Genomic DNA, 224,245 nt, shown 5'->3' on the forward strand with positions numbered 1-224,245 from the left:
TGAATGTAACATTCATTTAGTGAGGTCAGAGGACCAAGTGTGTATGCACACTGTATGGGAAGGTAATACGTGAAAGTACCGTGTAATAAAGTGGCAATAGGGCTGACTTTCTTATACAGTCCATTTTCATGGTACTTAAGGGGTAGTTTCTGTGGTAAATTCATGGTAAATTCCATAAAACAGTGGTCCCCAACCACCGGGCCGCGGACCGGTACCGGGTCGCGGGACACTTGGCACCGGGCCGCGGACCGGTACTGGGCCGCGGGAAATTTTGGCACCGGGACGCACAGAAAGAAAAAATAATTTCCATTTTTATTTTTTATTTTTTTTTTCGAAAAAAACGTTTTATTTTGAAAAGTGACCGGATTATCTCTGTTACATCCGTCACACTTAATGCACGTCAAAGTCGCGACACCAAACATCACGTGATACACCTCAACCCCCACCCCCACCGGTCCGCGGTAAACGTGTCTTGCGGTGTACCGGTCCGCGGTGACAAAATGGTTGGGGACCACTGCCATAAAACATACAACGAGTGCAGACTTAAATTCAAGGTACATTTGTACTTTCTTTGTTCTTACATGTGGAAAGTACCACAAAAGACACCTGTGTACCACATGTAAATACCCTGTGAGTATATTATAAATACCCAGTATGTACCACATAAGTATGAACCAAATAGTACCACATAAATACACAGCAAGTACCATAAGTACCAAGTAGACACAAAAAAGTACCATGCAAGTACCCAGTAAGTCCCATAAAAAGTACCATGTAAACACCTTGTAAGTACCCAGGAAATTCCATAAAAGTACCATGTCAATACCCTGTAAGTACCCAGTAGTTACACAATAGGTAACATGTAAATACCACTTAAGTACACTGTAAGTACTGTACTGTAAAAGAAAGCGTTACTGATTTTTGTTCTACCCATGCCTATTTAGAGCACTTTATTGCTTTCTGTTTATCATGTTAATTTAACCATTTTATTTTGGGTTTGAAGAAATAAAAGATATCAATCAATCAATTTGCCCAACTTTCATCAATGAGATCTAAAGAACACTAATGTTTAAAAAGAATTTCCTTAAGAGTTTAGGGAAACCAACAAGATGTGAATTTCTCCAGACACCTTTCAGTCCTCTAGACACAGCTTTCTTTAAGTGCCTCCACTCCTGTATTTTATCCTAGTCTGTGTCGTTCTGGTCAGTATTTTCTTGGTTATTCTTATTTTTTGTGGCTCCAGCATCTTCAGCTCATATTGCTCTATTGCACACTTATCTTTACTGCTGTTACTGTTACCATTGGCAAACAGAATGTGAGCATGACAAAAGGTTTTGGATTCAGAGCCAGTATATCACTGAAGTAAACTGAGATTATTGTCTTTGTATGACAAACTTGGTACGGTACTTGATTAACAGCTAAGTCACTTTTATTTTTAGGCAGAGCTCATACTAGAAAGTATTATTACTAGTATTAGTACAAAGTATTATTGCTGTAACGTTCAACAAAATCTATGAAATAAAAATATAAGCTAATTTAATTTAGGAAAACAAATCCCTGTCTTTGACTCCAACAACTTGTTCAAGAAAAAAAAAGGAAACAAAGTTTTCTATTGCTTGTTGCCTTGTGTGGTTAATACAAATGATCAATGTTTTCAAAAATATGTTTATAAAATGGTCTCTATCATTTGGTATAGCAGACAGTTAAAGTACTAACACAAGACTATGCGACTTGCTTTTAGTAATAATAATAAATTGGATTTTTCTTTATTTTTCCAGATGCTTAAAGCTCTTACGATGTATCCATTGTTCATTCACTTATCATTCATACTTGGTGATTAGTGAACTACTCACTGAACTACTGATGTAGCCACAGCTGCCCTGGGGCAGACCGACAGAGGCATAGCTGCCAGTACCCGCCTATGGCTCCTCTGACCATCACTGAGACATTCATATTCACACACAAGAGGAGCCACACTGGAGGTGAAGTGTATTGCCCAAGGACACAATGTCAGTTGGCTCAGGGGAGTGGAGATCACACTGCTGACCCTTTGATCATTGGCAACCTGCTCAACCACCTGAGCCACGGTTCCCAAAATCAAATCTTATTCACAATGTGCTTTAGTTTTTTCCACAGATGTATTTCTGTACAAAATATGTCATGGAGCACATTTTAAAGGCCCGTACACACCGGGACGAATATTCGCCAGGCGTTGTATTCGCCAGCGTTTTTCGCCACGTTTTTTGTGTTCACACCCAGGCGATTTTCGCTGACGATGAGCCGAGTGAACATGCAATTTCATTCCCTGACATTAGATGGCGCTTAATGTAAAACAGAAATACTCCTGTACACAAGGTGGCGCTGCGCAACTTTACGCTTCTTAAAGTCGCTTTTCACTCAGAAGAAGAGAGCAAGTATTTACACGCTTGTCAGAATCATACAAAGAAAACATGAATATTTCAAGCACCAGTTGCTCCAACTGGTGCTTGGTTCGGGGATATTTTAGAATGTCCGTCATTATTTCTTCGCGGCTGTTTAGATGCAACTCGGCGTCTATCTTCTTCGCTGGTATGTGTGCTCAGCAAGGCAGTTTTGTGTTTGAGCGCCCCCAAGTTGTGTTTTACTGTAACTTCAGAGGCTACAGACACGTGTGCAAAAGCGCCGTTCTCATTGCTCGAATAGATTTCGACGCGACGCGTCAAACCAAAAAAACGAACCAGAGGCGTTTTTTAAGAAAAGTGACGCTTTGACGCGTGGCGTTTTTTCGCGTCGGTGTGCACACTCACATTGGTGCCCTTTGTTTAGTCACGAGGCGTTAAACGTCGGCGAAAATCGCGGGCGAAATTCGTCGCGGTGTGAACATGCCTTAAGACTGCATCAAACCATGATTCAGATGTAACTGTTATAAGAAAAACAATCTTTTGGATGCTATTGAATGTATCTTGAGTTTTATTTTTTTTTACTAACACTTATGTAGTAACATAGTTTTTTAAACTTAAACTTAATTTTAAAAAAAAGTCCAGTAAAATAACAGTATTTACTGCACATATGTCAAACTCAAGGCCCGGGGGCCAAATGTGGCCCTCCGTGTCATTTCATGTGGCCCCGAGAGCATAAAAGTTTTTGATTCCTTAAAATAAAAAATAAAAATTGGTGTGTATTTATTCATATCCAGGGGGAATCTGACTTGAAATATCAGATTGAGCAACTATACATTAGGACTTAAACACTGTCAATATAATCTAACCTGACAGAATCTAATTGAAAAGGATTTATGCTAGAGGAACAAGCAAACATGTTTTCTATGCAACTGTAATTGTCCCCTTAGAAAGTTATTACAAATAAATAAATTAGTTGTTTAATATTTAGGAGTAGTTAAGTTTATTTTCATTACATTTAGTTGAATGTATAAGTTATATCTGGCCCTTTGAGGACAACCACTATGCAGATGTGGCCCTCGGTGAAAATGAGTTTGACACCCCTGATTTACTCTATATCTGCATGCAACGACTGAAATGGTCACTTTTGTGATTTTTTCTTCTTCAGATTTGTACAGGTTTTATAATCTTACCTAAATCTAACCAATACTTTGTTAGAGGGTTTTACAAAATATTTAAAGAGGCGCCTGAAACAATCCAGCACATAACTGCAGGATGTAAGATGCTGGCAGGTAAAGCATACATGGAGCGCCACAACCAAGTGGCTGGAATAATATGCAGAAACATGTGTGCAGAATATGGAACTGAAAAGCCCAAAGTCAAAATGGGATACACCTCTGAAAGTGGAAGAGAATGAGGGAACACAGATTCTGTGAGACTTCCAGATACAGACTGACAGGATGGTAATGGCAAACCAACCAGACATTGTGGTGGTGGATAAAGAACAGAGGAAAGCCGTTGTGGTGGATGTGGCAGTGCCAAGCGATGGGAACATCAGGAAGAAGGAACATGAGAAACTGGAGCAATACCAGGGACTCAGAGAAGAACTGGAGAAAGCATGGAAAGTGAAGGTGACAGTGGTGGCTGTGGTAATTGGAGTTCTCGGGGCAGTAACCCCCAAGCTGGAGGAGTGGCTGTATATATGTGTAAATATATATAAATATATATATATATATATATATATATATATATATATATATATATATATATATATATATATATGTGTGTGTGTGTGTGTGTGTGTGTGTGTGTGTGTGTGTGTGTGTGTGTGTGTGTGTGTGTGTAAATATATATATATGTGTGTAGACATATGTGTGTGTATATATATATATGTATATATCAAATGTGGTATATACCAAGGTGATGCTCTGTCCCCACTGCTGTTCTGCATAGGTCTTAACCCCCTCAGCCAAATAATCACCAAGACTGGCTATGGATACCGACTCAGAAATGGGGCCAACATCAGTCACCTCCTATACATGGATGACATCAAGCTATATGCTAAGAGCGAGCGTGACATTGACTCCCTGATCCACACCAACAGGATCTACAGTACTGACATTGGGATGTCATTCGGGCTCAAGAAATGTAGCCGGATGGTGACTAAGAGAGGCAAGGTAGTCCACACAGGAGGGGTCTCACTCCCAGAAGGAACAATAGCAGACATCGAGGACAGTTACAAGTACCTTGGAATTCCACAGGCAAATGGCAACCTGGAGCAGGCAACAAGGAAAGCTGCAACAGCTAAATACCTCCAACGAGTAAGGCAAGTCCTGAGAAGCCAGCTCAGTGGCAAAAATAAGACCCGGGCAATAAACAGCTACGCACTGCCAGTTATCAGATACCCTGCATGAATAATAAGATGGCCAAAGGAAGAGATACAGACCACGGATGTTAAAACACGAAAGCTCCTCACCATGCATGGAGGGTTCCATCCCAAATCCAGCACCCTGAGACTGTATGCTAGCCGCAAGGAAGGAGGCCGAGGACTAGTGAGCGTAGAAGCCACTATCCAGGATGAAACATCCAAGATCCATGAGTACATCAAGCTCAAGGCCCCAACTGACAGTGTGCTCAGAGAATGTCTCAGGCAATGGAGAGCAGAGGATACAGTGCTGGAGGACAGATCCTCATGGGAGGACAAACCCTTGCATGGGATGTACCACCGGACCATAACTGAAGTGGCTGATATCAAGAAGTCCTACCAATGGCTAGAAAGGGCTGGCCTACAGGACAGCACTGAAGCGCTCATCCTGGCAGCCCAGGAACAAGCCCTGAGCACCAGAGCAACAGAGGCTCAGATCTACCACACCAGACAAGACCCAAGGTGTAGGCTGTGCAAAGAGGCGCCTGAAACAATCCAGCACATAACTGCAGGGTGTAAGATGCTGGCAGGGAAAGCTTACATGGAGCGCCACAATCAAGTGGCTGGAATAATATACATGAACATGTGTGCAGAATATGAACTGGAAACCCCAAGGTCAAAATGGGAAACACTTCAGAAGGTGGTAGAGAATGAGAGGTCAAAGATCCTGTGGGACTTCCAGATCCAGACTGATAGGATGGTAATGGCGAACCAACCAGACATTGTAGTGGTGGATAAAGAACAGAGGAAAGCCGTTGTGGTGGATGTGGCAGTACCAAGCGATGGGAACATAGGGAAGAAGGAACATGAGAAACTGGAGAAATACCAGGGACTCAGAGAAGAACTGGAGAAAGCATGGAAAGTGAAGGTGACAGTGGTGGCTGTTGTAATTGGAACACTCGGGGCAGAAACCCCCAAGCTGGAGGAGTGGCTACAACAGATACCTGGAAAGACCTCAGACCTCTCAGTCCAGAAAAGCGCAGTGCTGGGAACAGCTAAGATACTGCGCAGGACCCTCAAGCTCCCAGGCCTCTGGTAGAGGACCCGAGCTTGGAGGAGAAACCACCCGCGGAGGGTGAGAGGGGCGTTTTTATATATATATATATATATATAAAAACGCCCCTCTCACCCTCACCATATATATATATATATATATATATATATGTACTGTATATATATATATATATATATATATATATACAGAGACTGTATATATATGTACTATATGACAATCTCTGTACTATCAAAGTGAAATTAGATTAGGATTAATGAGCAATTACTGTAGATTTTATATGAAAAACATACATAATTTGAGTACAAGAGGGCATTTTGTTTTTGTTTGAATCCAGTATTCCATTTCTCAACTTCCTTGCTTCTTGACTTCATCAGCTTACATTAACTAAACAAGGCAAATTTTTAGTAAACACAGTTCTTTTACTAATCTTACATTTATAATTAGCTTGATCAAACACATCTAAATCTTTACCACCAGTGATACTTATCTTTACTAATTTGTGATTTGTGCTTGCCTAGAAAAATTAAGTTTTGTTGGGGGTTATTTTTGTGAAAAGAGAACTGACATTAACCTGAGAGTCGAAGAGAAAAAAAAAGTTTTGTACTTTTTCCCCTGACTATTATGAACTCCTAAAAACATGAAATTAAGGAACTCAACGCAATTTTTAAAACTGCATTTATATTTCTAATATGCATTTTGTGCCACAATTGAATGTGTATGGAGTGCTTAAATTTTCTTGATTAGTTTCTGCCATGTGGCACATTACGTACAACACACAGGACAATATGAAGCATGTAGCACATGAAAAGAACAAAGGACGTGTGAGTGACACTCTGAATGTCACTCAGAAGAACGAAGAGGACGAGGTGTGATTTGCTCCAGCATTCTTTGGATTCACCACGGTAACGGTCCTGTCAGTCTGAGAGTCAAGAAGGAGGCATATGTCACTGCAAAGTCAGTGTGGCAATGACAAGCAGACAGATGACTCAATGTGACGGGTGCAAAAACAACAAACAGACAGACAGCCCACACACCTGATCTGGAGAGGCACAATTGTACCAAACGACACAAACAAAAACCCACATCACAGAGTGAACACAAAATCTCAGTCTTTGTAACATGTAAGAACAAGACATTCTGTTTATTGCAGACACTGGTGATAATCCTAAAACATTTTCTAACATCTGTGTTTTCTAGAAACATCAGGTTCAAATGATTAATTTCTCAAATAAACACTGAGATCACACAACTAAAAATCTATGCAGCTATATATTTCCACACCTGTTGTTCACACATTTGGACTGAATACTGACAAATTCTAGAAGGTAGTATAATTAATGCTAAGGTTTGTACTTTCCAAATCTATTATTCCAAGAGATAGATTTTAAGATTAGAAAGTAGTTTTCTAGTACTCCCAGCTCAAAGTGGGTATCATCTCAAATAAATTACAGCCTCAAAACTGCACATATAACATTACATGCTTGCATTATAAAAAATAAAATGTTTACATGAATGCGTCACATAAAATGAACAACAAAGCCGTCAAAGACTGTCAACATCAAGGACTAAAAATAAAACAAGAGACTGTTTAACTTGTCAAGTCAACTCAGCAGTCATCACAGGCAGGAAGCGACTGATCAGTCCTAGCAAGCATTGAAAACTGCACGCTCCTGCTTTGGAGAAGCAAACAATAATATTTTTGTGGGGGACTGTGGTGCAATTACACATGTGGGCCAAATGCTCTCTTGATATTTAAGCCTGATAACATGAAGTAAACAGAATCTTTATTTGGGTTTTCCTCAGATTTTATTTTGCATTAATGTTTTTTGTTGTTTTCAGACCCAGTGGCATCCAATATTGCTCCCCATTTTTGTTGCACCGCTAATGTCGGCCTAGGGTTGTGAGGGGCTGTAAGTTAGCGGGAGTGCATGTAAACAGATGGATGATGGGATATGGGGTCTAGCTTACTCCACACCAATAGTCCTGCACACAACTCAGAGGGAAAACTCTAATGAACTCCGGCCGCTCTGCCGAAACTATGTCCTACAAAACAAGACAAGTTTTTTTCCTTTTGACTAAAAACAACAAAATCATAATTTAAAAAAAAAAAAAAACCACTGGGAACACTTTTATAAAAGATCAAAAGATGATCGGAGTGGTAGATTTTAGGCAGGGCAATACATCTTAGTGTATCTTCCTGGTGTTTTCAGTACAGTTCATGTAAACAGTGTGTAGTATTAATTTTCCTCTACAGTGTGCTATTTCTGAGCAATCATCATGGTCTACACGGCAAAAATTTGATATATTACAATGATCTAACCACCCCTGATTCCCCTTAACAGGACAAAGCAGGTGAGAGGATAAATATAAATTTCATCAGATAGATATGAACGATGGGATCTGAATAGGAAACATGATCCAAACTCCTTCACACAAATAAAAGCAGCTAGAGCAAAGAGAGCTGATAGCACACCAGTAAGACACACTCCCCTTTCCTACTTTTTGTCCAAGTGTGTAACAGTTATCAGTCTGTAAGCACGGTTACAGCTTTTCCACAGTTTTGGTTGCAGCACCAGCAAATTTTACAATAATCTCTGGGGTAATCATATACCCTATTGTAATAAATATCTTTCTCCTGTATAAGTGTGGAATTGTAGAAGGAAAAGACATTTCATTGTCTTCTACACTGACCAAAAATATAAACGCAACACTTTTGTTATTGCTCCCATTTTTTATGGTATGAACTCAAAGATGTGAAACATTTTCCACATACACAAAATAACCAGTTCTCTGAAATATTGTTCACAAATCTGTCTAACCAGATACTGATTGGTTGTCTGAGACCCCTGACCCCCTCAATAAAACAAAACTGAAGATTTCAGAGGGGCCTTTTATTGTGGCCAGTCTTAAGGCACACCTGTGCAATAATCATGCTGTCTAATCAGCATCTTGATATGGCACACCTGCGAGGTGGGATGGATTGTCTTGGCAAAGGAGAAGTGCTCACTATCACAGATTTAGACAGATTTGTGAACAATATTTCAGAGAACTGGCTATTTTGTGTATGTGGAAAATGTTTCACATCTTTGAGTTCATACCATAAAAAATGGGAGCAATAACAAAAGTGTTGCGTTTATATTTTTGGTCAGTGTAGATTGGAAAGCTTACCAGTCATCTCTCCAATTATCAAACTAAGCCACAAAAAAAGTAAAAGCTGGAAGGTGTGGGAAGTTGTTTTACGGATTTTACTCTTTTTTCTTTTTAAATTGTTCTTTCTGTTTGCATGCAGCAATTTCCAGTATTGTCCGCATGTCTGTGTGTGGTCTGTCCAACAGGGACAACCAGCTGTAGTGAGGATAGACTCTTTTAAAGCATCGCCATCAGCCCCGAGGCTACAGATCTGAAATGCTGAAATGAGCAGCCAGAGTGAAGCAGGGAGAAACACGGAAAAGAAATCAAACACACAACATTTAAAAGGGAATGTCTCTTTTTAGGTAACATTACCAGCGGATATAGCCATTCAGTTTGTAGGAACAAGAAGAAACTGCATTTTATTTTCTTAATGTTCACGGTCAAAGCAGGCATATTTTCTGTGATACAAAATCTCATTGAAATTTTATGATATCTAAGTACAGTGTGAGCTACTGTACCGCTGACCGAGGAAGGATGGAGGCGGAGTGAGAGAAGTTTTCGCTGTGAAAGCACACACATGAGCTCTGCTCGCAGGCCTGTCTAGACACTCTGGAGCACTTTACGTGAGTGTCCAATCCTCTGAAAATATTCCACAAGAAATCCTCTAACATACAATCTCAGTCCATTTAAAAACACAGCAGAAAGAGGAACATTGGAAGCACACTCTAGCCCTTTGTAAAAGAAAAAGAGCAGACAAAATGTTGCTAAAAAAAAGTGAAGAACAAAACTGGAACTTTTTCTAGATGATCATTAGTTAGCGATAAAGTCAAATATTCATTTGACTTCTCTTACCAGTTGGTCAACTCAAAAATCAGTTTTGTGTAGTAAACCAATGGATAATGGATATTTTAGCAATTAACTATTATTTGAGCATCAGAGATCTAACTACTGTATTTCCTCTCTGTTATCAAGACATTACATGTTTTTTAGCTTCTGATTTTGTGCACCTTAGTGCAAAACGTTTTTGCAAAATTCCACCAAAAATTAGAAGTAACAAGTAATGCTGTGGTAGTTCTTGTGTTCTCTCTTTTTAATCTTTTTATCTTTAAAAAAAAAGACAAAATAGTTTAATAACTGACCCCAATTTTACTTTGTTACTAAGTTTCCTTCTTTCTAAAAATTAAACGACTTTTAATCACTATAAACTCTGATTGAAATCCTGAAAATAATAATACTTCATGGCAGATTGCCTCTCCTCTTTCTTTCAGCTGGTCTCTCATGTGTCACCACAGTAAGTTGTCTCCATCCAACCCTATCATCTACAAACCTCCTCAGTCACATCAACCATCCTCATGTCCTCCTGAACTACATTGAGGAAGCTTCTCTTTGTCTTGCTTTAGGCCTCATGCCTGGTAGCTCCAACCTCCGCATTATTTTACCAAAATAATCTCTGTTCCTCCTCTCAATGAGACCAAACCATCCAATCTGCCTTCCCTCATTTATCTCCAAAAAATCTAATATAATCAGTTTCTATGATCATTCATCCCTAAATAAATTCATCCTCATCACTCCTACAGAGAACCTTAACATCTTCATCTCTACTACCTCCAGCTCTGCCTCTGCTCTTTCTCAGAGCCACTGTCTCTAAACCAAAACATGACTGCTCTCACCACAGTCACACATTTACCTGAAACTTTCCCTCCACCTGTTCCAAATTGCTTGCAAAGTCTTTTTCACCTCCTCCCCACTTTTTCTGTTGTTCTTGACTGTTGATCCTAAGTACTTCAAGTCCTCCACCTTCTCTGCTTCTCATTTAAACACAGAGCCTCTGTCTTCATGCAGCTGACCCCAATTCGTCTCTTTTCCAGGAAAAACCTCCACCACTCACTTCATCTTACTTCAGATCACAATGTCATCTGCAAACATCAATGTCCATTGTAGATTCCTGTCTGACCTCATGACCTTTGTGTTTAATAAGTGTTAAAGCTTTCCTAAACTTATGTACACTATTGTTAAAAAATAGACAGCAAAACCAATTCATATATACTTAACTTTTCATGTGCTTTAGCTGAAACAGCTCAATTAGCACATAAAAAAACGTTTATTTGAATAAATGTTGTCTTACTTAGCAAGCTAAGAGTGTGAATCATGGTGCGATAATGTGCTAAGATTGATTTAACAGTAGGTTGAAATTACAGATTGTGTCATAATTGTGCATGTTGGGGGTGTGCTCGTACGAGTCTGCGAGTGTGCGCTCCCTCCCAGAACTGTGATTGGAGTAATCCATTATTGATGATGTCCTGATGAGATCAATCAAGCCGGAGTTTTCTCGTCTTTTGGCTGCCGAAGCTGATAATTCCGTTATAACATACTAATAGCCATGTCATGAATATTTAAATCACAAAGAACACACATTCCATATTCATGACTTTTTTGGTTTTGTCTTGCCTTTTTCTTTTTCCTCCTGTCTAGAGTCCCCCGCCTTAATGAATTACTCACAAACTGTTTTTATAAAGCAACCACCTCCATCAACTTATATAATATGAATCAAATCCCTATTTTGATGGAGATCATACCTACATTATATATCAGATCTGTGCTTTTCTTCTGCGGTGACCAGAAGTCCACAGAGAGTCAAAGCGTGTCTCCGCTGCCTCTGAGTCTCCTCTGTTCTGCTGCCGCATTGTTGTTTTATGTACCTTAGAGACAAACACCATATTTATTCATGACTCTTCACCAAATAGTGGTAAAATAAACATTTGTTTCCTCCTAATGAAAAACATGTTTCTGTAATGAGTTGTTTTGTTTCACACTCAACCCAAAACAAGTTTGCTCCCCATAAAACAAATAAGTATGGAATATTAAAAGGCAATAATGCCATTGGTTACACTGCAAATGCATTTGTTCCACTATCTATCCTGTGGAGGCAGGCGGATCAGTAATAATTCATAAACAAAAGAGCTAACTGTGTTCATAATTCATAAGAGGAGAAACATATACACCAAGCCATTGCTGGTGCTTGTTGGGGCAATGTGACACAAAACAAAAGCTGCATAAAAGCTGTCTTGCATTGAAGTTTTAAAAAGTGGCATCACAGGATATTTGTCAAATTCAAAACTGATTTTTTTATGTGGAATAAAATGGAAATGTCATCTAATTCTTGAATTTGGAAAAAAACAACAACACTGGAGGTATTTTCTGCCCAAATCCTTAAAGAGCTTTGGACACAAAATAAAAACATCTTTCCGTGAGATGTTTGCATGTGCTCATGTCTGCATCCGTCTGTGCTGGATGACATGAATGTTTCAGTCCCCAAATCGAGGCAGACATATTGAATCTTAACTTATCCTCAGGCTTTGTTGTACACACGTCAACACACACACATGGACATGCACAAAGAGTAAACCCCGTCCAAGGATAGGAAGTGCTATGGGGGAATATTCACACAACATTAAAAAATAATGGATTGAGAAGCACCATGTGGAAATGTGTGTGTGTATGTGTGTGCATGTGTGTGTGTGTGTTTGTGCTTTTTCCATATTTTAGAATAGAAAAACAAATACAGGAGTGAAAGAGTGTGACGGGACCAAAAAAGGTGACATTGCCATCATATCATATGATTCTGACCAATCTTTAAGTCTGATACTTCTGCACTAAACATTTCAAACGATTGGCAACCCTGTGAATTAAAAGGGACGCTACCCACAAGTCACTGTCAAGTCCCAGTCCCTGATTGGTCAAAGTTTTCCTGGTTTACAAGACACAAGACACATTCAACGGCCGTGCGTTTTTTATGTAGAGCTCAAAAACAGACTTAAAAACCTGTGTAGAGTTTTCTTTGAAAGTGGATGCTTGAAAACGCGTTCAATAAAAAAAAGCTTTTATTTACCGCCACATAACAGAAGGTTGTTCACTAACTTTTGAGTGTCTGTCTAAGTTGTGTAAATACAAGTGCTTCGGGCATCAACTGTTTATCCTGAAGACCACAGACAGAGAGCTCTGATGGAAGGATGGATGGATGACATGCATTCAATTACATGCTGACTGACCACAGAGGTGGGGACTGAAGCCTCAGGGCAAAGGCTGTCTGTCTCACAGTCCATCTTTCTGTGCCTCTATAGTCTCCCATTTGTCAACTTTATGCTATGTAATTCTTTTTTTATTCTAATAAACATCTTTCACTCTTTCACAGAGGCACAATTCAAAATATGCCAAAATGAGGAAAAATCCAACAGCAGGCTGACAGTTTTAATTTTTTTCTGTTTTTTTACACTTCAGTGATGAATAGATGGCATAAGTGAAAAGGAGGAAGGAGGTCATGAGGATGTTCGCTAGTAAAAATGTTTTGAATTACAGAGACTTGCAGGTGCTGTTTGTTACTCAGTTGATAAAAAGCTGCACTGAACTGAGGATGCAGTGTGTCTCATGGTTTTTGTCATAAAGAGTCTAGAATTGTAGAAATGAGGCGAATGAAAAATAAACTTTAAACCAGATGGAAATAGATATATTAGTAGAATCGGAAAGTAAACATTTTGCTGATCTCCATCAAGTAAATCATCAGGAGGACGCGCAGAAGGGTATTCTGGAAAAGTAAAAGGGGAAAGAAAAGGTGAAGACCAGATGACGTTAGGAGAGCTATATAGAAAAGAACCAGACAAAACTGACAAATAAGATAGAAGTAGGGTGTCCAGCCTGTCTCCAGGCAAAAATTTCCCTGAGAAAAGGATCAAAAATGGGTTACTAGAGGGTCTCAATGCCCCAGAACAGAGTAGAGAGCATTTGAGTGATGCACGGGGGAGAAGGGTGCCCTTATCAGCGCAAAGATAAAATTAAAGTTAATAAGTGACAAATAGGAGAAAATATTACTATAATGAAAATATTCAAATCAACCCTTAACCCTTAACTCATAAGCTCACATTAAAAAAAATTGCTCTTCCAGAAAAGGATTTATCTGCGCTTTTCCAGATGCTCAAAGCGCTTACAATGTGTCCATTATTCATTCACTCTTCATTCATACTTGGTGATGGTAGAGGCGTGGCTGCCAGTTTGCGCTCTGACCATCACCGGGATCATTCATGCTGGTATTGCCCAAGTGCCCTCACTGGGTGGTGTTAACTGCTCACCAATTCAGTTGCTTGCTTGTTCATTCCCATGGTTTCCTGCATGTCAGTCCTTCACCTTACCAACCGAGCTACCCAGCCGCCATCGTCTCTTGTATCCACGCCTCCTCCTCACAACAACTGCAGAAGTTAAAGTCATGCCTGCAGTGCTAAATGTTGATGCCAAAACCATTCTTGTTAAAATTTGATGAATAGCATTGCATGTGCCACATTGATTTGTTTGCATTAACATCTCAATTTTAATTTTAATTTTTTATTTTAATTTTATTTTGCACATTCTGTCAGGAATATCCAAACTAAAGACATTTTTAAGGGACTGCATGTTATTTTTCCCAAGAAAAGCTGCAATATGTTATTGGCCATACTGTCAAGTTTTCATACATTTTTATTAATCTTTAGTAAATGATAGCATTGCATTTTAGAATGTGAAAAAAGTAGAACATGAAAAAAGAAGGAAAATGTCCCTTTGTTTCACTTTTTAAATCAGATTATAAACACTTATGCTTAAAACTTAACACTCTCCAGCCACAAAGGTTTCTTAATTATTTTTTAAAATTAAAATAAAACATTTCTTGCTAAATTTACATTTTTTTGTATATGAAAGTACGTAAAAGCATTTTTTTTCATCTTTTGGGGTTTGTGAGTTACACTTACTGTAAAACAAAAATCTGAAATCAATTGCACAGAAACAAAAACCATTTTTTACACTGTCTAACATGGAACAGGACAGCAGGGGTCTGGCCTTCCATTGGCTTTGATATTCTTTTTTCCCAACACACGTACATCTATCTACCCAACAGCAAATCATAACCCTGTTTCCAGTGCACAAAGCATAAATGTTACAGCATTGAAGGTGAACTCAGGACACATTAAGAAAAAAGGTTTGCAACAAAAAAAAAATCTTTTTCTACAATAAATTTTCTAGGTTAGATTGTTAAAAAAATGAATACTCGTTTTCATCCTTCCAATTATATGAAAAAATAAGCAGCAAAATTTATTTTCAGTGTTTTAATTTTACATATCTTTTTAAGGAAATATTTTTAGGATGATCACCTTTTTTTAATTTTGAAAACAATTTATTTGAATTATGTTTTTTATTGAATAGGACACACGTATATGGTATTTTTAGAATTTGAAACAGTTATTTTTCCTGTATTCATCTATCTCTAATAGTCACAAGCATATTTGTGCCACAGCCCTTTATTCCAACTTCCTTCCCTTTCTCCCTTCCATCCCTCGCTCCCATGCCCCTCCTCAGCTCAGTGGCGGTGGTGAAGAAGAGGCGATGCGCTGCAATTACTTTAATTGGTTGTGACTTCTTCATTTACATGACAAGTGCGCAGCGGTCCTGGGAACCAACGGCTTGCTCTCTGCACCCTTCTGCAGCTCTGGTCAGCCTGTTCCTCGGGTCCTGCGGCTTAGAAAAAAAAGGATGGGGGGGGGGTCTATGAGATGCAACGGCAAGAGACAAAGAGGGTGCATGAGGGGACTGGCATTACATGGTTTACAGATACACTTGTGGATCTAAGGGACAGGGATTTTTTCCCAGATTTGAGAGAGTTGGGAGGTGTTGCAGGGGAGTTGGCAGGATGAAGAAAATTGGAGTGTGTGTGTGTGTGTGTGTGGGGGGGGGGGGGGTAGATTTTTTTTTTAAGTAATGGAAAACAAAAATGATGCTGCATGTAGTCAAGATTTCATAAAGGGGATTCTTCCAAGTGATTTACTAAAAGCCTGATGTGTGCGACTGAAGGTCTTGGAAAAACTACGCTCAGAGTGACAACTTTCATGGGTTTTGTGTGGAGGGAGTTCGGGTGGACGCTTCAGAACAATATTGTCTGCTTCTCAGCATTCCTGTTGCTCATTGTCACGGCGACGCTGCGACTGTGGCCTCCACCCATAACAAGGCAGCAATCAGTGAAACCACTCATTAGCGTGGCTGGTGGTTGTAAATACATGTGTGTGTGTGTGTTCTGCACTGTTAGTTTAAGCATTATGAGTGTGCTCAGCTGAGCCATTCTTATGATAATTCAGGAGTTAGGTATTCATTCAGTGGGCGGCTCTACTGTTTGCTTTGCAGATAAAAAGGGGTTTTTATTACCAGCTAAAGTTCACTTGTCAAGACTAATCTCATTTAAACAGCTATTCTGCAGGGCAGTGAGGGTGAGAGGCAGTGGACACATACTCCACTTTACTCCACAGATCGCTCGTATGGAGCGCGGCACTGTTTGTATATGAAGATAATAGCCATGTACGGCTATTAAACACTTTAACCTTCTGTGAGTGTCGCTTTAACTCTTTTAATCCTGTTTCAAAACAGCAATCAAGGGCTTTTATGAAGTTTTATGAAAATAATTTACTTTTTTATGCCTAATCTTTTCAAGTTTGCCATGCAGTTTTGCAGGAAAACAAAATCTTGAGAAGTAAACGGGTGAATGAACAAACAGAGAAAATTAGAAGATCAACATATTTTTAGTGTCATCACTGAAGTCGATGTGAGGTCCTTTCTTTCTTTACAAGCCAAAAGAAAGCAAAAATAAAAGCTAAAAAATACAATTTATGCTAAAATGTGCTTTGAACAATTTTTTTAACAATATTCCTTCATCCTGATGAAGTTAAACATCATCCAATACTGCGCTTCTGATGAGGATTGTGCTTTGTGCTCATCTCCCTCTATTGAAGGAGGCAGAAAAACTATTAAAAATAATAAAAAGATTCACATTTTAAGTATTTGTTCTGATTTTTTCTATCACATTTCTGATAAATTACATTTGTTTTACTATGATTTTGGGAATATCCCTAAACATTTTTAGGTGTAAAATACATATCCGTGTTCGGAAGAGTCATTCTTGATCTTTGCTAGCCTCTCTAGAGACCCTTGACCCCTTTCAACACAGATCTCCTGTCAGAGGTTAAAGAATGGAACAAATGACAATGACAAGCATTTACACAGGACTGCGTTTTCCTTCAGCTTTAGAGCTGAAGGAAAATGGAGAGTTAAAAAGAGGTTAGGAGACATGAATAAATGATTTTCTGCAGGAAAAAAGGAGGAAAAAGAGAAAAATGAGTGGCAAAATGGATAATGAGTGTGAAGGAATGCTACCTGCGTTAAAGAAAGGGCTCTTTATCGAGCGATTTCAATGCTCCTCCCCATGTCATGGATATCTAATTAGACTTTTTTCAATATACATTTCAAAATCCAATTAGTCCACACAAAAACGGAACATTCCTTTCCCAAGGTGACAATGGATTAAAATAGACCGGCAATTTCAAGTGATCCTTTAAAAGATGCTTCATCTTACTTTTCTCATTACTCTCCTGCTGTCAAATTTAAGCCCTCACTACCACCAAAGCTACTGTCTCTGTTGCGTACCTTGTGTTTATCCTTCTCCTAATGCTCTCTCTCGTACTCTCTTTTTTGTCTTTTTTACACATAAAATACCAAGAAACAAACTTTGAACTGTGAAATCATTTCACCACTTGGTGTTTTGATTAATCCGGTTGTCTAGTTCCCCATGCAATCAGAAGTTGTACTTTGGTACGTTGCAACAGACACACAAAGTTGTCAACATGCAACACACAAGCATCAATAGAGCAGCAGTAGAAAGCGTGCATTCTGTCAGGACAGCATTGATGGCAAAGGTGGGCTGATATGTGTTGAACGTTTGGGGAAATCTCTGAAAACGCGTAAATAATTGATTTAACACGGAGAAACTAAAAGTCATGAAGATATTTACAAGAGAAGTATCCATCTATTGACATGATTGACTGTTAGTTCTTTTTTTTAATTACCCTGGTGCAAGCAGCAACACAAGTTCCTTTCTTCAAATTTAAGGCAAAACATTTCACTTCTGTGTTCTTTAAAAAAAACTCAGAGCTTAAATAACTAGTTTACCAAGTACTCTGTTATAACGATGATAAGAAAATGCAAACTTCATCTTGTAAACAGAAAACAACTTCTCACTTGTTCTAGGTCTCTTAAAGCTAAATTTACCTATCTACATAATCATTTAATTAAAACAATGTAAAAAGGTTCAGAGTCTGGGAAAAATTGTTGTTTTTGTCAATTCAATTCAATGTTATCTGAGTATTTCTCCTTTTAAATCGCATTCAATCAAACTGTCGCAAAGACACCTGGTTTGAATTAATGAGCTGTTGTGATGTCACAACGGCCCAAAAGCGCACGTGCATTGCCCAAGCACCCTGGCCTGCTCCGTCCAGGTATAAGCTCAGGTGCAGGAGAAGAGAAGATGGCACATTGCTGTGTTGCCCGTACGCTTTTTAGCTGCGTCCAAGGCTGGACTTTGTTGTTGGCTGCACCTAGGTGCGTGAAATGTGTTCTCTGCATTTGTGTTGTTCTCGCTCTGACTGAGTTTGAAGAGTTGCTGTCCTGCATCAACCAGAGAGGGGAAAAATAAAAACAAGAATAAAATCAGGGGACTTTTTTTTATTATGGCCAAGGTGAAAATGAGAAAAATACCATAAAGTTCAGGAAGTCCAAACAGGCTGGCTCCCCATCCCGCAGCGGGTCTCTGTTTGGCTGCCAGCTCACCTCACAGGAGTCAGCATAGTGATCTGGATGTCCAAAGTTGAGTCCCAGATTGGTTGACGCAATGCGGCGACCTCACCAGAGTTCCGTTTTTCAAACTCTGGCCTGCCGCGGCACACCGCTCAAATCACGTGGCAGGACCTCAGATCTGTACCTAACTGTACCATTGACTTAGTATTGAAAATGGCTGCCTCTAATGCGCGAAGTGCGTTTGGCACCTTGTGTCAAGCTTTTCACTCATGCAGGACACAACTGTCATCATCAGAGAGAAGGGATCAAGGGCGGGGCTACACAGCTCAACATCAATGGCCACGCCCATGTAGAGGAGATTTTGGAGGAGATTTAAGTTGTGGGATTTTGGTTTAAAACTACACAATCACAATTACAACACCACTGGGAACCTTTAAAAAATTTTCACAGGGAGATACTTAAAATGTAGACAGAACAAGATATGAAGAGAGAGAGTCGGTTGCTTCTGTTAGTTTTGAAGAAGTCCATGAAGGCAATAAGCAGAAACGTTAAAGAATAGTTTGGACCTATAATCTATGATGAGACTGAGATCAAACAGGTAGGTGCCGACCCAGAAATCCCTGATAACAGAAGAGATTTGAATTTATTGCAGTTCAAATAAAAAGTTTTCTCATTTTCAGTGAATTGCATGTTAATGCAGTCTGACTTGTCATTAACAAAAACGTGTTTTATTCTTTTAGTAACATAACAACCAACCACAAAACTGCTGTTCTCACAGTGTTTGACTGCAGCATCTTCATGATCCATAATCTGATTACCTGCGCTGGCTGCGTGAAAGCATGACCTGCTTATGAGAAGTTTAGAGCAGAGTTGCTTTGAGGTTGCATCACTGAGACCTGCAACTGTGCCCACATGGCTTCCTCACTTTGAGGTAATGCCGCTATCACAAACATGCTCACTCTGCAGCTGCTCATAAGTGTGTGAGTGGATTGGATTTAACAACTGAGCCAGGTTTTTACTGTAAAAGCTCTTGTGATGGACATTTTTCTTAAACTTGTGTCTTACCGCTCCTTGCCTTGAGGAAGCTGTGTGGCGCTTTGGCAGCCCTAAATGCCAGTATCAGTGCGATATAAAAGGCTGATTGTTTTTTTCTTATTCACAGCAGGCTTTGTGTCCTGCAGAGGTGGTGTGCTAGGTGTGTTCTTACAGAAAGCTGCCTGCTCAGATGTGTGTTTGTGTGTGTTTTCCAGCAATGCTTTTGTTGACTGTGTGAAACAGACACTTTTTTAAAGTTGCCTTTTGAAGTTGCAGGTCCTCAGAGAAAGCCAAGCTATGAGCTTGGAGAGAGTGACAAAGCAGAAGTTAGGAGGTGTGTTACGGGAAAGAACACACAGGCTCACACACAGACATGTGATCACTGTTACATGCATTTACTTTCGGCCTCTCAGCAGGCAGCCAGATTCCCTGCAGAACAAGCCAGAGATGAAACCCAAAGCTAACGCGTGTGTTCTCTCGATGACCACAGCTGCTCCGCTCTCACGCTCCCTGAGGTGTGTCCCTTGCGTACACACACAAAAACATAGATTACAGGTACAAGATAGCAACTTAAGAAGCAAAAATTCTGAGGATTTAATACACAGTTACCCTCTTTCCTTATCCGCCAGTCTCGCAGCTCTCATCGTGACGTTTTTTTTTTAGAGCCAGGTCACAACCAAAGTGGCATTGAAGGTGAACTCCCAGTGAGGCAGCAGAAGAGGGCAGGGAATGGCAGGGACGGGTCATGACCACAGAGATGAACCGTTGACTGCCTTCAGGAGACTCAGCGAGTGAGAGAAGAGAAAAGAAAGAGGTGTATTGCTAACAAATTAGTTTTGGCTCGTCTTTAGAGATTGCCCGTTTTGATTGGTTCGTGGAGTCTCCTTGGCACACAGCAATTAGGAACTACACAACCCTTGCTCTCCGCAGAGACGAACGCTGGAAAAAGGCGCTCTGGCTCTGCCACGCTGCCTGAATGCTGGCTGCTTTTTGGTGAGGGACAACACACTGGAATGAGGACAAAGGAACGCCAGACACATTGTTATGGTTTATTTAAAGAAACAGGTGGGAACAATATGCAGAGAGGACGTATCCTTGCAGTGCTTTGTCACATGGTTAAACTACTTTGATTAAAAATGGGAAAAGTATTTTTTAAAAATGCACAAACCTTATATTTCTGTCAATATCCCATTTTTCTTTTAAGTTTCCTGATGTGAAAATAAATTAATAAATTAATTTATTTAGAATTAAGCAAAAGACATTTTAGTGAATGGTTTGTTATCTGTTTTCTATTTTTTTTTAAATGTGACTTTTCATGTTTGATTACGTTGTAAATTCCTGTTCTCCCTTTATTGGTAACATGTTTTGGAGATTCAATAGATTAAAAGTATCCAATTACTGTTAATAGAGAGCTTCATCACTGAAAGAAAAAACATTATAGAGGCACAGCAGCAGGCAAACCAGCTGAGAATTTATATTTTTGTATTTGATCAGTGGCTGCTATGAGGGTTCAGACGGATGATTTGTGTGTGAAACATATGCCGCTCTATGTTGAAGGTGACCATGACCAATAGTGTGTGCAGCACCCCCTGCTCATTTTCAGTCAGAGTCCCTGAAGGGCATCACTGTGTGGTCACTGTAGGGCGTCCTCCTGTCCTCCCCCCTCTTCAGCCACACCACCATAACCTATTCTGACATATGCGCTGGCCTGCTCTCATGAATATGCAGCATGTGTGTTGCATACTGTGTTAGAGCCGGTCTGTTTGTAAAACTACACACGATGCTTTTAAAACATGAAAAGGAAAAAATTCTTGGTTGAGAAAACCAAAAATATTTATATAAACTGTTCATTTGTGATTCATGTGATCTATACAGCAGAACTTTTTTTCACAGACTTAGGAACAAATAAAATCTAAAATGAGAAAGAAAAAAATTGACCAACTGGAATCAGTAAAATAGCAAAGCTGTTTACTGAGGGGTTTCTAAGTTGCTGGTTCATTCGTCAGACTGATCTTCCCACAAACAAAATTCCTCCAGCTTGCTTCCCTTTTATAAATAGCCAAGTAGAAAAGTGGGTATTTTTTATATTCAATATCCTTATTCAACTGTGTACACAGCAGATGACAGTTTCGAACCTCATGTGCGACATGACATCATCAAAAGTGGACAGCCTTTAACGCAATTGAACCACTCTGGTTGTTGCTGGTATTTTCAAACTTTTGCTTTGAGGTTTGCAGAAAAAAAAAGAGAAAGTTCTGCTTTCTGATGGTCATTTGCAGCCTTGGTAACAGGCTCTAACCTGAACTTAAACTGCACAGTTCTAAAGCTGAGTAATGTAAATTTAGGAATGACAAGTAATCGTGTAGTGATTATAATTTTCCCTCATTACCTTTCATCACTTTCCATCGTCCTAATTCTCCTCTGTGCCTCCTTTCTTCACTCTGCTCTTTTTCATACACGAGGAAAGTTACGGAAGAACTTTGCCCAACTCCCGTGGCTTGGGTGGCTTCTCATTGTGTTCTTTATTCATGTGTTATTTGTTTATGTGGATTAATAATTAAAAAATTGGTGCATTTTACAAAGGTTCAAGTCTGCAGATAATGATTCCTCTCCATTCTCTCCCAATGGGTTGCGTTTGTAATTTTCTTGAATATAAAAGTTGCATAATTCATGTGTATCGGAGGGCCGCATCCATTAATTATGTCAGTCTTTTAGGTGCTTGCGTCTTTACCACATCCTCTTCTCCCTTTATTTCTCCTCTCATTCCTCCTTTCTTTCCGCCTGTCTTCTTCTCTGAACCGCAACAGCAAGGAAAACTTGCAGCTTTTTTCTGCTTCACTCTTTGATAACTCAGTTCATGAGGGTCAAATGGACTGTGTCCAAGTTTGAGCTTGAGAAAGATGAAAGAGGAAAAGAAACCACGGAGAAAAGGAAAAGTTTGCAGTGGCGCTGTGATGTAAATGCCCTTATTTAGTAATTTATAGAAGAGGGAATTGAGCTCAACTCTGAGGAGATTCATAAACTATTGATGTGTCTAATCTTTCAGATCCTGCCAACACGATGATCATGATCTGTGTTAGCGTGAGACACTTCAACCCTCCCGCACACACCCTCAACACCCTCCCACCACCCCTCTCCCCTCCTCATTCCGCTCTGCCCTCCCTCCCCCACAATATTCTTGTTTCTGTCACCTTCCCTCATAAAGTTATCTTTTTGCGTTCCCTTTCCCTCGGTACATCCACGCTTTCATCAATCACTTTGACGGGAAAAAGGCAATGATCAAGATGTGATTTTTTTTTTCCTTAACACCTGAACTGCTGGGAAATTCACCCACAGGTAACCTGAGACGTTCAAACTACTCAAAGAAACTTCTCAGTGAATAACATTTGCTTGTAGCTCTTCTAGACCAGACCAACAATTAAATAAATAAAAAACTTCATCTCTAAAGGAAACTTTTCAGAAACTGCATTTTAATGATGAGTAGTGATATTCCTACTTTTTTAATTTCCTAAAATAGATACATACAACAGAAGACAAGACCCTCTGAAGGAACAGGTAACAACACCCACTCTTCCTGCAATCTCTAAATCCATCCACTTCCCAAACCTGCTTAATCCTTGTGCTATCCTATGGGGCCAAGATGACCATTGATGTGTTCTCCCTACCATGACAAAGGTGTATAAAAGTGGAGAGGATTTCATGTAATTCATGTAATTTCATGGAAACCAGTGAGGTTCACAAATCATTGAAGAAAAAAGTTCAGTGCACTGTCTAGTGGGTCTAGATGACCCAACTCCCAATGTCAAAGTGCTTAAAATAGCACTAGGGTTAATCCCGTTTGGGGTGAGGGGTTTGCTGGAGCCCATCCCAGCCAGTCCATCGCAAGGCCACACAGAGACAAACAACTAAGCAAATTCATTCCTAGGGGGCAAGTTAGAGTCACCACTTAACCTAAGAAGGATGTTTTGGGAGTGTGGGATACGGTGGCACTGAAGTGCAAAAATCACGACATCTGAGTTTTGAGTAGAGTGATCCCTCGCTATACCGCGGTTTACTTTTCACGGTTTCGCTACTTCACGGATTTGCATCGTGCATTGTGTCCTGCATTCTGATTGGCTAAAAAGTCACTCTGCTTCTTCTCTACCTGCGCGTCAATAACGCTGCAGTTTAATATGTACACGAACGTAAAACAGCTTGCCAAATTTACATTACATACGTGCAAATTCCCTTGCAATTTCGAGTTTCTCTAAAACCCATAGAAAAAAGAGTGACAACAACTGCCTATCACTATGTTCTTCCCCCGAACAAACATACCTGCACCGCGGGCTTCAAAAGGAGAAAACACTGCAGAGTGGAGTCAGGATGCAGCGGCTCAGTCTGGAGAGCAGTGAAATACACCTGAGTCACTATTTGTCCCACTGTACTTTGTATTTTTTTCATAATCATTTTAAATTTTCTCCCGTTTAATCCAATTACTCTGGTCGCGGTGGGCGGGGCTTATCTCCGCAATTTGAAGCCTTCTGTTCACATTGATGATTAAAATTATTATTTGACAATACAGTACAGAAGTTATTTGTTGAAAAAACCGTTTCTAAGGTACTTTTATTTGTGAAACAAATGCTTGAGCCTGTAAAATGGTTTGTTCTGTCTTTTCAATGTATAATAAAGTATTTAATTGTATAATAATTGTTAAAAAAATAGAGGTTTCTACTTCACGGATTTTTCCTATCACGGGTTCTTTTTGGAACGTAACCCCCGCGAAAAACAAGGGTTTACTGTATTCAATATACGCATAACAATAAAAGTTTTATGATCAGTACGAAGCATATCCACTATCACTTAATGCTAAAAAACACTTTCAGTTAACATGATGGACAAATGTCATAATCCAATCAGCGATGTCCCATAGTACCCATACCTTTTTCGGTTTCTTATTGAGTTTGGATTTTTAACATTTCATTTTGATTTCTGGAAATTACTTTTGTTTTTCCGAAACATTTAAATTTTTTGTAATTATGTTTTGGTTCCTGGAATTTTGTTTTGATGTCTAAAATGTAATGTTTTTTTTTGTTTTGTTTTTTTGTTTTTCTTTTTCAATTGTCATTGTGATCTGTAATTTGTTTTTGCATTTAGTACTGTGCTGATGAGATTTGGGCTTCAGGGCCACCTTAGTAGGAAGAAGTTGGGGTGCCGGAAGAAAATCAACACACGCACAAGGAGATCTGTACATCTTTACCTAACAATCTTAAAACAGGATATTTTTCAAAAAGTTTCAGGATTTGTGTAGAAAGCTGGAATACTGGAGAAAATCCACACAGCAAAGCCTCAGCTGGAATCTCAAACAGAAACTTGTCATAAACCCACAGAGTTATGCATCCCACCCCTCTACCCCCTGCAGCTAGCAACAAAAAGCTACGTATGATTTAAAAGAAAAGGAATGATAAAAAATGTATTGACACTTGAAAAAAGTCCTACAGCTGTCCTAGAAATACCACAAATTTAATCACTTCTTACTGTATAACTATAGTACCTTCTAATGTATATTGATGGAGCTGCAGAAATAAAACGTATTTAAAAGTTGCTTCTGTGTATGATGATCCAAACAAGTTTTTTCTCCTATTTTACTATTAATATTATTATTTTTATTTCTCCAATCTGTCCGTTGACTGTGATAAACTCAGGCTCAGTTAAGAGAAGCAACAGCAGGAACAGGGCACATCTAAATAATACAACCATCGGTGTAAGCCAAATCTCTCAGGCTACAATCCCCCCCCCCTGAGGGAGCATGCCTGGAGCTGATTTGTATACAAAACAAATCTAATGTATGCTTTCAACACATATTTAACATATGCCATTCAATGTTGAATGATTAATGTAAAAAGGGCTTACATTTTTAATTGTTACTGTTTCGTCTTCGAGTAAAAATAAAATGGGAGGATAACGGGTCCGAGGAGAGACTTGAAAAGATTTCAGAGATGTTAACTGAATGTGAATGTGTCTATGGAAGTCCTTCATTTTTTTTCATATCTCATCAGTTATCACTTATTTTTCAGTTCTCTTCCTCTGTGTCTCTGCTGCTCCTCCTGGTGTTGTAGCAGAAAGAAATTGAAATAGTTTCTTCAGCAAAGCAAACACGGTAAAGTCGGCGCCGTTGTGAAGTCAGTCAGTAGTTAAACCATGAAGGTTGAATGTGTTCAGGGGGTGATTTGTGTCAACCCCGATGATTCACGGTGCAGCCATGGAAAAGAGTAAAAAAAGTACAATAAAAACACACTTTTGCTGAATTTCTATGCCAACACCCAAACAAAGAAAATACACTCACACGCAATTAGACTACACCTGCGCTCCCTGAAGAGGTCACACTAAATATGTTCTGGCTGTATTTCTTCCAGATGTTAACTCTGTCTTTTCTTTGATGCCTTTGTCTTTGCTACAGGCATGTTTACTCATACATGCACACTCCATAAAATTCTCCAACATAAACGTGCCCAGAACTGTCGCAGATGCACCCATGGATGCACGCATGGAGTCCCTGTATGTCTTTGCCCACAGCATGTTTGGCATGTAGTGGGGTTTTGAAAGGATTTAGGACAAAAACTCCCCACAAAATTACTGTCAGGAGAACACAAAGATAACAGATTCTATTCACAGAGAACCCTAACTCACAAAAGGTTAATGTTAAAAAATGAGAACTGCAGAGACTCTAACTGCAGTACTGACTTTTTTGAAGCAATGCATGGAGGTTTCTAAAACAAAAAACTAAAACGATTAAGTAACGAATTGGATAAAATAAAAAAACTGTTTGGTAGAACATTTAAGCACTCTCAAAATGTGAAGGAGCTATTGTCCAAACCTACAGAAGTTTGTTTTAAAGTAAAAAATGTGTTTATCCATTTTCATGTCTTTTGTTTTATGATTTATGTAGTGTTTTGGTTGGTTTGTCATCTTGAATGTCACCAGAATATATATATAAAAAAATAAAATAATAAAAAGAAGCAGCGCATGGCATTAGTGGTTGATTTCACTCTGATGTTTCAGGGGAAAAAAATCCTTTAAGATGCTTGAGCTTAAACAAGACAAATCAAATTTGCTATGGGTAACTTATCCACAGCAGCAATGTGTGCAGCTGTAGATAAAATGAATGTTACTCTTCTATTGAAGGATGAAAGCCTGCAATGGTCACTAAAATAGCATAAATTACTTGAACAATAATGATGTACATTAAAAATGGCTGAAATTCAATGAATAATATGTTGAGTGTGCTTTTAGCTCCTAGTAAATTAAAACATCTGCCTGATGTTTTTTTTTTCATTAAATTGCTACACAAGGCATATTATTTATTCTTTTTTTATTATCATATTATTTATTACATCATAAACTCTGTTTCCACTTTTAAACAAGTTCAAAAAATACAGACAATCTTGTATGTGTTCTAGTCAATCCACAGGAATGCTGGGATTTTTTTAAGAGAATTTGAATCCAAACAATGATGGAATCCATAATTTTCAACTTATTGTTTGATTTTGTTTGAAAGGTCAAGTCTATGGACAAAAATTATGTTAGATGTTTTGTCCATTTTTGTAGCTGTGTGCAGTATGGGAAAAGGTTTTTGGTTTACTGACTTGCTCACCACAAACACATTTTCAAACCAGCAATGTGCAAGCTGTATGCAAGCAGTGTAAGCTTTTTTGGAGTGGAAAAACTAATCTTCAAGTGGCTAAGATTATCTCTCTGGATTATTGACCAGAGCCTCCAAGACCACAGACGGAGACAAGAATTAGCAACTGCTGAATAGCGTGGAGGATAGAGAGGGACAATCAAAGAGCTGATAAAAGCCAAAGTAACTTTTACCCCTGCTTTTGTTTATGTGTACTTCTTTCTCCACAAAATGCTTACAAGGTTCCCCAATCTATGCTTTCTGTCCTTGTCTGTCATTGTGTCTGACTCTCATTCTCCACTCTGTGGATAAGAATAAGGTAGGGATACTGCCATTCAGACAGGTAATTACATTTCTGTCCTTTGTTGGAGCAGAGTGTTATTTTCCATTAATGGCTGGACATATTATATAAGTGAGTCTTTATGGGAGTGATAATGGTTGGGGACAGAGTAGATGGTGAGCTCTGGCAGCGGTGTCAGTGTTAGTCTTTCTGAGGGCCACTGTGGAGCTCTCATTAATCCTTCAGGAGCACAAAGCTAACCCTGCTATCACTGCATGCACAGCAAATGCACACCACATTTGCAGAGAAGTTAGAAAATAATCTGTTATTTAGCAATAACTTATGCAGGTAATGTGTTTGGTCTTTTATTGGGCAAAACAGAGAAAAACATACGTATATATATACACACACATAACCCTGTATAATAGACATTTTTAAAATAATCGGAAAATGTAGCTTGTATAAAAATGTCCACACTTCAACTTTTTGCTTTTTCCCAACAATTGTATAGATGTAGTCATGGGAATGTCTTACATTGCTGAGTTTAACTCAGTGCTGCTGACTCGCTCTTTCTTCAGTGCACCTTATCTTTTTATGATTAAGCAGATGTGAACTGTCAAGCACGTCCACGAGGTTTAGACACTATCTGTCGAATCATTCACTCTCATTAAGACAATCTGCCTGAGCGGTCTTCTCAACATCTGCTTTACTGATGATTTTAGTGTATGCATGTCATCATCAAAGAAACTAACTTCCGCACTTAGTTGCTGAGTAAATAAACAAGATTCTGTTGTACATAAAAAATAGAAAATATTGTTACAATGTGCCCTATAATTTAGTCACATTAAATTGTGACCAATCCAATGAGAATCTGGAAAACCTGTTTAGGAAAATAATACAAATTTTTTGTTTTTTATGAACAGAAGAACAATAAATTAACTAGACTAAATTAACAAGGCAAAAACAAAAAGGTTGATTTGAAAACAGAGGGGAGCAAGCTGACTTTGAAGGGCTGTTTTTCGTTCCTTTCAAATATATGTTTTCAAACTCACTCTTTGGTTTTGAGGTTAATAGTCTTTCTTCCCAACATTCAGGTCACTAGAACAGGCAGACGGCTGGTTCCAAATGCAGCAGGTTTATTAGCTCAGCTAAAGGTCTACAAAGGTAATTCAGGGTCAGGCAGGCAGGGGTCAATAACGATCATGGGAGCATCAGAGAAGAAACAGGGGTTGTCAAGATCCAGGCGAGAGTCGGGGCAGGCAACAGGCAAACAGTCATAGATAAAACAGGGTGAGGAAATAAGAAGATCAGATCCAGATATAATGCTCAGTAATGCAGGCAGAATGGCACAAACAATACTTCGCACTGAGTGAGGCTCAGTGCAGTGCAGTGCAGTGTACTGTGAGTGATTGCAAATGAAAGTCAGGTGTGTGGCTTCCAGAAACTGTGTGCTGGGCTTGCTGGGAGAGGTCCAATTTACACACACACACACATTCACACAGTGATGACGGCTCCGCAGTCTAACACTGGCACCAACCTAAAACCTTTAAAATGGGGTTCAGTGTATTGCCCAAGAACACTTCGACACCTGGGCAGGCTAGGTGGGAACTGAACCTGAGATCTTCTGTTCAGAGGTTAACCACTCTACCTCTACAACATGACCAGCAATTCTATTTTATTCTATTCTATTCCATTCTATCCGTAAAATGTCTGCAAAAATTTAAAAGAACATCTCTGATGTTTATCTTATTTCAGGTTTTACTAAAACTAGGTATGACACGTTGAAATTAGATTTTGGAGATTGACTCATCAAGTTAGAAAAAAAAGTGACTGAGCTCTGTGTGTTTATAAAGTCATGTCTGTTATCAAGAAGACTCTTTTATTTTATTTTTTTCATTAACCTTTATTTAACCAGGTAAAGCCCATTGAGATCAAGTGCTCTTTTGCAAGGGTGACCTGGTCAAGAGGTTCAGCAGTATATGTCACATAAATATAGTTACTAAATAAAACAAAAAAACGACCTTAGAGTTATTAAAATTTAAAGTTATGGTGCATTAATTTTACTAAAATACAATAAATGTGAACAGTGAGACAGAAATTTCAAAAGTTATAAGCAGCATGAGAATAATAATTTAGGAAATGACCGGCCAACCCTGGTCCTCAGGGAGAGCTGGAAAACAAGCAGTGTTGAGCCTCTTGAGGACCAGGGTTGGCCAGCTCTGATTTAGGACATGCAAGGTGCATTAGTTATCAGTTACAAAATGACAATTAATTTAAAAACATTGTTATTGATGTATGGGATGGGATCTTTTTCTCTGCCACACAGAAAGTAACGAAAAAATCTAAATGAAACAAGTTCAGACGGTTTCAGTTCAGTTTGGAGAGAGTTCCAAACAGAGGCAGCAGAAAGACTTGTTTCGCAAATTCAGGAACTTGCAGATGAAAGACATCAGTGCAAAGCATGATAACTGGTGGTTCTTTGAAGAAAAGAAAACAGATGTACAAGGTAACCAAACCAAGCAGCGCCTTATAGACCAGAGTTAACCAGTGTGTATTCTTTGCTTGGTCAGAGAGGGCCACTCAGCTCTGGTATTAACAATGATGAGTGAGGCGACAACAACCTTATCATTGAAAGCCAATCACTAATCATACAGTAAAAGTAAATTGATACCAAACAGGCTTAAATGTTGAAACATGTTATAATTCTGCTTGGATGTTTTCAATGCAGACTGTGCAACCCAGTTATAAATGTATGAATCACTTCTCTTTTTAAATTAAACTCTTTGTTGTATGTTGTATGTTCTTTATCTAAACTTCTTAATGAATGTGCCTTCTAAATAATTTCCCTTCTTATATTGCTAGATTCTGGCAAGTTGTCAAAGAAGGTTTTTTGTGTATACACATATTTGTGAGCACGTTAACGTTTACCCCTACCACACACACACCTGTCATCCGTCCCCATCACCGCACTGAAATACAGAGAAATAGGCCATGGTGATATGCTGATTCTGAGGTAATGCCAGCTTTCAAGGTATAATTTATTAATTTGTTGTTTGCAAAATGCTGTATGAAATATAGATGGTCTGAGTTTGGCTTTAATGTTTCATTCGAGCTTAACTGTGGGAGCGGGGAGGTGAGACACGTGACCCCCGCCACACACTTAAAACTCTCAGAGATACAAATGGGTTAGCTGGTTCTTTTTTATGAACTTGTCTGTTTACAATTTGTTTACTATAGATACATCTTGCTGAGTGTTTACTGTGGTTATGAAGGCAAACAAATGGTTAGCCAACTGGATTCTACATTTTATGTTTAGGAGAAAACTGTTACGAAAAGTTCACAAAGGATTCAGTCTTTTAGTGCTCTCTATCTCTCACAGCTGATTTTATATTGTCTGTAAAAATATACATTCAGCCAATCCCAGTGCAGAAGGTTAACCTTTTAACACCAGAGATGTCACAGTTGGCACCTAAATAAAACATTCACTTCACGTATTGTAGTTCTTTTTGCCATTTACGCAATCAAAAGAATTAACTAAATTTGATGCAAGAAAAATATAAGCTTTGCACCAAGATTAAACACATTATTATTATTATTGTAAAGGTCTTGAATAATGGCACAAACCCACTTTTCTCTGTGACTGAAGCAGCTAATTTGCATCAATTGTGTAAGCACTTCACAACTGTAGTGTTGCATATTCACTTCAGAATCCACTGGTATTATGTAAATTCTGTACTGTCTAGTGGGTCTTAAATTGGGTTAGTAGCTGAAAGGTGATTAAAGTTATTGATGAAAAACAACACAAACCCTGTAATAATATTTTTTAAATTTACTTTTATTTATCCCACAATGGTGAAATTGTTACCCATCCCCTGGGGGGAGCGGTGAGCAGCAGACTAGCCGCGCTCGGGGGGCGACAGCTGGCTGGGGAGACCAGGGATCGATCCGCCAACCCTTCAGTTGTTAGATGAGCTGCTCTACCGCCTAAGCTAAAATGCCGCCATGTATGCATTATCAAGAGTTATAATTCGAGGAAACATTTTTTCTGACTTTCCATTGATCTGCTTTAGTTAGGTGTTGTGAACTGTAACCTCAGTGTTTTGTTCTTCTGCTGCTGTAGTTCACAAACCTCTGATGTTTTGTGTTCTACTCTGTTTGGCTTCAACAAGGTATTTTTTGAGAAAGCTTCATCTTTTTGTAATCTCAGTCATTTCATGTTTTTGTCTGATTCTTGTTAGTAACGAGACATTTTCTTTCAGTTAGTTGCAACTTTCTCTTTTGAACTTATGGAAAACATCACTTCACTGTGATACTTCTTGAAAGCATTATTATGTTCTCTGCTGGAACATCGTGACTCAGAAAAAACAAGGGATTACAGCTGTTGGTAAGTGCTGAACTGTTTTTAGATAAGTAGTGTTAGCGTTTAACCCTCTTCTGCATCTGGGAAATTAACCAATGACTTTTTAGAAAAATGAACAAAGCGTCTGAGGCAGATTTAAACTCAGTGTTTCCATTTGGTGAGATTCTGGACGACTGGATGCCATCAAATGCTCAAATAGAAAATGGATAAAAGAGAGGAGAGACAATTGAACCTGTCAGCTGTTGAAACACCCCCAATAGGGCCGTTAGAGATCCAAAGATTAAACAGTCATCTGTCAATCAAAAAACATACCCCTTTTTTGCACCAGTTTTGTTTAATTTTTTGGATTTCATGGCTAAAAATAAATACAGGTGTCAAAAGGTTAAAGTCCAAACAGATTTTTCATGATTTTTTTATACCACAGTAACAAAATATCTTTTTAGATTATGTGAAATTACTCATTTTACACTGGTTTAAAGAGTTTGAAGACCTGGTTAACAGAAAGATGTTTTTTTGTTCTTGACTTAAACATTTTTATTTCATGGGATTGTGTTATTGTGTTGAGTTGTTTCAATAGTAATGTATGTAATAACAAAGAAAAATGTATTTGGGCTAAATATGAACCAAAACATCAACAATTCTGACAAGCTCAGAAACAAAAGAGACCAATCTTTTTAGTAATCCAAACATAAAAAACACCCAGGATGTCCATGTGTGTGTGATTACTTATCCAAAAACATTTGTTTTCAAATCTGCAATGAGCCAAAACGCATGGGCATGCTCTTTGGTTATGCTCTTTGTTTTTAAGAATTGTATTGCAGGTGAAATTGAAGCACATAACTACATAACAACAATTTAGCATAGATTTTATAACTTACTACTGAAACCAAGATCTTTTCATGCAGAGTTTGCTGTCTTTAATTAAGGGCATTTGGGGCTTTCCTTTTTGACAAACGACTTTGCCATTTTTAACAAATAATTTGGACTTTGTGTTTTCATTTAGGGGATTGTTGTGTTCATGTTCTGGTAAAAAAAAAGAAAAAGCTTTAGAGAGTTGCAGAGCTCAGTGGGCCTCAAACAAAAATGTTAAAATAATAATTTACAATCAAGTCATCTGATGTTTTGGAACAAATTTCAAAAGTATTAAACAAATATTTTGTAATAAGATGAAAATCATATTTGAGTCCTGAAATAATATTCTAAAATCTCCTCTTTTGCAAATGGTACTTTTTACCCTTTAAAAAATTTGACCTTGAAATAAAAAGAGTTAAACTCCTCCAGGGATGCATGGAAAATGAATTATAAACACCAAAGTTATCCAATTTGTATATTTATGACATGGAAATTTAACTCCGACTCAATTAATATAATGCTTCATTTCGGGGAATGTGGTCATTTGTCTTTGACACGTATGATAGTTTGGAATGAGAATGAATGATGAAATTCTTCCGCTGTTATTTACAGCAAAATATATCCATTCTTCTAAGTGGTTGAATGGCTGGGACATATGCTTGGCCTGTGAGCTGAGCATCATTGATTGTGTGCAGCTGTCATTTTCCCATGATGCCTCTGCACGAAAGGATCAATGTGCTCTAATGGAAAGGTGAAAGATGAAGCTGTTGCGTCACATATATTTCAGGACGTGCATTACAGTGTAACAGGTGATGATACAGGCACCAAGGGAAAATGCAGAATTAAAATGAACTATAATAAATTAACAAAAAATAAACAATGCAGTTTAAGCAAAAGAGGAAAATACATACATAGTACAACACTGCATTAAACATGAAAGGATGACAGGAAGTGAAAGTATTGCCCAGGGCAAGATGGAAGAAACTGATACATAAAGGAGGAGGGGAAAAGCAGTGTTATTGTCATGGTGCCTCTGGCAGTCTCTCCTTCCCCCTCCCTTCTCTGCTCTGCATTCCTGATTGGACCCAGCTGTGGACACTCACCTCATCACCTGCCAGCCCTATTTAAGAGGATTCTTCACCAGCATTCTTTGCCAGTTCGTTGCCCCTCTGTGGTGCATTACCTGGTCTCATGCTAAGTTTCTTGTTCTCATTTTTTTTTTTTTTTTTTGCCTTCTACTAAAGGCTACTTCTTCACCTCGTCTCCAGGACACATTGCTACAATTGGGTCCTACCTCCTCACGAGCAGACAGTTCCTCATCAAAGATCCAAAGCCTCCAGCCACACCACAACCCAAGCCACGCCACAACTCAACTCAAGTCTCGGCCCCTCTCCACGCCTCGACCACACATCATTGCTTCACCAGAATCATCACACCATCGGATATTCATCAACCATACTCACTTACTGGTCCTCATCCAGAATAATAAACCTGTTAATTATTCATCTCATTCTCCTGTGGTCCTTCCGGGTTCCAGCATCTTGATCTGCTCAGCCTAGCTGATCATGACAGAACGAACTGGCCTAACTCCAGACCCAGCTGACCCGGAAGATCTCCGCTTCACAGTATCCCAGCAGGGAGTCATCCTGGGTCGCCAAGTCGATGCTCTAGCTCAGATGGCTTCAGCACAGCAAGACCTTTTTCGCCGTATTGACGGAATCTCGCAAGCTCTGATGGATTTGACTGGACATTTCTCTGCTAATCCCACAACTACTGCTCCACTTCCGCCCTCAAGCAACCTGACCGTCGCCACTTCCGCTACGTCACCAGAAAACTTCCACCTACAGCCAGAACCTTTTTACGGCGATGAAAAAGCCTGTGGAGGATTTCTCATTTAGTGTCAATTGATCTTTTAACAAGCCCCTAAGTACTTTCAAACAGATCATTGCAAAATCACCTTGATTGCAAACTCACTGAGAAACAAAGTCATGCAGTGGGCCCAAGGATATCTTACTTCAAATCCCATCTCTCACCTGCCTTTTGACCGGTTAATTGAAGAATTTAAACTAGTTTTTGACCAACCACACAAGGAGGAAGAAGCCGCACGTCGTTTGCTAAGTCTCAAACAATGCAATCGATCTGTAAGTGATTTTGGCGTAGTAGGCCTCTTGGCCCGATAAAGCATTAAGGGGCATTTTCTACCAGTCCCTTAATGAGGTAATTAAAGATCATATTTGTTCCCAACCAGAAACTCACAACTTCAAAGATTTTGTTTCCGCAGCACTCCGTTCTGATGTCCGTCTCAAAGAACGCCAAACCGAAAGGGACCACCAAAATCGTTGGCCACCACCTAACACCACTCTTCGTTCCTCTACATTGAATCCTCTTCTGTTACCGGTACAGGACCCCTCGTGTAAATCCATAGAGGAACCCATGCAAACCAGACACTCAAAATTAACACCAGAAGAGCGTCAAAAACGTAAAGAGAAAGGTTCCTGTTTTTACTGTGGTAACTCTGGACAGTTTGTATCACAATTCCATCCAATTCCACAAAACAACTTTTTATTTATTCCTATCAAGATCTGAATCCAATCTGAGGTTTTCGAATTTCAAGCTTTTCAAAACCCTGCTCAACACGAGACCCACATACGTCTAGTTCTGGAAAGGTTATTGGAAAACCAACTCTATGTTAAGGCCGAAAAATGGGAATTCCATGTTACCACAATCCCCTTCCTGGGGTAATTTTTGAAGCTGGTTGCATTCGACCTGATCCCTCCAAGATTGAGGCTGTCACCAAATGGGAATCTCCAGACACTAGAAAAAAACTATAACAATTTTGGGGTTCGCCAATTTCTACTGTCATTTCATTAGGAATTACAGCAGCATTACTTCACCATTAACTAAACTCACTTCTACCGTCAGACCCTACAAATGGAGCCCCGAGGCTCATACAGCTTTTGAAAAACTCAAGAAACTCTCTGTCACAGCCCCTATACTCATTCAACTGGACCCCACACGACAATTCATCGTGGAAGTCGACGCCTCCGATTCTGGAGTGGGAGCTGTTCTTTCTCAGAGGGAGGAATCTTCTGGAAAGCTCAAACCATGTGCCTTTTTCTCCTGAAAACTCTCAACCGCAGAACAGAATTACGACTTGGGAAATCATGAATTGCTGGCCATCAAGCTTGCCTTGGAGGAGTGACCTTTGCACAAAGTCGGAGTGTCTGCCTTTCTCTAATGTCAGTGTTTACTCAGAGATAAGCAAACTGGATGCTGCATATACCAGAGGCTTGTGTCCGGTTAAGGTGATGAAGTAACCGCTTGCATTTTTTTCAAAAACTACAAGCTGGTACACAGATTTAAACCGTCTCTCAATGCTCCGTGTATTTTGCATAGACAAAGCAAACAAACAGCTGATCGCATAGACAGAAACCCAAAACACCTGAAACAAAATGACCTTTAACAGAACCACTTCTACTTACTGTGATCAGGTGGTTCAGAATTGGGAAATAGGGCTTTGAGCAAACATTGCTGATGTCGTCAGGATCTGCACACACCCCCACCCACTAAGCGAGTTCTTAACGTGACAATGGACCAGTGCGTCATTAAAAGTATTTTTTTTGTTTGCTTTTACTTTAAGTTTAAAGAGCTTCTCTGCAGTGAAAGGTCAAATGAGTACAAATTAATGTGATTACATTTTAAAAGTACTGCAGAAAAAAGACCAAATGAAGTGTGTTGATTAATTGTGGATGTTCACAAACATATGAAAGACAAACTATAAACAATAAGAAATTTATTTGTTAAACTAATTTTAAATTTCTTAATGACTTATTCTTATTTTTGAGACTTTTAAGGGGACAGAAGCTCTACAAAAAAAAAAAAATCCTCTCACAGCATCATGTGCTTTTGCTATGATAGTCTTGAAAAAGAATATCTTTTTGAAATGTTCCTTTTTTGTTGTTTTTGCTTGCTGCAGTTTAAATATGTTTCCAAGCTCTTATTCTGCTCCTCAAAAGTTTTGTTCAACTGTCTATCTCTTTCTTGAAAAATACAAAAATAAAATTTTACCAAAAACTAAGCCGGTCTGCTTCACCTCTAAATAGAAAAGTTACAGAATCTCTAAGAATTTTGAGTCAAAAGTTACCAAAAAACAGCTGATTATATGACATAAAGACAAAAATGAATGAGACCTTTTTTTAGAAAAAAAAAAATTGTAAAAACTACTTAACACATCAACATTTCCATTAATTTATTTTACTACAATTCCTTTTACTTTGTCTGTGCCAATGTCTTTTTATTCCACCCTTATCATTTTTTTCCTTCTTGCCAAAAGTGCCTCCTATGAAACTATTCTTCTGCACCAACAGTTGAACTGACAATATTTTAAACTAAGATATGAAATTCTAGTCCTTCTTAATAGTCATTTACACTAAAAATAAACCAAAATATTCATATAAATTAAAAAATAAGGAATAGCATAGTTTTTTACTGAGATAAATTTCATAAATTTGACTCTTTTGCTCTTTTATTTTTACTGACATAAAGATTGAATAATTTAAATATTCCTGGTGAAATAATAGAAAAATAGAAAGTTTTTCAAAATCCAAAATGAATTAGTAGATGCAAAAGTGTTAAGGTGCAACTCAACCCTTAAAAAAACAATATAAAGCCTCAATGTAGGGCCACTCATGCCTAGAAGAAGTGTAAAAGAAACATTCAGTACAAGAAAATAAAAGAAAAATCTCATATCCAACTCTGAAAGTCAAGTTATTTGTTCTTGTATGAAGAGGATGCGTGTGATTGATTCCACAGTGCCGAGTGGGATGTAACTCCACTATTATTACATGTTCTTGCAGAGGTAATATTGAATAGCAATCACAACAACATGTCTGCTTCATAATGTCCTGTAATGAGATCTCCAATCACACATTCATTGCTTTCAGCCCATTGCAAACCTCTCCAAAAGATAAAGACTGAAATTGGTTTAGGCACCAAGACGCTCTAATAAAGAATCAGACAAAGAGCCTGACAGCTGTTCTTTCATTTGTCCTGATGTATTATTTTCTTTTTAATCATCATTAGAAAATGATATAACTAGATCTGTGTGAAGTGGGCAGGGGGAAAAAACTGTTCATGTATTTTCATTTGTCAAAACACGATCTATATGTATGTTTACAATCCATACATAGTAATCCACACAGTTTAAACATCTAAATTCTTGGGATGGAGCTTAATTCTGATGCTAAATGGTTTACAAAAGGTACTAAATCATAACTGAATTGTGCTTAGAGTGTCAGGTTCACACTTGAATGTATCCCTGCATAGGTTAAAGGTATAGCAAGTCCTACTCATTGACTACATAAAAATCAAGATCAAGTTATAGACATTCAGTTTTCAGGCAAGGGTTTTTCTGGTGGTTCAGCACAGACTACTTATATAAGAAAGGTAAGGAAAAAAAGCAGAGAAATGGATCAAATATCTGTTGAAGTCAAGAATAAAAGGTGCATACGGGACACAAAAACCTGTCATTATTTATGGGCTGGAAGTACAATGAACAAGAAAACAGATCACAGGCTTTATTTGTCTTTTCAGGAGGGACATGAAGATTCACTCTCCTTCCACTCAAAGTCTCACAAAAAGCTTGAAGCCCTCACAAAATGCTGACAATGCACATGTAAAAGACACATTCAGAATCTTCAGTCATCTATCAATATTTCAGAGCAGCAAAGTGAGGACAGTTCTGTTACTAGGCAGACTAAAATGTTGTAATACGCAAATAAAACCAAACAGTCAAACTGTATGAGAAAAGATTGACCAGGTGCACAAAGTCAGACACGGTCATAGATGAAAAGAGGACACAGGCAGGGTCTGTGTGAGGGACTGAATCTGCATCCAGGAAGAAAGAGCAGAATCACATCTGGAATGCAGACTCTATAGGAAGAAGAGCATGAGGATGAGGAGGAGGAGGGGTGATCACAGACTCGGCTGAATGAATCATGGCCCTAACAAACACAAGCGCAAACACACACATACATCCCCTCCGAGGACATTAGACTGGCACATCCGCATACACTGGAGATGAGCATTGCCTCAGGCACAGGCATATAACAGTTTCCTATAGGATTCATTTAAAATAACCTCTACACTTAGAAATGGGACCATTTTTAATAACAAGGATCTTTGGTCAGAAAGAGAAACGAGATCCTCAAAATTAAACTACAAAGAGTTTGTGTTCCCAAAGTAGGAGAAACACAAATAAAAGCACACACTCAACGTATTACCCTTCTGCACCCTGTCCCACCCTGCAGAGTCCACAGCCATACAGCTGCCGACTCCCCTCTCTGAAAAAATACACACAGATACTACATCATCTGTATGAAGAAATGCTCACATTTGGCCTGTGACATTTATTTTAAAAAAGGAAATTTTGCTTAATGCCACTCAGAAAAAACTGAATTGCATTTGCACCAGATTTGCATGTGAGCAAATAGAAAATTCTAATCAATTTAGAGCACAGCCTTGCAGTCATGTTTGTAAATATTGTCTCCCCGAACAATGGCATTTACACTGACATTTATCTCACCATCCTCTCTCTTCACAGAGGCTGTTAATATTTTGGGTATTGTGCAGCGTGCCGCAAAGCCTCCTCCTAAAAACTTTGCGCCTCAGGTTTTTTTCCTCCCGTGTGTTTTATTTCCATTTGCTTTACACAGGCGTGGACACACGCATTCCACACTCAGACAGTCAATGGAGCTCCAGCGCGGTGCAGTGATTCTGCTGGTCAATGTGCTCTGCTGTGTGACTGCATGCCCCCAAGACTGAGGCTGAGTCTAGACACGAGTCAGCCAAGCCGCCCTGCTGACCTATATCCTACAGTTACACTAAGTGAGCGACAAATAGAGAGAGTAGGAGCAAAGAGAAATGCGGAGAGGAAGGGAAAAGAGACAGAGGGCTGGTACAGAGGTGGGGTGTGGGGGGGTTACCATAAAGAGAGGATGGAGAAAGTGAAAGGCTGCAATGAAGTAAGAGAGCAAATTGAGAGACGAGGAAAAGAGAAGACGGAGAGACAGAGCGAGGGAACACGCATACGGAAAAGAGGGGGGTGGAGAGGGAAAAATGAGGGAGCGATGCGGCTATGGATAATTCAAAAAGAGTTAAAAGGGGGAAGGGTAGGGAGGAGAGATTGGAAGTGGCAACCACTAAGGCAAAGAGAGGGACATGGCAAAGTACAGGATGTAAAGAAGAAGAAAAAAGCAGAAAGCTAGAATTGTTTTTTTTTAGAAAACAATCTTAAACACTATGATAGACAAATATTGAGAATAAAAATCATTTTTTGTAATTGCGCTGATGAGATTTTATGTTTTGGTAAACTGGTGTCTTCAGTTTTCGTTTCCTTAAAGTCCCGGTCCAATCATCTTTTCATCCATCGAAAATGTGTTCCCAGTGGTCTGTTAATTATTATTATGCCATATTTAGCCAAAATCAAAGAATCTTTCTAGGATATAGTTTCAGCAGAGTGCCAGAAGTTTTTTAGAAATTTGCCTCTAAATTGTTGGAGTTGATTAAGCTTATCCCTATTTCCCACCATCCATCTATATACATGCTAGCTTACAGCCCCTCACAATCCCAACTTAATATTACTGGTGCAACAAAAATGGCGAGTAATCTTGGATCTATCCAGCCGCACAGTTTAGAATCAGATGGAAAACCAAGACCCGCATTAATCTAGCTGTCTACAAGTGGATGCATCAGGCTCACCGGCTGTAGCTTCTACGTCACAGCTGCAAACTTTTTCCAACAGCATTTTTTTCATCTGCTCCTTATTCACTATGATTTGAATAAAGAAATTCTCAGAAATGAAATTTTGAGCTTACTTTTGTTCATATATGTCCTCCATCATGAGGACATGTTAAAAACAAACAAACACAATTTTAAATGGAGTGGGTGTTGAAAGAAAAAACGATATTTAGATGTATGAACTTTTAAGATGAACATTTAACACAGAACCAACAAGTTTACTGCAGAGGCATAACTCAATAACCAATCAGAGCTTATTTAACTTTTTCTTTTAAACATTGTACAGTGTTTCCCATCTCAGTGAAAAGACAGTGGACGAAGCAAACATGACTTTTTCCAATTTTTTGTCTCTCGTTTTCCCATTATTCTTCCTCCCATGTATGGGAAAATGAATAGGCCCAGACAGAAGAGGACAAAGACTTAACATGTTTTTCTCCCTTTTCTTCTGTGTATTGAGAGGATGAGCTGGACTGTACTAATAGTCTTTGTGTGTGTGAATGGGACAGAGGGCTTTTTGTGTGTGTGTTCCAGACAGCGGCGCATAAGGCACGACTTAAGTAGATGTTCGCCAAAGCGTACGTAATGCCAGGGAAATATCAACTAATCCCTACACTCTTCTTTCCTACACCCCTCCCTCAGCATCAGCTCTTCTTCTACCTAACCTGACTATCTTCACCATCATCCTCGTATTTTGAGATACCACTTTAGGATCACTGTGGACCATCGTGAAATGCTTGAGCAAACAAAGAACACAAAAATTCACATATGCAGTTTTAGTCACAGACCTAATGTATGACACTCTCCCACTCTTGCACATCACACACTCTGGGGGTGTGTTGTTCTTTCTTAATCCTAGTGGATTAACAGACTAACAGACTCATTTTACCTCAGGCCAAACAAAGAGAGATGTCAAATCATCCACCCAGCACCAGAGGTGATGATTGTGTTAACATGTTTGCTTTTTTTTTGGCGGGGGGGGGGGGCACGTCGAAGTTATCCCACGTCCATGAGGACAAAAAACAAGCTTAAATTACAAAACCTGTTGTACACATTTATAATCTTTCCTTCATAAACACACTGTAATGCATGTTGTCACTCATGCATACGGATATACCTTTCCTTTTTTAAGACAAGGTATCTATTTATTTTTATCATCCTTATGAATAACAGAGACTGTAAGCACCTCATGATTTTGAGCTTTTAAAAGTGCCTTCAGCTGTTTCTCTTACCATTTTGAGCCACTCATCATTGTGATGGCAGTATTTATTTTTTTCTGCCATTAATTTACTTCTAAGAACCATTTTTGTTTGCTTGTTTGTTCTTGGAGATTTTTTTTACTTAGAGCACAGGACACAAAAAGTACATATTAAATTGTTTGTTAATGTAAAAGGCATTTTTGAAATCCACACAAGCACCACTTTCTCCTAAAATTGAGAAAGATTGAGGTAGCCCAATGGAAATGGTGACCTGCTGTTGGTCTGTACATTTCCAGTTACACAGTGCAGTCCAGATGAGTGTGCAGGAGTTCGGTTTACCAAAATTATCAGCAAAATGTGGAACTACGTTGATCAAAAATAACAGGTAGACAGGTAGAAGACCTAGGGTCAGACTCAATCCAAGCTGCAGATCAGGGTCTGTTATTTTCAGAGGCTCAAGCTTGAGAAGATAACCACAGAGGCAGACCAGGAAAGGCACAAGCTAAGAGGTAAAATAAATAAAAAAGCTCATCCTCAGAAATCCAAACGGAGAACCAGGTTAAAAGGTAAAAACAGCCTAGAACACAATGACAACAAGCTAACAGAGAACTATGCTAAATGCATGCCCCATGTATAAAACAAAGCCCATGTGTGAGTGTGTGAGTGGAACTAAGCCATTATCCATGAGGCAGTCATGAAAGTATAGAAGAAGAAGATTTCTAAGTTAAACTGTGACACTGTTAATATCATACCTGCAGCACTTTCGATTTGTGTTCAGTTTGGACTTTGTTCAGATCTTTCCTACCTTCTTTTTTTTTAAAGTCATTCTGTTGTCGATTTACAAGCTCATTTTTATTGCTTCACTCTTCAAGCGTTGGACAGATGGCCTTAAATTTGACTCTTGTTTGACCTAAAAAGGACAAGGTCCCTGCAGGATTTTGGCTCCCTAACGAGACCAAATCATTACCTCTCCACTACTGTGTTTGATGCAGCTAGCTTGTTCAGATGATCTCTTTAGGTTTTTGAAAAAACATATTTGCCCAAATGGACCAATGTGCAGCATCAGACTGCAGATTTTGCAAAGATTTTTTTTAAATGTAAGCGTGTGTTGGATACTGAGTTGTGGAATGTTGGTTTTAATCTAAGATTGTATTCATTTATGTTTAGGCTGGGCAAGTATTCATTGATTACTATTGTTGCTGCTGCTGCTACTATGCTCCGATGAGGCAGAAAAAGGATGTACTTTCTTTTTCTCGTGACTGTACATTTCTTTATCTGTCACGCCCTGGCTTTTAAGAAACACTCTCTCATTAGCCAATGTGCTAACTCCAATAGTCTCTTGGAGCTGTGAATATAAACTCCTTAAAAGCGTAATCTCATATTCGCTGCAGGAAACACGGCGTTCTGTCAAACAGTGGTGCTGCAGAGTGTCCGCTAATCCACATGCTAGACTCCAGATTAACAAGAGCGGATGGGTGAGGGAGGGGTTAAAGAAAAACAGACTCAGACCCACCCCCACCACATCATTACATACATACACATGCATAAACGCTCCCCCTTCCTTCAGATTATAATGCTTAGTGCTGCCCCTGTGTGACAGACAGTAAGAGGATCTCTGGGTGGCGTGCCCTGTGGTTTCGTTATTGGTATTCTGGGGAGTCCCTGTAGGCACCTGCAGACAGTATGGGGTCAGAGGTCAAGGGGTAGGAGGGGACCTAAAATGAGGTGGTTATAAAGGATACACTTCTTTGTTTTGATGAGAGGGATTATTGTAAATCAATCCCATGATGACACGGGAGAATAACTTAAAAAACTATCAAAAATTCACTCAACAGGGAAACATGATTTGAAATCTTACAGCAGTTAAAAATGAAGCACAAGTTCAATGCATGTTCATACAAAAAAGATAACAAATACAACAAGTTCTTTATTGTTCTGTAAAGTGTAGTTTCCTCACAGACGCATGAATATTTTAGAGGCTATCTTGACTTCTCAGGAAGTGCTTGTCCTTGCCTATTTTGTCTTTCATAAACCTGTCAGGATTATATACCATGAGGCTCATGTAGGTAATGCTAAGGCTATATCCTCAAGTGTTTTATACCATTATGAACCATTTCAGAAATTCAACATTATGGAATAGTCCTGTACATAAAAGCATCACACTTTCTGTTACAAACTTTGGTTTGGTTGGTCTGTTTAGAATTTTTACAAAAACTCAATTTGACTAAAATTCTGGGATAACCTCCGGCCACACAGGTATATTTGATGTGCATACACAAAATGTATAAATGTATACATAAGTAAAAGGAATGACCTCTTAAGACCCGAGCTCTGTTTGTTATGCCTTTTTTATTTCTCTTTGACAGGGCCCCAGTTACACAGAATTAACTTCTGTGCTAATTTAACCCAAACTGTGATGAACACGCATTTGGACACCAGGTCTTCAGAGGTTAAAGGTGATTGAACCCTAAGATATGTTTGATAGAGCAATGGAATGCCTGGATTTGATGATTACAGCAGCTAGCAGACCAACAGGTTTATACGACAACCTCTGATCACTTAACACAGATATGTTCCACTATCATTAAAAAGATAAGGCAAATGTCTTAATATTAATACTAAAGTAATTTTTACAGAAGTGCATGAAGTCAGGAAATTGTGCTGAACTTGATGTGTGTCTGCGTGTGCAGTTGCTAAGTGTTTTCTCTAATGCCTCTCAAGGTGACTTGGCCATCCTCCTTCAGGGCTTTCCTTTCAATTCTTTTTGGGATTGAAATTATGATGAAGTAATTTTTCCACAGAAATTGCCTATGTCACTTGTGGTATCTCTCTGCAAATTTCTCAAGTGTATTTTCAATCTTTCCATATCTTTTCGCCTTCCTCCTCTATCCCTCATCTTTCGCTCTTTGGCTTTCTTTTTCTTTCTCTGAGCTCGTACTTGACATGTAGATGTGTCAATGTCACATTACAGTGAAAGAGCAAATAACCCCTTTATCACAAAAGCAAAGCATCCATTCTTTGAGGCGATCCACGTCATTCACCTACACATATCTGCTTATCTGAAAAATAAAATACAATATTGAAAGAGAGTAATTTGCACTCAAACACCCAGCAGAAGACGGTTTGTGTGTTTTTACATTCTCACAAAACACACATTTGTGAGCTACATACACACACCCTCACACACAAATGTAATCTTACAGTGAAAAATCACCTGCTTGTTTCGGGGGGGAAAATAAGACGCAGGGTGGAACATGTCGTCAGATTGGAAAGGGAGATTCCTCAGAGACCTGTGGCCTAATTTCTTATTTTCAAGAGAAAACTTATCTAATTATATATAAGTTAACTTCCTAGTGGTCGATTCAAGGGCAGCACTCAGTGGTATGAATGAACAACCTTAAAAGAAACAAGGCTAGAACAAGTAGCTCTTTTGCCACTCTTTGTGTTCTCTTGTCTTCCAGCATCTGTGCTCTGGTGTGTTGTTCACAGGCGACAGCAGCTTGGGCATCAGGTCATTTTGATGATGAATGAGTTTGAAATTTTCTGTAAGAGCACGTGTCCTATCTCAGAGACACCTTCAGTGTTTTTCCAAAGAAGAAGAATAAACTAATTGCAAAGAAGACTGTTTTAACATGTTACAGTGGACTGTTGAGATCACTGATAAATAAAATTCTTCTTGTGAATTTTTTATGTCACTCAGCACTCAAGCACAATATTATATTGCTTTGGCTTATTCCCTCATTGCTGCATTTTATTATTTAGTTTACATATGATTAGTTTGCTGGCAGTGTGTCAATAATGGCATGTTCACACTTGCAAGTTTGTATTGATTTGATAGACTACTTTTTTATCATCTGTGACAGTTTACCTAAACTCTGGTGTGGTCGTGTGCACCAAATCAGCAAACCCTGTTCCCCCTAAGAATTAGGGTCTCGATTCAAGTGCAAAAGGAGTAAATGATGTGAGCACTGCATATTACAAAGACAGAAAAACCCTGTCCACAGCATAAAGGTAAAGAAGTGAGACTCACTTAAAACATGGAACATTTATGTGATGACATGGTGTGGAGATAGATACTTTTTAAAACATACTCATAAGAAGATCAGTCAGACCAGCACATTTACTTCTTGCTTTTCTTTCTTCATTTTGGATGGCCGTTTTCACCGTGAGTGAGCAGCATTTTGAATTGCTTTCCAGGAAGTTTAGTCCACTAAGATTTTGCGTTGCTTCGAAAAAATGCCTTGTAATGCATTTGAGCTTGTAATTCATTGGAGCTTTTAATATTGCTAACAGAAGGTAATGCGGCACGGTGTTAGCATTGTATAAGTTAACATTACCTAAACAGCAAATGACATTACGGATGCTGAAGGCACTGTCATCAGATATGCAGATAATAGATTTTAAGTGTGTTAATCTTGCTTCTTTTGACTGCACATGAGAAAATATCCAAGGGTTTTTTGACCCATGACCCCATGTCAAAAGATTGACAAACAACATAGTAGTGCATGACCTTTAGGTAGATCTTTCATGTACAGTTTAGCAAATTCTATTAAATTACTACCGGTACCTTTGCGACAATAAATTTGAATCAATTGTATAAAATGTCCCCCACTTTAAGCCTTTTTAACTGTACCGAGATCATTTTCCATCTGTCAGGGGGCAGTTTGTGTTGCTGAATCATATCATCAAAAAGCACACATACAAACCATAGAGCAGCTAAGGATGAGGACAGAAACAAACTAGAAGGAATCAAAACAGATGAAGCCAAGTCACAAAAATATATTTATAACAGAAAGCAAATCATTTAACTGGTCTCCACCCACAATTAGCTGAAAGCCTTTGAGATAGAACAATTGTCAGTCAGGTAGATGGACAGATGGAGATGTAGCAAGTGATGAGGAGGCTGCCAGACCAAGCAGACAGAGAGAGATGAAGACAGAAGGACCTGATCCGATCTCAGAGCAGACTACTTCTCCAAGTTTGGCCCTCAGGCGTAGCCCACTCAGCTCCATTCTTCCCTCTTACCACCATATGGACTGAGCGCTCCACACGCCAGTATATCTAATCAAACATAACCTTATGTTCTTTCTTGCTCTGCAGACTATGTTCTTATATAGTAATCTTGCAATTTCTCGACTATCTGTGAGTTTAGGGGACAACAGTGAAGGATTTGCATCGAGAGTCGAAGCTTCTTAATAGATGGCCTGAACTCTGCACAGAAAGCAGACCACATAAAGACCCATCAAGTGCTTTGACAAAATGGGAGGAAACATTCATTGTATTCTCAAGTTCTAACAAGCCCACTGTCTCATTTTAGCCCCTCCTCTTTACTAGCTTTCACTTCCTATTTATCTCAGTCTTCTGTCTGCCGGTCCTTAAAAAGTGTTTCACCCTGACCAGTCTGCGATTTGATCACGCTTGCTTTGGTCATTACATCACAATTATGGAGCTGTTGGTACTGAAGAAATAAAAGACGAAAAAAAGGGGAAGAGGAAAAAAGCGAAGGATGAAATGTAGGTCAGTGGAGATGTGCTTGGGGCGCTTTCTCTCTCTTTCCTTCTTCTCTGCGTCTCCCTCCCTGAGCCAAAGCGAAAGAGGTTAAAAGAGACCAGGAGTTGAAAGTGTCTCCTACCCACACCTGGCTCTCCTCAAACCCACCTTGTCCAAACTTACAGAGGCTCCAAAATCATAGCGCTGCAAAAGGCCAGACACCTTAAATGTAATGCTAAGAATGACGTCCAAATGCATTTACACTTGTTTGCATTTTGAAAACATACAGGTCATTCTACAGGTCAAATGGCATGGGGTGGGTGGGTCAAGATTTCTTATTGTCATGTTCTAATAAAAATCAAAATTAGAGAGGACCAAACCTTTCCTTCTTTTTATTTTTAAATCTACACGTTATAATGTTGCTTTATTAATGATTTTTTTAATCCAAATTTTAACTTTACCATCAGAAAAGTAACAAATGGCTCTGAACAATGCCAAACTACACAGGAAACATCAAAAACACCTACATGTTTGTTTATTTTAAGTGAAATTGACATGATATACTGTGATTTATATCCAACACCCTGCAGCCTGAGCTACTGAGACATTGTACAATGCAGTGGTGGCACCTACTCTTTCAGTTTCCAGGTGAGTGTTTCAGGGTTTCTCAATGGAAAGAGAGGACTCCACCCTGAAAACCACCCAGGCCAGAAGACACCTGAGCTGTTCTGTTTCTCTCTGTGACATAGAATCTGTTAACTCCCTGTACAGTACACAGCTGCTGCCTAGTAAAAGCAAAACTGAGGACATTAATGCCAACTCCAAGTTTGTTCTTTGGAGTCACTTTAACGCATTTATGAGCTGAAACGCCTTCAGTGTCACAGGAGGCTGCATTCGTTTTCATACAATCAGAATGAATGTGCAGGAGGATGACTGACTGATGAAAGTGATGTTAAAAGCTTCTCTGTCTGCGCGCGCGCGTGTATGCGTGCGTTGAAGCTTCGGGTGCAGGAGAGAGTGGGAGGAGCAGGGAATACTCCAGCCCAATCCGGGTAAAGCCTCCCCTGCACACTCTTCCCTCCCTCCCTCCGCCGGCAGAAAGCAGTGAAACCCTCCCATAGGTGAGAGCGCAGATGTCATGAGAAAAGCGGCCACACGACCAGAGCGCACCGAGCGACGCACCGACAGACCTCAGCCCGCCTCCCTGCGCCCCGGCTTGGGATGCTTTTAGCGCAGAGACGCTTCCACACAGGGCAGCCCGTGGACGCACGTCCTCCACGCTCTCGTCGTTGTTATTTTTGAACGTGGATCTTTCCCTCCGCGGTTTGTAGAAAGTGTTTATGTTTGTTTCTTCATGAGTGCTGCTTTGGGAAGCGAGCCTCAGCACCAGCTCCTGCAACGCCAACACGATGCGAGGTAAGAGCCAAACATACCCGCAGTTATCCATCACAAATATGAATGAAGGATTACAATAAGAACTAAAAAATATTATTTATCATTATAGAATTTTTAATTTCAGCTCTTTTTTTTAAATTTGTTTCAACTGTATGTTAAAATATCTGTCCAGACTCGGAAAACTTTTCCTTTATTTTAAGTTTTTATTATACTTTTTAGGATAGGTCAGCTGTCCCTAAAAATGAACATTTTAATTCAAATTTAAAGCAGGGGATCGAAATTGGATTTTATTTTATTTTATCTTTTTGTAATAACTGCGCATTTTTGTGAGCATATCGTGTTGGATCGTGTTTTGGAACGTGACTTCGTTTGTTGCAGCAAACTTGGGCCATAAAAAGTTTTTAGAAAGTTGCGTCTGGACACGCTTCTTTTTCGGGCGCTCCACTAACCCATTTCTGCAGCACTCTGCAGCGCGCCGTGGACATTAACCCACGTCAATGACGTGCTGCACACACACACACACACACACACACACTAACACACGCACACCAAAACGCAAGGGCAGGTGCAAACTTTTTCCTGCAGTTTTCTGTCAATTTTATTTTTTCGTTTTAGCGCAAATGCAGCTTATGAATTTTGAAGCACATTGCGCACAATTTTCCTTTTCAGACATCTATAAATTTAGTCATTTATTGTTTTTTCATTTTATTTTTATTTATTTTAATTTTCTGGTCTTAATGCTGCGCAAATATTCAACGCAAAACCCCACAGACACTGACAATGACCTATAATAATATTTCATTATCTTTTTGTGATATGAAAAACGTGTTTTTGACTTTAAGTATAGTATAATTGAAACTAAATACTTATAATAATAATTCATGTTAGAAAATAATTGGAAGCCCTGGGATCTACATACATACTCTCAAAAAGAAACTAAAAATAATGTTGAAAAATAAATAATATCACCACGTCATTTATTTATGAAAATATAGTTTTTTCAAACCACTTAGTTAGTTGAACTAAGTAGAGAAGGCCTTAATGTAAATGTATAAATATTTATTAGAAGACAGAGATAGAACAATGCACTAAAACAATACATTTTTGAATTCTAACAGAAAAATTGATAATTAAATAGATTAACAACACGATTTACTGAATTAAGATGTTTGTCTGTCTATCTGCCTGTCTGCCTGCCTGTATGTATGTATATCTATCTATCTATCTATCTATCTATCTATCTATCTATCTATCTATCTATCTATCTATCTATCTATCTATCTATCTATCTATCTATCTATCTATCTATCTATCTATCTATCTATCTATCTATCTATCTATCTATCTATCTATCTATCTATCTATATTCTGTTAACAGATAGATCATGCTGTTTGCTTGCTCAGGCCATCAAACATTGTGGAAGCGGAACATTGGAGGCCAAACACGCACCTCTCCCCTTCTCCCCTTCTTTCTGTGTAATCCTGTGTCAAACTTTCCAGCCATGCACCTTGTATTTTATCCATGTTCTAATGGGCCTAGCGTCCACTCTCGTGCACGGACGGCTTTGGAAGGGGGCATACCGAAAGCTCCTGCTTTCACTTTATAGCTGTGCTTGGCAGAAGAGGCCCCCAAAGCGTCTCCCTCACCCCTCTTTTAGCCTGTCTTTCCCCCTCTCTCTCTCACCCCCCACCCACCCACCCTCATCTTCCTCTCTCCCTCTGCACGCCCCAAAGGGTTTTGTCAGATAGAATTAAATCAGTGTGGGCTGTCCGGCCCCCACTCCCAACCTGTGTGTGTGTGTTTGTGTGTGTGTGCGTCTCTGTGTGGAGTCTCGGCTGCCCTTACACTGAAATGTGCTCACAACCAAGGTTATAAAAAAAAAAGACAGAGGCCTCATGTGCATTGGCAATTATCATTTAACAAAAGCCACAAGTCCTGAAGCCCTGACCAAAGATGATGTCAGTGCATGAGTTGACCTGAAACAGCCAAAAAGAAAACAACTGACACAAGAACATCACAATGGCCCTTTCAGAATCTTAGAACAGAGAGGAAAACTCACTGTAGTGTAGAGATAATTACATCTGTAACATCATAAATAGTTGTTTAGAAAAGTTTTAGTGCAATCATTTAGAAAACTTGTTTTATGTATTTTAATTTATGTGAACAAAGAATAATTTTAGTCAACATGTTTATGGCAAAAAAAAGTTATATCTGCAGCAGTGAGGGAAACAAACTTTTGATGAAATTACATTAGAAATAAGTACTTTCTGTCAAACAAATTCATGAACTCATAGGATCAGTGTTTGCATGATCTTCCAGACCTAAACAAACATGCACCAACTTTGTGAACATGTATTTTGTCTGTCAATAGTTTCCTATCATCAGAGTGATACAAATGTTAGCTATTAGCTCATGTCTGGGTTTTTTTTTCCATCAGCAAGTTAGATGAACTTTACCAGCACTTAAGAAGTCTCGCTAGATAGGTCAAAGAGTTCAGATTTGGCAGAAGTCTCTCAGGCTCCATGTGGAACAGTGGGATGAGAGGAACTGAAGGAGAGCAGGAGGACAGTAAAACCAGAGGTGATGAGATTTTAGCAGCAGGAGAAGGAAACCATAGAAAAAGGTTTTCCTGGAACGCAGAGCATCTCATTGGGGTTCATTTAAACTTTGTTCTTATGTATTTCACCTTGCTAGACACTTTGTGTTCACATGCAGAAGGAATTGGAAACACACACTGACAAAAAGCTGCAAGACTACGCATGACAGCCTCATGCCAATAGAATTAGTCCCATCCTGCTTTGCGTTGGAGGCTTGTGCAAGCATCGATCCGTTCAGTTCGAAAGCATCCCGGGATCAATTTTTAGTCTAAGCCAACGGAAGCAGTCTGTGCAGATAAATCTATGGCACATGACTAGTAATGTTTGTATTTAATGAAAAAATATAAATTAGAGTTTTATATATATTTTTAAATTTGGCAATTTTTCATGTTTTTGTGGTGCCGGTTCTATAATGTTATTGCATAATATTTTGTTATGATGATGCGTGACATTTTGTAACAATTCAATAAAAAAAATAGGCTGAAAATAAGAACATTCTATTGAAGTAGCAGATGAGAATGTGACAGCCCCACTTGGAAGCAGTGGGTTAGCGAGCTGTTATTTCAACCAAATCTCTGTTTTTTCATTGTTGAGCTGGAATCGATTGTTTCTCACAATAGCGGGCACCTGGCCTGAGCCACTTAGACTAGTAGTGTTTATAGTGCATATGCGGTCAGTTCTGGAGCACAGTGTTATTGTTTTGTTTGTTGTTTATTGTGTTTTTGTGCTTACTAATGGGCCTGTGTTATGTAAGAAGGAGGGGGGGATTACCCCAAGCCCATGCAGGCTACTTTGTTAATCCCTCAACTCAGCCCTAGTGACTGACTGAGGTGCCACAAACCAAGTTTTAAATTAGGACTCATTTCCCTGCAGTCTCTGCACCTGTCTTCAGTCTACTCTGCACCTTGCACGCCTGTGCAACCTTTGCCGAGGCATCCAGGTTCCCTGGCCTGCGAGTCTACGTCCCACTGAGTCTGTATCACAGTCTTTGTTTGTTTAGCATGGGCTCAGCATGCGCCCCATGTTGGTTTTCCCCCTCTGTGGTTCTCCAGGGGTGTTTAAGCGACCAGTTTTACTCCTTAGTCAGTTCTATCTCTGTTTAATTTTAATGCGCGTAGAGCACGAGCTGTGTGGCAACGCTGCAGTTTATGTCTCTGCTTTATCTTTGCCAGAAGGGATTTCAGCCTGAACCACTCCTAAACTCTAAATCTGCCTCGAAGTCATACTCTCTTCACAGCCTCTTCTGTTTTGGCAGTTGTATTCATCCATGAAGGGAGCGTGTCTTAGTGGACGCAAAACAATATTGGATATTCATGTGTTTTTCTTTCATTTACTCTAAAGTAAATACAAGTAGTTAATAAATGTTGGTGCCTACAAAAAGTGAGAATAAATATCCACCCATGTTTTACACACGATCAGCCTATGTTAAGAACAAGAACACTCTGGATTGTTTAATCACATGCAATTTCAAAGCAGTTAACTTAACATGCATGCTTTTTGACAAAGAACCCCCTACCCCCACCTCCACCCCCGTCCGGAAAAAAAATGCACAAAAACCCCCTAACACTGCGCACAAATGAATGCAGCGATTTCAACAAACTTTGGCGCCAAATGGCATGTAGATGATCTGCAATAATTACTTATTAGGTTCAGTAAAAAACAGTTGGACACACTTTTTTTTTAAATTTTAATTTAATGTTAATTGAGATCTCACAGAGTTTTGTACATTTTTGTGAAAAAGCTAAATTTATTTCTTCACACGCTAAAGTTGGAGCGTCTCACCTGAATGAGGCGAATTAATAAAAGAGGGCAAACACCAGCGGAGACGGGACAAGTGTCAGTGAGTGAATGAGTGAGATAAGATAAGAGGAAGGTAAGGTTACTGTTAGACTTAAGAAGTTATATAAGACAAATGAGGTTCTGTGCATGTGATGGGTTGAGCAGGTGAGTTCTTATGCAAAAGAGGACTGAGAGATGGAAAAACACTCCATTTGGCTTTTACATGCATGCATGTTAGCACATCCACTCACAAACACACAGATGCAAACTGGTGTCCTCGGCCTGCACTTGCACACATTTGAAGCAATGATTAACATAACTACCTGCAATAGCTGCATCCAAAGTCCACCCTTGCAAACCACCTTTTAGACTTTAGCTAAAGCAGATTAGTCTATATACTTCTTCAAATTTCACCGTAGCTACTCTCAGAAAAATGTTAAAGGCATTTAAAAGTTTTCAAACTGGTATTTAAAAACGATTTTTTTTTTTTTTTACTAAAGACCGAAATAAAACTTTTGTTTTAAGATCACAACTAGGGAGAGAATTTGCAACTAATCATTTTCAGTTAATTTGCTAGGAAAAATGTAGGCAGAAATGATCTTGTAGGGCAATGATGATATCTGATGATAATCAGAATGCACATTTGTCTGCCTTATGTGAAGTTGTTAGTAGGTGAATAGCATGCTCTGACTACAATAAGCCTATAATGTGACTTAGCCAAGTGCGACATCTTTTCTTAATGACAAAGATTAGCCTGTTTTAGTGCTAGTAATCTCATTGAAGAGACTATTATTCGGTCTGTCTGTGAGGGAGCATGAGCGCTCACATGTGGGAGGCTTGTTGACATTAGGCCTCCCGCCATTCACAAAGAGAATGCAATTAGGGAAACCGCGGCTGCCACTGCCGCTGCGATGTTTGCTCTCTTCACTTTGATGATTTAATGTTCAAATGAAAAATTCTGGTAAATCATCCCACTGGAGACAGAGAAGCACAAGAGAGCAGGTGAAGAACATACTGGGTCGAGCCCGGCAGAGCCAAGTTCTTGTGATAGTCTTTGTGATCAATTTGCCTCTGTGAGAGATGCCCCTGGGGCCACTTTGGGGAGAATCTTGTTAAGCTAAGTTAAATTATTGCCTGAGGCGAGCTATTAGCGGCTATCCCTAGGAGAGAGCGCGCACATGTGCATGCTCACACACTTTAACATGCAGGCTGAATGATTTTGCCTTTTTAAAACTACTTGGAATTAAAAAGAAATCTATTCACAGAGTTGGGTTTTAGCTGTTTTAGGTTTAACCAATTTTTTAAGGAAGTAAGCAATGTGGCATTTTGAGCTTTCACTTAATATTTGCAAGACAAACCCTGTGAAATTGGAAAAATTCTAACCCCTTGCTACGTACATGAAAATGCATTATTAAAGGTTATTTTTCATAAATGTTGTGTAGGCAAAAGAATAGTATTTTCTAGAAGATTTACAGATCTTTAGGTATAAACAAATATATAGCTAAAGGTGGGCTCAGTACTTTAGTATATTCACTTACTATCACTAGCATGTGTTGATTCTTATTTTTGTTTTTACATACAGTCACAAGCCTCTTTAAAGTGTTACTTCAAGCCTTTCTAGAATGTGTAAGTAGACGTATCTGAATGATTTAAGCAATTTTCAGTGAAATCTGAAGGGAAAGGGTGGTTTCCATCCACCTCTCTGTGATTGAATTCTGTTACCCATTAGCCCTAAGTGCGGCTCTTTTCATTAAAGGTTTGAAGTCCATTCAATCTCCTTTGTTATGATGTTCCATGCCTCCTCATTTAATTTGACCAGTCACCAACTCCCGCTGTACAAAAAGTGACTTGAACAAAACAGAGCAAATTTCTCTCCACCTTATGTAAGACCTGAAAGCAATTTTCTGTTTTTCTCTTTTTGGATGTCCCTCTCTCTTTTTATATTTCTCTCTATGCTGGGATAACCACCTTTCCACTCTCTTCCCCTTCAAAGACTGGCACACACACAGTCATCTGACATTAGACTCAAGAGAAACATCATAGTAGGAGGAGTTTGAGGTAAAAGGGAGAAAGAAAATGTAATGTTTGACAGTATCGCAGCCATTGTGTTTGTGTCAAGACTTTTTGTTTTGCATTTTAGCAAAGTATGAGCACTGCTCTGTGTTCTAACAGCCCTTCATGCCTCCAAAAAGCAGAAATAACACAAAAAACATTGGTGACAGCAACAGAATGCTCTCAACACCTACTTTTTTTTGTTTGAACTGACAAAAATATTGTTGCTTGCATTCTCCTGGATGATTTAGCCCTCTCACACCTAACAATTGTTCCTTCCACTCCGATGCACTCTTCCAGTCCTTAAGGAAAGGTCACAGGCCATCAGGGTCCTTTAGGTCACCCAGGGGGTTGGACTGTGAGTCTGTGTGTGTACAGTTATGATGGGAAGCAGATCTGCAGAGGCAGATGGGTAGACTGTGTGTCTGTATGTATGCATGTGTGCAAGCGTGTGTGCTAAGTTAGTGGTTGGGTTTACCCTGTGGGCTTTTCCCACGCCTCCGTCTTTTCCTATCTGCCTTGGGACTCGTGCTGCACTAGGTGGGAGACAGTGTGGGTGTATGGTAAAGGTGAAACGAAGAAATGCAAGTGCACAAATGACATACTATAAAATCTGGTGATTTTTTTTCTTCAAAAAAGTGGATTGCAGTAATGAAGGCATTTGAGCATGTCTGAATGTGAGTTTCTGTCCGAACGTGTCTTTTAATAAATGTTGCTGTGCATGTGCGTTGCTTGCGAGAGCAAATCGATGCACTGGATGGCAGCCAGTGGCCCCCTTCTGTTCCATCTCCATGGCGTCCAATCACACAGCAGTACAATATTCCATGCGCAAACCGCAGCTGATCCCAGACCTGCTATCTGCGCAATTACCCAGAGTGCTTTGGTCTGCATGGCAAACAGGGCATGCCCTCTGACGTACAGCAGAGGAGGGAGGGACCTTTTTTGTAGTTTGTACATCTGGGTGATGGCAGTGTGTGCATTGGGGGGTAAACTGATGGGAGAAGGGGAGGTTGGTGTAGTGCAAGCAAGTTCATCCAGTGTGAATGTCTATATATTACAGAGAGGACAAAAACACGCTTGGAGGCGGGAAATGGGGAGGGGGAGGGGAAGTAGACTGACTGTATGGCTTTACTATGATTACTTTAACACACCGTAAAGCAGACATTATTACAAAGAAACACAACAAACGCACTTCTGATGAGCAATATGTGTGCCACTCATTCTACTCAGAATAAGCCAAACCTTGTTAACTAAAGCTAACTGAGGACCATAGGCAAGTACAGACAGCCTCTTTTCAATGCGAAAATATGAATTTCATCAACTTTCAGATGATTTAAATAAATAAAAAACCTGCAACAGTAAATCTGTAATTAATCCAAGAAAAGTTGGAACTTATTGTCTCACCAGATATAAATAAGAGATTATTTTATTACACAATTCCACCAAATAGTGCAAAATTACCAGCACATTAAAAGAACACAAGGCTGTCAACTTGTGTTAAAAGGCATGTGGTGACTGGGATTTCAGTCAATTTGCTAAAAAAAAAGAAAGAAAAAAGAAAGATACAGAATGGTCAAGTGCATGACATTTAATTTGTCCCTTTGAGAGGAACTGAGAGTCCACCACACTTCAAATCGAATTTATAGTCACTTTAAACTGTAAAAAGGTTAAACTGCAGAAAAAAAGAAAAAGTCTGTCAGCACACAGCAAAATCTTGTTTAAAACCATGAGCAATGGCAGTATTTCATTGATTTTAATGGGGCAGTATGATGTGGAAACATGACAGCAGACACTAGGGATATAACCCACACAGCACTGCTGTAAGCTATTCCCAGCAGTGTGGATTAATCCACTCAACGATCACACCATCAGAAGTTTTCTCAATGTTTTTTAGCAGCGACAGACAAAGAGTGAGGGTGAGACTCAGGAACATTTAAAGATTGTTTTTCCTCTATGCTCTATGAGACAAGGAAGACTGAAACCTTTTTTTTTTGGAAAGATAGAAATAGATCTTAAAATACAGAAACTGAAATGTTTTCCCAGCCACTTACAGCAAGGCGGATCACTCAGAGACGGGTAAAAAAGTCAAACAGACTGAAGAGAAGGGGATGGTGAGAAGTGGTACTATAATTCACAGTATATAGACATCTAAGATCAGCACCAGTATTGCTCCGATTAAACAAGGCTGTGATGGAGGGGAAGCTGATCTCCTTTATTTTCCCAGAAGATATCTAGTTAGCTGGAAAGAAGCTATGCATATTTTTTTAATGAAGTGGAGATACCACCCACATTTATCTCCAGCAAATCAACCCCTGGGACTACAGTAGGAGTTGTGTTTGCATTTCAGAGATGGCTTAGACCGGCAAAAGTTATGACAGAAAGTGATTTCAACTGTTCTATAAACTGTGATACTGAAACCTCAAGTGAATATCTTGTTTTTGCTACTCCATGGTATTATGTGTTGCTCGGGGTGTGTTACTGTTGTAGACCAACCCTGCAGGCTGAAGGAATGAAACATGCATGTCCAGTCTGCCCTATTGGCAACAGAGCCACAAACACACACACATGCACACACACTCGCGTTTGTTCAGCTTTTCTTAATGGGACATTGCACTGACTTTTATATATTTATAATATTTTTAACTTGCCCCTGATCCTAAATGTGCCCATCACCAGTTGATTCCTAACTTATCCTTCATTCATACTCTAGCCCTAATCCTACTCAAAATATTAATATTTCTTTCTTCAGTGAGTCCCCATTAAGCAAACAAGTCCCAACGAGATAAATGATTATGTCCTAATAAGATGACAAATACAAGTACACACACATTCACCCACATTAAGAGAGATAGAGAAACACCACTTGTATTGCAGCATCTAGTGGTCCTAATTTGCTGTTACACTGTGAGAATAGACATAATCAGCTGCCTCTAGTCCAGAGCCTATTAGTTTCAAGGAATGTATTTAAGCATAACGGTTAACAATGCAATGCACAAGAACCCACCTTTTTAAAGTCATCAAAGTAAATGAAACATGTTTTTTAAAGGCTTCTGTTTTATATCTGCATATTAATATAGATAATTAGAGTCTATTTAGAGAAACAGCCAGCCCAGAAAATACACAGGAGATCTTCACTTCATTAAAAATCAATTATCACAACACACGTGCAAATGCAACACAGCCCTCGTGGCCACTACGAGCTGCACACACACACAATGTGTATGTTTCGAATTCAAGCAGCTTTTTTTTGCCTGGTCCTGAGTGAAATTCCTCTCTGGTTGGTTCTATCTTTTTCTACCTGAAGAGATTGTGTACGCCTGATCCACCTCTTAGCTAAAGAACCGCCAGCGTTGCAGTCCAGCTCTTACATAATAACCTCGGGATAATGGTCCCACGCCTGCTGGCTGAGGCTGCTGTCAGTCACTCTGCTCTGACTGGGTCAACCCAGGTTGGAGAGAAGTCCCTCACACCCATGAAAAGCATGTATCTTGAGGGCAAAGCAATCTCCAGAAGCAGAGGCGAGTAGCCTTTTCTACTTAGGTTTTGTTTGGAGATGGATGTTTGTCAAGAGAGGTTAGGGGAAATTTTAACATTAGACTTCTTTCGGTCCCACTTTAAAAATTCAGCCTTCAAGATGCAATCCTTTGCTTGGAATGTAAAATAAAAACCAAAAAATATCTCATCATTCAGCATAATTTTGAATAAAGGAGAACACAGTTCTATTCATCTAATAAAAGTGTGATATTTCTGCAAAATTTAAAGCATTAAAATATATACCAAATTAGAACAATGAGAAAAAACGTATTAAAGAAAAAGATTTTCATGACTTTTACATTTATAGATAGTATGGTCCAAAGACATCTCACAAATTGTCTGGTTATCTTCATGTCATCGTTTAGTATAAAGTAATGTCCTAGAGTTAAAATAATTAAAAAAAATCAAAAGAGAGCAGAAATAATTTTCATAAAGTGGCAATGCAACTATCCAAATAAAAGAAACACAAACAGAAATGTTACTGCATTTTTGCCCAAATCTGGGATAAGTGAAAAGTTTTATTTTTGAGAGGTGGAGATGCAGATTTCCAGTTCGGCAACAATAATATTGAAAAGAATTTTATGAATTTAGGACAAGGAGTGCTAAATGTAGCCTGACACGTGCCATCTCTAACAGTACTGCTGAGTGATGCAATTAATGCAAAGTAAACGGCAATCCAGAAGAATATTGTAAACTATTTAGAAAGAAGTTTAAGTCAAAATGTTTTTAGGCAAACATTTACAAGTGAATTGGACACCTTCTTGTAGCTAGGGGTATGTTGAATAGATATGAATAAAGTTCAAATCCACATAGCATTTATTGCTGAGAATGGGCTTTCTCAAAATGACGACATCACTTCCTTTTGGAGTGTGACAGCTTAGCACATCATTGCTGTGACAGCCAGACAAGTGCAGCAAGTGGGTGGTCACCTTGGCAACAGCAATGCTGTCATGAACGTCTCCCTATTTCCCACCTGACAGTCCCCACAGGCAGTATTTTACACAACACACACTCACTGCACAATACATGCACCCACACAGACAAACATTCATTTACACTTATTTAAATTCACATGGACACATACATTATCCTTCACATAGTGCATGTTCTGTTTCTGTCTTAAAACAAGAGAAAACAATCCCCTGCTTGCAAACCTATGCTCTCTGGGGCAGAATTATTTGATAGACAGAGGAATGCATTTGTTATGGGGTAAAGAAAAGGAACAAAAAAGGAGGTTTTCTTGCACTTTACAAAATAGAAAGTTGGGGAAAAATATGCACTAAAAAGTTTTAACCTAACTGGAGCAACTTAACTTCTACAGAAGATCATGATAGATAGTGAAGAAGTGTTGTCCTGTTTTGTTTACTGCTTCTATATGCTGTGTTCATTACCTCCATGTCCTGGGTGTAACTGACCTGTTTTACAAACTATTAATAGTATGTTACAGGCCACATTCATTGACAGCTTTGTGTATAGAGTCCTTACGTAGTCCCAGTCCACTGCTCTACACTGACCCAGTTTGGAGCCAGTTGGCCGTTAACGGGTGAAAATGGGTCATATCTTGGACAGCGCTAGTACCAGGCAACAGTCTCTTGAACCAAAGTCAGAAGTGTTCCATTCTGTCCCATATTTCTGGTTCTAAGAGGAAAGCAGGTCTCTGCTATTTGGAGAGTTTTGGCTATAGCATGATTGCTTGACTTGCATTCCACATGTTAGGGAATTACTGTCCAAGTCAGGTTTTCTTTATGTGTGTTTGGCATACTGTAAAGAGCAGGAAAATGTCCCAGGACCATTTGTAAGCAATTTTACTAAAAAATAACGTGTCTCAGACATATCAACAATTGTATTACACATAGGGACATCATTGTCATTGTTTTGCCCATGATTTGTGTTTAAACAGCCGAGTACAGCTTTCAGTGCTGCACTTTGACAACAAAATGAGAAATAAAAAAAACTAAAGTTGTATATTATTGGCATTAATACAACAATCCTATTTTGTTTCTAATCTGACAAAGGAAAAAAAGTTTAAGGAGATAACAATGGAGCTATATGAGGGGACTACATCCCTTGGGCTGCATGTTATTGCAGTACGGCTAATTAAAAGGAGTCAGAAATGTACACTGTTACACTGGCAAACTAAAAGGGATTTGTTTAGGTAAATCTAGGGTAAATCTATGAATATGCAGCCATTGTTCAACTTTAGTGAAAGTACAAAAACAAAGAAACTGTTCTTGTATTTTGCATTAATGATTTACATGTTTAACACACATTTACAAGTGTCTCTAAGGTGCAGTTAGATTTTTGTAGTTCACTATAATCATGTCTACCTGGCCAGTTGCTATACAGACATGACTACTTTCATTGATCCTCATAAGAGATTATCCAATTATGAATATTGCACACTCATTCCACCAGGCCTTTTTACATGGACATACACACACACACACACACACACACTTAAATTACAATCCCCTTAAAAGAAAATAAAGTTTATAAACTTTGAGTTGAAAAATGTGAAACTACATTTCTGGATTTACATGCAGTTAACCATGATTTGTACATGAAAATAAGTGTTAGAAATGTTGTCTTAACATGCTTAAGTGAGATCAGTTAATCCAAACGTATACAATTGTAAACAGGGACAATTTGTTTTAAAATTCACAGAAAATGTATAAATTCTTGCAGATTTATCCCACAGGTGGAACTCTGCAAGAGATTATATGAATGGCTGTTTCAGATGGGACTAAGACACTGCTCAGCAGAGGATAGAACAAGCACGTCGGGAAATATTTTAGGATTAGATCGGCTGTCTAATCTCTTTATAGAGCCTGTGCCATCTCAGCAGCATACCTGCCTACCTCTACATACATGTACATCCATATCTTAGCTGGAACTGCCGATTTCTCTTCCTACAATGGAACACATTTTCAAAGCCACATCCTTGTGTGCTGAAATGATTTCCATGTTGTGCCTTTGCTTGTGACTTGTACATGGAGCTTCCTATACACAGTGAGTAAGATAGAAAGATAGAGATAGAAAATTAGTGTATGTCAATTAGAGTATGTTAAATACCAAGAGCAGCTGGCCTGAACCAGGGTATATAAGTGCAGTAAAAAGGGGTATGAAGAGAAAGTATTGTCCTTCTGTGATGTAACCTGTTTCCCATTATAGACAACTTTTTTTTACCTGGAGGGGTCTTCTGCGTCAAATTCAACACAAAAGATAATGCACAAAATCTAGTGATTTATTTGTGACTGATGTGCACATATGCAGTCCTGAGTGCACCAGTCAGTAAAAAAAACTCAAAGATATAATGAATGTTCACATGTCACTGTGCCCTTGTGAATTTGTGGTCCAAAATACTATGCTTGGGCACACTGTGAGCATAGTCAGGTACTTCAGTCCATCCTGTACTGTATCTTCAAATTAAACCACCTGCTGTGGTTAGTGAATGAGTAAGGTGTTACTCTGAGGAGCTAAGGGGCAAATGAACGTTTACTCTGGATTTGAAACAAAATTTGTGACCCATATCTTTTCTCCCATCTTGCTTGTTTTTTCCAGCCCAAATCGAAGTTATACCATGCAAAATCTGTGGAGACAAATCATCCGGAATCCATTACGGAGTCATTACGTGTGAGGGATGTAAGGTAAGGCCTAAATTCCATTGTCAAAAAATATACATGTTACATTTTAAGAAAGCTGAAGTTGAGACCGGTACTCTTTGTTGACCTGCAACCAGGGTTTCTTCAGACGGAGCCAGCAGAACAATGCCTCATATTCCTGCCCCCGCCAGAGGAACTGCCTCATTGACAGAACAAACCGCAACCGCTGCCAACACTGCCGCCTGCAGAAATGTCTTGCACTTGGAATGTCCAGAGATGGTGAGGCCTAGTTGAAATCTTGGTGCTGAATACACAACAATGAATACTGCTCTTGTATATTTTGAACCTATGTTCTACTTTAATAGCTCTGCAAAAAAAAAAAACTTTACACACAAAATGTACTTTTCAAAGCCATCACTAACATCTTTCCCTCTGCATCTTTGTTTTGCCCAAATACAGCTGTTAAGTTTGGCCGCATGTCAAAGAAGCAACGTGACAGCCTGTATGCAGAGGTGCAGAAGCACCAGGCACGGCTGCAGGAGCAGCGGCAGCAGCAGACTGGTGAAGCTGAAGCACTGGCTCGTGTTTATTCCACCAGCCTAACCAACGGACTATCCACTCTCAATCATGAAATCGGAGGGACATATGCCAATGGTCATGTCATAGACCTACCCAAAGGCGGCCATAGTAACGGAGGTGGAATTCCGGGGGGCTACTACGGGATAGATTCAACCCAACCGTCTCCAGATCAGTCGGGTTTGGACATGTCAGGCATGAAGCACATTAAGCAGGAGCCGGTTTACGACCTTACTCCCGTACCCAACCTCTTCAGCTATGGAGGCTACCAGGAAAGTCATCTCGGGCCCAACAATGTCAGCATGGGAGAGCTCGGTAATTTCAGACATTTTGCTCTACAGGCAAAACAGACATTATGACATGACAGTCATCTGAAGTCTGCATAGAAATTGCATAAGGAACATAAATAAGATGTGCTTGAAATAGTTCTAGAGGAGAACCTGAGACATAATTCTAAACTCAGAGTACAACAGGAGATCAGACAGGTTTACATGGCTTACTAACAATGTGTCATGACTGTGGTGACGCTTCAGGGGAAGGATATAGATTTAATGAAAAGGACAAACTTTACATTCAGTAACAAGAATACTGTCAGTAGCAGAAGAGCACACAACTCTGCAGTGATTGAAACACATGACTCTTTAATTTGATACGATTCTTAGTTATCAAATATAGGATGAAAATCGAGAATACATGAGTGTTTCTCTCTTTCAGATCGTATTGCTCAAAATATTATCAAGTCTCATTTGGAGACTTGTCAATACACAACAGAAGAGCTACAGCAGCTCGCTTGGCAGACACATTCCTATGAAGAGATCAAAATGTACCAGAGCAAGGTAAGGATTTAATGTCATTGCCATTATGTACACAAAAAAAACACCGTTTAAACACTGTATATGATAGAACAAAAAACATTTGCAGAACTTTGAATTAGGCATAGAATTCAAAGCGATTTCACAGCTACATTAGTCTCAGCAAATATGCCATTTTTTGTTTAGGTTGTATAATTCCTTCATCTAAATATATGGCATACATGAAATAATTGGGTATGATTGGTTCCAGCCCCGGGACGTGCTGTGGCAGCAGTGTGCCATCCAGATTACCCATGCAATCCAGTATGTAGTGGAGTTTGCCAAGCGCATCTCAGGCTTCATGGAACTGTGCCAGAATGACCAAATCCTACTTCTCAAGTCAGGTATGATAAGTGGAAATGCATCCAATAGATAATAGTATTTTTGATTCTATTTAGTTTAGTGTAAAAAAAATAAAACTGTGGTTTTCAACTCTTTACATTAAATATCAGCTTCATAAATATTTTCTTTTACTTTGTTCATTCAGGTTGTTTGGAGGTAGTCTTGGTCAGGATGTGCAGAGCCTTTAACCCTCTCAACAACACTGTGCTCTTTGAGGGAAAGTACGGTGGCATGCAGATGTTCAAATCTCTAGGTAAGACATGCAGTTTTTTGGAGTGCATTATGAAAGAAGCCAGAAACAAATATGTGCCAAAACAGTCAACTCTTCTCTTCAATCATCAGCCTATAATTGACTAAAAAAGTCTAATGGAATTTCTTTTTGTCTGTCCTTCTCCATTTCTTTTTTAAGGTTGCGATGACTTAGTAAGTGCGGTGTTTGACTTTGCCAAGAGTCTGTGTTCACTGCAGCTAACAGAGGAGGAGATTGCTCTTTTTTCGGCAGCTGTATTAATTTCTACAGGTCAGTTTTGCTTACATAGATGGTGTTTACATTTGAGACAAAATGTGCAAAATCTTGCTGAATGTAGTTTCAAGGTCAATACTTCATTTTATCTGTACTTTAGTGTTGAGTGTTTTTTAATGCAATCAAATTTAGGAGCCTTGGCATAAAAATCATTTTAAAAAAAATCATGTATATTCACTTAGATCGACCCTGGCTGATGGAACCTCGGAAAGTCCAGAAACTCCAGGAGAAGATCTACTTTGCTCTTCAACACATTATGCAGAAGAACCACATGGATGAAGATGCACTGGCTAAGGTAAGTGTCATGCACTTTGTCATACACAAACTGTGGTTAGGTGGTACTTAAACACTGGAACAGTGGTGAATTTGACCATCTCCTCTTGTTTGACAGTTGATCAGCCGAATTCCAACACTGTCCGCTCTGTGCACGCTCCACACAGAGGAGCTCCAGGCCTTCCAGCAACTCCACCCGGAAACCGTCAACGTCCTCTTTCCTCCGCTCTACAAAGAACTTTTTAACCCCGATCCCAACTCTGCCATGGCCATGCCCAAGTGACTGCCTGTGGTCCAAATGCAGCAAACAGCAAAAGACCAAGAAATGAAGTTTGTTTTAATTGACAAGAAGACTGAGGCCACGCCAACTATGCCATCGTTGTGGCAACTGCATATTTCTGAGCTCCCCCAGGCTCTTTTCAGGCTGGTGGGTGAGGATCCATCTCCTAGAAACTCTGAGTTACAGCCAACAATACCAGGAATGTCCAGCACTTATCCCATCCTGTTCACCGCTACAGTCTGAAGAATGTATATATGAACAAAGCGTACCCCAAGCCACAGCCTAAATGGGGCTTCCAGTTGTCTCCTTAATTGAAGTGACTCACCAGAAATGTACAGACTTTGAACAATAGGAACAATTTTTAACTGTCAATCTTTAGAGAAAAAAAAAGGATTGGCAAGCTAATTTGATTTAACTTTCTTAAAACTTTTTTTTCCTACATTAAGACATTGTCAAGTTGAAACAACTAGGTGGGGTAGGGAACTGTGGAGATAGAAAAGCTACTGTAGATATTCTTCTAGTGCGAACGGATTCCAGTATTACTTCTTGTTCTGTTAAAATAAGTTAGTCCTAATTTAAATATGCAGCAGTCCACCGTGACTGACTATACTTTGTCTATGTGTTTTCATTTTATTTGATAGCTTCGTGTACAGAATTTGTAAACTTAGAAAAATGGGCAAAAACAAGAAGTTGAGTTGGTTTTGCTGATAAACAAAAGCCTTGTCTGGATTTTGTTTATATGTATAGAAGGTGCTACATCCTTCTGACCGGAACTTATAGAAATGTAAAGAGAGCATAAGAAGGATTTAAAAAAAAGAAACTAATTGCTAATACTTTTCATGGTGAAGATGTATACATAAATGTTCTATTTTGCAAGAAAAACTATCTGGCAGATTTGCCGGCCTATCAATTGTTTATTTTTTGCTGCAATAATTACGTCCAATAAAAGCTGGACTGCTTTCGAACAATCAACGAGACACAAACAAACAAAAAAAATCAGAAACAAGGACCTCACATTGAACTCCACACCTCTACACAAAGTCCCCGTACTCCTTTTTTCCTCTGAACAATCAGGACCTTGGAGTTATGTTTAGGCACACATAAGTGGGTATATGTCAAAATGAAGATGTGCATCTATAATTGACCAATCAAAAATGGAAAAAAAAGGTAGTTACAAAAGATATGCTTGGGAAAAAATACTTTTGCTCTAAAATATATGGGTGGTGTATGCACTCATCCTCCTATTTGCACAATCCCTTCTATGGATGTTAATCACTCCGGGCTGTTAATATGTAGGACCCTTTTCCTAAAGAGCAATAACTTTCATGACCCCATCCCTCACCCTCCTTCATCCTCCCCTTTTTAACTGTTCAGAACAAGGTAGCAGTGTTAACTTAAGACACACAATATATTGCTTTTTGCTGTTGATCATGACTTAAAATCTCTGTGGATGCAACCCATTCCAGCTCAGACTGCTGGTGTCCCTACAGTCCAGCATGATGTCAAATTTGGACTCACAGCACTGACTGACAAATGTGAAGAAAGGAATCCTTTAGAATTCTTACATTTTTTGTTTGCTGCAATTTCAAGCACTTACAGGTTATAGTTTTTTAACATATTTTACATCAGTTAAGTTATTGTGGTATCCCATCAGGGGACGTTGTCCTTGCCATCTTCTTTTTATTGTGAAAGGACGTGTTCAACCACACATTACATATTTTAAGCAGTTTCAGCATAAATTCATTATTCTTCAGGTGTTACAGTTTTTATCCTCTAATGAGAAGTCAATTGCACAAAATAATTAGCACAGAATCCTATGCGCAACAAAATGAATCATTCAATGGTACTGCTATACAACTTCCTTTCTCTCTATTGTGTTTAATTTAATTTATTTAGGACAAGAAATTGTTTATTTTGCTGTTCAATTTCATAATATTGAGGACTTTGACCTAGTTGTTCATAAGCACTAAAAGTGAAGAGCTAACTTAGAGGTTCAGGCTTGATTTTTTGCACTGTGGCCAAATTTTCGACTTTTCTCACACAAAACGTATTCAGTAAAATTAATGTACAAAAGACATTTTCTTGTTTTAGTTCAAGATTTTTCTATGAACATTTTGAAAATATATTTGACTTACTAGAGAAATCTTCAACATAAATCATGAGAAGTTCTTATATTTATGCTTCAAGCTCTCAGCAAGTCTTTTATCTGTTCCTTCCAAAGTGCAGCGACTTCCCTACAACCCCAGACAGGCCCAAGCATTAGAGGCGCTGGCTCTTTAAGACAATCACTTGCTCTTTAAAGCTTGAATCTCTCAGGGAGCAATTTTTTCTGACTTTGCATTAAAGGGTATCATATTTTTTGCAAATTTACTTAAAAAAACAGATTATTAAATAACTTTTTTGGATGAAAAAAATTGGCATAAGTATGCTAAATATGCCAGCAATCTGCCCAGACAAGGCTTTGATAGATGTGTGTCTATGTGTGTGTGTGTGTGTGTGTTTAGAGCATGAATTCACTGTCTAAATGAAAAACATCTCTAAATCGCAAAAATGATAACAAGCAGAAGAGAAGTAATTTTGCTCTTGTCAAACATGTACAATCAGATGCAGCTTCGGGGAGAGTGAAGGAAGTTAACCAGTAATCTGTTATTTAGACACAACAGCCCAGGGACAGTGAATTCTAACTCTTGCTATGACACTTTTGCGCGAGACATTTTTGTTTTCCCTCGTTAGACTGTGAATCAAAGGGGTGGAATAGGGTTGTGAGGGAAAATGTGCTGGCAAGAAAAAGGCAACACTGTAAGTAAGAAGCTGTAGCAATAACTGGCAGAGTTTCCTCCTGTCATGTTTGCATTGTAAGATTATTTTTATTTTATGACTATTTACTATTATTATTGTTCTTATTATGACTACTATTCTTCTGATACTATTAGCCTATTGTTGTTCTGTTCTATTTGCATGACGTTTCATTGAATTGAAACATTTGGGGCTCATTTGTGTTTTTCTCCTCTAGTGATACTGTGGGTTTTGGCAGGGAGGGAAAAGGGTTAGGGGGCGAACTCCACATCACTTGAGTCAGTTTGAAGCTTCTTTTTTTTCCTTTTGAAAGCTGAACAATATTTTTTAATAAAATGCTATAATTTATACACAACCAATTTTAACATTTGTTGTTGGTTTTGAGTTCTTTCCCCTCTCATCTCTGAATGTGTGAATTGATAAATGGCCCTTCTGAACTGGCTTTAGTCAGCTGGATTGGAGATCCTATATCTGCTGGGGCGGGGACGACAATGTGAGAAGTGTGTGAATGTTACAGAGTAGCCTGTTTGGTGTAAGCAGCTGAATGCATCATACGCCTTTCATATAACAGAGCGCACAACAGGGATTGTCGTTGTCTGTGACGAACTGCTCAGACGTTTTTAATACACTCGATTTGAAAAGCATTTCATACACTTGGTCAAATACACTCCAAACCCCCATCAGCCTTTCCTAATAAAACTAGTCTGCGCGTGTGTGTTTGTGAGACAAAAAACACATTGAAAAAAAAAAAGAGAGAGATGTTTGTTGTACCAATGTTTTGTAAACTTTCTTAATGCATTACAAATGTGTACAAATGGGGTAGTGTTGAAAATTGTTAATTTATTGTTTAGAATGTCTTCGCGTCCCAGAAAGAGCATATAAAACTAAATGTAGCAAACTGTTTCCCAAACCTGAAAGGATCTTGGGCTACAGAACCTCTTTTACACAGGACTGACAAGACAAAATGATAAGACAAAAAAACATTTATTCAAAAAAGAAGAAAAAAACATTGTCTTTGTTTTTTTAAGTGCCATAGCTAGTGAGGAGGGAAAGGATTGGATAAGTGGGCACAGATGCTTTACTGTGAGTTTACAAGAGAAAACCAATCATAAAAGGAGAACTCCAATGAACATGTGTTTGGATTACAATGCATTTATTTTTTTTCATTTTGTGGTTTTCTGATTTTCTGGGGACTCTGCAGTATTCTGAACTCCAACTTGGATTTAAAGCCACAACCTCTGCTGTAGCTTTTTATTGCTGCTCAGGAGTGTTTGTATGCAAGTAGAGTCAGAAACACCTAATACTGATTGATAAGACTTGGTTGAAGTTCAGAGCTTTGCAGGGGCCTTAGTAAGTCCTCCTGTTAGATGTATATATGATGTGAAGGTCTGAAGTCATTTTTGTTAAATTCTATATTTTATTGCTTTTGTAGACATTTTGTTGTGGGAAGAAAAAAATAAAAGAAATTTTATGAGTGCACTTCATGTTTACTTTCTTTTTTTTGGGACTGTTAATAAAAGATGAACAATCATTTCCATAAGCCCTAATTAGACTGTAAACTTAATCTATATTTGATTATAAATACTCAGACTGAATCTTCTGATTTTGAAAAGTTCTAAAAAGTACAACTACCGGTACCTTTTTGTTATGACATAAAAGCTAAGAAATAAGGATAAATAACTTAATAAAATATGTTTGATCTTTTTTTCACTTCTTTACAAGGTAAAATAACCAATACAGACAGAACTATATATCAATACCATCAAGAAAAAAGAAAAAAAACTATTTTCCTGATATCCCCATTCTAAGGCAATAAATCTGGTGGTAGAAGGAAAAAGTGTACAAGTGTTTTTAACTTGTAGAACTCATTCCCAGCTTTAACTCTGGTTTGTGGTAAGGAGTGCTAAATGTAATTTTGTTTTTTTTTTCATTAGGCGTTACGGATCAAAAGTTAACCATTCATGGTTAGCCATTCAACCTGAAACTGAATATGTGAGAAAGATTAAAGCAAGTGCGCCAGACTTTAGCTAATCAACTGTAGCTAAAGTGTAAAGGATCAACAACACTAAACAGGACTTTTATTATTTAAGGCAATTTTGTTTTATATTCATTATGAATAAACATCTGATCCTAGTGTTCTGACTGTTGAATATTCCTGTTTTATTGTAGCACAGAAGTTACTGCGCTGGATGGACTTACAATATAATAAGTAAGTTGTGAATTCAAAGACGACGTACCAGTTTGAATGTTTTGAAAAGGGCTTTCATTCTTAGTCTGTATTAAAACAAAATAAATGTAATACCTGAAATGTAATTTTTTTGTTTTTGAATCACAAAGTTTAATCCAAAGACCAAAAAAAAAAAGCCTGCATTAAAATTGATTTTTCTCCCTACTTCTCCTGGTACATCCTTGTTTTATTGTTGGCTTATTCCTCTTTCCTTGATATTCTGCCTGCTTCACTGCTGATCTCGCTGCTGGTTGGACGAGTCCTCAAATCTGAACAACAGAAACATCAGTTAGCAATATGTCACTCCAAAAACACAGTCATTATCACAAGAAAGAGAATACTGACAGGACTGGGAGGAAGTCCGTGTCTCCAGCATGAATAATTTGGTTTGATTTGTTAGAGAAATCTTGGAGAGGACACAAGAAAAGGAAAAGGAACCAACGCACCTTTGAAAATAATCAAAACAACTACGTTTGACTGTTTGTGTTTGTTTGCTGAGCTTGTTTGTTTTTGAGCACAGTTTCTCTCAGCACAGTTATCCTCTAGATGGTATCATGTCTACCCAGGGACATTAATTAATAGCTAATCAAAGCTAATGTCTCAGCAGCACATTGCCAGCACAAAGACATGATTAATACGTAATCAAAGGCCGTGCAGCACAAACGCACAAAGCAAGGCCCACCCCCCTGCCTCAAACATGACTGTTGTTTTAGAAATATACGAAGGCGCGTAGCTTAATTAGCTGGCGGCTGGTGTGTGCTCTCTTCATCTGAAGTTATTGGGGATTTCTCTCTTTGCCAAGTTGGCCTCCTGAGTGACGACATGGAGGTGACATACAAAAACATATGCACACGTGCACACAAAAATCTGTGTGCGTTGAGGAAAAAAACTCCTATAATCTGCAGGTCAGCCAACAAAAAAAGAAAGCAAATATTTAATGTTAATTCTTGTTACTTCTTTCCTGTGTCCTTTTTCATGAATAAACATGGCTGACCTTTTAAGCCAAGTCTATGGCAGCAGAGATTACAAGTGTGTTTCTGCAGGAAGCCATTGATGGCAGCAACTCCAAGGTTATCGGGGCCAAAAAGCAAATCCCCTTTGCCACCACTGTAATGTAGAAAAGAAGAGCAGAATAGTCAAAGTTGATCCATAAATAAGGAATAATAAATGCTTTCCAATGACACATCTAGTAGAGGCTCCACCTTTGATCGTCTGCCATGATGACCGTTGGATCAGTCAGTTCCTCTCCAACTCCTGTCAACCAGAAGGAAAAGTTGGAAAAAACTCAACATGTGGAACTTAAAAATAAAAACATCAGATAACTTGCATTATTGTATCCACATATGGCAAGAACTTTGACCTTGAATATCCAGCACCAGGAGCTCTTTGCATGAGTGCTCATAGGTCCAGTGGGAGAAAGCAAGCAGCATGTCCTCCAGTGAAGAGCAAGGGGTGATCTCTTCCCCGGTGTTGTTATTGTATTTCCTGAAGTCACCAGTCATGTTTCTCTCAATGGTCAGCCATTGTCCATTGGAATGCCAGAGGACCAGTGATACATCTAAAAATCTGGGGGATAGATAAGGAAGTGATCACATGTGTATCTATCTATGGACGCAGGACTAAACACATAGAGAGACAACCAACGCACCGTGGTGTAGGATGCATGTCATGAGGTTTGATCTGGTTGAAAACTTGCATCATCTTCTGTGCAGCTCTTTGCTGCTGGATCTCCTTTATAGGATCAAGACATTAAAGCCACATGAAGATACATGAGAGCCTCACTGTTTTCTAATTCAACCTAAACCAAAAGAAGAAACACTTTTGCCTACATTTACTTTAAAGAGGTTGGATATGCTTACCCTTAAACAAAGCTGTAGTGCAGTGCTACCAGGGAAGTGCTTCTGCCAAACATGCACCACTTCGGACTTAAAGGCTTTCGCCACATATATTAATCCAGGTTTGAGTATATCTTGTTCTGCCCAGGTACAAAGCATCCTGCAGCCCTGCCGGAGACCCCCATCCAGAGAGCCTTCCTCACTGGAGAGGGGCTGTAGTATAGCAGATAGGCCTTTGGAAGACCAAACGGAGGCTGAAGGAGAGTCAGCGTCTGCGTCACAGGGGGCTTCCTCCAGGGTGTAGATGCTCACCTCTTCACCTCCTGGGGAAAGTGTAGAAAATGAGGACAGGCTTGAAATTAAATTAAGATTTATTTATGTATCTATTATTTTAAAGAATACCACCAGAAAAATAAACATCTGTAAAACAATTACCAAAAATGGAAACGGGTGTGAAGGGGATGGTTTGAGCCAGTCTCATCAGATTGTTTCTCTCTGTGGCTGATGAAATGCACAGAAAAGATTGTGATCAAAACAAGTTGAAAATAAAAAAATATTGTATTCTGCTCTGGAGCCTATGTGATGGACACATATGAACATTAAACTAAAGTTGTATTAATTCACAGGAACTTTACTACAAAAGCAAAACTTGCTGTGTACATGTAAAACAAACTACAAATACTTTTGTACCTGAATAGTGTGGGTACAAATTTTCACTGGACTGGAAAGATGGACTTTTGACTGCAAACAAAACAAAGAGAATTTACAACAGCATATTTTTAATCAGACCAAACAAATGTTTTGTTGCAAGATTTTGTTTTTTCAAATGTGTCATCAGAAGTACCTTCAAGTGGAATGCCACTCTGTAAACTGCAATGGGAACATCACGTTTTTAGAATAAAGCCTCTGAGTAATGATCACTATGGAGGATTTCAGAGAAGTCAGACTTACGAGGATCTTCGACTCATGGATTTAGCCCTGCTGTTCCAGGCGGAATGCGTGGGACTCCAAACCTCCTAAAAAGACGAATGAACAATAACTAAATCCATCTCATTAATATTTCTATTTAAGATAATGATCCTAATATACACCCACAATTAAGCAAAGCATTACCTGATGTGAAATCATTTGTTTCATCAAGTCTGGTGAATCAAAGTCTGAAAGTACATGAAATTGCTTCAAACAAAAATACTTTTCACATCACCTACCGGTACTTTAAATTGAAAAAACAAAAATGCCCTGGTTTGCATTTCCTGTCTTGTGCAAATGGAACACAACTTGTTCAATGTGCGAACAAAACTGCTGATACTCACTGAGCTGACTGAGGCTGGTTGAAGCTGACCAACAGGTGGGTTCTCCTATAAACTTAGAACGCCTTCTCCATGATGCATCAGGCAGATGAGGTTGAACACCTTCCTACTCAAAACATGAAAAGATAATTATTTATGAAATTCATGTAATGTTCAACCTAAACAGAATATGTACTAAAGAACTACATCTGTAGAAACTTATAACGACAGAAATTTGAGTTACCGGATCAAAAGAGCTCTCTTTTATCTTTACCGTCTTTCTGCTTTGGCCCTTTTCTCTGCTGCCAGAGACCTGGATGGAGTCAGAGGATTTTGACCACTCTGCAAAAACACAGAAATGACGCATCTCTTTTTACACAATTGTGGGACTACTGAGCTCTACTCCGCTTCACTCAGTCTTTGTGGATTTCTTTACCAAGTCAGATCACCCTAAATTCGGGTCATCCCAGATCACAAACACCACCCCTAAGGGGTTGATAAGAAAGGTGACTGGACCAAGGCCAGTTTACAAAGTTTAAAAAAGAGGCATTTAAAAAAAATCTACATTTAAAAGAAAGCTTATCATGATAATGAGGCAGTTCCCAAAAACTGTCTTCTTCGACAAAAAAACAGTGTTGGAAGTGAATTATTATCAAGAGTCCACCAGAAAAAGTAAACAAAAAATGTTTTACCAATCTTACCTTGGCTCCTGCTGCATGGCAGGCACGTATCATCCCTAAAGCCCCTCCTGCCTCTTATCCTCTCCTTGCTTACTGCTTCATTAAGAGTAAAAAATGACCCTCTTGTTGGGCTAAGAGGTGCTCCAGAGAAAGTTATATTCTCCATGCTGGATGACAGAGACCTACTAAAGCTATAGAACCGCTCTTTGGGCATATAGAGCCACCGAGGAGCTATCGAAGGTCTTCGCCACTGGCTGGAGCGTTTTGACACAAAGGATGGCAATCTATCGCCCTTACAAAGAGACAGAATTTTGTAAACACAGAAATGTTTAGGAACAATTGAAAAAAATGTCAAACGATACACACTTCTGAGTCAGTCAAGTGTTCCGGTGTGTCATCTTGCTCTTCGCTGTCACACTCTTCCTGCTCTTCCATGGAAGTATCCGCCACACTTGGATACAAATATGGGTCACATGCCCAGGACCTTTGAGATGGTGGACCCACAGCCCTTGGAGAAAGAGGACTCTCGCAGCGGGATGATCCACAGGACTCAGATGGAGTCTGATGCTTCTCACCTTCATGAATAATTTTTCCATTGTTGAAAAGAGTAACAGAGGCATGCGATGAAGGTTTTGGGACTCCCAACAACTTTTCAATGGGATAGTCAGCAGTTCCAGAATGAGAATCCTATGAAAGAAAGATGTCTTAGAGCAGATTTCTTCAGCTACAAAAGTCATTTACCATCGTGTAGCTTTACAGTTTGAAGATAGACCGTAACCAGAAATGCAAGAAAAATTTGGGGAGAAAAATACATTTAACCCTTTTTAAAGACAGGAACTAACAATGTTTTTAGCATGACAAGCTACAGAGGATAAATGACAAAAAGGACTGGGGGCAGGTCTGCTGTAATTTTAGAGCACACCTTAATCAAAACAAATTGTTATGAACCCAGGGGAATATTGTTCCCATGCACAGAGGTCACAGGGGTGGACAAAATTGTTGGTACCCCTCAGTTAAAGAAAGAAAGTCCACAATGCTCACTGAAATGACTTGAAACATTCAAAAGTAACAATAAATTAAAATTAATTGAAAATTAAATAATCAAAATCAGCCATAACTTTGGAGTTGTTGATAAACAGAATTATTTAAAAAAACAAACTGATGAAATAAGGCTGGACAAAAATGATGGTACCTCCATAAAAGACTGAGAACTAATTGCCCAGGGGGTTATGATGAACTCAGGTATGTCCTTTAATTGACATCACAGCTGTTTTCAAACCCATAATCAGTCAGTCTGCCTATTTAAAGGGAGACAAATAGTCACGCCGCTGTTTGGTGAAAAGGTGTGTACCACACTGAACATGGACAACAGAAAGCGAAGGAGAGAATTGTCCCAGGACATCAGAAACAAAATTATAGACAAAGATCATAAAGGTAAAGGTTATAAAACCATCTCTAAGCAGCTTGAAGTTCCAGGGACCCCAGTGGCACATATTATTCAGAGGTTTAAGACCCACGGGACAGTAGACAACCTCCCTGGACGTGGCCGGAAGAGGAAAATTGATGACAAATTGAGGAGACGGATAGTTGGAACTGTATCCAAAGAGCCCAGAACAACCTCCAAAGACATTAAAGGTGAACTCCTAGATCAAGGTAGATCAGTGTCAGATCGCACCATTCCTCGTTGTTTGAGCCAGAGTGAACTTCATGGGAGACGACTAAGGAGGACACCACTGTTGAAAGGAAATCATAAAAAAGCCAGACTGGAATTTGCAAAAATGCATGTTGACAAGCTACAAAGCTTCTGGGAAAATATCCTTTGGACAGATGAGACCAAACTGGAGCTTTTTGGTAAGGCACATCAGCTCTATGTTCGTAGACTCAAAAATGAAGCATACAACAAAAAACACAGTCCCTACTGTCTCTCATGGAGGAGGCTCAGTTCTGTTTTGAGGTTGCTTTGCTGCATCTGGCACAGGGTGTTTGAAGTTGTGCAAGGTCAAATGAAATCTCAAGATTATCCAGGCATTTTGGATAGAAATGTGCTGCCTAATGTCAGAAAGCTTGGTCTCAGTCGCAGGTCATGGGTCTTCCAACAGGACAACGATCCAGATCACACAGCCAAAAACACCTAAGAATGGCTAAGAGAAAAGCGTTGGACTATTCTGAAGTGGCCTTCTATGAGCCCAGATCTGAATCCCATTGAACATCTGTGGAAGGAGCTGAAACACGCCATCTGGAGAAGACACCCATCAAACCTGAGACAACTGGATCAGTTTGCTCATGAGGAGTGGGCCAAAATACCTGTCGACAGGTGCAGAAGGCTCATTGACAAATACAGAAACTGTTTCATTGCAGTGATTGCCTCAAAAGGTTGTGCAACAAAATATTAACTTATGGGGACAATCATTTTTGTCCAGCCCCATTTCATGAGTTTGTTTTTTTAAATAATTCTGTTAATCAACAACTCAAAAGTAATGGCTGATTTTGATTATTTAATTTTCAATACATTTTAATTTATTGTTACTTTTGAACGTTTCAAGTCATTTCAGTGAGCATTGTGGACTTTCTTTCTTTAACTGACAGGTACCAACAATTTTGTCCACCACTGTAGTCAAATGTTTGAATGACAACACTCAAGTGTGAACACCACTGAATAAATAGAGCCTCTCTGCCATTCTGAAAGTGTTTAGTGCCCCAAAGATAAATATGCTTTAAAGACAGTTCTGCAAATGAAGCCCAGAACAGTAAATGTAAGTTGAAAAGGTCTGGCGATAAGAGGCAGAAGATCCCAAGATCACCATTTTAAAACACGTTTGCAATTACACATGCAGTTTTTCGTAATGTTTGAAGCAAAACTGGAAGTCTGCAAGTCACAATACACAATCCAAACTGTTAAGCAAGGAGCCCCCTTCCTTGCAGGATGGAATTATTAGCAAAAAAAACAACAAAAAAACTCCATTATTAGGATAGAGCACTCTGTGGATACTAAAGCAGCAGCAAAAACCTGTAATATTCAGGAACAGGTCTTGGGGCAACCATCACAAAGTTTCAACCCTTCAAAAACTCTCCAAATACTAGAAATGAGCCTGGCATTGAGATGGCTTAAAAGCTAGACCTAACTCTTCCACAACATTCTGGAGTGATTGTTGTAAAGGGTTTATAAAAAGCTTGCCAAAATGCAAACTTAGTTTGAAATAATAATAAAAATTCAGAAAGAATGCATTTTAGGGTTCTGATAAAGTTGCAAAGAAAAAAGGAAGTTCTGAGTGTACTAACAGACTTTATGCAAAAATACAAAAATATGCTCTTAATTATTCTAACTGTTTTCAAATATTGTAAACTATTGGTAGGAAATAAGTTGAAATTTGCTAAATCTTATCTTCTGCCACCAAGCAATACATTTGATGGAACCTGTAGATACCTCTGTTGTTGTTTCTTCTTTCCTCTCAGTGTCTTTGTGCTTTGCTTCCTTGCTTCCCTTGGATCCCATGTGACGCTCCACCGATGCGACTCTACTTGCTGCTGCGACAGAGCCTTTTAACAAAGATGGGGGTGTACTCTTGCATGATTTGGTATTCAATCGGCGAAAACTTGGGACATCGCAGTCGGTGTTGCTCCTGTGCGGGAGAGTCCAGCTGTGAGGGAGGACGTGCTGCAAAGTCGGGTTGATGCGACACTGAGCCAAGCGTGCCTCTTCCTTTTGGAGGCTGTCAGAGGCAGTGAGAAGAGTGAGCGTGTCTACGGCCAGAGCAGAAAGGTCCTGCAGTTGACCCATCTGACAGTCTAACTCTGACAGGCTGTGCTGAATACAGTTGACCTTCTCGGAGATCTCTCCCACCATCACACTCATTTCTTCTGCTCTGGTAGAAGATAAAACATACAATTATTACCTGATGTTAATGATTAAGAATTATTTTCTTTCTTTGTTTAATAATTTTTCCCTGTTTGCCTTTAAAACTGTGTAACAAATCCCAGCAAGTAGAAACTGTGACAATGACTTGTACCAACGTGTGATCTATGAAAGCAAAGCACTTGTAAAATGAAAATCTATAATCAAACCTTTCAGCTATGGCTCTGATCTTCTTGATTTGATTACTTTGGACATCTCTGTCTTTCTCGTGGAAGTACACCTCAACACATTTTTTCTCAAATTCATGAAGCTTCTTTCGATCCTCGTGGCCTAAATGAAGTTCTAAAGAAGACAGAAAGGGATTTTTCTACTGTGAAAAGTTTGAACAAGATTTCAAAAATTAAAACCAAATTCAAAGGTTATGCTTAGTGCACCCAAATGGTTAGAAGCTGTAGTTGAGTATGGAAATGTATACATATGTTTCCTCTCTATAGTCACAAATGTTGTCTGTACTGAAGATTTAGGAGATCAAACAACTGAATAAATATTCCTGATGTGTGCAATTAAAACATAATAAACCTGATTCTTTAACCAACAAACAAACATATATGCTGTGATACTCACTAAGCCCTGAGCCTCTCTCTCCCGGCTCAGTGTCTCCCAATAACTTCCAGTAGATGCATCGCAGAGCAAGAGCCATGTGACTGAGGAGGATTAGAGGCGGGGGCAGCCATGGCCTCTCCTGATAGGTCATTATATAGCGGTAGCGGTTATACTTCCATAGCTTGTTCGATGTTGAAGCCATATCAAAGTAGATGTTGCTGTTAAACAAGAAAAAAAACAACACATGCACTTAAAAATTCTTGCCCACCCTTTAGAAAAATCTACTTTACAACATATACTCACTTAAAAAAGGCTATGAGAACATTGACCATGATGATATACTGGACAAACATATAGACGGCCTGGAGAAATGATGTAAGAAAGGACGCAGGGGGGCATGAATTACCACCAGCACATGCTGTCAAAACAAAAAAATATGATTTTGAGACATAATAACTCATATTTCCGCACAGATTAAGAGATTTAATCCAGCATTGGAGCTCAAATGTGAAAATGAATTCTTCAGCAGCTGCTCGAATTTACAGATCTGATCAGATCAAAGAACTAATTATTTAGTCCATTTTTCTTTTACAATTCCTAATAAAGGTATAGTGCAATTCTGTGTACCATCATATTAGGTTTCAATGATCTACACATTTTTTTCTTATGTTGCGTATTAAAGGTAAAATTTTATGATGGTTTGCAGACAGAATTAAGTTAGAGAAAAGCTCTAGAATTTTTAGAGCCACTTTTAACCTGAATTTATTGTGAAATCAAATCATTCTACTTCTACTAATTTGGCCCAGGTTTTACAAAAGCTCATTCTCTGAAAAATGTTCAAATCTTTCTAAGACAAGCCACAAGTTTAATACATTTAATGTTAACCAGATAATGATAAATCATGTAATAAAATGGTTACGGTATAACGGGGTGGGATGATATAAGTTTGCTTCCTTCCACTCCCTTTCAAGCAATATTTATTACTATGTCTAAATATCCTAAGTTTGATTCGTTATTGTATGAATGTATAACTGATGATTGTATTGTTTTTGTGCATTATTCTTATTTGACTGCTTGAAATAGACCATTTCAAATAAAAAAAAACTTCAAAAAATGCGTGTATATTGTGCATCATAAAATAAGAAAGATTGCATTTTCTTCTGAACAACGTACGATCGATCTCGCCTGCGTAGACCTCTCCAAAGATCATCCAGTAAGGCTGGAAGACTATGTCTCGAGCCAGGCTCCACGATGGCTCCTCGTCTGGTGACAGGATGGCCTTTCTGGAGACTCCAAAGCTCAGCAGCACTATAGCCATCATCACCACGATGAAGAACATATTACTGGTCTGGAAACAGAGCAGAGGGAATGACAAATGCTCATGGCGATGGCAGTTCAAGGCAAGCAGAGCACAAAAGACTAAAAGAATAAAAGACTTGACTGTGTCAAGTTCCTCTGCTCTTTTATAAATTGTTTAAACTTTTAAATGCAGCAGGCCAATTTACAATAAGAAAATATAAATAATCACTTTAAATTAGGTAAAATGCTAGTCTGTTAGCTTTATTTGAAGTCCCTAAAAGACATTTGTCTATAGAAAAAAAACATGAACATGTTTCATTTATTTCAAAGCTTTACATACATGGATATTCAGAATATAGGCATGAGGAATCTCTACATTTTTAAACTAACAATATTGTTTGAAAAATTATATATTTTTTTCAGATTTAAAAATACTAAAGTTGAAATGTACAAATTTTCTGCAAGTCAGACCACTGGTACATCAAAGCATGACATCTTAAACAGTTGCTCACTTGTCAGAGGAATTTTAAAAAATGCTCCCTAAAAAAATTAATAAATAAATAAAAATCCATAACCAAACTATTTAGACATGGTTTGGGTGTGAAAGGGGAAGATGGGGTAGAGATTCACTCCATGATTAAAAAAAAAAAAACTCCACTCATGAGAAAACAGGAGTGAAGCAGGAACTTCAAACTTAAAAGTGACAATCCCACCACCACAACCTATAAATGTATGTAAATTATCACTATTATTTTTGTATTAGTCTTAATTAAGTATACAATTTTATACATTCACTTTTTAGTCAGTTTGCCTTTTTTTAAATTCTCTTTTTAACCTTTTTTCTCATCTTTTTTAAGCAAGCCCACTTTGTACACACCATCTTAGTGATTATAGTGAGGTAAGGGCCAGCGTGCTGATTGACAGCCAGCAGATCCAACACCCTGATGAACCAGAAAATGATGTCCAGGCAGTAAGCGATGCGCCCTGCTGTTCTGTACGGATCAGGGTGCCAGCGCAATGCAAACCCCACCAGGAAAAGAAGGATGGCGACAAAATCAGATATGTTCCAGTACTCTGAGAACCAAATCTTCAGCTTCTGCCTCAACTTTCTCGGCTCAGACATCAAAACCTAAATGACAAGAGAGACATACAAAGCTCTACTGTTTATTGTGGCATCACAATGTATTACTTTGCTATCTTTACATAATCTTAAATAAATGTTGTATTTTATCATAGATAATATTATCAGACTGAGCAGTTTCAGTATTTTCTCTACATGCTACTAACTAACTTAAACTGAAACGAGGAACCATCGCTCCCTGCTGGAACACTCACTTCTCTGGTTTTCTCCACTGCAGTAGACACAATGTAGAAAATGACCAACCACTCTTGAATACTGGGTCGATTTTCCATTTTCACCAAGACGACAAAGGAGAATAACATCAAAAAACACAAGTACGACATCTAAAAATAAAAAGGAGAATAGGTTCAGAAATAGCCATAATAGTTTACTCTAAATACAACACAATCTTAAAGACAAATATCATATGTGAAATAAGTTAAAAGAATATTTTTTTCCCCTTAACTAAAGGGGATGGACTCCACTTACTGTGTGAAACCAAAACTTGACAACAGGAGCTGTGTAGAAATCATAGATTCTTGTGATCCAGGGGAGCCACTGCACCGTTATAGTGGAAACAGATCTTGACAGAGGACCAAGACATTTCTCATAAAAAGGGAGGCCCCGCTCTGCATCATGATGACTCTAAGAGAAAACAGAGAGGAGCACAGGAGAGAAGAGTTCAAACATTAAAATAAAAAGCAGTGCAAGAGTGGTTTACAGTAGAGAACAGAGCTAGATACAGTATGTTCACCAGTGGCACTTTACCAGGTCAGCAGTAGCCTGAGGAACTGGAGTTGACTTGACAGAGTCAAGCCCAAACAGCATTGCCTCATGGGTCTGTGGTACATGACACATTTCCGCTTCGCTTTTAAACTCCAGCAGCAAGATGGCAGGGGGCAGAAGAAGGCTCAAGATTATCTTTATCAAACAGAGAGAAAGTGTGTCATGGAGGTCTGCACAACTATCAAGAAATCATTGAAACTTAATGGGGTTAGATATCATGCAAAATCCACTTTTTGAGATTTTTAAGTGTACTATAATCTTAAATCCTCACAAAAAATAACCCCAAACTGGTATTTTTGAGCATTTCTGAGTTTTCCTCTGAAAACCTGCGCTCTAAGCACCAGCTCCTCCCAATCCACGAAAACCAGTGGATGATCAGCAGTGATCAGCAAGAACACTTTCCCTTTATATGGACAATAAACACATCCATCTTTTCAAAAGTTTGGTTGTTTTGGTGGGTGAGACGCAGACACGCTGCCAGGGGGCTCCAGGTTGACATGAAATGGGCGGCTCTCACAAGAAGCAAAAGCCGGTGCCCCAGAGATCGAGTCGTCTTACTTACTATGGTAAAAGAATTAGCCAAAAATAACTTGTGCTTCATTATAAAAACTTGTTCTATAGTAAACCAAAGGTAATATATTATCACATATAGGGATATAGTTTACTCTGAAAGGCTTAAGAAAGGCATTATATAGGCCCTTTAGTCCTATTTTAAAAGACCCACTTTGATGAAAATCATGTTTTTTGTTAAAGTTCTTAATAAGTTCTGGTTGCATTTTTTTAATGATGGAGTACATGTACAATGAAAATAAAGATTAAAATTGCATGTCTGAGTATATAAATCGTTGTGAATCAGAATCGGACTAAGAATGTAGTTTGAAAAAGCTTGTAGCTAATATGTGCAACCGGCGGGCCACAAGCTCCCTGTTCCATTCCATTTTTATGCATTCGCTTGCAGAAAAGTAGATCCATGTACGTCCAGGTTTTCCTCATCTGATCTGGCATCTGGCTAAAAACTGTGCAGCTCCAAAATTACTCACCACCTTTGATGCACTGGTAATGTTAGGTTGGGGTTGTGAGGGGCTGTAAGCTACCGTGACAGCACGTAAACAGATGAGTGATGGGAAGTGGAGGTGGGCTTGATCCACACCAAAAGTTCTACCCATAACTTCTAAATTTTAAAGAATTACTGCCGCTCAGCAAAAACTATGCTGTAGAAAACGACAGAGGTTTTTTGATTTTGGCTTAAATTGGCATAATCTTGATAAAAAGACCACTGGGAAAATAGATCAAGATTATTGGAGTGAGTCTGAAAGTTAAAAAAGCTTTTCTTTTTTTATTTACACCAAACCGGATTATTCTTTTTTTCTGTGTGCTGCACAAAAATCTGTGTGACATTTATAGACTGACTGGATTGATGTGTTATCTGGTGTTTTAGTGATACAGATATGGAAGAAAAATCGGTGTCACAGGTGTTCAAACTCTTATTGAAGAAAACCCCTTTTTGCATTAAAAAATATCAGATTTTTTGGAGCATTTCATTTCAAATGAAACTGCAGTGACATTTACCTTCATAAAAGAGTTCTTTCTCATGTTAAGGGGGCCCGTCCAGAGATCAGTGAGGAGGGTCTGAGTGCATGAGTGTGAGACAAACGGTCTGTGACACGAGGACACTGCCAACTGCAGACACGTGAAGTGGCTCCATGCTTCCATCTCTGAGGTCAACAGTTTCATTGCCATTTGTCCGTTCTGTCGAAACGCACAATCCAACACATCCACGGCCAGCTTACCAAACTCACTGAAACACAAAAGAAACATCAAACATTGCACTGAAATAACAATCTCCATAACATTTTAATATCCTGGTCAACTAATAGAAGTGCACATTGTTGTTTTTTTTAATGGAAATGTATACAAAACATCCAAATATTTCTTTGGGGGGGGGTTAATGCCTTCAATATATAATAAAAAAGGCTAAATTCCAAACAAGTCTACTTATTTCATGCAAACTTTATAACTTACAGTGAGTCTGCCTTGAATTTTTCAGCAATGTTGTCATACATGCTGCTCAGCCGTGCTTCAAAGGCCATGGAGCGGTAAAGCTTGCAGCCCACGATGGCTCGTGCCAGCGCCTCTTCACCGTGTTGCCACAGGAATAGTGCCATCTGCTGCCGCTGCTGAAGGACCGCCCAGACAAAGAGGTCGTTGAAGTTGAAAAGGACTTGCAGTGAAGCGTCACCAAGGCTTGAGCTCAACCTCGTGTCTCGAGTGCTCCCAGGGGTCGCATCTTGATCCTAGACACAAACAAGTGGTTATAGGGGGATGGATAAAGACATACATAAATACATTTTAAGTGTGTAAAACTATACGTTTTATTCTCCAGGTCGAACCTAGCTGAGACAGTTAAAAACACATTGATAGACTTTTAATAGCGACCTTTGTGTTTGAATTATTCAAGCAGATTTATTTTCAAATTATCTAGATTTTCAAATAAAAAGACTCCACCTTGCGCTTGTAGGGCTGAGCAGTTCTAAAGAATTGCAAGTCCTGACGACTTCCATTCCTCCGGGAGTTTGATTTCAGTCCCAGCCTTTGTTTAGAAAAAGAGCCAGAACTGTCCCATCTTCTGTCCTACAAACCAGTGCAGACCGTAATTTGAACAGATTTGAACTTTTTTCTTTTTTTTTTTTACAGGGTGTATAGAAAACATCAATGAATAAATATCCATACTGACATTGTCCTGCATGCGGCTGTACGCAGCTCTGAAGTGTTTTCGTGTGTAGGTGCTGCGATACGCTCCTCCTATCAGGTATTCGATCACCAGGCCAACGTCAATAAGAGAAAGACGGTAACCGGCTGGAAGAGAAGTCTACTCCATCAAACACACAAAAAGACACATAGTAAATATGCAAGCGAGGAAAAACACAAATACAAATTTTAAGACGCAAGGTAAACAACTGGCCTGTTTTGCATCTTCAACAAGGTGCTGCAGGAAGCGCTGAGTCTGGCCCAGTGGCTGAAAAATAACATTCTTTTTATTGGAAAACAAACTGAAAATGTGTGGTCCCTCTAACAGGCAATAACACACAGAAGACAAATGTCATGTGGAGAAAGGCTAAAGTGATTTGTGGTTTCAAAAAGACAAACTAAACTTTTTAAAATACTTTATGTGGGAACTGCTGCCATTTCAAAACTATGTGCTTAGAGAAAAACCAGCAAAATTGGAATTTATTCCTTTAGTACAAATAAGTGTGAGGTAAGGCGGTGTTTCCCAAATCCAATCCTCATGGAACACAGTCCTGCCTGTTTTCCACGTTACCTTGCTTAACCCCACCTGATTCACCTCATCATCAAGCTCTGCTGAAGCCTGATTATGGCAGCCATCAAAGGCAGGTATGTTTGAGGGGGGTAGGCTTAAAAAAAAAAAGGCTGGACGGTGTTCCTCAAGGCCCAGGGCTGGGGAACCCTGAGCTGAGGACTGAAGCATATCAAAACACAATTTAAACAAAGTTTTAAACAAATTTTTCCTAACTAAATATACGCTTCAATAATGTTTGTTTAAGAGAAGCACTTTTTTTCTATTCTCAATCAAAATTTTAAAAACAGCACAAGTGTGAGAAAAGGCCAAAAACCACATAATAATTACAGTGTTGTAAAGCTCCTCCAGACGCTCCACAGTGAGGAAGTGGCTCATGGTCATGCCGTTGTCTATCAACATTTTGACGAAACTCACACGGTCCAACACCAGAGCATCAAGCATGGCTTTTTCTAAGGAACCAACCTGCAAACACAAATCACATGAACATCAAAATTACTTTTCTTAGGTTCCAAGCTGTCGCTCATTTCTTTTTCTTTGAGAGACGTAGTTTCAGTAAAAATGTGACCATGGTGTAGTGCTAATAAGCATCTTATGACAGGCATGTTGACGGAAAACAAACCCGACTAAACTGAGCCGAGCCTCAGGTTGTCTTTGCCTTGATCACACTTACCGGCCAGTGCTGTCCATACACCAGGATGTCTTTCTGTGCAATGTCTGCTTGGTCCCAAGCTAAAGCCATATTTAGCTGCTCTGCTGGACTGGCTTTAGTACCTGCGTTTTATTCAATGAAAAAAAATGCACACTGTAATCTCTCTTTTATGCAGAGATCAAGTCTATAACTAAAAACAACTGTAGAAAATGTACCTTTGAGTGTAGTACTTAAAATTGCTGCATCTGGTGCCATCTGATCGTCTGACTCAGAGTCAAAAATTGTAATCTGTTGAACATAAAAGTGTTTTTTGAGGAGCCTGCATGTTTAAATACTGTGTCTTCTGACTGGTCCTAAAGTGTTTTGACTCACAGACTCTCTGTGTTCCATACACTGCTGGAGGACGGAGTAAAGACGAATCGCCTCAGTTCTCTCCACTCCAAATTCATCTCCAATTCTGGTGAGGAAGTCCTCTATAATGTCAGCATCCAACTGCCTTAATGAGAGGTGCAGAATCAAAGCCACATTTCTAATCAGTTTCTGCACACCCCGTGCATAACATTTGGAGTTTATTCTCCCGCATGCATTTCTTTATAAACATTTAAGACTGTAGTCGTGAGGCCAATCCCACAACTGAAATATTATTATTGTTTTGGTCCAAACATGGGAATTACAATGCACAGCCTCACATCCCTCTGAGTAGATGTGTGAGTTTAGGTGTTTGGCTACTATGGGATGAGCCTTTTCTTATTAAGTAGGATTTTCTATTGTAAAAGTGATCTTCTTGTGGATATGCAAAAAACTGTTTTCGTACCAGAATAAAAGATTTTCACCCCATCTTTTTAACAGCATCTTCTATGATCTATTTGTGCTGTGTCACTTCTGAAATTTATAAAATCCAAACAACTAGCAGTTAAATACAAATCCATGCATCAAGTTGGAAAAAAATGCTTCTGCACCAGAGAACCTTAAAAGGCATTGAAATATCCAGATAAGTATCAATGTCTTCCCTATTTTCTATAAACACGACATTATTTGATAAAATAACTAACACAGCAGATTTTGGTTGAAATGTAATTCTCTAAATATGATTCATCATCATTTCCACTAATAAAAATACACATTATTGTCATTACGTCAATTTTCTTCTCAAATGTTATGTCATGTGTAGGTTGTCCAAGGATATCACAAGCACAGTGGATAAGTATTGATTTCCCCCTTAAAACACAGTTTTCTCAGCTGGATGCATCTGTTAGCACTCAGCTAATGACAGCAAGTAACAAGGTAACAAATCAGTAAGATGCAGTTATAAGCAATCGTTGCATTTGGTGGGAAGTTAGGAACCTACAAATGCTATTCCGCTGTGCACCAGTCAAAAGAAAAAGTTCATTTCTAATCCTTAAAAATTAACTCTTTTTGCTCGTTATTGGCAAAATAATAAGCAAGACAGAGACTTTGACGTCCCATGTGGACTTTGACGGACTTTATATGCATAACATGAGGCTTTTACAGCTGCCACACTAGATCTGGACCGTGTTTATTAAAATACCTGTCGTTAGCAGTCTGCTTGTGTAAAAAAGAGAGCAGGTCTGCAGCTCTTCCAGATCCTTCAAACACAAACACCGGCACAGGGGGTGCACTGCTCACATAATCCAGCACAGTGAAAACAATGGAGGGACCTCCCTCCACCACAACACACACCATAGGGACTCTTTGGTTCAATCCTGCAAACAAGACAAGAGGTGTGTGTGTGGGGAGGGGGTGTCGGGTCACATGAAGCCCCCGTTTCTTCTGCATGTTCTGCACCCACACAAACACTTACGAGGATGTATTTTCTGCTGCTGGATGTGTTTTTCCAGCTTCCTCCGAAGGCCCTGCTGGCAGCCATATTTTCCAAGTGTTCCATCATCCACCAACAGAAAATGGGAATGAAAACCGTTGAGACAGACTCTCTTGCTCAAGGGATTTCCCAGCGGCTGGTAGGGCTTGAACACCTGAACCATTGTGGGGAAAAAAGGGCACAAGGTAAGACTAATCTTCACAGAAAAACATCCATATCAGACCTTATAACCCAGCAACAAATAACAGTTTCTGTACTGACATCTCTGCCTATGAGGTCCATGTTGTTGTCAATCACTCCCCATGGCGTGATCCCAACTGTGTTTCTCTTTCTCAGGTCGTGGCCTCCGAACACTTTTACTGCCTCCCCTACATACTTAGACACACCTGGAGAGAATGTAAAGAGCTGCTAGACACATTTTAGGAACATCAATAGCTGCGTTTACATGGACAAAAGTAATCGGAATGAACGCCTAATCGGAAGAAAAATGCTTCATGTAAACACGCCGTTCGGAATATTCTGCCCCGATCAGACTCGTTTGGATCAAAATTTCTTTCCGATCGAGATAGGTGGGTAGTGCAAATTGTTGATCCGATCGTTGTGCATGTAAACAGTCCATTCCGATCGTGTATCACTACTGCTCTGGTTTAACGTCATGCATAGACGGATGTTTCGCTCCAGAGAAGGCTTTGGAGCTCAAACAAGACTAACTGGCTGCTCCGCTGACGCCCGGCGCGGACGCTTCTGCGCTCCGCCCTCGTCCCACGGGCTCCTTGACTCTCCCTTCCTATCTTCTCTGACACCCCTCACGGGGGGCGTCGGGGAGGAGCGCTTCGTGCCCTGGCTGCCATTGGACGGAGTGAACCGTATCTCTGAGCAGAGCAGCTGGACTTATAGCTTTGTGTTTGAGGGGAGAGGAGGGGAGGATGCTTTGTTACGTGTGGGAGACTTCGGACTGCCATCCATCCCGCAGTTCTATGTGAACCAGCCGAATTCAGGAGAACCATGTCTCCCTTCTCCGAGCAGAGCTCAGGCCAGCTCACACAGCGGCTTTGGGGCACTGTGTGAGCTTTTCAAAGCAGAAATGCCGCTCAGTCCTTAGAACTGTTGAAACAATCACGTGGATTTGTGTTTCCAGTCGTGTCCTGACAAAATAAAGGCTGATGTTATTCCCACATAATTACGTACAGCTATGATGCAGATTGCAGCATTTCCCGCATGGATTTTATGTTCATCTAGGCTAAATGTTGTTGTTAGCACATGTTAGCCTTCACCTAACCCTTCTTCCGGCTTCGTTCTGCCACAAAAAAGTTCCAACCACACAGATTAAAAATAAAATGATGAGCAAACAGGTGCTTCATTATAAACATAACATTAACAAAAGCACATTAAGAAGATCATCTCATATATTACAAAGCTGCTACATTTATGCATGTGGCAGCTCCACTTGTTTACAGCGGGAGTCATTTCCTCTTCAGAAACAGAACTGGGCATGTGCAAATGATTTATTCCGACCGAAAGTGCGACCATGTAAACGTTTGTTCTAATCGGAAAAGGAAATTCTAGGCCCATGTGGACGGTTGATTTCTAATCCGACCAAAAAACCGGATTTTGGATGATATAGGCCCTTTAAGATCGGACACTAAAACTATTCAAGTTCTTGCATTCAGGTGGATAAATATGAGCAGAACTCAAGCTTAGAACATAACTGGTTAACAGTGTCTAGGCATTTCAACAGTAGACTGGGGCATTGGCGGATGCCCAGTGTAATTTTTAGGTAAAAAAGAACCGCAAACCTTTTTCTTACTTACCCGTATTAATCCCATCGGTGAGTATCCATCCCCCTGTGCTAAGGGCAGCAGTAATCAGCCCCTTGCTAAAGGCTTGCATAACTTTTGGGGGCAAGACAAAGTTTTCTGTGCCTCCCTGGACCGTCAGCAGCAGTTTGGGTCTCTCCATCTGCCATTCCCTCAGCATCAGCTGCAGTAAAGCTTCTGGCTTGGAGTCCACAGCCACACGAACGTACTGAAAATACATGGAACTGCTCTTTGAGCTCTTCTCAGTGACTGTTTTGTCATAACTGTGGATAGCATCTCAGCTATTATACAACTCAATTAAGTCTCTTTATACCATAACAAACCAAAGTTTAGACAACCACAGGAAGCTAAACCTCTGTCTAAACGCAGAAAGGTTGAATTTGGGTTGTAGCTTGTAAAAGAACACTGAACTTTTATTTCTAATACTCAAATAAGAGCTGATCAAACAAATTTCTTTGACTAATGAAACAAATAGTCATTACGATTACAGACCTTGGCTCGACACACTCGTGTGGCTGTGTCTTCAAAATCTATGGTCCCATAAGCATTGGTGGGACTAGCTCTAGTATGGACCTCGATGGACCAGTCCTCTTCCATCTCTTGTCCAGAAGCAGCATAGAAAGATAATGGAGGAACAGACTCCTGCCAGGAATGTTCCCCCACGAGACGACCACAACAACACCTAAGAGATACACAGAGGTTGTGTTAAACTTTTCAACCTTCTCTTCACTTTGAAGCTGGAGTTTTACTAAAAAAAGGATTTTGAGCATTGCCAAAAGAAATGTTTTTAAGATAAATTGTTAGAGCAAATTGTAAAGCAGTGTGAAGAGTGCTCAATAAAGGTTATATAATCAGACACAAAAAAAACTTGGCAAAGGTCAAACCTATTTTAGACTAAAAAATGCAACTTTTTACTATTCAAAAAGCTAGACAAAAAAACAAAATGACCACTCTTACTAAGGAATGTCGGCATTAAAACAAGAAAATAAAAATGCATGGATCATGGATGGAGCACAGCCTCATGATAAACACCAAAGAGGCATTTCACTGAACAAATGAAAGCGCTACAACTCCTCCTTTCTTCCTGCTGCCCACCCTTCCTCTCCCCCTCCCTTTTTTGTCCTTGAGTTTGTTTTCTTCCACTTGATTGTGTTTTTAATGACACAATTCCAACCACCAAATATTATTTCGGATTCTGTCATTATTTTTTCGGTCGCCCCACAGTTCAGCTAAAGCTTCAGAAATGTGTGAGTCAAGCAAAAAGTAATCACCAAAAAAAGTTTACATAAAAAAGTAGGTAGAGAGTAAAAGCACCATAAAATGTGCACAGTAATAAACAGGGGGAATTCACAGAAATGCAGCTCTTGTGAAAGTGTGTCAGAGTGAAATCATCATAGTAATGCATACATAAAATCAAGAGGGTATACAATACCTGATCAAGTTTTGGCATATTTGACATACTGGAACACATCTGTGAGAAAGAGGAAATGACAAAAAATAATAATAAGTCAGCTTTTCTTTCTGGACACAGGGGTGAATTGTAAAGCATCTTTTTCTCTGAAAAAAAAGTTTGTGCAACTGCTGTGCATTTTAAGCTGGCTACAAATTAAAATAACTTAGTTTCTAAGAATTAGTAAAGCTGGTTTTTAGGTTTTTTTCCTAAGACAGATTTACCTGTGTTGGTCCCATGAAGAAGGGATGAACCTCACACACTCCCTCTTGAAGAGGGTCTCTTCAATCCAAGACTTTCGTGACTGAAGAAAAAAAAAAGCATTCTGGATTAGATATGAAGCTGCACATTTTGGGGGCTGTTTTATCCTCGTTCAAAAATAGAAATAAATAAAAACAACATTATTGTTAAGAAGGAATGAAAAAAAATAAGTGACCTTTCCTGTAAAACTCATAGTGGTGCCAGTAAAACATCCTAGATCCTAACGGAGTCAAATGTCACCCCTTCCCAACACAAACACCTAGCAGCAGCCTCACACGCAACAAAATGCAGACAGGACCTGAGCTATAACAGCCAACCCCTTATTTAGCTTTGGAGATTTCTTTTTTCCTCATGCCTTCCCTGTTTTTGTTAAGTCTTTGCTCAATTTCTCAGCCAGGTTTAACAATAGCCTCACAGAGGAAAGCACAGTTGGTAGGAAGCACACAAACATCCCCTTCCTGAGATTAGCTCACATAATTGGAAAGTTGGTGTACTCCCACTTACAGTCAGCCAGCGTAAATACTAAACAAAGTGCTGCTCATTTTGTTCACTGGGTTCTGAATAGGAACAGATTCTCTAACAAAAATAAATATATAGAAAGAATCAATATGAACCATGTAAAACAATTGCAGCCACTTTTAACATTAAGAATAAAATAAACAAACAACTAAAAGGTTAAAATACTTTTAAGTTAATCATTCCAGAGTTATTATGGTTTTGTAAATGTTTAAATTAATTTATTCACAACCAAAGTGTTCTGCAAACATGCAGCTATCCAGAATAATAATGAAGGAAAATGTTCAACTGTGTTCGACACATTTTCAGTTCAGTTTCACTAAAAAACCCTCACGACATAGTTTAATCCTGAATAAACACGTTGCATTAGATTTTCATAAGGTCACTTAACACTTATGTTAGTTTCAGGTTTTTCTAAATTAAAATTCAATTTCAAATTTAAGGGCAGGGATGCCCAGTTAAGTTTAGTCTGTTTAGTTTAGTTTGCCTTTTGAATTCTATGACTTCATGTTCCTTATGATTTAATGTTTACTTTGCAATTACCAGTATGAAGCCTATTGAGATGACTATTGCTATTGGGATATATACATATAAATGAACTGAATTGAAAGTTTAAAAGATTTAAAAAGTACAGGTACAATATCAAATATTTAAAAAGAAGGCAAATCTTATCCGAAATGACTTAAAAAAATGTGAAAATATTTATTTAACATAAATTCAATGAGATTTTTTTTTGGGGGGGGGGGGGGTCATATTAAATGAAATATTGGTTTATTTTAAATTGTCAATATTTTAATTAAGAATATTATACCACTCGTTTTTTCTTTGTGGTTTAATCCGAATTAGGGTTTTTGTGTTGTTTTTAATTTAGCTTATTTTTTTTTAAAGATTTGTATTTTAATACAAATATCAAGAAATAATTCCCATTTTTATGTTTACTTGCAGACCCAGTTCGCCTCAACATATCTGAGACAGTCCAATACTTTTTTGCCTTTACTTTACTTCAAACATTTATTCGGCATACCAAATTAATTTTTGTTTGCAGTTGCTTTTTTTTTTTTTTTTTTTTTTTTTTTTTTTGCTGCAATGGCTGTTCTCGGCCACCGTACTATATGATACATTTGACATATTTCGTTTTATTATTCAGCTGTACTGCCTAGCTAACTCGCTTCTAAAGTTTATCCAGGTGATAAACCTTTGGCTAAAACTTCAAACCACAGCTAAACTTAGCTAACATCAAAGTTAGCAATTAGCTAATTAGTTAATAAATCGCCCTGCTTCTGTCTTAAATGGATACATTCTAAAAACTAGCTGAAAATAAAAATCCTAAGTGATCTGTATGCAGCACCACCTTTTTTTTTTCCAAACTTACCATGTTTGTATCGTTCAGATGGAGCACGCAGAAGTGTTGAGGTCTACCGTCGACCCTCATTCAAACCCCGCCGCTTCATCATTCCTCCGCCCGGCAGGCCGCTCCTTTATCAGCCGCAGGTCCAAAGGGCGCCGGGCCTTCCAAGAAGCCTGGAGGACTTCGTGACCTCCTTCTTAAAACCTGTTTATACCTCCGTAGCGGTCAACGACGTTCTATGACCTCATTACCCTTTTTAATGGCACAGAAACCCACTGAACACACAGGTGATGAATGAAAACCCCCGTGATGAACGGGAACCTGCTCATTTAGCACTTTGTTTGTGTCATAGCGCTCACTCAAAACAACAACAAAAAAGGCTCCTGAAAATGTTATGTTGTTTTTCAAAATTGAAAATTTGGTGGCCAGAAATGAAACTGGATTCAAAAACGGTTTAATACAAAGACTTTTTTTATTATTAACAAAACTGATACAGCATTTGGATAACACTAGTAGCAGGTTGACTACAAAGCATCAAACGCTTTAGTGGCTCACACAAAGCTGTTAAATCTGCTGGTAGATGATCTGCTGCTTAAGAAGTTCCCATTTAAGTCAGCAACACCAAGAACTTAACAGGCAGGATAAACTTGCCTCTGTGTTTTGGTTTTAAGGTGTCTGACCCTGTCTTCACCATGTCCATCGATTGTGAAAATGGGTCAAATAGATATACGTATGTATTAGGAATGGTTAACTTTTTATCTTCAACTCTCCATGGCATCTGAACATGAGTCACTGATTTTTGAGTGTTCCTTTGTCTTGGAATCTGCCCCAGGACCATCATCCAGCAGGGAAAGGTCAAGTTCAGGTAAGGGGACTCTCCAAAAGTGGAAGGAGTTGTATGTGCAGTCTTCACTCTGCGAGATGTCAACTGCCTGAAATTAAACAGAATAATCAAAGTAAGCATTGGCAAACGAATCCAATGATTTGCAACTTCAGAAAAACAATCAGTTTAAGGAAAATGACGGTGGGAGAAATGACTTGACAGTTTAGTGGGAAAACAAGCCAGATTTAATGTGCAAATAGCGACATCTAGCGGATGATTACGATCACTACACTGTAGTTTTCTTAGAAATGCAAAACAGGCTAATCATATCCCCATATGGTACGAAACTCTTAAATACTGCACGCTGTAAAAAAAAAAAATCATACTTTATTTTTTTCTTGAGAAATTGCTGCTTCCGACCGAACGAAATCCTTCCGAGATCGTTTCTTGTTTGTGAAAGCGAAGGAGCTGCGAAGATCCTGGAAACTTCCAGAGATCGGTTCCGTCAAAACATTCGCCACGTGCTTCCTCGGGTGGCCGACTGCAGTCCTAAGACAAAAGCCCGTGTCTTTTTCCTCTGGGGTCTCTTCATCGTCAAAGCAGTGCGGCCTCTTTCTGCAACGGTTTCCCAACAATGCTAGGAGGGATGGCACACCTCCGACTGAAGCCATGCTGTCCACCTGTATGTCAATACTGTGAAATAGAGGACGGTGTTTCTTAGGGGAGAGCTCGTGCAGCGTGCTCTCCGCGTTTCTCTTGGCCATCACAATCAGATTAAATAGAAGTTATTGAGCAATTGAAGCAGCCAGCTATACCAAAAAATGCGTCACTTTCCTGTGGTGGCTAATCTGGGTAAAACTAATAAACCGGTAGTGACGTCCACACCCACAAAATACAACCAATCAAATATGAGTTCTGCAATTTAAACCCCTCCCATAACATTTTCCCTTCCGGTTGCGGCACCATCCGTTTTATTTCGGAATTTTTTATTTAAATTGTTCCAGGCAAAGGTTTTAAGGAGCTAATGGAAAATTTTATCTTATTATCGAAATAAAAAGATATACTTTGCAACGTGGACACATTTCAACCATTTTACAGCATTATTCAAAACATTATTTTTATTCTTTAGGCTATTCTCAATGTTTCAATAAATAGGACACCCCCCTTCATTTAAATGATACCAAGATATTCTGTCAGTGAATGTCGAGAAACAGAAAATGGTTGACAAAACTAATTAACTCCTGAATTACAAAAATACAAATTTTGTAAATTAAGGACACAACCAAATAAAAAAATAGGCAAAGACATTTAATACATTTCAGTGTTGCGTGGTAGACTGACCATTTTCTGAGCACATATGGCACAGTTTTACAAAACCTCACGGTACTTTCAACATTTTAAGACATACTTTGGTGAGTGGACTGTTCGTCAAAATCGTTGCCCGTTGAAGAGAGAATACCTTACAGCCACAACCTTAAAGATCCATTTGACATAAAAAGTAAGCTGATCATTTTCTGCATAAAAAGTTCATTTTGTCAACTTTACTTCATCATTAAAAATCAGGATCAAAGTTCATCATTTTTTCTCTCATGTCATGTAAATCTGTCTGCGTCTTCTTGCCGAGGTGACTTAGCAGCTGGTGGTAAGCTTTGCTGCTGATCGTCGCTTTGATTCTTGAAATGCATACCTGAGGGCTTTCGCGCGACAAAGAAGACACAGTCGTACACGTATCTGAGCATAGAACGGTCATTCTCTGTGTAAGTGGTCTGCATTGATTCCTTCTCCACCTGTGAGTGAAAAGGAGAGCCGGTGATTCTAAAATGACTGGTTATGTGAAAAAAAAGAAGAAATGTCTACCAGTTGATATAAGAAATAGTTTACCTCGACTATAAATCCCAGCTTTACCATTGCTGCCCTAATGTCTTCATAGCAAAGTTCAATTGAGAGTTCATTGGCCATGTTCTCAAAGTGATACAGCAGGGGTCCTATAAAGTAAAAATGCAATGAAAATTAAACAAGTGAAAGGTTATTCATTCTAAATAACTAAATTAAAGGGAATATTTTACTTCTAACCAGTTAAATACACACTTATATATATATATATATCTTATACATATATATAATTTTGTTCTAGCTAATTTACAGTTATGAAAACAGGTTTAAAAAAAACCTACAGTAAATATTTCAATGCAGCATTAAAAGTGAATAGAATAACAATAAAAGAAAATACTCTTTTTAAACTCTCTTGCTTTACTAAACCCACACAGACATATGAGCATTAAGTGCCACAGCTCTCCAAAAAGATATTGTCGTCTGATTTGAGGTCCTGGTTAAAAAGTGGCAGAATTATATTAATTTGTCTAATTTGCGGCATCTTTATTAATTTAATTTTATTACATTCATTTTAATTTTATTTATTTTAAACCAATAGTGCGTATAAATAAGTTGTACTTAAAATTAATCTAATTTGACATCTTTCTTTGCAAAAGCCATTTCTATATGAAACAAAGATATTCCTAGCAACAAAAAAAGTCATTTACACTATAAACAAAGGAAGATTTTATTTGTACAATACTACACGTGACCAGCAAATGATATAAAGAAAAATATCTCAACTTTTTCACCAGATAATCCAAGACATTTTTTAGTAGGAACCACAAGTCACAATTTTCTATGCTCCAGAGATAAAAGTTGGTGACCACAAATGATAGAGCTTCCAGTTCCGAACACAGAAATAAATAAAATAGCCCAATAGACCTAAAATTACCGGTAAGCAAGTTAGTTATATTTGACGTCTTGCTGATCGCCTTTGTTTTGCGGCTAAAACAATGAGGAAATTTGGTAATCACAGGCAGATACATCACAGTTTTCTTTGTCTTTTTAGAAACCACATCTTCCCTATTTGTGCTCTAAACACCATCAATGTGTCACAGACATTATTCAAGTGATTCCGCAATTTTTTATATTTTTTTAGAAGATCGTTCAATTTATGTTATTACATGCTTTATGTCTGCCGAGTTCATTATTCTGTATTAAGGGCCTGAAACTGTGACCGCTCCTTACCGCGCTCATTTACATTGTTCGTCACTATGTGACGTGTCAGACTGGGGTCTGCAACGGCAAACGTCGCGCGTTTCATCAAGTTTCCTCATTGTTTAGGGGGTGCTTTTGGGGACCTCATTTATCTTGTGCCTTTCACGAAGCTGTGAAATCGATCCAAAGTCATGGGAAAGCTGTCGTTGGCTCACAAACGTCCGCCAAGTCCACTGTACCTTATTCCGAATCGAAATCAAAGTATAAGCTATCCCAGTAGGCACCGCAACGCATATTTTAACACTGTAAATTTTGTAATGTGGAAACCAAGTTCTTCAATGGTGAAGTGAACATGTGCAGTGACGCCCTTTGCTGTACTTATTCAGTCCTCAAAATTAAATCATCAAAATTTTAGGACTCACCTAAGTTGATCCAAGCTCCTCCAGGCTTAAGAATTTTCCAAATCTTTTCCAAATACTCCAAAACATTATGAGCTGTGTCAATAAAGAAGCAGGTTGCCACACAGTCCCAAGACTCTGACAAAAAACAAGTATTAAAAATACATCACAAATTGGTTTAGTGTTTAATTCAGCTAAAACAATCTAAACGTGTTTTTTGTGATAGTTTAAATTGAAGGAAATCGTACTTTTGATTGGATTTGTGTCCCCCATGCCTCTAAGCCTAAACATACCTGGTTCAGTATAAACCTCCACAAAGTCTCCTGCTACCATAGAGAAATCGGAATTATCTGGCAATCTCTGAGGATTCACATCAGGAAAGGTGATTGGTCGCACTTGGTCAGAGAGCTTCTTGTTGTTGCTAAACTGATGGATCCATGGGTATAAAGTCAAAGCATTTACCTTCTCACACCTGCAGAGTGAATGTAAAATGAATTAAAATGTAAACCTAAGGAGAAAGTTACATTGCCAAATTACTAGAAGTATATTTAACGCAGGGATTTTAATGATGGCCACAGACCCAAAAAAAAAAGAGTGTGCTATAATTGATGACAGTTTTAAAAAAAGGGTTCTGATCTTTGTTTGAGATTTACCTGTTCAGAACAAAATTGGATGAAAAAAGCATGAAGAAACTCCATTCGTTGCCTTGGCAAGTGTAACCCAGCTGAGCTATCTCCCATGCTAGACGACCAAGCCCAGCTCCAGGAACCAACACGCTCACCTTGGACACATCACTGACATGATAAAAATGTACATATCACATAGAAAATCCCTGAGTAAGCCTACAGAAAAACAACAAGATGTCCTGAAACAACACTACAAGAATAAACAATGCATGCAGCCTATGAAGCAAGGATGACTCTTACTATTCATCACATGGAAAGAGTCTTTGGACCTCTTCAATGATGGGTCTGTAGCAGGAGTCCCTTTCAGCCTGGCCCACCTCACTCCAGTCCCTGACAAACTGCTTTATAGTCGACTTAAGTTTGTCCATGTCAAACGTAGAGGATGGACGCACTTTGCCAGGATCATCCTCCTAAAGTAATTTTTAAAAAGGCAAATCTACTGTAATATATTCGAGCCCATTTAAAACACAGTAAAAAAACGAGTATACCAAGAAGAATAAATTGAGTCTCTTACCCTTTCACTGTAATACTCTACATTTTCAAACATATGGAGGCTGTTCTGAATGATGGCCTGCAGGACCTTCTGGTTGTGTTCGGCACACTGGCTGATTCGGGCCAGGTTTGACAAAACACCTGGAACCAAAGACTGGTGGTGTGGCGAAAGACTCTTGAACTGACGCTCGGCGCGGACGATCTGCTCCTGAACGTGGGCCCTGCAGGAGCAAAAAGAAAGGTGCTCAGTGGATCTATGATACCGCCCATTACCTCCGTTTAGTTTTATTTAGTTGGAAGGCAGAGTGAGAGGAAATGTGTAAGGAAGCTTATCTTTCTTTAAAAAAAATTCCCCCCTTTCTGATAAAGAATAAACCAACCCTGTTTACGGACGAACTGCAACTGCTGGTACTTAAAACCACATTGATTGATTCGTCTCTCAGACATGCTATAACCTGGCTAGCGCTGCCCTAAAACAGAGCTATTTACCTGTAAAATCGAAAAGCATCGATTATTCTCCAAAAGTGCTGCCTTTCCAGCCTAGCCTCCTCCTCCGGGCTGTATTTTAGTCGTTCTTTTTTGTAATAAAGTTCACTTTGAGCCTCATCTCTCTTTGTTTCGGCCATTACTGAAGGTACGTTTTTGCTGCCCAATCAAAAGCCAGATGTTTTCTTCTCGAGGCTTTGCTCTCCTTTTCGGCAGATCAGACTTGGGAATTTATCACACTGCCATCTAGCGGAAGAAATTGTTAGGGACTTTAGAAGCGGTAAATGAGTCATTCCCCGAAAATGGGACAATTTGTGTCCCTCTCTTACTTCAAGCTGTATTTAATGTAATTGGTCATCAAGCTGTATATTCAAACAGCTTAATAAATACAATGAAATGCGAATTTTAATACTTCTTAAAAAATAATTAATTTATGTGTTTTAATTAAAAATATTTGTTTTCCAACTTACACCATTAATTTTGTCATGTCTCTCATGACCTGAATGAAAGTCGCAAATACCAACCAATTTTAATGTAAAAAAGTCAATAATTTTTACATGAATCTAAAGTTTTTTTGTTACTTTTTTGATAGCAATGATTCTTATGTTTTAATATTAATATTAAGTTGTTGTTTAAAGTAGTTTTAGTTTTGTCCCTGAGTAACGCCTCAACCCCGTAACACACAACGATTCCACCCCTTTTATAAAAAAAAATTTTTTGATCCATGATTCCATATACACCAGGAAGTGACAGCAGTGGAGTCTTTTGGACCCTGGAGCCCCAGAGGAAGCAGGGAAGTTCCTTTATTCCAACATAAAGATATGAAACTGTAATTTAGAAACTAGACATAAGGAAAAATTATAAAATCAAAATAATGCCTCAGATGGGTAATGTTATTTTGTGAAAGTTAAAACATTCCCAATAACTTAAAACATAATAAAAAAGGAAACGTTTTGGTAAAAAATCACCAATTTCTTATGTCCAAATGGGCACATTTCCATGGAATGACCCAAATAATCCAGTAAAATGACAACAAAATAAAATTTGATGAAAAATATACAAGCAACTCTGTTGTAATCTTAAAACAGGCGTATTGGCATAATAAAAACATGTCCAATTCAGAAGTTTGTGCAACAAGAGGACCCCAAGTCAAGTCTTGAGGGCATCTTAAATATTTGGCCAGAAGCAAAGTAATACGTTTTTTGTTACACAGCATACATTTTTAAATGATTAATATACAGTTGCATACACTTGTTGATAGAGTAGAAACCCCCCCCCCCCCACCCCCCCACACACTCACTCACTCACACACCATCTCAATAAGCGGAACTACTTAAAACGGCTTTTGCACTGCTAGAAATAAAGACTTCAATCCCTATACAAATTAACTTATTTCCAGCAAAGAAAGTTTTTGTTTACATGTAAATGCTAAATTAAGGTCATTTTGGAACCGAAAAGATTTGATGCATATTTGGATTTTAATAGATGTCAAGGGGTTAACAGAAAATAATCTGTCACTTTATTTATAGAACACCAACATTCTGTAAAATACAAGGTGCTTGACAAAAAAATGTGTATAAACACAGGTTAACATGAAAAGTAATGAGACAAAAGATTAAAAGCAACAATAAAAGATTAACAAAAAATGGAAGGAAACACTGGATAATACTTTGAGGAAGCACTGTCTAGATTAAAAGATACAAAGGGTAAAAATATAATAGTAAACCATAAAAGCCATACAATATTTAAAAGCCAAAAAAATAAAAACAGTTGAGTTAATAAATTCTAAATCTTAAATTTACATTTAAAAATCTCCACAGATGCAGCAACTGTCGGATCCTCGGTCCGTTTTTCCATGGTGCTGAAAAGAGGCCTCGCTGAGTCCTGGTTCTGAAAGCGTGTATAGATAGCACGAACTGAGGATCTAAGCACTCTGGAGAGTTTGTAAGGACTGAGGAGATATGTTAAACATCTTGATCCATTAAGACGTTTAAAAACTAGGAGAATCTTAAAATCAATCCTGAAGCTGACTGACAGCAAGTGCAAAGACTTTAAGACAGGAGTGATGTGGGCTCTTCTAAAATGTGCAGTTGAATACTGAGACTGCTTTAGAAAATATACCAAGGATTTGCAAACACCAAGATTTGCCAAGTTACTTAAATTCAAATAATTTTTAAGTTCGTGTGGATTCTTTTGTCAACTTCTGATCAAAGCTTGTCGTTGAGTTATTAAAAAAATTACCTGCCATCCATTCAAGGGGTTTATGAGGAGGAGTCTGTCACAGAGCTGCACACCATCGGCACAGTTGTGGAAGTCTGTTTTGTCCTCTAATGATATAGTGGCAGCATACACAAGTTGAGTGGAACCAAAAACGGATCCCTGAGGTATACCACAAGTCAGTAAATGGGTTATGGATTTGGATGCATTAAAGTTATAGTATCGGATATGATGTAAATCAGCATTGAGAGAATTTGGTAGTTCACTGTGTCAAAGGCTGTGAGGTTAAGTGAAGCTTGACCAAAGCTTTTCCCTTTCTGCATTTAACCCATGGTCATGGAAAACCCTGATGAACCGAAATCTAATGAAGCCACAATATAGTCATTTCAGGAATTATGTACGACAAGTAATAAGAAGCTAGTATAAAACTTTTAGTCAAATGAGAACACAGAGTTTTTCAATGTACTTTATTGGTGCAGTAGCTGTGCTGTAACCAAATTCCTTTCTGCCATTAAAGGTTTGGGTTGATAATTTTGCCCATGAAAAGCATTTTTTCTCCTTGGTTGTCAATAATTAGAACCATAAATGGGCGGTTGAATTTTATAACAGGGATGAACTGGAAGGAGAGCGGTATAAAACCAATTCCTGTAGCACCTGCTGCAGTGGCTCCCGTCTCATCAACATCCAGAGAAGCCTGGTGCACAACCTGAGACAAGGCAAACAGGTGTTGAGGGTAAAGTGGAAAGATGTCCATTATTGTTGAAGTATGATTGACCTTCTCTTTACCTCTGAAACTTTTAGCCGTGCATCTTCAGCAATACCACTCAGATTAGCACCATTACCGAAAACATCTGTGACTCCCATTTCAGCCAAGACGTCATTCAGCTTGTAAGAAGTCTTGATGGAGAACTTTGGAACGTACACGTCATATTTCCTGAAACAAACCCTTTTAAGCAAAGATCTGAAAACAAATGCCCAAAAGTTAATCTGACAAACCTTGACTTTTTCCACTTCAGCCATTTTGCAACATGTGCTGGACTTATTGCTTGTTCCAAAGTTGCCATATCTCCAGGCAACAAAAGCAGCATGGAGCAGGAGCTGTTGAATGGGAGTTGGAGGACTGTTGTGTTGATTGCTTGGTCATAGTAAACGTCAAAATATTCTTCCACATTCATCATCTGAACAGGAACCTGGAAGCCAATTTTATAATATAAATATAGAAAGTACACAGGTGTCCATGAAAACAAAAAAAAAAATCTGAAGATCAATTAGGTTGTTTCATTTCAAACCTGTTTGTTTTCTTCTACATTGAACATGTCCTCCTTTGTCAACAGAGGGTCAAATGGTGTTTCCCACTTTCCTGTTCAAAAGGGAGAAGAAAATTAAAAGTTTAACCAAATCTGGAATTTTAGCCAAGGCTCAATAGCAGCTCAATAGCAGGGCTATCATCTGAAGACATTAAGAAGAAAAACTGAACCAACCACATCAACTAATGTGACCTCTGTACCTTTATAGTAGATGAAGCTGATCAGATACATGACTGTGCTTGGATCCAAGTCACCCACCAGCTTGTCGATCTTTCCCTTGGTCTTATCAGCCACAAACTTATTGATGGTATTTGCACTGTCTGTAGTGTTGCTGAAGTCAACATTGAAGCCCTCTGCAGAATACGACTGCTTCAGGACATCTAGAAACTCTGGCTTGGGCTTAAAGTTGTCGTCTACAAACACGGCGGTGCCTTCGCTGACCTCCTCGTCAGAGGGCTCTTTCGTGAGGAGTCTACGGAAGGCCTGGTCTACTTCTGCTTGAGTCAGCTGGGAGCTGTTGAAACCAAGAGTGCTGAAAAGCTGGCGGTGGGTCTCCCCCCGTGCACCCACAGCCAAGGCAGCCAAAGCCAGAGAGACACTAGATGGGGAGTAGAAGATGTTTTTGCCTTGGGAGTCAGTGAGGGCTGCTAGATTCCGGTACAAGCTGAATGCAAAGTCTTGGTTTGCTGAAGTCACAAGAGACACACTGTCATCGTTGCTGCTGTCCACATTGGTGTCCTGGACATGTTCAGTACCCTGTTGGCCTTTCCCCACACAGACCACTGCTGACAACATCCAGAGAATCACAGCTGCATGCGCCATCCTGGAATAAAACAAAGGTTCAAAAGTACAAGGTTTGTTACACAATGTTTACTTAGCATGTTTTAGAGGTTTTTCTTAAGATTTTGAATGTGGTTTTACTTAAGACCATGAAAAACACAAAACCTAAGAGAACCTACACCAAAACTGATTCTGCTTTTCAAAATATGCTGTTTTGTAAAGGTTACGTCATGCAGAAATTTAATTAAAAAGTGACAGTTTCAGTTACATGCTTTAAGTTTTATTTTTTTACAACTGGTCCATTTTTTTTACAATAATTTTAAATTAATTGTTAAAATGAATTTTTGAACATTGATAGCAATTAAATATTCCTGTTGAAACAATTGAGTGCTGACATTAACCTTTTGTCATGGCAACATTTACATGATTGTAATCCTGTGATAGAGGCAAGATTAGACAGTTTATTAAAAGATAAAAAATTGTCCACTTTACTTAAAAGAATGCATGCTTCCCCCCCACAAAACAAATTAAGAAATACATTCTAAAAGGAAAATAGTTACACTGCATCATGAATGAAAGCTAAACACTTGCCTTTCCTCTGGTTGGAGCTTGCAGTGTTTTGAGTCCACCACAGGCAAAGACAGGCTGAATAGACCAAAAAAAAAAAAAAAAACTACCAAAAAAAAAAAAAAACTGCATTTGACGCTGAAGAGCTGAACTTTGATTTTGTTTATTTTCTGTCCTGCCTTCCTGTTTGTTCAGCCTCCACACTTGCACTGTGTAACAGCTCCTTACTTATTTGTTCAAAGAAGGCCTAGCATGCTTTTAAATGGGAAACACTGGATTTTAATAAAGGGGAAACACAATGAAGGACTCAATTATTCAAATCAGCCCATTGGTTATTTGTTATTTAAGTCAGGTGTGTTGGAGCATTACAACAGGTAATGCCTACAGAGCAGGAGTCCTGGAGGACTTGAAACTGCTTTAAGGAAGCTGCATTTTCTAAAACAATATTCACATTATCAGATTTAAAAACTACATTAGGGTGCTAAAAAACCCATAAAATAGGCGTCAAAGAGTAATGAAAACAGTTTGTTTTTTGAGAATTTATTCAATTTAAACAGGTAAAATCCTTCCGTTTCCACAATAGCATTTCTAAGTAAAAAGAGTTTCTAGATGTTTGATTGTAACCCTATTTTTTGTTACTAAATTTTTTAATAAGCAGTCTGAGGATTTCATTCTAAAACATCTTAAAGGTCTACCAGATTTCAGTTTTAAGAACCATAAAAAAACTCCACCCAATAAAAATGAAAAAAAAGAGAAAATGTTAAGAAAAAAGAGGCAAATAAGCTATTTATGAACTGAATAAACTGAAGTCAGGAACTTCTTGGAAATTATTTGTAATGTCCAAAATGCTTTGGTTTTTCCGTAGGTTCTAGGCTGAGCACTTGGTTGGTAAAACTATTGTAAAGGGTTCAGTGTTTGCCAAAGAGCTGTCCATCCAGCTTAATGAGCTGTCTGAGGAAGCCTCGATTGGGAATCACCCCTCGGCTGTCTTTCACTGTACAAATCGCCTCCACTAAAGTCAGATTCTGCTTGAGCATCAGGTAAGCAAGGACCAGGGTGGCAGAACGGCTCACTCCCACATGACAATGCACCAGTACTTTGCCTGAAAAACAAAATGAATTATTATTACTACCAAACACAAGATTTAAAAGTAGCACATTTCTTTTTTTTTCTTTTTTTGTACCTCCTCTGTTCAAAGCTGTGTGAATGAAATCTGCAGCTGTCTGAAAGCTGATGCTCATGTCGTATTTACAGGAGTCTCTGGCCTCTATGCCCATGTATGTGACGTTCATTCCCTCATAATACTCTGGTTTTCCTTTTCGTCTACTGTGAGCTGCGTTCAAGATGTGGGTGAACCTATGGGTGGATAGATCAGCCAGGTTCTCTGCACTATGCCTGATAAAAAAAAAAAACAGAAGGATCAATTTGTATTTACTCAAACATATCTGATAACAGGCAGATGTCACAGCAAGTTTCCAAAATAGGTGCATGCAGTTTCTCACAATGACACAGTCAAGTGAAGAGTAATTTTTCAAGCTTGTAAATTCAAAAATGTTTCAGCCGAGACATGTTTTCATTTGCTGGCATTGCTGGAAACTTTCAGATGGTAGAGCTATAGCTTACACGAATTCCTGATGTGGAATGCAGCTTCAGAGGTGCAGGGTTACTTCTGCTCACAAATCTCATTTATGATCAGTCCCATTTTACAAACATAAACCAACACTTTCTTTTACTTACAAGTTCAGCTCCACAAAAACAAACAAACAAACAAAAACTATTACGTCCTTCTTAAACTATAGAGACGACTTATTTTACTTACTGGTCACCAATATAAAGCCTTGGCCACACTTCATCCGCATGACTGATGATGGCTTTGCCTGTGAATAGGAGTCTTTCCAGCTCAAACACTGCTAATCCAGGTGAACTCAGGTCTATCTCCACTTTCCGATGGGGTTTTTCATCCTTCCAGCATGGATGAACTTTAGACACTCCCGACATCTTTTAAATGTTTAAATCAAATAATGCTGCAACTGCTTTCAAAATGCACTCCTGGAGGAAGAATTCTTTCTATGAGAATGTTTCTGAGCCAACAAGTAAAACTGAACTCACTAAATGGCCAAAGTGGTTTAGTTTTAGGCCAATTTACCTACAATTTGCTCACTATAGAAGTGAGCTCTGTATGAATTAAGGACACATGAACCTCCGAATAAATCCAGCATGAGGACCCAAGCCTTCAGCCTGTGTAGCTTTTGCATCCAAATAGCAGTCTATTTTGAGATCTGAATGCTGGTGTGGGGCTGCACAACTTTCCACTAGATGAGAAGATAGAATAAGAGCTCCATATGGCAGGGTAGCGCTTTAACATGTGCCTATTATATCCACTGGAAAACCCACTTTCAGATTGATTACTACACAGTTGCAGCAAAATAAAATCCATTGGATCATAAACTCATGAAAATATTTTACTCATTTTGCTATTTTCTTTTTCAACAAATATAGCAATTGTTTTGTCAGAATTACAGTCCAATACTGAAAATGTGCATCATAGCTGACAGATTAACACATGAGATAACATTTGCATTTCCATCCAAAACCTGTTGTATTTTTAGACATTTTTTGTTGTTGTTCTTCCAAGACTTATAAAGCTATTTTCTGAAATATGGCACTTTCTTTAATTAGACCAACATGGAAAAACAGACTTTGCTAAACCAAAATTATGAAATACTGCTGAGATTTCAAAAAATAAACTTTTTCAATTTTTTAACCTGGAAAAAAAAATAAACAAGTGCGCCATCTAAGTGAATTTAACAATGATTTCATCTTTTCTATGCGAAAGTGTGAAAACAAATAAATGGAGACAAAGCAGAACTTTGACCGTAATCTTATCTGTATTAGGAGTAGATTTGAAAGCAAAAGACATGGCATTCATGTGTAGGTCTGATTCTAAGTTCCCTTCAAATTTGATCTAACTCTTCCTTCGGTCTGTAATTTCTTCATATAATGTTTTTAAGGTAGAAAAAAAAACATTGTTACAGTTCTGCAGAGCAGGACTTTTTTCAGGGAAGATCTTAGAGAACATAAGAAAACTTTGTGGTCCATAAGCAAGTTAATTGAGCCCGCTTCAGAAGGCTTTCTTCTCTAGTTGGTCAAGTATGGCCTGAATTCTCTGCACGGCTTCTTTCCGTGCTTGTTGAACATTGTCCTGTCTGTGAGTCTCCACGGTGTCCAACTTTGTTAAGTTGACCCCATCTTAATTTAGGCCTGTGCCATTTTTGTATTGTGTAAAATATTAAATATATATCTATATATATTTTAAAAACTCCCGTCTGTATGAGACCACCTGTAATGGGTGCCCATGGACTGACACCTTGTCATGGTTGGGGGGCTTGCGTGTCTTGCTGACCTGGATAGCTATGCTGGCAGGAGCTTTGTGCTCCTGGTAGGGTGTCCCATGCCAGAAAGATTGAAGGGTAGAGGCCAGACTAAGAGCAGTCCACTGGACCTCCAGGTTGGGGGTTTGGCACAGGGCTAGTAGGTGCCCCCCCCCCCCCCCCCATAGAGTCCCTTTGTCCATGTCAACTGAAAAATTTTATTGTCATTGAAATTAAGAAATTGATAATTAAAAAAAGATAATAAAAAGAAGACATTTATCAGAATTCTGCACCGCATTATAACAGTTATCAGAACATTAAAAAAAGACCATAACCAAAAATACAGTTAGGTAGAAAAATACTTAATCAAACACAATATTGAATAAATAATATAAAATAAATAATATAAAGCACAAATCTTTTATCACACAAATAACATGCTAAAATAAATATAACTGCAGCACCATAGCACTAAGAACAGAAAACACTGACTAAAATCTAACTTTAGCCTTCCTTGATGCAAACTTGTCAATAACGTCATCATATGAAATCTGCTCCCCTACTGAATGATTGATACTAACAACGGCAAGGTTAGTGACTTGATCAACTTGAGTTTTGAAAAGTTCCTCTCTGCTTGAGCCACAGTGACTGGCAAGGTGAGTGCAATCCTGAGAGCAGTCCAAAAGTTGGGATATATTTCTGACATTAACGTGATAAGCTCAAGGAGACTTGGAGTCGTGAACAAGTCCTGAACGCTTGTTCAGGACTTGTTCAATCTCTACTGTCCAAATCACAGTTCCCTTCAAAATGCAATATGTCATCTAGTGCCTCGCATTGCTCCTTCAGCTCCTCATCTGCAATATAGGCCTTATAAAAAACATTTATGAATTGGAAATTTAAATTGTCATGCTCTATATGGATCTCTGCTTCAGAGAAGAAAAATGAGCTCATTTTTGCTGTCTTCAATCCTTTGATTGGCACATTTTTAGTTATGACCTGTTAAATTATGTTTTGTCACCATAGAGTTGCAGTAAATGGTAAATATTTATCTTTAAAACTACCAACAGATATATGAAAATTCTATTGACTAATAATATAACCCAACATTTGTAAATAAATAAAAAATAAAATTCAAACATGCAGGCTTAAAATTAACCCCTAAATCCATAGTTAACTGGTAAAAAAAAAAATAATAAAACATTGTGAAAACGTTTAGGCTGCCACAAATGAGTATTAAAGTAATGCACATTCTGAAGTTACAGTATTTGCCCCATTAGCATGTTGTGGCATCAGCAACAGCAGCAGCAGCAGCATGCTACCATCACAGCTCAAAAACATTTATGAACTAAGTATGCAACAGTAAAACACAAAAAAACCTTTGTGTTACAGCAGAGCAGACAGACACACGAATCATAACTAATGTTGTTACAAGTTATGGCAGAGCAAACGTTTAAGAAGAAAATCTTAAAAATGTTTAAAAAGAAAATATTAAAAATGATGTTATTTGCAACATTTGGGCCTACTTCAGTTTTGGTCATCGACCAAAAAAAGGTTTTTCTCGGCAACGTTGTTGTTGCAGGGCCAGGTAGCATTAGAAAACGTGCATCTAGCCTTTTCTTTATCTCTTTTCTCCTCTTCTTCTTTTCTTTTCTCTCTAAATTAGGCACCAGATGGCTTAGACATTTTTTGTCTATATTTCAGATGTTCTTGGCATTTAGCATAAATGTCCTCACGAAGGCATCAATTCTGTCGACTAAACCAACTGTCACCTTAGTGACAACATTGTTTTGTGTTCCCATTTTTTATTTGGGCATTTCTCACAAAATTAACCCAACAAAAGCATGATTTTTATACCTTCAATAAAATTTAGGTTATGAATGACTTTTAAAAAAGTTTTATAAAGTAGATTCCACCCCTCGCCCTTGTCCCCCACCTGGCCACTTCATTTGGAAGCGACCCACAGTTAAACTGATTTTACACTACTGCGCATGTCCAAATTATTCATTGTGAGCCATGGGAACGTTTGTTCTAATCAGAAAAAGGTTTTCTGTGCCCATGTGCATATGGAAACACTTATTGTGCATTTGTAAAACATTTAGTGTGCATTTGTGAAACACAATCTGTGTGTTTGTGAAACACAGGGTGTGTATTTCCGAATTTATTTTTCACGTTGGCATAAAATGACATTTGTGAATCGGAGCGTGTGCATTTGTAAAACAGGTTGTGTGCATTTCTGATTATTGAGACTGAATTAACTGACCATTGATCCGATCAAGATATTTTGCCCATGTAACCGCGGCTAGTGACAATGGTAAAAACCAAGCTTTGGGGCCACTGACAGGAAGATTGAAGTCTTGAGCACTAAAACGAAGACCAGATTAGGATTCTGGAATGTACAAACAATATGACAAACATGAATATTGGCACAAGTGACATCAGAGATGCGTCGATATAATCTTCATATTTTAGGCGTTAGTGAAACCAGATGGATAGGATCCGGCAAAGTCATGACATCAACAGGAGAAACACTACTGTATTCAGTCAGAGAGGACAATAAGCATCAAGAAGGAGTTGCCATCATTTTAAAGAAAGGAACAGAGAAAAGTCTGATTGAATGGAAACCTGTCAACAGTAGATTGATTAAAATCAGCATGAGAGGGAGACATGAATATGACCATAATTCAGTGCTACAGTCTTACCAATGACAGTGAGGAAGAAGCTAAAGACTTTTTCTATGAACAGCCAGATGCAGAAGTTAAGCTCAGTTAAGCTCGTTATGGGAGATTGGAGTTGTGCAGTATATGTGGCATGGACAGTCCTTCAAAGTAGATAGTTAATTAGCAGCTCGGTCCTCGGTCCCTGCAACAGTAACGTACTAGCTGGGTCATTACGTTGGTGTTAGAAGTGGGATCCTTAGCCGATGCTGCTTCGCCATGGAGAGCTACGACATGGAGCGAGAGGTGGCTGAGATGGAGCAACAAATTCACATCCTGGAGGCCACTCTGGGACAAGGGAGGAGTAAGGGCGAAATCATCTCCCTGATGGTACGAGTAGCCGCTGTCATCTGCAGCCTGTCCCTGCGAGTCGAGTTTCCACGCCAGTGATGAACCGTCCAGAACCGTCTGTGATGATGTAGCTCAGCCCAGTCGAACTTTCGCGATGCAATGGCTTAACACCACTGGAACCACACCTGGCTCAGGTCAACATGGCGGCCGGCTATAAGGGCTGGAGTCCCGGGGAGACTTGTTACACATCCAGGCCTGGCGTTGGAGGGCCCTACACTCGAAGTACTGCTGGACCTCTCTTCCGCGGAGCTGCGAGACCTCTCGACACTGACAGCAGCATTAGAGCAACGCTTTGGAGAGCAGGGTTCAACGGAACCGACAGCAGTTGGAGTTTTGTCACCGTAAAGACGACGAACGCCTGGGGACCTTCGCCGTTGATGTGCAGCTCTTCGCTCGGTGAGAGTCTACTCCCCCAAGGCGATGATATCCCCCCCGAGGGTGGTGTTTCAACTGCTGCGGCGACTATGCTTGATTCTGCTGGCTGGGCACCTACTGGCACGGAACTGTGTCAGTAACAGGTGTGCGAACCCAGCTAGCTGGGAGGAAGACTGTCACACGGTGGTGGTTGGAACCCAGAATTGTGAGTGTGAGTCTTCAGTCAGTGTGTTTTGCTGTCAGTGTTGTTTGTGTGACAGACAGGGCTGTGGGTGGTAGTTTGTCCCTCATGGTGTTCCATAGATGAACATTCATGGCCAGCACCTGTCTGTTGAGCTGTGATTGGCTCACAAGGCTGATAAATAGCAGCAGTGGGAGTTCCATCTAGGTGCTGGTTTCCTGGTTTGGCCTTGGTGGTGGCATGAGTTCTGACCCTGGGGCATGAGAGAGTTGCCACTGCTGTTTTGCTTAGTGTTTTTAGTTATTGTTTTAATGTTTTAATCAAGCTTGACACCCTTGCTTTTATCCATTTTTTTAAACTGTTTTGTGCTCATTTTTAGTATCTTGGTGTCTGGACCTGGCTGAAGGTGGCTGCCTCCTCCTTTTATCCTTATGGTAGCTGGTGGGTGCCATATTTAGTATTGTGTAAGGGGGACCCCCCCTGTTTTCAGCCCATAAATTAGTGGTGACCTGCTCAGGTGCACCTCTTCTGTTTTGTATTTTCTTTTAATCACTGTTTGGGTTGTGGTGTGTTTTGTTTTTGTGTGCATTTGGGCCCTGAGCAGGTGCTCCTGGTGAGAGTTGGATCAGAGATCTCCCTTGGTGGTGTTTGTGGCTACCCGCCAGTGCAGTGGGGCTGAGGCGATCCAGGAGGCAGCCGCCCTCATGCAGTGTTGGAGTGCGGTCCAACTGTCCGAGTCTATTTTAACTTTCTCTTTTATGGAATTTGTGTCAAGTTTTTAATAAATTGTATATTCTTAACCTTTATGAAATCCAGTCTCCATTTGGGGTGCACATGTAAGAGGGCGTTCGGTCACATTTGGTTCTCAGCTAAGTGAGGGTCGTGGGGACACTTAACCCTCTTAGGTGGGGGCAGTGTAGCGACCTGGGGGTTAGCCCTGCCTTCAGCCCCTAAGACTCATGGGAAGTGGGAAATCTTGGGTGAAAACAATGAGTGAGAGGGCTGGGAGCAGAAGTAAGGTCCATGCTGTTTGGCTGTTTGTGGTGTGTTCAAATAAATGGGCTTTGATGCTGGAAAGGAGATTATGCAATATGCCTCTCTCTTTGCTTCTCCCTCTTTGAGACTGTTCAGTCGTACGGCGTATGGGGCAGTAGTGGACCAGCTGGGTCCTTATAATATTAAAAATCTAACTCTCATGTTCTTTTTATTGTCATTCAGTAGATTATTAAAGTACACTTTTTTACTGTGCCATGTTATTTCAGTTAGTTTATTTTTGTATAACTTTGTATAACTTGTATCTGTTCAATTTCTCTTGTCCTTTGTTTTAAGAATTGTTTTGAGTTTATTTTTCGAGTATTTTGTAGAACGGTTTTTAAACAAGGGCATTTGGCAAATTTGTTTATTGAAATTACAAAATCCGCAGTTCTTATTGTAAAGTCATAAATATTTCTAAAAAAAAAAAAATTATAATTGATTTCCACATCTTTCTGTATTCTAATATTGTAAATATATTATCAATAAGAGCAGCACTTTGAGTAGTAAATGTGCTGGGTCTTGTTCTGGTTGGATATAATTAAGTTAATGTGTTGTGTGTAAAGTTAATGTGTTGTGTTGTGACCCTTCTGGGCCACCGTAGAAATTTGATTAAAAAGTGACATTTTTAGTTACGTGCGTAAGTTTTATTTACGACTGATTAATTTCTTTTAAAATAATTTAAAATTGTTAGATGATTTTTTTTAACATTGATAGTAATTAAATATTCCTGGAGAAACTGAGTGCTGACATTAATCTTTTGTCATGGCAACATTGAAATGATTGTAATGCTGTGATAGAAGCAAGATTAGGCAGTTTATTAAAAGATAAAAATTGTCCCATTTATTCAAATAAGTCAAGTACCAGTAAGCATGTCCCACCCCACCCCCACAGAACACAAAGCCAAATTCTAAAAGAAAATAGTGACACTGCATCAGAAATGAAAGCTAAACACTTGCCTTTCCTCTGGTTGAATCTTGCAGTGTTTTTTTTTTTAAATTCATGACAGACAAACATAGGCTAAATAGACCTAAAAAAAATACAAATACAAATAAAAAATAAAGAAACTGCATTTGAGACTGAAGAGAACTTTGATTTTGTTTATTTTCTGTCCTGTCTTCCTGTTTGTTCAGCCTCCACACTTGCACTGTGTAACACCTCCTTACCTATTTGTTCAAAGAAGGCCTAGCATGCTTTTGAATGGGAAACTACACGGGATTATTATAATGGGGAAACACAATGAAGGACTCAATTATTCAAATCAGCTCATTGGTTATTTGTTATTTAAGTCAGGTGTGTTGGAGCATTACAACAGGTAATGCCTACAGAGCAGGAGTCCTGGAGGACTTGAAACTGCTTTAAGGAAGCTGCATTTTCTAAAACAATATTCACATTATCAGATTTAAAAACTACATTAGGGTGCTAAAAAACCCCTGAAATAGGCGTCAAACCATAATGAAAATAGTTGTTTTTCCCCCAGAATTTATTCAATTTAAATAGGCAAAATCCTTTTGTTTCCACATTAGCATTTGTAAGTAAAAAGAGTTTCTAGATGTTTGCTTGTAACCCCATTTTTCTTACTCTTACAGATTTTTTTACCCCCAAAAAAATCTGTGACATTCTTAAACTATAGCAAAAACCTATTTTACTCCAGCATGAGAAACCGAAGCCTTCAGCATGTTGCGCTTTTGGGTCCAAATAGCATTCCTCTAGATGAAAAGATAGAATAAGAGCTCTGTATGGCAGGCTAGTGCTTCAACATGTACCTATTAGGAACAAGAGAAAATCCATGGGAAAACCCACTTTCAAATGGATTGTTACTGTCAGAAGTCGGACACCATATTAGAGCTCTGTCTCCCCGCAGTCTCCAGAGAACTGAATGCACTTCACCTCCCAGCAACCCCTGCGCACACTTCCTGGATGCTGCACACCTGGCTCTCATTCACTCAATCAACCACTGCATACTTAAACACTGCATTGAGCCTCACTCAGCGTGAAGTATTGTTTGTGCCTCACTGCCTTCATTACCAAGAATTATTGCTAGTGATGAATAGATGAAACCTCGTGAGCGTTTTGGCACGTTACACAAACAGTATTGTTCCTGTGTCACTCAATACTGACTCCTGCTGGACTGAAAACAATTGTTCACCCACATCCTGATTAAATAAATCTTAGTGAAAAATATGTAACATATAAAATGTCAAATAATGTGAATGTGTGTTATAATGTGACAAAGCCACAGTGTGGATGTAATGTTGCTCAGTTACATATTCTCTGAGTGGGGGGGTATTTCTTTCCACAGAATTTTTATAAAAAAAAAAGTTTTTCAAGTGTTTTGGCATTCAGCCTATTACATTTTTTTGGAGGCAAGTTCTCGAGCTTTGAGAACACTCGTTCACATGGCACTGATGATGTGGGAGTGCATAAAAACTGTAGGGACAGCCTGAAGAGGTTTGGGAAATTGGTTTTATGATGGGTTCAATACTGCAAGGGATCCTGGGTCCTTGGCAAGTTGCTCTCAGCAAGGGATCTCTGGACTTCAATAATAGAATCTGCTGTGGCGTTGTTCGTCTTCTTGCCAACATCCTTGTCCAGCTGCTGCCACATGTTATCAAAGAACCAACAGATTTGATTTGAGTAGTCAAGTACAAATCAGTACGTAACTTTCAAAGAAATACGTGCAAAAATAAACGGATATACTTGAACACAACATGCCTGAAGTGGATACCGATAACTGTTGTGAAGAGGGTCCAGGCTGTGACTCAGTAGATGTGCGCCCAATCACAGCAGGACGTTCCATTTTCAAATTGTTCACTGCTTCACCACACCTTAAGGAACTCAAAAATCCAAGTATTTTACATCTGGGGTCTAGAAGTCTTGATAGGGTTATTACACTTGATGACTCCAGATTGGAAGCAGTGTCTGTGACTCGTAGCCTAAGGTTGTGTATTGCTACCTGTGTGTGCACAGATGAGCCAATAACCCTGCTGCACTTGGAGGCAGCCTTCTGCCAGTTCTGAGGCAATTACATAGTTGCAGCAAAATAAAATCAATTGGATTACAAACTCATAAAAATATTTTAATCATTTTACTATTTTCTTTTTTAATAATTATAGCAATTGTTTTGTCAGAATTCCATCATCATAGCTGACAGATTAACACATAACAGAGACATTTCCATGCAAAACTTGTTGTATTTTTTAGACATTTTTTGTTGTTGTTCTTCCAAGACTTAAAAAACTATTTTCTGAAAGATGGCACTTTCTTTAACTAGACCAACATGGAAAAACAGACTTTGCTAAACCAGAAATATGAAATGCTGCTGAGATTTTAAAAAATAAACTTTTTCAATTTTTTAACCTGAAAAAACAAACAAACAAGTGAGGCCATCTAAATGAATTTAACAATGATTTCATCTTTTTCTATGCGAAAGTGTGAAAACAAATAAATGGAGACAAAGCAGAACTTTGACCGTAATCTTATCTGTATTAGGAGTAGATTTGAAAACAAAAGACATGGCATTCATGTGTAGGTCTGATTTTAAGTTCCCTTCAAATTTCATCTAACTCTTCCTTCGGTCTGTAATTTCTTCATATAATGTTTTTAAGGTAGAAAAAAGAACATTGTTATAGTTCTGCAGAGCAGGACTTTTGTCAAGGAAGATCTTAGAGAACATAAGAAAACTTGGTGGTCCACAAGCAAGTTAATTGAGCCCGCTTCAGAAGGCTTTCTTCTCTAGTTGGTCAAGTATGGCCTGAATTCTCTGCACGGCTTCTTTCCGTGCTTGTCGAACATTGTCCTGTCCCTGAGTCTCCACGGAGTCCAGCTCTAACAGCTCTTTGGTCAGAAGTTCCTCAAGACAGCGGTAGCTCTTGTCTGTCTTTTTGCCTACAAACTCGTCAACATCTTCCTGAAGTAGCTGAACTCTGGTCATCACATGCTGAACCTTGGCAAGGCCTGGATTATCACTCAAGGGCAGCTGTCTGGTCTGACCTGCGGGCGGTGCAGGAGCTTGGGTTGGGGCTGATGGGGGGGGCTCAGCCTGTGAGGTGTTAGTATCACCTCTCCCTGTTTTGTTGTAGATTTGTGGAGGAGAAGTTATTTCAGCAGGCTTTCCATTAGGGGGTGGTGTTGGCCTGGGTTTAGGCCCCACCTGCAGAGGGCGTTGGTGATGCTGATCCTGAAACAACACAAGATAGACATATTTGCTTTTATCTCCTTACGGACTCTTGAATAATTGTTACACAATGCACGTCAGCTGCAGAGCCTTACTTTGGGCTGATAGGGTGGTGGGGCACCAGTCCCGGTTCCTGGCCACGCTGGAGGATGAGGTGGACGGACGGGATTCCCGTAATGATTTTGGGGAGGTTGCTGACCTCCCTGCCACTGTTGCTGTGAGTGGGCATACTGGCTGGGGTGTCCCCATGCTTCAGCCTGGGAATTAGGATGAAGAGCCTGGCCGGTTGGGTAAGGAGAATTCGAGTGAATTGCATGTCCACCTTCACTGTAGTGTGGGTATGATCCAGGAGGATATCCAGGACCCTGAGAGCACAAACAAGACAAACATGTTTATTCTCAAAAATGTAACATTACAAGAAATGGATGTCTCATTTTGGTGCTTTCTAAACACATTTGGGCTGCTCGATATAAGGAAAACTTGTGATATGCGATATTGATGATCAATATTGCGATGACGATATAACTTGCGGTGATACGTGAACACACCAAAACAACCAAAAACATCATTTCCATTTCACTGCAACGGTTTAAATTTTTTTTTTTAAAGTAAACCCTCGTCTAGCATAAAAGGGCACCATCCGATTGGTCAACAATGTGAAGGCGTCCATCCGATTGGTCAAATGCATAAAATGATTTGTTTGATTCCTTAAATACGTCAAGCTTCCATAAGATTGTTTTAGCAAACTCATATAAATAATAATAAGTAAAAAGACTGAAATATTAAACCAAGAACCTTTTGCTTCTATTTAAGTATTTTGTAAGTAATGTGAGTGTCTCATTAATGCGTAAATAAACTCACCCCTTGACAGTGTGGACCAGTGTAATGATGATGCTGAGCGTGAGGCGGCTCGCTGCTTTGATCTGCCGGACAGCCTTGGTGCGGATAGGAACTTGGACTTGCTCTCCTTGGATCAGCACAGTAGAAGGGGTTGGATGGGTGGAAGCTACTTGCCGGGTACGGACTCTGTGCATGGTTGTACGCTCCATGGCCGTTCGGATATCCTCCTGGCATTACCTAAAAATAAAAAATAAGTAAAAAAAGAAAAACAGGGACAAGCCTGAGAGGAAATTGACCACTCTGTGAAAACAGCACTTTTGATACCACAACTATGAGTGTTTGTGCAAAAGAAAGATGAGGAAATTGATGAGAATCAAAACAGTGAGCAATATATTAAAATGTTGAAGGAAAGGAATGGCTCGTATAGTGAGATGTACCTGTGGATTGTACTGCGGATGCAGATCTGACGCTGAAGGATAGGCATTTGCGTAGGGCCCTGTGGAGTGGGACTGCGGATACCAGTATTGTGGAGGGTAACTTGGATACTGAGGAGCATCCTGTAAAAGGCAAGTTGACACGAGACAGCGACTCACTTTATGTGATCCAACCCATTTTGTGTAGCTATCCTAAATCTCAAATAGAGATATGGAGAACTTGATGCTGAGAAACTTAAATGATAAACGCATTGATAAACATATACTCGTGTCTTTCTAGAAAACTAAATAAATGGATGTTAACTTGTGTTTAAATGAATGAAATAATTTGAGCTAAACCAATGATTAACTCATGAAACTCTATATGATCGCTACGATCTCCTAACGTGCAGAAGTGTTGTGTTAAATCGATATTTTCGAGTCAATGTAATTTAAAAACAAGGACTTAACTAATAAGCTAGCAGTAACTATTACATAATGCCCGCTAGCTATATTAGCTATGAAGCTAGCATGATGAACATTGCGAAGAACTTCTGCACGAACGAACAAACGGATTTTATTGTTGGGAGATTTTAAATTAATCTTTGTTTCTTTAAAGCACAATATGATCTGTCACCCCCTCCCCCCAGTAAAGTTTTTTTTAATTAATCTGCTCGCTTACCATAGTGTTACTGCAGCTTCCGTGACTATTTCCCGAGTTAGTAGAGGGCCAGCCAGTTTTCCCGTTTGGCTGCATTTGGGGTTTCTGCATCAGTTACACGTATTTTGCCATCTTCCAAAATAAGCAAGACTATCACTAGTTTACGGTTCCGCTAGAAATCTGACAGCTGATCAAAGCAGCAGCTTCCCCGCAGAAGTCAGGATCGCCTGATTGCAACCAAGAAATGAATAAATGACGCGGAACTCTGGAGACATGGTACTGCGTCTTTAAGTCGAGTAGAACCATTACAAGTAAAGAGGAGTCACTCTCTAAAACTTTCTGATCGAAATTGCTGGATGAAACCTTACAATTGCAAAACGCAGAAACGGGGAACACAATTAGAATATTTTTAATTAAAGATATTTATTTTCAATATATTTTACTGCTAAGACCAACTATTGAATTACTCCTGTAGCAGTTGTATTTTTTAAACATGTGACGCAACTTTTCAAAATTTTCATTTACGATCTTTGATGTGGCACATGCGTTGGAAGGGTTACCATCCATCATCAAATGGGGACATTTAATCCAAACATGTTTTATAGAAAATTCTTTTTGTATCATAAAATGTATGATACTTTTGTTTAAATCATTTTTACACAGTTATTTTTAGAAAATTCGAGCTATGCGCAATTACGGTGCGGAAGGGGTTAAATGTTTACAGGAAGTGTATAAAAGCACTTCCTGTGCACCGTCAAATAGAAACGGGTAAAAACATTCATGGCTTGATGGTTCAGAAATCAACTAAACGCGTGAAAACTGCAACTAAACATGAATTACGTACCAGGGACGGCCAGTCTCATTGACGATATTGACAGTAAGTTGGGCCTTATAGAAATTGCTTTTTTTAATCATAAACAAACGACACAATGTATTAGCGTGTGCCGTGTGGACGCAGATTTTTTTTAAATGTTTTTAATTTCGCAGAAAAGCACTTGGTCCTGCTGCGAGATGGCAGAACACTAATCGGTTACCTGAGAAGCATCGATCAGTTTGGTAATAAAAAATGAGAATCTTCTAAACTCTTCCATGCGGGTTTATTTTTTTATTTTTATATGATTACGCGGTGTTTCAATAGTCCTAAATTTGTTTGTTTCTTTCTTTTTTTTTTTTTTTTGTTCCACAGCCAATTTAGTCTTTCATCAGACGGTGGAGCGTATCCACGTGGGAAAGAAATTTGGAGATATTCCCAGAGGTATCTTCATCGTCAGGGGAGAAAATGTAGTCCTGCTTGGGGAAATAGTAAGTGTTTTAGAGCAATTTTTTAGTTTGTTCTAAACTTGAATGTAATTTCTGGATCAAGTTTTATTTACGTGAACTTGTTCTCAGATGCTCCGTACAGCACCAAACATCAAACTCTGAATGTGGTCAAGCATCCAGGTCTCGCACTGCAGAAAATGATGTGACTCTTATTTAAAGATCAAGTTAAATTTATATGCAAGTAAATTGTTACTTTATATAGTTACTACAGTTATAAACTTTTTTTTTTGAAAAGTTGCTGCCTAAATGAATACTTGCTTAAAAAGGAAATTGCGCACACATTGACTGTAAAGGTACCTCCATGTTAAGGTTACTTAGCAAAAACAAAAAAGGCTTAATTTTACAACTTTTTCAAATTTGCTGTTTGGTCTAGCCAGATTTTTTATTTTTCTCTCCTGGTTTTCAATATGATATAAAAGAAAAGCGGGTGGGAAAAGTGGTGAGGATTGTCAATCTTTGCTCTTTCCATATAAATACAATGCATACTTCTTCTTACTTTTTTTTTTCTTAATTATAATTTAGATTACCAATGATTACACAAATGATTGCAGGATTGCTGCTAGTTTACCTCACAACCCCAACCTAACATGATGGTGGTAGAAATGAATACGGCAACAATATTAGAGCTATCCAGCCATAGTTTGGAGCCAGATCTCAGCTCCGATGAGGGAAACAAAGAGGCACATGCATCGTTTTGTCTACAATGGATGCATCAGAATAGAGTGGTGCAGGGAGCTTGTGGCTTACCATTCGAACTTGTGTCACACAAGTTTTTCGTGGGTCCTTGAACCACGGAGTTTAAGCATCTTTTTGGGCAAAACTATGAGCAGGCCATAGCATTGAGTACTAGCAACTTTTGTTAGTGTCATGGAATGATGCACAGAGCCTAAAAGAACTTGATGACATTTTCGGATCATAAGATTTGACCTCACTCTCCTGTGTCCTGTGCAGGATTTGGATAAGCCCTGCGACACAGTCTTGCAGCAGGTTTCAATTGAGGAGATCCTGGAGGAGCAGCGGTTGCAGCAGCAGGCCAAACAGGAAACGGAGAAAGTCAAAATGCAAGCTCTGAAGGACAGAGGCCTTTCCATACCCAAAGCTGATAATTTGGACGAGTATTGAACCCTTTACAAGCCTTTTAGTTTGTATAAGACAAATGGATTTTATGTTTAACTGAAGGGTGTCTTTTGTTTTGTGGCTAGAATCATGTAAGGCACAATACTGCATTGTTTTGTTTTGCTTTTTTTTCTTTTCTTAATAGTTTCATTTAAATTGTATGGGGATGTAAGAACTGTTTAAGCAAATGGTTACAACTTGACGGCCTTTTTACAGCAGCACTTTGTCATCAATCATCATAATGACGTGAACTTTTTATTTGGAGATGGTGGGTCTGCTAGTGACTAACACTCCTGTTCTCCATTAAAACAATTGAGTTTCACTTACTAAAGCCTGCTTGAAAAATCTTTTGTCTTTGAAGGTTTAATCTGCAAGTACACAGAAAGCGGTGCGTTTAGTCATTTAAGTATTTATTGGTGACTTGACTGGCTTCCTATTGGCTAATCAAAACGTTAATTCTGTTATAGGGATGATCTTTCAGATACTGATCAATTTCCCTCATTAGCTGCTAGAATAAAGTGACGTGTAAGAGAAGCTATGCGTTTTACAGTCATCTTTATATGTACCCCGTATACTTTTTTATTTTTTTTTATTTATTTTTTTCTTAACCTATAGCAGGGTTCTGCAACCTTCAGCACATAAAGAGCCATTTGGGTTGATGTCTCAATGACCACGCCCCAGTAGGAGTCAAAGTCTTTATTTTTTTATTTTTTTAAGACTAATTTGTCTTGGATACTAATATGATAAATATAGATGAACTGTTATTTGGCATAAATAAAAAAATATAAAGAGAAAATAGCTTTTTTTTTAAAATACCGGTAGTTTAAACTTTTGATGGAGGTTCATGTGACTTCCTCTCAATAAGTGTCCTGTTTCACATGGGATCCTCTCAATCCAGCAAATGTAGAAGTGTAATGTCAGCAGTGATTAAAAATAGATATTTTAGCATTTGAGGTGCATAACAGCCAACATTTGTAAATCAAATCAACAAAAAAAAATTAGAGCTAAGTGACCCTTGCCATATTTATTAGAACCATAAGGTGAACTTAAAAATCCTTCAATTTGTTAAATAGAAAACTCACCATCCATTACTCCTTTAGTAGGAATTCTGGCTGTGCTGACGGCTCTACAATTGAATTTCTGTGGTAAATGGCATTTTATTCAACTACAAAGCTGCACCACTTGGATTGTCAGCATTATGGGTACTGTAGGCAGAAGATCTGAAAGAAGATCGCTTATTTTTTCCTTTACTGTTCAGTTACCTGGGGCCTCATTTATAAAACTTTGCGTAGGATTTGCGTCAGAAGTGGCGTACGGATGAAACATAGGACGTGCGTACGCACAGAAATATTCGGAGTTATAAAACCGTGCGCACGCACATCCTACGCATCTTTCCCTTAAAAAATCACAACCGATTCTAAATGCTGCGCAGCTTTTGCGGCTACATGACACGCCTATAGTTGCCCATAAATAGTCCGTGAAACGCCCACAAATTAATATTTATGGCTTGCTAAATCATGGCAAACACAGAGGGGAATTCAAAAAAACGTAACTTCACTCAATGTGAAGTAGAAGTTATCGTTGGCGAGGTGGAAAAGAGGAGAAAAGTGTTGTCACCGGAGCTGACCCCTCTTGATGAGAAACTGGCCGCTATTATTGGGGAATCCCTATTAAGTCCCCCTTATCGGCGTCCTCCTCCGCCTCAGTCACCTGACTGAGACGGAGGGGACGCCGACGCGCCAGGGTCAGGGTGACACAGGTAAGAGAAATAATTCAAATGAATGCAGTCAAGTCACATGTATGCAGGCTACACAATTACAGATTATTAATATAGAACAATTTTATTTTAGTTGCTGGGTGTTCCAGCGGGGCCAGTGGTTACGATGCTGCAGCTGAGCAGCCGTCTGGACCCAGCGTCTCCACGGCACGCGGCTCTCAACCCTCCAGCAGTGGACGCGTCCTCACCGATGCAGTCCTTGAAATGCAGAGGGAAGTCAGTAGTTCAATCAGAGAGGTGGCCAAGGAGTTGGGCGAAATCAAGATCGCCCTGACTGAAATAAACTGCACGATGAGGGAATTCTTAAATAAATAATATTTTCCACACCTCTTTTTCTTTACAAGCGATGCATCACTTCCAAACGCTGGCGCACAGCAGCAGCAAATGGCTCAAATGCGTGGGGATGGGGTTCAGGGTCGGGGCCAACACAGCAATCAGCGCCAGGGGGTAGAGGCACGTTTTTAAGCTGTGCCACATTGTGTAGCACAACACATGCCGGCACGATTTGGCACACACTGTCACTTTCACGTGTTTCTTCCATCTGCCGACGGTGTCGCCATTTCTCATTTCACCCGTTTTTGTGCGTACGCCTGGGTCAGAGCTTGCGTGGAGGAGCGCACATTTTCCCGTCAAGTTTGCTTTTTATAAATCTCAACTATTGCGTAGAGAGTGGCGTACGCCTTCTTTTGTGCGTACGCAACGTTTATAAATGAGGCCCCTGGTCTGAGACCGCCCACTCCTCTGCATAGATTTTGATTTGAATTATTAAACATTTAATTAAAAGCCTGTTTAGTAGCTTCCCAGAATTGAGCATGAGTAATATTTTCCATATATATTACACAGCAAAGTAAAAAATATAGAGTATTTGTGACACTTAAAACAGAAAATGACAATGGACTTTTTAAGGTCATAATGGAAACCAATTTGTTGTGAAGGCTGCAAATGAAGCTAAGCTAAGCTGGGGCAGGTTACTTTGAAACTATTCCTTTTTAAATGTGAAAACTCTTCAAAAATTAACTGTCGGTGAATGTAGTATTGAAAAATCTAGTTCTTTAAAGTAAAACTATTTTTACTTGCATGAGAAGTATCTTGTTTAAACAGCAAGTGATATGTTATATTTTGTCTTTAAACGGAGTGGACATTATGCTGGAAAGGAACATCAATCTGGACCGATTCAACTTTCCCCCACATATGGTTATAGCTATATATAGTGCTGCTAGTATTGTAATATCTGGCAAATTATTCTGAATACTATCCTGTAATAATACCCACATCTTGTTTCTTTTGAAATATGGTCATCTTCCAAATCTGAGTTATTCTTTATTTTTCTGCTTGTGCTCAATTACCTGCTCTCTCTGAGGGCATGCAAGGCAGTGACTGTCTTCCTCTGACCTCAAAAAGATTTCTCCTAGACTGTAAAACAATTGAAATAGGCTACAATTAGATGCGGGTGAACAGCTGTTGTAAAAGTAAATGTCTACTTTAATACAAAATGAAAAATTAAAGATGCTGCAGAAAGAATTCAGTGCCATCAGGGGAACAAATCATTCCCGAGCAGTTTTTTTCAGCTCTTATATTTAGTGTTGTGGTTGTAGCAGCATTCACACATATACAGTACATATGTGAGTTCAAGCTGTGTAATACTACAACTCAAAGTCCAAATTTATTCCACAGAAGAACGTCTTTCATTGAGAAGGTTTTCCAGAGTGAAAAAGATGATGACGGTGAGCAGCTGATATATTTGTCTTAAACTCGTGTTCTGTTTGCTTTTGACTGAAAACCTGTTTATGGTTTACCCCGCCCTTGCCCTAAAGTCACTGGGTCAGGTTCCAGAAACACCCCAGTGACCTCACACAGGCCTGAGAGAAAAATTGAAGATGGGATGGGTATTACCCTGCCATGTTACACCCACTGGATCTATTAGTATGGACATTCATTAGTACACTCCCCAATAGGACTGGGTATCAGTTCAAAATCATAACGGTTTCCAAAAAATATCTTTTCTAAAAATGTGATACTAAGAAATGCATTTTAACAAGATGAAATTGTGTCTTAATTTAAAAACATTTTTCTTTTGTTCTTTTAAAACAAGAACCAAAGGAGCATAATGCGTGCAGTAAATATTAGTGAACATAGTCTTAAAAAAAGTCAAGTATAAGTTACTGGTAGGTATATAAAAGTCCCTGACTTGGACAAAATGCTTCTTTTGGGTATTTAATCTCTGATAATGAATGGAATTTGCTTTGATACTCAATACCATGATATAGTTTGGTCAGTGTCGAGCTTGATACCTAGCTCTAGTTCCTAATCTAAACGTATTCATTCATCTTCTGAGCCGTTTGTTCCCTGTCAGGGCCGGAGCCTATCCCGGCCACTTGTGGGCAAAGGCAGGGGAGACCCTGGACAGGTCGCCAGTCTGTCACAGGGCCGCAATCACACCTAGGGTCAATTAGAGTAACCAATTAACCTATGAAACATGTTTTTGGAAGGTGGGAGGAAGCTAGAGTCCCCAGTGAAAACCCACGAATGCACGGGGAGAAGATACAAACTCCACACAGAAAGGTCCCCCATTGATGTTCTGCTTCAGGTCCCCCGGCCAAGACTTGAAGCGGGGGTCTTCCTGCTGTGAGGCAAGAATGCTAACTACTGCGCCAAACTTGTTTACAAATTTATATTATTGCTTGTTTCAAACACGAGAAACTATTTGTTTTTGTTTTTTTGCACAATTCCAAAGTTTGTTTTTGTGTTTGTGTGTGTGTGTGTGGGGGGGGGGGGGGTAGTTTTCAGGCTGATTTAAGCCCTCCCGAAGCCTGTAATCAAATTTGGTCACAAAAACAGAAAAAACGCGTAAAGAAATGTCTGATTTTCCTTTGTCGGTTATACAAATGAAATGTGACTTTTTTAATGCTTTATGCAGTTTTTTAATCTTAAAATTGACCAGCAGGGGGCGACTATCTGTCAATCGTACAGTGATAAAGTTTTTTTTTTTAGTAATAAAGTAACACGCTTCCGTTTTGTAACTGAAGCGGAAGTTTCAAAGAGGTCTGTGGCGAGTTATTCCTATAACTTCATAAAGAGAATCAATGCATAAAATGCAGTTGAGTGTATGTCCGCTTTTTACACTGCGCCTCATCCGTCAGTCTCAGTTAGTGGCTGCAGGAAGCCAATGCGAACTGTCAGTGAATAATTTTGGCGCGTGCTTTTATTTTCCCACTCGGCTCCGGTGGAGTTAGTGCATGCAGCTTGACGCCGCTGTGACAGAAAGGCCCAGCCTATTCCGATTACGCACGGACGGTGGAGGAGGGGGCGCGCTGATGTGCTCTCAGCTGCACTCAGCCAACCCCAGCCTTCGTAAGGTAACGCTTGTGGTATCCCGGCGCTCTGCTGTTCAAAGAGAGAGAGAGAGAGAGACCCTTGTTAGCACACGTCGGATCATCCACATTGATCATTCCCTGCAGTGGAGAGATTCTGCACCCAAATTACGCATGGAATGGTTTTGGGGGGATTGGAGTAGAAATGCAGCGCCGCACTTCCAGCCCACAACAAGAACCATGCCCAACTTACACTGCAAGCAGATCCACGACATCCTGTTTGATCCTTTGCGGCTTTGATGTAAGTGAAATTCGCTCGGATATCGACGAGGCGTGAAGGAAGCGATCGCATCGTCGTGCCAGACGAAAGGACGCTGTTTACGCTGCAGACGCGAGTGCACAGAAGACCTCTGCCTTTGGGATTTTACTTCTTTGATGGAGCTTGAGAACATAGTAGCCAACACTGTACTGCTAAAAGCCAGAGAGGGTAAGTGGACACACAGCGTGGATATATAGTAACGGCCAGGGCCGGCTCGGCTTTGCGCTCCGTTTGCAGAAAAGGTGGAAATAATGCGAACTGTCAGGCAGGCTCAGGTAAATCCTACTGATGCAATACAATGAAAAGAGGCGCGTGCACTCCATTATTGACCCGAGCAAATCAGCTTAGTGTACAATTAAAGCCTTTGATCATTGTCACAGACTGTTGGAACCTGATTTTGTCAGATCATCTGCGTTTTCGATGGTCTGTTGGTGGCTGGTGGGGAGGAGGAGGGGGGGGGGGGTCTGCCTTGTACATCCGCTTTCACTGCCTGCGCAAACGAAAGCGCTCTTTCGCAACATTCTGCGCGGAGAAACGCACATTGTAGCAAGGAAGAAGTCATTTCCAGGGAAGGTGGGGGGGGACTCGGCTCGCCTTTGGATGGGGACCCGATGATGTCACTGATGCTGACATTCACTCAATAAAGGCCTGCAAAGCACTCTGTAGCTGTCAGGATGCACCCCATGTCCCCAGGCTGCATGCCTGGAACCTCGATCTGGCTGCAGCCTCAGATGTGAGGACACAGATGAAAAGCTGTGTTGGGAGGAAGACGGGACTCCACTGATGGGCGGATCTGACTCTGATCATGCGCTGCAACTCCATGATTGCTTGATATAGTCGTTTCAGTGGATGCAGCCACTGTTAATGTCATTTTGCGAATTTTCAAAATAGCTTTCTGTTGTGAATTTTTGAAAATTTTCACTATAGTATTCAGCATTGAATCGTTTTTTTCTATGAGAAAAACATTTTATATAAGGAAAAGATGCCCATCAAATTCAGATCAAACATGCCAATTATTTAACTTTTAGGGTGAATCAAGCTAGAACTCAAATTGCTAGAAGGTAGAATGCAATTTAAGTGAGCAAAATATATTTAAAAAATAAACAGAGCTTGCAAAACAAGCAATATTTTAAACACTAGGGGTGACATTCATTTTAACACTGATTAAATTCATTTAATTTGTAGTTGCTCACATGATTCATAGTCGATATTGGTTCATCTTGAACAATCAGATTCACTGACCTAAAATCAATCAAGGACATCTTTAGCCAAAAATTCAACCATGTGACTTGAAGATTAATACCTGGTTTCTGAACAGTGCAGGTGAAGTTTCCAGATTCCTTGTAAGGTAATCAAGTCTATATGTACGAACAAACAAGTTAACAAGAATTAATGGCAAATCCATTCACATTTTAGTTTCATAAAAATCAGCCCACTGTTGGGCATTAGAGCATTCTAGCCACCGTATGGTCACATGTCTTTGCTGAATTCAGCGTTTCCACACTTTGGACTGCAATGATGGTTTAATCAGTTTTTGCTGTCATCAGGTCTGTGTTGTCCACTTTGATGCACTTGGTTGTATTTGCGTTATAGTACCAAAACTCTACCGTGCCTCAATCCAAATGGTATTTTCCAATATTGATATAATCAATCTATTTAATTTTGAAGCAATTTTATAAAGGTGTGGGTTGATTTGATTAACAACTTGCCTCAGACAGATCGATCTTGGATCTTAGAAAAATTAATTGATGCCTCGATTAAGTCAATGAATTGTCACACCCACTTTAGTAGACATTAAAATATTTTTGTTATTTTACTCTAACTCTTTAATAAATTTGCAAGTTGACCTCAGCAAAAATATTTAGGAATTAAAAACTGCCAACACAGTAGAGACAGAGCACCTCAAAATAAAACACGTTTACCTTCTTTGCAATTTGTTGAATCCGGATTTATGCAAACACTTAAAACCCTATGATGTCTGTTACTAAAACAAAAACTTGTCATCTAAGTGTTTTATCACCTATGATGGATAATGCCATTAAAAGATTTAGATATGTAGTTTTGTATCTTCAGGCTCTTATATAGCACTGGATTAGAGCAGGCACAACTTTATGGTGTCTGATATTATTGTGTTTGTCTAAATGCTAAAGGTAAATGCATGTAAGGATTCACCCATCAGTTTGAAATGACTGTTTTTGTGGGTCTGGAGATCATTTCAGGTAAATATTTGAAAGTGTGACGAAAGCTTATCTTTGACCTTTAGCCCCATTTAAAGATGGAGCTGCATCTTCTTCAAGCAGCTTGTTATCAGTACACGAACCTTAATGGATTATATGGCACAAGTGGGCTGCACTGGCTTTCTGAAGCTACATTTATTCATACAGTTGAACAGATTTTTGCTTGTAGGTTACCATATTTTTTGGGTTTATGTGGACAAAACATTGCTTATTTCATTACGGGAAATTCTAGGTATATGTTTTACATAAATGTGGCATCGCAGTTCAGAGAGTTCAAGTTTTAGACTCATCTATGTGGGGTTTAGGTTTCCCATGTCATTTTTAAAAATGAATATTTCAGGCAAACAAACACACACTGTTAAACTATTGTTGCAATCTGTCCAGCATCTACAAATCCTTCAGTGGAAAATCAGTGAATGTTAAAATAAACACTCCAGTTCTTCCTATTTGTCAATGTATATCAGTCTCAATGTAACATGAATAAATCCTAGCACCCCAATGTGGCAGAATGTGCAGAGAGCACATTTTTATTCAGTGAACCCTTTCCTTCTCTCTCATCCCCTGAACAAGCTTGGTCATGGTTTTAGGACACTAAATGTACATGTCACAGCGGTGGCATATTTAAAACATACAAATAAAGAGGTAGGCCATTTGCACCAAGTGCTGATAGTGTTTGAGTGGTATTAACGGTGTTTTACAATTAACCAGGCAGCTGACTTAATCTTTGAAGCCTTGTGAAGCATGCCTGGGCCAGACCGGACATTTGTTTTATGATCATAGAGCTCAACTGGGCCAGCAGCACTGAGCGTCATGAATTAATAAGGGCAGTTAATGACCAATTCCAGATCTTGCATGTCCCAGCTGCTTCGTCGGTGCTCATCCAACCCCATGCCCTGACTGTGTGTGGGAGAGAAGTGGGCCTTATACAATTACCAGATGATGGTTCTTTGAGGTAATAGCTAAAGCACGGCTTTCTCAGCAGCCACATCATTATCTTCATAAATGCAGCCAGGTGGGACTGACTCAACAGTTGAGTAAAGATTTGTTGCTGTGCACTCACTGAAACATGTCGCAGGCTGTTGTGAGTACATCTGTGGTTGAATCCTTTACCAGTGTGAATCATTAGAGGTTTTGCATTACAGGGCCTTGTGCCAAAGACTTCTGGAAGCAAGTCCTGTGTCTCTCTTGACAGAGCATGCTGCACGCAGAGGCTCATCTTCGGTTGCATAATAGCAAAGTGCAAGGATGCAAATGGAGCAAATAAAGACTGTTTATCCCGGTTTGTTTATGCAAGAGAGTCTCAAGCCAGAGCCGAAGCCAGTGGCGAGCGAATGCTCACAGCTTCACACAACAGGAAGGCCCAGTTTACAATGCCATCTGGCTGGTTTATTCCAGCGTCCTCACACCTCCCAATTTAGTAAAACAGCTAGAGTGGCAGCTACGCAGAGATCAAAAAAATGTTGCTACGACCAAGCCATGAACAAGCCCTCTGTCCTCATGTTGCTCTGCGGCTCTGCTGATTACTGTTCTTCCAGAGCTGTTCTAGTAGAACAGAGCAGCTAAAAGCAGCTGGGACTTGGTGGAAACCCTCAGATTGGAGATGGGTGACCTTAAAGCTCTTGTTCATTAACCACACAGATAAAAAGAACCCACTTTGATTTCCATTGGGAGAAAATGAAAGGAGCTTTGACCAATTTGAACCATCTTGTTAAGTAACCATTGTCTTACATAAATGTCATTACACACTATCGGTTTGATGCAGTCCATAAGCTATTTAATCAAATTGATTGTTATATAATAAACTGAGTGGGCTACTGCCGTCCCGGCTCCATATTCCTGTGGAGCTGCTCTCCAGTCTCAGCGGAAGAGACTTTGTGGATGATGGGTGTGCGGTGAAATGAAGCATCCCCGTCTCAGATGTGGTCATCTGAGTATCATCTGATGGTTACAGCTCTGTCCTTTGTGTCAGAGCGGCAGGAAATGCACATGTTCTGATTTATAAGGCTCTGTCAGGGTCATCAAGAAGGTTCTTGATGTTTTTTTTTCCTAGTGTAGCTCCTGATGTGTAGTGAGAGTGAGGTTTAATACCAGGGTATACTGTGGGCTTATGTGTGCGTTAGCAGATGAGTGGTGTGGGGCTGAATTCCTTTTGTTTAAATGTAACCTGAACTTAGTCGCTGTGACGCGAGCAGCATTGGTGCAGCAGACCCATGCACAGTGTGTATGTGTGTGTGTGTGTCACAGTGAGAGCAGCAGCGTCTGGCTGCCACCCCATTCACAACTCTCTCTGGCAGCCGTTGTAGATTCCAGGCCAGGCGAGCGAACGTCATCAGCTGTCGAAGTGAATGAAAGTAAAGGGGGAAAATTGCATTGCCGCATCCAGAAGCCTTTTGTGAATTGCACTAACATGCAGGGGCTAGAAGGCTAGAAGTCTTAACTACCGGTAATACCTAGTCAACTTCCTGTGGGGTTCTCCCTCTCCTGGATTTTCCTTGGAGTTGTTACATAAGGCAAAATACCCCCGAAAAACCAAGTTGATTAACAATGAGATAAAACCAGTGTAATCTAGAACTGTAACGACTAGACAACAAAATGATTTTGACAGATTATTGACAAAATAATGTGAACTCCTGATTTGAAACTCAAGTATAGTTATGGCCAACCGTTTTGTAAAATGTCCAAAGTTTATACCTGACCCTTTTTGTGTTTGAGGTCCTCATCACACATTTTGCTTTTACACTCTCCCCCGCTATACTGTCCCTCACAACCCCAACCACACATTACTGGTGCAACAAAAACAGAGAGCAAATATCAGAGCTATCCAGCTGTACAGTTTTGAGCCAGATGCAGCTCAGACGAGGAAAATTAAGATGTACATGAATCTAGTCATCTACAAGTGGATGCATCAGAATGTGGCCCCGCTGACTGTAGCACCTGTGTCATAGGCTTTTTCCAACAGCATTTTTTGTCTGGTCCTGATTCAAAGCGATTTTAATAAAGAAATACTCAGAAATGCAGTTTTAATCTTAATTTTCCATCAGGAAAAATATACTACAAGGCATTTTAAAAACACCAACATTGTGATTTTTATTGAGTGGCTCTTTAAAGTTCTGCACAAGATAGCAGGGGTTTGTCCTTATAAGTAACATATAGAGGGATTCTTTGTTGAGGGGATGTTGTTTTATCAGGCCTCACCAAGCCTGAGCAAGCAGAAACATCTCCTGTCACAGGTTTTAAAAAATATGAGCTGGGTCCATGCTCTGCACCCTCCACTGTCAAACACAAAACCTGCGTCGTCTCATCCTCCACCTGCCAGCTATTTGTATCACAGCCATGCACAATGCACAATGCACTCTTTGTCTCTGTTGTCACACACAAACCTTCTCCCATGCTGTCACACAAAACAAACCCTTGCCTGCAGCCCTCCTCTCCCAGGACCACTATCCAAAGTTGCTTGTGCCGAATTATATTCTGAAGAAGTTCTCACTGGTAAGAAGAGTAGCATAAAAAGTAGGGGAACTGGATTGTTTTACTTTGTTGCTTAGCAATTTTATTAAAGAAAAGAAAACACAAGTTGTGATGTAGGTTTCGTGGAAAGTACAGAATCAGTTGAGGTCCTCGTTAATTCATGACTTATTTATCTACTGCAAAGAGATTTCTTTATTAAATCAATCTCAAAATGCATTTTAGCATAATTTCTTATGTCATGCTGTTTAGAATATTACCATTTTAAAGTGTCATGTTAAACTTTATGCTGATTAAGGAAAAATGAAGGAATTAACTTGAAATTAGCGAATAATCAAATAACTGCTAGGGGGTAAAAGTAAAGCAGGAGCAGTCGTTTCAATAAATATTTTTTCAATATATATATATTTTTTATAAAGTAAGAGTATGTATGGCATGCTCACTAACCCTGTTTGAGGTCCACATGATCTTTATTCATGTTTAAAGTTGCAGAAATGTCACATGTCTGTGAAAGCTGACTTGATTTAGAAAAAAATCAAGTCAGCTATTACTGACATGCTAATGGGTTGGATCTGTTCATCATGTGTGCTAAGGTCTTCCCCAGAGTTCGTTTTTTTGACTCAGTAGCTTAGCAACAAAAGAGTTGAGGATGGTAATTTATCTGTGAATGACATAGTAGCATCGCAGTAGTCTTTGTATTGAAAAACTCAGAAACAGCTCAGGTTCTTGGTTGCAGACTTGCTTCAACAATTAGTCATGTCCAGGATTCCACAACCTATGGTAATCCCTCTTTGTATGCTCTCATCTATTTTTTGTATATTTTTTTACCCCATATTTGTCTAAATACAGAAAGGTTGCTCTGCAGTTTTATGTCTGTGGTTAAGGCTGTTAGTGTTCTTGCAGGTGCTCCAAAATTATTTGTAATGCATCAGAAAAGGTTTAAATGTATCTTTATTTTTTAAAATTTCCCCCTTTCTTCAAATAAAAAAACATATTTATATTTATAGGGAAACACAAGTTAAAATTGAATGAATTAGAATAGATTTGAGCTGTACCACAACTGAATTGAACATCCTTGTAGCAGTACCAGTAAGTGGTAACTACAAAGTGTCCACGTGTTGTTTTGTAGGAGCTAAAAAAGATCAAATTAAGTATATATGATCACATACTGCTCTGTTTTCTATTTTTTAAATATTGTAAGTGTATTTATTTTTCGTCAAATTTTCTGTGGAAAAATAATAAAAAACTAAAATTGCAGCTTTTCTAGAATTCCCATTCATGAAGAGCCCCCAAGTACATTTTTTAGGCCTGCGGAATATTGTTTTTAAAACATATCTGTAAACAATGATGCATTATACTGGAAATGAATTTTCAGAGACATTTTAACAATGTCATTGTGGATTTTAAAAATCATTTAATTTTAATTTTATTTTAATTTTATTTTGTTCTAAAAATCATTCTGATTCTAAAATAATTTTTTTAAGTCAAACTTTTTATGACGCTATAAAGTACATAAAGTCCAAAAAACCTGTACATTGTCTTGTGTTCAACTGTATAGAAAAAATATTTATCACCAAGATTGTTGAAATGATAAAAAAATCAAATCAGCACCTGCAGTCCCCAAAGTAGGTTTTTCTCAGTTTTCCTGCCATCTTTTTATTTCATTAAAAAAAATTTTGTGGAATCACAAAGCAGGGCGTTTACACTTGTTATACACAGGGAATGAAGAAGCATAGATACTCACTTCTCATTCGATGACACGCCACAAGGCTCGCTGTGTTTTGAGTAGGAGTGTGACTCATTTTCTCTTGAGTGGAAAAATTCAGCTCTGTGGCTCCTACAAACTCTATTGTTATTGCTGCTTCTACCTACACATACAATATACGTAACTCCGCTGGATGCAACAAGTTCACGCCTGTTCTCCGGGGGTTGTCAAGTAGAATTCTGGGGAATATAGGAGGCTATCAGCTAAAGTAGACAGGGTGGGCTGATGAAAGCAGAAAAATGTGACATTTAACTTGCCGCTAAAGAACTCTAGAAATGTACCAATTAGCTGGACCAAACATTTTTTCCCTATTATCAAGGTTGCAGATGATTACTTATGCAGCGCCTCATTGTGTCTCATTTCCTGGCCTCCATCCTGCTGCCATATCTTTTTAATGGAACAGCAAATTAATATTTGATGTGCATTTTTCAAGTAATCAATACTAAAGTCATTGATTCTTCCTAACTGATGTTTGTCTTAGAGGAAAATAGGTAAATAGTGCAGAAGTTCTGAAATGGTATTGCTTTAAAATGCATAGTTTATTCTATCACTTTGTGAAACTTTAAAATTGATACAGTATACATGAAATTCAAGTATTTTATCACAACCAGATAATAACATGTATTATAAATAGTCATTAGCAAGGCTTTGATCGAAAATATGGAGGTGTAGAGTTGTCATAATCATTTAAAACTTTACACAACGTTATTCTTCCATAACCAGCTGCAGAAGCTACACATATCTTGCTCTGTTTTATTTTTTTGTTTAGCTGCTAAAACATATTTAACAGATAATTAATCACAAAATACTGTAGCATGCAATATTTTTCTCAAGAAGTGTAGTGTATTAGTCTTTTCTCGTAGAAGGTCTCAGAATACTGTCACACTTGGGATGGTCTCACAAAGCGGCTTTGGATGTGGGGGAGAAGGCCGAACATTTCTTCCATCTTTGTTTGGTCTGCTTTCATTACGGACTCCCAGTGTTGACAGCCTGGAAGCTTCACACCAAAATATCAGCTTCTCTTTTGGGATGCGCTTTCAACTTCACATTTTCATTCCCCTTACCAATTGTTCAAATAGCCATCATGGCGCCTTGGTATTTCATTTTCTACAATTACCTGCTCATCAGATGTTTTTAGTAGGCTGTCGATCTAAAGCAGTGTTTTTCAACCTTTTCTGAGACACGGCACACTTTAAGGTTAAAAAAAATCCCGCGGCACACCAGCATCCAAAAATGAAAAAAAAGGAGAAACTCATAGTCTGTATTGATCTACAGCCCCTCCACAATCTCACATGCATTTTTGTGATAATTATTGCAGAAAAAGCTGGAAGCTGCAGCTGTTTTTCTAAAAGATGCAATAAAAGTTAAGTTAGAAGATTTTAAAAAAGTTTGAAGTGTGTTCGTTGTTTTCAAGACGTTTAACAACAGAACTCCTTTTACGCTGTCACTCTCACAACCCAATGCATCATGGGAGATGTAGTGCATAAAAACGGCCGGCGGATATCGCTTTTCGGAGCTTCATGGTTTTGTTCACTTGTTCCACGGTCTGATACCGGATTCTGTGGAAAGCTACACCGCTAAAGACGAGCTTTAGCTGCTATTTTTGTTAGAACTGAGCGACTTTACGAGCTAAATCGGGACAAGGAAGTGAAGACTTTAAGCACTTCTGATTGGTCAGACCGATGACATGTGATTAAGCCTTCATGAATGATTGGTGGAGACAGGTAAAGGGGCGGGACTTTTCCTAAATACAGCCGGAGCTGCAGCTGAATCGCGCTGCCATCATTCTTATCAAAATGTCTTTAATAAAATAAAATAAACGCAAAGAAAAAGTATTTTACGATCTTTTATATTCCTAAATCCTCAGTGTTTTATCGGGGCCTGTTTGGATGAACACAGAGCTGAAATCCTGGAGATGGGAAATGTTTTTAGATCAGTTAATGAGGGCAATTTCACACGGCACACTTGACCATCTCCCACGGCACACTAGTGTGCCGCGGCACACTAGTGTGCCGCGGCACACTGGTTGAAAAACACTGATCTAAAGGACCACCTACATGTAACAAACTTTAATCTTTTCATCTGAAAAACAAACAAAACTGCTGAGTAAATGTGATCACAAATGGAAAACACTCTTATAGCCCTAAAAGCATAATATGATTTTACTGAATGGCTTCCATTATTAAACAAGGCTTCTATATTAATCATGACTTCTTGAAATGTTGACATTTTTTGGTGAACTAAAAACGCCCTCAAAAATCTTTCATGGAACTCCTTGAGACTGAAAACATTAATTTTCAAGTATTTCAAGAAGTGCTGTAAAGGGTCAAGGCAGGCATGTCCAAAGTTTAGCCAATGTTAAAAATGTATAGGCCTGCAGGCTCCCATCGTAAAATCAATAACGTGCGGCCTCCAGCATTTTCAAATAGCTAGGATTTCTTGATTGTAATTGGCTAAATTGTGTTATAAGCCGTTTTTAAACCAGTGGCAACCTTGGGCTACTTGACCTTCAGAGCCTTAAGGCCAAACGAGAAAAACAGATTATTTTTTTCTGTTAACAAAAACCCAGAGGTTTGTAGTTCCAACATAAATAACTATTAATGTTATTTTCCTGTTTGCATGATTTAAATCCAAAAAATCAAACAAAGACCATAAAACTTTGTCAACATTAAATCTGGGTTCATATGAATTGCTGCATTATTAAATGCTCTAAAACATTTCAAAGTTTTAGTTTTTTTTTCTAAACAGAATTTTTTATTTGTTCTCTTTTCTGGTCATTACATATGAAATTCACAGTAACATGGGTAAAATGTATTTAGATATAATTCTGTTTTATGGGAAGAAATGAAAATGATCCCATTGCAATAAAAAAATTTTAAATAGTTCATTTGCAGTTAACATTATTAAAATGTTTCAAATAATGTAGGCTGAAGGTTGACCCTGAAACATTTTCACGTCCTAAAATCTGGTCCTCTTTGCAAAAACTTTGGACACCCCTGGGTTAAGGCACTCTCAAATTGGAGTTAAAGTAAAAGCAAATCAGTCAAAAAAATTCCTCATAATCTGCTTGTTATTTTGAGCCTGGGTGGGAGCTAAAAGTAAACAAGTAGAGAAGATAAAGAGAGCTTTACTAAACACATAATCACTTTATTCCTGTTTGCATGGCGGGGGGGGGGGGGGGGGGGGTAGTTCGGTTTGTATGCATCTGCATTTTGGAGCCCACCAAATGAACATTTATCCGAAGTACTACTTGTCCAATCAGCTTGATAAGTCAGCCACTTTTTGTCAATGTTTGCTCACTTTTTATTAGGCTGGGGTCCCTTTTTGAGAAGAAAAAGATGAAGGTTGTGCTTCCGTGACTTGTTGGATAATTTCCCTATTGGTCATAGCATTTATGATAGCACCAAGACTGTTGTTGGATCAAAGAACGTCTCTTTGTGGTTTGCCTCATGTGGACTATGATCTGTCCTCTTGGATCTTTATGGATGAGCAAACAGCATGTATTACCCAGCATGCCCAGTGCTGTGTGTGCGGTCTTTTGATCAGTCTTGCCCCCCCCACACACACATTCCATATTTAGTATATTTATAGAGCAGGAAACTTGTGGCACCTGACTCTTCCATGGAAGGAAACATATTCTGCGTTTTGCCTGCTGTTGGGACATTTCTGCTCTCATATGCAAGTTTTCACGACGGGTATCGTTTACAGCCCAACAAAGATACTGCCGCAGTTCACCAGCTCTGAGGTCACGAACTGGTTTGACCACTTCACTTTGTATTAACACATTGCCACTGCCCTTGAGCTGGACACTATTTTTAGCAGCAATGTTTACAAGGACATAAAGGCAGGAAAACAGACACAGCTGTGCAGTTTTTTCTTTAAAGCTTTGTGCAAATGTCACATATAAGAGAAGATGTTTTATTCGCCGTTCAAGTTTGTTGTTTCAAATACAAGCACATTGTCACAGCAGAGTTGTTTTTTGTCATCAGCACAACACACCAAGTCATGGGACACAGCTGTATGCTATTATCATTACAGAAGATAAAATCTCTTTTATTGTCCGTGACTGATTTTGATTCTAAGGCCCTTCACTTAGCGGATCAGCATGTGATCCGCCTGCCACAGCCACCAGAAGAATGGTCTAGTATCTCCAGGTGAATGCTGTACGTCACAGATGTTTGCTTTGAGCTTGTTAGCAGATGCTGCTGCCTGGTCGGCCCGTTGTTATAACGTTGGTAATGAGGAGGACGTGTTTGGGGAGCCTCATTGAGGAGAGCAATAATAAGGTGGCTGGACAAATGCTCCGACATGACATCATGTTGGAACAGGTCAACAAAGAGAGTCTTCCTGCTATAGAGTTCCCCTGCTGCTCTGGTCTGGACAACGTTTCCTACAGTTTCCTGTGGCACACAGACCACACACATGATGACTGAGCTGAATTTCAAACTGACAGGCATTTAAAGGTAGCTGTGTCTTATTTTTATGTGCACACACTTTGTTTTTCAGCAGTTTTTGCATTTATTTCTATTACAATATTAGCCTGAACAACCATGGGTTGTCCCTAAATGTTGTTTTTGTCATTCCTATAACCTCTGTTATTTTGATATGCAATATTCTGGGAGTCGTATTACAAAAAATGGGATTTTTTTTTCAGCAAAAATAATTTTAAAGTAACTACTTCAGAACTTTTTTTTCCTTTAAAATTTATTTCACTTCATCCAGTTCTACCTTTAATTTTGAACTTATTGCTATAAAAACAATTTATACCCATGTTTTGTTAATTTTTATTTATCAAAAGATATATACTAGTACTGTTGAATGTTAAGGTTAACTATACACCTTATGTATTGTTTCTTTTTTTGACATTTAAATTTTCTTTTAGAATAAAAAAGTTTTCTGAGTCTTAACTCACAAAATGCTGCATAACCCACAGAAGCCACAAACTGGGAAGTTGTCCTTGCTTCTAGGATGCCAAGAGTTTTGTCAGCAAGATAATAAAGAAATCTCTAAACAGTCAAGACTTACATTCAAGAAGCAGGAAGGGGATGTTACTTAGTGCCAAAACAAATATTTTTTTCCGTGATCAGTTGCTTGCTTCTGAACTTATTTTGCATTTGAACAACATTTACTTGCGATTCTCATCCAAATGTAGTAGAAGGCCAAAACAGCTGGACTTTGTGTTAAATAAAAAGGAGGGAAAAAACAATTTTCTTTCTGGCTTTCTGGTGTTGGTACCTCGCTGACCACTACAGAATGACTCAACTGCGAGGCCGACATTTAACAGCTCAGACAAAGGAGGTGATGTGAGAATAAGTGAGAGTTGGATAATCATAAAGGGATCGGTTGTTTGTTAGCAATGAGGGTCAGTTCAGTCAAGAGATGAGAGTGAAGAACTGGAGAAATCTAGCAGAATCTTTTTGCTATTTTTGCACAGTGTAGGTGTTAGGGATGGCTCAAAAGCCCTCCCCAGTACATGTGTTTGCCTGCACTGGTATGACAATTTGCTGCAGTAGCTTTATTGTTTTCCAGATGCACACATGACTCAGGATGTGGTTTCACTCGTTTACTGCAGCAGATCTACAGTTTGGGGTAAAACTGTAAGGTGTGGTGGGGTTGCCTCTGTGAAGCGATTAACAGGTACATTTCTCCCTTTGCTCGGCTTTTAGGATGCTCACAGCCCAGCGCTGACGTTTTTGAATGTGTGGATAGATGGGCCCTGCAGGACAGCTTGTGCTGGTTAAATTGAGCATGAGGACATTGCTTGAGAGAGGTCACAGTGAAGACACCTGCGTGCGCACAAACAAACACAGATGTTTGGGATGCTGGTAACCCCCTGGTGTTCTTTTATTCGGATGTTGTTCCCCGCTTGACCTTAATTTTCTACACTTGACATGCCCTGATGATGTCAGAGCTGCTGAGGAGTAACATAAATAAAGGGCGGCATGGAACAAACTACGCCGACAAGTTCCTGTGTGAAGCGAATTTCAAGTACTGCACATTTTTCAGTTCAAGTGTAAGTTCCAGACATTGGGAGAACTGCTTAGTTAAGAAAGAAACACACAGAGGACAACAACTGCAAACACATTTGTGTTTTTTATAAAAATTAAGATACTAAATTCTTTCCCCTTAATATTGGTTTAACTAATCATTTAGTAAACTTCCCTGAAATGTTTTTTTTTTTCTCATTTCCTCCCAGAGTCATTTCCATCCCTGGCCCTTAGCACATTCACAGCAGCAATGCAACATGCACACAACACATTAGTTAAACTATTTTGAACTCTTAGCCTTTGTGTTATTGGAAGCCCACGAATATGAGATATTAAACCCAAACAGGAAATATCCTGTTACAGCCAGATGTCTGAGACACATCATGTCTTCAGGGATTTATTAATATATCTCATAGTAAGACAGAATATCTGTTTTTATACAGGCATGGTTTGCATATTGTAATTTGTATATTGGTCCCTGGAATAAGCCCATTATTGTGTATAACAGCAGGGAGATTTAACATAAGAGGCGTGATAAGAAATGAATTTACTGAGATATAAATATTATTTAGGATAACTGTGTTGTTTGATCAAACTGCGCATTTGTAGGATAGTCAAATTCCTGACAAAAGTTGTGACACTGAGACGTAGTAACACAATATTTCCAAATTAAAAATGTGACAAAGTACAGGTCATTGATGTTCTCATGGGTTGTTTTTGTTTGTATAATTTATTAAGGAAAGATGCCAACCTCAAACTGTTTTTATGTCACATCAAACTAGAGTCGACAGTAAGGGCTGATAAATTTGGGCAGAAGTGTAACACTGAATTTACTAAACAAATTAAAAAAGTTAACAGTAAGTTTGAACTATTTTGGCTGAATGTTGGCATTGATTCTGTCTTTGGCTTTGGAGTAACACCTTAGATAATGCATGTCCAAAGTCTGGCCCGCAGACCAAAAGGCTGCTGGTAGTCTCCTGTCATGAAATCAACAATATGCAGTCCCCACTTTCTAAGAACGATGTCTTGATTGTGATTAACTACATTACCTTATAAGCTGTTGTAAACCTTTTGCCACTTGACCTTTAGAGCCTTAAGGGCCAAACAAAAGGTACAGATTTATTTGTTTCTGTGATCAAAACCACAAGGGTTTGTAGATAATAATTAATTATAACTAAGATAATTATTAGTGCTATTTCCCTGATTACATGATTAAAATTTAGAAGTTTACAGTGAGAACTTAAGGAAAAATATGTAGAATTTAATATAAACCCAGATGTTGACCAAAAAAAAGGTTTCCAGACAAACATTTTCTTCATTTTAATTCTGGTCTTCAAATAGAAAATTCACAGGAATTTAGGGAAAACAAATATTTAGATGTACTTCTGTTTTATGTGAGGAAATGAAAAGTATACCATTGCAATAAAATTTTCAGTCTATAGTTCATTTGCAAATTATGTTATTATAAGGGTTCAAAGAATAGAGCTGATAGCTGGCCCTAACACAGTCTTTGACTTTACCAAACCTGGATCTTTGCAAAAAGTTTTGACACCCCTACTTTTTCATGAAGCTTTTAATGAGTGTACTTTGGATAAAATAGATAGTTTTATCTCAGATTTCCATCTTCACAGAGCCATGCGTGCTACATTGATCCATAGGGAAAAACTTAGCAATTTTACAAAGATTTGTTTGGAAGTGTACGCTGGCTACGTTTTACTCTCCCATTCATTATACGTGCCTTCTTAAGGTCACGTGACTCATGAGTTTCTGCCTGCCGTGAACAATTAAAAAAGTGGCGGATAGCCCCTCCTAAACAAAAAAGATTGTGGACTAATCTTTATTTTGATAACATGGTAACATCATCAAACGCAGAAAAGAGAGTTTAGGCAAAATTTCAGCAGATTTATCATCAACTGAATTGATTTATCTTTAACACAGACTAAGTCATCCAGGCATGGCATTGGACCTGCACAGAGTTCTTTCAAATTTAAATATCACCATTTACAAAGCAATAACCCAAAAATAATTTTTTTTCTGTTCACAATGTGGTTGTTAGAGGCAGACTCAGCAAAACCTGTTGTAGATAAACTAAAAAAACACACCTAAGAAGATAGTTTGAACTTTCTTAAACTAAATCACAACTGACCTGGAACACAGCGGAAAGGATCATAAAGGTGATGAGCAAAAATCTGACAGCACACAACACGACACTAGAGACTTACTTATTGTTAAGGACCACGTATGGTTTTAGTCACAGCGAGAAGAGCAGGAACAAAATGCAACTTGTTAGAAAATTGAAAACCAAACTCCAGAAAATAAAATGAGGATCCTTACAGTAAATGTCAATAGATAACACCGAAGGAGGGAAATGCTGCATTGATTGAACTTGAAAATTCACTAACAATGTTTAGATATCAGACGTATTAGTAAGCACAAGAGCAAAAAATATATATTTGTCCCAAAAATGGATATACTGGTAGTTTTCTAGATTTTATTTAGGGAAACTTTTTTTTTTTAGAGAGGTAAGTAAAAAGCTATGGATTGATTGTGAAAAAATGAGATCAATATAAAAGAGAGGTGTGGGAGATGATTTCTAGACCTCTTTGTTGCGTGGTTTTATCTTAAAGTCCCACTTCAATGAAAATTGTGTTTTCATTCATAATGATATCATATAATTTTATTTATAAACATATTTAAAGAAAATTAAGCCTAAAATTCCATTTCTGATTATTTCATTATTCAAATCGTTGTGAATCAGAAGCAGACAGAAAATGCTGTTGGAAAAAGCCTGTAGCAGTGATGTAGGTGCCACAGCCGGCTGGCCACAAGCTCACTGCTCCATTCTGACACACCCTGAGCTGGTATCTGAATTAAAACTGTATGGCTGGATAGCTTCAATATTGTTCACCATTTTGTTTGCACCAGTAATGTCTGCTTGAGGTTGTGAGAGGCTGTAAGCTGGCAGAAGAGTCTAAACAAATGGATAATGGGAAAGGAGAGCGGGCTTACTCTGTGCCAACAGTCCAGCCCACGACTTAGAACTGAATTTCTAATGAAGTACTGCCGCTCTGCAGAAACTATGTCCTACAATACACATGTTTTTCTTTAGCTATAAACGGCCTAATAATAATTAAAGGCCACTGAGAACGCTTTTACAACAACTCTAAAGATGATCTGAGTGTCTTCAGTGTTGCCATGCATAGTGGTAACTACACAAGTCGATTTAACAGAAATTGCAAATTAGTGGGAAAAATTCAAATCAACAAAGCAAAGATGAATTAGATAATTCTTCAAGGTTATTTTTCTTTAGTTGTTGGGTCTTGTTTTGCATGAACTGAAGAAACAGCTTCAATAGCTGCACAGAATGGGGAGTTCCTCAAGAAGCAGTAGTCATCTGTTCTGGTGTCATATTTATCTACCCATTGTAATCACAAAAAAGACTTTCCCTGAAAAAAATGCAGGGGTCTACTAGAGTGTGAAAAGTATGACGGGCAGACAAGAACTTTAGGAGAAGATTAAGAAAAAGGTCTTTAAAGCAGGGAGAGGAAAAGAAAACAGGACATGGATAGAGAAAGGACGCTCTACTTTATTATTTGTTGTCTAAGCATTGTGTAGGATTTGAATGCCTGGATGGAGAGCCAATCTTTGGCACAATTAGTTGACATAGCGTTGACCCTTTGCAGGAAATCTGTGCCGTCAGTTGCCGTTTGGTGGACACATTCATGCGCAGAACCCTTCACAGTAGCACAAGTGCTTTCATTTTTAGTTAAGTGGCCCTCATGGGGAATGACCTTCTCCATCCATTGCTTCTGTGCTTTTTGGCAAACATTGTATTTTTGCTAAAACAGATGAAATGATCCTATCACAAAGGAAACTAGGCTGACGTCTTGTACCTCTACACATTAACGCTTTTCAGAGAACAACGCCAGCATGAATAAGGAAGTAGGAATGTTTATAGCTTGTTTGGTCCACAGTAGTGTTGATGAAGGGCAGTTGTAGAAAGTTAATAATTGTTTCAAGAGATTTTTGGATTTCAGTCATTATTACAGGCGTAGTTAATCTCTCTTTGTGTGACATAGCACCACTCTGCGTTTGATATACTCTGTGACATTAAAGTTTTTATCAGAAAAAAGTATAAATACATGTGAGATGAAAGTAACATTTATCGTTTGAGCTTTTTGTTTGCAAAAAAAAAAAAAAATCACAAACAAATGTGAAGCGATGTTCACTCCTCCATGATCAATTTTTAAACTTCCATGACTTAAAAGGGAAATCTGAGTCGCTAATTAGTCAAAGTTTAACTGGTTTAACTTACAACGTGCATTCAATGGACACGGGTTGGTGTCTGCGTAAAAACGTAACAATGTGAGGAAAAAACACAAAGCAGTTGTTTGGCATGGATTTCATGGCATGGAGTTACATTAATAATAACCTGTAACCAATAACCTATAAAACAGCTGTCTTTAACTCTGATCATCGAGATCTACTATCCTGTTTTTTTGTTTTTTTTTCTCGTTTTTTTTTAGCTATCCCTGCCACACTCACCTCTGACTAAATGGATCAGGTATTTCAAGGTTTTGATTTACTAAACACACTTGATCCATATAATGAGCTTGGACATGGAAATGTCAATGTTTTGAACAAAAACAGGATGGTATATTTTGAGGATCAAGGGGAGACATATGAGAACGTTTTTTTCTGTTTTGTTAGATTTGTCTTTGGCAATCCTTACTTTAAAATTCAAATTTTCTTGTTTGTTTTTTTCATAAAACTGTTCATTGTGATGGAGCAAAAAACATTCGCAACCAATTTTATTTCTGGTAAAAACAAACTCCATCCACTGCTAAATGTCTAAAAAATCACCATTTGAAATAGTGTTTCCCAACCCCAGTCTGAAGGAAACACTGTCCTACATTATTTCTCAAGACTGCCATTATCAGGCCTCTGCAGGCCTGGATGGTGAGCTGAACCAGGGGTACTTAAGCAGGGCAACATGGAAAACATGCAAGACAGTGCTCCCGAAGACCAGGGTTGAAAAACACTGCTTTTCAAGACATAATTATCATTCTTCTTAGCAAAAAACAAAATCAAAAACTTGTTAAGCACCTTGGAAAAATAGAAATTATAGTGTTGAATCTTATGAGCAGTGAGGCAGAAACACTTATGAGTTTCCTCTTGTGAATGGGGAGACAAACACGCCTGCTGCATGAGTAACCGCCTCCCTATAGCATGTATGGTTTTTCACAGTCTATGATTTTATGACATCAGGGGTTCAGAACAAAAGAAGGTCATTTTAGTAGGGTGAGGGGAGAGCAAATGTTTGAAAATGACACTCAGAAACATCTCAGATTCAGATCTTTGGACAGTTTTTATTATAGATATTTTTTTGAGAAAGCATAAATGTCTTGGATTTCCGTATTGGAGATTTTAAAAATGCTTTTCAAGCAGCAGTGGAGGAAAGCACAAAGAGAGCAGCAGACTGATGGGAAAACTGCTGAGGCTTTACTCAGAGGCTCCTGCATGACGTAGCCCCTCTCACATTCCTGGGTTATTAGTTAAAGATGTATGCTTCTCGTTGCTTTCCCCACTCTCATGCTCCCAGTGTCTCTCCCACTGAGCAGGCCAGAAGCTGCAAGTTTCCACTGATTGGAGCAGTTTAAAGGAAATCCCTGTCTTTTCATTGGAGCAGCATGAATAGAGAATTATATCTGAGACAAACATATAAGTGCGGCGTAAAAAAAAAGGAAAAAAGGTTCTCCAGGCTGTTTGAAGCTTAGTAACATTAACTGAGTCGAACAAAACTTTAACATGGTTTAAATAGGATATACAGTAACAATATTAAAATCAATAAAACAAGCATTAGTTAATTATTGGATGGCAAATAACACGTTAAGAAATGTCAATATGAGCAATTTGAAGTGTCATGGCATTTCTCAATGGCAGGAATCAGTGTGGGGATCCAGTCTGGCAAAGTCATGGGGAACTGAGCTTCTCGGAACAGGATTTCTGTCTGAGTGAAGACATTTACACACACATGCACACATGCAAAGACTCTTACACTCTCAGAGAAGCAGCTGAATGCAGGAGAAAGTCACTGGAGAGTAGCAAGATTTACAGAGGAAGTGAGACGTAATCTATGAATTATATATACACCCTGAGACTATGATTTCATTCAGCTAAGAGCCTGCTCACACACCACCCTCTTCCACTGCTTTAAGCCATTAGGACTGCAAATGCTCCTCAGTGTTGAAAGTAAACTTTAACAACCTTCTAACATCTTATTACAATATTTTTACTTACATGTTTCTTTTTTAACTGCAGGTGGAGGAGGGAAGCGGAAAGGAAGAAGCAAAAAATGGAAAGAGATCCTTCGCTTTCCACATATAAGCCAGTGTGTTGAGCTGGAAAAAATTATTGGTACGTGTGCATTGCAGCTAAGAATTTTTCTCTTATGCTTCATCCAGATACTTTGTGCTAAAGTTTGTGTCTTTAATCACTGCAGAGAAGGACTATGACAGCATCTGTGAGAAGCAGCCTATTGGACGGCTTCTTTTCCGTATGTACTGTGATACCAAACCCAGCCTGCAAAGATGCATCCACCTGCTTGACGCAATGGTAGCACCTGCAAACGTTCTCTGTCACTGTGAATCTGAACACAAAACTTTCTCTCCCTGTTCTTCTATCCCCAATGTTTCTTTTCTTTTTGCCACTCTTTTCTATTGATTTTTGACTATTGATCTGAAAGTGTTCACCTAGCATTTAGTCTCACATGCAATTTGATGTACAGTATATGTGAAAAATCTGCTTTTTGTCAAGCTTAATGAGATGGAAAAAAACTTTTTTGAAAAACTAGTCATGGTTGTTAAGCACCATCAAATTATTTCAAACTAATGAAATAATTATAAGTTGATTATTTCAGACAGTCAAAGCTCACTACATTTGCAGTCCTATATATTGCCATATTGCATCTCAATACGTTTTGATAGCTAATAAACCTTTCCCCCAAAGTAATTCTACAAAGCATAAGCTATTAAACTAAAACAAACTAAATATTTGATGAACCCAGAAAACTCTTTTTTTTGTTGGTAAATTAAGAACATTTACAATGTTTTAAGAACAGGTTATACCCAAATACAATACAAAAAATAATATATTTGCTGAAAATATTTCCCTATTTTGAAATTGTTTTATTAAAACTAACTAACTAATATTTGGTTACTAACTTAGTTTGGCTGGAAAACATAGGAGCTATTCAGATCAGGTATAGGTTGGCCAAGTCAGATCTTATAACCTCATTTGGTTTGATTTGCTTTGACATCAAACTCTATACAGACAACCAAACTATGTGGGATTGACACACCTGCTAATTTGGTTTAAGGAGAGCGTATATTGGACCAGAGACAAAAAAAAAGGAGCGTTAAAAAAGGTCCAGTTTGAACACAGAACACAGTTCACTGGCTGATAAGTATATGCTCTCCTTCTCTATTCAATTTTCAAACTTGCTGTTGATGTTGTAGACCTCTTCAGATCTGTGCTGTGGGCTTTGTTTGTTTTATTAAAGTTAGTAGATACTGTTAACATCACTTCCTGTGATGTCCAAAGGGTTACCTCTAAAATGGAAAGGCAGAAACAAATAAAAAACAATAGAAAAGAAAAACATAACCTCTTTCCATAAAACATGTACCAGTATTTTTCTTTTAAAATAGCTTATTCAGACACGGTAAGATCTACACTTAAAACAAAAATGAGAATACACCATCAATATAATTGAAGTGAATAGATCAGCCCAGATATAACCACTTTGTCCATAAATGCAACAGAGCTCACTCATCAATAAACTGAGACCCACATTTTCAGGTGAATCAAGAGTTCATCTGCTTGGTTTGGCCCCGAGTTCAGATGAGCTTTTACACATCGCTGAAATAAAGTGGACCATTATGTTTGCACTTCAGGCTGTCCTATAATTGAATAGATTATACAGTTTTTTTAAGTTAAAGTTTGGAATTGCCATTTTTAAAGCTAATTTAATCCATTTTTCAGTCTAACAAGGACAAATAGAATACAGGAAATGAACTTCAATGAGATGGAAAACTGCAAAAAAACATGCTGAATGGAAGAGAGAAAGCATTGTGTTACGATTGTAACTTCCTGATTACAGTTGAACCCTCCTTCAACACTCATACCTACTTCTGTGCAGTTGGAGAGAATGAAAAGCTACTCTCACACATTAATTTGAGACAGCTATATCGCTGTTTACATTTGGGCTGCTAAAGTTCATAAAGTTTGAACAATTTCTGAAATGTTGGCGTTAACCTGGTAGCAAGTACAAAGTCTGTTGGTAGCTACGGTAATTGTAGTAACCAGGAGTCCATCAATTGAACTTGGACTAGAGCATTTTTACTGCATAGTTCTTGAGATTTGTTAGTGTAATCTAAAACATTGTTGTTTTTCCATTTCTTATTTGCTCCTGGTGGTTATAGGTTGGTGCCGGTGTTGAGCAGCGGCGCCGCCATCAGTGTGTGATTGTGTGTGCGTGGGTGAATGGGACTGTGACTGTGAAGCGCTTTGGGCCTTCTAAGAATTAAAATGCAGTATAAGTATACGCCATTTACAATTAACAGTAATTGTCAGTGATGCTGCTGATAGTGGTGTAGTGGTTAGCATTCACAGTGAGAATGCCATAGTTCAAATCCCAACGGGGTCCTTTCTGTGTGGAGTTTGCATGTTCTCCCCATGCATGAGTGGGTTTTCTCCAGTCATTCTTCCTCCCACAGTCCAAAACATGCTACATTGGCAAAAACATGCTACATAGGTGACTCTGTCCTTTGTGTGGTTGGTTTGTGGTTTGTGTGGTGAGCGTGTGGTTGTCTGTCTTTGTCTTTGCGTTTTCCTGCAATGGACTGGCGAACTGTCCAAGGTGTACCCCACCTTCACCTGGCAGTAGCTGTGTAGCCTCCAGCATCCCTTTGACCCTGAACAGGAAGAAGTGGGTTTAGAAAATGGATGGACAGATGGACAATCTGTGCGTTTACTTGATAACATACAGGAAAACGTGAAGATTGCACTCCCAGTTTGAACTTTTTTTTTTGTCTGTGAAATCTGAAGATAAAGTTTGTACATTTAAATGATTTAAAATAAGCTCAACTTCCACGTCCCCCAGCGAGGTCAACTGACTGACCTCCCAGTGTGTTACAGCTTTCAACCCCCCCCGGGTTGTTCTCCTTCTGGCTGTCTGGATGCCACATCTCCCATGTGTGTGTTCCGCTCCATGCCAAGAATTTGTATGTATGTAGCATGACAAAAAAGGACAGCATTGTTTCCCAATCATGGCACTTTCCTATCCCTCCCCCCTCTGCCCTCTTTTAACAAGCCTTTCTGTCGAAAGTCCAGCTCGTTGAAACCACTCACATACAAACTCCCACAGAAACACATGCTAGAGGGAATTCTGCTTTCAGCTCCATGAGACGAGCCCTGATGTTGCTCTTTGTCGAACATTACACACTCCACTTAATAAGCCAGGCCTGAGAGGGATGACGTCCAGGCAGATGGTATTTAAAGCTGTTAAATAACACTTGAGTTCTGTGCAGTAAGAAATGTACGATGCAATGGAGTCTTGATGCTTGTAGCCAAAAATGTATCATCGCAAATGCTCTGATTTGAGGAGCAGCTGGTTCCTCTATGGGTGCCTTTTTGCTGCCCCCCCCCCCCCCATACACAAATAACAACAATGGAATTGGCAGTACTGTCAGCTATTTATTTTTTCTGCCTTTCCAACCATTGCCATTTTTTTTATTATTCCTGCTGGACTTTAGCTCTTAAGTGTTAGTTACTCCAGTGTTTCCTCTTAGCTATGCGCTTGTCTGTTCATTTATCTCTGAATATGTGTGTGTGTTGTTGTAGAAAGCTGGTGACGCTGGTGTGGCACACTGTGACACTCCAGGACCTCAAGGAATCCCACTGTGTTTACTGTGTGGTTGCTAAGCAACACGGGATCATGCTGGAAAAAACCCACTAATAGATAGAGTGGAGACAGCATGCAGCATGGACTCCATGTTGCTTCCCCGTCCCTTGAGAAGTTGAAAGGGAAACAAAACACGTCAGAGAGGTTTTGATGTTGTTGCCTCTTAAAAATGTCAAATCCTCGTGTGCCTCAGAGGCCACCTATGAGCCACGCTGAGCAAAGATCAGCGTATGTTAATGGGAGATTGATGGCAAAAACAGAGACAAAGGACAAAGAGGTGTGTTTGTGAAGTGGCCTTGTCACAACCAAACAGCAGTGGCTTCATCATTTCAATAAAGCAGAATGATCGGACACATCTTCGCTGGTGAAATGTAAATATTTTGTTTGTGTTGTTCTTAAAAATGACGCAGGAAGACTGTGCGATAGCTCTTTTATTAACCATGTTTGTGCAGTGTTATTCAAATCAGCTGGGATTATGTAGATGAAGAGAACCACTTTACTCTATACCTCTTATTCAGTTATTAGAGGTCAGTGTGGAGCTTTGTTTTGTGGTTTAATACTTCACTGTCACCTCTGAAATCCATCAAAAGGAAAAGTTTGCGGTAACGTGCAGCAAACTGAGCACACTACAACGCAACAAAAGCCTTGTCTTTTTAGATTCTTTGCCCCAATCGAATTTGTTCGGATCCCTCTTACAGGCACAGTGTCATTGCAAGTGATCCAGCTTGTGAAAACAGCGCAAGGCAGATATGTCATATTTTAACTCCTCTGTCACAGCATTTGTTAGCTGTGACAGAGTGTGGAGATGTTGTTTGCAAAGAACTACTTTATTTTCTCAAACAATGAGAACATTTTTGCTTTTGTTGATTCCACTTCTTCATGGAGTTGTTTCAGTAGAAACAGCTTCTGATGACAAAGAAAATACAATACAATCTCCGAATAATTGTTGATTAGAGGATGTGTTCAAGTCCTTTAGCCAAACAAAAAAAAGTGTTATTCTGTGCTGAGTTTAGTAAGATCCAATAATTTTTCTCTTTAAGAAATTGGCAAAAAAGATATAAAATATGGTTACACTTTATGCATTTTGTAGTCTAAATACCGAACTTAAGTTGAAAAATGTCATTTCGTAAAAAAAAAAAAGACATGTTATTGTCTAAAAGTAAAAATAACTAAAATAATTTTTAGTTTCTTGTAGCACAATTGCCTTTGTAAGAGCAATTGAGAAGTCTGTCACATTTCCTGCTACCTGGAAACTTTAAAATCTTATAATAAATGTTTTACACTGCTTAAATATAGTAAGATTAAACATGCAATTTTTAATGGCATCGTAAAAAGTGACTTCTTAGAATTTAATAAAATGTTAAAATTTAAATTAATATAAAATGCATATCTATAACCATATGATATTAAAAAACAATTTGAAATATTGATCATACAATGGTTCTCTCACGCAGGAAGACTATGAGGTTTCACCTGATGAAAACAGAAAAAGCAGAGGAGAGGAAATTATCAAGAGTTTTCTTTCAAAACAAGTAAGTTTCTTCATCTGACTTAGATTCACTCTCTGTTTTTCACTGAAATGTTACACTAAAACTAAGCATATTGCAAAAGTTAAGAAATATGCCAAAAAGTATTTTAAAAGTTTCAGAGAGTTGTGTTATGTTGCCGGGACGTAGGAGGAAAAGCTTTTGGTCTATATTTGTTCACCTTTGTCCAATTCCTTACATGTTGATGAAGTCACCTCAGAAAGTCGACATAGCAGAGGGTTTTGCAGAGCAATGCAGAAAGAACCTGGAGCTCAGTCCCTGTAAAGAGATCTTCAGCACCTGTCTCAAGTGAGTTTTTCAATCATCCTTTACCCCCTGCCTGCTTAATTTTGACCTCCTTTTTGAAATGCCGTTAGAGAAACGTGTTTGGATGGAGATGTTTTGGTCACCCAGCCTGTCTTTTGTTTTGAACCAGAGCCGTCCACGATTATCTGAGTGGAGTTCCATTTTCTGATTTCCAGAAAAGCATGTACTTTGACCGCTTTCTGCAGTGGAAAATGCTCGAGAGGTGGGTCACATTTAATTTTCTTGTATCCTTATGATATCATATTTATAATAATATGGCTCTAAGGTAAATTAACTTATAGTAATGTTTAATGGATGGCTTTACAACTGGTTTAATAATGAGTCAGGTGAAATTTTAAGTGTTTAGTAGGTCAAGTGTGAGTGCATTGCATTTTCCTTGAATATTTTGCATATCATTTACTTGTATAAACTTTTTTTAAATGCAAATCTGAACTTTATCCTGAATAAATGCAGGGGACACATCCACACAATGCCTGAGTTTGTGTGAAATGCAAAACTATGTAAATGTTAGTGCGTCATCACCAACATCTCTGCAAAGGAAAGGAGGTTAAGACAGAACTAAACACCAAAATTTTTTATTGTGCTTTTAAAAAGACGTTAGTCTCAGTTTATTGGTCAAGGTAAATATGAACAATCATGCTGAAGCCACCAGAGTTCCCAGAATGTGGAACCAAGCAAGGATGCTGAGGATTGAAGCTGCTGACTTTACTTCTCAAAGGGATAAAATACAGTCTTGTTTCAAGAATGATTCCGGTAAAGTAACTTTTAAGGTTGAAATAAGTACATAAATTAGCTGTTCGCTGTTATACATTGTGCAGTTCTTTTGCACACATGTTTTTACAGCTGGATTCAGTATTTTATGTAGCATCAATACTTATCTTTTAAGTACAGTACCAGTTAATCTTGATGACTGAAATGGTCCTTTTGTCAGTGTAAAAGTACCGCCCAGATGTAAAAAACTGGATTTTTTTTAAAAGATTGATTAACTAAAAACATCTTTAAACTAAATTAAGCTATGAAGAAATGTAAGTAATTTTAAATTCCTAAAAGGACGACAAGTTGAAAGCTTTTGTTTACCTTTACTAAAGATTCCAAGTAAAAGGGAGTGTTTGTGGATTTTCTTTTGCCATCATCTTTACTTGAAACCTTTCAGTTCTGCTTGAGGTTGGGCATTAGGAAAGAGATCCATATCTCATTTCTTCTTCCTCCAACTTTGATAGCGATTATTTATAAAATGTTTACAACATAATTTGTGCAATTGGTTGTGCAGTCAAGACAAACATTTATAATTCTGTAATATTGTATTTGAAAGTTTAATAAAAGAGCTGATCACAAAGAACAAAATACATTTTTATGGTCCCATTACAGGGAAGCATGCTCGCTCTAGACAGGAAAATATTTCATGTAGATTGAACATTAAAGACAATTAAGAACAAGCAGCAGGCTTTCAAGGCTGCCTTGATTGTATCTGTCTGGAAAGGGAAATTACATGCAAGAGGCCCCACCTTCTCCACAGGAAAGAAATTCCGGAGAGTATTGACTTCCGCAGATATTATCTCCATCTTGATCAATAATCTGTAAGTCTCTATTAATGGATTTTGCTGTCTGTGTCCCATCAGGCAACCCATCACTAAAGACACATTCAGACAGTACAGAGTTCTGGGAAAGGGGGGATTTGGAGAGGTAAGAGGCATTGGGACATATCTAATCAACATTTTCCTTCACAGTTTAACGCTATTGCATTGTTAATTCTGAGATTCTCCTCGCAGGTGTGTGCCTGCCAGGTCAGAGCAACAGGAAAGATGTATGCCTGCAAGAAACTGGAGAAGAAGAGGATCAAGAAGAGGAAAGGAGAGGCCATGGCTCTCAACGAGAAGCAGATTTTAGAGAAAGTTAACAGTCGATTTGTTGTAAGTAAATGCCAGACTGACTTGATGCAACATCCAAAAGTGACTACGCAATGTGAAGCACTGAACCCTCTCTTGATTTTTTTTGAAGGTGAGCTTGGCGTACGCCTATGAGACCAAAGACGCTCTGTGTCTGGTACTGACTATCATGAACGGGGGAGACCTAAAGTTTCACATCTACAACATGGGCACACCAGGCTTTGAGAAAAACAGGGTCCAGTTTTATGCTGCTCAGATCTGCTGTGGGCTCACACATTTGCACAGAGAATCAATCGTCTACAGGTTAACAATGTTTTGACCAATGTTTCTCATCACTTTTTTCACCTTTGCATTTAAACGGATGCCTTTTTTTCTCCCTAAACACAGAGATTTGAAACCAGAGAACATTCTATTAGATGACAATGGTGAGTTCTGAAGCTTTATCAGCTCAGATTTCTATTTATTGATCGGCAGTACATTTATATATACATTTCTGCATACAATGAAAAAAATAAGAGTCAGTTTGTTGAGCAGTAAAAAATGACCGGTTGCTATTCTGCTGCAGGCCACATCCGCATTTCAGACCTTGGGCTCGCCATCAAAGTGCCTGAAGGAGAACTCATTAGAGGCAGAGTGGGAACAGTAGGCTACATGGGTAAGCTATAACATGTTTTTGGCCTTTTCAGATACATGTAACCTAGCATATTGCAACGCATTTTGATGTCTGCACAGCTCCAGAGGTGATTAACAATGAAAAATATGCCATGAGTCCTGACTGGTGGGGGCTCGGCTGTCTCATTTATGAGATGACCGCCGGCCGATCGCCCTTCCGCGCTCGTAAAGAGCGGGTGAAGCGGGAGGAGGTGGAAAGAAGGGTCCAGGAGGAAGAGGAGGAGTATAACGATAAGTTTACAGAGGATGCCAAGGCGATCTGTAGAATGGTGAGGCTTGACAGCAATGTGTTTGCAGACAGAGACACTAGTGATGAATAACAAGATGATTCATCTCTGCCTCTCCCTGGCCAGCTGCTCACAAAGGACCCTAAGCAGAGGCTGGGGTGCAAGTCGGATGGAGCAGAGGGCGTGAAAGCCCACTCATTCTTTAAAAGTATCAACTTCAAGAGGATGGAGGCTGGAATTGTAGACCCTCCTTTTTTCCCAGATGTAAGTGCTTTTGTTCGTAACATGCTTAAATCTGTAATATGCTTAAAAAGCTGTTCCTAATTAAAACTAAATGTATTATTAATTTAACTGTAATATGGCCTAAATTAAAAAATAATATATTTTTTTTCAATTTTGAAAGGATTCCATCTGCTATGAAGCTCAGATATTCCTATATTCCCCTCATAAGCAAAAGTCCCTACATTTGTGGATTTATGCGCAGCTTTATCTAAAAACTGTACTGCATTTCAGAACTCCTGCACTCCCTCTATTTGCAAAAAATATTCTTTATCTCCTGGATTGCTGTCACATGCCCCATATCAATATTTTCCATTCCATAAAATGTTAAATTTGGAGTTTATTCACAGAAATCTCACTGCTTTATTCTGTATGGGAACCACTATCACTCACATTTTATGTGCTGGTAGGGTACAATGTAATTTTTTTTACAACTGTATGATAGACTCATTTATTGGTCAAATAATAAATTCTGACATCACTATTTATTTACAATAAATTGTGTCTGACACCTAATGGTCAGAGATACAGAGGGATCAACAGTAAATTATAAGAATAAATTATTACAGTTACACCTTTTTGTGGGGAATGCTGAAAGCTGTTAAACGCATTTGTAAAAACTTTATTTAAATCACTTGTAGGTAAGAAAACATAAAAGAAACAAGAATTTCCAGTAATAGATGTTGGATATTCGGTTTTCTAAACATTTGTAACATTTCTGATCAAACTATAATTGTGTTTCATATTTTTTTTTAAAGGAACAACTTGTTCTTTGGGTTTTGTTTTCTATTATTAAACATTTATGAACCTTGCAGAAGACAAAATAATAAAAAGGATGTTGATGATGAACCAACATGAGCAAGTTAATTATTAACAGAGGTGTGTAAAGCAGCCAAAGTTTTATTGCTGTTGTTCATGTTATTCCAGATTACTCTTAAAAGTAATCAAGCAAATAGGTGTATAAAAAAAGAATATAACATGAATTGCAAGAGACTGCTTTTAGAACAATTTTACCAAAAGTAAAATTAGTAAATGTAACCGATTGGTCACTGTAGGAGTGCTTAAAAATATGTTGTCATTGTCATATCTTATACATGTTCAGGGGTCAGAACATTCTGCAGGGCAATAGCAAAAAAAACATAAAGAAATGGCAAATTCCCATAAAAATTGTTAAGTACTAGAAGTCCTCCAATAGGAGACTTCAGGACATTTCTACTGGCATGAATAAATCAGAGCTGAGAGGCACTTTGAATATTTAGGCAAGCATGAACACTAAATGTGGAGTCTTGAGGATGAACAATGTGTCTCACCTTAAAAAAAGTTTAAAAAAAAAAAAACAACTAAATAACTTCATTAACTAAAGAAATGCTTTTACTGTGGATTAAAATACCAAGTTGTTCTCATATAGGAAACTAACTAAATCTTATAGGTAATAATATTCCATGAAGATGAAGTTATTTGAAGAGTTTCCACTCATACTTGTCTTGGTCATTTCCCTCTCTCAGCCTCGGGCAGTGTACTGTAAAGATGTTTTGGACATTGAACAGTTCTCAACAGTCAAGGGAGTAAATTTGGACCAAACTGACAACGACTTCTACTCCAAATTTGCTACTGGCAGTGTTTCCATCCCATGGCAGAATGAAGTGAGTGGACTTTACATGACACATGTTTGTGTGTATTCTGTATCCTCGAGCAGTTCACTTGCTGCTCATTCATTTCTCTCTTTTCTCATTGTTTTTGTCCTCTTTTCTGTTTTCGCGTCTCCTCTAATTTAGATGATAGAAACTGAGTGTTTCAGAGATTTGAATGTGTTTGGGCCTCAAGGGACAAGACCTCCAGATCTGGACTGGAATCAGCCACCCGAGCCCCCCAGACGCAGCCTGCTGGACAGGATCTTCAGGAGGCATGTAAGGGAGTGTACAGAGATGCAGATTAATCCATCTTTCTGCTTAACCCACGCACATCTTTTGTCTCTCCTCTAATTCACTGCAGCACCCAGAAGTGTCCATTTCCAATAGCCGAGTACAGTCTTCCAGCGTCAACTCTGTGGACTCAATGTCCAACTCTGCCCCCTAGTGGTGCGGTGGTGATGTGGGGGCCACGTACAAGGAATTGATCTCGAAAGGGCTTTCCCATTGCTGATTGGTCCACCGCTGGGGTTCTGCCAGCAGCTGGAGACTGCCTATCCGAAGGCCTGAATGGTCAGCCCTTTAGGAGGGATGGGGTGGGTTTGGGTGGGGGTGACTGTGCCCTAAGACCCTGGGCATCGGTAGTGGGATGTTTAACGTTGCAGAGACGTTTTGGAAATATTCTAACAAACCTTACTTACCCTCAGGACTGTTGGACTGTAGAATATAGCCACTGATGTTGAGGAAAACAGAAAGAAGATAGAAAACACGCTGAAATTCAGGGCATCCACTGTATAATAAAGACCACATTGGGAAATTAAAGTTGGGGGGTCTTGGTGAATATTTTTGGCTTTTTTTCCCAGAAGAGGACTTTCTTTTCCAGTCATTTCCAACTTTGTTCCTTCTGGACATGATCTCATCTGTTTCATCATTTAATCCTGCATCTTCTCCGTTTCTATATCTGCACAGCTCATACTCTTAACTTATTCTTTCTCTGTGTGTCACTGCCCTGACCTCGGTTCACTCCTAAACATTCAGAACACATCACCATGACAACCTCAGCGCATAATGTACATTGCCTTGCGTACACTCAGGCCAAAGATTGCAATTTTAGTTTTGTGATACTGTTGTCATGTTGAATTGTTAGTTTTTGAAGGTTTTTAGCTGTTGTGTAGAACCACAGGAGGATCAGAATGTATGATCCCTTTTATACACTCTACATATGAGCCTGCAGACATATCATACTGCTTAAAGCACACATGCATACAGTGCATACACAATCTGATAGGCGCGCACACACACTCAGAATTGTGAGAATTGTGTTGTGTTTTGATTGCATGGACAAGTCTAAGTATGGACAGCTGTATCCCTTTTGCTTCTGCATACCTCATTCCACTGATGTTACCATCTTATACTCAAACCTGTCCCTTGGTTTACAGAGTCACTTTATATTTGACATTATGTGAAGTTTAAAACCTAATTAATATAGTGTACAGAAACAGAAGTCTTTTTTTTTTTCACAGTCCCGGTGGAGTGGAAGGGAACACATGCACTCAGCCTGACTTACAAGTTGCACAGTTTAAGATAATGTCATGCTGTTTGGTTACCAAATGAAAATGTTTTACCTCTGATCATTAAGGCACATTGTTGTACTGATGCTGTCACAAGCCGCTTGCTTTCTACATCCAAAACAAAAGTGTTCTTCTTATCCGATGCCTCTTCCATATAATAGATCTTGCTGCACAGTTCCTGTTGTTTCCATGCAGAGCTTTTGTATATTTTGCCCCACCACACATCTACCTTTTAATGTGCTCTTCAAAATGCCTCACAAGTCTCAAGGGTCTTCCTTTAGTTTTTTTTTTGCCCAACTGTAATCAAAGTTACAGTGTACCAATACCTGTATGGATGGTGTATATTATCTGTCTGCTCATTTTGTGAGTCCACCTCCTTTACCTCGGAGCTGAGGAAAAGGAGAGGAAGACCCTGAACGATCTCCACACAAAGCCGTGGCCTTCTTCTCGCAACAGCACAGCCAATTCAGAGAGAGGAAGAAGTCCTGAGCTTCTTCTGCTTGTTTTAAGAATGTGGTCTCTTCCCTATTTGAGAAAGCAAACACTGTTTCATGCAGTACTTTTAAGCCTCCTTTACGATCTAACAATAGCCTTTCTTTGTTTTTTTTGTTTTCCTTTTTTTGCATACTTGATATGAAAAAAAATCTGGTTTAGACTGAAGTGCCTCCTTGCTAGCATGATTTCCCAGACAGTTGCCCTCAAAGATATCAGCACTTTTTTCTTTTTCTTTTGTTACACTCTTTGCTTCGCTGGGGAACACAAATGCACACAGCCTCACATGGTTTGTTGGAAGTTAAGGGATGAGCGAGGAAAACATGGAGTGCAGGGATTCCATGAGGGAATTTTTCTTCTTAATGTGATGTACAGCAAAGTGCTGAGTGCATGTGAAAGCCAAACCCACTGTGTCATTCAAATCCCAATAAACTCTGTACTATAGTTTGAATACTCAACGCCTTGTTTGTCTCTTTGTTTTTTGTGGATTGGACAGTTTTCCTTCTGCTCAAACATGGCGGTTTAAATCCTTGTTTTTGTTGCTAATACACATAGGTATGAAAGTCACCATCATCCAATGGGGAATAACACAAATATATTAGGGCAGGAAGCAAACAAATACATGAAAACTACATGTAGGAACTTAAATAAGTATAAATAGACAATAGAAACATAAATAATGTTTACCCCTGTTAATAATTTATGCTTGTCTGTGTTTTATGGTCTCATTTTAGATTTATTATTTTGTGTTAGCTATTTTTCTATTTTCTGAATGAATAGGTTTTGTCAATTTTCAATCTGTTATGTCGTGTCTTTGTTAAACATTTATGGCACAAAATAACTCAATCTATTTTTAATGCTTTTTTGGTTGGTCCCCTTAGTAATATACTTTTATTTGCCATATGTGGCCATACTAAACGATATTTGCTATAATTCCATTTGTTTTATCATTACTGTCATCGTTGGTGAGGACATTTTAAGTGTTGTAAGCTTAATGTAAGTGTGGCCTCTAAAGGTGACAGCAGTTTTTAAAATAGTACTTTTATGCCACAACAAAAAGGATAACTTAGTAGTAAACTTTTTTAGACATTAGACAAAATTGGACCAAACGTGCACCAAAGCTCAACAATTTCATGTTTTGCAAAAATGTTGAAACAATCAAATTTAGTATTTATTTCTAAGATTATTTTGTGAGAGTTCGAGGGGTAACAATGATCTCACAAACATGACAGTGTTCTTTTGTGACACCCAGAAAGATCATTTCAGTTTCTCATCACCCTCTCTGGTCTGTGGATGAACTCTTGCCCTCAGGATTCAGGTACCTGATGCCCAACATGAGGACAAAAAGAGGCGTCACATCTTTTGTTCCACTCAGTATTCTTCTGTCTGACAAATATGGATAAACTAAATTCAACACTATGGGCATGGATCTTTCTGCACAAGCTGACTCTCAGAACATGTGACACTTCTGGATAAATTTACATTTTTTGTAGCTTCTATGTGTTATTCTTTCTGTTATGCAATAATGTCTTTCATTGCCCTCACAGTACATTACAAATTCTCCTCAATGCATTAAAGGTTTTATGCATTCATCTACAAGAAGATGAGGAGGTAATCCTCAGAAAGAGGTTAATGCAATGTAAGTGAGAACTCAGAAACCACTCGGTGTCGTAAGGTGAAACATGTTAGGCCCCTCCGGTGAGGACACGCACACAGAATCCAAATGCTCGTCAGAGATGCATTGTATAGGTTAGATTCGCTGACCTTCAGATTCAAGTTACACTTGCCAGCTTTGGATCCACATTAGACAAAAGCAGATTGACGCAAAGCTGAAGCTCATTAAACCAGAATTCTGTGCTTGCCAAACAGGGTTTCATTTGATCAGGCACATGACCCACTTTGGCTTCAGATTCTTTGTCTCAAGAGGAAAAAAAAAATGATTCATCGTACAGCAGACTGTGGCTCAATCTTTGCTTCTTCTGTTTAATGGATTAGTTTGTGCAAGGCCTGTATGTTCGAATGGGAGAACTCTCCCAGCTGAAGGCTAGAGGGAAGCAAGGTTTCAGGTGAAGGTGACTTCAGCCTTTTCTTTGACATTTATAAATCCCTTCTTGTTTTATCGCTGCTCGTTTCTCTGCTTATCAGATGTCCCACTTCTCTCTTGACAGGTTTCCATTCCTGCGGTTGACTTTGAAGGCGTGCTTGACGCGCACCCTTCTGGGGCAATATTACTGTTAGATAGCCTGTATTTCTCTTGGATGAAATAAACAAGATTCACAAAACACACGGAGGAGATTAGAAAAAACCTGTTGTTGCAGCATGTTGCTGGGTCATGTTAAGCTTTTTGCAACTCGATAAAAATTACAGGAAATGAAAGCTATAGGCTCATTTATACAACAGTCACACCACCATCCCTACACCCTTTTCAAAAAATCTAATGGGAAAGCCAATAAAAATAATTTTTTCTCATAAGTCTCAAAAACACTTTATTGTTCTTTTTTTTCGGTATCAAAGGTTGTGTCCAGGTAATTTCAACACTTTGGAAAGTGTTTTTAAACCTAAATTCTGAATATTTAAACACACTTTAAAAAAGACGTTTTGACATCGAAATTGCTAAAAAAAAAAAAATTTAATAAAATTTGATTTTTACTTCCTTTCAAGTGACAATAAAGTTCTATTTCTTTAACCCATCCTGTTTTGTATCTGTTAGCTCAACTCTTCTTTTGATTTCCTTTCCGGAGCTTCAAACTAAAGTTCCGATTTATCCTTCCTGCAGATGAGAAATGTTTGTTGAAATCTGTCTTTAAATTGTGTTTTGAGAAGTCCTTCTATACATCATATTCTAGTTTACGTTAAATGTCTTAAAAATGTTTCAAACTAAATTGATAAACACAATTAAACAAATTGATGGTTTGGATATTTCAATAATGCATTTCTTAAAAAAATTTAAGTTTTTGTCCAGGTTTTCTGGAACAGAAAATCTGAGCCCGTCCTGCTTGGTTAACAGTACAAATGTACCGAATGCAAACTTTTGTAGTGTCTGACATCATAATGTACTGTGCTCACAAGGCTGCATTTTCATAATCATGACTGCATTACAGTTAAAGGGTTTTCTTTGTACAAAATTCACTTGTTTCCAGTCCATGAAGTCTTGACTTTTTTGCACAAGGCAAAATAAATCAACCCAGCAACAATCCAGAAAATGTGATTATTTATTATTTACTTTCGACTAAATAAAACTTTTTTGTCGTACAAAAAAACCCATGTAGGATAATAGTTTGTCAGGCTTTTTGGTTGACATTTTATTTTTTTTTAATCTAGAAAGCTGGGCATTCCTGCACCATTTTAAAGGCACTGGAGATTTACAAAGCTCATTTTAAGATAACAATCTTTATGTGGAAGGAAAAAAAACAGACATAATGGAACTTTTCTTCCCTCAAATTTTAGTGTTTATACTGTAATGGTCCATAAGGGGATGTATGAGTCACTCAGGGTCTTTCTCAGCAGGGAGCTCCGACCACTGACGAGTAGCTGTTTCCCCTTGTGTCAGCCACCTCTGTGGAATTTTTGAGTGCATGTAAAGCAGTGGGCCTGCACAGGCACTGGATGTTATCTCACAAAATGTTTGCTGGAATCTGAGACATGTTTGCTGTGTTTGTGGGGCAACCTTGGTGACATGGCCATTGGAACAGTGAGTTGACCCACGTGTTTATCTACGTGTTGATAGCAAGCTGGCCTTGTGGGGGAGAGCTCTTAAATACAGGAGCTCTCTCAGCGGTTTACAGAACCAAAGTAGAGACTCTGCATAGTTTTTCACTGCTCAAACGTAGTTTAAAGTCTTGCATACTTCTTTTTTGTTCTACAGCTGAAGTGACCACTGCATTAAACAAGATGCTGCCTGCAACTTTTAAGCTGTGCGCTGGCATTTCCTATCGGCACATGAGAAACATGACAGGTGAGTCATGAACCACCGTTAAACCGAGATTCAAACCCGCTGCCTTTACTTAATCCTTCTCCATTCTTTACTGGTTCTCAAATGAAGCAGGGTTACATGCAGCGTTAGATCAGAGTGACTGAATAACTGATAGACGACAAGCATATTCTCCGGTGATGGTGCACACATTATCAGGACACTGCATGCAACAAGAAAACTGTTCTTTTTTCTTGCAGGTTTGAGAAAGAATGCCATTGTGGCCATTCATCATGAGCTCAATAGACTGGCAGGTCCAGGACCCAGTAACTGGATCAGCCAAGTTCGGCGTCGAAGCTCCCTTCTAAGTGAGTGGGATTTACTGAATGCACAACAAAGCAGACTACTCAAACATCCACAGAATTACTCGATATGTTGTGGTTTTGGTATTATGATCTAAGGTTCTCGCATTGAGGAGGAGGGGTACAGTGAGGAGGAAATGTCTTATGTGAAGCAAGGCGAAGATGCACTGCAGAAGGCTATCAGCATTCTAAGCGAGCAGGACGGCTGGACTGTTGAAACTGTAGCTGTGAGTTTTCTAATCTTTAATTAAGGTTGATAAAATGACTAGTGTGGGGTCTGTAGCACCTGTTTCCACCTCTTTACAGCCAAATGGAGATAAGGTCCTGAGTAAGGTACTACCTGACATTGGGAAGGTGTTCAAGCTGGAAGTTGTAATGGAGCAACACCCTGACAGTCTGTATGAGGAGTTGGTGGGAAATATGGAGCAAATGGGGGAATGGAATCCCAATGTGAAAGAGGTCAAAGTAAGAGAGCTACAAGTCAGAGTATAAAACATGCATTCAAAATGGCTGGTAACGTCTATCATTGGGATGACCTAGATTCTTCAAAAGATTGGCCCAGACACCATGATTACCCATGAGGTGTCTGCAGAGACACCGGGAAATGTGGTGGGACCAAGAGACTTCGTGAATGTGCGTTGTACCCAACGCAGAGGCTCCACCTGTTTCCTGGCTGGGATGTCCACTCAGCATCCAAAAATGCCTGAGCAGAAGGGCATCATTAGGTAAGCCAGTGAGAGTGATCATTTTCAAAATTGTTAGAGAAACGGATATTACCTACAAAAAGTATGCTCATCTGGTTTGAATGAACAATTTATACAATTTTTAGAGCTGAAAATGGGCCTACCTGCATTGTGATGAAACCGTGCGCTGAACACCCAAACAAGACCAAGTTTACGTGGTTACTAAGTTTAGACCTAAAGGTATTAAATGCTGAATTTCCTTGTTTGCATTGAGTCAAGAACTGTGAGCAAAAGTTGCAAGGTGTTACATGTTAATGTGACTTTTTCTTGCATGCGTAGGGCTGGATCCCAAAGACAATCGTAAACAAAGTGCTCTCTCAGACACAGGTGGACTTCGCCAACTATCTCAGGCACAGGATGGCGGATAATGTTTCTTCAGAGCTGGCTCCTGCTTGTTGACATGAGATAACTCTTCAGCTTTCTTCCAGAGCTCTCAGCAGTTAAAGAATAAAAGAGATCCTCACTTAGATCAACATCTAACTACCGAAAAATCTAAAACTGTTGCTTAGAACAAAAACAAGAAATGATTTTTATTTGCTGCACTTGTAACACGATCTTTGCACCATAATGTTGTGCAATAACACTCAGTTTTCCTGAAAAGCCTTGTAAGCATTAAGCACTCCGGACCAGGACTGAAGAAAAAAATGCTCCCTTGTAAGTAGTTTACGTGTATAATTTAAGTATATTTATAGCAAACTGAAAGAAAAAAAGGAGTACCCCTATCTCCTGATCTCAAACAGTCCACTGGACTTTAAAAACAAGAGTAAAACTAAATGAAACAGGCTATTTTACATATGAAACCAACAACAAGATAGAAAATAGTTACTGTAAAATTGCACAGATTTTTTTATGTAATTAAAAATACATGAAACCTCTGTAACCCTTGAATTAAAGTACAAAGTATATTTAAGAACGGACAGCTCTGAATGTTTATGTTTTCAAAGGAATGTGCACACTTTGATAAAGGCATGTTAAATAAATAAAACCTGAAGTGAGTTGAGCTTTGGTTTGTGCATCTTTGCAGTCTACTTCTGTCTTTTAATCTCACAGAGAAAATTTTACAGAAATGTTGATTGAGATTCTCGAATTTGCAATAAAATAAAGCTGCTGAAAATATGAAAATATGATTTTGCTCATTATTTGATTTAAATGTCTCACTCACGCCCTCTGTTGGTCACTTTCCACCCAGCAGTGAACACTCTTGCCTCCCACTTGCACTAACATTTTCCAATACCTTACTCTGTGAAGTGATAGAACTCCAGCGTGAGCTAAAAAGGATGTGTACTATTTTCTTTTTGTAACGCCAGATTATTCTTCATCTTTCCTTTTTTTAATTTAAATGTTTTAATTGTTAATGTCGCATGAAAGCATCAGAGTTTAGCAACATCTTAAAAATTAAAGCAGGGACATCCTACATAACAATCTTGTGATCGTTGTGACGTTGGTCAGAGAATTTGTTTTGTTTTCACACTGATGGAAGTGCGCATGTCTTTTCCCCCTCAGACAGCCTTGAATAGGGAATTTCTTTTCAAAAGATCGTTAAAATTGCAGGGGAAAGCCAAAACAGAAAGAAGAAAAGTGAAGGAAAGGAAGTATTGCAAGAAAACCTTGAAATAGCAGAGCAAAGACAGAACTAAGATGCTGTGAAACAGGAAGGAATGGTTCCTGGATTTTTATCAGAAAAAAATGCAGCACATGAAAATGTCTCATCTGTAGACCATAAACAAATGCCATCTTTCTACTGAATGGAGATTGTTGGTTTGTCAGAGTGAGCAGGTGTCTGGCCTTTCAGATGTGTGAGAAGCCAACAGCAGCTACTTCACTGCGAGCCAACAGCACATTCCTCAAGATCAAGTTAAGAGTGGATCTCATCCCAAACCGGAAATCTGTCCTCCCTTTATTGCCAGTTGCATAACATTTCACAAATTCTGTGTAATTTTGTTAGGTCCAAAATGTTTTGTAACAGTTCATTATCTCTGATCGAGAACAGACTGCACAGGACTGACAGTGTGCTGAAAGTGGGGGTTCACTTTCTATCCTGAGCAAATTATTTGTACTTTTTCCGATTATGCCAAATCAAATACATTACGTTACCAAATGTATTTTCTTATCCTTCCAAATTACTTTACCTTTTGATGCGCAACACATCCACACCCCCTCTAATGCGCAACATGGGTCAAAAGTGGGTTAAAGACCCACTCGAATGAAAATAGTGTTTTTGGTGTTTTTAACATGTTCTTGCAGTATTTTTCTCACAATAGAGGACACATAAAAAAGATTATTTAATTTGCATTTTGAGTATTTTTTTATTCAAATAGTTGTGAATCAAATGAAAAAAATTCTGTTGGAAAAAGTGTATAGCTGTGATAGCTGCTACAATTGGCAAGCCGCAAGGTCCCTGCTAAAGTCTGTTAAAGTCCCATTGACCTTCATGCACCTACGAGTGTGAAATCTGTTTTTTAGAGGAATGGTTCCTGAGTGGTTGGTAGTTTAATCCCCTAATGCTGAGTGTTGTTGAGCAGGAAGGCATTGGGTACCATTTTTTAAGTTCTTTGGTATGACTCAGCCTGGATCTGAACTCTAAAGACATTCTACCACAAGGCCACTGAGCTGGCTCCACTCCATTCCAATGCATCAACTTGTAGATGATTGGATCCATGTACACCTTCATTTTCCATGTCTGGTCTGGCTCAAAACTGTACGGCTGGAAAATTCCAACATCGCTTGCCATTTTTGTTGCACCGGTAATTTAGGTTGGGGTTGTGATGGGGCTGTAAGCTAGAGGAAGGGTGTGTAAACAGAAGGATGTCAGTAAGCGGGGTGAGCTTACTTAGAGGCAAATTTCCAATGAACTACTGCCACCCTGCAGAAACAATGTCCAGAAAACTTCACAGTTTTTTTTTTAGCTAAAAATGCACAACCATGATCACTAAGAACACTTTGGGACTTCAAATAATACATTTTAATCACTTTCACTAAATTTACAAAAGAATGGGCGTCTGTCTCTCGATTAAGACACCATCCATTCATCAAGTCTGACTGTGACATTTCCACACTACTAGATCCACTGTCAATTGCCTGCAGTGTAACAACAAAGTTCAGTCACAAAGTTGTGGACCACAAACTCTGACAAGAGCAGGGTCATCTGATGCTGAGGAACATTGTGTGCACGGTTCACCAACTTTTCGCAGTTAGTCACGACAGACCTCCAAATTTCATGCGGCCTTTAGATTAGTTGAAGAACGGTGTGTGAAGATGGGTTTCCATCACTAAACGGCTCCACCCAAGCCACACATCACCTAATGCAATGATTAGAGTTGAATACAATGCTGTAAAATACCATGCCTCTGGACTCTAGGGCAGTGAGGAAATGTTATCTGGAGTAACAACCCACACATGACACATCTTCATCTGCCAATCTAAGGGGAGAAACTTGGATCTGGTGTTTGCCAGGACAGCGGTCCTTCTCAGACTACATTGTGTGAAGTTGGTTAAAGGCTGCATGGTCTGAGATTGTTATTTTTAGGAGCAGGGCTTGATCCCCTTGGATCCAGTAAAAGGAACTCTAAGTATCTTGATATCTTTTGACATCAAGAGATCAAAAGATTTTGGAGAATTCCATGATCCTGAACATAATGAGAAGCGTGGGAACAACTTCTTGGGGTCTATAGGGCCCATCCAGACATGGATGAGAGAGTTTGGTATGGAAAACCTCGAATGACCTGCAAAGAGCCCTGACCTTCTACCAATAAATTATCTTCAGACTTGTTTTAAAGCTAAGTCAGTGTCAAAACGTCTCAAGAAGAGAAGACATTTGGTCTGTGACAATGTCTTTTGGCTAAATCCTCAGTCTCCTTTGGTATTGAGCAAAGACTGCAGTTTAAGCCTTCTCTTCCAACATCAGTGTCTTGACCTCTCACATTTTGGCCATAAATGTTAAATTCATTAATTTGAACATTCAGTCATTCATCTCTGTAGGTATGCACTAAAAGCAAATAATTTAGGAATGTTGGCTCCAAGACAGAGACATGAGGCAGAGCTGAAGATGTTGAGGTTCTCTTTGGGAGTGATGAGGATGGATAGGATCAGGAATGAATACAACAAAGGAGCAGTTAGATGTTTTGGAGAGAAATGCAGAGATGCCAGATTGAGATGGATATGTTGAGAGGAGGTACAGTAACTATGACAGGAAAAGGATGCGGAAATGGGAACTACCAGGAAAGAAGAGGTTCGTGGATGTAGTTAAGTAGCACATGAGGGTGGTTGGTGTGGTTGAGGAAGGTGCAGAAGATGAGGTGAGTTGAAGGCGTATGATTGGCTGTAGCGACCTCTAAATAGAGCAATGGGATTGCTTTGAAATTTTTTAGTACCTGACCTCTCGCCCTCAGTGGATGAGTTATTACCATTCATAAAAGCTGTTGAGAAGAAAGCATTTTGGCCTTGTAGTATGAAATTTAAGTTTTTTTTCTGGGATTATGTTTGGCAGAGATGCTAAGAAGACAAAACAAGTAATGGGTTAGTCATATCAACTCCTTGGCTCTGATGATAGCCTTGATTTTTAACTCTATCCATCGTTTAAACCGGCTATTCCCATTTGAGGTCATGGGGTTGCTGGAGCCAATAGCTACTCAATGAACGTTTGCCAGCCCATAACAGGGCAACACAGAGACAAATACACACGCTTCCTTTCCTCAATTTTGGAAATTCATATTAGTATCCTCTTAAGAATCAAGCTAATATTTTTGAGCTAATCCTCTACACACGTAGTCACAGGGCCCTGGTGAAGCAGAATTAACTTCTGTGAAATGTGATGTCCATGCATGAGGACGCTAGGTCCTCATGTCTTTGAGGGACATCAAACAAACAAACAGACAAAAAAAATAATATAAAGTACTTGTGCTGAAAGATTATATCTTTAAATGATACTAATAGTAAATACTGATGGGTTTATAAAATACCAAACATAAACAACAAAAAAATTCATAAACACCGTCTTGCATTTTTGTACAACATAGCATAATTTGCAAGACACAGCAAGGGTTTGGGTCTGAATTTTGGGCTTCAATTGTCCAAGTGCAGAGTTAAAAAATGTAGTGAAGTTTACTGGGGTCTAGTAATATTGAAAAGTAACATTGAAAAGCTAAAAAAAAAAGCCTGAGGTTCTTTGACCATTTGTCTAACAAATGTTGCTAATGTTTTTATACATGTTTTTTTATTATTTAAATGATTAACTTTAGAGTAATATAATAATATAATATATAAATATATATAATATAAATACATACATACATATATACATAATATATAATATATAGTTACATAATACATATACACACATAATATATAGTTATATAATGCATATAGATACATATAATGTAAAGTATGTTTGTATGTATGTATGTATGTATGTATGTATGTATGTATGTATGTATGTATGTATGTATGTATGTATGTATGTATGTATGTATGTATGTATGTATGTATGTATGTATGCACGTGGGAAGTGAGGAAGTGAGGGGATGAGTTGACCCAAAGCAATGACGTAATTGTGAAGCGAGCGTTGGGCAGGAAACAACAATTCCCAAGATGCACTACAAATTACCGTTGCCTCTGGACTGGACGGGGGAAGGGAAGCTGAGATTGGAGGGAGAAACAATCAGAAACTGAGGTACTTTTTAACGGCTCCTATTACATAATATAATTCGACATACAATTGCCCGAGGTTTTTGTAGCATAGAGATTTAATTGCCCTGACTAGAGCGTGTTTATAAGGACCTTGCATCCAGATTTACCTCTGATTATCTCCGTTACAGTTCAATAAAGCTGCAGCTAGTTAGCCTGGCAACTGCCTTTCTTTTCTTAGCTGACGTAATTGGGTCTTTACTGTTTAAATGCATGTCGTATTTTTATAAAAAAAATATTGTTGACGTTGATGCATGTTTTTTGGCTAAGTTGCACACTAATCACGGAGCTGTCGCGTTCTGACTTTTAAATTAAAGCTGTAGCTGCGTCTTTGTGCCAGTGGAGCTGCTAGTAGTTGACGTATTGCTAACTCGTCGGTTGCTAGAGATACTGGTTGCTAGCTGACAGCAGGCAGGCTGCTGCTAAAGCTGTCATCGCAGCCATAAGTTTCTGTTAGCAGCTGTCATTGAAAAATACGTTTTTATGCGGAAGTTTATTCTGCGTTTGATCTATCTATGTGTCATGTTTAGAACACGAACTCAGCATGTCTTCAGTCAGATATAGACGTGGAAAAGAAAGTATACACTGCCCGAGTCACTCAAAGTAACGACTGATGTGAACAGCACACAGATCACTTTTGAATGATTTACTTTAAAAGAAGTAGAGTTCTTGTAGTATTTTGAGAAAAAAATTACGAATCTTTTTAGTTCAACATTTTTGTCACGTTGTCAAGAAATCTTCAGTGCCTCCAGAAATTAAACTAATGTCAGGAAGGACATACACAATTTCCAGTATTTTACCCAGGACGCCATGTGGTTTATACACAAGAAAGTACGTAATTACGATAGGTTAAACAACAAAATACTACGGTAATACTGAAGTTATATACTTAAGTACAAGTTTTTTTTAGTACCAGAAAAAAGTATTAAATATTTTTAAATCTCCCTATCTTTGATTTAGAACTAAAACATGATCTTTAAAAGCTAATGACATTTTTCAAGTATTTTGTTTGTCTTAAAACCCCTAATGAAAAGTCACTATTAACATTGCCTAAACTTGCTCATAATTTTTGTTTTTATTTTTTGCAACATTGAATCTACATGTTAAGATATTTTTGATTAAAAGCAATGCATAATAACTCATTTCTTCTTCTTTTTGGATTCTGTGATCATCTTCTCAAGATAGAAAGAAGAGCTATCTCTATGACCCGCATCCCTCAAGACGTCTTTAGTTCTCTCTGCGGACATTTGTTGGCGCATCGAGGAAAGCTAAAGACAGTCGTGAGCACCACTTTGGTTTGAGGAAATTCATCTGCCTCTGTATTGGTACTTCTTGGTGAATGCTGGATTTGTCTTGACTGCCAAAGTAATGAAGTGTCTTGGACAGGGCGAGCCCAGCCCCGAGAAGCAATGTCCCTATGCAGCGTCTGTGTACCTTTGGTGGGGTTGAGGAGGGTGGTTGATCTGTGGAGAAGAGGAAGGAGGCAGGTTTCCAGGAAACTGGCATATTGATGGATAGAAATTTCCTCAACTGAGCTATTGTAGATTGATGCCTGCGCATTCCACAGCCCTACAGAGCAAGAGAGGGGAAAAAAGCAAGGCTGCCACAATAAAAAAGAAACTTGCATTCTAATTTCCAACAAAGGAACCAAAAGAATGATGTGCACAACACAAATGTCATCATCAGGACTATGAAACCTGTAGACTGACTGTGGACATGGAGATCTGTGTTTGAGGGGACAATTGTGCACTATAGAAACCATGGTGTTGGCTTCATAGCCTAAGAGACTTTTAAAGGCCAGAATCAAGACCATTTCAACAGCCAACAAAGTCTAATGCAATGGAAGAAGACATCAGTGTCACATCCCACACTGAGGTAAGGGTTTTTATATGTTCAAATCCTTGCATTAATCCCATTCTGGTGTTTGGATTTGCTGTAATTTAACACCATTAGGTCAGGGAGTAACACCTGTCAAGTTTGCCAACAAAACAGGTTTTTTTTCCCCCTCTTCCTGCTTCATGTTGGTCAATTAAGAGCTTATGTGTTAAGAATGGTATGCCACATAGGTTTAACTGGAGAACTGAGGTCAAGTGTTCATTTTGGCATCAGCTGTAATCTCTGATCTTGCTTTCTTGGCGCGTCGCTCTGGTGGCAGTTGATAGGGTATTTCCCAATCCTTTTCTTTGTTTTGAAGTCATAACCTGTTTTCTATTTTAGTGCACATACACTCTGTCCATTTGCAGTGTCACTCAGTGTGATAAAAAGGCCCATTTTTGGAAATGAACTCGTAACCCTGGCTTTTGGGGGGGAATATTTTTCCTGCAAAGAAGGTGCTAAGTGATATGTTTTGTAAGGGACTTTCTTTGGTTTGTTACACGTATGCTCTACACCTATTTTGCCACACAGTACTTGTTCATATGATGTACATTTAAACAAAATAATAAAACACATCTGTTGGTGTTTGTTGCTAGGGTCTGAATGGTTTGTCACATGAACATATACCTTTAGAGATCACCAATGGATGCTCCAACCATAAACCTGTAAGACAAAAAAACTCTTAATTTATCAAATTTTAGTGGTCCTTGATTTTATACATTTTTTTTGTGTTGCATTCTTTTTCTATGAATTTTCTTTTCTGCATTTTACAGGTCATGAATGGAGTAGTTAAAGGTTGTAATGGAGGTCTCACTAATGGGAATGCACCTCTTGGATCCCTGCCGGTATGTTAACCTTTTCATTTATTTTTATTTTTTTTAGTTTTTCTGCTTTCTATAATTTACAAAAGTGGGCTCTTTTTTATGTACAGATATCTGCACTGAAGCAGAACGGTCTTCTACAGGCATTGACAGAAGGAGGCAATCAGTCCAGCCTTACAGGTAAACCTGTCTGCCATATTTTCTTCCACCAGAATTTGCATTTGTTTGAAATTTCCTCCGTTAATAAAGAAAAGGCTCTGTGTGGCACCTTTATGCATTGTGCTTTACTTGTAAAGAAAGTAATAACAGAATAAACTGAGACAGAGTCTTCTTCCTTATTTAATGTCAAAGTAAAAGACAAGGGTGTGTGTTTTTAGAGGCAGGACTCTTCAGTTAGTTTGTTATTTTTACCTAGTTTGTCATTTCCTTTACAGAGGAAAGGGAAAATGTGGAATTGGAGAAGGCCAGGCAGGAGTGGGACGCCCTGGAAAACATCCTACCAGGTCTAATTCCTCTTGTTTAACTTTCGATTTGCACATCGTTTTGAAATGCTCAATTAGAAACATTTCATTCATTTTGGGGAAAAAGAGATTTCCGAGATGCAGTTAATAGATATCATGACAAAAGGTGTCACACTTCAGTGGTTTGTTTGAATTTTAAGGAGTTTAGTCAACAGAATACCTTGACTTTGTCACCGTTGTCTGCTTCTCTGGAACTTTTCTATGACTGATGGTGCACAGCTCTTTGGAGTCACATCTGCTCAAGTGTGACCATCATGGAAAGCTATTTGGAGATCAAACGACAAATAAAAACCTATGATTTTTCTGCTAATTGTAATCTTAGAAATGTACTTTTTTGGAAACAGATCCTGGGGATTGGTTTGCTTTCAAAGTAGAACATTTTCTTTTATCATTTTGTATATTCTTCTTCTTCTTCCTTGTAGCTATGAAATTCATTTCAAGCCTTTGCTAGAAAGTTTTAATTTAAAAAATTGTTTTGTCCCAACAGCCATAACAGAGGACTCCACCCCAACTCCACTCATCTCCTTTAATGAAGCCTTGCAGTACTTCCAAACTACAGATCTTGGAGACTTGCTGGTACGAAATTCAGAAACAGTCAATTAAAACAATAAATAAGTGACATGAAGCCAAATATCTGCATACTATTTTATAATAAACAACAGAGAACATGTCCTTCACTTGGAGTGGTGTTTGGTGGCTAAAAGCTAGACTAGCATGTATTTAATCATTTGTTTTAATGCAAATATTAGATTACGTCGGGATTTGTTAGGAGGATCATTGATCCTGAATAACTTAACTCTTAAGGACCCTCGGTGACATCAGTGTAACAGAAAAACATCAGAAATGTGTTTTTATGCTCCACTAGTTTTGTGGTACATCCCAACTAATTTTCCATTTAAAGGGAAACGGGTCTGGGTTTTTATCGGTTATAAGGGGAACTAAATTTTGTTTTGTTTTTTTTATCTCCATCTGTAGAAGAACATTCAGCCAACTATTCGCAGGACTGGTCTGGCTGCAATCACACATTTTCTTTTTGGATCTCCAAGACTGCATAAGGATCTCGTGGAGGAGAGAGATCTCGTCTTTGCCATCGCACAGTGTGAGTTTGTGTGTGTTTTTAAAAAGTCATCAGGTTTATATTCTTTAGTTGACTATCAAACAACGAAAGTTTCTTTTTTAACACATTATTGTGGGTTTGTGTGTTGTTTTTTCTTTTTTATTTCAGGCCCTGTGGATAACAGCCAACCAGTTCACATGCGAGTCCTGCAGACTATTTATAAACGGCTGATTGGCAGCAGGCTGGACTGTCCTCGCTTTGGTCCACACTGGGAGAACATTGGCTTTCAGGGTGAGAAACATGCAGCCTTTTGGTTCAAATGAAAAAATATGTCTATAGGTGAACATACAGCCTGTCATTGTCTAGAAAACCTGACAAGCTTTTGTTGCACACATTCATTGTGTTGGTTTGTGTAATGCAGGCACTGACCCAGCCACTGACCTACGCGGCACTGGTTTCCTTGGACTAATGCACACTCTCTACTTTGTGATGGATCCAGAGACTCTGCCACTGGCTAAAGATATTTTCAGATTATCACAGCACCCCACACAGGTACAGCTAAGTCAGTTTACTCCTCATATCTGTGCTTTACTAAGCTATCATTTTGTTTGCGCATCATTTTTTGTGTGTTGATTTACTCTGTTTTAGAACTTCCCATTCAGTGTGATGTCAATCAACATGACCCGCATTGCTTTGCAAGTGCTAAGGGAGGAAGCCCTGACAAAGTGAGGCTCTCCTCTTGTTTCAGAATCACATTTTTCTTGACTGAGAATGTCTTGACTTGCTGGGATTTTAGCCCACAACATCAAAGTCCTGTCGTTGCTTTTTCCAGGGAGTGCAATCGCCGTCAGCAAGTGGTTGGCGTGCTGAATGAGTTTTACGTTGCCACGTACCTGTATGTATACCAGCTGTGGAAGAGCCAACAGAAGACCATTGCTGACTCTGGCTTTGTACTAAGAGGTAAAAGTGATTACATCCTGTCAAATATCAACAGAAATTCAAGAAATAGCATTATATTTATGATAAAACATTCATACACTGTAGATAAGTAAAAGAAATTCAATACAACAACAATTCAATACAACACTTCAATACACACAAGTACAGTTCAATACACACAAGTCAAAGAAAATGTAAAAATGTAGGGCAATTAGTTTTATTTAAAATAAAATATATATTATATGACATATTTTAATTATCTAATTTCTAATTGTTTAAACATCATCTTTAAGAATAGGTAGTATTTTATTATTTTGTTAAATTACGCCAGGCTTAGTATAAAGCAACTGAATGTATTTTTCTTCATTGTTACTTGCCTTTTAGCTTATTTTAAAAATGAGATTTTTTCCTCCCCAAAATGTTTTGTTTTTTGTTTTGTAATGCATAAATCATTTATTAAGACAAAACAAAACCATGACCCAAAAACCAAGGTTTGAACCGAAATGTGGGGAAAATGAATCATTGCATTCCTACTGCCAACAAACATGAAACATATTCGACGGAAAAAAAGTAAAATTCTATACAGAAAATCCAATAAAAAATTGAGTCAACTAAATAAATGGGAGGACCTGCTAGAAAAAATCTAAAAATACAACACTGCAAAGCTGAGACTTTTTTTCTGTATAAAAATTAATTTGTAAGATTAAATTTTTGTTCTAAAAATTCAGAAGATGCAGTCATCAATTTTTAACATGTGAAACTCTTTTATTCAAAGAGCCACTGCCCAGACTGCAATAAAACAAAAACAAGCTGTGAACCTCATGGAGTCCCGTGTTTTAACCCACAGAGGTGGAGCTGTTTGCCAAAAAGAACCCCAAGCAGATACTGCGCCGACTAGAGTTCTTCCTGAAGGAGAAGCGAGGGGGCGAACTCCCTCGGGGAGCATCACCTGACCCTCAGGCCCGCCAGCCATCTCCCATCCTGGGGGCCAGATTAGGGGCGGGACAAGGAAGCAAAGCAAAGGAGATGCATTTCACAGGCGTGTGTGATCTACAAGCAGACATGGAGGGAGAAGCTAGACTCATCTAGGCTAGACCTTGTGTGTATGTCTGTGTATGTGGGTGGGTGTGTGTGAGCTATCCTGTCTATATCTATTACTGTATGTGTGAAAGGCTTACTCAGAGCTACAAGAAGAGCCCACCAGTCCCTGTCAAGGGTCTGCTATTGTAACCTATTCAAACACTTCTACTCCTTCCACTGATGCTGGGGAGCTGCACTTTGATCTGACTAAGCTTGGGGATCTTTCAGAATGATTTTTTTTCCCCTATAACTTATTTTAAAATCTACGGACATGGAATAGTCATATATACATATATATATATGTGTAAAGGGTCTTTAATGAAAGATGTCACAAACACCTTTTGAGTGAATATTTGCACTTTTCTGTAGATTTAGGAGCCAAATCAAAAGCTGCCAAATTCTCATTGAGCTCTACACGTCTTGAAGCCCCAAAATGTATACATTATACTTCAAAAACAAAAAAAACACATAGCAACAATATGTTTAAACTTTAGGGAAGCATGGCAAAGAGTAGCTTTTTTTTGGTAAAGGCTTGAGAGGGGCACTGTCAGAGAGAGTTTACCCCAGTGATGATGTCATCAAAGGAAGGTTGGCAGCTCAGAATGGAGCTTTGCATGGCTGAACTGAACCCCTTCAGAGTTCAGGATTTTCAAAATGGTTTTCTGTGTCCCAACAGTGCTGCTCAGCTGCAAACAGTGAAAGAGCAGCATCAGTGGGGATATAGATGCATGCTCTCTGAAGGTGGTGAGTTTCTAAGTTGTGTTGGTGAAATATTTTAGAGTCAAACACAAAAAATCCTAAGCCAACTACAGCTTATTTACGAGTTGAGATCCAATATTTACAAGAGAATTATAAGAGTAATATACAGAAGTGGAAATGCACAATAACATAGTTATTTGTTTGGAAGTCCTCTTTCTTCCACCGTCTGGTAGAATTGGCTTAAAAGGTAAAATACTGAGGGAAAAATGCCCTTTTTTTTTTTTTAGGGGAACTGTCTGTTAAGTCACCACCTCTCAGTTGATGCCGTCACATTGATGGCTCAGCGGCAGACGCGATTTTCAAGTGACCCATCGTACGGTAACGTTGCAGCTAAAGCAAAAGTTTCCGAAGAGTGCGTCTGCTTGGCTCGGTCGCAGCTGAAGCCAAAGGTCCTCTATAAGCTTTCTCTACATTCCGTTACAAAGCATGTGATTGTAATTTTTTTTATTATTATTTTATAAAGGGTTAACAAATTGATTCCAATGTGTGTGTGTGTGTGTGGGGGGGGGGGGGGGTGATGGTGTTAAACAATTGAGCTGTACCTACTGAAGGGTGCCTCTCCAAGAAGACATAGGAGATGTATGGTTGTATGCAATCCCTGCTCTTTCTCTATGATAATCAAAACACTAGTGCTGCGAGGTGATACCATTTTTTTTTTCTAACTTCAGGGTTTGTGCACTTGTGCAAGCGAATGTGATTGCGTATGTGTGTGAGTCACACCACAGAAACCGACTACAGATGGGGTGCTTTCTTTTGCACAATAAAAGCCAGCTTTACTAAGTACTTGATCCCTCTTCCTACAGATGGTACTCTAGTCATTTTCAAAATGGTACGCAAAGACCATATCTTAAACAAAACAAAGTTGTGTTTGTTTGTTTTCAAAGCCCTGTGTCAGTTATGGATCAAGCTGTCATGGCTAACATTTGAAGGACTCTGAGATGGGTAGAGCTTCTCAGCAAAGCTGGTTTGTCCTTTGTGCTCACATGAAAACGTCCCCCATCACTGTAGTCTCATCTGTAGCATGTTCAGGTAGCACTAGTACTGTAGCATCTATAGCCTCCTCCTCCGTGTAAAGCTTGTTGATGTCACGTCTCAGTTACAGTCTGTAGTGTCGATGAAAAGTGCAACCTGTTACTAATATAGCACATACGTTTCAGTTGTCTTTGTAACAAATCCAAGTGGTACGGTGAGAGCTTTGGAGAGAGATGTGGACGATACCCGACACAACGTTTTCTTGAGGTGGCGGAAATGAATTTGGTGCCTGCACAAAGTGGAGTCCCGAAGGGTTGAGCGCTGGTTTATTTTGGTGACAGACATTCTGGATTTGAAGCAATGCAACATGTCGTGTTGATGCAAAGGACCCATCCCAGTCTGTGAATTTGCTTAGCACGTCCACATTTGAATCTGAGTTCACGGAACTCCTTTTTTCATCCTTATCACCATCATGACACTCCCTCCACCCTGCATATGACCTGAAGTAGTCTTGTCAGGTGTTTGTGAGTGTTTTTGTTTTTTTTAAGTGGTTAGGAAAGTTTGCACTGTTGTGGATATGTGTGTGTGCGTGTGAGGTGCACTAGAGGAAACAGGCCATCTTCGACAGCCATATTGTAACGTTCATTATCACCCAGTTCATTGATGACATTGCTGTGGGATGTCCAGGGCCATCAAATTCCCCTTCCCGCTCGAAAACTAAATTGCACCATTAATATGATCTCATATTTAGTTTTTATTCAATTTTAAACAGAGGAGCAGTACGGTGTATGTAAATCAGGAAGTTTGTATATAGAGAAATAATGATTGTAATTGTATGATTGTCTGTAGGGCATTATACTGAAGAAACATTGCTTACCTCAAGACTTAAGACAAATCCTCCCTTTCTCCTGTTTGTTTAGCCTCTCAAGTCAGACTTTTTTTTGTTTTGTTTTCTTGACTTTAGGCCTTTTTTGTCACACTAACTGAACTTGCATCATATACATCCACTACCTAAAGCGCAGTTAACAGCAGCCTAAAAGCAAAGCTGGTTCATTGCTAGTGCGTTCGTCTCAACGACACCATACAGACCCACAGGCTCTGATGCGGACATAAACCAAAATCCTTCAAATGAACTCCGATTGGCTGACGTTTGTTGACACAAGCTGGCTTTTCGTGGCTTCAGTGGTCGTATATACAATATACTTTTGCTGTGATTAAATGTTTTGCTGTCAGGAATCCACACAGAACCCCATCCTGTCTTTATAGCACAGTCACATATACTGTATGTTCGTAAAGATTATTTGGCTCAACAGGCAAGCATATTGCTGTGTATTCTTGACCTTTGCGTATATATTTAGTCTCACAACAAGGCCAGATTGTCAATTGATTTTCCCTCTTTTTTATGTTAAAACAGAGAATATTTCTTATGCTTTGACCATCACAAAGGGTTCTTTAGTTGAGTAACCAGATCCAAAGGGAGGGGGAGGCGAAACGGGTTCTTAAAGGATGCTGGATGCTGAGAAAAGTGCCTCCTGAACATCTGCTTCTCAAAGCAGATGTTTGGGAAACAGTTGCTTCTCTCGGCATCCAGCGTTTTATATGAAGGTGATTTAATGTTGCCATTCTTGTCATATTCCTCAGAGCATTTTATGACTATACCTTGATTGTAGAAGCCCTATTTTATACTGAGAGTTATTTCAGAATACAGTATGTGCTGTTCTACATTAAATGTATTGTATGGAAAAAGCTAAATAAATGCGATTTAAATTGAGTAGTTTCCTGTCCTTCCTCTAAGGGAATAATTTTTCATTTATCTTTGCAGGATTATTTTCTAACATTTTATTGTTGCTTTGAAATCCAACACATATAAGCTGACTGTTTATTTCCTTTTACACAGCACAAATTAAAAGCAACAAATTGGATTGCATTTTCTTAACATAAGTGAAATCTAGAGAAATACATTTTCCTGCTGTAGCTTTTTTATTTGGCCACTAGATGGCACATTGCTTCTGTCTCTAGGGGGGCATGGCATTTTAGACTTACACGTGGTCTAAAATTTTCAAGTAGGACTCAAACAGTTCTTTAGTTAAGTCGAAACATTTAATTTAAAATTGTGCTGAGTCCTATAAGATTTTGCGTGTCCATTATTTTTCTTTTCTATCTTTATTTCTAAATCTAAACAAAGAACTTTGATGTCACAGATAAACTTGTTTTTTCCTTTCAAATGATGATTACCCCAGAGCGATGTATTAAAAACCAGCAACATTTGTACATTTTTGTCAAACTACACTGGAGTCCTTCCAAAGGCATCTTGAAGCTGCAAACCTCTACATCTGTGCTCAATCAGACCGGTGGCTCCTGCTGTCTCGGGATGCCAGATCTCTGGGATGTGGTGTTGGATCTGCTGAGTCACAACACGCACAAGAACATTTGGACCCGCATCAATAAAATGCCAGTTTCACAATCTGTTGTTAAGCCTGCCGCTCGGTGGTCAGAGGTCATTTTATTGGTAAATTGATGCACAAAGGGTGCCGCTTTCATAGTGAGTCACAACCAATAAAACATCTCTCAAGTTATCCCTCAGTATCCTGGGGAAAAAAGATCATCATCAAAATTGCTAATTTACTCCCTAAATGGAGGGTCCTGTTTGAATCAGTTGGTGCTGTACATGTCCGTTTCCATTTGTACCTAGTGAGCCTGCTGGATTACAGCGTTTTCTCCCCCTTTTTCCCTGCAGTCCCCTCCCCCAGCACTACTCCTCTTTTTCTCTGATGTCATTGTTTTCCGGCCAGCAGATCCTGACGCTCAGCTGCAGCCTGAGAGCACATGCATTTAAACGGTCCTGCAGCTTACTCTGCTCATGCAGGAGAACCTGGACGAGAAATGTCAGGTCCCTTAACGCCCAAGTGAGACAGGCTTTCCATTATGAAGAACTGACTGTATGCTTCACATCAGTTTTGTTTAGATTTGATTCAACATCTCTTCTCGTACAAATCACTCTTCAGCTATGCTGGGCAGTGGTAAGGCCTCTGTCTGAACTGCCTGTATCTGAATTATCACTAGCATTCTTCACAGCAGTGCTCACATGCTTCAAAGGTACCATTGCCCAACTTCGATGCTTTTGCTAAGCTTTCACAGTCCATTTCCTCTGAACAAGGTTTTGTTTTACAAGCGTAATAGTCTGAGACAAAATGAGCTGAATATTTTTAAGTTCTTCATGCTGTTCACAGTTTAAACACCCAAACCGGGGGGGGGGCTTGTTGTATTTATAGATCAAGCCATTTCAGTTCAAATGCTTGTAAGAACCCCAGATTTGATGTCTCTTGTCAAAACGTGGTACTTTTTCTTAAAGCTGTGGATTTTTCTTTACTAATTTTTTTATTCTCGGAGAAAAGATGATGGATTGAAACTTAACTGTAATTCTCATAAATGGCTTGACTCGGACAAAGCAACTTCCGCTATTTGTAGCTCCTCTATTCCCAACTCGCCTAATCCATCATCAAGCTCTGTGAGCCTGATTATGATGTTCATTGAAATCAGGTGTGCTGGAGCAGAAAACCCTAATTACTAGCATGGAATGCTGGGAAAATGCGTGCTCCCTATATTCTGATTAATAATCACAATTCCTTCATCTTTTTGCAAAAGATTATAAACATCCAGTATTCAAGAGCCTGACAGGCTTCACAAACAGTAGACAGAAAAGGGGGCAGATGGGGTGGGGGCAAAGAAAACAGCAGCGTCTAGAAGGTTGTAATTCTGTCATCTGCTCAAATAATTCTCCCTTCCAGTGTGTTTGCTACTCTGTACCCCCCTTGCCTTTTCCCCAGAAGAAAGCCGAGGAAAGACTCTGAAAGAGGAGCGCACAGAAGAAATGAAAGCCAAGATTCAAACAAAGCGAGTCCTTGACTCAAGCAGGATGTCATTTCTACCACTGCTTGTTTTCATTTCCTTTAAATCCCTTTTGACATTCAAGGCTTGTTATTTTTGTTAGAAAATGTGCAAAACTCTTATCCTCCCCCATGCACCCCCTTCAGGCCTCCCCCTCTGCTTGTGGAATCTGGTTAAGAGGACTCACTCCTCTGGTCTGCTGCTCGTCTCTGAGGTGACACCACACTAAACTCTCTGCTGAAGAAGAATCAGTATCTGCAAACCCTCTAATCCAGGAGTTACAGTGTGGGGGTTCACCTGTCCTCCCCTGTAGCCTCCATCAGGGTTCGACCTCTGCACCTGTCTGGACTTGTCCAGCAGGTGAAGGGGATTCTCCAGCTTTGTGGTGTTTTCTCAGCTGACCGTAGATCCCTGCATGTTCATTTGCCTGGATTACAGCTTTGTATTCGTCTGTCTCTTCAAACTAACTCTCCTCCCTCCAGTCCAACCCCCCTCCAATGCTGTCTAGCCCAGTCTGAGCCTGGCTGACAGTCTGGCTGCTGGTAGGTGCACAGCTGAAGAGTTTTCCTGCTGGAGCAGCTTCATACAAATATTCTGGAGAAAGGGGTGAAAGGAGCATTGTCTGCAGTGAGAGTGAGACAGCAGAAGCGTCAATCTACAACAAGGAATTAGAAGTTCAGAGGACAGCAGGTATGAAACCCCCTGCAGTGACGGTGGGCCTCTCCCTGCTGGCAATTTGCTGTCTGATGGTCCCCCAAAGAGGGGAGACCGCTGGGAGGCTCATGTCTCTGCAGCAGTCTGAAGGGGAGACGCTGACGGAGGACCACAAGTCCCTGGATGACCCAGACAGGGTGCAGGCACTTGCAGGGGACCCACACCCACTTGAGAGCAGCATCAAAGCCGGGACTGACTCAGAAGGAGCTGCACAGGCAGGCAAGTGAAGAAGACTATCAATTATTTTGTCTGTGAAAATACAGAAATCAGAGACACAACACAAATGTCGTCTGAGCATGTTGCACTGAGGGGACCATTTAAACCTTGAGCATATAGCAGTAACGACTAGTAATATGTTTTTATCAGTAACGTCTTCATTGATTTATGCAGCTCTGTTCTATTTTAGTTAAAACACACAGATTACAAATAGTTGCATTTGATGGATAACTCAAAAGCCGGTAGACCGGAATTCACTGGAGTCAAAATAACTTCTAAGTGAGTTGAAGTGACATTTCTGCAGAGACTGTGGGGTGTTTATTGGTTGTCTCGACAGATCTGAGTTAATGGAACACAAATGATGAGAAAGAGATGACATGCTTTCCATAAAGTGCAGCCTCAAAAGGAAATTCTGATTGACCTTGAACAACCACTAGGAGGCATCCAGCCAGCTGGATTCTCCCTGACGCCACTGCTCATTGCAGTTAAAAAACATGGCTGAGAAAAATGTAAAACTTTACTGGTCTTTATCACGTAAACAGGGCAGGCGTGAGATTAAGATTATTTTTGAAAAGGTCAGGAAACTTTCTGGGCTGGTCTCATGGGAACAGGCAGGAGAAAAATAAACAGTGCTACTCCTCTGTCTCTGGGTTTCTTCCTCTCAGGCCTTCTGAGCAGGTTGAGGAGAGCACCTGATGAAAGCAAGAAGAAGAAGAAGAAGGACAAGAAGAATAAAGACCCAAGTGCCACAAAAAAGCCTAAATCGGACAAGAAAGGGAAGAAAAAGGTCAAGCAGACCACAACTCCACCACCCACAACAACTCTGCCGCCCACCACAACAAGTGAGACAAAGACACAGCAGCTGTTTTTGCAGGTAAATCAGTTTAGATCAAGTGACTGACTCGACATCTGTCTGATGCTTTCAGCAATTCCTACTGAGCCGCCCACTGACCCAGAGGTAGAGTACTTTCCAGATGTTGGTGAGAGTCACACCTTCTCATCGTTCCTTTTGTATGGTTTGACAGAGACGGGTTAAGGATTTATAATGAAGCAAGTGATACAACAAATAGTTTGTTAAACAGCAGTTGAAGGTTTTAAAATAAACAGGAAAATTGCCATTAAATGTGTCCCTACCATTTATAAGTTTAAAAGCCACACAGTCATATTCTTTGCTGTATTTTATGGTAATTTACAGGCAGCAGTAAATTATTTTTGTCAATAGTTGACTGTGTTTTATGATCACATTGTGATACTGTTTAATAACACATTACCTTTTGCTTCACAGTGTCCTGCTGTATTTTAGAGCTGTACTGGAAATGTGCAAAGTTGAACTTTAGGGGTTTCCACAGTAATTTATCTGCTTAAAATTAACTTAAAATGTTTTATTCTATATCAGATGCTTTTCTGGACATAACCCTCTCTGCTCGTCCGGACTCTGTACCGGCACATGAAAGCACTGCAACGTGCCGCCTTGTGGTTGCAAACTTCCTGTAAACTATATAGGTCAAAAACAAACAATTAGGTGAAAATTAATTTGTCCAAAAAAACTGTCCTGTGCTTGTGGAAGAAATATAGCAAAAAAACACTGTTTTGTGTTTTCAGCAATAAGACTTTTTTTATTTTTATTTTAGCTAGACCCTTCACAACAACACATCTTTTCCCCAAAAGCAAATGTGCTAACTTTACCTTTAATTTAAAAAAAAAAATTTAATACAAAATAGTGGCATACACAAAAGAAAGTGTAAGTTATAGAACAGTAAAAATTTGAAGGTGTTTAAGATTTAATGCAGATCTATCTTATATTTGCATTATTTATGCATTTATTTTACTATCTTTAAATTTTTCCCAAAATCTATCGCAGGTACACTGCAAAAATAGGCTCCCTAGGATAATTTAAAATCCTCAAAATTAAAAATAAAAACCTTCAAGAATATTGTTTTTTCCAAGAATTCTTATTTTGAGAAAAAAGATTTAGTCAATACATGTTTTCTTGAACTGAAATTATTTTGCTATTAAAATTTTTTCTTAAGAAGATCGTTTTTGTTTTTACAAGACAGATAATTAGACACTTTTTCTTAAAAAAGGCTATGAAACTGTTTTGTATGAATAGAGCACTAACTTATGGTTAAATTTGCATCCAAGATTTTCAGTGAGAGGTGGGATTATCATCATCTTTTTTGTACAAATAAGTACTCCAGGGACTTCTAGATGTATGACTAATAATAAAGTAACCTTTGAACATTTTTCACAAATACACAAACAGGGAATGGTAAAAGTGTATGACAGACTTCTCCATTAACACAGTAAAGGTTTTGCACCATGTCAAAAATGTCAGTGATTCTTTAAATGCTTTTCCCTGAGAGAACGGTTTGATCAAAAGGTTGACCACATGCTTCTTGCTTGAGTTAGCGAAGTACAGGCACTGTCTGGTTCCCAGACTGCAAGTTCAGAGAGACCACTTCAGCAATGGTGACCACATGTGTCTCTGTAAAAAAAAAAAAGCTATATATCACATTTAAAGCATTAAGGGAGTTTTTTTAAGGAAAATCCTGCTCATTTGTTATAAAAAGAAGACATCTGTTTGCAAGATTCAGTTCTGATATTGTTGATTAAGACAAAAACTTGTTTTAAACATTCATTGAAAATGTATTTTTCCTAATCTTGTTATTAGATGATTATTGGAAATCCGACTATGACCTCTGGGGAGCTGTCTCTACACCATCAGCACCCCAGGCTGAGACCCTTGCCACAATTCTTCCATATGATTATTGGAACCCAGAGGGGGAAGACCCAGCTCCTCCAGTGACAGACGGCTATGATGACTACTGGAAGCCAGAAGAAAAAGACCTGCCTCCATCTTATTCTGATGTCTATCCTGACACAAGAAAACAAGATGGGAGAGAACCGTACCCTCCTGCCACAGATAACTATGACAGTTACTGGAGGGAATCTGACCCCACCCCCAGCAGCCCTGATACTAAAGGCAAAACTGGAACAGATGACAGCGACTACTGGGATGCCACATGTATGTTTGATCCCTCAGTCTTTTTGGGAATCCTCGGGGTCTGTAGTTTAGAAGCTCAGCTCTGGATGCATTTATGTGCATCAGGTTTGGTTTCTCTAACTGTTGAGTTTGGAATCATTCCCATATTCTGGCTAACTTGTGAAAAAGAAATCTAATTCAAGACCCACTCCAATCATCTTTTGATCCATTGTAAAAACATTCCCAATGGTCTTTTAATTATGATCATGCCAAGTTAGGATTTTGGCGAAAATTTAAAAAAACCTGGATCGTTTTCTGGGACATATTTTCTGCAGAGCAGCAGCAGTTAATCATAAATTCACCTCATAACTGTGGGCAGGATGATTTCCACAGAGCAACCGCACCCCCTTTCCCGTTGCGGAGCAGGGAGCTTGTAGCCAGCCCAGCTTATTTTTTTATATCACAAATTGCATTTTTTGATCTGCTCCTGATTCACAACAATTTGAATAAAGAAATACTCAAAAATGCTATTTTGAACCTAATTTTCCTAATGTGTATCATTCATCTTTAGAAAACTGCCACAACAACATGTTTAAAACACCATTTTCGGAGTGGGTCTCACAGTTATAAGGTTGCGCATGAAGTCAGTTCTGCTGCAGGTGGAGATGGGTGGAGGGTTATAAGTTCATTTCTTATATATATTGGATCTAATTAACCGTAATTTTTGAAAACCTTTTATTTCCTAAGCTAATTTCATTTGCACTGACAACTGAGCTTCCTAATTTCACCAAATGATCCAGTGCTGAAATACTCGTGTAACCCCCTTGAGACTCTTCTCAGCCATTTCAACATTTTGTTGTGTTTCCAGAGTTTTACACTGTATCCCTTCGTTTCCATTGCTTCACTCTTAGCTAACAAATCCTTTTCTGTAATCGGTTTTTCCTTCTTTAGTTGAAGTGCCAGACAATGCACCTTCTCCTGATGGCAAAGAAGTTAGCCCTGAGGTGGAGGTTGAGGACGTTTTTCCAGGTACCTCACTCACACATACAAAAATGAAATGAACACGGAGAAGAGGAAAATATGACACCACCATCTATCAGACAGCTGACCTGTAAGAAAGTTCTAGTCAGAGCTAGGAGGTGGATGAAATATCTGTTCCATCTGTGTCCTCCATGAGCATTGCACCACATGTGAATGTCTTCATAAGTGAACCGGCTTGCCCTACTTTTCAGACGCAAGTGGGCGGGGTCACTTGGTTCCACCTAGTCAACAAAACTTTCCGTGGCTTTGTCATAGGTTAAAAGAGGCTCTGTCATCAGATCCCACAGGAGTTATGATCCTGTAAATGTAAATCAAAGATTTAACAGCTTCATTACACAGCAGCCTGCAGAGACAAGAGCTGCTGTTGTGGTTTGACCAATGAGGGCAGGGCTAATCTGTAAAATTTAAGATTAAAACACGTAACCTCATAAAATATCACTCGTAAAGGAACATTTGTTTATTTTTACAGAAGAACCCACTCCAGCTGCTCCTTTTGAGAAGACTTGGTATGACGACTATGATGAATACGGAGTGGGTGAGTGCACACTCATACAAACATCTCAACATTTTTTTTATTAATGCAGCAGTTCAGAACCTTTCTTACAGAAGATTAGGAAGCACTTAGACCAGATCAAAAGTCATGAAAACGATCTTCCAAATAACAAACTATCCACGAGTATTTTTTATTCTTCGTGGGTCTGTTCATGCTTGTAAACCACAGATCCCGGCCTTACAGGGAGATGGAGAATTTACATGCACTTGTTATGAGTTTCTTGTTTTGCTGCAGCCAGGAAAGAAGATGAATTGGATGAAAAGTGGATGGAGAAAGAAAGAGAAAGAGCCAAGAAAGAAAGAGAAAGACAAGAGAGAGGTAAAAGGATCCAGATGTGGATTTCTTCTTTCAAATATCTTTTTGCACAGTCACGTAAAGCACACATGGCGGCCAAAGCAGAAATGCATCAGTGGGTCACACTTCTGTCCTAAAGGAAGGCAGATATCATTTCACACCCTGTCAAACTACTGACTTTGTGTAAAAAAGAATAGAAACTGTATTCAGTTAAAACAAAATGTTGATAAAGCAGAAAGTTTGGGAACCTTCCACGTTGAGCTGGAAGGAAAGATGTTATCTAAGAAGGAACGGCTTGCACTTGATTAAGAAAGAAAAGAGTCAACAAAAGAAACAGCTTCCAGGCGTGAGTGTATGCCTGAAGAATGCTCATCGTTTTGAGCCACTGCTGCCACGTGTCTGCTGCGTGGAGTGAGGTTAGGGGATGGCTGAGGAGAAAAGACCAGACAGGCTGATGCACAGTCCTGTCAGGGTCGGGGTCGGGAGGGCAGGTCCTGTGCGTGAGGTCGGCCTCAGTGTGGGTTCAAGGCTAGAGGGATTTTTAAAAATGCAAATCCGCAGTGATGCCGATTCTCATACTGTAAATGCATTTATACCAGTAAAGCATGAGTTCTAGAGTCCCACTTTCAGACTGAATCTTTAAAGGTTAGTTTTATGTTGTTTTTTTTTTTTTAATCAGAGCAAACAGGAGCCAAGTCATTCTTGTTTTTTTTTCTTTCCTCTGCTTTTTGACCCTCCTAGAGATGTTTTTCTAACATTTTTGGGTACAGATAAAGCATCCAGGAAAAAGCAGCTGTTTTTGCAATAACTGTTTTTTTTTCATTTTGAACAGAAAGGTCGCAGAGGCTGAAGGAGGCAGAGGAACGAGCCAGGAACAGACCACGTATCTTCAAGGAGCCAAAGAGTGAGTTAAGTCCAGTTTCAGTCTAGACAACATGCAGAAACCTTTACTATAGAATGACTTTTTGTGTCTTAGAATGTCCTCCGCTGGGGATGGAGTCCCATAAGATTGAGTCTGACCAGCTTTCAGCGTCCTCTATGTCTCAGTATCGTTTCGCGCCTCAGAGGGCGCGCCTCAACATGCAGGTACACAAATGTTCAACCAAAAAGTAACGGAGCTAAACAGTTTGGCAGTATGCACTCTGGGCTCTGCTGTTTCCAGGGGTCTGATGAGGAGGACAGCATGAGGGGTGGAGCGTGGTGTGCAAACTCTGAGGACACTGTCCACTGGTTTGAGATTGATGCTCGCAAGGAGACAGAGTTCACAGGAGTCATCACTCAAGGACGAGACTCCCTTACTGAGTGAGGAACTCTTACCTGCAGAATGTACCGCATTTCCACCCCCACCCAAACTCAACATGATTCTCACATGCTGTCATTTCAGGAGTGACTTTGTGACTTCCTACTTCCTGGCTTTCAGCAATGACAGCAGAGAATGGACCACCATTCACGATGGGTATGCTGACTGGGTAAGCTTACAGGAGAATGTCAGGTGCTCAAAAATCCCATAAGTCCCCCTCTTTTTTACCAACCACTTACCCCCCCCCCCCCCCCCCCCCCCCCCTTCACCTGTATCTCCAGCTGTTCTTTGCAAACAGTGATAAGGAATCTCCTGTGATGAACCGGCTCGCCGTGCCCGTGGTGGCTCGCTACATCAGAGTCATCCCTCAGAGCTGGAACGGCTCTCTCTGCATGAGGCTGGAGGTTCTGGGCTGCCCCCTCTCTGGTGAACCTCACACCCCCAAACACACATTTAAAAAAAACACAAGGATGTGGTTCAATGTTGAAGCACTAAATGGATTCAATTTCACATCAAAGGTTCACAATTTTTTTTTTTTTAAACTGATTATGTTTATTTTTTAATGTCCGTTTTAAAATCCATTTATCAGTTTATTTTCTGGACATGCTGAATCTTGGGGTCAAGGGTTGCTGGAGCCTATCCCAGCTCTTGTTGGGCAAAGGCAGGAGACACCCTGGACAGGTTGCCGGTCCATGGTTGAGCCTTTTTAAACCCAATTTTGTTTAGTTACAAAAAACATTATGTAACTAGTGATTATACAAATTATAGTTCAACTTTCTTGAATAAATGTGTTAACGATCACATTAAAACAACAGAAAGATGCTTGTGCCTAAAAAAAAAGAAAACACAATTTGCTTCTTTCTTTCTTATAGTTTAATGAACCAATATTTAATTTTTCCAAGAAAAGATCAATACAATTCCAATTGATTTTTGTATCCAGCTCTGGAATAAAACTTGTTGATATTTAATCTTGACCCCCTTTTCCCATAGAGCCAAGTGCATTCTCATACAGACAAAATGAAGTAACTCCAGTGGATTACCTGCAGTTTAGGTACCACAGCTACTCAGAGATGGTTGCAGTAAGTATACACTGAAAATGCATTGCTTTTTATGACTTCATTAACCTTTTGGTCTGTTTTTCATTATATCTGCCATGGCACGATCCTTTTTTGTCTATCTTGTTTAGCTTATGAAGTCAGTGAACGACGAGTGCCCCAACATAACAAGTATTTACAGCCTGGGACACAGCGCCAAGGGGCGGGAACTCGTGGCCATGGTCCTCTCTGGAAACCCCACAGAGCATGAAATAGGTTGGAGTATATCAATAAATATTCATATTATTTAACAGGTGGACTATAGGGCGACACTGAAGGTCACAGTACAGTTAAGACGGTGAAAACATTAAAAACACATAATCAGACAGAAAAGAATGATAATGCCTAAGGTGTAGGCGAGGCTGAAAAGGTTACAAAACTGGCACAAAAAACTGTTGTAGCAGCATTTCATTAGGCATAAACCAAAATTACCCCCCCCCCTCCCCGTGTCTGTTACATGTAAACACATGTTCCAGCAATCTGACATGCTTGGATAATATAATATTAGGCCTTGACACAGCGCCAATGTTTCAGGTAAATCCCAATAAACAGCAGCATGCTGTGGTTTAGCAGACAATAACAGTCTCCCTCTGTCCTTCCTCAGGTGAGCCGGAGTTACGGCTGACAGCGGGCCTACATGGAAATGAGGCAGTGGGAAGAGAAATGCTCCTACTTCTCATGCAGTATCTTTGCAAAGAATATAAAGACAGAAACCCCAGAGCACAGCGCTTGGTGGAGGGAATACGCATCCATCTGGTGCCGTCACTCAACCCTGATGGACAGGAGAGGGCGTTTGAAGTGGTCGGTAGTGGGAAATATCCTTCTTGTTTTATTATAAAAACAGAAAAAAACCATATACATCCCAAGCAGGCAGATTATTCTCATTAATTCTTCACCCTTTTCCCCTGACAGGGATCAGAACTCAGTAGCTGGACGACTGGACACTTCACTGAAGACGGCTATGACATCTTCCAGAATTTTCCTGACCTAAATAACATCTTGTGGGAGGCTGAAGATAAGGGCAAAGTCCCCAAACTGACCCCCAACCATCATGTGCCCATACCAGAAGACTACGAGACAAACTCTTCAGTAAATAGACTGACATTCTTTTAAACAGATTGTAGAATTTTGACTGCTGTAGGCCAAACATTTACTAAATTATAACTTAGGTTTAGTTGGAAACTTCATATAAAAAGCTTGTTTGCTTCCATTGAAGATGTTTTAATTGAATGCTATGCACATTTTTTGTTATATGTATAGATGTTGGTGTACAGTAACCAACAGTAATGGGTCTTCCTATTTTTGATCCAGATTGCTGTGGAAACCAAAGCCATAATCTCCTGGATGAAAACCAATCCATTTGTGTTGGGTGTGAACTTCCAAGGTGGAGAGTCACTTGTGGCTTATCCTTATGACAACTTACGTCTCAACAAACCCGCTGAGAGCCAGAAACCCCACAGGCGCAACAAGAGACAGTAGGAGAACATGTTTTTGGAAAGCTTTTGCTTCTTTAAGGGTCCTTTTCCAGCCTTTCATTCATACTTCAGACCTTCTCCCATTAATCAGTTAAAACAGAATTGTTTCTTTCAGGTATGAGGATGAAGGTTTTGATGGGACCGAATGGGGAAGGGGCCACTATGAGGAACCAGAGGACTGGAGGAGTCAGGGGCACACTCAGCCAGAGGAAGAGTGGCGCGGCCAAGGCTATGAGCATGGTTACGACCAGGGCTACGAGCAAACCTATAACCATGGTTACGACCAGGGCTACGAGCAAACCTACAACCAGGGTTACAACCAGAGGGAGGAAGAAGAGGATGACAGAGGAAGGAGTGCTGGTCATCAGTTTAGTGAGCCTGAAGATGAACCCAGGGTGACCGCAGACGAGTCCTTCTTCAGGTGGCTGGCCATTTCCTACGCCTCAACACACTTAACCATGACGCACAACCACCACGGATCCTGCCATGGGGACACTCGCACAGGCGCCCTCGGCATCATCAACCGAGCCAAGTGGAGGCCAATTACAGGCAGTGGGTAGAAGCATTTGCATGTGACTTCAGCACACCCTGCTGGGCTGTGAGTGTAAGCAAACGTTTGTGTTTCTCTGCAGGTATGAATGACTTCAGCTACTTGCACACAAACTGCTTGGAACTGTCGGTTTTCTTGGGCTGCGACAAGTTTCCTCATCAAAGTGAACTGGCACATGAGTGGGAGAAAAACCGAGAGGCGATGCTTACCTTCATGGAACAGGTCAGCCCTTCACAAAGAGAAATACAAACCTAAAATATTTAGAAAATTATGAAAAAAAGTGCAATATTTGTAAGTCAATTTTATATAAAGAATCTTAACTAATAGATACACTGCTAAATTTTACTGGTCACCAAGAATAATTATCTAGTTTCTGGTTTAAATATCTTGTAAACACTTGATTTAAGGCTAACAGCTTCCTGGTAACTTTTCTGTGAGAGGAAACGACTTATTTTAAGACAATAAATCTTGAACACATTTCGAAGAGTCATTTGATCTCAAAAAAGGATTATTTAAGTAAAAGTTGTAATAAAACAAGTATTTTAAACATAATTTTTACATAATTTAAAGTAATTAATTTGTGAATGGAGAGTGGATTAATTACAAGAGACAGATTTGCTCAATCTAGTGAAGATGGAAAACTTTGACTCCTAATAAATGAACAAATGCATTTTTAACAGCAGGACAGATATTTGTGAGTAAATATACATTTATGTTTCATTTTTAAATGTGTTAAAATGTGTAATTCTAGCCTTAAAGGGGATTACAGATTTGGGAATACGGATAGTCGGGCAGCTTTACTGCTCAAAATAGGATTTATTTGGGTGTAAACGGTGTCAATATACCAACTTTTAAGATATAAAATTGATTTCTGAGCAACAAACCCTTTTTAAGACATATTTCCGGTTACCAATGCAATATACTTAAATATGAGTATTTATAGCTAATTTAAAAATGTACTTTGTCTTAAAAAAAAAGAACATCATAACTTATTTTAAGAAATCTTAAGACAAATTCTACTAGTTCCATTAGCAATGTTTTTCACTTAAAACAATGCGACAATATCTTTTATTCTTTATTTTTTAGCTTGCTTTGAAAGGTACGATTTTTTTTACAATGTATAAATATTTTATTTAGGCCTTTTTTTTCTTGTAACTTTGATGATTGTGGATAATGAAAACCTGAAATTTAGTGTCTTGGGAAAATGAGAAATTCACATGAAGCCAATAAAAAAAAAGCAGGTGTTGCACAAATGTTAGGCTGCTAGAAAATTTTCTGTGGCACTGTGTAGGTTGCTTGACAACTGCCTCCAGGTCACCTGTATGGTTGGGTCTGGAGTTTCTCATCTTGGATCTCTCATCCTGTCTATTAAGTAAGTTCAGGTCAGATGAGTTAGCCGACCGATCAAACACAGCAACACAGTGGTTAAAGAATCAGCCTTTTGGTGCCTTTTGGAACATGAGCGGGTGAAAAGTCCTGCTGGAAAAAAAACAGCATCTTTGAATAGCTTGTCAGCAAAGGGCAGCCTAAAGTGCTGTAGCATTTCCTGGTGAATGTCTGCATTGACCTTGGACTCCGGAGAAAACATTCTAAACCATCGCTGACTGTAAAAACTTAACACTGCACTTCAAGCAGAACGGATTCTGTGCCTCTTTGCTCTTCTTCCAGCTTCGTAGACTTTGATCCCCAAAGGAAATGGGACTGCAGAGCCTGCTGACCCAGACTGAGAGACCCTTTAAAGACTCAGGAAATCTTTGTAAAGGCTTTGAGTTAACTTATTTAGATGTAATGCCATTCATTTCCCCCCAAAATTCTAACACTCTGAGACACTGGATTTTGGATTTTCATTACCTGTAAGCCTGAGTCATCAAAATTCCAATAGCTAAAGGCTTAAACTACTCCATTATATGTAATCAATACATTTAATATACAAATTTTCCCTTTTTTTGATTAACTGACAAAAAACGTTTTCACAATGTTCTTTATTTTTTAGATGTACCTGTATTTTAGGTGGTATTCAGCAGATCAAACTGCAGGAAATCATGAATATTGAAGGCATTCAGAATGTTATTTTTCTGGTTATCTCCACTAAAATAAATGACATTTTTGGCTGCATCTTAGGGCAAAGTTTTTATATGGGGGCATGAAAAAGTTTCATCACTGTTCTCTTCAAGATGCTAAATCCTTAGGCTATTGATGTGGAAATGTGGGGTCTGCTGCCTTTTTGCTGACATGTGCCTTCCCTTTAGGTGAATCGAGGAATTAAAGGCATTGTGAAAGATGAGCAGGGGAATCCTATTGCAAATGCCACAATCTCTGTAGAAGGGATCAATCATGACATTACTACAGGTCAGCATACTCTTTGCAATGCTGCACACTTTCTTAACAGTAGATTTTTTTTTTGTACAGGTTTAACTTAGGAAGGATGTTTTCTTTCTTCCATTGCAGCACCAACAGGGGACTACTGGAGGCTCCTCAACCCCGGAGAGTACCAGGTGACGGCTCGAGCTGAGGGCTTTTCCTCCATGACTAAACTCTGCGTGGTGGGGTACGAACCAGGGGCCACCGCCTGCAGCTTTAACATGGCCAAGTCCAACTGGGATCGCATCAAACAGGTATGAATAAAGCCGTCGTGGCCCCTTCAATTCCACATTTTCTGCAGCCGTAGCCTAACAGAGGTTTTCTCTCAAGATTATGGCTCTCCATGGCAACAAGCCAATCCGACTCAGCTACGGCAACAGCCGGACACAGAATCCTGTGGGATATATTGTCCCCAGACGTGTGCCTTTAGATGTTGGTGAACCAGGCGTCGTGCTCACTGGCGTGCAGCGAAGGAGGCTGAGGCTGTACCGCCGTCGACAGCAGAGAAACAAGAAGCTAAGAGCAACGACGACATTACCCCCCACAACCACCACAACACCCCCCACCACCGCAGAAACCATCACTTCCTGGTACGACCCGTGGCCACTTTGGGAGGGACAGTCCTCAACTCACGGCGGGATCACGGACTCTCCCCTGGATTACAACTATGATTACAACAGTGATTAAAGCAAACGTATCAGGCTGAATACAAGAAACAACCAAATGCTACTAACTCTTCCCTGTCATATTGTACTTTAAGCTGTTTGCAATGACAAGTAGTGAGAATGTGGAAATTTAATTATTGGAAAACTTTGTCACTTAATATTTTTTGAATGACTTTATATAAGAATGTTTCTGCTAGAAAATTAGAAAAATCGAACTTGTCTAGAAATGTTCTGTTTTACTTTTGTTGTAAATGAGATTTGCTTCAAAAAAAGATGTTTATTTTCAACACTCATAAAAAAGAAAACTGTATTTACATCACCTCAAGTGGCAGAAATGCAGCTTGATCAGCTGCTGCATCAAGAGAAACGGTTTCTTCAGGCACGGATGGTGTGCAAATAAACTGTTATCACACAAGTGTTGCCTCTGCTCATCATTTTTTTCTGGATTTCTGTTACTCTGATATCTGACATCAAAATCTACTTTAAAGGAAAAAACTAAGTGTCCTATCAGAGCGGTTGACAAAACAATAATCAATAACACCAGTGGAGCTACAATAGTGAGTTTTGTCCCAATTAGTTGACTCAGATGTGAAGCAAATCGTCCAAAGGTTAGTGGCTGATATTCATCTCATTTTCTTCATCTTTGTCAGCAGAAAAAGCGGTGAAGCTGATTGGCTCACACTGAAGAGTGCGTAAGTTGACCAGACAGGCTGTTTGAGTGCTGCTGAACTCTGGAATCGTCACCAAAAGAACCTCTTGACCATCAGGACCTGATAGGAGACACGGACAGATGATGACAGTGACCCCCCCCCCCCTGTGTTGATGTGTTCCAAACAGTCAACGCATCTCTCACTGACCTTTGATGAGTTTGGACTCAAAGGTCGGAGCATTGCCGCTGAAGTAAACATGCGGACATTCCTCCAAAATAAATGGATCTTTCTGATAGAAAGGGTAACAACCTAAAGCAAAAAAACAACTTTAACCCACATAATCCAAGAAGCAGACTTTCTTTCCTCCTCACCCACCCACCGAGAGTGTCAGGAGCTGTGGGAGCCAAGTGTCTCAGCTGCAGAGTCTCCTCCAGTATCTCCAGGTGACTGTCCATGCTGCTGTACCTCTGGATGTCACAGACATTTTGGCCTGAAGTCCCCAGAAACCTTTCAAATGAAAGATTCATGAGTTGAACATAAAACGTATTCAGGCCTTTTTAATTAGGGAAATATTTTTAAATCAAATTCTATTTATAAAATAGCGCTTCTCATGCACTTTGTGCAGCTCGAAGCGCTTTAACATTAAAAACGGAACACACAACATTACAGTAAAAACCCAACCCACCCTTCACCCTTCCCACTCCCCTCCGTTAAAACATATGACCCATGGCCCCCATGTACAAAGAATGATGACTATGGAGCTTAAATAAATAAATAAGCAAACAAACAAACAAGTAAGGCTTGGCTCTGCTGTGAGGAAACAGTATTTGGGGATCCTTTCATACCAGTAGCCAGCCCGCCCACGGGAGCATCGCTACAGCGCCCACCCGGACTGGGACAACACTGGGGTCCACTTCACAGCCGTGAAGCTGCAAAGTTAGACCCCAGCCGCCCCAGCAAGGGCAAGAACTGCAGCAACAACCGCTGACCAAGCCGGCAAGCCCTGGAGGAAAAGATCCCCACAAGAAACACTGGGGCTAAAATCATGATAAGATACTAAAATTAAAAACATAAGATGTATATAAAAACATAAAATTGAGACTAAGATGCATAAAATGAAAATAAATACCTAAAATATCCTAGACTAAAACTAATAGAATAAATTAGCAGTTAAAATCAACTAAAAGCTAAATTAAAAAGGTGGGTCTTGAGCCTCTTCTTAAAAACCTCTACAGTCTCTGCGGCCCTGAGGTTCTCCGGAAGGCTGTTCCACAGGCGAGGACCATAATGGCAGAACGAAGCCTCACCGTGTCTTGGTCCTCACCTTAGGGACAACTAAGAGGCCAGTGCCAGAGGACCTCAGGGTCCGCGAGGGCTCATACTTTAAAAGAATATAATTTAAATAAGAAGGCCCAAGACCATAAAAACATTTATAAACCATTACAAGAATTTTAAAATCAATCCTGAAACGCACAGGGAGCCAATGCAGCGATTTTAAAATAGGTTTAATGTGTTCCCGCCCTCTGGTCCTTGTCAGAACTCGTGCCGCTGAGTTCTGTAGAAGTAAGTTTGAAAGAGATTTTTTTTCGGTAAACCAGAGAGCAGGGCATTACAGTGATCTAAACGACTGAAAATAAAAGCATGCATCAGCACCTCTGTGCTGGCAAGAGAGAGAAACGGGCGGACTCTGGCAATGTTCTTAAGATGGTGAAATCCTGTCTTAACGACATTTTTAATGTGTGGGATAAAATCTAGCTCAGAGTCAAAAAGTACGCCCAGGTTTCTCACACATTGAGAAGGTTTAAAATTATGAAGATGTGGTAAAATCATCTCTCTCTTGTCTTCAGAACCGATGATTAAAACCTCAGTTTTGTCCTGGTTGAGCTGTAAGAAGTTTTCTGCCATCCACAACTTTATATCTAAAATGCAGTTTAAAAGAGTGTTAACAGGTTAAAGGTCATCAGGAGACACGGCAATGTCAAGCTGTGTATCATCAGCATAGCTGTGAAAGTCAACGCCATGTCTCCTGATGACCTCCCCAGGAGGCAACGTATATAAGTTAAACAGTATCGGCCCTAGAATCGACCCCTGGGGAACCCCACAACTTATTTCATGGATTCCTGGAGAGCACGTATCCATACTTACATAAAAGTGTTGATCTGTAAGGTAAGAGTAAAACCACTTAAGAACATTTCCAGAGAGGCCCACTAGACTACTAAGTCTGTCTAATAAAATCTGGTGATCTACTGTATCAAAAGCGGCACTAAGATCCAGCAGCACCAGAACAGAAAGTTTTTGTGAGTCGTGGTTTAATCTAAGATCATTAACGATCTTTAAAAGAGCCGTCTCTGTGCTGTGGCTTTTCCTAAAACCAGACTGATATATTTCTAAAACTAGAAGGGGCTGCATTTCCAGAAGAAAATGCAGGGTTGAATGCTGTATTGCTAAATGAAAGCTGAATTTGCTACAGAAATGGCTGAACAGAGCTGGAAGAGCTCAACATTTTAAACGTAGAATGGTCAAAGTGGGTAAAAAACTGTATAAGAAGTTAAGCTATAAGATTTCCCATGTATTTTAATGAAGCAAAAATCCTCGAATATCTTTAAAAGTTCAAAGATTTGGGGGAAAAAAGTCATAGGGGGAATAAGCTGACAAAGTTGAACATTGTAATAGTAGAATGCCTGAAATAGGTCAAAATTTGTAGGACTTAAGCATGAAAGCTGAAATTGTTCAAAAAATAGCTGAACTGTTGAAAATTTGAAGATGTTGCTAAAATGCCTAAAAGTACTAGCATTGGAATCAGCATAATTAACTGACTCCAAAAAACACGTTGTTTGAGAGTATCATATTGGTAAAAGCTACATGTTCTAAGTTGATAGAAAATCCACTCTTTTCAAAATGGCGGCTTTTCTATTAATTTTATCTCCAAAGCAACCATTTTACGTTTGGGTCGGCATGGGATGATGAACAAATCGTCGTCAGTTTCAGACAAATCGGAAAAAGTAAACCTTTGGACGTCCTTAGCAACGAAGTTTGTTGGCTAACCACGCCCACATTCCTTATATGTCCAGATCCAGTGAATTTCAATATGTTCAGTTCCAGCCATGGATGAAGTTTATTGCAATATTTGCTTCAGATTTTGTCATAAAAAGGCCACCAACAGTAGGTTGTGTCGACATCCCATAATGATTTCTAAACGTATTTTATAGTCCAAAGCCTTGTGATCATTTTAATGTTTGAACGGTGTCTCTAGCTACAAGTATGTTGAAGTTATATTGGTTGAAAGAAACAGAGGTTTCAAATTTGAAAAACACAAAATGGCTGCCAAAGAGTCTCCGTCCCACAATGACATCAAACCTTGATGTTGTAAACCAAAGCACTAATCATTTGATAGTTAAAGTGTAGCCACATCATGCAGCAGGAGATATTCTGGCATATGCAGAGCTTCAAGATCAATTCTCTCAACTATGTATGTGCCATTACTTTTTGCAAACACATACATGTATAATGGAGAGATATATTGATCATCAGCCAGCTAGCTGAATGATACAGCATCATATTTTCATTAAACCACTAACTTATGTGGTGCAAAAGTCACTAGTCAGTTCTCGTAACAGCCACCTAACTCATGGTTTGGGAATCAACACTTTCCCATGAGCCTTCACTTTTGAAAAGTCGCAGGATTTGAAGGACCAAAAGTGGTGGTAAAAAAAAATTTTGGAGGTAAAAAAATTGTAAAAGGAGTTAAACAAGGCCTGAAATTATTGAAAAAATGGCTGAATTAATGAAAATTTGAAGATTTGAAGGAAAGGAATGAGCTGAACTGTTTCATACAATGGTAAAAGTAAGTAAAAACCTGTAAAAGAAGTTAAGCACAAGGATTCTCTATGTATTTTAATGGAGCCAAAAATCCTGGAAAATCCTGGAATATCTTAAAAAGTTCAATGATTTGAATGACCAAAAGTAATAACTGTAATAAGTTGAAAGAGTTGAATATTTTAAAAGTAAAATGGTAAAAAATTTTGAAGCGTCCGAACCGGGTGTCGAACCGGGCGCCTCGTGCATCATAACTTCCCAATGCATTTTAATAGGGCAAAAATTCCCGGAAAAACTAGAATATCTTAAAAAGTAGAAGGATTACAAGTACCAAAAGTCATAGCAATAATAAGCTGAAAAAGCTGAACATTTTAAAAGTTGAATGGTAAAAATCGGTTAAAAATTGTAGAAGTAGTTAAGTGTCAAAAAACGGCGGAAGATAGTATAAATAATAATAATAATAAATAAAGAGAAACAGGAAAACAAAGGGTTGAATGCTTTACAGCATTCAACCAATTATTTGGCCATTTAAAAACTCATGCAGTTGAGTAGCGACACTTTTTTCTATAATTTTATAAATGGTAAGTTGGATACGGGTCTATAGTTATCCAGATTTTTTGGATCTAATTGACTCTTCTTCAGAAGGGGCCTCACCACCGCCGTCTTACAGGCAGAGGGGAAGACCCCCGTCTGAAGAGAGCAGTTTACTATATTTAAAAGCTCTGACTCAAAGAATCCATAAAATGTTTTAAAAAGTGAAGTGGGAATGGGATCTAAAAGGCAGGTTGTAGTGTTTACTTGGGATACAACTCGACCAAGCATATCCGCATCAACCAGGACAAAACTCCCCAGTGTTTTTCTGGTAAAAACAATGCTAGTCTGTTAAGATCAGTGTACTGCATGGATGAAATGTTTGATCTTATAGCATTGATTTTACCCATGAAGTGGTCTGCGAAGTCCTCACATGCAGCATTAGATGATGGCATGGAGGACTTGTTGAAGTCTTTATTTTTTAAAACATCAATGGTTTTAAAAAGAAATTTAGGGTTGTTTTTATTTTCTGAAATGATTTTTGAAAAATAAGAGCTTCTGGCCCGTTTAACTGAGTTATTGTAGATTTTGAGTTGTTCTTTTAAAATGTCTTGATGAATTATCAATTTCGTCTTCCTGTATTTCCTCTCTGCCCTCCTGCAATTCTGCTTCAGACGCTTAATGTCATCAGTCTTCCATGGGATTTTAGGAGTGGCTCTTAATGTTTTTGTTTTGAATGAAGCCACTGCATCTATGGAATCTGTTATTAAAATGACCAACAATAAAATCACAAGGTGCAGGTAAAATCTGAGCAGGAGTTTGCTTAAAAATATCAATAAAACTTGCAGCCACTTCAGGAGTTAAATACCGTTTCCTCACAGTTTTCACTATGAGGAAAATGTCTCCAATGTAAGTGAATACATGAATGAGGAACCACTTAGTGACATTGACCAAACGTCTGAGAAAAAGACACAACCACTGACTTGATTATTCAGATTTTAGTCGAAACAAGAGAGAAATCTGAAGGACCTTTGCAAACACTGCAATTTGCTTCATAAAGATTTCCGTGTTTTGGTTTGAACCACTGCAGATATTCAACTCGATTCAAAAATACTTTCCTAGTCTCCAAAGGTGAGCATGAACATTTGTACCAACTTATTTTCTGAAATCCTTCAGAGTCATTGGCTTGGCGGTCGTTATAACTTTGTCACAGCAGATGGGAAGCTTCTGAATGAAGGCCTCTGTTGTTGACTTAATGTGGAGGATCCATGAGGTTTTCCCATAATGCTCCAAAAAAGAACCCAGGCCAGAATCAGCAACTAAAGACCCACTCCAATAAAAATCCTGCTTTTGGTGTTTTAAAAATGTTCTTGTGGTAATTTTCTGATGGTGGAGGACACATATGAATAAAGTTGAGATCAAATTCTGATTTTTTTTTTAATATTTCTTACTTCAATTTGTTGTGAATCAGGAGCAGACAAAAATGCTGTTGAAAAAAGCCATTTTGTTTCGCTGCTAATGTTAGGATGGGGTTGTGAGGGGCTGTAAGCTAGCGGGACAGAATGTAAACAAAGCGATGACGGGAAGAGTGGGGACCGTGGCACCGTGCCAGCAGTCTCACTCACAACCAAATTTCTAATGAACTCCTGGCGCTCTGCAGAAATGATGTCTTAGAAAGTCTTGTTTTTCCCCCCTCTAAAAACGGCATAATCATACTTAAAGACCACTGATTTTAAAATAGATCAAAAGATGATCAGAGTAGGACTTTAACAGTTTGTTCTTAAGGTCAGGGTACAAACTCTGATCGTTGAAGGATCTGAGTAATTGGTACCGGGCCTCACAAAAAAGCATACATGGCTTGCAATTTGATTCAAAACTGAGTTTTATTTTGGAAAACTTTCTGCCAAAACTGTCTGTCCCTCAGTCAAAGGGTTCGCCCTGGTCACGTGTCTTACCTGCAGCCACTACCTTCTCAAAGACGCTGATCACATCCGTGACACTTAGTACATCACTGCCAAAATGAAAACCCCAAGCTAGCAAAGTCAACAACAAAAAAACATATTTGGAAAATTTATTTAGGCAGAAAAGAGCCACAGAGGAAGAAACTTCAAAAAATAAACAATCTGCATTGAAGTCTCTACTTAAAATATGGATTCATAGGTCGCTCCCATACAAGCAGGCTCAGCAACATATGCATTTACCAACCTTTATCAAGTTAGGAAGTCATTGTTGATAAAGTTGCAAACCCAGAGTATTAAAAATAGAAAATAATAGTTTTTATGTCCATCACAGCCTAAAGGCCAGTCTATGAAAATCTTGTCTGACAATAAAGCGGTTGATGCTGCTTTAGGCCATTTGCTCTGGTACTCGGTAAAACCTAGAGTCTAAATTTCCACACGCCTGCAAGATCATTTCAGGTTAAGCAAGACGCTTAACCCGACGCATCAAGACGCTTGATGACAAAAATCGTGTGAATGATGATGCTGCGTACCTCACTCCATCAATGCTGGCTTCAAATGGATTAGAGACCAGCTGCAGGGTGTTGTATGCAGAAGATAAGGGGAACATACATGGGTGAAGAGGTTGCTGTGGGAGAGTGTAGTTGGTTGGATCATACTGGCCCGGCATTACATCTACTGGAACAGAAGCCTTAAAAAACAAAAGAGGCAATACCAGTGAGCAATTACTACACAAAACATTCAAAAGTCCGTTTTTTTTATAAATGTCTCCCAAAACACCCATCTGCTCTGTCTGTGCTTTACTATGTCCTCCAGACGCTGATAAACAAAATAAACTGCAATATTGAGTTTGTTTGTAATTCCTTTATCAAACCACTAGATGGAGATATATCCTTTTTGGACAGACTTTTCCTTTTTTCTTTTTAAAGAAAGAGATTTGTTACAATGGATTATTAATTTCTACTTGATAAAATAATGGATCTTTGCTGTTAGAGAGGTTCCACACTCATCTTGGTTCAGTTATTTAAAAACTAGGAAACAACATGAGGGGATCAATAAAAATATTTTCACCGGAAACTGTTGGCTGCCTGAAGAATCAGGTCTTGGACTCCCGACTGTTTAAGTTAGATCTTTATTGGTTTTTATTGGGTTTTATTTATTTTTGTTTAATTTATTGATTTTATGCTGTTTGTTTTTGTTTGTTGTTTTGTTTTTACCCAGCGTTGTTAAGCACTTTCTAAATAAAGTTGACTTTATTTAGTTTTATTATTGCTGTCTAAAAATTGTTTAAATAAATTGTTTCAGTGACTGGCAAAATATCTCTGTTTTCAGGAAATAATACCGTTTCATAAAGTAAAAAAAAAAAAGGATGTGACCAAAGCAGATGACGTGATTGTTGGTAAAGGAGACACTTTGTAACAGATAAAAGAAATTAAGATCTTTCTCTTTCGGCTTTTCCCATCAGGGGTCGCCACAGCGAATCATCCTTTTCCACCTCACTCTATCATGAACATCTTCTACCCTAACGTTAGCCAACTTCATGTCCTCTGTTAAGACATCCATATATCTCCTCTTTGGCCGTCCTCTTGCCCTCCGGCCAGGCAGCTCCATCTCCAACATCCTTCTACCAATATATCCACTATCCCTCCTCTGAACATGTCCAAACCATCTCAGTCTGGCTTCTCTGACTTTGTCGCTAACACAGGCAACGTGAGCCGTCCCTCTGATGTACTCGTTCCTTATCCTGTCTAACCTGGTCACTCCTAAGGAGAACCTCAACATCTTCATCTCTGCTACCTCCATCTCAGCCTCTTGTCTCTGTCTCACTGCTACCGTCTCTAACCCATAGAGCAGAGCTGGTCTCACCACTGTCTTGTACACCTTTCCTTTGAGTCTTGCTGGCACTCTTCTGTCACACAACACTCCTGACACTTTCCTCCAACCGCTCCAACCTGCCTGCACTCGCCTCTTCACCTCTTTTCCACAATCCCCATCACACTGAACTGTTGACCCCAAGTACTTAAACTCCTGCACCTTCTTCACCTCAGCCCCCTGTAACCTAACACTTCTACCTTGATCCCTCTCGTTCAGACACATGTATTCTGTCTTACTACGACTGACCTTCATGCCTCTTCTTTCCAGAGCAAACCTCCACCTCTCTAGCTGTTCCTCCACCTGCTCTCTACTCTCACTGCAAATTACAATTTCATCCGCAAACATCATTGTCCAGGGAGATTCCTGTCTTACCTCGTCTGTCAGCCTGTCCATCAGCATAGCAAACAAAAAAGGACTCAAAGCTGATCCTTGGTGTAGTCCCACCTCCACCTTGAACTCCTCTGTCTGACCTACAGCACATCTCACCACCGTCATACTTCTCTCATACATGTCCTGAACTACTCTGACATACTTCTCTGCCACTCCAGACGACCTCATACAGTACCACAGCTCCTCCCTCGGCACCCTGTCATACGCCTTCTCTAAATCTACGAACACACAATGCAGCTCCTTCTGACCTTCTCTGTACTTTTCCATCAACATTCTCAAAGCAAAAATGGCATCAGTGGTGCTCTTACGGGGCATGAAACCATACTGCTGCTCACAAATCTCCACCTTCTTCCTAAGCCTGGCTTCCACTACTCTTTCCCACAGCTTCATTGTGTGGCTCATCAACTTTATTCCTCTATAGTTGCTGCAGTTCTGCATGTCACCCTTGTGACATGCAGAACTGCAGCAGATAAAAGAAATTAAGATAAAAAGTAAATAAAACCAGGTTTTGGCAGGTATTTCATGACAACAATTTAAACGATAAGTTTATTGATTCTGTTTATAACAGTCGGTTTCATGGAAAGTAGTTTAAACATAGCAAACAAACTCATCAAATGTTTTAGAAGAAATGTGACATTTTATTTACTTATGTACTATTTTTCCTTCTGCTTTGATTAAACAGGTCAACATTTGTGAAATGTATTGATTTGAATTTCTGATTTCTGGTCACGAGTTTGTCACAGCTGATAGTTTATTTAACTTTGCAATAAAGTGAATTTAAACTAGAAGAATACATAAATGCTTATTCTCTTTTATGTTTTACTCTTTATTTTAATTTTCTAATTTTTGGGTATTTTTTCAAAATAAAAGAAGAAAATAAAACAAAACAAAAAAAGAGTTTGAATGGTGCCAAAGTAAACCCATAAAACAAAGACCTGGCAAACAACAAAATGCGTCCTGCTATATTATAGTTATCGTTGGTAATAGTTTAATCTTAGATGACTTTTACACAGCCGGCTCACCACCAGCTGAAGCAGCAGCTCATCAAGAACACGGATGGCTTCCACACTGCCAGCCTGGGTCTTCTTTGTGAGGTACTTGGCCTGAAACAGGAAAAAAAAGGCATTTGATAGTTAAAAGTAAAGTTCAAAAAGTCAACTTATCCAAAATAAGGACAAAGATGATAAGGAAAGTCAAGTGGTTGCATGTCAGGGGGGATGACCTTTGTTGATGCGTCTTTATCCTGGGTGTTTTGGCTCAGGAGGTTTCCAGCCAACAGAACCCGGGAAATTGCTGCTGCGCCGCTTTGTTCGCCTGTGTCTCCAAGCTGACCGGTGACCATGTCAACCAGCAACTGCAGCCCCAGCATGCTGTCAGCATTGTGGCCCCCTAACCCGAGTCCTGAAGCCAGGAGGACAAACCTGTGCCAAGACAAAGCTTTAATGAGCTGCAACCCTTAACTGCAAAGGTTTACCTGTGCACACCTGAGCTCACCTGTCTGAGCTGAGCGCAGGTCTTGGTGTCTGTAAAGGAAGATCAGCCATGCAAAAGTCCTCAACGGTGAACTTGCCATCGTTCTTTTCAGCTCCATATATTGCAACGACACTACCTAAGAGGGGCAACTTTTTTTTAACATAAAGAATTTATTAAAGTATCAAATATCATCAATTACACTGACCTGTGACACACTTATCTTTATCAAATTTGCCCTCCAACTTGATCCTCTGGAGTTCATCCTCTAAAATCAGCTCATCTGCTTCACTGATGTATTTGGCTCGTGCAGGCTGAGGCAGCAGATTGTGCTGAAAAACAGACGTCCAGGATCTTTAAAATGAAAGGAACAGATCAAACGTGGCTTTGTTTATCCAAAAAAGACCAGACTCCTAACCTCTTCACTGATTTCCTTCAGGATGGATGGCTGCAGCTCCATTCGCTTGAACAAGGTCCCCACAATACAACACTGCTCCCCCGGTTCTAGGTCGCACAGTTTCTTGATAAGAACATTAGATCCTGACAGAGAAGAGGGGGAAAGAAGTATTGGATAATCAAGTGATGGTTAAACTGGCATGCTAACATGATGAACTCACCCCACTTCTGCTGAGCTCTCTCTGCCAGCAGGGGCCTCATCTGCATGAGTCTTGCTGCATAAATGTGAGCATACTGACGACTAAAGCTCCTCTGACCAACTCTGTAACGATCGGAGTACAACTCGTAGGGTAGTGATATCCTTTCGAAGGTAGGGCCCTGCTCCTCAGAGGCAGGGCTGCAGAGAAGAGAGGGGCCATTCTTCTGGGCGCTCACGTCAGAAAACATGGTTTTCCTTTAAAGGAATTAAGTAAAGGAACATTAAAATCCTTGTTAACCAGTTGAATGTTTAAGATTCAGCGTCCCCCTTTACAGCAACAACATATTATGTCACTGACTCATTTCCCTACAAATAACAAAAGTAGAACAACAATACCTTAAACGGGAAGTCCTTTTAGATGTTTTAAGAAAAAGCGCAGTTCCCGCGGAATAGCCCGCTAAAGCTTTTATCGGGAAGTCTCGCGAGACGTTAGTTATGTCTTTCCAGCATATCGTTTATCTAATTAATGTTTTTGATTGTTTATTTGTTTGCTTGTTTGTTTAAAAAACGGTATGAAAATAACATTTTAAAAGAAAACGTGAATGTAATCGTTTTACAAATATTTTTTTAAATAAACTTTATTGCACAATATGCCATTTTACAAGGATATACTTTTAGGTATGCAATAAAAACACAACTGCAAATATCAAATACACATATTTAACAAACAGAAGAATAAGAATAGAAATAAAAATGAGCCAGGGGTTTAAACTCTAAGAGAAATCGTCTTACAAAGATGCCGTCAGGAAATTTTAAGTAGATGTCGCCTACATGTGACGTCACACAACCGTCAGAGCAGCGCACCGTGTCGCCATTTTTGTTACTCTTTGTACGACATTGTTAGCCCCTTGTACTGCTTTTCAAAGCACACTTTACCAGATTTTTTGACTTCTTTGTCAAATAATGCAAGGAAACAGAGGCCCTCAGCATAACCACGGCCACAACCGCCAGGGGGAATACTTCAAAACCGAAGGACCTAATAGCAATGGCCAACAGCCGGAGACCAGCGAGCAGACCAACCCCAACGCGGCCTTAACCATGGACCTGCAGAGCTTCAGGAAACCCGGAGAAAAGACCTTCACACAGCGGAGCAGGCTGTTTGTGGGAAACCTACCCACAGGCGTCACAGAAGATGACCTGGAGAAGCTGTTTGCAAAGTATGGTAAAGCCAGTGAGATTTTTATTAACAAAGAAAGAGGCTTCGGCTTCATCCGCCTGGAAACCAGGATCATAGCTGAGATCGCCAGAGCCGAGCTGGATGATCATGTATTCAGGGGCAGACCTATCCGAGTCAAGTTTGCTACGCACGGTGCCGCTTTGAGTGTAAAGAATTTACCAGAGTTTGCCTCCAACGATCTCCTGGAAGAAGCTTTCGCTATTTTCGGGCAGGTGGAGAGGGCGGTGGTGATTGTGGATGACAGGGGGAGGCCCACGGGGAAAGGCATCGTCGAGTTCACCTCAAAGCCCGCAGCCAGGAAGGCTCTGGATAAATGCAATGATGGTGCCTATCTTCTCACAGCCTTCCCCCGACCCATTACAGTGGAGCCCATGGAACAGTTCGACGAAGATGAAGGACTGACCGAGAAGTTGATCAACAAGAACCAACAGTATCACAAAGAACGGGAGCAGCCACCGCGTTTTGCTCAGCCGGGCTCCTTTGAGTATGAATATGCAATGCGTTGGAAAGCCCTGATGGAGATGGAGAAGCAGCAGTACGAGATGGTGGACCGCAACATGAAAGAAGCTCAAGAGAAGCTGGAGGCTGAGATGGAGGCAGCCAGACACGAGCATCAAGTGATGCTGATGAGGCAAGACCTGCTGAGGCGGCAGGAGGAGCTGCGCCGGATGGAAGAGCTCCACAACCAAGAGGTGCAGAAGAGGAAGCAAGCGGAGCTCCGGCAGGAGGAGGAACGCCGGCGGAGGGAGGAGGAGATGAGGATGCGCAACGAGGAGATGATGAAGAGGCAGCAGGAGGGTTTCAGAACCAACTTTTCTGAAAACAGAGAACAAGATATGATGATGCACATGGGTGGTCACGGGTTGGGCATGAACAGAAATTCCCTAGGTGGGAATTCTGGACCTGCCAATGCTGCTGCTATGGCTACAGATAGCGCTCCGATGATGGCAGGTCCAGCAAACAACATGCCTGTAGGAGGACAGAGCGGCTTCCCCCGAGGCCTTCCGGGGCCTGGAGACTATAACAAGCAGCGGAGATTTTGAAGAGCTTCTTCCCTTGTCTTACTATGCTCACTGTAATTTTCCATTTTGGGTAGAAAGTGTTACTTTTGGACTTTGAAATGTGCATGTGTTTTTTTTTCTACCGTTTTTATTTGTCCTTTTCATTTTATTTTAGTACTAATATGTCATAACTCCAAATGAGCCATGCATTTTCAATTGTTTCTTACATTCACTAGATAGAGATGGAAAATGTTTCTTTGTCCTAAATATGTCAACTTTTCTGGAATAAAGTCATGATTCCTTAAAAAAAACATTGTCTCATTATAATAAACTTATGATTTATTTATCCAACCTTCATTGATCCAGGCAAAACAGATTAACAACAGCATTCTTATTTTCAACGGTGGCCCGATGAAGTGTCATAAACACAGAAGCAAATACTTCACATCCAGCCTGTTCATCCATTCACAAAACAATATCTGATGGCACCAGTGCAAGTATTTGATCTCATTCGGTACATGATCCTCAACATAACCTGAAGGATTCCGTGCAGATTTATGTACAGAGTGAAGAACACTGAACTGGTAATCCAGTGGTTTGCTACAGTAAAGAAGATGGTAAATATAAATGTAGAAGCTATGAAAACTCCATATGAATGAATTTAACTGGTTATTTATTAGCTACTAAGGAAGTGGGACACAAATTTTTCAATTTTGCAAAACAATTCAATGAGATTTATGACTGAAGAAATCCACAATGAAAAAAAATAAAGGTGTTTCACATTGAAGATTTGGAAACTTGAGCAAACCAGTGGTCAAAACTAACAAGAGGAACTACGTAAGATGATTTTGATTTTCAAAGTCAAAATTCAAACAGATGATTTTTGCTTGCTAGCTTGTATGCGCTTGCTGGACAGGTGTCATCTGATAACAAAATTATCATTTTTTCTTATCAGACCCCAAGAACTGAAAAAAAGTAGCTTCTTCAACTATCCTGCAAGTACATCATAAATATAGGTTGATAACAATTTGATGATAACAAACGTGCAAGTGTTCTCTGGAAATGTACGCTGTGAAGTCTGCACTTTGTGCCCTGCAGGACACAAGGTAAGCTTTCTCCTCAGGTTTCTCATCCCCTCATTCTGTTTGACAATCGTGTCAATTTGGAAAATCTTACTCTAGAAAAGCGTGCAGGGTATGCAGGCTATGAAGGTGTCATGCATCACAGATGTTTGTTTAAATTAGTTTTTTATAGTTTGGTTTAAAAAAACAGAAACAGCATCTGTTAAAATAGTTTTGTAAATTAATCTTGCCGCCTCAATGAATTCATGAGCGTGTTCTAAATTTTCTGCTTTAAAATGATAATTTCCCATGCATTTGGCTTCCAGTGCTATTTAGTGCAGAAAAAATATGAAAGCCTTAGAAAATGTTTTTTAACCCTTGTGTTATCTTAGATGACCCCACCATTAATTGACCTTGACAAAGGTGGATAAAGGTGGAAAGAGTTCATGTAATCCATGGACACCAGTGAGGTTCACAAATCATTGAAGAAAAAAGGTTTAGCACACTGTCTAGTGGGTCTAGATGACCCAACTCCCAATGTTAAAGTGCCTAGGATAGCACAAGGGTCAATTGATATTTCACATTTAATAAACAAATACTCTTTATGATTATTCCAAGCTTTAAGACCAAAATGTGGTGCAGTCAAATACAATATCATAACAAGTTAATAGATTTCAGGGTAAAATTAGTGGATGCTTCCTTATGTTTTGTATGTTTTCTTAACATGTAAATGAATGAAAATCAAATTTTTATTGCTTTACTCACTAAAAGGAAAAGGGATTATCGATTTTATTTCGTGGAAAACGAATGTCATTATTTTTTAGTGTATTGTGGTTGTGTCGATTAAGTATCAAATAGAAAGATCTTTTTGAGGGAGACAAAATGAGAATAAAAATGTGTTTAGGTAGTATTTCTCTCAGTCAGTATTCCACTCAAAAAATGAAATGATGTCGTCTATAAGCCTTCAAAGTTCCCATTTGTCTCTTGCACAATAATTTTAAGGACAAATCTGCAGTAAGTCTGCCACTAAATCCAACTGCTAAATACTGTGCTTGAAGAATATTAGCAAAATATGATCTACTCCAAAGGAAAATACCACCTAAACAAAAAAAAATTTGTTTTAGAACAAAAAAGGAAAGCTGAAAATTCATGCAATTGTTTTCACTCAAAGCTGAAAATGGCGTCTGAAGGACAAAATCCTGACCATATAAGTCTTAAATGTTTTCTCTCTCTTTCTTGTTTATTTCTTTCTTCCTGTCTGTCTTTATTATTTTTGTCTTTCCTTCTTTCTTGGCTCATTAAAACTATTAAATGATCAATGATTGTGTTATTCAAGACTGAAAAGGAAAAACAAATACAAGAGAATGAGTGTGACTCAAAATTAAAAGTCTGTTTTTTCATAAATTGGTTCAATTTGTTACAAGTCCTCTGTTTAAAAATCCATAATTTTAACAAAAAATAATTTTATAAACTGTTGAAGATTACATCCATAAGACAAATTAGTAATGAAAAAAATAAGAAAACATTTTACTTTGAAAAGCTGTCTCTGTTTTAGAATAAAAAAATAAATCTGACTTCCTGAACAAGCATTTGCATAAAATCTGAATTGCTTGAATGTTATTTCTCCCGCAAACAAATCAAATGTGGGCAGATTTTTATGAAAGGGCAGAACCTTTCCGTAAGTTAAGATAACAGTCACCATCAAGGAGTGGAAAATTATTATCTACTTGTCAAGGAAACAGACAAACAAAACAAGAAGTAGTGCATAACTTTAAAAAAAAAAGAGTATTTGGAATCCCTCCCCCAAAAAAGGATAGTGGGGAAAATGTTTAAAGTATTACTCTCGTATTGTTGCAATGATTATTTCAGAAATATTGAGCTAATGAAAATAAACAAAAGCAGTATGCAAACACAGGACTGGCAAAAGTTCCAGTCTTGCTTTTTATCTTACATTTTCCCACCTTTTTCCCTGATTCAAATTTCTGCCCAAATTCAAATGTCAACTGTCAGCTTTCTGCAGACTTTGTTGTGTTGATAAGTTTTATGGATTTATCAAAAGAACAATAAACATCCCCATATCAGCTCCATTTTTTCTTGTCTTTCTTCACATCTCTATTTATCTGCCTATCAGATGTTCGTGCAGAAGTAAGCAACAACCTGCTTGAACTTGGGATCCTAAGATACCCAAATAGTCAGTTTTTACGTCACAGAGACCTTGACTTAAGATAACAACATTCAGTCCTGGATCAAGGTTGATTTTAAACACGGGGAAGTAATCCTGCAAACCGCTGTATGATGGGTTCAGGAAAATATCCTTTTGGACAAAAAGTAATATAAAGGTATATTTTTAGACAAACACAGTGCATGTGGCCCACTAACAGGTCATGTCCGCAGTATGCTCTGAATTTCATGTATGATCTCAGAGTTTCAGCAGAGTCTCAACATGAAACTGCTATACAAGTTTGTAAGACTTTATTACTTGTTGATCACAGTGAATAAAGAGGAGTGGCTGATACGTTTGGATTCCCCCAGTGTTTTAACCGAGCTGCTTTGAACCACCCTAGCAACTATGCAGTGTCATAATTGCTCCCTGTTAATAATCTAACCGACAAATTGATCCATCACAGCTGCAATTGGCTGGGAGCCGCATCACCCCAGAAAAGGCAGCACTGACGTACCTGTGGAGGTGTTTTTTCCTCCCAGCCACAGAAGGAGGATAGGAGGGAGAGGGTTGTTTGCCGTCCGGTAATTAAACCAAATGTGTCTTGCAGTGATTCATATAAACTTCAAGAACCCAGAGGACCCTCAGGAATCATGAAGGACCTTATGGCCGCAGTCACTGTCCTGGCTTTAGTGGTGAGTACCTCTGAAACCTCTTCTGAAATACATGTACCTTTATTAGGTCTTTTTCTAAAATAAAATCAGTTTATTAACTACAGTGGGTTCCTCTAGCTTTGTATCTTCAGTCTTTTATTAGTAATAAAGTCTTGATTTAGCACATTTATTTATTTACAGGAATCTATTTCCTGTAAAACTCCTCAAGTGCAAAAAAGCTACTCGTTCTGGTCTTGTGTGTGTTAAAATGAAGAGTAAATTAATCATCAATGTCTTTTTAGGTGATTTTAAAACTTACTATACATACACAGGAAGATTTTTACACATTAAAATCAAGTTAGTACTTCAGTAAAACAAAGATTTTAAAAAATGTATAAACAATTTTATAGGTTGGTATTAAACACAAAAAGAGTATTGAAAGGAAATAGGGCTGAAAAATAAATGTGTGGTAAAAAAAAATCGCTGAAGAAGTTCACTTGTGTTTTTCAATTTAATTCGGTTTTGTCCAGAATGATCATCTAATGAAAAATGTGAACTCAAAAACGAGATGTTGAGGCTTTATCTCATCTTTGTGTCCAAAGTCAAAGTTAGAAAAGTGTTTAGACTGGCAATATTCTGAAGTGACGGCTCACCAAAGCATTTCCTGTAGTTTCAGCTTCTCAATGAAGCGTTGCAAAGTCCAGGATTTGCAGCTTTGCAAGATAGCTAATGAACAAAAAGGAGAAAATGTATGAAGATGGACAGGAAGTAATTCGATTCAGAAGGAAAGAAATATTTGTAGTAAATATAAACATGTGCATATACCTGAAGTGTATTCGTTTGATATTAGTTCTACATTATAATTGTTTATCTTTGTTCGTTTTTGTAGTTTTTAAACCAGGATAATGGTTTTAACATTGACATTAGTTTTTTTACCTGCATTTCCTATTTAATGTCAAACATTGAGGCCCTAAACTGGATTTCACTATTTGATAAATAAAATACCAAATAAAAATCTTGACATTTCATTAATGTATAAAAAAGCACAATCTAAATTAATTGTCATGCTCAATGTGTGGTTGAAAAATATTTTCTTAGTTATTTGTCCATTAATTTGTAACTTTTTTTGTCTTTTTGTGCATTTTTTAACTTTGCATTGAATTTAAATATTGTTTAGAAATGCTGCTTTTACTGAAGTAATATATGAACAAGTTGGATTTATGTCAAGACCCTCGTAGTTTCCAGAGATGAGTTAAAAAAATCAAAGTGATACCCTCTTGGAAAATGTAATATAAAGTCAACAAACACATGAAAAAAATGTTATTTTGAGTAATTTATTGAAATTTTCTAATACCAAAATCTATGTATTGCTTTAATGTATTAGCTTATTAATTTATAACTGAAAGTTACCTTTGTGCACTTTAAATGACTAGTTTTTCACAACCAAAAAAGATGACTTTAGAATAAAAATGTACAAATAAACATGTTTATGAAACCAAATTCATTTAAGTGATTTTATACAGATACCCAGAGATACATATTTACTTATGTTGGCTCTTTCTATGACACAGATGCTGTCAGAGGCCCAACATCAGCCTGGATTTTGTGCTTTCTACGATGAGTGTGGTCGTAACCCATCCTTAGGGGACACTCTCATTCCTCCTATCGTCCCATGTCTGAACTACAGCCCAGCCCGACACCTCACAGGTGAACACTACAGGAGGTTCAAGGAGGTTTGTTGTTTATTATTGTATCACAAAAATTAACATAAAAAGGGAAGTGAGATTTAACGTAAAAGTAATACTTGCAAAGTTGCTACTGTTTCGGTTTGACCTACTGTATAGTAAAAGCTGCTCTTGCTGCAGGTGTGTCCCATGTTGGACCAAGGAGAGGAAAACACATACGGCTGCTGCTCCCTTGGACAGCTTACATCTCTGGAGAGGAGCCTGTCCCTGTCCAAAGGTGTGCTGAACCGCTGTCCTTCGTGTGCGGAGAACTTTGCCCACATGCACTGCATGGCCACCTGCAGCCCTAACCAGACAGTGGCAGTCAAAGTCACCAAAGTTATGAATGTCACCTATTTGGGCCAGCCAAAGGATGCGGTTGTGGCCTACAGCGCATACATCAACAATCAATTCGCAGAGACGGCTTTCCAGTCTTGTAAAAATGTCCGGCTACCAGCAACAGGAGGCTTTGCCATCTCTACCATGTGTGGTCGGTATGGGGCCACCCTGTGCACCCCTCAGCGCTGGTACGACTTTCAGGGTGACTCCAGTAACGGGTTGGCTCCTTTAGACATCGACTTCCATCTGATAAAGGGTCATGACACCACAGGGCTGCCTGAGGGTGTGATTCCTTACAACGGGCAAGCTTTAAAGTGCAACGAGGTCACACCATCAGGATCCGAGCCCTGCTCCTGTCAGGACTGCAAAGACTCCTGTCCGAGTCTGCCTCCTCCTCCGCCCCCTCCAGCACCTTTCAGATTGGCCGGGATGGATGGATTCCTTCTCATTTCTATCATTTTATCATGCGTTCTGATATGCGCCTTCTTGCTGTATGTATTTGTTTCTTTCCGGATGAGCTCTAAAAAAAAAAAAGATCAGGGAGGCGGAAAAAGAAAGGACAAAACTAAAGACATCTTTCAAAGAAAGATTCATCCTTCAGAGGTGACATGTGCTAACAAGACCAGCCTGGTAGCTCAAGATTTCCTGAGTTCACTGTTTCAACGTTGGGGAACCTTGATGGCCTCGTATCCCCTCACGGTAAAAAAATGAATAAAAATAAAAAACTTCTAGCTGCAAATCATGAAATGCAGGATACAGTTTTTTCATTTGTGAATATTTTGTCTTTTTTGAAGGTGCTCCTCTTCTCAGCAGTAGTTGTTGCTGTCCTCTCTGTTGGCCTTAAGTCCATTGAGCTCACAACGGATCCAGTTGAGCTATGGTCTGCTCCAAATAGTCAGGCCCGCCAGGAGAAGGACTTTCATGACAAGCACTTTGGCCCGTTCTTCAGGACAAACCAGCTGATCTTAACGGCCCCGGACAAAAAAGGGAGCATTTATGACTCTCTGCTATTTGGAAAACAGAATTTCAGTGGGATTGTTTCCAAAGATCTCATCATCCAGCTGCTGGAGCTCCAGCAAAAAATACAGGTGATGACCATATAGTTAGCTCTGACAATGATTAAAAACATGTGAATATGTATTTACACTCTTTTGTTCTCTTTTTGGCAATTTTTAGCAAATTGAATTCTGGTCTGAGGATCTCAATCGCACAGCATCTCTGAAGGATGTGTGCTACGCTCCACTAAACCCGTCCAATCCTTCCCTGACCGACTGCGCAGTCAACAGCCTGCCACAGTACTTCCAAAACAGCCTGGAAAACATCAACGCCAAAGCAAATATGACAGAGTTAGGGGTGACCAAAGAGGTGGACTGGAGAGACCACCTAATCTACTGCCTGAAGTAGGTTCTCATTCAGATAGCAGTGACTTATCTGCAGCTGTTCTCCTTTAGTGGCATAACCTACACTCCTTCCACCTCTTCCCAAGCTCCCCGCTGTCCTTCAAAGACATCACTGCTTTGGGAATGAGCTGCATGGCCGACTACGGAGCGCCGGTCTTTACCTTTCTGGCTGTGGGAGGTTATGAAGGTGAGTGACTCCCTGATGAAGTCCTTTTTTGCTCATTCACAAAATTCCCTTCTCTTACATAGTGTGTTCCTCCTCTTTCAAGATGATGACTACACCAATGCAGAGGCTCTCATCCTAACATTCTCCCTGAACAACTTTCCTCGTGAGGATCCCAAGTTTAAAGTGGCTTTGCAGTGGGAGAAGGAGTTTCTTAAAATTGTCCAGGATTATCAGAAAAACCCAGCAACAAACTTCACGTTTGCCTACATGGCAGAGGTACAGGATCCCAGAAGGCATTGTTTCCACAAATCTTCTTGCTCAAAAGGAAAAATCCGATGCATTTTGTGTTTGCTAAAGTTAAAACCAGAAAGGAATTCTCCATTGTCTGTGATTTTATATCAAACAAGCAAATGATAAAGGTTTGATGTAAAACTGACAAGCTTGTCTCCTACATTGCAAAACTGTGAAATTGACCAGTTTGTCTTTGCCTCATTGACACATTTTCTGATTTCTTCAGTCTCCATTCCTTCAATTCATTCACATTTTTTATGACTTTTTGTTTGACAGAGGTCTCTAGAGGATGAGATCAATCGAACAACGGCAGAAGACATTCCCATCTTCATGATCAGCTATCTTGTAATCTTTGTGTACATCGCTGTGGCTCTGGGAGAGTACTCTTCATGCAAACGCTTACTGGTGAGCTTTTTTTCCTGAGGAATGCTTAACTTTTTTAATCTTCGGTACATCACATCCAATGTCGCTTTTACCCCCTCACAGGTTGATTTATTGTCCTTTTTGTTATTAGCTCAGAAGTGAAGTGAAGTTTGAAAAAAATGTTCTTTTGTGCTCTCTGAAGGAGAAGTTTTAATAAACCAGGCAAGCTCTTAATTCTGAAAAAAAAGATGAAAGAAAACTGAGTTTTGTCAGCAAGAAGGCTGATGCTAAAGCATGTGATGACTTTCAGGGAGTACAAAATATAAAGTTTAAACAGAGATTCTTTTTATATTTCCTTCAATTTCTGGAGATAAAATAATGGTAATTTATTTGTTTGGATTAAAAACTTCAGAACTTCCCTTATAACTCTAGAAATAGAATTTTACACCCTTTGTTCTCACGTTTTGATGAAAGGGTGCTTATCATTTTCGTGTTTATCTTTCTTTGGAATCTGCGATTAGCAGAAGCCACCACAGCATCAGCTCCTCTCGATTGCAGAGCTTGTACTTTAAGCTTTTTGGCCATACGCATGTGCCACGTGGAAGGCACAACGGAGTGCAGTGTACATTTTTGAGGGTCGTCTCTTTGTCCCATAGGTGGACTCCAAGTTTTTGGTGGGTCTGGGTGGAATCCTGGTGGTCGGCTGTTCGGTCCTGGCTTCCATGGGTTTCTACTCGTGGATTGGCATTCCGTCTTCACTGGTCATCTTGCAGGTGGTGCCTTTCCTTGTGCTTGCTGTTGGAGCTGACAACATCTTCATCTTTGTTTTGGAGTACCAGGTATCTGTGTGCAGAGCATGTGCACAATAACAGTGACTAAAATGATCGCTTTAGTGACCTCATCTTTTTGAATTCCAGAGAGATGTAAGGAGAGCTGGAGAGACTCGGGAGCAGCACATTGGTCGAGTGCTTGGACATGTAGCTCCCAGCATGCTCCTCTGCAGCCTTTCAGAGTCTGTTTGCTTCTTTTTAGGTACAACTTTGAATCGATATTTACAAAGAAAAACCAATCCACTGTAAAAAAAAAAAAAAAAGGGGTTGTAGTTGGAAGTTCACATCCGATTAGCTCTGTTTTGTGTCATCAGGGGCCCTATCTACCATGCCAGCAGTGAGGTCCTTCGCTCTATATGCTGCTTTGGCCGTGCTTATGGACTTCGCCCTGCAGATGACAGCTTTTGTTGCACTTTTGTCCCTTGATGCTCGGCGCCAGGTCAAGAACCGCTGTGAACTCTTCTGTTGTGTTTCCGTGTCAGCCAAGCACTCCAACAAGCCAAATGAGGGCTTTCTGCTGCCCCTAATGAGGAAATACTACGCCCCGGCCCTGTTGAATCGTTACACAAGGATCTTTGTGGTAAACCTTCTAAACTTTGAGCGAAAATACTTCCTGCTGAAAAACATCAGGTCATATGTGTACCACCTGGACATTTTGTGGAATAACTCAACTTTGGGTTTTGTAGATGGTGGTGTTCATCCTAATGTTCTGCGCGTCCATATTCCTCATGTTGCATGTGAAAGTGGGTCTGGACCAGGAGCTTGCTATGCCGACAGTAAGTATGAGACCGTTGACCTCTGATTCATCAAATTAATTTGAGCAATTTCCACAAACAAATATTTATTTTAATTTCATTTTAGGACTCGTACATGCTGCGCTATTTCAGTTACCTGCACAAGTACTTTGAAGTTGGCGTTCCAGTTTACTTTGTGACAAAGAGAGGCTTCAACTTCACCAGTGAGGAGGGCATGAATGCTGTGTGTTCCAGTGTGGGCTGTGATCAGTTCTCTCTCACGCAGAAGATCCAGTACGCTACTAACTTCCCTGACTTGTAAGTGACAGTGTTAACTTATCAAATCTGATTAGAAGACGATAAAGCGGAACCTTTATCAAACCTTTCGTTTATAAGCATATGCCACTAAAGAGTTTTTTTAACTTTATTTCCAATGTAGATGTGGCAAAGGGAACTAAAATAAAATAATATTACAGTTTAAGAATAAAAAATTAAAAGGCAGAATACCCAAATGTGTTTGTGTAGACTCTCATTGACTTAGGAGGATTCCAGTGAAGACAGATTCAGTCTTTATGGAAGCCTTTAGGAGAAGAATAGCCAAGTCCAGTTGACTGCTTTTCAACCTAAGATGAAAAAAGTACCCAAATGTATTTCTCCTTGCAGAGTCTTCATTAAATAGCTTGCTTATTCAGTGTACATGTTGCTTGTGCTTCTCAATTCCCTCATCAAGTCTCAGTATCCCAATTTCTTCAGCCTTAAAATCAAAACAAAGCAATGCCTCTTTCTGCTAGTCCTTTAGCAAAGGTCGTCTGTACTGGAGAGCAAGCTCGATCCAGACAGACCCACCCAAACGCCATCCTAGGATGGCGTCTACCACTTTATCAAAGCTTTTCCTGAACAGGTCCTTGAACCTGCTGATAGTCGCAACCTCTAACATACAGACGGATCAGACTGGTTAATAATAAACCCAAGAGCTTAAATAATTCTCAAAATGAACAGTCCTGGAAAAATGAACAAACATCCAAAAGGTTCTGATAATTTTGCCTCACTTTATGCATTTATCTGTAAGTAAAGCAACAAAAAATATCTTTGCCGTTCAAGTGATGCTAATGACAGAATTTAGGAAACCTTGGCTCAAAAAGGAACATTGTTATACAACACGTTGCTTGGATACATCATTCTGTTTACATACTTGTTTGATACTAAAACGCACAGGGAATTACATTAGAGAAAAGTTGTTTACCAAAAAACTCCTTCGTTTCCAGTAATATAATTTGAGCACTCATAAATCCTGTCTTGATAAAAGTAACTGACAGAGATTAAATTAATCTGATTGGATTTGTTTTTTTAATATATCTTTGAAAATATCTGTTACTGACAAAATATTATAAAATATCTTTACTTATCATGTTTTTTTAGCTTTCTTAACTAAAAAATACTTATGCTGACAATGTGAATAGAGTGGATCATGGGGGTAATATTACTAATCAGCTAATATTAAACTTTGTCTAAACTTTTCTGACATTTAAACAGTTTTTACTGTCCATAAAGAGCATTAAGGAAAATTAACTAAGTTTAATTTCAGTTTCAATAAATTATCGATATTTATACCAATGCCTTTGTCTAATCTCTGTATTTGGTGCCTCCATAAATTATTTCTTATGAAAAAAGAACCCAAGCTAAATAAGTACAAACTAGTTTGTGCTTTAATGGTGTCGTCTTATGTTGTGCTCTTCAGATCCTACATTGCAATTCCTGCTAATTCTTGGGTGGACGATTTCATTGACTGGTTGAACCCTGGATCCAGATGTTGTCGACTCTACACCCTCGGTCCAAACCAAGGGGAGTTCTGTCCAGCAAACATAAGTGAGGATTCTGGTTCAGTAAAGGACATTCTAAGCTAAAAAAATAGGAAAATCCCAAGTCTCACTTCATGAAAACCTCCTCTTTTGTCAAATGCAACATTAGGTTCTCTCTTATGTGGGCGCAAATGTATGAACGCTTCTGCAACCAGTGCCATCAGGCCCAGTGTAGAACTGTTCAACCGCTTCCTCCCTGACTTCCTGGGTAACAGACCTGATCTGCAGTGCTCCAAAGGGTGTGTATGATAGCCCCACACATGCAGACACCCCACACAATCAATGGCTTCATGGTGGATTGTATCATTCAACAGGGGTCTCGGAGCTTACGACACATCGGTAGTAATAGATGGCGGGGGAGAAATAATAGGTGAGCAATTTCCAGCCCAGTCAAGGCAGCCGGGGATGTGATGAATAAGAAGCCTGTGAATGAACTCACTTTTCTGGTCATTGCAGCCTCTCGGTTCATGGCTTACCACACAACTCTGACCAACTCTCAGGAGTACACTGCTGCCCTGCAGAAGGGCAGAGAGCTGGCCAGCAGCATCACAGAGGCCATGAGGAAAGTACCAGGGACATCTCCAGACTTTGAAGTGTTCACTTACACGTACGTATCCTGATCTTTCCTCAAAAGGGATTCCTTCTCCTCCTTCAAACACTAATTGTGTCTCTTAAACTTTTTTTTCAGGCTGACTAATGTGTTTTATGAGCAGTATCTGACCATTGTGCCAGAGGGACTCTTCAACATCTCCATGTGTCTATTGCCAACTTTCGTGGTGTGCTGCCTTCTGCTGGGTTTAGACCTGCTCTCTGGCCTGCTCAACCTGATCACTATAATCATGATTGTTGTGGACACAGTTGGGGTCATGACTTTGTGGAGCATTGACTACAATGCAGTGTCCCTGATCAATCTGGTGACGGTGAGAAAAAAGCCTTGTCTTTCCATTACATCTAGTTTGGATACAGTACTCAAATGTCTTGTGGTCCTTTTAACCGTCACTATTGATTCACATAGGACGAGATTGGCACTTTTATTAACGCTACTACATTAAATAATTGACAGTGAATTTAAATTGTTTGGAATTTGTGTTTTTAAACCCTTTGATGAAATCTCCCCTAAAACTTGCAGTGTTTTAATGAAATATAGATAGTATCAGTTATGAGACGTTGGGGGATTTAGTAAGTTTTTGCTCACAACAATGTTAGTTTAAGACGGAAAAATGCACCTTGTTTATCCACTTTCTCAAATTTGATCCACATGTTTTTAACAATAAGATTAATTATCAGCAAATGTTGCATTCTTTCAATGCAGCAAGTAAACAATTTTAACAATAGACGATTTAGTCTCACCACAAAGTTTCGAAAATTTGCCAAACTTTTCCACCAAATTTTTTTAGAAATTTCATGGAAGCAGCCATTTTGAAATGAGCAGGAAAAGCCCTTCTACTGGCTCTTGTGGAAAGATAGGCGGTCTGAGAAATGTGTGTATTAAATATGATCCAAATGGTAATGTACGGTTAAGAAATCTTCAGTTAAGACCACAAACTATGGATCACACCTGATAACGTGTCTTGCATCATGCCTTCTGATTTGTTGGTAGGCGGTGGGAATTTCAGTGGAGTTTGTGTCTCACATGACCAGATCCTTCGCCCTCAGCACTAAACCCACACGTGTAGAAAGAGCTGCAGAGGCTACAGCCAACATGGGCAGTGCAGTAAGTACAAGTTCATTCAGAACTCAATCTAAAATACGAGTAATAGATGTCGTCTGCGTTTAAGAACTACAAAAAGCTTTCTGGATTGCAAATGACAGTATTGTTGCTTTTTTTTATTCAAAGGTGTTTGCTGGTGTTGCAATGACTAACCTGCCAGGCATCCTTGTTTTGGCCTTTGCCAAGGCCCAACTCATCCAGATTTTCTTCTTCCGCCTAAATCTGGTCATTACACTTCTTGGGTTGGCCCATGGACTAATATTCCTCCCTGTGCTCCTCACTTATTTTGGTACGGACCTTTATTCCCACTCTGTCTTCCCTGCTTCTAGTGTGGCTCCACTGTTGTGTGTATGCATATGAATATCTGGTGATGGCGTGTACTGGCAGCCACGCCTCTGTCAGTCTGCCCCAGGGCAGCATTGGCTACATCAGTAGCTTACCATCACCAAGTATGAAAGAGGAGTGAATGAAAAATGGACATATTGTAAGAGCTTTGAGCGTCTGGATCCAATCTATTAATAACTTTTAAAAAATGGTTCTTTTTTTTTTTAAGGTCCTGGTCTGAATAAAGCCATCCTGTTGCAGGCCCAGCGGGCTAACCAAAGTCAGGACACAATGAGAAGAGTAAAAGAAGCATATGACAACATCAGCTATGTGGACAACGACGAAACGAACCCAGGAACCAGCTCAAACTCCACAAGTTCTTCAGGGGACGACAAAAAACCTCCAGAAGCTGCAGAAAGAAAGGAGAAGATTGAGCGCTTATGAGGTGCCAAAACTGTTATCGAGTTAAATATTTACCTCAATCAAAAATGGACTCAAGGGACCAATAACAGTGATACAGTGCTTTATTTTAGTGGAAGTATTGCAACAATCACAATGCAAAGGCTGTCAGAATGATACTGGACATTGTCATTTTGTTTTCTGTTTTTGTACTGGATTTAATTGTTTTGTATTTGTACACACATTTCATTATAGCACTTTTTAAAGTGACACACACTCCATGACTTTTCCCTAAACAGTAAAATGCTGCAGAAAGAATGCAATCAGACCATGTAAAAAAAAACGTTTACTTTAAAAGCACTCGTCTTCATTAAAATGGTCGTCATGGGAGTTTTTTTATGACGAGTGATTAGACGTTACAAATACACACCAATGCAGTTTTTTTTTGTTTACTCTAAATTTATTTCTGTTTAACAAGGGACTGGTGCGCCTGCTTTTTTTGTCTCCTTGTGCCAGCTGGGCCTCTGATGCAATAATAAATACATAAATAAAAACACACTTTCTATGTTTTCTGCCAGTCACAAGCTGTCCAGAGAGGAGTTGGTTGTTCATTTACAAAGGCTCCAAGCAGAATTATGATGAAAACCCTTTGATTTTTTTTCATTGAAAAGGATACGAATTCTTCTGGGAAGCTTAATCACGGAAAAGGTAAAGAATACATTTTGGTTTCCAAATTTTCTCACGGAATGTAAAACTAGTACTACAGATGTAACCCTTGTGCTATCCTAGGCACTTTACCATTGGGAGTTGGGTCATCTAGACCCACTAGACAGTGCGGTGAACCATTTTTCTACAATGATTTGTGATCTTCACTGGTGTCCATGGATTACATGAAATCTTTCCACCTTTATTCACCTTTGTCATGGTAGAGAGAACACGTCAATGCAAGGGTGGGGTCATCTAAGATAGCACAAGGGTTAGTTTCCTTTTTTTCTACATGTGTGCATGCAACAGAGTGGAGTGTGTTTTTATTTATTTATTTGGTTGCCAATCCCCTCCACGTGGGTTGGCCCAGCGCTCCAGCGCCCTTGAAGGGTTTCCTTCCCAAATTTCCCTCCCTCGTGTGATTGTGTCCCTTGTTTTTTAATTTTTAGCTTTAATAAGATTATTTTTAACTGGTACCACATCTTGGTCTCATTTTGACAAATGATCTGTGCGCCTGTGTTTTTTTTCTTTGATTTGATTTGATTTGAAAGGGTTTATTTCAAGCAATCACAAAAGAATAATACACAAAAACATTACAATCATCAGTTGTCTATTCATACAAAGGTATCAAAAATGAAGCAAATTTATATTATCCCTGTTCTTCCGTAACCATTTTATTGCAAGATTTATCATTATCCGGTTTCTAGCTTTTATCAGACAAAATTAAGAATCCTTAGGCATCAATAAAGCACATAACAAAGATGAATTACTTAAATTATTATGTAAGAGATAACTATTTTAGACATCAACACGGCAAATGAAGATCTGTTATCCAAAATATGTGCAGATTATGTTACTTATAAAAATCATGTACATGATTAATAAAAATCATACTTTATCAGTAAAATAGACATAACGCGGTTTCAAAAACCTTCATAGCAAAAATGTATTAAGTATCAAAAGTTAAAATATGTGCAAATCATGTTACATTAGGAAAAAGCACGACTCAATCTTTCAATTTTTGGACCGAGTGAAGTAATATCATGAGAAATCAATCAATTTAACAATCTTCAATAATTGATTAAGCATTTTTTTTAATAATAAGGTAATGCTGTGAATTAAAATAAAAAAGGGTCCATAATCTGTCGATTGTCCAAGGTTGGTATGTCTTCTTCTGCTGATTAACAGCCGTTCTTCTGGTTTAACAGAGTTTATAGTTCTCTTTAATGTTATGTCTGCAGGCATGTTAAAGCGCCTTTGGGTTCCCCGGACCCAGTACCCGAGGTGGCGTTGTTGCTCTCAGCCCTTGTGCTATCCTAGGTACTTTAACATTGGGAATGGGGTCATCTAGACCCCACAAAACAGTGTGCTAAACCTTCTTTCTTCAATGATTTTTTTTAATCTTCACTGGTGTGCATGGATTACATGAAATCCTCTTCACCTTTATCCACCTTTGTCATGGTAGGGATGACAATGTAAGGATCGGGTCATCTGGACCCCATAGGATGGCACAATGGTTAGTCTGCTACACCACTTGCCAAAACTGAAAGTGTGGAAATGTGTTTTTCCAAATGAAATTATAGTGACAACCAAAAAGGAAAAGCTGTCTTGATCAAAAACATTTACATTGCTGGTCCATTGCTGGTTTTCCAGAAATCCTGTATCATCGGATGCTGATTACATGGATCAGGTGTGTTTATTAAACAGGGAGCTTCAATGGCAGGTTGGTTAGAAAATGGACACAGCCCCATTGAGGCCTGGATTCTGACACCCCTGAAATATTTCATTCAGAATCTGACATGTTTCCCTTTGGAAGTCCCCATTAAAGACGGTTCTTCCTTTGACTGTTCCACTTTTACTAAAACAAGTGCATGCTCGTTCAATGGAAAGTACCAAGTTACAAGTCAGCACCAAAGTACCACTGTACCTAATTGGAAGGATTTTAAGATTAAAAAATGAATATTCACAAAATGTTTCTTTAGATTTTTATTTATTTATTTCAATTTGAATAATTTAACAAATATTATTTACACAGTTTACATGATTAGTGAAAACTAACCAAACTCATCTGAGAAAGACTGCAATAATTTTGTTGTGATAATAGGACAGTTTAATTTTTCTTTGGCTGAGGAGCAAAGCTCATGACAATTTAAAATTATATATGTATAAAAATAGAAAATATAATTCCTGACTAGCATTTTGATATTAACAAAATGTATTTTTCCCAAAAACATAAATAATTTATGTGGCTGATAATTTAAGACTGCTTTCATTTCCTTTTGGGTCAATTTAAAAACTTTATCTCAACGTCTGAATGAGCTCTATTACAGACCTCCCAGCCACCATTGATCACAACATAAACTGTGTAACTGTGTTTTAATTTTTTAACTTAAAAATACCACAGAAAAAAAATCATTATGAAAAGAGTGATGCTCCCATCATACTTAATGACACTGAATTTAAAATGAGAGAAGATGAAGGAGTTGAAGAAGTGGACACTAAAGCAAAAGCTTCCCTTGTGTTTGCCAGGCTGGGAAAACAGAAGATGTCAGTCTGCCCAAGGGCAGCTGAGGCTACATTAGTAGCTACCATCACCAAGTATGAATGAGGACTGAATGAATAATGGACACA

The 224,245-nt window shown here is 39.1% G+C and overlaps 15 protein-coding genes and 1 long non-coding RNA gene across 23 annotated transcripts; 9 read left to right on the plus strand and 7 right to left on the minus strand.

The window, feature by feature from the left end:
- Positions 1–48,351: 48,351 nt before the first annotated feature.
- On the plus strand, positions 48,352–68,213 carry rorb (RAR related orphan receptor B). 2 transcript variants are annotated; one of them, XM_004072513.4, is made up of 10 exons: positions 48,352–48,669; positions 62,173–62,258; positions 62,351–62,492; positions 62,673–63,104; positions 63,504–63,625; positions 63,852–63,984; positions 64,128–64,235; positions 64,392–64,502; positions 64,688–64,800; positions 64,897–68,213. In XM_004072513.4, the coding sequence occupies exons 1-10, from the start codon at positions 48,663–48,665 to the stop codon at positions 65,059–65,061; spliced, it is 1,419 nt and encodes a 472-aa protein (XP_004072561.1). In that variant the 5' UTR covers positions 48,352–48,662; the 3' UTR covers positions 65,062–68,213. The 2 variants fall into 2 exon arrangements, with proteins under 2 accessions (XP_004072561.1, XP_011477682.1); XM_011479380.3 differs by lacking the exon at positions 48,352–48,669 and adding an exon at positions 61,430–61,620.
- Positions 68,214–68,819: 606 nt separating this feature from the next.
- On the minus strand, positions 68,820–93,078 carry LOC101159200 (transient receptor potential cation channel subfamily M member 6). 4 transcript variants are annotated; one of them, XR_002873873.1, is made up of 41 exons: positions 92,771–93,077; positions 90,846–90,925; positions 90,604–90,642; positions 89,664–89,853; positions 89,166–89,379; positions 87,616–87,740; positions 87,337–87,508; positions 87,064–87,238; positions 85,887–86,010; positions 85,730–85,802; positions 85,536–85,636; positions 85,193–85,327; positions 84,509–84,562; positions 84,281–84,415; positions 84,052–84,177; positions 83,569–83,840; positions 83,116–83,344; positions 81,529–81,681; positions 81,250–81,405; positions 80,976–81,104; positions 80,518–80,769; positions 79,515–79,689; positions 78,645–78,759; positions 78,363–78,559; positions 77,948–78,080; positions 77,310–77,748; positions 74,252–74,572; positions 73,907–74,177; positions 73,450–73,547; positions 73,230–73,332; positions 73,030–73,073; positions 72,868–72,932; positions 72,761–72,786; positions 72,607–72,657; positions 72,352–72,417; positions 71,941–72,239; positions 71,730–71,812; positions 71,442–71,647; positions 71,284–71,335; positions 70,427–71,188; positions 68,820–70,350 (listed from the first exon to the last, which is right to left on the minus strand). XR_002873873.1 is itself a non-coding variant. In XM_023958588.1 (41 exons), the coding sequence occupies exons 1-41, from the start codon at positions 92,828–92,830 to the stop codon at positions 70,280–70,282; spliced, it is 5,892 nt and encodes a 1,963-aa protein (XP_023814356.1). In that variant the 5' UTR covers positions 92,831–93,078; the 3' UTR covers positions 68,820–70,279. The 4 variants fall into 4 exon arrangements, 3 of the variants coding, with proteins under 3 accessions (XP_023814356.1, XP_020561734.1, XP_023814357.1); XM_023958588.1 differs by having other exon boundaries at positions 71,076–71,188; positions 73,480–73,547; positions 92,771–93,078; XM_020706075.2 differs by having other exon boundaries at positions 71,076–71,188.
- Positions 93,079–93,195: 117 nt separating this feature from the next.
- LOC101156019 lies at positions 93,196–94,468 on the minus strand. Its single transcript, XM_004072514.3, has 2 exons — positions 93,956–94,468; positions 93,196–93,678 (listed from the first exon to the last, which is right to left on the minus strand). The coding sequence occupies exons 1-2, from the start codon at positions 94,331–94,333 to the stop codon at positions 93,508–93,510; spliced, it is 549 nt and encodes a 182-aa protein (XP_004072562.1). The 5' UTR covers positions 94,334–94,468; the 3' UTR covers positions 93,196–93,507.
- Positions 94,469–94,856: 388 nt separating this feature from the next.
- Positions 94,857–98,850, minus strand: carnmt1 (carnosine N-methyltransferase 1). Its single transcript, XM_004072695.4, has 8 exons — positions 98,668–98,850; positions 98,201–98,399; positions 97,927–98,096; positions 97,654–97,794; positions 97,294–97,472; positions 97,025–97,138; positions 95,451–95,554; positions 94,857–95,356 (listed from the first exon to the last, which is right to left on the minus strand). The coding sequence occupies exons 1-8, from the start codon at positions 98,802–98,804 to the stop codon at positions 95,162–95,164; spliced, it is 1,239 nt and encodes a 412-aa protein (XP_004072743.2). The 5' UTR covers positions 98,805–98,850; the 3' UTR covers positions 94,857–95,161.
- Positions 98,851–101,331: 2,481 nt separating this feature from the next.
- Positions 101,332–103,839, minus strand: LOC101156256 (serine protease inhibitor A3N). Its single transcript, XM_011479383.3, has 6 exons — positions 103,560–103,839; positions 102,389–103,011; positions 102,171–102,241; positions 101,878–102,071; positions 101,668–101,815; positions 101,332–101,587 (listed from the first exon to the last, which is right to left on the minus strand). Exons 2-6 carry the CDS (start codon positions 103,008–103,010, stop codon positions 101,393–101,395), a joined length of 1,230 nt encoding a protein of 409 aa, XP_011477685.1. The 5' UTR covers position 103,011; positions 103,560–103,839; the 3' UTR covers positions 101,332–101,392.
- A 584-nt stretch (positions 103,840–104,423) lies between these two features.
- LOC101159679 (dual specificity protein phosphatase 26-like) lies at positions 104,424–105,948 on the minus strand. The gene is made up of 3 exons (XM_004072696.4): positions 105,355–105,948; positions 104,719–104,930; positions 104,424–104,637 (listed from the first exon to the last, which is right to left on the minus strand). The coding sequence occupies exons 1-3, from the start codon at positions 105,531–105,533 to the stop codon at positions 104,444–104,446; spliced, it is 585 nt and encodes a 194-aa protein (XP_004072744.1). The 5' UTR covers positions 105,534–105,948; the 3' UTR covers positions 104,424–104,443.
- Positions 105,949–110,727: 4,779 nt separating this feature from the next.
- Positions 110,728–111,333, plus strand: LOC105354762. The gene is made up of 2 exons (XR_002873925.1): positions 110,728–110,968; positions 111,132–111,333. It is a non-coding gene; the product is annotated as an uncharacterized LOC105354762 (long non-coding RNA).
- A 3,284-nt stretch (positions 111,334–114,617) lies between these two features.
- Positions 114,618–117,933, minus strand: bag4 (BCL2 associated athanogene 4). The gene is made up of 5 exons (XM_004072697.4): positions 117,672–117,933; positions 117,014–117,133; positions 116,598–116,813; positions 115,832–116,101; positions 114,618–115,739 (listed from the first exon to the last, which is right to left on the minus strand). The coding sequence occupies exons 1-5, from the start codon at positions 117,759–117,761 to the stop codon at positions 115,278–115,280; spliced, it is 1,158 nt and encodes a 385-aa protein (XP_004072745.1). The 5' UTR covers positions 117,762–117,933; the 3' UTR covers positions 114,618–115,277.
- Positions 117,934–118,391: 458 nt separating this feature from the next.
- Positions 118,392–120,620, plus strand: lsm1 (LSM1 homolog, mRNA degradation associated). The gene is made up of 4 exons (XM_004072516.4): positions 118,392–118,527; positions 118,638–118,706; positions 118,837–118,952; positions 119,922–120,620. The coding sequence occupies exons 1-4, from the start codon at positions 118,482–118,484 to the stop codon at positions 120,090–120,092; spliced, it is 402 nt and encodes a 133-aa protein (XP_004072564.1). The 5' UTR covers positions 118,392–118,481; the 3' UTR covers positions 120,093–120,620.
- Positions 120,621–125,108: 4,488 nt separating this feature from the next.
- Positions 125,109–157,974, plus strand: LOC101160171 (G protein-coupled receptor kinase 5). 3 transcript variants are annotated; one of them, XM_020706076.2, is made up of 16 exons: positions 125,109–125,661; positions 145,269–145,364; positions 145,450–145,562; positions 150,363–150,440; positions 150,646–150,743; positions 150,871–150,963; positions 152,381–152,444; positions 152,531–152,671; positions 152,760–152,950; positions 153,035–153,072; positions 153,213–153,302; positions 153,380–153,588; positions 153,673–153,810; positions 155,331–155,468; positions 155,650–155,732; positions 155,818–157,974. In XM_020706076.2, the coding sequence occupies exons 1-16, from the start codon at positions 125,610–125,612 to the stop codon at positions 155,939–155,941; spliced, it is 1,746 nt and encodes a 581-aa protein (XP_020561735.1). In that variant the 5' UTR covers positions 125,109–125,609; the 3' UTR covers positions 155,942–157,974. The 3 variants fall into 3 exon arrangements, with proteins under 3 accessions (XP_020561735.1, XP_004072746.1, XP_020561736.1); XM_004072698.4 differs by having other exon boundaries at positions 125,121–125,661; positions 155,601–155,732; XM_020706077.1 differs by lacking the exon at positions 125,109–125,661 and having other exon boundaries at positions 145,268–145,364; positions 145,450–145,503; positions 155,601–155,732.
- A 3,431-nt stretch (positions 157,975–161,405) lies between these two features.
- Positions 161,406–162,968, plus strand: star (steroidogenic acute regulatory protein). The gene is made up of 7 exons (NM_001104910.1): positions 161,406–161,471; positions 161,687–161,794; positions 161,888–162,015; positions 162,095–162,253; positions 162,329–162,513; positions 162,618–162,711; positions 162,811–162,968. The coding sequence occupies exons 1-7, from the start codon at positions 161,408–161,410 to the stop codon at positions 162,928–162,930; spliced, it is 858 nt and encodes a 285-aa protein (NP_001098380.1). The 5' UTR covers positions 161,406–161,407; the 3' UTR covers positions 162,931–162,968.
- A 5,125-nt stretch (positions 162,969–168,093) lies between these two features.
- elmod3 (ELMO domain containing 3) lies at positions 168,094–178,008 on the plus strand. 2 transcript variants are annotated; one of them, XM_023958590.1, is made up of 13 exons: positions 168,094–168,199; positions 169,395–170,088; positions 170,685–170,753; positions 170,862–170,933; positions 171,020–171,089; positions 171,344–171,412; positions 171,918–172,006; positions 172,406–172,529; positions 172,656–172,778; positions 172,909–173,039; positions 173,136–173,212; positions 173,320–173,447; positions 174,274–178,008. In XM_023958590.1, the coding sequence occupies exons 2-13, from the start codon at positions 170,053–170,055 to the stop codon at positions 174,513–174,515; spliced, it is 1,230 nt and encodes a 409-aa protein (XP_023814358.1). In that variant the 5' UTR covers positions 168,094–168,199; positions 169,395–170,052; the 3' UTR covers positions 174,516–178,008. The 2 variants fall into 2 exon arrangements, with proteins under 2 accessions (XP_023814358.1, XP_023814359.1); XM_023958591.1 differs by having other exon boundaries at positions 168,101–168,199; positions 169,399–170,088; positions 174,274–174,796.
- Positions 178,009–180,312: 2,304 nt separating this feature from the next.
- LOC101160665 (inactive carboxypeptidase-like protein X2) lies at positions 180,313–193,786 on the plus strand. The gene is made up of 22 exons (XM_023958592.1): positions 180,313–181,058; positions 181,721–181,897; positions 181,982–182,035; positions 183,727–184,080; positions 184,990–185,067; positions 185,549–185,614; positions 185,867–185,950; positions 186,759–186,830; positions 186,903–187,012; positions 187,089–187,228; positions 187,311–187,395; positions 187,508–187,652; positions 188,217–188,305; positions 188,413–188,536; positions 188,925–189,121; positions 189,233–189,409; positions 189,632–189,795; positions 189,911–190,347; positions 190,428–190,567; positions 192,595–192,694; positions 192,794–192,960; positions 193,037–193,786. The coding sequence occupies exons 1-22, from the start codon at positions 180,818–180,820 to the stop codon at positions 193,391–193,393; spliced, it is 3,558 nt and encodes a 1,185-aa protein (XP_023814360.1). The 5' UTR covers positions 180,313–180,817; the 3' UTR covers positions 193,394–193,786.
- Positions 193,629–205,176, minus strand: pold2 (DNA polymerase delta 2, accessory subunit). Its single transcript, XM_004072517.4, has 11 exons — positions 205,053–205,176; positions 204,679–204,911; positions 204,480–204,601; positions 204,270–204,393; positions 204,086–204,200; positions 203,814–204,012; positions 203,614–203,694; positions 200,860–201,017; positions 194,401–194,528; positions 194,229–194,330; positions 193,629–194,141 (listed from the first exon to the last, which is right to left on the minus strand). Exons 2-11 carry the CDS (start codon positions 204,902–204,904, stop codon positions 193,981–193,983), a joined length of 1,416 nt encoding a protein of 471 aa, XP_004072565.1. The 5' UTR covers positions 204,905–204,911; positions 205,053–205,176; the 3' UTR covers positions 193,629–193,980.
- Positions 205,177–205,490: 314 nt separating this feature from the next.
- On the plus strand, positions 205,491–207,205 carry nono (non-POU domain containing octamer binding). Its single transcript, XM_004072518.4, has one exon. The coding sequence runs from the start codon at positions 205,620–205,622 to the stop codon at positions 206,934–206,936; it is 1,317 nt and encodes a 438-aa protein (XP_004072566.1). The 5' UTR covers positions 205,491–205,619; the 3' UTR covers positions 206,937–207,205.
- Positions 207,206–210,646: 3,441 nt separating this feature from the next.
- npc1l1 (NPC1 like intracellular cholesterol transporter 1) lies at positions 210,647–221,474 on the plus strand. Its single transcript, XM_020706079.2, is given in 21 exon segments — positions 210,647–210,811; positions 212,341–212,502; positions 212,635–213,531; positions 213,627–213,920; positions 214,009–214,232; positions 214,319–214,419; positions 214,502–214,674; positions 214,966–215,094; positions 215,709–215,891; positions 215,970–216,084; positions 216,197–216,462; positions 216,569–216,658; positions 216,744–216,934; positions 218,355–218,482; positions 218,585–218,714; positions 218,790–218,845; positions 218,848–219,082; positions 219,164–219,395; positions 220,076–220,189; positions 220,313–220,475; positions 220,740–221,474. Coding segments are annotated over 21 exon segments (4,140 nt in total). The 5' UTR covers positions 210,647–210,769; the 3' UTR covers positions 220,955–221,474.
- The last annotated feature ends 2,771 nt before the right edge of the window (positions 221,475–224,245 follow it).

The sequence above is a fragment of the Oryzias latipes genome, chromosome 9 (genome assembly GCF_002234675.1).
Source record: "Oryzias latipes chromosome 9, ASM223467v1".
Classification (NCBI taxonomy): domain Eukaryota; kingdom Metazoa; phylum Chordata; class Actinopteri; order Beloniformes; family Adrianichthyidae; genus Oryzias; species Oryzias latipes.

What these genes read in the sequence shown, in the direction of transcription:
- rorb (XM_011479380.3), top strand. An exon ending in TGTCAGCATGGGAGAGCTCG is followed by an intron (nt 63,105 to 63,503) that starts GTAATTTCAGAC and finishes TCTCTCTTTCAG; the next exon opens with ATCGTATTGCTCAAAATATT. An exon ending in GCAGATGTTCAAATCTCTAG is followed by an intron (nt 64,236 to 64,391) that starts GTAAGACATGCA and finishes TTCTTTTTTAAG; the next exon opens with GTTGCGATGACTTAGTAAGT.
- LOC101159200 (XM_020706075.2), bottom strand. Translation starts at nt 92,830, where the DNA reads ATGAGGGTCGACGGTAGACCTCAACACTTCTGCGTGCTCCATCTGAAC. An exon ending in AACACTTGACTGACTCAGAA is followed by an intron (nt 74,178 to 74,251) that starts GTGTGTATCGTT and finishes TCTCTTTGTAAG; the next exon opens with GGCGATAGATTGCCATCCTT. An exon ending in CACACCCGTTTCCATTTTTG is followed by an intron (nt 72,240 to 72,351) that starts GTAATTGTTTTA and finishes CACTTTCCCCAG; the next exon opens with GAGGTGAAGAGGTGAGCATC.
- LOC101156019 (XM_004072514.3), bottom strand. Translation starts at nt 94,333, where the DNA reads ATGGCCAAGAGAAACGCGGAGAGCACGCTGCACGAGCTCTCCCCTAAG. An exon ending in TTTCTCAAGAAAAAAATAAA is followed by an intron (nt 93,679 to 93,955) that starts GTATGATTTTTT and finishes GTTTAATTTCAG; the next exon opens with GCAGTTGACATCTCGCAGAG.
- carnmt1 (XM_004072695.4), bottom strand. Translation starts at nt 98,804, where the DNA reads ATGGCCGAAACAAAGAGAGATGAGGCTCAAAGTGAACTTTATTACAAA. An exon ending in TCCAATTTTGTTCTGAACAG is followed by an intron (nt 97,473 to 97,653) that starts GTAAATCTCAAA and finishes TTCACTCTGCAG; the next exon opens with GTGTGAGAAGGTAAATGCTT. An exon ending in AGCTGGGATTTATAGTCGAG is followed by an intron (nt 95,357 to 95,450) that starts GTAAACTATTTC and finishes TTTCACTCACAG; the next exon opens with GTGGAGAAGGAATCAATGCA.
- LOC101156256 (XM_011479383.3), bottom strand. Translation starts at nt 103,010, where the DNA reads ATGGCGCATGCAGCTGTGATTCTCTGGATGTTGTCAGCAGTGGTCTGT. An exon ending in CAGCTTCATCTACTATAAAG is followed by an intron (nt 102,242 to 102,388) that starts GTACAGAGGTCA and finishes CCTTTTGAACAG; the next exon opens with GAAAGTGGGAAACACCATTT. An exon ending in CACGGCTAAAAGTTTCAGAG is followed by an intron (nt 101,588 to 101,667) that starts GTAAAGAGAAGG and finishes GCCTTGTCTCAG; the next exon opens with GTTGTGCACCAGGCTTCTCT.
- LOC101159679 (XM_004072696.4), bottom strand. Translation starts at nt 105,533, where the DNA reads ATGTCGGGAGTGTCTAAAGTTCATCCATGCTGGAAGGATGAAAAACCC. An exon ending in AGGCTTTATATTGGTGACCA is followed by an intron (nt 104,931 to 105,354) that starts GTAAGTAAAATA and finishes TTTTTTTATCAG; the next exon opens with GCATAGTGCAGAGAACCTGG. An exon ending in CACAGCTTTGAACAGAGGAG is followed by an intron (nt 104,638 to 104,718) that starts GTACAAAAAAAG and finishes TTTGTTTTTCAG; the next exon opens with GCAAAGTACTGGTGCATTGT.
- bag4 (XM_004072697.4), bottom strand. Translation starts at nt 117,761, where the DNA reads ATGCAGAAACCCCAAATGCAGCCAAACGGGAAAACTGGCTGGCCCTCT. An exon ending in GAAGCTGCAGTAACACTATG is followed by an intron (nt 117,134 to 117,671) that starts GTAAGCGAGCAG and finishes TGCCTTTTACAG; the next exon opens with GATGCTCCTCAGTATCCAAG. An exon ending in CTGGTCCACACTGTCAAGGG is followed by an intron (nt 116,102 to 116,597) that starts GTGAGTTTATTT and finishes TTGTGCTCTCAG; the next exon opens with GGTCCTGGATATCCTCCTGG.
- lsm1 (XM_004072516.4), top strand. Translation starts at nt 118,482, where the DNA reads ATGAATTACGTACCAGGGACGGCCAGTCTCATTGACGATATTGACA. An exon ending in GAGAAGCATCGATCAGTTTG is followed by an intron (nt 118,707 to 118,836) that starts GTAATAAAAAAT and finishes TTTGTTCCACAG; the next exon opens with CCAATTTAGTCTTTCATCAG. An exon ending in TAGTCCTGCTTGGGGAAATA is followed by an intron (nt 118,953 to 119,921) that starts GTAAGTGTTTTA and finishes TGTCCTGTGCAG; the next exon opens with GATTTGGATAAGCCCTGCGA.
- LOC101160171 (XM_004072698.4), top strand. Translation starts at nt 125,610, where the DNA reads ATGGAGCTTGAGAACATAGTAGCCAACACTGTACTGCTAAAAGCCAGA. An exon ending in AGAGTTTTCTTTCAAAACAA is followed by an intron (nt 150,441 to 150,645) that starts GTAAGTTTCTTC and finishes ATGTTGATGAAG; the next exon opens with TCACCTCAGAAAGTCGACAT. An exon ending in ACCCTCCTTTTTTCCCAGAT is followed by an intron (nt 153,811 to 155,330) that starts GTAAGTGCTTTT and finishes TCCCTCTCTCAG; the next exon opens with CCTCGGGCAGTGTACTGTAA.
- star (NM_001104910.1), top strand. Translation starts at nt 161,408, where the DNA reads ATGCTGCCTGCAACTTTTAAGCTGTGCGCTGGCATTTCCTATCGGCAC. An exon ending in GCACATGAGAAACATGACAG is followed by an intron (nt 161,472 to 161,686) that starts GTGAGTCATGAA and finishes TTTTTCTTGCAG; the next exon opens with GTTTGAGAAAGAATGCCATT. An exon ending in GCGTCGAAGCTCCCTTCTAA is followed by an intron (nt 161,795 to 161,887) that starts GTGAGTGGGATT and finishes TTATGATCTAAG; the next exon opens with GTTCTCGCATTGAGGAGGAG.
- elmod3 (XM_023958590.1), top strand. Translation starts at nt 170,053, where the DNA reads ATGGAAGAAGACATCAGTGTCACATCCCACACTGAG. An exon ending in GATGCTCCAACCATAAACCT is followed by an intron (nt 170,754 to 170,861) that starts GTAAGACAAAAA and finishes TGCATTTTACAG; the next exon opens with GTCATGAATGGAGTAGTTAA. An exon ending in CCTGGAAAACATCCTACCAG is followed by an intron (nt 171,413 to 171,917) that starts GTCTAATTCCTC and finishes TTGTCCCAACAG; the next exon opens with CCATAACAGAGGACTCCACC.
- LOC101160665 (XM_023958592.1), top strand. Translation starts at nt 180,818, where the DNA reads ATGAAACCCCCTGCAGTGACGGTGGGCCTCTCCCTGCTGGCAATTTGC. An exon ending in CTATGATGAATACGGAGTGG is followed by an intron (nt 185,615 to 185,866) that starts GTGAGTGCACAC and finishes GTTTTGCTGCAG; the next exon opens with CCAGGAAAGAAGATGAATTG. An exon ending in AGGAGAGGGCGTTTGAAGTG is followed by an intron (nt 189,122 to 189,232) that starts GTCGGTAGTGGG and finishes TTCCCCTGACAG; the next exon opens with GGATCAGAACTCAGTAGCTG.
- pold2 (XM_004072517.4), bottom strand. Translation starts at nt 204,904, where the DNA reads ATGTTTTCTGACGTGAGCGCCCAGAAGAATGGCCCCTCTCTTCTCTGC. An exon ending in CCTGCGCTCAGCTCAGACAG is followed by an intron (nt 204,013 to 204,085) that starts GTGAGCTCAGGT and finishes GTCTTGGCACAG; the next exon opens with GTTTGTCCTCCTGGCTTCAG. An exon ending in GCCAGCATTGATGGAGTGAG is followed by an intron (nt 194,529 to 200,859) that starts GTACGCAGCATC and finishes TTCATTTGAAAG; the next exon opens with GTTTCTGGGGACTTCAGGCC.
- nono (XM_004072518.4), top strand. Translation starts at nt 205,620, where the DNA reads ATGCAAGGAAACAGAGGCCCTCAGCATAACCACGGCCACAACCGCCAG.